Source organism: Myotis myotis, unplaced genomic scaffold (assembly GCF_014108235.1).
Source record: "Myotis myotis isolate mMyoMyo1 unplaced genomic scaffold, mMyoMyo1.p scaffold_m19_p_6, whole genome shotgun sequence".
Taxonomy (NCBI): domain Eukaryota; kingdom Metazoa; phylum Chordata; class Mammalia; order Chiroptera; family Vespertilionidae; genus Myotis; species Myotis myotis.
This window is the reverse complement of record NW_023416368.1, coordinates 79,973,136-80,213,998: the sequence shown is the minus strand read 5'-3', so window position 1 is coordinate 80,213,998 and position 240,863 is coordinate 79,973,136. Positions and strand designations below refer to the sequence as shown.

At 53.3% G+C, this 240,863-nt stretch overlaps 11 protein-coding genes, 1 long non-coding RNA gene, 1 other non-coding gene and 1 pseudogene across 33 annotated transcripts; 9 read left to right on the top strand and 5 right to left on the bottom strand.

The window, feature by feature from the left end:
- Positions 1-4,195: 4,195 nt before the first annotated feature.
- Positions 4,196-9,684, bottom strand: NMRK2 (nicotinamide riboside kinase 2). The gene is made up of 7 exons (XM_036313761.1): positions 9,339-9,684; positions 6,613-6,703; positions 5,984-6,032; positions 5,742-5,898; positions 5,267-5,338; positions 4,809-4,915; positions 4,196-4,526 (listed from the first exon to the last, which is right to left on the bottom strand). Exons 1-7 carry the CDS (start codon positions 9,458-9,460, stop codon positions 4,441-4,443), a joined length of 684 nt encoding a protein of 227 aa, XP_036169654.1. The 5' UTR covers positions 9,461-9,684; the 3' UTR covers positions 4,196-4,440.
- A 1,766-nt stretch (positions 9,685-11,450) lies between these two features.
- ATCAY (ATCAY kinesin light chain interacting caytaxin) lies at positions 11,451-46,131 on the bottom strand. 4 transcript variants are annotated; one of them, XM_036313759.1, is made up of 13 exons: positions 45,628-46,131; positions 43,115-43,224; positions 29,368-29,426; positions 28,780-29,001; positions 27,103-27,288; positions 26,715-26,817; positions 25,551-25,682; positions 24,864-24,950; positions 20,662-20,760; positions 19,477-19,512; positions 17,517-17,624; positions 15,818-15,850; positions 11,452-14,000 (listed from the first exon to the last, which is right to left on the bottom strand). In XM_036313759.1, the coding sequence occupies exons 2-13, from the start codon at positions 43,189-43,191 to the stop codon at positions 13,991-13,993; spliced, it is 1,152 nt and encodes a 383-aa protein (XP_036169652.1). In that variant the 5' UTR covers positions 43,192-43,224; positions 45,628-46,131; the 3' UTR covers positions 11,452-13,990. The 4 variants fall into 4 exon arrangements, with proteins under 4 accessions (XP_036169651.1, XP_036169650.1, XP_036169652.1 ...); XM_036313760.1 differs by having other exon boundaries at positions 11,453-14,000; positions 17,517-17,588; XM_036313758.1 differs by lacking the exons at positions 43,115-43,224; positions 45,628-46,131 and having other exon boundaries at positions 11,451-14,000; positions 17,517-17,588; positions 29,368-29,679.
- On the bottom strand, positions 30,952-31,062 carry LOC118659413. Its single transcript, XR_004968544.1, has one exon. It is a non-coding gene; the product is annotated as a U6 spliceosomal RNA (small nuclear RNA).
- Positions 46,132-60,189: 14,058 nt separating the features above from the next.
- On the top strand, positions 60,190-60,639 carry LOC118658527 (annotated as a pseudogene).
- Positions 60,640-63,462: 2,823 nt separating this feature from the next.
- Positions 63,463-84,125, top strand: ZFR2 (zinc finger RNA binding protein 2). Its single transcript, XM_036314045.1, is given in 23 exon segments — positions 63,463-63,510; positions 64,508-64,741; positions 66,265-66,400; positions 66,522-66,793; positions 67,619-67,632; positions 68,177-68,293; positions 68,295-68,352; positions 69,638-69,737; positions 69,740-69,813; positions 70,016-70,026; positions 73,606-73,730; positions 73,733-73,776; positions 75,003-75,018; positions 75,021-75,182; positions 79,869-79,921; positions 80,265-80,319; positions 80,322-80,359; positions 80,443-80,552; positions 81,586-81,773; positions 82,567-82,584; positions 82,587-82,663; positions 83,532-83,621; positions 83,624-84,125. Coding segments are annotated over 23 exon segments (2,163 nt in total). The 3' UTR covers positions 83,747-84,125.
- Positions 84,126-94,435: 10,310 nt separating this feature from the next.
- Positions 94,436-101,494, top strand: MATK (megakaryocyte-associated tyrosine kinase). Of its 2 annotated transcripts, none has more exons than XM_036315144.1 (13): positions 94,436-94,671; positions 95,980-96,017; positions 96,356-96,469; positions 96,565-96,680; positions 96,761-96,980; positions 97,392-97,485; positions 98,615-98,680; positions 99,704-99,803; positions 99,884-99,968; positions 100,071-100,144; positions 100,267-100,462; positions 100,865-100,951; positions 101,049-101,494. In XM_036315144.1, the coding sequence occupies exons 1-13, from the start codon at positions 94,620-94,622 to the stop codon at positions 101,286-101,288; spliced, it is 1,482 nt and encodes a 493-aa protein (XP_036171037.1). In that variant the 5' UTR covers positions 94,436-94,619; the 3' UTR covers positions 101,289-101,494. The 2 variants fall into 2 exon arrangements, with proteins under 2 accessions (XP_036171037.1, XP_036171038.1); XM_036315145.1 differs by having other exon boundaries at positions 94,651-94,743; positions 95,959-96,017; positions 101,049-101,288.
- Positions 101,495-104,794: 3,300 nt separating this feature from the next.
- Positions 104,795-106,396, top strand: RAX2 (retina and anterior neural fold homeobox 2). Its single transcript, XM_036314736.1, has 2 exons — positions 104,795-105,140; positions 105,690-106,396. Exons 1-2 carry the CDS (start codon positions 104,925-104,927, stop codon positions 106,026-106,028), a joined length of 555 nt encoding a protein of 184 aa, XP_036170629.1. The 5' UTR covers positions 104,795-104,924; the 3' UTR covers positions 106,029-106,396.
- Positions 106,397-108,651: 2,255 nt separating this feature from the next.
- On the bottom strand, positions 108,652-110,702 carry MRPL54 (mitochondrial ribosomal protein L54). Its single transcript, XM_036315171.1, has 3 exons — positions 110,544-110,702; positions 109,623-109,788; positions 108,652-109,004 (listed from the first exon to the last, which is right to left on the bottom strand). The coding sequence occupies exons 1-3, from the start codon at positions 110,659-110,661 to the stop codon at positions 108,872-108,874; spliced, it is 417 nt and encodes a 138-aa protein (XP_036171064.1). The 5' UTR covers positions 110,662-110,702; the 3' UTR covers positions 108,652-108,871.
- Positions 110,660-119,230, top strand: APBA3 (amyloid beta precursor protein binding family A member 3). Its single transcript, XM_036314043.1, is given in 13 exon segments — positions 110,660-110,664; positions 111,446-111,504; positions 111,507-111,542; positions 112,221-112,822; positions 112,909-112,948; positions 116,196-116,341; positions 116,471-116,557; positions 116,647-116,808; positions 117,146-117,325; positions 117,406-117,618; positions 118,561-118,680; positions 118,769-118,909; positions 118,995-119,230. Coding segments are annotated over 13 exon segments (1,863 nt in total). The 3' UTR covers positions 119,067-119,230.
- TJP3 (tight junction protein 3) lies at positions 119,220-149,943 on the bottom strand. 3 transcript variants are annotated; one of them, XM_036313691.1, is made up of 21 exons: positions 149,832-149,909; positions 136,572-136,628; positions 136,348-136,457; positions 135,066-135,168; positions 134,490-134,838; positions 133,803-133,906; positions 132,367-132,526; positions 131,999-132,107; positions 129,110-129,168; positions 128,799-128,865; positions 128,438-128,594; positions 127,876-127,984; positions 127,532-127,769; positions 126,204-126,415; positions 123,783-123,878; positions 122,403-122,473; positions 121,806-122,016; positions 121,629-121,729; positions 120,976-121,254; positions 119,917-119,963; positions 119,220-119,548 (listed from the first exon to the last, which is right to left on the bottom strand). In XM_036313691.1, the coding sequence occupies exons 2-21, from the start codon at positions 136,617-136,619 to the stop codon at positions 119,446-119,448; spliced, it is 2,733 nt and encodes a 910-aa protein (XP_036169584.1). In that variant the 5' UTR covers positions 136,620-136,628; positions 149,832-149,909; the 3' UTR covers positions 119,220-119,445. The 3 variants fall into 3 exon arrangements, with proteins under 3 accessions (XP_036169584.1, XP_036169582.1, XP_036169583.1); XM_036313689.1 differs by lacking the exon at positions 149,832-149,909 and adding an exon at positions 141,864-142,032; XM_036313690.1 differs by having other exon boundaries at positions 119,221-119,548; positions 149,721-149,943.
- On the top strand, positions 144,751-150,858 carry LOC118658313. Its single transcript, XR_004968283.1, has 4 exons — positions 144,751-144,970; positions 146,614-146,791; positions 149,176-149,290; positions 150,208-150,858. It is a non-coding gene; the product is annotated as an uncharacterized LOC118658313 (long non-coding RNA).
- Positions 150,859-154,819: 3,961 nt separating this feature from the next.
- PIP5K1C (phosphatidylinositol-4-phosphate 5-kinase type 1 gamma) lies at positions 154,820-207,755 on the top strand. 13 transcript variants are annotated; one of them, XM_036312941.1, is made up of 20 exons: positions 154,820-155,048; positions 181,662-181,693; positions 183,735-183,827; positions 186,073-186,203; positions 186,962-187,079; positions 187,450-187,602; positions 187,925-188,044; positions 188,953-189,252; positions 190,626-190,831; positions 193,154-193,237; positions 194,324-194,372; positions 195,758-195,842; positions 197,528-197,689; positions 198,388-198,520; positions 198,681-198,713; positions 200,292-200,396; positions 202,385-202,508; positions 203,808-203,885; positions 206,115-206,198; positions 206,480-206,622. In XM_036312941.1, exons 1-20 carry the CDS (start codon positions 154,955-154,957, stop codon positions 206,480-206,482), a joined length of 2,187 nt encoding a protein of 728 aa, XP_036168834.1. In that variant the 5' UTR covers positions 154,820-154,954; the 3' UTR covers positions 206,483-206,622. The 13 variants fall into 13 exon arrangements, 12 of the variants coding, with proteins under 12 accessions (XP_036168834.1, XP_036168837.1, XP_036168833.1 ...); XM_036312940.1 differs by having other exon boundaries at positions 154,821-155,048; positions 198,388-198,526; XM_036312944.1 differs by lacking the exon at positions 200,292-200,396.
- Positions 207,756-211,654: 3,899 nt separating this feature from the next.
- On the top strand, positions 211,655-227,165 carry CACTIN (cactin, spliceosome C complex subunit). 2 transcript variants are annotated; one of them, XM_036313216.1, is made up of 10 exons: positions 211,657-211,891; positions 214,904-215,375; positions 218,090-218,185; positions 218,554-218,699; positions 219,651-219,813; positions 219,895-220,009; positions 223,212-223,404; positions 224,142-224,264; positions 224,399-224,682; positions 225,567-227,165. In XM_036313216.1, exons 1-10 carry the CDS (start codon positions 211,716-211,718, stop codon positions 226,055-226,057), a joined length of 2,259 nt encoding a protein of 752 aa, XP_036169109.1. In that variant the 5' UTR covers positions 211,657-211,715; the 3' UTR covers positions 226,058-227,165. The 2 variants fall into 2 exon arrangements, with proteins under 2 accessions (XP_036169110.1, XP_036169109.1); XM_036313217.1 differs by lacking the exon at positions 218,090-218,185 and having other exon boundaries at positions 211,655-211,891.
- Positions 227,166-231,195: 4,030 nt separating this feature from the next.
- TBXA2R (thromboxane A2 receptor) lies at positions 231,196-239,402 on the top strand. 2 transcript variants are annotated; one of them, XM_036315483.1, is made up of 3 exons: positions 231,196-231,636; positions 236,157-237,025; positions 238,376-239,402. In XM_036315483.1, exons 2-3 carry the CDS (start codon positions 236,240-236,242, stop codon positions 238,619-238,621), a joined length of 1,032 nt encoding a protein of 343 aa, XP_036171376.1. In that variant the 5' UTR covers positions 231,196-231,636; positions 236,157-236,239; the 3' UTR covers positions 238,622-239,402. The 2 variants fall into 2 exon arrangements, with proteins under 2 accessions (XP_036171376.1, XP_036171377.1); XM_036315484.1 differs by lacking the exon at positions 231,196-231,636 and adding an exon at positions 232,722-233,162.
- The last annotated feature ends 1,461 nt before the right edge of the window (positions 239,403-240,863 follow it).

Below are 240,863 nucleotides of genomic sequence, written 5' to 3'. Positions count from 1 at the left end.
GGGTGTGGCTTTGTGCCAATAAAACCTTATTTATAGCCTAACCGGTTTGGCTCAGTGGATAGAGTGTCGACCTGGGGACTGAAAGGTCCCAGGTTTGATTCCAGTCAAGGGCATGTACTTTGGCTGTGGGCACATCCCCAGTGGGGAGTGTGCAGGAGGCAGCTGATCGATGTTTCTCTCTCATCGATGTTTCTAACTCTCTATCCCTCTCCCTTCCTCTCTGTAAAAAATCAATAAAAAAACTTTATTTATAGACACTGAAATTTGAATTTCATATTGTTTGCATGTGTCATCCTATATAATCAAGAGCTAATATGCTAATTAGGCCAAATAGCAGAACGATCGTCCAGATGACCTTCTGGACGAAGCCAGGGCTGCAAGGGGCTCAAGGGGCTTCGAGGGGCTTCGAGGGCCAAGCCCCTTGCACGAATTTCATGCATCAGGCCTCTAGTAAAATATACCCCCCCCCCGAATTATTTAAAAATGTAAAGTCATTCTTATTTCAAGGGCTGTACAAAAGAACATGCAGTAGGCTGGATTTGGCCCATGGGCCATAGTTTGTCAATCCATATACTACATATCCAATAAACATTTAAAAACATATATATTTTTATTGATTTCAGAGAGGAAGGAAGGATAGGCAGAAACATCAATGATGAGAGAGGATCATGGATCAGCTGCCTCCTGCATGCCCCCTACTGGGGACCGAGCCTGCAACCCAGGCATGTGCCCTGACCGCGAATCGAACAGTGATCTCCTGGTTCATAGGTTGACGCTCAACCACTGAGCCAGGCCAGCCGGCTCCAATAAACATTTGTTTGAATGAATTAACATTTAGTGTCCTATTAAAACATATACCCAATTGATTAGCATGATAATGATGTGCTGTTAATGAGCAAATGGGCATTGATGTATTTCTTATTAAAATCACACATATTGAAAATGCTGCTGAATTAAGTAAAAGTCACATTGGATTTTTAAAAGTAAGTTCTAAAGGATTTTTAGACAGCTTTTATTGAGATAGAGTTAACATACCATACAACTTACCTGTTTAATGTGTTGTGTACACTATATATATATATATATTTTTTACATCTTCACAGGGCTGTGCAACCATCCACTTTAGAATACAATAAATTTTTTTTTTTTTTTTTTTTTTTTTTTACAATAATTTAGAATACTTTATCCTCCCCCCAAAATAAGTCCCATCCTCATTACCAGTCAGCCCCCCTTCCCCACTCCTCCAGCCCCTGGCAACCGCGAATCCATGTTCTGTCTGTGGATTTGCCTGGCTGGTTCGTTCTTAGGCCTCCCTGCCTTGCAGATGGGCATCTTCTCTCTGTCCTCAGTGTGCACATGTGCCATGGTGTCCCTCTGTGTGTCCAAATTTCTTCTCCTTTTTAAAAATACATTTTTATTGATTTTATTTATTTATTTAATTTTATTTTTTTAAAATATATTTTATTGATTTTTTACAGAGAGGAAGGGAGAGAGATAGAGAGTTAGAAACATCGATGAGAGAGAAACATCGATCAGCCGCCTCCTGCACATCTCCTACTGGGGATGTGCCCGCAACCCAGGTACATGCCCTTGACCGGAATCGAACCTAGGACCTTTCAGTCCGCAGGCCGACGCTCTATCCACTGAGCCAAACCGGTTTCGGCTTGATTTTATTTATTTTTTAAATATATTTTTATTGATTTCAAAGAGGAAGGGAGAGGGAGAGAGAGATAGAAACATCAATGATGAGAGAGAATTACTGATTGGCTGCCTCCTGCATGTCCCCTACTGGGGACCAAGCCTGAAACCCGGGCATGTGCCCTTGACTGGAATAGAACCCGGGACCCATTGGTCCACAGGCTGACGCTCTATTCACTGAACATTACTGGCTAGGGCCATTTTTATTGATTTTAGAGAGGAAGGAAGGGAGAGGGATAGAGAGATAGAAACATTGATAAGAGAGAGATATCTATTGGCTACCTCCCACACACCCCTACTGGGAATCAAGCCCTCAACCTGGGCATGTGCCCTGACTAGGGATTGAACAGGGGGCCCCTTGGCTCATGGGTTGACACTCAACCTATTTATTTATTTTTATTGATTTCAGAGAGGAAGGAAGAGGGAGAGAGAGATAGAAACAACGATGAGAAAGAATCACTGACCGGCTGCCTCCTGCATGCCCCTCACTGGGGACTGAGCCTGAAACCTGGGCATGTGCCCTTGACCGGAATTGAACCCAGGGCCCTTCAGTCTGCAGGCCGATGCTCTATCCACTGAGCCAAACCAGCTGGGACTCAGGACCCCATTTTAACTTAATCATCATTTAATCACTTCCAGATACAGTCACATTTTTTAAAAAAATAATTCTTTATTGTTGAAAGTATTACATAGGTCCCCTTTTCCCTTCATTAACCCCCTTCAGCCCGCCCTGCTCCCTGCCCCAGGCCCTCACCGTCCCATTGTCTGTGGCCATGAGCCATGCATATATGCATACAAGGTAGTTGGTTGATTACTTCCCACCCACCCACCCTCCCCCGCCTTCCCTCTGAGATTCCGCACTCTGTTCCATGCTTCCGTGTCTCTGGATCCACTCCATTCATCGGTTTATTTTGTTACTTAGGTTTCACATCTGAGTGAGATCATGTGATGCTTGTCTTTCTCTGACTGGCTTATTTCACTTCGCACGATACCCTCCAGGTCCCTCCATGCTGTCTCAAGGGTAAGAGATTCTTTTTTACTGCTGCAGAGTATTCCATGGTGTAAATGTGCCACAGCTTTTTAAAAAATATATATGTTTTATTGATTTCAGAGAGAAAGGGAGAGGGAGAGAGAGAGAGAAGCATCAATGATGAGAGAGAATCATTGATCGGCTGCCTCCTGCACGGTCCCTCTCTGCCCATTTTCTAATTAGATGGTTTGTTTTCCTTTTGTTAGGTTGCATGAGTTCCTTGTATAGTTTGGACATTAACCCTCTACCAGATGTGTCATTGCCAGATATGTTCTCCCGCACAGCGGGCTCCCTTTTTGTTGGATGCGGTCCCATTTGTTTATTTTCTCCTTAGTTTCCTTTGCCCTAGGAGATGTGTCTGTAAACATATTACAACGAGAGAAGTCTGAGATTTTGCTGCCTATGGTTTCTTCTAGGATTTTTATGGTTTCACGACTTACATTTAAGTCCTTTAGCCATTTTGAGTTTGTTTTTGTGTTTGGTATAAGTTGGTGGTCTAGTTTCATTGTTTTGCATGTATCTGTCCAATTTTCCCAGCACCATTTATTGAAGAGACTGTCGTGACTCCATTGTAGGCTCTTGTCTCCTTTGTCAAATATGAATTGAGGATCATGGCTTGGGTCGATTTCTGGGTTCTCTGTTCTTGCCTGTTCTTGTGCCGCTACCAGGCTGTTTTGATTATGGTGGCTTTGTAGTGTAACTAGAAATCTGGTATTGTGATTCCTCCAACTTTGTTTTTCTTTCTCAAGATTGCTGCAGCTATTCGGGGTCTTTAAAAAAAAAGTATATTTTTTGCCGAAACCGGTTTGGCTCAGTGGATAAAGTGTCGGCCTGCGGACTGAAAGGTCCCAGATTCCATTCCGGTCAAGGGCATGTACCTGGGTTGCGGGCACATCCCCAGTAGGAGATGTGCACGAGGCAGTTGATCGATGTTTCTCTCTCATCGATGTTTCTAACTCTATCCCTCTCCCTTCCTCTCTGTAAAAAATCAATAAAATACAAAAAAATATTTTTAAAAAAGTATATTTTTATTGATTTCAGAGAGGAAAGGAGAGGGAGAGAGAGACAGAAACATCAATGATGAGAGAATCATTGATCGGCTGCTTCCTGAACACTCCCCACTGGGGATCGAGCCTGCAACCACCAGAATCAAACCTGGGACCCTTCAGTCAGCAGGCCGATACTCTATCCAATGAGCCAAACTGGCTAGGGCCCCCCCCCAAAAAAAATAAATAATTTTTTTAAAAAAGAAAGCTGGTAGGAAATTTCCCCTCTGGGGAAACTGAAGCCGCAAGTAACCCCAAGCAGCCCCTGGGGTCATGTTGGTATGGGTCCAACAGGTGGCGCTAACCATCCAGAGCTCTCAGTGCCCGCGCCCCCCACCCCCAGAGGCCACCAATGAAGCAAGGAGAAGGGACAGGAGGGTTCTCTTTGGCACCTCAAATACAACAGGCTGAACTCCGACAGTTACAAAAAATAGGATCAGGTTTAATACTTAAGCTGCTGTGAGGTTACAGAGGCATCTCAGGGCGGATCCCAGGGCCCTGAGATGCTGGGCTGTGAGTGGGGCCTCCACTCTCATATGTACAGACATCCACCAAGGAAAATGGTCGTGCGGTATCTTGCTGGGACGCCGCCAGCCTGGCCGTACTGTGGCCGGAATTGTATGTGTGTCTCTCCAGTCCGGGGTCGGGCCCCCCATCCCCCAGCCACTAGGAGTGGTTCAGGAGCGAGTTCTGGATGTCCTCCCGGACCTGGTGGAAGAGCTCCTCACGGGACTTCATGCCATCCAGGTACACTGAAATCAGAAAGGCCGCGGTCAGGGCCGCAACTGCTGGGACACCAGGTTGCTGCCAGGAGGAGGCGGCCGGCGCACAGGGAGCCGGGCAGACTGGGTCAGGAGGAAGCCGACCTGCAGTCAGGCTGCTGGACTAGAATAGCCTCCGGGGTCCAAAGCAAGAGGGATTGGCAATGAGACTTGAGGAGGAACTTCCAGGTTTCCCAACTGGTCCCCATGGGGAGGGGCTGGGCTCAGGGTCCCCCCAGGGCCAGGCCTCACTCATCCTACTCAGGGCCTTACCTACTTCCACGCCGTTGGCCTCCATCTCTTGCTTATACTTCTGGTACATGGGCCACACGTGGCCATCAAAGAGGCCGGGGGGATCGGGGACCTCGTAGCTTCGAGTACTGGGGAGAGAGATTGGCAAGAATGAGTGACGCCCATGTTGCCCAAGGCGGTACCATGGGCAGAGCCTGGGGGATGTGAACTTGTTCAGGGAGAGTACCACTGAGTCAGGGGCCATGGCTGGGGTCTGGGTGCTCCGGCTTCTGCCATTTTCCACCCCCTGAGCCTGGGAGATGCCTAGGGCAGTGCCGAGGTGGGCCATGCCTCCAGGTCCCTGGCTGGGGCTTTTGGAACACACCATGGGCAGCTAAGTGCCTGCTGGCCGCCAAAGTGGTTTCAGGGTGGCCTGTGTCCAGGAGGCATTGGTGGTTTCCTGGTCCCACCGGGGAATCCAGACGGGGCCCCCGGCTCACCTCCTCCTCCACTTGCATTCTTCGTAGGGGACGGTCAGGAAGTACCGTCGGCTGTATAAGTCCACCAGGGGCCTGGCAGGGGTGGAGGGCACGGTCAGCGCTATGGGCTTCCTTCATGGGGTCAGAGGCACACATCCCCCAGCCTCGGCCTCCGGGGACTTTTCTGGGTGATGAGGGCTGGGGCGCGGTGGGGTCTGGGCTGCTCGTGTAGGGGTCAGGGAGGGGACCAGCATCGGCCAGTCTCCTGCTAGGCCCAGGAACGCCCCACAGCAGCCCCCGATTTGGATGGGCCAACAGAGGTGCTATGTCTTGGCCGGGGTCCCACAGTGAGGCCAGGGGTCCAGCCCAACCCCCTGCTCGGCCAAGAGGGAGGACTCAGTTTCCCCCAGAAGTGGGGGTTTTGCCCCGGCCCTCTGAGCTGAGCCCCACCCCTGGGAGGACCCAGAGTGTCGGGCGGGAACCTGCCGCCACTCACTTGTAGCTGTACAGCAGGAAGCCCTCCAGGATGAGGATGTGGGTGTCCAAGGCGTCCGGCTGGACGCTGACCCCGTGGGCGCGGGCGAACTTCCGGGGGTTGCTCATCCAGGCCTGCACGGTGCTCAGCATGGCCTCCATGTCCAGGGACTCCAGAACTGGGGGCAGGGAGAGCGGCGTTGGCAGAGTCGGGGAAGGGGGGACAGGGCAGGCAAGGGGCGCGGGGCCGCTGGCCATCCTTACCATCCCACTGCTTGAAGCCGTCCTCCCCAACGGCGATTTGGTCTTGGGGCTGAAACAGAGGAGCCCGAACCCCGGGCTCAGTGCCCGCCTTCCCGCCTCACCACCACCCTGGGCTGACTGAATCTTGGTGGGCCCCTCGGCTCCTGGAGAGCCCACAGTGAGGGGCCCAGGGCCTGGCGGGGCTGCCTGCCCCGACCCTCTGCAGTTGATGCTTACAGGCTCTGAGGGGTTCAGGCTGGCACTGGGACACTCCCCTCCCCCACCTCATGACTCTTGGGACCAGGAGGGAGGAGACTTTATATCCATCACCTCATCACCCCTCACCCTCCAGAAAGCGTGGAGGTGGGCTCAGCCCATTTTGCAGATGGGAAAGTGGAGGTGCAGAGGGAGAAAGGGCCTGGAAGGCCACCGTGGCACTGGTCTGGTGGCACACCCCCTATGGGAACAGCAGCGTCTCCATCAGTCGAATGCCAGTCTAACGTGCCAGGTGCACAGTAGCTGCTCAGTAAGTGAGAACACCCATCCCTTGCTCTCCTGACTGGGGAGGGGTCTGTGCCCAGCCCACAGTGGGCAGCAGAGGACAGGGTAGCCTGGGCTGACTCCTCCTGATCCCAGGTGAGGGCGGCCACCTTGAAAAAGTCATCCTGGTGGATCACACAGCAGTTGGGCAGCACCTTGAGCAGGCTGTTGGTCAGTGTGGTCTTGCCGCCGTTGGTCATGCTGTGGAGACATCGTAAGGGTGAGGCTGCCTGGAGGGGTCTGAGCCCCACCCCCCAATCAAACTCCAATATAAACACAGAACTGTAAAACCATAGAGCCAAGAGGATATTATTATTTGCCTAGAACCCAGGAGGCCTTTTAAGCAGCGAAAAGGAGCGGAAAGTATGAAAAGAAATAGCTAACTCAGTCTTGGTGGGCGCAGGACCATCCTGAGCACAGAACTCACTTCAGCGTCTTTGCAAACCCAGGAGGTGGAGCCAGAGAGGAAACTGAGATCCAAGCATGACTGAGCCCTAGTAGGGCTTTTTTGGGGGGTGGGGCTCAGAATGTTAAAACAAGTGCAAACTGGTGGAGAAAAAAATATTTGCAATAGAAAAACCAGTAGTTCACTGCAAAACTAAGAGGCACTCAACTTTATGAACTGGCTGTAACCAAGAAAAGACAAAACAAGAAAAGCAAAGAAAAGCAAAGAAAAGAAAGCAATTGTAAAAGCAGGTGACCAACTTGCCCTGCTTTGCCAAGTGTTGCGGCCAAAGGTAAACTGAGGGGGGGGGGGGGGGTGAAAGGATTAAGGAAAAGACAGACAAGAGAATACTCCCTGATGAGGAGACAGCGCCAGCGCCCACAAGCCGTGTCTTTATTTTATAGCTGATGCCACGAGGCAAAGTAGGGGCGTGATCACGTTGTTTACAGCATTCTCGTGAGTTCCAACCTCACTCAACTACATGCACCTGAACTTTAGCGCAAGGCACGTGGGGCTACGTGTTTGGACCATAGGTTCAAGCTCACAGCCACAGCCGTTGGCTATGATTGTGCTGGGAGGGCCCTGCCTTCCAGCTGGGACTTGCACGTGGCAATGAGAGGACCCTGTCCTTCCATTAGTCCGAGGCTTGAACCTGGCCAAAACACTGTAGCCGCGCCCCACAGCCAAGGATGTCTCTGTTTTTAGCACTGAAAGTCCCGAATCCTGGGGACCCTTGGTGCCAGGAAGACCAGGACGGGGGAGGGGTCGCCCTGTGGCAGAGGGAGCGAGACTCTGGCCTCCTGGAGCTGACAAAGGACATAGAAGGGTCACTGCAAGGCCTTTCTGGAAATCAGTGTCCGTCCCTCTGACCTTATGGTCTTTTTTTATTTTTAAAAAAATATATTTTATTGATTTTTTACAGAGCGGAAGGGAGAGGGATAGAGAGTTAGAAACATCGATCAGCTGCCTCCTGCACACTCCCTACTGGGGATGTGCCCGCAACCAAGGTACATGCCCTTGACCGGAATCAAACCTGGGACCCTTGAGTCCACAGGCCGACGCTCTATCCACTGAGCCAAACCGGTCAGGGCTGACCTTACGGTCTTTACTTTAGGAATCAGAGGCAGAAAGCCAGGTGTGGGACAGGGGGGAGCTGCAGCCACTTGAAAGGGCTGACAGGAATGGGGACCCTCGGATACTAAGGGGGAGCAGCTTAGAACATCCCTGACATGCGTTTGGGTCCTTACTAAAAGACACGCCTTGCACTCACGGTGGCTACAGAATTTGCAGGGCTTGGAACAAAATGGAACGTAGGGGCCCTCCTTCAAACGTATTAGGAATGTCAACTGGGTGATAGCAGAGCAAGTGGGGGAGGGCCCTGGCCGGGTAGCTCACTGGTTAGAGCATAGTCTCCATACACCAAGGTTATGGGTTCAATCACCGCCGCCCTCCCTCCCCCACACACCCCATCAGGACACATACAACAACCAACCAATCAATGTATAAATAAGCGGAACAACAAATCTCTCTCTCTCTCTGCCCCCTTTCTCTCTCTAAAATTTAATTTAAAAAAGTCTAAACCAAGTGAGGGAAGGGGCCAGGGCAACTCCCTGGGTAGGACTTTCTGTCCCTAAGCCCCTGATTAGGTGAAATGCTTCCCTAGCATCATCTTAAAAGGCCAGATTATTGGTAATAAAATGGAGACTTTATTTTTTATTTTATTTTTTCATATATATTTTTATTGATTTCAGAGAGGAAGGGAGAGGGAGAGAAAGCTAGAAACATCAATGATGAGAGAGAATCATTGATCGGCTGCCTCCTGCATGTCCCCCACTGGGGATTGAGCCTGAAACCCGGGGTTGTGCCCTGACCTGGAATCGAACTCTGACCTCCTGGTTCACAGGTCGATGCTCAACCACTGAGCCCACACCAGCCCGGCAAAATGGAGACTTTAAATACCCGGGGAAGCGGGGCCCTGACTGCCAGGTGCTGACAGAAGTCACACCGGAATGCCATTCTGGGGGCTGCCCCACCTGCCCACTGTCTGCCTCCAGGTAGGGTGTCTCCCCCACCTTCCCGCCAAGATGGTCCCAGCCTTGTTAGAAGGGCCTGTCTGGGCTTCAGAAAGTCTTCTCTGAGTCCCACTGGTTTTTGGTTTTACACTGAGTATAGCGGGGAAAAGTAATTTCCGTTTGAAAATTTAAAATTGGGCTCGCGCCCAGGCAGATGGGCGCGCCCAGCCTCCAAGCGCGCAGACCCCTCCCCACACTCAGACCTTGGGCCGCAGGCCTGGGACCCCAGGCAGCCCTCCATTCATTCCGCGGCCTCCCCGCGCGCTCCTCTGCGCCTTTGCCCCCGCGAGGCCGCCCCTCGGGCGCCCAGGCCGCTCACCCTCCGATGCCCACGATGCACTTCATTTCCACGCGGAGGGGCGGCGGGGATCGCGCTCGGCCTGCTGAATCCCGGGCACTCCGCTGGGTCCAACGCTGCACTGCGCTGCGTCCCGGCTTCATTGAGAAAAACCTGGCACCTTTATAGGCCCGGGCAGCCCAGAGGCCGCCACGAGGGAGGCCACACGCGGCCAATTGGCAGCATGGCCCACGGGGTGGGAGCAAGCACCCCGCCCCCCTCTCCCCGCACCTGTTCCCTCTGCATGGAAATAGCTCCACGCTGCCTTTTGCCTAAATTAGTCATGGGCCAGCTGGGCGGGAGGGGGTGCGGGTGGATGTCACCCCGGCTGCCTCTTCCCTCCTCCTGCTCTCTTTACTCTCCTCTTCCCCCCTCCGAGCCAGACCGCCTGCCCCTTGTGGCAGATAAGGCGCCACACATCCTCCCTTCCTAAAAATATCCCGCCAGCCTGTCCTCTGGCCTGACCCTGACATTAGCACTGGTTCTGGTGGCCCTGAGGAAAGGGACCCCCGCCCCCGCCCCCCCTCACTCCATCACCAGCTGCAGCAGCAGTGCCAGCACCCCACCCAACCCCCCTGCCCTGGGAACTTCCCTGTGCAAGGAGGCTGTGCCAAGATGGGCTTAAGGTCCAGAATGGTGAGTGCCAAGGTAGCCGTGCTGGTGACCCAGGCTGGTCAGAAACGCACAGCGTGATCCCAGGGCTGCTCATCCAGGGATCATGTGAGGCCTGGAGGAGTCACTGGGCTTGGCCTCGGGGATGGGGTGGGTGGAGCATGACCTTGCCGCTCGCGCTCTGTACCCCTGGAAGCTGAGGGACCCCTCGCCCAAGTTCAAGCAGCTGCTTACGATGGCGCTGGGGTGTCCATCTGGACTGAAGGTTCTAGCCTCCCAACTGTCCTGTGTGACCTGGGTGGGCCATGCCATCTCTCTGTGCTCAGTGTCCCCCCAGTAACATGAGGACTATACTAGTGGGGCACAGGCTGTTATTATTATTTTATTATTATTATTATTGTGATTTATATTAAGTAGAGATTTGGCCTTAGTCCCTTCACACAGTTCCTGAGACCCTTGTAATTTGCTAAGTGAGAAGAGGGCGTATCTTTTGTTATACTATTTGGACTTTCCTCTTTGATTCCTGAAACAGCTCCAGAATGATACAGATGAAAGAGGTGCCTTTTGCTATTTGTAACAAGTCCTTGCAACCGCCCCTGAGTTTATGCTGAGGGTGTGGCCTGGGAAAGGCCCTGGAACCGCAGGAAGGGGGCTGGTGGCCAGGGGAGCCAGCATTCCGTAGAGGATGGAGTTTTCAGGGGAGAGGGGCTGGGGACCGAGTCAATCACCAAAGGCCAGCAATCTAATCAATCACACCTGTGTGACGAAGCTGCCACAAAAACCCTAAATGAAGGGGCTCGGAGCGCTTCCGGGCGGGGGAGCACATCCACCTGCCGGGAGGTAGTGCCAGGAGAGGCAGCCCCTTCCCCAAACCTTGCTCTATGCGTCTCTTCCATCCGGCTGTTCCCGAGCTCTAGTCCTTATAAAAGCTGCTAACCTAGCAAGTCAACGGGTTTCCTGAGTTCTGTGAACTGCTATAGCAACTTGTCCAACCTCAAGTGGGGGCATGTATGGGAACCCAGATTTGTAGCCAAGTGGGACAGAAGTGTGGGTAACCTGGGCACCCGCTACTTTGACCGGCTTCTGTGGGGTCTGCACTAACTCCGGGCAGTGTCAGAATTCAGTTAAATTACAGGACATTCAACTGGTGTCTGCCCAGAACTGGAGAATCGCTCGGCGTGGGAAAAAGCCCCCCCATCTGGTGTCAGGGTTGGTGTTGAGTGTAGAGAGGAAATAGTTTTCCCATTCAGTATAATAATAGTACATTTATAATAATGCTATAGTAATTAATAGAGTGTATAGTTATACATGCATATATAATAATTAATATAGTATTATTACTATGAACTGCTGACTGGGTTTGATTCCAGAAAGGATTAGGGGCAGGAAATGAACTTGAATCACAGAGAAGCAGAGTCAGAAGGGGCATTGGGACAAGTCAACAGGCCCCCGCTCTACAGATGACAGATGGAAGCCACACAGGACAGATGATGGCTCAAGGTCATGCAAGGTCACCCAAGGCACGGAGCTGTTGGCATTTTCTCCTCTGAAACTCACCTAAGACCGGCAAGGACCACAGCCCTTGGAAATAGGCAAAACTAGAAACTTCTGTTCTCAGTTTAGTTTATTTCACATAAAAATCCCCCCAAGTTTATGGAAATGATGTCCTCACATCACAACAGTAATCATAATGAATTGTTTTTTGTCTTTAAAAACCGCAAGACTCGCCATGGGAAGGATGGGCGTGTGAACTTTGACTTTGGGGCAGGACTTAGGGTGCCCCCACGTGTCACAAGAGGAAAGTCCATTCATTGTTCCTTTATGACAAGGGACCCAGGCCCTTTCTATTTGGGCCCAAACTGCCCCACAGATACAAATCTTCCCCAAAGCCAGTTTCAGAGGGTGGGGGTAGCAGCCTGGCTGGACACGGTGGCTGTTTGCACAGAACGTCTCACACCTGTGACAGGCGGCTGGCCTGGCGAGGGCCTTCTCAGGGGTCTCTCTTTGTTCTGGAAGGACTGCTGAGGCTGAGTTGGGGTCCTTGGTTCTGCTTGCCCAATGGTTGTCTGTGGTGCTGGCGGTCCGGAGGGGCGGTGGCAGACCACGGTGAACCTGTTGGAATTTTGCGTGTGGCCAGGATCTTTAGCCTGCAGGTCCTTGAGGGCTGAACGGGGTCAGCACCTTTGTCCGTCTGCAGGCATTTACTAATCCTGGGATTGGGTAGAATGAATTGCTTCCTATCCCTGGCTCCTTTTTTAATTTTTTTTCCTTGCAGGAAGGCACCGGCCTTCCAGGAGTTACTGCATTCACTGGGGTAGGAGTTTGGGCCTTTCAGGACCATGTCGGTCTCAGACGAGCAAGGCTGGGCCACCTGAACCTGGAGTTTAGGGCCTGGGATAGAGGGGCATTGCGGAGAGCAGTCTAGGGAGGCCCATCCACCAACCTCTGCTGCCTCAGGCTCCAGGTGAGGCACCTGGGCCCAGAACAAGGTCCCTGTTCTTTATTTGACATTTGGGAAAGAGCAGAACTACAAGTTACAAAATGCCACCGGGCGCCCAAATGTCCTGGCCTCTTGAGGGCAATGCTGGGTCCCAGAATATGCAGGCCCAAAGCAGCTCAGAAACCTGGCATTTTTCAAGGCAGGAGCGGCTGGCGTTGGGACAATTCCTTGATGTGGCAAAGCGCTGGGCATCCCTTTTCTTAGTGCTCAATGCCAATAGCTCCCTCTTGTTGGGAGAGCTCTAAAAGCAGCCCCTGCCATGCCAGGTCGAGAAGCATCAGACATTTCTACTGAGGCCAAGAACCTCGTACTCGGAAATTGGGGTGGCTCAACTGAACCTCGACGATTACCAGCTAAGGAGCCAGCTTCAGAGCCAGAAAGAGGGGCCCGGGGTGTGTGCCTGCTCAACGTTTGCTCAGATTCATAGAAATAGAGACTCTTAGGGCTGGAGGGGGCACCGAGGACCATTTTCTGCAAGCATAGTCCAGCCTTTTCTTAAATACCCCCCGAGACAGGGAACTCACTACCTCTAGAGGCCACCTGACTGGTGTTTGGACCATAATAGAAAAGTCTGTCTCCTTTGCATGCAGGTGGCTGTAGCATCCAGTCCACTGGAACTTATATCCCCAGGTGACCTTTGAAACAAACGAACACCCTACCCTGTTTCTTCCTTTTTCTTGGTCTGTGTTTCCAGGATGAGCCTATTTCAGAGTCGGCTTCTCAGCCTCTGCTCTTGGTGGAGATCCAAGGGGCACATCCCAAGTCTGTGTTGGGGGACTGGAGAAGTGGGGGCAGCTCATTCCCTTTGGAGGTATTGATCGATGGCCCTGTGGCATAGTATTTGTATTAAAGGGGCTTGAGAAAGTTCTAGATCGAGAGGGTGGAGGACAAGGATGACCAGTGGCAGCTCTCACTTGTGCTGTGGGCTCCAATGCTCCCACGTCGATGTCATCAGAGAAAAAGGGGGGCATTCAAATGAAAAGCCATGAGGTTGAAGGTGCCCAGGGCACAGCTCTGTTGGGGGGCTGAGCTTCCTGGCCAGACGCCCAGGATTGCGGGAGCCATTCTGGGAGGAAAGGCACAAGAACGAATTCCAGGTCTGGCCAGGGAGCCGGAGGTGGAGGGGGTGGGGCGGGCATCTATGGCTCCAACCTGGGCCAGTGTCCAGCAAGAGAAGGGTCTTGAAGCAGGACTTTGTGGAGTGGGCTGGGACTCAGAGGCCAGAGGACACATGGGCCATGCCCTGCGCTTCTCTCTCTTCTTGGCTGTGAGCTCATGAGTCTGGAGGGTGGAGGGCTGAGAACCGGATTCTTTTCCCGAATGCACGTCTACTGCATCATTACAAAAACGTGTTCAAGCAGCTAAAAAGGATGCCGGGTTTCAGAGGTGGGTGGAGGAGACAGGCACCCTCCAAAGACTGGGATTCAGGATGAGGTGGGATGAGATCCAGGGCCAGAGGACATCGGACAGAGGTTTCTTGGCATCTGGTATTTTCTTTCGTGTTCTCTGTTCTCTCATCACCTCAGGACATGCTGGAGAGGGAAACACACAGGCCACGCTATTATTTTTATTTTACTTGAATTTTTATAAGGATTTATTTGAGCCAAATTGATGACAGATGCTGGGAAGCACAATCTCAAATGCTCCCTATTATTATTTTTAAAGAAAGTGGAAAATACTGTCCCGTGCACTTGGAATCCAAAAGAATGGTCTAATCTGGCTTTGGTGCACCCTCAGCATCAAGAGTGGCACCTGCCCTTCAAGGTCTACCATCTGCTACCCACCTTTTAGATGTGGTTCTGAAGGGGACCGCTCTCTTGGTGCCCCGCAGAACAGACCTCAGAGCTGATGCCTCTAATCAGACTGGAGGGAAACTTCAACCCATCTACCCCACAAGCCTGTCCCCCAGTCCATCCATCCATCCACCAATCCATCCATTTATCCTCCATCCACCCATCCATCCATTTATCCTCCATCCATCCATCCATCCATCCATCCATCCATTTATCCATCCATCCATCCCTCCCTCCACCCACCTACCCCACAAGCCTGTCCCCCATCCATCTGTCCGTCCATCCATCCATCCATCCATCCATTTATCCATCCATCCATCCATCCATCCATCCATCCATCCATCCATCCATTTATCCTCCATCCATCCACCCATCCATCCATCCATCCATCCATCCATCCATCCCTCCCTCCAACCATCTACCCCACAAGCCTGTCCCCCATCCATCTGTCCATCCATCCATCCATCCATCCATCCATCCATCCATCCCTCCCTCCACCCACCTACCCCACCCACCCACCCATCCATTCTTCCATCTACCCACTCATCCGCCTGTCCACATACCCATCTATCCAACCACCCATCTGTCTGTCCATTCATCTATCTGTCACTCTGTATAATTCCTTCTTTGATGTCTTTAATCATTTCTACCTGAGGATACCCGGGAGGGGGTCTAATTCTGTTGATTATTTTATCTGCCGACTTATTCTCATGGTGGATGATTTCCTTGTGTATTTTATGTCTGTGGATGTGAACTCATCTCCAGAAGGCGTGGAATGAGATGGTCTTTTCAAAAATGCATTGAGAACGTGCATTCACTTAGCATCCCCACAGCAGTGCTGGTCTAAGATGGCTTTTGGTGTTTATTTCTTAGCTTGGGGCTTCTTGTGTCACTTGGGCAGTATTAGGGCAAGTGTCCAGGCCAAGTGACAGAAGTAGGAGAATGTGTGGTCAAGGATTAACCCCGCACATTCCAAGGAAAAGTGTGGCTCTTGCCTGGCTCCTGGGAGACTACCTCTGAGTCCTGGGACTGTCCTGCCCAGTAAGAGTGACTTTGTTTACCTGGGACCTTGGCTCATGTCAGAGAGTCTATGCTCACAATGGGATTTAGAGGGGAAGGGGTCAGCTTGACCTCTGGAGGGGCTGGAGAGGAAGGGCAGTCAGCCGTGTATACGTGACTGAGCCCAGTCATCACCCTGGACACCAAGGCTCAAGTGAGTGTCCCTGGTTGGTGACGCTGTGTGTGTCGCCCACATTTTTACTGGGAGAATTAAGGGCTGTCCTGGTGCTGATTTCCACCCTACTCCATCCTTCCACTGCAATAAGCTGTCCCATGAGCAGAGCAGCTTTGCTGAGTTCTGAGTCGTTCTCACAAACCACTGAACTCGAGGGGGGTCTTCAGGACCCCCAACACCCGAGAAGGCTTTTCCTGGCATCCAGAACCCAGCAGAGACACCGAGACAGGCTGTGGGCAGACGGTGCACCCTTTGGCTGGGGTGGGCTTCACTTAGAACATTTCAAAAAAAAGGCTCCAAGATCACCCTGCTTCCTACCCACCTTGTCTCCTGATCTTCTGTGACCGGAGCAGACCTACGGAAGAGGGAAGGAGTCTTAGCATGATCTGCCTTTGTTGGGGAGCCTGGGCATTTGTCTGTGAGCCCCATGAGGGCTGACCCAGCTTCAGCTTCATCTGGTATGAAGCAAGTGTCAGTGTGTGTCTGCTGCGTGACAAATGAGCCGGGACAGGCAGTCATGAGGAGACGGGCCGAGGCCTTCACTAATACAAAACAAAGCCACTGATGTTGCTCGGGACCCACCAGGTCTGGAGGGGCCAAACACAGCCACAGGGACTTGCACAAAGGTCACCTAACTGGGACCTTCCTCTGAGAGCAAAACTTGGGTCTCTCAGTGGCATCTGTTGCCCGTGGTCCCTATGCTTGGCTTGTGCTGAATACAGGGAAGAGGAGGGAATGGTCCCAAGGTAGACCCACTGCCCCTGGGGAGCTCAAGGGCAAGAGAAGGAGGGTTTCACAAGGGTCACAAGCAGGAGGCAGACCTGACAGAGACAGGAAACGTCGGAAGGACTTCCAGAGGCTAGGGAGGGGCCGGGGCCAGGACATTTGTCTACCCGTCCCAGGGCGAGAGGCTAAAGGACTCTCAATTGCTATTTGGTGGATTTTAAAACAAGAAGTGGGAGGGAGGGAATGGGAGTAGCTGCTAAAGGGTCTCCCCCTGGGCTAAGGGGAGGTTCTGGAACTAGGAGAGGCACTGAATGCACCAAATGGTGTACTTTATTTTATTAAAATATCTTTTCATTGATTTCAGAGAGGAAGAGAGAGAGGGAGAGATAGAAACATCTATAATGAGAGAGAACCACTTATCAGCTGCCTCCTGCACGCCCCCTACTGGGGACTGAGCCCACAACCCTGGGCATGTGCCCTGACTGGGAATCGAACCGTGACCTCCTGGTTCAGAGGTCGACGCTCAACCACTGAGCTACACCGGCCAGGCTCCATGGTGTACTTTATAAAATGGTTCATTGGATGTTATGTGAGTTCCACCTCCATTAAAAATAAACGAGTGAGAGCCGAGACCGGTTTGGCTCAGTGGATAGAGCGTCGGCCTGCGGACTGAAGGGTCCCGGGTTCGATTCCGGTCAGGGGCATGTGCCTGGGTTGCGGGCATATCCCCAGTGGGAGATGTGCAGGAGGCAGCTGATCGATGTTTCTCTCTCATCGATGTTTCTAACTCTCTGTCTCTCTCCCTTCCTCTCTGTAAAAAATCAATAAAATATATTAAATAAATAAATAAATAAATAAATAAATAAACGAGTGAGGAAAACCCAGGAGAAGGGAAGGGCCGGAGGCACCCTGTCCCTAGACCTTAAGCCGACAAGTAACATGTTCTGTTTCCATGTTGTCCAGCACAAGAGCCCTGGGCCCGGAAACGTGGCAAGCGAGACCGAGGAGCGAACTTCTAAATTTTATTTACTGTGAATTCGTTTCAGTTTCAATAGTGGCCTCTGCAAGTGGCCCCAGAAGGGACAGCTCAGGGTGGAGGGAAGAGTGACCCCAACATGGAGCATCTACGGGGCGGGGGGAGGGGGTAAGCATCACGCTGGCTGGTTCATTCCCGTGTTTGCGTTTCATCACCCTGGTCGCATCGGGATCATGAAGACACGGTAACGCCGTGACCACTTTTATCGGACGTTCTGCGGCCCGAGCCCGGTGGGTATCAGCTCTCCCCGCGTCCTTACCTGTGCTCCGCAGGCGCCGCCTCCGGCTTCTCTTCCGACCTGGGCAGGACCAGCTCCGGCTGCGGCCTTGCGCTGGGGACACAGAGAGGTGGCAGGGGTGACGAGGCGCTGTGGAGGAAGGGGGTCTCGGCTCCCACCGGCCTCTCTGACCCGGGCCCACTGTGGCTGAGAGCAGTTTGAACAGGGAGGTTTGTGCTGCCCCCAGGAAATGTGGGGCCCGGGGGGTGGTGAGAAGTGGTCGCCCAGGGGCTAATGAAGACAGGCAGCTGTGAGGAAGGGCGGACAGGGGCGGGGGAAAGGCCCTGAACCATTCCTTCTGAGCATTTATCTCAGCGTTTCCCCCAGAGGCACCTCTGCATGTGTCCCATGGATGCTGGCCCCGCTGTGCTACGGTGCCAGAAGGTGGGCATCCTGCTTGTGTTCGGTCTGTATTCCTGTTCGTGGCTAAAGCTTGGCAGGCAGGAGGAGCACAACGGAGAGAGAGAGAGAGGGAGAGGGAGAGAGAGAGAGAGAGAGGGAGAGAGAGAAAAGGAGGGAGAGAGGAAGGGAGGCCGGGAGGGCGGGAGGGAGGAGGGAGGAGGAAAGAAAAAGAAAAAGGAAAGAGATATTTCCACTTCATGCCCATTGAGATGCCTACTCTCAGAAAAACAAAGTAACAAGTAATGACAAGGATGTGAACTGGAACTCTGTGCCCTGCTGGTGGGAAGGTAAGTGGTGCAGCCACTGTGGGCAGCAGTACGACTCCCCTGTGTGAGGTCCCCAGAGGAGTCAGGTCCACGGAGACAAGGTAGCTGATGGGGCCAGGGGCTGGGGGAGAGGGCCGTGTTTAAAGGGACAGAGTTTCAGTGTGGGAAGATGAAGTTTGGGAGCTGGATGGTTATGTTTGCACAACAATGTGAATGTACTTAGTGCCACTGGGCGGCACTGGTTAAAAATGGTTAAAATGGTGAATTTTACATTATGTGAGTTTTACTACAAGTAAAAGTTTTTTAAAAAATGACAGGATGAATGAAGAAAGGGAGGGAGGAAGGAAGGAGGAAGGAAGGAAGGACAGAAGAGCTAGGAGAGGAGTGAGGAAAAATTCCCGAATGGCAAGGGATGGTGAGCCCCGCCCGCCCGCCTTCCGGCCTCGCCGCCTCCATGCTGCCCTCTGTCATTATCGAATGACGCTGAGTCTCATCTGCCCACAGCACCCTGCCCTGTCGCCAGGACCCGCTCTCCTCACTGGGCGAGGTGTCCCTCTCTTTTGCCATTTAAAGAAACTTCTGGACCAGGAATCTCTCTTAGTCGCCTCTGTGTCCCTGGATTCTAGCCCAGAGCCAGGCAATGATACACGCTTTCCACCTGTTGAAAGCCCCAACTCTTCCACAGACTTGCTGTGTGGCCATGAGCAGGTACCTTGCCCTCTCTGAGCCTCACATACCTGGGCTGTAAGAAGCCGTTCGTATCCTGGGCCTGCCTGGCTTTTGAGGGGCAAGGGATGTGAAAGTATCCAGGCGATGGGCTAAGGGCTCTAATTGGGCGGGACCAGAACCGTCTTGAAGGTCTGTGACATACTGGATCTTATTCATGAGAAATGAGCCAGTAAGGCATTAAGTGGGCACATCTGGGTCTGTTGCGGTGAGTGTGGGGCTCGTGTTTCCTCTGTAAAGGGAGACCTTGATATCTCTCATCATGATTACCATGAGCCCACTGCTTTGCAAGTGGCTACACTGCTCCTGACTTTCCACTGTAACCCCCAAGGCCACTGTGAACTTTATATTTGCCTAATGTCGTTCTGTGACTCAGTAGGGGAAATCAGGATTTGAACTCAGGTCTGACTCCAAGTTCTCGAGAGAAGTGCAGGGCCTCTAGTGTGACATTGGTCCCTGCAGAGCCAAGGCCATCGGCTGCTCCCCACAGGCAGGCCCAGCTCCGCGCCAGCCCCCACCCCGCCCGGACAGGGCCACTCTGCACAGACCTTTCTCTCCTGGCTTTGAGCCTTTCCTCTTCATACCTGGAAGAGAGGAGGAGCAGCATGTCAGACACAGCCCTCCTTCCCCGTGGGTACACTGCCCAGGGAGCTCTGGATGTAAACCAGGGTTCAGGGTAGGAAGTACAGCCGGAGCTGACAGCCTGCTGGCCTTTCCATGTTCCCTGCAGCTGCTCTGCAAGCCCCCCAGGGCAGGGAGTATCTGCATTGTTGATGTATTCCAGCATCTGGTGTAGATGCGACTCGGCAGACATCTGGCCTGACCCAGGGATGGAACAGTGCCGTGATAAAGCCACACACCCCTCCACTAGGGCAAAGGATTTCCGTAAAGGGCCGGAGAGTAACTATTTTCAGCTTTGCAGGCCAGTCTTGGTTGCACCAACTCAATTCAGTTGTAGCTTGAAAACAGCCCTAATCCAGTGGTCGGCAAACCGTGGCTCGTGAGCCACATGCGGCTCTTTGGCCCCTTGAGTGTGGCTCTTCCACAAAATACCACGTGCGGGCGCGCACGTACAGTGCAAAGTTGACTTAAGACTTTAAGTAAAGTTTATTAAGTTAATTTTAGGGAACGTTGTGGAGTGAAAGAAGATGTAGTGTCGAGGGTTGAGAAAGGTATGCTGAGATGGTTTGGACATATAGAGAGGATGAACGAAAGGAGATAGACGAAACAAGTATACAAGACGAGTGTGGATGGGAGAGTTGGAAGGGGTCGACCTCAGCGAACGTACCTCAATCAGATTGAGGACGTTTTTAGCAAAGGCCAGCTTAGGAGTACCCTAAGTTAATAACAAGGTACCTACCTATATAGTTTAAGTTTAAAAAATTTGGCTCTCAAAAGAAATTTCAATCCTTGTACTGTTGATATTTGTCTCTGTTGACTAATGAGTTTGCCGACCACTGCCCTAGACCATCTGTTAATAAGTGGGTGTGGCTGTGTGCTGATAAAACTTTATTTATAAAAACAAGCTGTGGGCTGTGGCTTGCTGACCCGGCCCCGCCCTAGGTCCCCAGGCCCACTGTACTTCCTAATTTCACACGTGTTTGTTTCACTGATGCCCCCGTCCTGCTGCTCTACCGCTCACGTCCGGTTCTGGGGCCGCTGAGTGGGAACCTGAGGAGCCTGGGGGCCTTGAGGGCGCAGGCGGGGCCCTCACAGGGCACGGGGCCACTCACTGTAGCACGCAGTCTGGGATCTGCACGTGCTCCATGGGGATGAGCTGCTCCAGCTCTTCCAAGCTGTGCACATACCGGATCTTGTTGATGAATTTGACGCTGCCAGGAGGAGACGACGTGGTTACCCGGAGCCAGAAGGGGGGACGGCAGACAGGGTGGCACGCATAACCCAGCTCGAGGGTGCCCTAAGCGCCACGCTCAAATCTCCCTCCCACCCAGTGCCAGGCCCCACCCTCTACCCTCGTGGGGTGGACAGAGCAAGGCCTGGGGGCTCCCGGCAAGAGGAGAGGGGTCCCGGCCCCGATCCCCACTAAGCGGAGGCCCTTGTGTAAAGGAAGCAAAGAGGCAAGAGGTTCTAACAGACTAAGTATCCTCTCCATCCACCTAAGAATTGCTCCTCTGCCTTCGTTCTCCCAGGGATGCTTTCCTGGCGCTCTCGCCCCTGCTGGGGACACCAGTCATCATTGGGGCACGGAAAGGCACACGTGGGGCTGCTGATCACCCTCCATTCTTTCGGGATGAATGGCTCCTTCCCGTCCAAGCCCGGACTCAGGCTGTCGGCACCAGGCCGTGCTTAGTCACCAGCACGCTGCTTTGAACTCACGGTTATTAAAAAATATTTTTTCAACTCAAATCTAGTCTTGGTGATATGGAAAATACACTATTTTCCAGGGAAAAGAAAAGTTTTTAACAATGAGAAATGTAAGGCCAAGAGAATGCAACAGCACAACAAAGAAGAAAACAGCCCCCAGCTGGTTTGGCTCAGTGGATAGAGCGTCGGCCTGTGGACTGAAGGGTCCCGGGTTGGATTCTGGTCAAGGGCACATGCCAGGGTTGTGGGCTCGATCCCTGGTGGGGGGTGTGCAGGAGGCAGCCATCAATGATTCTCTCTCATCATTGGTGGTTCTATCTCTTTCTCTCCCTTCCTCGCTGAAATCAATAAAAAAAATATTTTTAAAAAGTTTGCTAAATAAAAAAATAATAAATTTAAAAATTAAAAATAAACAGAAGAAAATAAGTAATAATAAAAAAGGAAAGATATGCCCTGGCTGGTTTGGCTCAGTGGATAGAGCGTCAGCCTGCGGACTGAAAGGTCCCAGGTTCGAATGTGATAAAGGGCACATGCCTGGGTTGCGGGCTCGATCTCCAGTAAGGGGCGTGCAGGAGGCAGCCAATCAATGATTCTCTCTCGTCATTGATGTTTCTATCACTCTTACCCTCTCTCTTCCTCTCTGAAATCAATAAAAACATGTGTTTTTTTTTTTTAAAAAAGGAAAGATACAGCGAAATGTCTACAAGAGTGTCAAGAAGATTTATATCTATTTTTAGAGATTAGACAAAAATTCAGCTCAAGCTTTCTGGCATTCAGCGATGAGTTCTGCAGCTCACAGTGCCTATAAGGGAAAAATAAAGCAGTTTCTTCGCAGAGGCCAATGGGAACTGATTGGGAAAGACAGAGTTTTCCCATGGGCAGTCACAAAGCAGCCTTGTGTACTGGAATCAACAATGCCTACTGCTTTCGTGCAGGTCAAATGCATTTTTTTTTTTAAATATATTTTATTGATTTTCCACAGAGAGGAAGGGAGAGAGACAGAGAGTCAGAAACATCGATGAGAGAGAAACATCGATCAGCTGCCTCCTGCACATCCCCCACTGGGGATGTGCCCGCAACCCAGGTACATGCCCTTGACCGGAATCGAACCCGGGACCCTTCAGTCCGCAGGCCGACGCTCTATCCACTGAGCCAAACCGGTTCCGGCGAAATGCATTTTTTTTATTAAAAAAATTATTCTCACAGCATGAGGCCTCCCTCCAGTGGGCGTGACAGAGGTTAAGGGTGAGTAGGTAGAGAGCGAGTCTCAGACCCGGGCAGGAATCGTGTCCCCACCTGTCTCACCGGGTTGTCTGTTCTGTGCCTGAATATGCCCGGGTTCCGCAGGCTCCGGGCGGACCGATTGGATTTGTTAGGAAGGATTTCTCTGTGGTGCCCAGAGCCAACACCTGCTGCTCTGAGTGCCGGTCTATAAATACAGGCAAACTGACGTCATGAGGGTGTGGTCACGCCCACCATGCCCATCACTGGAAACAGATACCCACATCTCTGCCGTGACTGTGCTTCTGCCTGTGAGCTGAGCTTTCTGACTCATGTTGGAGCGGGGGGAGGACGGGGGCGCTGTCACGAGGGAGAATTCCAGGTCAGTGGCAGCACATCCCCAACCGTCGGTTAGCATGGAACACTCGGGGGTTTTCTTGGAGATGCAATCACAGAACCTCGGGGTTGGACTGCAGGTCAGAACTGGCCTCCGTTTTCCTCAGCTTTTCTGTTACAGATTTTTAAAATTGACTTTTAGAGAGAGAGGAAGGAAGAGGGAGAGAGAAACACCGATGTGAGAGTACAGATTGGCTGCCTTTTGCACGCCCTTCTGGGGATCGAGCCCGTAGCCCAGGCCCTGACCGGGAATTGAACCTGCAACCTTGTAGTGCCCCAGATCATGTCCAACCAACGGGGCCACACTGGCCAGGGCCACTTTCCTCAGCTTTCAAAAGGAGAAGTGCATTTTCCTCCCCTCTCCCCTCTTCTCTCTTTGAAAGCTCAAAACAAGATCCTCACAATTTGCCATGGGAATAGCAACCAAGAGCGAGTGAATGGTCTGCCTTGGGCGATGGGATATTGAGGCCAGAACGCCGTTCTGTTAGGCCGATGTGCGTGTTCACCGTTTTGCCCAGTGGGTTCATCATGAGCACAAAGGATCCATAGCTAGTGTACTGTTCGCCTGCTTTCACTATTACGAGTCCTTGAGCACAGAGCGCTTGAAGTTGCCTCCTTGCAAATCCTTCAAGGCAAAGTATGGGCCCGACTCTCTCTCTCTCTCTTTTTTTTAATTTCAGAGAGGAAGGGAGAGAGAGAGAGAGAGAGAGAGAGAGAGAGAGAGAGAGAGAGAGAGAGAGAGAAACATCCACGATGAGAGGGAATCATGGATCGGCTGCCTCCTGCACGCCCCACACTGGGGATGGAGCCCACAACCTGGCCATGTGCCCTGACCAGGAATCGAACCGTGACCTCCCGGTTCCCAGGTCCACGCTCAACCACTGAGCCACGCTGGCCGGGCTGGGCCCGACTCTGAAACGCATCACAGATTCTTAGTTGGGAATGTGGAAATGAAGAAGGATCTTGACTCAGTTCAGTGTTTGGCATGATGCTAAGTTAAATGTACGTTCAGTTTGTATGTGATTGAGTAGAGCATGTGAATTTGGGTTTCCTTGCTCTGTTTTTCCAGGTGCTTCTATATTGTGCAGCAGAGGGCGAACCCAGCAGGCTTGGAGGACCCAAACCCTCACATCGCAAGGAAAGAGCTGGCTCTTGGTACGCGTGGGAGATCACCTATAAGCTGAGAATCGTCCTGCCTGGTAAGAGTGTCTTAGGTGACCTGGGCCTCAAAGCCTGCCGTGCCGTCCGTGCTAACGGTGTGGCTTAGGGTGGGGGCCTTGAGCCACGTAATGTCAATGTGATCTCTGGAGTCGCTGAAGACCGAGTAGGTTCGGGCACCTGGTGCTCCGTTCCCGTGTGGCTAAGCTTGCTGAGAGAATCAGGGCTTTTGGCACAACCGGGAGGGGCTCACTGGAAGCTCATTTCCGGTTTCTCCTAGACTCCCGTGTGCACCCGTTTCCTTTGCCAATTTTAATCTTCATCCGTTCGCAGTAATAAAGCGGAACCATGGGTATAGCAGCTTTTCTGAGTCCTGTGAGTCCTTTTGGTAAATCATCGATCCCAAGGGGGGGTTTCACGTGTTGGTTCATTGAATGATTGGCCAGGAGTAGGTCAGACCCTCTTGGCATCCTAATGGCTCCCCCACAAATTCTGGAGTGGACGGAGCTGGGTTCCCTCCTGGGGAGTGTGGTGGGCTAGTGACCTTGCTGTGTGAGTCTGGGTGAGTTCCTGGACCTTTCTGAGCCTCAGTTTACTCATCCCTGAAATGTACTCAATGACACCAGCGTCTCAGGGTTAAATGGTAAAAGATATCCACCGTTCAGTATGGTAGAGCTGATTATTATTTCTCTCACGTTTGTCGCTTAATAACAATACCTGTGATTGAAAAGTGTTTAAATTAATACTACCTATTTAGCATAGAGAAGTTGGGAAATGCTGATTAAAAATAAAAGACACAACCCACGGGGGATCTGGACACAGGTTGCAGCCTCACCTGATGAAGGGGCGGGAGATGGCCAGCACAGTGCGGATGAACCAGGACGGGTGGACGATGATTAAGGACTTCAGGTTCTTCCGTAACCTGCGTGGGAAGGCAGAGGCAGCAAGATGGGCTCCTGGGGCAGGCCCTGGGGAGGGAGGGGCTGCCTCCTCCGCCCTCCCTGGGGCACCACCACGTTACAGGGAGAAGGCAGAGGCTCTGGAAGCTAAGCCCCTTGGCGGAGTTTGCAAGTGGCAGAGCTGTCTCTCTCCTAAATTAGAGTCTGAGCAATTTTCCTTTGTCACGCTGAATTGCATTCCCCCGTCTCGCCCCAAATCCATAACTCCTGGGTCCCGAGAAGGGGACACTATTTGGAAAACAGGGTCTTTGCAGATGTATCGCTTTCAGGTGAGGTCAGACCAGGGCAGGGTGGGCCTCTAATACATGACGAGTGGCGTCCTTGTGAAAAGAGGAAATTGAAGACACAGACGCACACTCAGGGAGGTGCCATGTGGAGATGAAGGCAGAGACTGGGGTGATGCATCTACAAACCAGGGGGCACCAAGGCTTGCCGGCGACCACTAGAAGCTGGGGGAGCACAGAGCAGATGCTCCCTCAGGGCCCCAGGGTCTCCCTCTGGAACCAGCCCTGCTCGGGGTCCCCTTGCACCGGAGGCAGGCCCCGCCCCCCGCCCCCCCTCACCTTCTGTCGATCATCTGGTAGCACTTCTTCAGCCAGCTGATGCCGGGCATCCTCCGCCGGGGGGTGGCACCATTCAGGTACACAATCATGTAATCCTCTGCCACCAGGAGTTCCAAACTGCTGATGACGTACCTGGTCACAGGGCACGGAGGACAGGGGACCCAGTGAGAGCGATCCTGAGTTAGAAAGCCCCAGGTCCTGGGACTGGACACCTGTGGCACCTGCTCCCTTTGCCACCCCCGGCCCCAGCTGCGCCAGCCACACTCCGGGGGTGGTGGTGGTGGATGTGATTAACCCCAGCCCACCCCAAATTTGTGTCCGTGAGTATAATGATTATAGTAGTTACTATTTAATTGAGCACTTACTATGTGCCATGCTTTATATGCATGACTTCACTTACTATCTCCACTAATTCTGCGGATGGGTTTCAATAGCCCCAGATATAGCTGGGGAACAGGCACCCACCGTGGGTAACTCACGGCACCAAATGTTAGGGACCTGGGGTCCCTTCTGGCTCTATCTCTCTCTGTGGGATTTCAGAAAAATCCTTTCTGCTCTCGTAGCCTCTCCTTTCTGATTTGTAATTGGGTTCCCTGGTCTCTCAGGCCACTTCCCATTCTGACCTCCCACAGGTACCTCCTCATCCTCCGGCCCGCCTGGCACCCAAGCCCTGCTGTGTAAGAAGGGAATCTTCATAATAACGATAGTGAGTGATCATGACTTACAGAGCTCTTACTGCCATCTGCCCGGTGCTTCGTATGTATTATCTGGCTCCGTCACAACAGAACGCTACCTGTGTGTCCTTGGGCAAGTGACTTACTGTCTGTGCCTCGGACTCTGCCCCTGTCGAATGGGAGGCGCCCACCCCACACACAGGGTTATGGGGAGGATGGAATTGCGTCATCAGGGACGCAGCACGCAGCCTCGTGGCTGCCGCATAGCGAATACTCAATACATGACAGCGACGCCGACGATCATGATTGCACCGATGAGGCCCAGTGGGTGAGCAGGGAACTCAGATCTAGGTCTGCTGGTGGCCCAGCCCCTGCCTGGTGCCAGGCAGAGCCCCCTCCCAATGTGGTTCGCACAGCCTGGTCCAGCCCGCTGCCGGGCCCTCAGGAATGTCGGGGGGTGGGGGGGAGGGTGCAGCCGGCGGCCACTTACAGGAAGAGGTGCTCCATGAGGTAGTGGTAGTCGGGAGAGCTGCTGTCTGGGAGGAAGCAGGCGGCAAAGACGATGATGGCACTGAGGCCTTCACCATAGTACCCTGGGGAGAGACGGGCAGAGCCCTCGCTGAGCTCTAAGCTCTGAGCCGCCCCATGCCCCTGACCTGTCCTGCCTTTGGTAGGGAACGCCAGCCATCCTCCTAGGCACCCCCTATGGGGACCCGGCATCCATGGCTCATCCTCATGCAAGTTTCACCCCCACCCACCCAGAGACGAGAGCTTAGCATCCCCGTGGCCCCGAAGAGGCTGGGGTTCAGAGCGGGCCACTGAGGGGGCTCCCGTTGCCCAGCTGGAGTCAGGAGGGGGCCCCAGGGGTGTGGCCTCACCTCCGTGGGTCACCACCCTCATGTAGGGCCGGATCATGTGCAGGTCAATGCGATGCTCCTGTTCTCCGATGATCACTGTCCGCCACAGGCGCCCGTTGGCGGCACTGCCGTCGTCAGCCGCGCCGTCCCCGAACAGATCCGCGCTGGCCCCGGGCATGTTCTTGGCAGCGGCCACGGGGGTGTCATCTGGAAGGGAGGCCTGAGTTTGACGTCTCGTCCCAGCCTCTCCCAGCTCCCGCTGCTGCCCATGGCCGCAGAGCCCCCACCTCTCTCCCCAGGCCACAGGCAAAACACCTGTCCTCTACTTCGCTCACCAACAGCGTTAGCCTGAGGCGGCTGGGAAAACGAGGGACCTGGTCGTCAGAAAGTCACACCCAAGTAACTTTCTTTCAGGCCATGGCACACAGGACCGTGCCCAGGGTGGGTGTCAGGCCGCCAGCCCGGGGAGAGCTCATTTCTGTGAACGGCCTGCTGTGTGACCGGGCACGCCTGCTTTCCCTCTCTGGGCATCGTTCCTGCTCGGCCACTCTTAGAACATCCACCTCGTTCCCACCTCTCGCCCTGCGGGCCTCCTGCCTCAGGAAGTGACTCTCAGGCCCCCACCAACCCCAGGCATCACCACTGGCTCCTTCCTCCCTTTATATTCCACACCCACCCAGCAGGTTCTGCGGCTCTGATTCCATCCGCTCCGATTCTATTTCTGTGGGTGGCCACCGCCATCGCAGGCTTTCTGACCTAACCTGTGCTTTTGTCTTGAGATGTCAGATCAACTATCATCCCCCCAGCGAGACCTGCCCTGACCACCCTTCCAAAGGAGTCCCCCACACTCAGCTCCCCCAGCTCAAGGAGTCTCACCCTGAGCATTTAGGGTAGGCGTCCTCAAACTTTTTAAACAGGGGGCCAGTTCACTGTCCCTCAGACCGTCGGAGGGCCAGACTATAATTAAAAAAAAAACTATGAACAAATTCCTATGCACACAGCGGCAGCAAAAACACCCGGTGGGCCGGATAAATGTTTTCGGCGGGCCCCATGTGGCCCGCGGGCTGTAGTTTGAGGACCCCTGATTTAGGGTATTTGGGCCTGGGTGGGGGGGGCTGTCCTGGGCACTGTGGGGTGTTGAGCAGCACCCCTGGTCTCCACAGATGTCACCAAACATTGCCCAGTGTTCTTTGGGGGACTGAATCACCCCTCAGGTGAGACCCTGCCCCAGGCCTTCACCTCCCCTAAGGTGCTCACGGCACTGATGACCAGCTGCTACGACCTCACACTCCGTTCTCTCATTACCTAGCGTCTGTCTCTGACCAGTGTGCGTGCAGGCGGCACCCGCTCTTCCTGCCGTATTCCCTCCACACCCCACGTCGCAGTGGAGACCTGCTCCTGAGTAAATGCCCCACAAACACGCGTGGGGCCAGCTGGAGGCACTTTCTTTTGGTCTCTGTCAGCTTTGAGAACCATGTTCCCCCAGAAAAACCCAAGTTTACAAGAAAAACATGCATGGAGTTGCAGGGGCAGGAGGATCTGGGGATGTGCCGTGAGCCCTGAGTTGGGGTACCTGCCCTACCCGAGCCTGCAGGGATGGAGGAATTGCTCTACCAAGCTGGCCCCGGAAGCCAGTAGGGCTGCCGAGTGCGCCCTGGGGCCAGGCAGGTGCCATGAGCAAACCCCAAGTTCACTCACCTTCCCACTCCAGCTCATTGCCGTTCCCCAGGAACTCCAGCGAGTCCGTCTCATCGGGGGTCTCGATGTCATCCACGTTGATGTCCAGGTCATCGGGGGTGTCCAAGAAGTCGTCCGACAGCAGGGAGCCCTCGCTCTGGTCCAGGGAGATGTTGATCTCCGGGGCAACCAGCGTCTTTCGCTTGCGGTGGGCTCCGTTGAAGTTCAGCGTGTTGGGAGGGGCTGTGGGGAAGCAGGAAAACAGAAACAAAACAAAACAAAACAGGTGCTTTTTCTTTCTTTCTCCTCCTCTCCACTTCCTGACCCAGTGGGAGCCGCACCCCATTGTGGGTAGGCTCACTCCCTCTATTTAGTAAATGAGAAACTGGAAGCACAGAGAGGTTGAGTAACCAGCTCAAGGACACTCAGCAGCACCCCTGTGCCGACTTCATGACGGTGCCCACATGTCTCTCGCCCACCACAGCTGCTTTCCTTGCAGGCCTCGGAGCAGAGCTACCCCCTTTCCTGACGTGCCACTCAGCAGTCACAGCCTCTGGCATTTCTACAGTCTCTGGCGGAGCACCCCTTTCTGCACGTGTGGAAACTCACAGGACGTGTCTTCCGCTGGGCTGCCGAGCGCGTCCATCCCCGTCTCTTCCCGGAGTGGCCTGGGAACCCAGCCAGGAGGGGCATCGATCACCAGGCACCGAAAATCCAGCAACCGGAGCAGGGAGTGCAGACAACAACAACAACAACAGCACCCGTTTAGCTCTGGGAATCGTGGGCACAAAACATATCTGTGCATTAGCACAGAAAGTCAGAGCGCCCCGGTGCCGGAGGGCTCCCTGCAGAGAACATAATGGATATTGTCTTTCCATTAGGGAAAGCCAAAGCTGAGGGCGAGGGAGGGTCTCGTCCGGGGTCACCCGGTTTTACACGCTCTGGGATATAAGCCACACTCTTCATGGGGTGGCTGCAGAGATTAGATGCAGCAAGAAGTTTTCCAACGGACATGGCAGTCAATCGGAAGGGCTCTCCACGGCCAACGCTGGGCAGTTATTTGGATTGTAAGCCAAAGAGTAAAAGAAAATGTCCATGAGACCATATGGGTCTAAAGAAATGATTGAATAAATAACTACAGGGGAGAAGAGACAACTTATCTGCACAGAAAAATTCCAAATAATGTATGTAGATACTCTGCCCTCAGGCGATGGAGGATAGCTCCCTGCGCTTTCCTGTGGGCTGGACAGCACGTATGGTGCCAGGTGGGTGCTGGAAATAGCGGAAGAAACCTGACCCACACCCTCAGGCAGGGACTCAGGTCAACGTCAACAGTGGTGAGACTTGCTGACATGTGACCCTGGTTCTGAGGGGATGGAAGGGCCCTTCACTGTGGGGTCTTCCTCTCAGAGCCCATCACCCTGGTCTAGTCATGAGAAAAACACCAGACAAATCCCCAGTTTAGGGATATTCTACAAAATCCCTGACCCGTCCTCCTCAAAACTGTCAAAGTCACCCCAAACCAGGACAGTCTGAGAACATGTCACAGCCCAGAGGGGCCTATGGAGATGTGAGGACTGAATGTTACCTGGGATCCTGGGGGGGCTTCTGGGCAGAGAAAGGATATTAGGAGAAAAGGACTATGGATCTGAATAAACTGTGGACTTGAGTCATGAATCATGTGTCAACGCTGGTCCATTCATTGTAACAAAAGTACCAGCCTGATTTAAAATGTTAGTCAGAGGAGGAACTGGGTGTGGGGTATATGGAACCCTTCTGTACTATTGGTGCAACTTTTCTGGAAATAGAAAACTTCTAACAGGTATTTATGCCGTTTTATTGACTAGCCTTCCGATGCTATACTGTACATTCCTATGACTGTAAGTGCCAATATGTACTTCTCAATACCTTCCCCTTTTTCACGCAGCCCCCCACCCAATCCCCCTCTGGCACCCATCAGTCTGTTCTCTGTATCTATGAGTCTGTTTCTGTTTTATTTATTCATTTATATTGTTCATCAGATTCCACATACAAGTGAAATCGCATGGTATTTGTCTTTTTCTGACGGACTTCTTTCACTTGGCGTCATATCCTCTAGGTCCATCCATGCTGTCACAAATGATAAGATTTCATTCTTTCTTATGGCCAAGTAATATTCCATTATAGATATATGTACCACTACTTTTTTTTTTTTTAAATGTGGAACGCGTCACAGGATTTGCTGGACAGCCTTATGCAGGGGCCATGCAAATCTCTCTTCTCTGTATCGTTCCAATTTAGTATATGTGCTGCCGAAGCCAACACAACCACTACTTTTTTATCTACTTGTCTGTTAATGGCCCCTTAAGTTGCTTCCATACCTTGGCTACTGTAAATAATGCTGTAACGAGCATGGGAGTGCATATATTCTTTCCAATTCCTGTTTTGGGTTTCTTCAGATACATACCCAGAAGTGGAATCGCTGGGCCACAAGGCAGTTCTACTTTTAATTTATTGAGGGCCCTCCATTCTGTTTCCCATAGTGGCTGCACCAATATGCATTCCCACCAACAGTGCACAGGGGTTCCCTTTTCTCCCCGTCCTTGCCAAGACTTGTTGTTTGTTGTTTTATTGGTGATAGCCATTCTGACAGGTGTGAGGCGATATTTCATTGTGATTTTAATTTGCATTTCGCTGATTAGTGATGTTGAGCATCTTTTCGTTTGTCTATTGGCCATCTGTATGTCCTTTTTTGGAGACGTGTCAATTCAGGTCCCTTACCTATTTTTTAATGAGGTTGTTTGTTTTTTGGTGTTGAGTTGTATGAGGGTTTTTAAAAAAATAAATTTTGGGCATTAACTCCTTATCAGATGTATCCTTGGTGAGTAAGTTCTCCCATTCAGTGGGTTGTCCTTTTGTTTTGTTGATGGTTTCTTTTGCAAAGCTTTTCAGTTTGAAGTAGTCCCATTTGTTTATTTTTTCTTTTGTTTCCCTAGCTTGAGGAGGTAGATCAGAAAAAGTATTACTAAGAGAAATGCCTGAAAATAAAAATAAAATCTATTTTCTAAAAAGATAGAAATGTCAAAGATTTTACTGCCTATGTTTTCTTCTAGGGTTTTTATGGTTTCGAGTTTTACATATAGTCGTTAGTCCATTTTGAGCTTATTCTTGTACTAGTATATGGTATAAGAAAGTAGGCTGTTTCATTTCTTTGCCTGTATCTGTCCAAAGAACCAAACACCATTTTATTGAGTAGACTGCCTTAACTCATTGTATGTTCTTGCCTCCTTCGTCAAATAGGAGTGGTTTATTTCTGGGCTCTCTATTCATGTTCCTATACAGTGGGGCCTTGACTTACGAGTTTAATTCGTTCTGAGACCGAGCTCGTTAAGGAGCTCGTTAACTCAAATTACTCTATCAACTCAATGCAAAAAATCGGCTGAGAGACAGCTGGTATCTCAAAAAACTCGTTAGTTGGGGACACTCGTAAGTCAAGGCCCCACTGTATGTCTGTTTTCATGCCAGTACCATGCTGTTTTGATTACTATGCCTTGCAGAATAGTTTGGTATCAGGTAGCGTGATTCCTCAAATGTTGTTCTGTCTCAAGATTGCTATGGCTCTTCGGGGTCTTCTGTGATTCCATTCACATTTTTTGATTACTTGTTAGCGTTCTGTGAAATATATTATTGGCATTCTGATAGGATTTGAGGTGAATCTATAGATTGCTGTGGGTAGTACGGACATTTTAACAATGCCCCGAGCATGGCACGTGCTTCCATTTATTTGTATCTTCTTTAATTTCTTTGTTCAGCATCTTATAATTTTCCAAAAACAGGTCTTTTACCTCCTTGGTTAAGTTCATTCCTAGGTAATTTTGTACGCAATTGTAAATGTGATGGTTCTCTTAATTTGCCTTTCTGATGGTTCATTACTGGCATATAAAAATGCAACCGATTTCTGGATATTTATTTTGTATTCTGTTACTTTCCTGAATTTATCTATCAGTGCTAGTAGTTTTTTTGTGGGATCGTTAGGATTCATTATATACAGAAAAAGCAATTTTTAAAAACGCTGCCCTCTATGCATTTGTGCCCCGCTAATGCTTGGTGGAGCACAGATGTGCGGAATAAGACCTGTCTCTCTGGTCATGACCAGACTGTATTTTGGAGCAACAACTCTGACTGCCTGAGCGGCACCCACGAGCTCCAGGTCCTGTGCTCCCCGGGGACCTGGAATATCCCAGGCCGAAGGATCTGCAGCATGCACGGGCTGTCCAGACTCTAGCTGTGGGGCATGCTGACTCTGGGAAGCATACAGTCTTCATTCATTCCTGCCTCTTCAACCGAAAGGGGGGCTGTTTGGACTGGGAAGGACGGTAGAATGCGCTTTCCTTTCAAACACTCTTTCTTCCCTCGCCTCTGTTCCTTGCAGGGGATGACCTGTACCTTTTGCAGGGTGGAACCCACCCACGCTTCTTCCTTTTCCTCCCTCCCACCTTTCCCCATGCACCACGCATTGAATGTTCTTTGAGTAACCACTCCCTTCCAGGTGCTTTGATGGGTTTTGGAGGTACAGGGTGAATCAGATGTTGCCCTGCTCTCCTGGAGGTCAAAAATAGAGCTGAGGCCCTAAGAAAATGAAGACATCCGTCCACACGAACACCCATACTCGAATGTTCACAGAAGCACGACTCACAATGGCCCAAAAGTGGGAACAACCCAGATATCTATCCATCGATGAATGAATAAACGAAGTGTGACCCAGCCGCACGATGGAATATTATGCAGCCATGAAAAGGAAGGAAGCAGGGACTCATGCTGCAGCATGGGTGGACCTCGAAAACTTTATGCTAAGTTAGAGACGACAGGCACAAAAGGCCACCCAATATGTGATTCGTTTATGTGAAATGTCCAGAACAGGCACACCTAGAGACGGAAAGGGGGTTAGTGGTTGCCAGGGGCTGGGGGGAGGTGTGTGTGTGTGGGGGGCGACTGCTAAGGGGGACAGGGCTCCTTCTTGGGGTGATAGAAACGTTCTGGAACTACACAGAAGTGATGACTGCACAACATGGGAGTGCATCAAATGCCACTAATTCGTGCATTCAAAAGGGTTAATTTTATGTTACATGAATTTCACCTCAACTGTTTTTTTTATTAAATATTTTTAATTGATTTCCGAGAGGAAGGGAGATAGAAACATCAATGATGAGAGAGAATCATTGATCGGCTGCCTCCTGCAGGCCCCACACTGGGCCTGTGCCCTGACTGGGAATCGAATTGGAACCTTCTGGATCATAGGTCGATGCTCAACTGCCGAGCCCTGCTGACTGGGCTCAACTGTATTTTTTTTTTTTATATAAAGGCAAGTTTCTAATAAAGTCAGAAGAAGGTTTTAAAGAGGCATTTCATGCCCTAACCGGTTTGGCTCAGTGGATAGAGCGTCGGCCTGCGGACTGAAGGGTCCCGGGTTCGATTCCGGTCAAGGGCATGTACCTTGGTTGCGGGCACATCCCCAGTGGGGAGTGTGCAGGAGGCAGCTGATCGATGTTTCTCTCTCATCGATGTTTCTGACGCTCTATCCCTCTCCCTTCCTCTCTGTAAAAAACCAATAAAAACATATTAAAAAATAAATAAAGAGGCATTTCATGTACACACTGCTCTGCTCCTCTTTGTAGCTGCCGCCCTTGCTCTCAACATGGGGGAGGGGCGGGGCTGCTGACTCATGACTCGGTCCAGGGTCCTGGCGTACAGGAAGCACATTGCCCATGGGCAAGGTCGCCCCAAATTGCAGACTGATGGCAGATGCACCACCCCTGGTTCCATCCAGCCCACACAGCATTTAAACACTTTAAATCTGCGGTTAAAGCAGAGATCTGACACAAACGTTCTAGCTTCCTGTCTCTTCTTGAATCAGATCTGCCCTTACATGTGGTAAGCACCACCAGGAACTGACTGTCCGCCTCTCCTGTTCAGCCGGGTGTTGGAATTTTCTTCCAGCTCCTTCTCTCGTTGACGCTGCCTGCCCGGCACGCTTCAGCGTCTGAGGCTGCGATTCCTGTTCCGGAATCAGCTAGAATCATGTGTGACCCTCACGGACAGGGCATTCGCTGTGTGCCGGGTTGGAATGTGCAGGGCAAGATCTCATTTGCTCCTCACAGCAGCCACATGAGGAGGCGGAAGCCAGTGTCACAGGAGAGGAAACTGAGGCTGGACTGGAGGACCCCCTCCGGGTTGAAATGAAGTGGGCAGAGCTAAATCCGGCCGCTGCCCTGTACTGCCCCCTTGTGCCCAGCCAGCACACGTGCATCAACCCGAGGCGGACCATAGGGAAGTAGCCCTCTGGCCTGGGGAGCATCTCCCATGGGCTGAGCAGGGAGCCGTTCGGCCACCCACTCCTCCTGGCAGGGAACTGCCCTGTGGTGCAGCCAGCACCGTCTTCAGCTCTCATCAGGGTGTGATTCAGCCTCCCACCCTGGGCGGTCCATGAAGGTCCTACGTGGCCACCGATCTAGCCTAAATGTCAAGGTGGGGAAAGCATCCAACTGCTCAGCGACTCGGACGGGAACCAAGGACCCGAGTAAACAGTGGGAAGGTCTGAGAGGGCTGGGAGCAAACATCGCCCTGAGGCTCTCCAGCGCTCTGCGGCCAGGGGGTTCCCTTCCCTTCCCTCTCTGAGCCTTGCTTTTCCTCGTCAGTAAAATGAGAATAAGGCTAGCACCCACTTCTCACTAATTTCACCAATCCATTAGGGGAGCTCTGGGAAATGTACAGGGCTCAGACAGTAACACACAGTTTGCGGGGGGTTGGGGGGGTGGGGGGTGTTGTGAGGAGCTTTCTGCCAACTTGGCCAGGCTCTAGTACCCAGTTATCTGATCAAATGCTGGTCTAGGTGCTGCTGGGAAGGTATGAGGTAGATGTGGTTCAAATCTATAATCCATGGACATTAAGTCAGAGGCTATCCTCAACAATGTGGTGGGCCTCATGCAACGGAAAGGTCTGAGGTTTTCCCGAGGAAGAAGGAATTCTTGCTTGGCTCAGTGGTTGAACATCAACCTATGAACCCCGGGGGTCACACTTCGATTCCTGGTCAGGGCACGTGCCCGGGTTTCGGGCTTGATCCCCAGTAGGGGGCATGCAGGAGGCAGCGATCAATGATTCTCTCTCATCATTGATGTTTCTCTCTCTCTCTCTCTCTCTCTCTCTCTCTCTCTCCCCCCCCCCCCTCCCTTCCTTTCTGAAATCAATTTAAAAAATATGTTAAAAAAAGAAAGAACTGCAGCATTGAATCCAGCCCGAGTTTCCAGCCTGCCCTATGGATTTTAGACTTGACAGCCCTACAATTGAGCAAGACAATTCCTTGGAATAAATTATATATATAATATCCACAATCATATACACAAAATAATATGTTAAAACATATCTATATTATGAATACAATATACATACTTATATGTATAATTGTACATACATAATATAAACACAATAATAGTATATATTAATTAATAATAAGTACAACCATACAAATATATATTCTATATGTAATGAAAACCAACTGGTTCTGTGTTTTTTTCTTAAGAACCCTGATTGATACAAAAGGGAAGGAAGATGATAATCAAGTAAATAAACAGATGAACAGAGCAGATAGGTGCAACAAGGGAAATAAGCAAGATGAAGGAGGAGGGGGGCAGGGTGCAATCAGGGGTGGCCAGGGAAGGCTTCCTTGCGAAGGTGACTTTTTTTTGTTGCTGCTAATCCTTACCTAAGGATATTTTCCCATTGATTTTTAGAGGGAGTGGAAGAGAGAGGGAAAGACAGAGAGAAACATCGATGTGAGAGAAACACATCAATTGGTTGCCTCCTGCACAAGCCCCCATCAGGGCTGGGCCGGGGAGGAGCCTGCAACCGAGGCATGTGCCCTTGATCAGAATCGAACCCGGGACCATTCAGTCCGCAGGCTGGCGCTCTGTCCACTGAGCCAAACCGGGTAGGGCAAGCAGGTGACTTTTGAGTGGAGACTGAAGGCAAGAGGCTGGCATCATCATGGGAAGACTGCGGAAAGGACAATCTTGATAGAAGGCCCAGCAGGTGTGAGTACCCTGAGGCCAGATAAACTTGGCGAGTTGTAGGAACAGATCAGAAAGCGGACCAGGGTGTCAGGAGCAGAGAGAGCAGTGGGGAAGGGAGAGTGGAAGGAGGATGTGGGTGGGGAGAAAGGCAGGCCCCGGGGCAGGGGGTGCTGTCCTGGGGGTGGAAGGAGGTCATGAGGCTGAGGCGCCTGGCACAGCCCAGAGAATGCAATGGATACTCAATAAACGTTCCAGCTCATGCTGGAGAACTGGAGAAGCTGACTCAGCAGGACTCCGGACTCCTTGGAGGACAGGCCACGGCTTCTGACCAGGGCAGAGCAAATACCCATCCTGCCGGGCCACCGGGCTGCGGCTTTCCGGGCAGGCGAGACCTTGTTACTCCCCCAAGTCCCAGGAAAACCTCAAACTACGCGGAGCTAAAGCCTTGCCACGGACCCGAGGCGGACGCAGATGGCTCTCGGTAGAGCTTGCTCTCAGCGATGGGCGACCCAGGGAAAAGGTTGGGCTCCCCTGCATATGCAGGGCACACGGTGTGGCTTCCTCCTTCTGTGGGCGCTAATGGTGTCCTCCCAGGAGGGTAACTCAGTTACTAACCCCCAGGGCCTGGGACTGGGGCCTGTTTGCAAATAGCGTCTTTGCAGATGGAATGAAGTTGAGGTCATACTGGATTATGGGGCCCTGAATCCAATAAGTGGTGTACTTATAAGGAGAAGAAAACGTGGATACAGGCACTCAGAGGAGAAGGCCCTGTGAAGGTGGAGGCAGAGGTTAAAGTGACGTGTCCACGAGCCGAGGGATGCCAAGGAGTGCCAGCCGGCACCAGAAGCTGGAAGAGGTGGAAGGACCCTCCCTGGGAGCCCGAGGGCCTCAGAGGGAGCATGGTCTCGCCGGCACCTTGACTTCGGATGTCTAGCCTCCAGAAGCGGGAAAGAATCCATTTCTGTGTCGTAAGCCATCCGGTTGGCGGTACTTTGCTATGGCAGCTCCAGGAAACGCATGCACCCTTTCAGGGTGAAATAAAAACCCTTCGCCTGGAGGTCACGGTTTGATTCCCGGTCAGGGCACACGGCCGGGTTGCAGGATTGATCCCCACGGTGGAGGCAGGAGGCAGCCGATCACTGATTCTCTCTCATCATTGATGTTTCTCTCTCTCTTCCCCATCTCCTTCCTCTCTAAAATCAATAAAAATATATGTTTCAAAAACCCCTCACCGGTGCATCCCTCAGGAGGTGGCGTCTGTGAACCCTCCAACCTCGTACCAGTTGGGCTCTCACACTGCACTCCTTACCAGGCCGAGGTCTTCCTTGCCCCAGTGTCCAGGGCACATCCTGGTCCCTCTGCCTCGAGGGCTGCTTCCTGCTTCTAGATGTTCTGTTAACACATTAAGCACTGAGCCTGTTTTGTCTTCCTTTCCGTTTAGCCCGCGATATCCGATTTCACCGACATGCTGGCGGCACCAGTGACTGACCGGTCCGGACGGAAAGTATAGTGTCAGTCACCGGTGACTGACATGGCGCTTAACGTGTTAAGATGAGGACTATAGCAGAACAAACATTTATAAACAGAGCCCATGGCCACTGGGGTCAGACATCTGATCCTGCACCTGCCCCTCCTTGGCTATGAGACCCTGGTCCAGCCCTTCCCTCCCCTGGTTCTCAGTTTCTCCACTCAGCCTCCCTTCAGTCCCGGTCCTGCTCCTGCGGCCTCAAGGCCTTTACATGTGTCGCTCTCTCGGCTTGGAATGCTCAGCCGCTACCTGCTCAGACCCCACCCAGGCCCTCTCCCAGGGCCGAGAACCCACCTGCAATTTCTCAGTGGGTTGTAAGGTTAAAGGGGACAGCCTGTCTCTGCCCCAGACTGTGAGCACCCTTTGAGAGTGGCTGCCTTTTTTAAAAAATGTATTTTATTGATTTCAGAGAGGAAGGGAGAGAGAGAGAGAGACATCAATGATGAGAGAGAATCACTGATCGGTTGCCTTCTGCATGCCTCATACGGGGAATCGAGCCTGCAGCCCGGGCATGTGCCCTGATGGGGAATCAAACTGTGACCTCCTGGTTCGACACTCAACCATTGAGCCTCGCCGGCCGGGCTGAGGCAGCTGTCCTGTTCTCCACGTGTCCCCAGCGTTTCACCCAGGGCTGGGCGTACAGTCAGTGCAGATCATTAGACTGAGTTAGAGGAGAAAACTAGACAGTGAGATAGATAATCCCCAGGCTGCCCACACCTCAGACTCCATAAGAATCTGCAAAAGGGCAGGAAGTGAAGGAAAAGACAGCAAGGTAATGGCAGCAGGAGGGGGCTGTGGGCACGAGAAGCGTGAAGACGCCCCGGGGAAGGGCTCGCTGAGCTGGAAGGAATAGAATGGTGGGTTGTCTGGCACCAGACAGAGGTGCTTATGTTGAAATGCAGCTGGACGCAGCATCAAGGAGCTGCACTCATTTCTTCCAGAACGAGGAAGACAGACAGAGCCTTGGCAAGGCCCCCTCACCACGCAGGGCTGCACAGGGAGGCCACTCTCTCGCAAACACTGAACTGCTGAAAAGAGAGAGGGACCCTCTGCAGCTGCGGGAAACTTACTTGAAATTCACATTTGCAACCGCCATCAGCCCCATTTTTGTCTCCACAACACTTTCAAGAGGGGCTACCTTTTAAAATATTGGGAGGGCGGCAGAAAAGGTACTAGAGTGAACAAGACACAAAGAACTAGGAAAAGCCCGGCCGGCATGGCTCAGTGGCTGAGCACTGACCTATGAACAAGGAGGTCATGGTTCGATTTCTGGTCAGGGCACATGCCCAGGTTTCAGGCTTGATCCTCAGTGGGGGTGTGCAGGAGGCAGCCAATCATTGATTCTCTCTCATCATGGATGTTTCTATCTCTCTCTCCCTCTCCCTTCCTCTCTGAAATCAATCAAATATATATTTTTTAAAAACCTAAGAGGAACAATACTGAAGGTGACAATGACTCTGGGCAGTCTTCATCATTTAGACAGTCCATCTTAACCATCCGGCCCCACATACCTCATTGAGTTCTCACAACTTCCTGAGCCAGGGATGATTGCCCCTATTTTACAGATAGGAAAACTGAGGCACAAAGATGCTTGAAGAGTTGCCCAAGGTGGCTGAACAAGCCTGTTGGGGTTTGAATCAGAAGGTTCTCAAAGTCCAGGCCCAGGAGTGCTTTGGTCTCAGCAGAGGCCAGAGATGCTAAGACTGATCGAAGACCCATCGGAACCTGGACATTTGGTGCTGGAAGGAACCTACTGCAATCACCCCATCTGATCCTACTTTTTACGGGGGAGGAAACAGATCCTTCCCCTGAAACAGGAGCAAGTGACTGCTCTCAAAGCCACTTCCTGTCCATTTGGGAACCTTTCTATTTTATTTTTTTAAATATTTTTTTTTATTGAATTCAGACAGGAAAGGAGAGGGAGAGAGAGATAGAAACATCAATGATGAGAGAGAACCACCAATTGGCTGCCTTCTGCATGACCCCCACTGGGGATTGAGCCTGCAACCCAGGCATGTGCCCTGTACTGGAATCAAACCCAGGACCCTTCAGTTCGCAGGCCGACGCTCTATCCGCTGAGCCAAACCAGCTAAGGCTCTATTTTTATCTTTTTAAAATATATTTTTATTGATTTCAGAGAGGAAGGGAGAGGGAGAGAGAGATAGAAACATCAGTGATGAGAGAGCATCATTGATCCCTGCCTCCTGCATGCCCCCAACTGGGGGATCGAGCCTGCAACCTGGGCATGTGCCCTGACCGAGAATACAAACCCGTGACCTCCTGGTTCATAGGTTGACGCTCAACCACTGAGCAACACTGGCCGGACTAGAGTCTTTTTAGCTACATCAGGACTTCCTTGCTAGAAAACGATCCTGAATTTGCCCAAACTGCCAAGTCTGGGTGTCAGGAGACCCACCCCTTCCCCAGGCATTAGCACTCCCTACCTGATAGAGTTGAAGAGAAAGCCTTCTAGGAGGGAGTGTGGAGAGGAAAGAACATTCGAAAGGTGAAGGGGCAGGAGGTTGGCCCTAATGCAGTGGCCATCTCTTACCCAAAATACTTCTATTCCTGGAGACAAACTGCTACAGACGACGGTACTGAGCAGACAAGAGATCTCAGCCCTTCTGAGGATTGGCCCCTCTCGCTATAAAGAACCACACACCACACACACCTGTGCAAAATATAGACGGAAACTGACTAGCTTCGGGAGAGGCTAAATCCAAATTCAGCTGCGGCTCACGCCCTCCACACCGCAGCTTCCACTTGGACGCAGTTGAGAGGGAGCCCAGGACCGCTCCCACAGCCCGTCTAGCTTTTGAACGGGACCAGTTGTACAGAGCGAATCTCGGACCATTTGAGTCCACACGTTCTATATTGGACTCAAACCTGCGTCCCTTTCATGCCTGTGGTTCACCAGCCTAGTTTCTGCCCTCAGAGCCCTTGGCAACAGATTTCTGGAGCTGGAGAACCTCTTTAAAGCCTCTTCCAGGGTGAACAGGCTCAGTCTCTTTGTTCCCTCCCAGATGGTTATGTAACCAACTCTTGGTCATCATCTCCTGGGGTAAAGTCCTTGCATTAAAGGGGGAGGGAGATGAGTGGTTGTATCCAAATAATGAAATAGGGGAGCCTGTGCTGAAGATGGTTTGTGTTATGCAAGCAATGCCTCGCTGGAGGAGAAAGAGAGAGAGAGGGAGAGAGAGAGAGAGAGAGAGAGAGAGAGAGAGAGAGAGAGAGAGAGAGAGAAGGCCTGGTGGTTCTTGCATGTCAGCAGTGGATGCGGCTCAGGGCTTTCTTCCTACTTGTTTTAATTCCTTCCGGTGACTGTCATTCACTCATCCTATCTATTGAGCACCAACTGTATGCCAGGCTCTGTCCTCATGTTAGCATACATCAGTGGTCAAATCAAAGGCCCCTGCTCTCACAGAGTTCCCTTGGGGAGGGGGGGGGAATGGACTTAAAAAAAAGAGAAATATATAAAATAATTAGTGTAGTAGATAGTATGGGTCTCCTACAGCTGCTATAACAAATTACCACAAACTTTGTGGCTTAAACCAACACAAGTGTATTCTTTTATGATGCTAGAGGCCAGGAGTAAGTATGAAATCAGTGTCCCTGGGCTAAAGGCAAGGTGTGAGCAGGGCTAGTTTTTTCTGGAGGCTCCAGGGGAAAGTCTGTTTCCTGCTTTTTCCAGTTTCCAGAGGTGCTTGCATCCCTTGGTTCATGGCCCCTTCCTCCCATGACTCCCATCTGTTACTTCCGTCATCATAGCTCAGTGATGGCGAACCTTTTGAGCTCGGCGTGTCAGCATTTTGAAAAACCCTAACTTAACTCTGGTGCCGTGTCACATATAGAATTTTTTTTAATCTTTGCAACCATAGTAAAACAAAGACTTATATTTTTGATATTTATTTTATATATTTAAATGCCATTTAACAAAGAAAAATCAACCAAAAAAATGAGTTCATAGGTTCGCCATCACTGTCATAGCTCCTACTTCCATAGTCAAGTCTCCTTCTGCCTCCCTCTTATAAGGACCACCTGGATAACCCAGGATCATATCCTCATTTTAAGATCCTTAACTTAATCACACTTGCAAAGTGCCTTTTGCCATGAAGGGAATATTCTCAGGTTCCAGTGTTAGGATGTGGGTATCTTTGGGTGCCGTTCTTCAGAAACTTGGGAGAGGGTAATAAAGGGGCCAGGAGGTCCTCTCTGAGCAGGTGGCCTGTGGGCAGAGACCTGAAGGAGATGAGGGAGGCATGGGTGTTTGGGAAGGAGTGTTCCAGGCAGAAGGAACAGCCAGTGCTAAGTCTGAAAGTCAGAGGCAGCCAGATACGGGTAAGGAACTGGAAGGAAGCTACTGGGGCTGGAGGGGCATGAAGGGGACAGATAGCGATGGCAGTAAACTCAAAGAAGCAGGCGGAGGCCGAACCCCGGATTCTCTGTGGGATGGGCATTTGCCCCAGGGGTTTAAGCAAGGGTATGACACAGTCCCTCTGACTGCTGCAGGTAAAAATACACTATCACCCAATTCATGGGAACCCAGGTAAGACTATTATAATAGTCCATGAAATGGGTTTGCAAGAATGTTTAGAATTCTCAAAATAGTGTGGAAATGGGAGCTTTATAGAGTCGGGGGTGAGGTGGAAATAAATCTTAAATAATGTAGCAAATATTCATTGTGGGCCTGGCCTGGTCAACTGGCAGTTCTCCTGCATCCCACCGGGGAGAAGTACTGGGCCGACGCCCTCCACGGCTGACACAGAGACCTGGGGAGCTGTACCTGGGAAGACCTTCATCCTGCCATTCGTCCTTCACATCCACGTTTTCCATCCGGAGTGTGGCTTCTGTTGTCCCCATGGGATCAAGTGTGGCTTGAAGCAGGGATGAGTTCTGAAGGAGAGCCACGGATGGAGGTTTTACTGGACAATCATCATCATAACAACCCCTCACCCATGTTCAGCATTTCAGATCCATCTGTAAAGAGCTCTGGCACCCATCGTTTTACTGAATCATTGCCCAGCCTCATGAGGCTTCCCATTTCACAGGTGATAAAACAGAAGCAAAGAGATCTAAGAACACCCATGTGGGTCTGGGGTTTGAATCCAGGTGAGAGACTGGGGCTCTAGCTACAGGCTCCCCTCCATCTAACACTCTGAAATCCACCTTGCCCAGGGCTCATCACCCTTTAATTATCTTAGTCTTCAACTGGGAAGCCATAAAGCAATTAAACTCATTTATACTAAAGTGTTGATGACTGATATACTTAAGCTTCCTTGCTGGGATTGACAGTTTCAAACACGATCTGGTCAACCCCAACCCATCTCTCCAACTCATCTCTATCCGCTCCAGGCCACCTACACTGCCCCTTCATCTCCCCCGCTCCCCCACCCACCCAAAGAAGAAAATCTTGACAACTTGCTGACCTGAGGGCTAACGAAGGCAGTGTGGAAAGTGACTGGGGCTGGGAGTCAGGATCATAACTATTACCAACCACAAAATGCCAGTTTTGTTTTTCTTGTTCTAGGAGCTGGCTGAGGGCAGGGGCGGGGGAGACACAGCACTCCAGATGATGGCCTAAGTGCTGGGCTGTCTGGGAGCAGAGCCAGCTGCTGAGTGAGATTGAATTTGGATATAACCTGGGGTATGGCAGACTCTCAGGCCATTCACCTCTCCCAGCCTCAGTTTCCCTGTTTGTAAATGAAAGAGTTGTGTTAGAAATAATCTCTATGATACCTTCTGGGCATAACAATCCAGGATCGTAGAACTCAAATGACACCATAAGTTCTGTGCTTTTAAATCTGCGGTTCTCTACTGGGGGCAATTCTGACCACCCCCCTCCCTCCAGCAGCAGCAGGGAACACGTGGCGATGTTTGGTTGTCACAACTGGAGGGGGGTTGCTCCTGGGACTGAAAGGGTGGAGGCCAGGGATGATTCTCAACACCCTGCAGCGCCCAGGATATTATCATCTGGCTCCCAGTGCCTATAGATTTGAGATTGAGAAACCCTGTTTTCATCCGCAGATTTGTGAAAGGATCTCAGGCATGGCTTTGGCTGTCATTATAGAGGACCTGCTGTGTCCTTCATCCCATTCTCCCACCCTCCAAACAGCCCCAGTGTTGTTATCTTCACCTGTGAGTGTCTCAGGTCCCTCACCTCCAGCCAGCCCCTCACCTTCCCTGTTGCCCAGCCGCCCCTCTGTGGAGCTGGTGCATGGCCAACAGCTCAGGTGTGACATCCCAGGCCCTGCCCGCACTGGACCACGGTCCCCGGAAAGGGTGAGGGTCTGCATTTGGGATCCTGGCTCAGAGCGGGAGGACCCAGGTGGAGCCTGAGACCGGTGAGGGCCAGGCAGGGAGGGAGAGGATGGCTGCAGTTCAAACCCTTTCCCCACTTCCGTGAATGTCGTCATTCATTCATGGACAAGGGACAGTGAGATGCAGTTCGCTAAAAAAAAAAAAATAAATAAAAATCTTCCGGACCGAATGGGCAACCACGACCACCCAGAACCCTACTGTAAGTGAGAGGTCGGTGCAATGGGACTTCATTTCCTGCCGGAAGGGAGTGGTCTTTTGCGTCAGTTTTCCTTATCCTGAGTTGGGTGTGACCTCAGCCCCCAGGAAGGACCCCCTCCCCCCCCCCCCGCCCCCAATCACACATACCTACAGCCCAGACCTGGGAGCTACACATGTTGCCCCGAGGTCCTCTACATGTGGGTGTGGGTAGGCCCCCGTAGGCCCTGTCCACTCCCACTCTCCCATCCTGACTTCACATTGAAGAATGGCAATGAGGCAAAGGCTGGGAGGGCTGGGAAGTGTTCCTTTGCGCGGTTGTGCTGAATTATTAGCGCATCACAGTCAAGACCAGAGAGAGGGGGAATCTGCCTTCAGCCACCTTCCTGCCTCCCACCCCATAGGCAAGCCTTGATGTACACACTCTCCAAGCCTTCTACCGGATCGCTCCCAGGCCTATAAATAGGAAAGGCACAGAGGGGGGACGTGGGCATTCTGGTCTGGTAGGAAGCGGTCCGGAGAGGGGCTGCGGGTTTTAGCCGCCTAATCTCCAAACGCGTCCTGAAAATTGTGCGGTTCTCTGCCCCCAGGTGAGCGATAGGCATGGAAGGGGAACGGTAGGCGTGAGCGCCGGCTGACGGAGAAGCGGATGGGTTCCCATCCAAAGAGTCAGGACCGTGGCTCTCGCTCCCCACCAGCTCCATCGGCCAGAAGGGGGGCTGCAGCAGCGGATGCGTGGGGCACCCCGCCCAGCAGGGTGGGGGGAAAGCAAGGTGGACTCACCTCCGCGGTGAGTGCTGGTTCCCTCCGAGGCCTCTCCCGGTTACGCGCAGACAAAGGCGAGCCCTGCGCGGCTGCAGCCCGGCATCCCCGGTCTTCCCAGCCCGTCCGCGGGCTCTCAGAGCATCCGAGGAAGATGCGCGCAGGGGCGGACTCTGCATCCAAGCAAGGTCACCCCGAGCGACGTGGCGGGCGCGGAGGGCGCTTTTGTCCCGGGGCGCGAGCGGTGTGCAGCTAGCTGTCGGCTCCCCCGCGCTCGGAGGCAGCGGCGTGCCGGGTCATCGTCGCAGCCTGCGACTCCCAGGTATATTCGGCGTTCCAGCTCGCAGCCGTCAGAGGCTCGGCTTCCGTAAGATGGTTAATTACGCTGCTTTTGTGTGCGGGGTGGGTCGGTGGGGGCAGGGCTGCCCGAACAGCACAGCCCCCTGCCGGATCCGCGGCTCTCCATTGGCTGGGAGGGGACCTGTCCAAGAGCCTCACCCGCCGCAGAAGCGGAAATGATTGTCCTGATGGCGCATCACAGATTTAAAAACAAAACAAGGAGCAAACAAACAAATAACCCGATGGCGGCGAAGGCCTCATTCCTTCGATTAAGAGGGGAGGAGGGAGGAAACGATGTCCTCAGGACCCGGGTTGGCGGTGCCTCAGCCGGCCACGCCCTATCGCTTGTGCCGTGAGCCTAGGACCGGGCGGGGCGTGTGCTGGAGAGACGAGACCTCACCGGGCTCGCTCGCTCCGGCCGCCGAGGGAAAGGCGCTCCTCGCAGTGGTGCACTGCGGTGACCTTGACCGGCAGGACTTCGGGAGGCTGCAGAATGGTGTAGAGCTCACAGTGCATCCTCCGAAATCAGACCAGATGCGGGGTTGAGCCCTGGATCGGCTTCAGTTTCCTCACCTGTGAAATGGAAAAACGGTCCTGGCATTTCAGCATTTGAAGATAATGCACGGGGAGTGGTTAACGCGGTGCAGGAGCACGAGAAAGGCTGTATACACGTTTCTTGCTTACTGTTTTTTAAAAATAATTTTTAAAAATTCATTTGAGAGAGAGGGGAGGAGGAGGGGAACGAGTAGAGGGAGGGAGGAAGGGAGAGAGAAACATCGACCTGCTGCCTCCTGCAGGTACCCTGACTGGGGATGGAAGCTGAAACCTGGGCATATGCCTTGACTGGGAATCCAACCGGTGACGTTTGGTGCACAGGGCCACGCTCAACCAACTGGGCCACACAGGCCAGGCTCTTGCTTACTTTTTAGACCTGTAGCAGGTTGAATAGAGCCTCTTTCCCCAAAAAAGATATGGCCATGCCCTAAAACCCTGCAAGTGACCTTATTTGAAAAAAAATAGTCTTTGCAGCTGGAAATAAGTTAAGGATCATCCTGGATTTAGGATGAGCCTTAAATCCGATGACAAGTGTCTATGAGAGAGGAGAAGGGAAGGGGACATGTGAGAGGGGAACACCATGTGACAAGGGAGGCGGAGGTCAGGTAATGCATCTATAAGCCAAGGAGCACCAACAATTGCAGAGGCTGGGAGAGAGGCCTGGAATAGATTCGCCCTCACAGCCTCCAGCAGGAGCCAGCCCTGCCAGCACCTGGACTTTGGACTTCAGTTCTCCAAAACTGTGAGAAAAGAAACGTCTATAGCTTTGAGCCATCTGGTTTGTAGTCCTTTGTTATGGCAGCTAATATATGACCCCAAGTAGGACCTGGTAGGAACTTACGCTTATTCTTCTCTCCAGCCCCTTAATCACCACAATGGTATTTGCCTGCTCTGTGAACACATCAAGTTTATTCCCACCCCAGGGCCCTTGCACATGCTGTTCCCTCTGCCAGGAACGCTCTTCCCCCGAAAGTTCACATTATTCAGGTGTCACCTCAGAAGTATTCTCCTCAGAGAGGCCTTACCTTATCACCCCCTACCTTGCCTCCTACTCCATCCCCCTACATCCCATTGTCCAGTCTGATTTTTTAAAGTATATATACTTAGATTGTGGTACAATGTGGTACATAACATAAGATTTGTCACTTTAACCATTTGCAAGTAAGTACACAGTTCAGCGGCATTAAATACATTCACATTGTTGTGCAACTATCCCCACTATCTAGTTCCAGAACTTTTCCATCACCCTAAAGGGAAATCCCATCCCCATTAAGCCCTCCCTCAGTCCCCCCGCCCAGCCCCTGACACTCATGAATCCACTTCCTGTCGTTGTGGCTTTGCCTGTTCTGAACATTTCCTACAAATGGAACCACACACTATGTGGCCTTTTGTGTCTGGCTTCTCCCACTGAGCATCATGTTTTCAAGTTGCATCCACGTGTACCGAGAGTCAGAGCTTCACTCCTGTTCATGGCTGAGTAATATTCCAGTGTGTGGATGGACCATATTGTATTTATCCATTCGCCAGTGGTTGGACACTTGGGTTGTTTCCACTTTTCTTGGTTATTGTGACTAGTACTGCTGTCAACATGGGTGTCTATGGACTCATTGAGAAACCTGATGATTTTTTCCCCCACAGCACTTCCCACTGCTTGAAATGATTTACTTGTTTCTTTGTTTATTGTCTGACCTCCCTAATTAGACTATACATTTCAAGGCAAATTAGACGTAGTGGGTCTTGTTCACTGCAATATTCTCCGTAGAGGGCAGCTGCACCTGACATAAAGGAGATGTTTGGGAAACGAAGGTAGGACACATGAATGCTCATTTCCGTCATGGGTACCACACAACATGATTGCGTGGCTGCCTCCCTCATAGCATCAGGGTATGAACCCCTCCAAGCCAAAGGCATAAAGCAACTGCCCCACAGCAGAGGGGGATTGGAGCCCAGAGCCTGCAGCACAAGATCTGGACTTTGCACCTCCTGGCTGGAGGAAGTGGAGCTCTGGGAAGATTCCTGTGTTACCTGAGTGGGAAATTCAGACCAGTCCTGTGCTGGGCACTGGGGTCCGAAACACAAATAAGACTTTCCTTTCCTAGGACTCCCGCTATGAGAAACAGATGGGCAAAGGGATCTGGGCTAGTTTAGAGACATCTTGGAAGCAGAGTGGCTTGGGGGGAGGGTGTGCATGGGAAGATATCCCAGGACAGTGAAGATGTGAGTTAGACCCTGAGGACTGAGGAGGAGTTGTATGGAAAGGGAGAGAAAGGCATTCTGGACAGAGAGCTATTTGAGAAGCCCAGCCTCTCCCCCGAGAGGGCGCTGGGAGCTGTCCGTGGTGCTGCAGCAGCAGCCACTCGGGAGCCCAACTTGAGACCTAAGCTTGGTGTTTGTATTTTAAATTGCGTTAAAATATGTATAACAGAAAATCTACCATTCTGATTATTTTAAGTGTAAGGTTAAGTGGCATTAATTACATTTCACAGTGTGTAACTATCACCACCATCCATCTCCCGAACTTTTTCATCTTCTCAAATGGACACTCTTTCCCCGTAAACACTAAACCCTCATCTCATTCCCCAGTTCCCCATAATGTAAGCTTCTTGAGATCATAGATGTTGGAGTTTGTTATTACTGAATCTCTAATTCCTAGACCAGTGTTTATAACTGGGAAGCGATTCTGCTCTCCCTCACACCCAGGGCATTTGATGATGTCTGATGACATTTTTGGTTATCACGACTTGAGGGATGCCAGTGATCCTGGCGTGGAGTGGGTAGAGACCAGAGATGCTGCTCTACACCCTACAATAGACAATCCTCCACAATAGGGAATTATCTGGACACAAGTATCAACAGCGCTGGGGCTGAGACCTAGAAGAATTCCTGAAACATAGTTGGTTCTCAGTAAAGTTGTTAAAGCATTGAAACTGTTAAACCTCCTCAAGTCTCATTTTCCTGGCTTGCAAAGGGGATTAATACAAGTACATTTGATCCTCATTACTTGTTGTTTTCTTGTTTGTGAGTTTGCCTACTGGCTGAAATCTATTTGTGACATTTGTAACCCCCAAATCAATACTCATGGCGCTTTCCGGGTCATTTGCAGGCAACCCAAAGCGGTAAAAAATTTGAGTGCAGGTTCCCTCCTGCTCTGTCCAGACTGTAAATGACTTCCCTTTTTGGGGTTTATTTAATGCTGTGCTTTTGCATTTTTTGTGATTATTGTTGGTGATTTCACTGTTTATAATGGCCCCCACTCATGTCGCTGAAGAGCTGTCTAGTGTTTCTAAGCACAAGTTGGCTGGGATGTGCCATAAGGAGAAGATATGAGTATTTTTTTTAAAATATATTTTATTGATTTTTTTTTTACAGAGAGGAAGGGAAACGGATAGTTAGAAACATCGATGAGAGAGAAACATCGATCTGCTGCCTCCTGCACATCTCCTACTGGGGATGTGCCTGCAACCAAGGTACATGCCCTTGACTGGAATAGAAACCTAAAACTCTTCAGTCCGCAGGCCGACCCCTACCCACTGAGCCAAACCAGTTAGGGCAAGATATGAGTATTATATAAGCTTCATTCTGGCATGAGTTATAGTGCTATGGGCTGTGAGTTCAATGTTAAGGAATCACAATGTATATCAAGATCTCCTTAAACAAAACATACACATAAAACAAAGTGATGTACTGATCAGTTGATAAAAATGTTGCGACCAGAGGCTCACAGGAACCCAACTCTGTATTTCCCTTACAAGCAGTGGTTCAGTGTTTGTACTGACTTTATAGAATGGAACTACTGCCGATAATGAGAACTGACTGTATCTACTTCCGAGGACTAGTGTGAGGACTAGTTATGATGGTGCAGGTAAAGCATTTAGCACAATGCTTGTACTTAATATCAGGAAAAGAGGTGTTATGTAATCCAGGGAAAACAATTAAAACAGCTCTGCTATAAAGCATGCAGCCTTCATCAAGTTAGAGCTGCAGGGAATTGGAGGGCGGCCATGTATAATTACCACGCTGGGCTTTAGCCAGCACATGGGGGGAGAACTGTGCTTGGCAGATTGTTCCTCGAGGCCACACATGGTCATAAAGACACAAATGGAAGAATGCCATCCACTAAATCACCCAAAGGGCTTTCCTTGGCACCCTGGGCTTGCCATGGTTTCTGTCCAAGAATTAACTGGCCCCCTGCTCGCTTAAATTAAGGGGCAAAAGAACACTACCCCACCACAGTCAGTAAATGTACTTTTTTGGCCTTTTATAAAATTAATTTTTTTTATATAAAATTAATTTTAAAAAATTCGAAATAATTTTAGAATCCCATGTGGTTGTAAGAAATAACACAGAGAGATCCCGTGTACCCTTTCCCCTCCAAGTTACCCAATGGTAACATCTTACAAAAGTACATTACTATTTCACTATTGCTTTTGATAGTCAAGATTCAAAATTTTTCTATCACCCCAGAATCTCTCATGTTGCCATTTTATAGCCACTTCCACTCCCCATCTCCTGTCCCCATGTCCTTAACCCCTGGAAATCACAAATATGTTCTCCATTTTTTATAATTTTGACCTTTCAAGAATGTTATGTAAATAAAACCATAAGAGTATGTATGTAGCCTTTTGGCACTGGCTTTTCCCACTCAGCATAATTATCTAGAACTGCATCTAAGTGGTTGTATGTATTAAGAGTTTATTCCTTGCCTGGGCCGGGTAGATCAGTTGGTTATCATCGCTCCCAATATGCTAATGTTGCAGGTTCAATCCCTGGTCAGGGTACATACAAGAATCAACCAATGAATGCATAAATGGAACAGCAAATCAGTGTGGGTCCCCCCTCTCTTTCCCTCTGTCTCTCTCAAATCAATCAATCAATCAATCAATCAATAATAGTTTATTCTTTTTTGTTGCCAACTATTCCATTGATATGAAATGTCCAGAACAGGAAAATCCATAGAGACAGAAAGCACACTGGTGATTGCCAGGAGCTGGGGGAGTGACTGCTAATGGGTACAGGGTTTCTTCTTGGGGTAATAAAAATGTTCTGGAGTTAGTGGTGATGGTGAACAACTCTGTGAAGGTACTGAAAATGATTGACTTGCACACCTTAAATGGGTGAATTGTACAGTGTGTGAATTATATCTCAATAAAGTTGTTATTAACCAAGAAAATACCATACTTGTAATTAATAATTTGGTTATGATCTGCTCCCCTGGTTCGAAGTTCTTGAGGACTGGTACCATGTCAGTCTCGCTCACTGCTGCATTCCCCAAGATGACCTGGCCTGTGTCAACTGGTAATCACTGGCGTCAATTCAATAGCAATAGGAATCCCAAATTGGGGTGCATTATAGAAGAAAACTTTATTCAGTGCAAAACAGCTCAATTGTGATACAGCACAGCTGTGAAAGCAGCATAATTGTGAGATAGCCCTGGGTCCAGGCCCCTCTCTGGCTAGACAGCTCTGCTCTGCTCCTTGCTAGCCTGCCTGGAAAAATCGGTGTTTCAGCTCAGTGAGGGAACCATCTCTGATGGAAAGGAAAAGTTAGCTCTCTCAGCCAATGGGAAGTGGTTTATATGGACAGAGGTCCCCACTCCTGGTCCCTGATGCAAAGGAAGACTCCAACTCCTACCAGTTTGATTGGTCCAAAAGGCACTATCCTGATTGGTCAGAATAGAGCCTGTGGTTGATCAGAGCGGCACAGCTCCGATTGGATGGGCAAAGAAAGACTCAATTCCTGTTGGTTGAAATAGGATTCTAGGAAGTCCTTTATAAGGCCTCGTTCAGATGGCAGAAACACAGTGCAGACAGGTGGTTCAGTGCAGGCCTCTCCCTGAAGCACAGTTTGCATGAGAGGCCTTGTGTAAAAATGGCTGCTAGGCTTGCTTTATCTATCATCTATCTATCCATCTATCATCTATCTATCTATCTATCTATCTATCTATCTATCTATCTATCTATCTATCTATTTTTGGTAATTTGAGCCCTATAAGCCACCAAGAGCCCTTCTTGATATCTTCTATCTCAGGGTCCACACCTGTAATAGGTGGGTCAAGAAATATCTCTCAAAATTTATTTCACTTAGAGTAGGTTTCTCCACATCAGCACTAGTGACATTTGGTCAATAACAGGAAAAAGGATGTTATGTAATCTCCCTCTTGGGGGGCCACTCTGGACACTGTGGGGTGTTAAACAGTACCTCACCCCTCCATTCCTCAGTCATGAAAACCACAAATGTCCCCAGATACCACCTAACGTCCTCTGGGGCATATCACTTCGGTAGAAAATTACTAATTTAGAGCCACTAAATTTTAAGTGTTGAGTGGGGCAGTGCTTGGGATGAGAGGCCAAGAAGGAGGCCCACGAGGCAGAGAACCCCCAACGCTGAGTGGTTAAAGGGAAGGCGGGGCTCCGAGATGGGGTGGGGCTTGAGCCCAGACTCCCCACATTTGGGTGGTCAAATGGAAGGCGGGGCTCTAAGGACCCGGGTCCGGGACATAGAGCTGGACTCAAGCAAAGACTTAGGATGTGGAGCAAGATGCGGGGTCTCTCAGTATGGGGCGGGGCCTGGGAGTGGGCTGGGGTCCGAGCCAGAGTCCTCCGAGGCGGAGCCGTCGGAGGGAAGGCGGGGCTCCGAGTGAGAGGCGGGGCTTGCGCGGGGGGGGCCAGAGGCGGAGTCAATCCCCCAGACCAGGAGTAGGAAGGGAGCAGGCGCGCGGGGGGCGGGGCCTGGGGCTCTTCGCCGGCACGAGTGACAGGCGGCCGGGGTACGTCGCGCCGGGAGGCCCCGCCCTCGTTGCCTCGGGCCTGGAGACGCCGGGAGGGCGGAGAGGAGCTTCCACGCTCAGCGCAGGGCGCCAAGCCGCACTTCAGGTAACGGCCTCCCCGCAGCCCGGCCCCGCGGAAACCGCGCCGCGAGTACCCGCGGGCCGGTGTCTCGGTGGGAGTCGGGCGGGACGCGGGTGGGGGGCCTGCTCCGCTGAGAAGGCCGCGGCCCCGAGTTGTGTCTGTCAAGGGGAGAGCGGAGGGGCTCCCGGCGTGGGAGGGGGCCTGGGCCTGCCCAGGGGATGGACGCCGAACTGTGCCGGGAGGTCCGAGGCCGGGCAGGGGTGGAGCAGGCACCTCGGTGCGGGGTGAGAGGGGAGTGGAGGCGGGGACCTGACCCCTGGCTGGGAAGAAAGTCCTACTTGGGCGGGTACCTGGCCCGGCAGGGCTGTGTGGGATGCGGACCCTGAAGGTCGGGGTGGAGGGCTTGAGGGAAGACGGGGACCTGGGGGGCTACCAGAGGGAGAGGCAGCGGCGTGGGGAGGGGTAGCCACTGGGCACAGGGGAGGACCTGAGGTCCAATGGGAGAGTGGCGCCTGCGGCTTCGGGAGGGGAGCAGCTTGGAGGGGAGCAGCGAGGACAGGGAGGGACCTTGGAGCGAATGGAGCAGGTGGAGGATGTTGAAGATGGAGTAAAGGGGAGGCGAGGGAGAGAGAGGAGCCCAGAGGAGAGCGGGGCGGCCTGGGAGGCAGCCAGGGGAGGGAGGGTTCTGTGGGCACACAGGTGGGTCTCGCATGTCACAAATTACAAACACCCCCTCCCCCACACGCCCGCCTTGTTCTTGGAGCATCGCTCCTTGTTCTTGGCTCCTTTGGCAATCAAGACCCCGGTCCCAGGCGGGGGGGGGGGGGGGGGGGGGCAGGGCTGCACCCCCAGGAGGCAGCGCCTCCTCCATCCTTTCCATGTATCAGCCTTTGTCAGTGTCCAGCTGGTAGCCTGGCAGGGCCTCCTGGGCCAGTTTCTCACAGACCCCAGGAGCCAACCACGGGGCCCAGTCACCCCTTAGGCGGATGAGTGCCCCTTCACCAGGGCCTCTGCTGCAGGCGTTGTTCCCGCTCTATTTCAGCTCACTGCACACATGAGGTCAGTGGAGATTTGTGTCAGTCTTCGGACTGAAGGGTCTTGGGCTCGATTCTGGTCCAGGGCACATGCCCGGGTGGCGGGCTTGATTCCCCAGTGCGGGGCGTGCAGGAGGCAGCCCATCAATGCTTCTCTCTCATCATTGATGTTTCTATCTTCTCTCCTCTTCCTTCTGCTCTGAAATCAATCAATGTGTGTGTGTGTGTGTGTGTGTGTGTGTGTGTGTATTTAAAAATTTAATCATGAAAGGATACTGCAGAAGATATAGATAAATTTGATAATTAAAAGGTATACTACATATCCCAGCTAGTTGGAGGAGCTCTCCATTTTGACTGGTTTTAGTCGATTAAGATGATTCTGGGTTTTTTTTTATTGTGTTAGTATCAGTTTTTGTTTTCATCACTGAGACAGCTTAATCATCAAAGCTGAGTAATGCCGCATAATTCAGAACAAAATTAGGAAACTGACAAATCAGAGAGGGTTTTTTGGGTGTTTTATTTTTTTGCATTTCTTTTTCTATGTTTATAACGCCTTAAATTTGAAGTGTGGTGTTTATTCATAGAGTATTTAGAATCTTGGTAGGAAAAGGTTTTGTTTTCTTGTTCTGTTTCATACCAGGGTATCTGCCAGAAATTCTCTGCTTATTCTTTTTATACTTATGTTCTATGTTAATTTTATTTATTTAAAAAAGTATTTTTATTGATTTCAGAGAGGAAGGGAGAGGGAGAGAGAGAGAGAAACATCAATGATGAGAGAGAATAATTGACTGGCTGCCTTCCGAATGCTCCCTACTGGGATTGAGCCTGCAACCCGGGCAGTGCCCTTGACTGGAATTGAATCTGGGACCCTTCAGTCCGCAGGCTGACACTCTATCCTATCCACTGAGCCAAACCGGCTAGGGCTTTTATGGTTAATTTTAAAGTTGCCATGTTTCTTTCAGCTGGAAACTTTCTTTGTAAATATTTTGGGGAACTGGACTTCTTTTTGTGGGAAGATATTTTGCTTTGGCAAGTTTTTCCCCTCTAAAGGTAAGTTGCACTTGTGCTATATCACTGTCCATTTGCCTTTTTAAATTAATGTATTCCCCCCAAATTAATTAATGTATCCCAAGTGCCTCATTTGACACTTGACTAAAAATTGAGAATTGCTTCGATTTGATTCTGTAGGTTTTGTATTTCAGAAAGTCAGTTCCATTCACTGAGGTTTACTCTTTGATGAGGTTTGCTCTCCAGGAGCAGAATGAGCTATTACATCTAAGACCCTTGGAATGATTGTTTTAAAAAAGCCAGTGGCTCCCTAACCGGTTTGGCCCAGTGGATAGAGCGTCAGCCTGTGGACTGAAGGGTCCCAGGTTCGATTCCAGTCAAGGGCATGTACCTTGGTTGTGGGCACATCCCCAGTAGGGAGTGTGCAAGAGGCAGCTGATCAATGTTTCTAACTCTCTATCCCTCTCCCTTCCTCTCCGTAAAAAATCAATTAAAAAAAAGCCAGTGGCTTCTTTTTACCTTTGAATGTCATTGGTTGAATCCATGGTTGGTGGTTCCATGTCTGTTATACTTGCCCATGAGAATCTCAGTTTGGCTGTCTAGTCCTCCTCTGTTGACACCAGAGAGGCACATGTTAGACCAGTGTAGACATGTCTGTGGAAGTGTTTTGGATTTTTTGTTGTTGTTGTTTTTGCCCCTTAAAGCAGCAGGGGAGGGCTGGAACCACAGGTGACCCCTTGCCATTCCCGAAACGTTGGCCATTCATCACTTGACAGGTTCACAGCAGCAAGAAGGCATGGCCATATTGTTGCTGGTTGGAAATTCTTTCACTGCTTCTAGGAGGGTGTGTTCATAATGCGTTCTCTTTAGTTTAACCCGTATAATATCATCAGGACAGAGTTATTAAGCACGTGATGAGCAGGGCTCACCACGTAGCCACCCTCTGTGTGGGGACCATATTTCTGTTCAGAAAGATGGACGAGAATTGCAGAAGTTTCCCTGCCAAACAGAATCTGGCTCACCCTCAGGCTCAGGAAGGTCACCAGTCTCTGGAACCCCTGCCTTGGGAACACCAAGCAGCCCAGTGGCTCTGTCTTGAGGAGCCAGGTGGTTCTGATTTGGAGCCGGAGACTCCTGACTACATTGTAAAGAAGGTTGCATATGGGCCTGGAGGAGAATAAAATCCTGTCACCCTCCCAGGAGCCCAAGGATTTAGTTCACCGAACCCCTTTCCAGTGTGTTAGAGTGTTTTCTGGGCTCTCTGGATCTGAAATGGGCATTTCACCTGGAGAATACACATGGGCTTTCATGGTTAAAAAGACGATTCTGCTGTTAAAAAAATCAGAATTGTTATGGGTATGAATGTACAATATATGTGTTTTGAATATAAAACCCCTGTGAACCAGCATGTAAAATGAAATGATTGCTGGGTGAGTAGGTGTGTGCATACACATAAGTAATTACATGTGATCTGACTGCCAATAAAATAGATTTGAAAACATCCTCCCTGATGAATGTCTTTAGTGACCATAGTTAGCAGTGGGTGTCATACTTCACAATGCACCATCCTAGCTATGAATGTTACTTCCCCCTGTGAAGTAGTCACAGATGCTCCAGGAAAACCAAGCTAAGGTCAGGATGCTGGAGCAGAGCTTTTCTCTCAGCACTGCAGCATAGCTGATATTCGGTGTGGAGATTTTTAACTACTTGACCTCAGTCTGACTTAGTTTACACATCACCTGGGGGAGTGTTAGGAGAAGTGACAAGTAGGTGAAGAGGTCATTGCTTAAGGGGAGGCTTGAGCAAGAGTAAATCTCTGACTTGATTTCCCCTCCTTTGACTACCACTCACAAGTGCTCAGCCTTGGTCACAGGTTGAAATGGGCAGCCTGCAGACCACATTTGCTTCTCACACCAGCTTTCTTTGGCCTGTGGTGTGGTTTTTTCTGTCTTCTTTACCGTTATTTGAATTAGTTGCATTTAAAAATTGGGAGACTTTTAAAAAATACACGGTTTGGCTCAGTGGTTGGAGCGTTGGCCTGTGGACTGAAGGATCCTGCATTCGATTCTGGTCAAGGGCACATGCCTGGGTTGCAGGCTTGATCCCAAGTAGGGGGCATGCAGGAGGCAGCTGATCAATGATTCTCTCGCATCATTGATGTTTCTATCTCTCCCTCTCCTTTCCTCTCTGAAATTAAAAAATATATATATTTAAAAAAACAGTTAAAATCCTAATTAAAAAAAAAATATATATATATGGATTGATTGAATTTATAGAAAGAGGAAGGGAGAGAAACATCAATTTGTTGTTCCAGTTATTTATGCATTCATTGGTTGATTTTTGTTGACCAGGGATCAAGCCCACAACCTTGGTGTACTGGGTTAATGCTCTAACCCAGGGGTCACCAACCGGTGGTCCACGGACCACTGGGTTGTGTGAGGCCCAAAAGGTTGGCGACTGCTGGTTTAAGGAAACCTTTGGATCAGCAGTTGCCAACTGGTAGTCCGTGGACCGCTGGTGGTCCGTGAGGTCCGAAAAGTTGGCAACCACTGCCTTAGAGGGAAGAAGGGGGAAGGGAATGGTGTAGGTGTGCTCCCCTGGGGGAGAGCACTGGCTGGGTCCTTTATCCTGAGCTTATTTATCTCTTTTTACAGGTGGAAGTCCTAGGGCAGTGGTCGGCAAACTCATTAGTCAACAGAGCCAAATATCAATAGTACAACAATTGAAATTTCTTTTGAGAGCCACATTTTTTAAACTTAAACTATATAGGTAGGTACATTGTTATTAACTTAATTGGGGTACTCCTAAGGCTTAGAAAGAGCCACACTCAAGGGGCCAAAGAGCCGCATGTGGCTCTCGAGCCGAAGTTTGCCGACCACGGTCCTAGGGGAGTTCTCTGGGGAGGGTCTGAAGAGAATACTCATCAGCTTTCCAGGTATGCTCTTTCAGGCCATTAGTTAATGCAGCGGGTCCGGAGGCAGCCTTGGTGTCACTTGTCTGGTTTTGCTGCTTTTCTGGGTCAGGAGCTGAAATACAACTGAGGCCTAGATGTTATCTTTAGGGAGGAAAAGGTCAGGGAGTCCAAACCGCATGACCAGCAATATGTTAGGGGGGGAACGGTTATCATGGGGGTGAGGTTCTTGTTTTCCCAGTTTTGCCCCTTGCTAGGCATCTGGGGCTTTCCCCCCGATGAGTTTTTGTACCTGGCCCATCCTCCATGCTCTGTTCCTGTCTGTCTGGTAACTGCCTACAACACTAAGAGGTGGAATCTTGAGAGATGATTAGGCCATATGAGGGTGGGGCCCCTATGAATGTGATTAGTGCCTTTATAAAAGAGACCCTAGAGAATTCCCTTGCCCCTTCAGCCATGCTAGGACACAGAGAAGACGAAGTGTGTAGCTGTATTTTCCCAAACTGTGTTTTAAAACCATTTCTCTCTTTATCCCTTTCATCTGGGCTTCTTCATGCCAAGCTCTCTCCTGACAATGGGTGTGAGACCCTCGGTACATGCACTCCCCCAATTCAAGAAACAGTCCATGCTCCACTTCCTGGGAGAGCTTGCTTAGCTAAATAAAAGGGAAGTGACACTACCCTCCCAGGCCACAAACAGCTGTGTGTTGGTGGCGCCGTGGGGTCATGAGCAATTAGGATAAGGTTGTGACCTTTTTAGGTCACAACCACCATTTTGATCATTGTCATCAAACATTTACTACACTTGACTGCTATGCAAAGCCCCAGATTGCTGGGAGTCAGCTTTAGCTTTAAACTTCTCAGGTGATATGATGCCTCCTGCATTCTCTTCCCATTTCCACCACTCTGATTGAGGCCCATGCATGTCTCATGTCTTCTAGCAGTCCTTGCCCTCAGCTTCTCCCCTCAATAGCCATCACAGCCTGTATTAATCAGCATGGTCTCCATAACAAACTATCACAGACTGGGTGGCTTAAACAATAAATTTCTCCCAGTTCTGGAGGTTGGAAGTTCAAGATCAAGGTTCTGGCAGGATTGGTTTCTCTTGAACCTTCTCTCCTCAGCTTGCAAATGGGTGCCTTCTCACTGTGTCCTCATGTGGCCTTCCCACTGTGTGCACAACCTTGGTGTGTACAATCCTAAAAGACACCCGTCCTATAGGATTAGGGCCCCACACTTATGACTTCATTTTATTTTACCTCTTTGAAGGTCCCATCTCCAAATACATTGGGAATTAGGGCTTCAGTGAATTTAGGGGGAGGGGAGGTGGTGCACACAATTTAGTTTACAGAACCACCTTAGCATCCTAAAACAGGTCAGATCTTGGCAAGGGTTCCCTTGGTGACTCCCCGTTGCTTACTGGATAAAACCTGGATTCTGTCTGGCAGTTGAGAGCCCACCCTCCAGCCTTTTTGTTACCCCACACATCCTCTGTCCCTCAGCACACAGGACAGTTTCCCTGTCAGCCTCGTGCCTGTCTCCCATTCCAGTGTCTGTGCCACGCCCTTCTCTTGGCCCAGTTTGAGCCCCCTCCCCCCAATCACCCTCCCTGCCTCAGGGACTGAGGTACTCCTGTTACCTGCTGGGCTGTCGGCAAGTCCATCCTCCTTCCTCACACCATCTCAACTGTTTGCACTGGAGAGGTGCTCCACTACCACAGATGGTGAGTTCAAGGGCATTCCCTGTCCCACATTGAATTGAAAGCTGATGTTGACCTTGACCCTGTACTCTTCACAGCTGACCAGTCTTCCCACAGCTGAAACATTTCATGATACCGCCAATGGGGGCCATTACTACAGGAAAAGTTTTGGCAGAGCTGAGCAGTCAAGATGTTTGACTTGACTGAGGACAAGACCGTGGAGTTCAAGGAAGCCTTCCAGCTGTTTGAGTAAACAGGAGAGGGCAAGATCCTGCACAGCCAGTGTGGGGCCGTGGTGAGAGCTGGGTTAGGACCCCACCAACACCGAGGTACTCAAAGTCCTGGGGAACCCCAAGAGTGATGAGATGAATGCGAAGGTGTTGGACTTCGAGCACTTCCTGCCGGTGCTGCAGACTGGCCAAGAACAAGGACCAGGGCATCTATGGGGAGTATGTTGAAGGCCTTAGGGTGTTTGACAAGGAAGGGAATGCCACTGTCATGGATGCTGAGATCTGACATGCTCTTGTCACTCTGGGTGAGAACAATAGAGGAAGAAGTAGAGATGCTGGTGGCTGGGCACAAGGACAGCAACCGTTGTGTCAGCTACGAAGAGCTCGTCCGCATGGTGCTGAACAGCTGAAGACATTCCCCTGTGCCTTCCCTGTGTGAGACTGAGTGTGCAGCCCCGGAGGCTTCCTAGGCTCTCTTGTCACAGCACTTTCCCCAGCTTGTATCTCTTGGATGATGTTTGCCATCAGCATTCACCAAATAAACTTGCTGTCTGTGCCTTAAAACAAAACAAAAGAAAATACCAGTGGGTATCATCCTGTAGGCATGCAGAACACCTGAGATCTCCCACCACAGCCTCTGAATTACATCAAGGCATAATGGCTTGGACGCCCAGCCATCTGCGCGTGCACTCCCATCTCTCCCTTTAATCTAGCACAATGGTCTTCAAACTTGAGTTTGCGTAGCACCACCATTCAGGTCAAATACAACAAAAGCATATCCTTTTATAGTCACACTCACAGGCATGCTGCCGGAGACAGCTCACAGTGTCCTTGTGATCCTCTGGACTAGAAGCTGGACCAGGCATAACCAGCCTGTGATGCTGCCCAGCTGGTGCCCCGGCACTGAGCTTGTCCCAGAGCAGCAGTTCTCAGCTGGACAGTGGGGGTGTCTGTGGTTGTCATGACTCGGGGTGCTTCTGGCATCAAGTAGGTAGAGGCCACTGATGCTGCTCAACACCCCACAGTGTCCAGGATGACCCCACCTCAGAGATCCGGTCCAATGTCAGCAGCGCCTAGATCAAGAAACCCTGCCCTATGCGAGTTCTGGTGCGGAACAAGGTCAACAACCATGCACCCTCACTGGTTTCCTTAGGTCGGACCCTCCTCCAGGTGAAGACAATGCGTGTGACCTGAGCTGGGTCACTATGGGAACAAGGTGGGTAAGGCTCCACAGGTTGTCTCTCCTTCCTTTGAGTCTTCATTGGCTGAAGGATGAGATACCCTTCCACCCCAAGAGATGCCCTCAGTTGGCACCCTTTATGGGCCAAGGCTTCAGAACAGAAGGGGATCCCCTGCTGGAGGGGAAGCCATCAGCATGCATGGAAGCCGGGAGCCTCCACAGAGCTGGCTGCTCAGCGTCACTGTGCAGTTCTGGTGGCTTATGCAGCAGCGGCAGCAGGCCTCAGTCCAGGGAGCTCCATGTACTCATGCTTGGACTGGGTGTCCCTGCCCTTGCAGCCTGGGCAAATCAGACCCCCTCGTTGAGCCTTCCGGTGGCTGCAATGGCATGGCCTTTCATGTCCTCCCAATGTCCATCCCTTCCCTTGACAGTCACACGCCTCTCCCGTGTGACTCAGGAGAGGGTCAATCCAGCCAGCTCGACCCCATTCCTCTCGACTGTGCCCATTTGGAGTGGGTGGTGTGGGACCCAGGCTGGACAAGAAGCCATGAGGGAAGCTGGCACAAGAAGGCACACATAGAACTTGCATAGAACATAACTTGCAGGATTGCTTCAACAGCAGAAAAATGGCAAATAATGTGTAGTGGTTTAAAAATCAGTCCACACAAAGAAAAAAAAAAATCAGTCCACAGATTCTTTGATACTCCTCCCTTCAAAAGGTGGGGCCGAATCCTCTCCCCTTGAGAGTGGGTTAGATTTAGTGATTCACGTCTAACTAACAGAAAGTGGCAGAAGTTATGCCGTGTGATGTCTGAGGCTGGTCATAACAAGGACACCTTCTACCTGGTGCGCTCTGGCTGGAGGAAGAATGTCTTGGAAGCACATCCCACCACCCCGTCAAGACTTCAGATAATAGAGCCCAGCCGACGGCTTGATTGCAGTCTCATAAGGACCCTGAGCCAGAGCCTTGCCACTCTGAACCCTGACTTATAGAAACTGTGAAGATGATAAATGGTTATTATTATTTTTAATATATTTTTATTGATTTCAGAGAGGAAGGGAGAGGGAGAGAGAGATAGAAACATCAATGATGAGAGAGGATCATTGATTGGTGCCTCCTGCACACCTACACTGGGGATGGAGCCCACAACCTGGGCATGTGCCCTGACCGGGAATTGAACGTGACCTCCTGGTTCATAGGTTGACGCTCAACCACTGAGCCACACCAGCTGAGGCAGATGGTAAGTTATTGTTTGAAGTCACATTACTGGTGATAATTTTTAACTCAGCAATAGATAACTAATATATACTAGTAAATGTCTACCATTAGGACACTAGGCAAATGAATTGTGATACATTCAAACGAATTATCAGCCTTTTAGTTTGGGAGGCTTAGGGCAAAAGTACAAATGGAAGTCTATCCTATATAATAAAACTCTAATATGCAAATCGACCAAACAGTGGAATGACCAGCTGAACAATAGGTCGCTATGATGCACACTGATCACCAGGGGGCAGATGCTCAATGCAGGAGCTGCCCCCTGGTGGTCAGTGCACTCCTACAGGGGGAGTGCTGCTCAGCCAGAAGCCTGGCTCATGGCTGGTGAGCACAGCGGCAGTGGCGGGAGCCTCTCCTGCCTCCACAGCAGCACTAAGGAGCAGTGACCAGGCAGGCAGTAAGGAGTGAGGGGTCCCAGAGTGCGAGAGGGTGCAGGCCGGGCTGAGGGACACCCCCTTCAGTGAATGAAATTTGTGCACTGGGCCTCTAGTATACTATATGCCTAAATATTTTAACATTATAAATCAAGCTGGCATAAAATTAAATACAGTACAGTTGAACCCCCCCACCCCCTTATCCAAGGGGTATATGTTTCAGAATTTTCTTACATGATCCTTATTGGTATTGGGCTACAGTCTTTGATAATACCCTCTCTGACAAATGGGCTTTTAAAATTGAGTACTATCTACCAGTGGCTGATATTTAACAGAGCATGGGTGGCTGGGGTCAGAAAGATCTGGGCCTGAATCCTCAGAGAGTTTCCTCAGCTCGACAATGAGGACAGATGGACGATGGATGGTGCCGGCACCTTCTCTACAGGTGGTAAGGCATGAATGAGGTGATGTAGATAAAGCCTCAGAGCTGGGCTTCCCACCGAGCAAGCCACCAATAAAAGCTGATTCTCCTTAGTAAAGTTTTTAGTTTAGTGGTAACCAGTCTTCCATATTTAAAAAATATATATATTTTTTATTGATTTCAGAGAGGAAGGGAGAAGGAGAGAGAGATAAAAACATCTATGATGAGAGATAATCATTGACTGATTGCCTCCTTCACACCCCCTCCTGGGGTCAAACCTGAACCTGGGCATGTGCCCTGACCTGGAATCAAACCTTGACCTCCTGGTTCATGGGTTGACGCTCAGCCATTGAGCCACACCGGCCAGGCCAGTCTTCTGTATTTTAATAATCAGGTCATCCACTTGTTTTTTGGCTTAAAAATACTGTTAAAGTTCAACTTTCTTTGAGGAATCTTGATGTTGAAAAAAAAAAAGAATACCACCCATGTGGTTGAGCCACATACCGTGCCTCAGGTTCCTCTTCCGTGAAATGGGGGCAGCAATGGTCTCTGCCTCACAGGGTTGTCATGAGATTGTGTTTGTTAATGAAGAGAACTTATCACTGTGCCTGTGCTCATTGAAAGGTCTCTACAGGTGTTAGTAGCTGCAGAAGGTACTGTATGGCCCTGGACGGTGGCTCAGTGGTTAGAGCATCGGCCCTTGCACTGAAGGGTCTGGAGTTCTATTCCCTGTCAAAGGCACGTACCTGGGTTGCGATTCACTCCCACTCCCAGTTGGGGTGCGTGCGGGAGGCAACCAGTTGATATGTCTCTCTCACATTGATGTTCCTCTCTCTCTGTCTCTCTCCTCTACCCTCCTCCCTTCCACTCTCTCTGAAAAGCAATGGGAGGAAAAATCCTCAATGAGGATTAACAAAACAACAAAAAGAAGGTACTGTATGAATGTAGGCATCTGAAGCAGCTGACGGTAGTGTCTCCTGTGGTTTATGTGCTCAAGTTCTACATAGAGCCCCATCTACCGCAGCTGGGCTTTCGTGTTGGTTGTGGTTCTAGCACTCAGCCTCCCAGGGCTTTCCACCTCCCTGCTGCTGGAGCCAGCTTCACTGCCCAGCTCACGCCTGGAATGAGCCCTGCCGTGACCCTGCCATTTTCCTCCATGGCCACCCAGCCACCCAGGTCCGGTGGCCCAGCAGGGTATGACGGGCGCCAGCCCCATTCCAACCAGGACTTCGATTATGACAGCAGATCCCTGGAGTCTGCCCCACACCCACCACTGCTCCCTCCTACCAGGTGTCAGCCTGCCTTTCTCCGACCAGCAACAGTCCTTCCTTGAAAGCATGGATGGTATTGAGGGGAAGAGGCATGTGGGCAGCCGGTGCTAGCAGACAGTCCAGGACACGCCTTTACCCTCATGCTCCTGTCCCGTCCATAGAGGTGACTGGGGATGGGCTTGTCCTGGTTGGGCCCTTCCCGTGTGGATAATGCCACTTTCCCCACCTTGGAGTTCTGGGCCACAGATCTGTCCGCTGCATTTCTACTGGGAATTGCCAAGCACCCAGGCTGCACGTGGTCCACCCCGCACCCCTCCAGCCTTTGCCACCCACAGGCTGTCCCTGGCTGGTCAGTACATGGCACCACAGGCCACCTGATTAGCCAAGCTTCACAATTTGGCTCTGTTCCCTCTCACCCTCCCTCTCTTGTCATTGCTTCTCCAAGGCCTTCGACTTCTCCCTCCAGACCCACCCTCCCACAGTTCTGTCCCCTCTCAAGGCCTCCTGGCCTCTGTGCTTTTGTCATTGCCTCCATGGAGTCCCTGATCCACCCACAGCCTGAATCCCCCTCTAAACCAAAATCCAGCCATGCTCCCTGGTGCCCTGGAACCCAGACCCTTGGGAGACCCCTGCCCCTGTGTGGGCAAGTGAGGACACACCTCACCCTTTCTCCCTGCTCTTAGGGTCTCTCCCGTGGAAACCCTCTTGCAGGACAGTTATGGCTATTGACCATTGACAGCATCAGTAGCTGTGGGCCAGCTTTAGCTCCCTGCCATGGCCACACTCTGCCAGCCAGTGGGTCTCTGCAGGGTCAGAGGGTGGGAGTGAGGGCCTGGAGTCACCACATTAAAGTCACATTTAAACATTCCAGATTCATAGGAAAGTCAGGAGTAAATAATGTGAGTGTCAGGGCTATCTTTTCAAATAGGGGTGTGTGTGTGTGTGTGTGTGTGTGTGTGTGTGTGTGTGTATCAGAGAGAGAGACAGACAGAGAGAGACAGAGACAGAGAAAGAAAGACAGAGAGAACGAAAAATGGAGCTGAACGTGTTTTCCAAGGAAGCTTTTCCAGAGTGGAAGGGGTAAGTTCTGTGAGGACTTGGATCTGAGAAGTGGAAGAGATACACATGCTTCCCCTTCATACCCATGACACGGAGGAGGAAGAAGAGTCTGGAAAGGAGTGGTGGGCACAGGTCACACATGAGTCCCAGCCGGGATCAGAGCTCGGGACCGCAGGCCCAGGGCTCCAGGCTTCAGCTGAGACTTAGACATCCAGCGGGCCTTGGCCAGTTGTGCCTGTGGCTCATCCTCAGCGGGCGGCTGTGTTTGCTCTGGTAGCTGGGGAGGCTGGTTGAGGTGGTCATAGGGAATGTGGCTCTCGCTCTCGATCCCTGGGGTAAAGTGTGGTTCTTTAGAGGGTCTCTGCTTGCTCTCCAGGGGCCAAAGGAGCTAATTGTCAGCCCAGCGATGGGTACAGCCAAGTGCAGCCCCCACAGTGGCACCCACTACTAGGAGGCACAGCCAGCCAGCGGCCCATCCTCCAGTTACACCTAACCCTCAGCATCCAGCATCCAGGCCTCCATCTTTGTGTCCACCCTGCCTTCCTCATCCTCAACCTCCTATAGCTTTGCCTCCACCCTGTTCTCAGGTGAGATGGTGGTTTCCTTGAGCATGAAAGTGGGTGAAGCCTGTTACTCAATTTGCAGCAGAAATGAACATAGTCCTGGAAACCAACTCATTTTCCTCTCTTTCTTTTCTCTGCTTCTTAGGACTAAGCTACCCAAGCTGTGACATGTCAGCAGCCCGTCCTTACGATGCTCCACTGCTCCCCCCACAGTTGCAACCTCCACCACCTCCACTCCCAAAGCCTGAGGACTTGTCCCTGTGGGGTGGCTCAGGGAACAGCTCCAGTGTCACTTCTTCCAGCAGCTTCCTGAAGAAGCCACCGGTTCCCACCAGGCTGCTGAAACCCAAGGGTTGGCCCAGGCACCCCCCGCTTCACTACTGTGACATCTGCAAGATCAGCTGTGCTGGTGCCCAGGTCAGCCACCCATGCCTAATGCCTCCCCTCCCTTGTTCCCTGTGGCCAGCCAGAGGTCCGGGTTGGAGCCTGCCCAAGAGAGGCCTGTTATTAAACTTACAACGTCATGTGTGCATCAGAAGTGCCTTAAGATTGCCCTACTGGTGTTTGAGTGGAAGAAATGAGAGCAGCACAGCACTGACTGTTGGCCTTAGAAACCTCGTCTTAAACCCCAAGGTGAGGGGGCTTCTCTTAACTCTGGGTAGGGAAGGCAGTCAGCGGCCCCTCCCGGAGCAGTGAGGGCCCAGGCAGACACGGCTAGTTGAGGTGCGCCTCTGCTGCATGGCTGTTTAGGCAGGGCCACGGGTGGATTACATGGGGCACGAGGGCACATGTATGTGTGTTGTCTCTCCCTGAAACCTTGATAGAACCAATGGGATGGCAGCACCATTTCTTCCCATGGAGCCTGGGATAAACCCAGGTGCTGGAGGTTCTCTGAAGCCCCACCCTAGACCTGGAGAATTCCCTGGGCTGCCACCTCCCACATGCTGGGAGTAGCCCCATGCACACCCCAGTGCTCACAGTGAACACACTGGGCTCTCACACTTATGTGGGTGCTAGGAGATTAAGGTGGGCTCCTCGAAGCCCCACCTCTGGTCCTGCTTCCCTCGGGGGTGGGACACACCAACAGATACTTGAGGGAAGTGACGGCTGCCACGGGATGCAGACTGAGTGGTTCATAACCAGGATTGTACGTCAGGCACTGCATAACCGCTCCACGTGCATTGCCTGATGTATCCATTATGACTGTTTAACCTAGACTTTGTCATTGGTCCCAATTTGCAGATGGAAAAACTGAGGTGAGGCGAGGGGAAGTACCTGGCTCAGGCCTCCCAAAAGTAGTGGAGGCAGAACTCGAACCCAGGTCTCCGACCATCGCTGCTCTTTGCTCCCATGGGATGGGAAGGGGGCTTATTTTATTTTTAGCATCTGTAGCACTGTGTTTCGAATAATCACATGATACTGAAGATAAGAGCATAAAGCAGTTTTGACAACAAACTCCAGAGACTCGCTGGATTTGTCTAATGGGGCCAGGTTACCTATGCCCCTTGGGCCACCTGATGTCTCATTGTTGATTACCTAACGGCTGTTGTGGGGGTTTCCTCAGCCGGGGGCCTGTAGCCAGGGCCCCTCCATAGTTGCATTCAGGTTGGCACCAAGCACTGTGGTCCTTGTTCTCTCAGCTATGACCCAAGCCGACAGGAAATGGCCTCGCAGGGCCCTGTATCCAACTGGCCAGTGTCACACGGGGGTGGAGGGGCTGCGGGAGCCTGGGTTTGCATTGCATTCTCTCCTTCACACTGGCCACCGGAAGCAGGTCCACCTGGTTTCTGGCCGGAGCAGGTTGTATGACACAGCTCTTTCAGGGCCTCGCGAGCCACGGCAGTGGCTGCAGACCCTTGAGGGGAAACTGGCACACAAGTCAGAGAGGCCAGGACAGCTGCCCACCCAAGGAGGCTCTGGAGGCCTCTGGAAGGGGCTGTGACTCACAGCCAGTGGGCCCAGGCTACATGCCCGGGGTAACCTCGGCCATCGTTGTGCGCCCTGCTCCATCTCTGGGTTCAGGTGGGCCTTTCAGGGCCAGGTTTCATGACCTCAGCCAGTTCTCCATCTCACATTTGCACACACATCCTTGGCAGACCTCAGTGAGTCATCCGGAGCTTGCTGGAAGGTGCACACACTGGGTTTCAGGTCTTGGAAGGAAGGCCAAGGGAGGCAGCGGCATTTCTTGCTGAGCAGCCCCTTTTGCTGTGGGAAGGAGGGTGGGAAAAGGAATTGGTGCCCTAGAAAGCCAGGTCACCCCAAGGCATGTGATTCCGGGGCATTAGGAGCTAGCGTGCGCTCTCCTTGGCCGTCGCCCAGAGCCTGAGCAGTGGCCCCACAGGCCTGTCTTGAACAGCTTTCTAGAACTCAAATTCTGACGCTTCTTCCAGCCACTTCCACAGTTCCCAGCCTCCCTGACTTCATCCAAAGACTGCATGTGGCTAAAAGGAAGTGCACCAGCAGCATTTCTTTTCATTTTTGTGTTTTTGTTCAGCCAGTTCAGCATCTTGTTTTGTCCCATGCAAAATGACCACATCAGATAGGACTTCTGCACTTCAGACCTGGTCATTTAACAGTTAAGGAGATGAGGCCCATAAAAGCCGCAACAAAAAGATAAGGGCGCATGATGGGCAGAAATCGAGACAGGGCAAAGGCGGGAGCGCCACAGGGCAGGGCATGTGCCAGAGGTGGCTGAGCTGTAGGAGGAGAAAGGGCACCAGATGGTGGTAGAGGTGAGCTCAGCATGGGAGGGCATGTTGGCTCCTCTGAAAGCCGCCCTTTCGAATAGCTCAGCAGACAGGAAGCCAGCACGCTGGCCTTGAAGGCTGTGCTGTCACTCCTCTGGGCCACCCAGGAAGGCTCAGTGATCCCTTTAGTTTCCCGAGGCCCTGGTTATCATATCTCTTGGGGGTCCTCAGGTGTCTGTCTGTCTGCGCTGGCTGTGGTTGGATGGGAACCTTTGATTTGCACCTTGCTTCGGGAATAGGCCCACTGAATTGGCAGAAAAGCCTCTTGCTTGGAGTGTCGCTATAGGGGAGCCCTCTACCTCCCCCTCAGCCCTGAGCTCCCTGTAGCCAGCAGGGGAGAGGCCCTGGTGTCCTCACTGGGTCACCACCTGTGGGGTCCCCGTCATTCCTCAGCTCCACTCCCCCATGTCCTGCTGCTGCGAGTGCTGCACCTCTGCAGAGCTGACATGCCTCCTGTCGCTGCCCACGGGGCCTGGGGCCTCTCAGCCAACGTGACGTGCACCTTTCCTCACAGCCCACACGCCGGCCGGAATCCAGTGATGACCGCCGCGTCTGGTGCAAGCACGCCCCCATCTAGCCCACAGAGGAGGCGCTCCGGGCTGCCCAGAAGGCTGTGCTCACTCGGAGTGTGCCCTCAAGCTGGTGTTCGACACAGGGGCGGAGAAGGGCAGGGGCAGAGAGCAGGAGGGGGTGATCGCAGGTAATGGAGGTCACCTCATTTTCCCAGGCCCAGGGGTGACTTGGAGGAGGTGAGAGTTCTCACAGGAAGTGGCTGCCAGGAGGGGCAGAGGTGGCTCTTCCTCTGAATGGCTTTGAGCCTCTGCGTAGCAGGGGCTTTCCAGGCCGTGGCAGTAAGTTCACTGAGTCTCTGGTCTCAGGGCTGGAGCCCAAGGCTCAGAGGGAGTTACAGTCGCAGTTGGAGAGCTGTTGTTCGAGGCCAGAATTTACTTTTCCCATTAAAGGTGCATCTAGAAACAGTTCACAAAACATGAACCACCTCTGTTTGCTCATCTATGAAACGAGGATAAGTGTGGTTCTGCCCTGACCCCTCCGCCTCCTGGAGCAGAGGCTGCCCCTTGGTGCCCAGCTGAGTCACTGTTCAAGGCCCCGGGGTGAGGGGGAGGCAGAATGGCCCTGTGCCCTGTGTGGAGTCGTTATACAATTAAAATAATCCGAGAGGGAGTTAGCTTTCCAGGTCCTTTCTCTCTAGGTGGCTTTTTCATTTTCATTTTTTTAATTGTGGTAAAATACTCAGAACATGAAGTTTACCATGTTAACCATTTTTATGTGTACAATACAATGGTGCTAAGTACATTCACAAGGTTGTGCAACCATCACCCACCACTTATCTATTTTAGAATTTTTTCATCATCTAAAACAGAAATCTGTTCCCATTAAATTCCCTGCCCCCCTGCCCCAACCCCTGGCACCCTCTTCGCACTTCCTCTTTCTGGACATTCATGTAGGTGGAATTATGCAGTACGTGTCCTTCTGTGTCTCGCTGATTCCACTTTAGTTTCTCTTCACTACAGTGTTTGCTCCCACTGTGAGTTACAGTGTCACCATAAAAAGACCTCACCCCTCAGCTTAAGCATGCGAACCCCCCAATACATTGCCTCTACTTGGGAAAGTCAGCCTTCTTCACCCTCCTGGTAGGGAAGACAGGAGTGCAAAGAAGACATTTTTTTCATCTTTCCCTTGGCACCCTCATGAAGCCAAAACACAAGACCGCAGAATCTGAGGGGGCGGGTGTGTCTTTGAAGGGTAGAGCCAGTCTAACGCTGAGGCTTGCCTGGGGCTTTGTGCTTGTGCGCAAACCCGGAAAAGAGTACCCGCAGCCCCACTCCCAAGGCCAGGTCTGCCCTCTGGGCCTGTGTGGATGGGCTGGTGCCTGGAAGGTGCCCAGGGGCGTCTGTATTGCAGACAGAAAGGGTGCCAGCCTCTTAAATCTCCACTCATTTTCTGGACAAAATCCCCCCTCACTTAATGATTTGAAGTTTAAAAATCAACAGTAATTCTTTTTTTGTAATCCTCACCTGAGGATATTTTTTCCATTGCTTCTTAAAGAGAGTGAAAAGGGAGGGGGAAGTGGGAGAGAGAGAAAGAGAGACATCATTGTGAGAGAGACACATTGATTGGTTGCCTCCTACCAGGTACTAGGGCAGCCGTGGGCAAACTACGGCCCGCTGGCCGGACTGTTTGAAATGAATAAAACTAAAAAAAAAAAAAGACCGTACCCTTTTATGTAATGATGTTTACTTTGAATTTATATTAGTTCACACAAACACTCCTTCCATGCTTTTGTTCCGGCCCTCTGGTCCAGTTTAAGAACCCATTGAGGCCCTCGAATCAAAAAGTTTGCCCACCCCTGCACTAGGGGCTGTGGATTGAACCCATAACCCAGGTACATGCCCTTGACCGGGGATCAAACCTGAGACCCCTTGGAGCACAGGCCGACACTCTAACCATTGAACACACCTGCCAGGGCAAAAATTAACAGTAATTCTTTAACATCATCAGATATCCAGTCAATGTTGAAATTTCCACTCGTCCCATAGATATCATAACATGTGTTTTTTGTTTGTTTTCTGGGGTTTGTTTCTTTGTTCTCTAGCTTGTGTGAATTGGGATTCAAATTTGTTGACAAACCTCTAAGTCACATATCTGTAGCACATCCCCCCAACCCACACACACACACATACATATCCCCGCCCCGTGTTCTGCTTTCTCTGCTTTCTGAGTCTCAGTTGCAGAGTCTGGTCCTGTTCCCTAATCCAGACGTCCCTGGTCTAGATTTTGCCAGAGGGCTCTGTAGTCCCCAAATGGATAAGACTATATTAACACATTTTTTAATGAAAAGGTTGTCTCCTATCCCTAGAAATGTCACAAAGAAAACCAAGTGGTGCTTAGTGGCAGCTTCTGGAGCAGAGATGGGACATTTGTCTAGAGATCCATCACGAGAGAGCGCCCCAGGCACCAGGCCTGGGAACTGGAGCAGAGGAAGAACCTAGTGGGCTGCGGAGAAACAGGAAGGGGCTGGGGCTAGAGCAGCAGTTTCAGCCAGTGCGCCACACTACCTGACTGTTTAGTCAGGGCACTGGCCTCTTTTCCCTTAGGTTGTCAAACAAAAAAATGACAACAGCCAACACAACAATAGCCCATCGGGTGTAAATGCCCTGTCTTTAACCTTAACTCTAGATCATATAATAGAGTTGTATCTTATTGATCACGTGAATAATAAGGCTGTATCTGATTGGTTAACTTTGTTTTGTTTATAATTAAGGATATGTTGTGTTTTTTTAATCGATTTTTTTTTTTAATCGATTTTAAAGAGAGAGAAAGAAGGGGGGAAAGAAAGAGAGAAACATTGATTCCCGTACCTGCCCCAACCCAGGAATGCGCCCTGACCGGGAATTGAACCTACAACTTTTTGGTGTAAGGGACGATGCTTCAACCAACTGAACCACCTGGCCAGGGCGATTGGTTAATTTTTGGAAATTAACCAGAAATCCTTATATTACAAGTATAGGCACTTGGTTTTTTAAAAAGTCATCTGGAACAAAAAGGGTAGGTAATTACTACTATTTATTTTTTTGTAAATCAAAATTATACCTTTTTTGGTCAGATCAGCAAAAAAATATATATTTTTTAGAGTGCCACAGAATTTTAGTATTAGTTTATGTGTGCCATGAGATGAAAAAGGTTGAAAATCGCTGGGCTAGAAAATCTCATAAGGCCTGAGAGGAAGTGGTGGGAGAGGATGGTGGCATGGAGCCCAGCGGGTCAGGCCGGGGGCTTCAGGCCAGGGCATAAGCACGGGTGTCCTGTCCTGCAGAGGGCCAGTGCCGGGAGGTTAGATGTAGGGCAGACGTGCCAGTCACGTTCACACTGCAGGAAGCCGGCCTGATCTGCAGAGAGCGAGGCTGGGCAGGCATCTCCCTCAGGGCGCTGTGGCCTGCGCACCTGGATGGGCCTGCTCGCCAAGGGTTGAGATGGGAGTGAAGTGACACTAGAGATGGCTTAGAAGGTGCCCAAACCCAAGGGCTGACCAAGGTGGCACCAACTGGCTGAGGACCAGGGGTCACTGGGGTTGCCATCATTGGCCTTTTTCAGAATGCAGTTTATCAGAAAATAGTAACCACCACCAGCCCTTACTGAGCACATACAGGGTGTCCCCAAAATATATATACACACACTTTAACAGCTGAGAGCTCAATTTTGAAAATGAAATGTATTTTAATAAACACTGCCTTTATTCAAAGAGAGTAAACATTTTGGTTCCCAGTGCTGTTCCCAGGTACAGCTTCTCATGTCTCCTTTCGTCAAGTGCACTCTGAGAAACGGGACTCAGAAAGGCCTATTTCACAGATGAGGAAGCTGAGGCACAAAGGGCCCAGCAAGCTGTTGACCCAGGGCAGGGCCACATGCTCCCTTTCTCCCCAACCCTTCTTCTTACACGTGCATTTTTATTTGTCTTCACAGCGGTATCGGCCCCTCTGCTCGGATCCTGAAAGGCGTGATGCAGGTCGGCCTCCTGGCCAAAGGCCTCCTCCTTCAGGGAGACAGGACAGTGCAGCTAATCCTGCTCTGCTCCCAGAAGCCCACCCATGCCTGCTGCAGAGGGTCACGGAGCAGCTGCCCCGGCAGCTCCTGGTAAGGGCAGGTCACCTCTGGGGGTGTGTGGGGTGTGTGGGGGTGGGGGGTGCTGCCAGCCCCTCAGGCTCCCTGGCAGCCATGACTTTGTTTCCACAGGATTTTAAGAAACAAGAGTGGTCATTATTAGATACAATCAGTTTGTTTGTATAAACAGTTGCAAGGAGAAAGAGGTAGAAACTTGAGGGTTCCGTGTAAAGCGAGTTCAGGGAAAATGTAAATGTCCCGCCACGGGAGCGGTGACCGGCCACGGGGAGGGCACATGGTGACGCACGGGCACGTTTGCTGCCTCGCTGACTGAGATTCCGGGGAGAGCAAAGGAAGGAGCCGAGCCGGGAGGCCTGTGGGAGATGGACCGGGTTCTCCGCTCGAGCAGCTCCTGCCCTAGTCGGAGTCCATTTCTCAGGACCACTGGGGAGAGCAAGATCAGGTCATGATTGGCATCGATCATCTTAGGTAAAACCGTCAGTCCCAGGCGGGCTCTTCCTGCTGTGTCGGGCACTGTTCCTGCGAAAATGCTGCCTCGCGCCTCCTGCTGGCTTAGCGAGCACGCTGGCCAGGACCAGATAGACACCTAGCACCTAACTGTAGTTTATCGGCTGTGAGGAAATGAAAGCCTGATGCCAGGTGGAGGGAGGGAGCCATGGCCAACAGGCAGGGGGAGGCACGTGTCCTGACCGAGGACATTTAGGCTGTTCCCAGGGTCCTGCATTACCATTGAGGCTGCACAAAGTCAATGGCCTTGTACACGCCGCTCCACACACGTGAGAGCTCAGCCGACGGCAGGGTCAGTGGGTCAGAGGCACAAGCCTGGAGCTCCTGGTAAGTGTTGCCAGGTCAGCGCCCCTCAGACTTCTCACAGGTGATGATGGTGCCTCATTATAGTTTTAATGGGCTTCTCTCTTACGTGGGGGTCATCTGTGTCATGGTGTAAAAAGGGACACTCCTGTTTCCTTTCCTTCCAACTATCTGTGATATCAGTGGCCAGCTGTTGCTTTTTAAAAGTTTATTGGATTGCTGTCATTATTAAGGGCATTTTTTACATGTGAAGGCACCTTATTTGCAGGGTTCGTCTGTGTGTGTACTGCTGGAGGGCGGGCTATGTCTCAGCCCCATGGAGGCTCCAGGCGCCCAGCACAGGGCCTGCCACCTGACCATGTCCTTGCTGCTTGCAGCCGTCTCTCGGCTGGAGTGACTCAGCCTAGTGTTGTGTTTGCACCTCACAGATGGTAACGGAGGACAAGTAGAGGTCTCCTCTGGTCCTGAAGCCAACATCATCATCTCATCCTGTGAGGAGCCCAGAATACGGGTCACTGTCTCTGTCACCTTGCCCCTAATGCCGGAGGATCCATCTATGGACAGAGGTGCAGCCAGGCCCTTCTGTCCAGCCCCCTCCCACACACCAGGTGGCTTAGGGAAGTGTCTGACTCTGCTCTGGGCAGAGGAAGAGGGTTGGGGTGCAGCCTTCTGGCGCTTCTGTCAGCCCCGGATGCCACTGCTCAGATAAGAGCTGGGCCTCAGGGCAGCGGAGGAAATGAGCTAGTGACAGTGTCAGGCGGGCTCAGAACCAGGCTGTGGTGTGCTCCTGGGCCTTGCTCGTGCAGCACCATGCTCCTCCCTTGCCTCCAATCCAGTGCGGACACCTGCCCAGTGGAAACCAGTTGTGCCAGGTCCCAGGAGCTCAGATTGTCCATCTGCCCGCAGCAGAGGCCACAGCAGAGGTCACAGCAGAACCTGCTGCCCCAGCACTGCTCGTGCGGGACATGAGCGTCGGAGCTTGAGTCACATTGGCATTGCTCAAGAGAGTGGGAGGGGTGTTGCGCCAGGCCAGAGGGCAGCCAGGGCCTTGAGTCACGGCCACCGGTGAAGGCCGTGACAGGGAAGCACCCTGAGGCTCATCGAGCCTGGAACCTCCTGGAACAGCCCCCAGGACCATTTTCCAAATTCCATCCATTCTTGAACCCTCTTCATGATTGTTGTTTACTACCAACATTTTTCTTTAAATCAATTCACTTTTAACACAATTTTTTTTTAAAATATATTTTTAATGATTTCAGAGAGGAAGGGAGAGGGAGAGAGAGAGACAAACATCAATGATGAGAGAGCTGCCTCCTGCATGCCTCCTACTGGGGATCAAGTCCGAAATCCAGGCATGTGCCCTTGACTGAAATCAAACCTGGGACCCTTCAATCCGCAGGCGGATGCTCTCCACTGAGCCAAACTGGCCAGGGCAACACATTTTTAAAGAGGAGAACCTATGACTGTAAGTGGGAAGCCATTATTTATTGTCATAAATGGAGAGTTGTCTAAAAATCAATCCAGGGGGTGATGAACAACATTAAATTCTAGCTGAAGGCCCTGCTGGGCTGTGCTCAAACACACAAACAAGGTGGAGATTGGGAATGTTAGAAAGTGTTAACCATCTGTGGTCACAAGATGGAGGCTGACCGGAAAGATTAAGATGCGGAAACCCCTCTGTAACGAACATACTTTCCATGACCCCCAGGAGCCTGTCAGCCTCACTTAGGCGTCTCCTCACTCCACGCCCGGCTGGCTGTTGCGGGGAGGGTAGCTTCTAACCCAATGATGGCGAACCTTTTGAACTCAGCGTGTCAGCATTATGAAAAACCCTAACTTAACTCTGGTGCCGTGTCACATATAGAAAGTTTTTGATCTTTGCAACCATAGTAAAACAAAGATTTATATTTTTGATATTTATTTTATATATTTAAATGCCATTTAACAAAGAAAAATCAACCAAAAAATGAGTTCGCGTGTCACCTCTGACACGTGTGTCATAGGTTCACCATCACTGTTCTAACCCCTCCTCAAAGACACACCCCTGCCACTTCCACCCCAACCTGTGACAGGGAGGCAACACACACAGGACCCGTGGTGATATTTATGGGTGAAAGTGAAACCTGTGCTCCGTCATGTGACCTAAATAAACCAGGGTGTCCTAGAAGGAGAAGAGAATATTCTTGAAGTAACCATAGTAGGAAAAAAAAAATGGATCTGAATTTCTCTCAAACATGGAGGCCTTTGTTATCAATGATGGGATGTGTTCTAATCAGATCCACTTTCTCCACTTAATTAATTAATTAATTTTTTTATTGGCTAAAATTTTACGTCTCCTTTTTCCCCAATTGACATTTCCGCTCCCCCCGCCCCCCCGCAGCCATTCCCACCCCAGGCAAGCCCCCACCACCCCAGTGTCTGTGTCCATTGGTTATGCTAATATGCATGCATACAAGTCCTTCCCCCTCCCCTGCCATTTGTCTCTGGATCTATTCTTGTTCATCAAATTATATTGATCATTATATCCCACATATGAGTGAGATCATGTGATATTTATCTTTCTCCAACTGGCTTATTTCGCTTAGCATAATGCTCTCCAGTTCCATCCACGCTGTTGCAAATGGTTCAAGTTCCTGCTTTTTTATAGCGGCATAGTATTCCATTGTGTAGATGCACCGTAGTCTTTTAATCCACTCATCTGCTGATGGGCACTTAGGTTGTTTCCAAATCTTAGCTATTCTAAATTGTGCTGCTATGAACATAGGGGTGTATATATCCTTTCTGGTTGGTGTTTCTGGTTTCTTGGGGATATAGTCCTAGAAGTGGGATTACTTGGTCAAATAGGAGTTCCATTTTTAACTTTTTGAGGAAACTCCACACTGTTCTCCACAGTGGCTGCACCAGTCTGCATTCCCACCAGCAGTACATGAGGGTTCCTTTTTCTCCACATCCTCGCCAGCACTTGTCATTTGTTGATTTGTTGATGATAGCCATTCTGACAGGTGTGAGATGGTACCTCATTGTTGTTTTGATTTGCATCTCTCAGATGATTAGTGACTTTGAGCATGTTTTCATATGTCTCTGGGTCTTCTGTATGTCCTCTTTCGAAAGTGTCTATTTAGATCCTTTGCTCATTTTTTGATTGGATCGTTTATCTTCCTTTTGTTAAGTTGTATGAGTTCTCTGTAACTTTTAAAGATTAAACCCTTATCAGAAATATCAGGCGAATATGTTCTCTCATGCAGTGGGCTTTCTTATTTTGTTGATGGTTTCTTTTGCTGTGCAGAAGCTTTTTTAAAAATATTTTTTTATTATTGATTTTAGAGAGGAAGGGAAAGGGAGAGAGAGATAGAAACATCAATGATGAGAGAGAATCATTGATCGGCTACCTCCTGCACGCCCCACACAGGGGATTGAGCCCACAACCTGGGCATGTGCCCTGGCTGGGAATCGAACCTTGACCTCCTGGTTCATAGGTCAACACTCAACCATTGAGCCATGCCAGCCTGGCCAGAAGCTTTTTATTTTGATGTAGTCCCATTTGTTTATTTTCTCCTTAGTCTCCATTGCCCTAGGAGCTGTGTCTGTAAAGATATTGCTATGACATATGTCTGCTATTTTGCTGCCTATGGAGTCTTGTAGGGTTTTTATGGTTTCCTGTCTTACATTTAAGTCCTTTAGCCATTTTGAGTTTGTTTTTGTGTATGGTGTAAGTTGGTGATCTAGTTTCATTTTTTTGCATGTATCTGACCAAATTTCCCAGCACCATTTATTGAAGAGACTGTCTTGACTCCATTGTATACTCTTGCCTCCTTTGTCAAATATTAATTGAGCATAATGGCTTGGGTAGATTTCTGGGTTCTCTGTTCTGTTCCATTGGTCTATATGTCTGTTCTTGTGCCAGTACCAGGCAGTTTTGAGAACTGTGGCTTGGTAATATAGCTTAATATCAGGTATTGTGATTCCTCCAACTTTGTTCTTCTTTCTCAGGATTGCTGTGGCTATTCGGGGTCTTTTTTTTATTCCAGATGAACTTTTAGAGAGTTTGTTCTAGATCTTTGAAATATGCCGTTGGTATTTTAATGGGGATTGCATTGAATCTGTAGATTGCTTTGGGTAGTATAGACATTTCAATGATATTGATTCTACCAATTCATGAACATGGTATGTTCTTCCATTTGTTTATGTCTTCCTCTATTTCTTTTTTCAATGTCCTGTAGTTTTCCAAGTACAGGTCTTTTATGTCCTTAGTTAAGTTTATTCCTAGGTATCTTAGTTTTTTTGGTGCAATGATAAATGGTATTTTTTTTTTTTTCGTTTCTCTTTCTGTGAGTTCATTATTGGTGTAGAAAAAGGCCATAGATTTCTGGGTGTTAATTTTGTATCCTGCTACATTGCCAAATTCATTTATTAGGTCTAGTAGTTTTTTGATGGAGTCTTTGGGGTTTTCTGTGTATAATATTATGTCATCTGCAAATAAGGACAGTTTTACTTATTCTTTTCCAATTTGGTTGCCTCTTATTTCTTTTTCTTCTCTGATTGCTATGGCTAGCACTTCCAGTACTATGTCAAACAGGAGTGGTGAAAGTGGGCATCCCTGTCTTGTTCCTGTTCTTAGGGGAAATGAGTTTAGTTTTTGCCCATTGAGTATGATGTTGGCTGTAGGTTTGTCATATAAGGTTTTTATTATGTTGAGGTATGATCCCTCTATTCCCACTTTGCTGAGAGTTTTTATCAAGAAAGTGTGTTGGATCTCCCCTTTTTAAAAAAATCCTCACCCAAGGATATGTTTAGAGAGAAAGAGAGAGAAACATCAATGTGAGAGAAAAACATCTATTGGTTGCCTCCCGTATGTGCCCTGACCAGGGATTGAACCCACAACCTTTTGGTATACGGGACAATGCTCCTACAACTGAGCCACCTGGCCAGGGCCCACTTTCTCCCTTTTAATTATGCAGCTGGAAGTTTCTGGAAATCTGGCTTAGTTTATAGTTTCCCGTTGGCACCGTAGTTTGCTAACAGAGGAGTCAGCCCTGAGGCGCTCATCATAAGCATTAAAGGCCTTCCTGGTGGGCACTGGCTTCAGAGGAGAGAGGATTTCACAGAAATGATTTCTCTGTCCCTGCAGGGCCCAGAGGAAAGGAGATCTGGGAGGAAGCGCGTGTCTTCTGGGGAAATAAAACGAGGCCCATGTGGCCCAGGGAAGGAGCAAAGCGGGAAAGGGCACCTCGCTCGCATGCCCATTTCTTCTAGAAGGAATGGAAGTGCCTTGCCTGACCAGGGGACATCTTGAGCCAGGAAGTGTCTCCAGTCGCTGGCCGCCCTCCACCATGCGAAGTGGTTCCAGGTTAGGAGGAGGGCTGGGGGGCTCACACATGCCTGTCCTGTCGCTGCCTCCTTAGCCGACTCCTGGGCTAGCTGTTTGGCTCACGTCTCCTGCCACTGTGGCAGATGGGTTGGAATCAGAGCAGGGCCAGTTCTGTTGGCCTGTGCCCATTTGGGAGTGGAGTCCACTCCCAGCCACCACCCTCCAGGCCGACTGTGCCCCCCGGAGACCCTCCCTAACCTCCACTGCCAAGACAGGAGTCTGGCCGGCTCACCGCCCCAGGGTCCACCCTCGTTCCCTTGGCCTCACACCCACCCATGTGCATGTGGTTTCCAGAGCTAACTGTGTGCTTCTTCTCCCAAAGGCACGAGCTGGCGGCCCACAGCCCTGTGTAATCGTCATCAGGGTTTTTGGGGACCTCTCCAGCGTGTGCCAACCTGTGGGGCCCTGCCAGACTGGGTAAGGCAGCGCCAGGCAGCCAGCCTGCTCTGGGAAGCCCACGAGGGCCTTATCTCCTCCTGGACAGCAGATTCCCCTCCCAGCGCTTGGCTTTCCCCCGAGCGGCTGGCATCAGCCTGCGTGCCCAGGAGAGGCAGGTCACGGCAGGGGTATCCCAGGGGCCCCTGGGCACCAGGAAGAGGCCTGCTCTGGAGTGCAGCCTCCCTTGACTGTATTTTCTTTTTTAATTATTTTTAAAAAATATATTTTATTGATTTTTCACAGAGAGGAAGGGAGAGGGATAGAGAGTTAGAAATATCTATGAGAGAGAAGCATCGATCAGCTGCCTCCTGCACCGCCCCCCCGCCCCCCACTGGGGATGTGCCTGCAACCAAGGTACATGCCCTTGACCGGAATCGAATCTGGGACCCTTCAGTCCGCAGGCTGATGCTCTATCCGCTGAGCCAAACCAGTTAGGGCTCTTTTTATTTTTTATACTGCTTTTTCTTTTTTTTAAATATATTTTTATTGATTTTAGAGAGGAAAGGAGAGGGAGAGAGAGATAGAAACATGGATGATGAGAGAGAATCATCAATTGCTGCCTCCTGCACACCCCGCACTGGGGATCAACTCCACAACTGGGCGTGTGCCCTGACTAGGAACCATGACACTCAACCACTGAGCCATGCTGGCCAGGCTAACTGTATTTTCTTACTCCCTTGACCTCGCTGTCTTGAACTGGCATGCTACTGGCTAAATGTACCACAGGTCACAGAGATCAAGTTTTGGGTTTTTTTTTAATAATTCTTTATTGTTGAAAATATTACATATGTCCCCCTTTTCCCCCCATTGACCCTCTCCAGCCTGCCCCAGGCCTTCAGCACCCTATTGTCTGTGTCCAGGGGTTATGCATATATGCATACAAGGTCTTTGGTTGATTACCCCCGACACACACACACACACACACACACACACCCTCTACCCCTCTTCCCTCTGAGATTCCTCATCGAACAAGTTTCTTTTAACCCTTGACCCCCTAGTTTGCAATGTTACAATTGATGGGATTTTGCCAATGGGGCAACTGAGGGTTAGAGAGTGAAGAAAATTGCCCTTGGCCACACCAGGAGGTGTGGAGGCCTCTGTGACACCTCCCTACTCTGAGGAGGTCAAGAGTGGGTGGGATTTAGAGAAAGAGCTGGGAGGGGCTGCCTGTCCTGAGGTCCCTGAAACCCCAGCTGAGCCCACAGAGCCCTCCAGTGGGAGGGGAACTGGCCACGCGCTCTCCTCAAAGGCAGCGTCTCCTTCTCCATCCTGCCTGGCCCAGGCCATGAGCTGCTGGTGGAGAAGGCTCTGAGCAGTGCCCTGGGGCCCCTGAGCCCCGGGGACCCCGTGTGAGGGGTCCTGGAGTGTGTGGCCTCAGGGACACTCATGACAGGTCAGTCCCCGTCAGCTGGGGAGCCCAGAATCCTGGGCACATGGCAGAGACAGGGTCATAGTGAGGTACAGGACCCTCTCGCCAACACTCAAGAACAGCGTCCAACCCAAATGGGAGGAGGGACTCAGACACGCCACCCTCTACCCCCAGGGGAAAGGAACAGCCCAGTAGCAGGTGGAACTCTCTCACCACAAAGGAGGGCAAGGTCCAGGGCAGATGGGGCAGCAAGGGTCCTGCCCTCATCTGTCGTCTGTCGGCTGAGCACCCACTCTCTGGTGGCAGCCCACCCTTTCGGGAGGCCGGGTGTCGCAGGTGATGGCCTTGGCGGGAGTATTTCTGAAGGAAAGCAGCAGACACGGATAACCGGCTCGAGCGGAGATGTTCCCCACAGTGTGGCTTGCCGAAGCAGAACGGGAGAGAAGCATCTGTGCTCTCATGAGATGTCAGAGACAGAGGTGCTGTTTTCCAGCCCTTTTAGTGACATGGATGATATCATATGAAGTGAAAGGAGAGAAAACACTGGCCTGAGGTGTGAGCCTGTTGTATGACTATATGCTCGTGCACGCGCGCTCGCACACACACACACACACACACACACACCTGCAGGAAGGCGTTCTGCTGGCTGTACTTCCGGGGTCAGAGGGAGGTGTGGCCCAGGTGAGATGCCTCCAGGGGAGATCCGTGGGTGCAGAGGGTACAGTCACACACCCCGTGCTGGGACCCTCAGGCCCGGGCGGTGGCAGTCTCTCACGAGGGTGCTCTATCTTCTTTCCACCCCCACCCCCTCGCAAAGATGGGCCTGGGCTCGGGGATCCTGTGAGAGAGACCAGACGGACGCGCTCGAGTCCATGACCCTCCAGCAGCGGGAAGACATCACAGCCAGCGCCCAGGTAGGATGGCCAGCCCCTGGGGCTCCCCAGCTCCGGGCCAGCTCAGCCAGGCTGTGGGCGGCATCCCCCCCCCCCCCCCCCCCCCGACCCAGTTGCAGCTATGCAACTTCCCAAGAAATGGTCTGGGGTTCCACTTCCCTCCCCTGCAGAGGCGGGGGGCCTGTGGGAGAGTGGCCCCTGGGTGACAAGACTGCCTCTGAGGGCTGGGCGGCTTGGCTCAGAGCTGAAGCCACCACAGTGACGAGGCGCAGACCTGGGGCCTCACTGGCAGGGACTGACCTGGCTGTTCCCACCGCGCGCGCGCGCGCGCGCGCGCGCGCACACACACACACACACACACACGCACGCGTGCGCACACACATACACACACATGCACACACACATGCACACGGACAACACATATACACACATACACACACACACACACACACACACACACACACACACACACACACACACACACACGTGCTCTGTAAACACCCCGCTGCGGCTGGCCAGCCTCAAGCACGAAAGCCAAGTCCCCACCTGTGCTTCCCCTTTGGTTTGTAAGAAAGTCCCCCAGCGACATAAATCCCATCGGGCCTGACATTTAGGAATTGTCTTCATGGAAAAACTCAAATTGCTTCTGATCAGAGCCAGACGGGGAGATGCAGGATTTGGGGTCCCCGCAGTGTTCCCAGGGCCTTCCTGGCAAGTCCTGCCCTGAGCAGCCTGAGCGTCCAGTGCAGTTCCTCGTGCCTGATGGTAACTGAGCTCAGCAGTTGCTAGAAGGGTGATGGCAAGGGCAGGATGCCTGGCGAGCCGCGGGGCCAGGGGCTGGGTGAGTCGGTCGCAGGCAGGAGGGTGCCGCCAGGCTGTCTGCCCCCAGCACGCCCTGGGCATGTTGGCATTTCAGCAGATCCACAAGATCCTGGGCATGGGCCCCCTGCCACCACCCAGAAGCAGGCTGGGTTGCGCTTCCACTTCCGGAAGAGGCCTCCTGAGGCCTGTGAGGCTGAGGAAGGCCCGAGGAAGCAGGCCAGCTCAGCGGAGAGGGGCTGTGTGATGGCCCCGCCTCCCCAGCAGGACCTGACCTGCCTCTGAGTGGCTGCTCCATCCCCCACATGGGACAGATATGTTCTCCTTTCCAGTTATGTTCCATGGGTTCCATTTAAAACACTTGTGCTTTGATCCTCTGAAATCGCATCACCCAGGGATGAGAACTCTGGGAGGGGCACCACCCCAAGGTGTCCCCAATGCTGCACAGAAGATTTAGAAGGTGTAGTGCAGCCCAAGCTGGTTTGGCTCAGTGGATAGAGCATCGGCCTGTGGACCGAAGGGTCCCGGGTTCAATTCCCGTAGAGGGCACGTACCTCATTTACAGGCTCCTCTCGGGCCTGGGACCTGGTCAGGGCGTGTTCAAGAGGCAACCAATCGATGTGTTTCTCACACTGATGTTTCTCTCTGTCTTTCCCTCTCTCTTCCACTCTAAAAATCAATGGGAAAGTACCCTCGGGTGAGGATTTAAAAAAAAATAAAAATAAGAAGACATAGCACAGTGACTTTGAACCCTGGCACCTTTGCTAGCTGGTTGTAGCAGGCGCATTATCCACTGAAATAGGAAGTGGCCGGGGCCTGACTGCTCCTACTTCCCTTGGAGGGCAGGCTGCTTGCTTTTGCCTCTTCCGCCTCCATCCCCTTCCTGAGGGAGCGCCCCTCCCTGCCTCTTACAGGCACCCGGACAACACCCCTTTGCTGGTCCTGGCCGCAGCCACAGACATCCTTTACCTCACATGGGGAGCTTCACCTTACACACCTCTCTCCCTTTAATCCTGGTTCAGCGACTCTGCATTCACCCCACGGCCCAGGCTCACTGCCACCACCACTGCAGGGAGTCCTGGGTTCCTTTGTGCTGGGACAAACCATCAGAAAGTCCCGCTTCTACTCTTCATCCACATTGTCACTCTGCTGCTTCAACCCTCCATCAGCAGGAGCTCTGGCTAAAAGTCAGAATTGCACTCAGGATAGAACCCCGAATCCCAGGGAAGCCCCCACAAGAACCCATCTGCCACTCTCCCTCAATAACTCCACTTCAGACCCACCAGCCTCTGCTTGTCATCAGACCAGCCAATCTTATTCCTGCCCCCAGGGCCTTTGCACATGCTGTTCCCACTGCATAGCAAGCTCTTCCCCTGACCTTCCTTCCTTCAGATCTCAGCTCAGATGTCGCCTCCTCAGAGAGGCCTCCTTGACCTCCTCAGCCTGCTACATAACTGATTAAAATCACTTGGTACCTGCCTTCCTCCCAGGATGTGAATTCTCTGGGGGCAGGAAATAGATCTACTTTACTCACCACAGGACCCACAGGTCTAGAGCAGACCAAGTACATAGTAGTAGCTCAATAAATATGTTAAAGGCTTGAAGTCATGCTCTGATGCCCAAGCACAGGTCTCTTCATAAGAGGAATTTGCCTCCGGGCAGTTAGGAAGACACCATTTGTTTCTGTCTTTTCCCAGGAATGACTGTAACAGCTGGGCCCAGAGACATCAGTGAGGGCAGTGGCAGTATGATGAAGGGAAGGGAGAGTGGGTCCGTCTTTGGGACCAGGATGTGGCTGTAGGAGCCACAGCCTCACCTGGTGGAAAGCCCTGTGTTCTGCTGCTGTGGCCAACTGCCAAGGGCAGCTCTTGGAAACGACATCGCCCACTGTTCTCCAGTCCCATCCCTGGCTCCCGGGGAAGATGGATATATATTTGCCACCAGGTGGTTTAAGGCCAATTCTGTTGACAGAAAATGAAATCTTCCACCATCACCCCTCCCCCCGACCAGTAACTCCAAAAAAACAACCCACATGCAAATTTAGGCAACATGACAGCAAAATCAAGCAGCCGGTTAGCAATGTATTCAGTCCAGATGGATGAAACGTCTGGGTGATAGAGCTCCCGCAAGACCTAAAGAGGGGTCATCCCTGATCTTCCCTCTCCAGCCCTCTTCCCGCTGGCCAGAGGACTCCAGAACAGGCCGGCGGGAAGATACTGGCCCAGGCGCCCGAGAGGCCAGACTGCTGCGAGGGGGAGAAGCCTCCTGAGACAGTGACGCAGGACCTCAGCTGCAGGATGCTGGCGGGAGAGCCAGTTGCTAGGAGACAGCAGCGAGTGTGGGAGAGATGCCTTGAGGAGTGTGGGCAGGGCTGGAGCTGAACCTGGCAGTCCAGGGAAGAAAAAAAAAAGAAGGGCAGATCCCTTGGCTTCATCTGCCAAGTCACTAACACGAATGGACAGCCGGGAAACGCAGTGTCCCCTGGTCCAGAATAGGTCCCATTCAATGGGCCACGGGAGCATCTCCAAGACTCGGCTGGGTCCAGGGGCTTGTGTGGGATAACGTTGGCTCCACCTTCTCCTTGATTTCCTGTTAGTTTGGCTTCCGGGGCTGAGAAGATGTATCCGGTGAGTAAATTAAGGCTCTGCTGAGTGGACAAGCTAGAGACCCGTGTTTCTCCTAAAGGTGGAAAAGGCTGTGGGGGTGGGGGGAGTGATAGTTGAGGGCGGGTAGCACCCTGTTTATGTCTGCCCAAGTTTTGAAAAAGAAAATGTTTTGGGAAACGGGTATTTGTTCTCCCATGTTCACAGCAGCATTACTCACAATAGCTTAGAGGTGGAAACACCCCATGCGTCTACGGACAGATGAACAGATGAACAAAATGTGGTCCATCCAGACAATGGAATATTCTTCAGCCTTCCAACAGAAGGAAATTCTGACCCATGCTACAATGTGGATGAACCTAGAGGACATTATGATCTGTGAAATAAGCCAGACTTATTTTGGCTATTATGAAGAGAGGTAATTTTTTTTTCTTTTATTGATTTCAGAGAAGAAGGAAGAGAGAGAGAGAGATAGAAACGTCAATGATGAGAGAGAATCATTGATCGCCTGCCTCCAGTGCACCCCATCCTGGGGATCGAGCCTGCAACCCGGGCACGTACCCTGACTGGGAATCGAACCGTGATCTCCTGGTTCAGAGGTCGACGCTCAACCACTGAGCCACGCTGGCCGGGCGAGAGGTAATTTTTAATAACTGCATCATATTCCACAAAATGAACATCTCCTGATGTGCTTAAGCATCCCCCTCCTGCCAGACATTTAGATTATTTTCAAACATTACAAATCATAATGCGGCAAAATGTTCCTGACCGGTTGGGATTTTTTCTCGGTCGAAGGGCATGGCCAGCAGAACGCGAAGGCACTTAAAACGTCGATGTGGAAGGTACTGTTCCATGAGCGCTTTGCCAGTTCCCTCTCATTGTAAACGGAGCCCCACTCCACACCCCCAGGTCAGGACTGCGCCTTCTCACTTTAACAAGTACTTGCCTGCACATGGATATAAGTTTAACAGGTTTCCTTCTGTGGTGTCTATTTCCTCCACTGCTGTTCTTTCATTTTCTCATTCAACCCGCGTTTGTTGATCACCTGTTATGTGCCATGGGCACGCATGTGTCTCCCTATGTCTCTCACTGGGAAAGCTGAGCTGTCCACTACTCAGTCAGCAAACACCACCTTCCTTGGAAGAAACCAAAGATGAACCAAAAGTTGTCACTCCATGCACTGAGGGTGCCTCCGGGCCCTGGTCCCAGGTTGGCCCTTTAATGTCTTAGCTAAGGGGTGCCAGGACGGCTCACTCCACCTCCTTGAGACTATGAAACTGGGTTAGAGCTAGCAGCACCAACCGCAGAGCTGTGGGGAGAACTCAGTCATAAAATGCATGCTTAACTCTTGCTGCATAGACAGGCTCAGCCTCAGAACACCGGCGTGGTAGAGGGCGGGTATGCGGGTGAAAACCAGCGATTAAAGGGAGAAGTCACACATGGAACAGCGACCCCAAAGGCCTTCCCTGTCTCAGCCTCTAGAACGATGGCTGTCAGGCCATGAGAAAACTCTGCAGATGCGACCGACATTTGGGGGGTCCCCTACAGGGGCCAGTCCTCCCATCTCCCATCATCACCCAGAGGGAAGCCACCCCCATGGTAAGGAGCTTCCTGTCGGCTCTGTGGCACACCCCTCATAAATGCCAGCCAACGAAGAAGAGACTAGAACCCGGGGGGGGAGGGGGGGGGACTTGGAGGAAAGAGATAAAGAACAAAAAAGCAGTTCCAGAAAAGCCCTGTGTGTGTGATCCTCGGAGAGCTTAGGGAAGACACAGAAGCCAGGAAACAAGTTTCCGTTTGCCTTTTGAAAAGAAACTCAAAGAAGCAGAAGGAGCCCTTGGAAATTAGAAACCTGCGAATCAAAATTAAAATGTCAACAAAGGGGTTGGATGAAAGAGTAGAATGAGAAGACAAAAAGGGGGAAAATGTCGACAAGAAAATTAGCCCAGCCGGTGTGGCTCAGTAGAGCATCAACCTATGAACCAGGAGGTCACGGTTTGGCACGTGCTGGGTGGGGGCTCGATCCCCAGCAGGGGGCATGCAAGAGGCAGCCTATCAGTGATTCTCTCTCATCATTGATGTTTCTATCTCCCTCTCCTTTCCTCTTTGAAATAAAAAATACTTTTAAAAAAACAAAAGAAAATAGATCAATCCAGGAAGTCCCATATGTGACAAAGGAGACTTCCACAAAGAGAAAACAGAGAAAACGAAGTGGAAGGAACCACCAGTGATGCCCTTTAAGAAAGTTACTAGGGGCCCAGCCAGCGAGGCTCAGCAGTTGAGCCTCAACCAGGAACCAAAAGGTGGCCAGTTCGATTCCCGGTCAGGGTACACGCCTGGGTTGCGGGCTGGATCCCTGGTGGAGGTGCGTGCAGGAGGCAGCCAATTGAAGACGTTCCTCTCTCCCTGACTTTTCTATATCTCTATCCCTCTCCCTTCCTCTCTCTCTAAAAATCAATAAAAACATATTTTTTTAAAAAAAAGAAAGTTACGAGGAGTGGGAGACACAACAGAGTCCACTGAAAGTCCAGCACAACAAGTGAAATAGACCCCAACCAAACCACACTGTAGACGTGCAGGATGTGGAGAATAAGAGGATCCCACACGCTTTCAGAGAGAGAGAGAAAATACACCCACCAACGTGTGAAGCACAGGATGAGGAAGCAGGCAGCTAACGGCCCAAGACTGGAAGCGGGAAGCCACGGGGCAAGAGGAATTCACCGCCCAGAACACTGTCCTCAGCCAAACCACCGATCTCCCAGGAAAGTGGAAGGAAACGCTGTCTGGAAATGCCCAGGTGCGGTGGGTGCACGTTCTCAAGACAAGGGCACGAACCAAGAAACGGGGACCTGGACTCAAGAAATCGGTGCTACGTCCCGGGAATCTCTAAATCCTGCAGAAGAGAGAGGCCAGGACCACACTGGGCATAGCCAGCCCTGAGCAGAGAAGTTAGTTCCATTGGGGAGGCTGGGGGAGAGAGAGTCACAGGCACACAAAACAAAGGCGATCGCTAGCTCCAGAAAACCCCCCCGACACACACACCAAATCCTAGAAAATAAAAGTGTTCTTGGTGTTCATTGCTCCATGTGAACAATACTTACATTTACCAACACAGCACTAAATGTCCAGTTATCCAAGAACTGTGGTAAAATGATTGTGAAAGCAATAAGCATAAGAGCGCTAAGTCTCTATCTCCAGGAGTAGGAAGTTAAAGGACAATGTCCAACTGATAAATCAAGAGATACGGCCCAGCTGGCATGGGTCAGTGGTTGGGCGTCAACCTATGATGAACCAGGAGGTCACGGTTCAATTCCTGGTCAGGGCAGATGCCTGGGTTACAGACTCGATCCACAGCGGGGGGCTTGCGGGAGGCTGCCCATCAATGATTCTTTCTCATTCATTGATGTTTCTGCCTGTCTCTCCCCCTCCCTTCCTTACTGAAATAAATAAAAATATTTAAGAAAAAGATATGTAAAACATTATTTTGAAATATGGAAGCAAAGACCAGAGAAGCAGCCAATAGAAGCGCTAATGGCAGCCCTCCGGGAGTGGGACATACATGCTTTGTTTAAAACAGTTTTATAAGCTTAGCACAGTCGTAAGTATACAGCAGAACACTACAGATATTGCTGCTATTAATTCTGATGAGAAGAAAACATACGTACCCTTGAGGGGCTCATCGCCGAGTCAGCTAGCTTTATATAGTTAGGAGAGCACTTGAGAGCTTACCACATGCCATGAGTATTCACACATTTAGATTAAGAAGTACACCTACAAGGTCAAATAAATTCTAAAATGTGCCTATTTATAAGAAAATAAAGACAGAGACTGGAGGGGAGCAACTCCAGCCACTGTCTGTTTCTATGCATCCATAAGCTAAAAATGCGTCTTCACATTTTTCAGTGGCTGAAAAAAAATCGCCATAATATTGCATGGCATGTGAAAAGTATATGAAGTTCAAATTTCAGCATTCCATAAATAAAGTTTTATTGGAACAGTCATGCCTGTTCACATACATGTTATTAATGGAGGCTTTTGCACTACAAAAGCAGAGTTGAGTAGTCCAGCAAGAGATCACGAGGCCCTTTACAGAGACACTTAGCCAACTCTTCAGTTAGAGCAGCGGTTCTCAACCTGTGGGTCACGACCCCTTTGGGGGTCGAACGACCCTTTCACAGGGGTCGCCTAAGACCATCAGAAAACACATATATAATTACATATTGTTTTTGTGATTACTCACTATGCTTTAATTATGTTCAATTTGTAACAATGAAATTGGGGGTCACCACAACATGAGGAACCATATTAAAGGGTCGCGGCATTGGGAAGATTGAGAACCACTGAGTTAGAGGATGAAGGTTGGGGGACAGAGGATGAAGAGGATCAAGGAGGAATCCTGAAGCAGGGACATAGGGAAAAGTCCTCCAACAGACGTGTCTTGCCTTGTGGTACTGTATGGATCCCCTGCTCTTCTTCCTGGGTCTTTATTCTTTCATTCGATTCTATTCATTTGTTCTGTGAGGGCCTACTGTGTGCCAGGCTCCAGAGATAAATGATTGCCCAGGCCAGATCTGTCTCTGCCCTCGCTCACGGAGCATATGTTCTGTCAAGGGGAGTGAGGCGAGGCAGGAGGGCTATGGACAAGACAAAGTGAGACAGTGGTTTAGTCTTGAATGATGGGTGGTCACTGTGAGTGCCTTGGGAAGTGATCTGGACCCAGTTCACACAGCGCAAACCTGCAAGCGCGGCAGGGAAATGACGTGCCTGGCTCCACCTGCAGCATAGGGAGACTGGGTGAGGGATGTGGGGGCTGCGCAGACCGCCTCCCCCATCAGAGGTGGATCGCCTCTGGCACCCCACAGCAGGTTTCCTGGAGGGGCTCTTCGTTCCGCCAGTCAAGAATGATCCAGCCGACCACGGTCTGGGTGCAAAGCAAGCGATACAGCATTTTTCCTCGAAAGAGCAGATTCCTCCGCTGAATCCCTGAGTCCCCCGCAGGGAGGGGAAAGCTAAATTTAAAGATGAGCTAATTGGGACGGTCTGATCTGGCTTCATGCTCCAGCTGAGGATCTGCAGGGGCCACAACACCAGCTCAGCCGTCCCCACATCTGGCTGCAGCTGCCCTACCGCGCCTGCCCTCCAAATCCAGAAAGCATAAACACGGACACATTCTCCTCGGGGTCTATCATGTGCCCCACACTGCGGTACACCAGCGGGTGAGCCCGGGAGCCGGACAGGCCGAGTCCAAAGCCCCGTCTACCATTTCCTGTGACCTAAGGTCAAGCTCAGCACTCTCTAAGCGTCAGCTTTCCCATCGTACGGGAGTGCTCGCCTCACAGGTGACAGGCACTGCTCATCCTCTCCCCTCCCCAATATTCATTGGCTTAAAAAATATGTTCTGACCACCTACTATGTGCCAGGTACTGAAGTCACAGCAGTGAACCGTCCAAAGGCCCTGCACGGGGACTTTGCCCTGGGGAGCTGATGTTCTAGAAAGGATGCAGTCAGTAAACAAGATGAACAAGTAAGATACATGGTCTATCAGACCACGGCAGCCCTACGGAGCCACCGGAGAGATGGGAAGGGTCGGCGGGGTGAGGTGCTCTGTAGAGCTGCTGGCCCCGTTTCCAGTATTAGCCATTCATTTGGTTGCAAGTGGAAGGAATGCCCCCCTGAGCAACCAAAAAGCAAACGCTTGCTTCCTACCCGAGGCACAGAATGCACTCCAGGTGTGGCCGAGTCCAGGGACTTGAATTCTCCCTGTGAGATGCCGTCTCGCTCTGCCTCTAGGATCTGCTTCCTCCAGGCTGGCTCCTCCTCAGGCAGGCTGATGGGCTCAGTCACCAGGCCAGGCCCATGCCCATCACACAGCGAGAGGAGGCAGCTAGGACCTCCAGGGAGGGGTCCTTTCAGGCACAGAAGTGAGGTCTTACTCTGAGAAAGGCGTGGGTGTGGGGAGGGCAGTGAGTTTGAAAAGGCTTCATCAAAATGGTGCCAGTTGAGATGAGCATGGAAGGATGAGATGGAGATGCCAGCTGGGTGGGGGAAGTGCATTCCAGGCAGAGGACAGCAGTGCAAAAGTGTGCAAATTCCTGTAGTTTTCAGACTGTTGGGCGTTTGGTGGGAGCAGAAACAGATAAGTCCAGAGAGGTAGCCGGAGGCCAAACATGAAGAGCCCTGAATGCCAGACTGTTTTAGGCTCAGTCCCGCGGGCAGCAGAAGCTACAGAAGAATTTAAAGCAGGGAAGGGCCACAGTCCCATTTTCCTCCCTTGGTGATAGAATGGAAGGTGAGTGGTGGCAAGGAGGAAAACTAGAGGCAGCCGAAAACCAGGGAGGAGCTGCTGTATCACCAGCCAGCACCAGACGGGTGGCCTGGGGAATCGAATTGACAGGACTAAAATATGGAGGGTGAAGAGCCTGGGACTGGGAGATTCCGGTGTCGGAGCCGAGGATGCGGCTACCAGCGGGCTTCAGGCAGGTATAAGGGAGGGGAGTCCCCCAGCTCTCGGCAACAGGCAGGAGACACTGGCGTTGCCATGTCCAGGGATTGGAAGACCCATCGTCTTTGGAATTCAACGTGGCCAATTCTTGGGTGCCTCCAGGGATGGGGAGCTCACCCCTTCAATAGTTCTGACCTAAATAAACTATGGACTCAAATTTATACCCTTAGAGTTAGGCACAGCTCAGTGCCCCTGTCCACACCTTGGGGGGCTCCCTGTACCCCGGGCCAGCCCTAGGAGATTTGGCACCTGCCACTGTCTCCTTAAGTCTATCCTTCCCCTGTCTCAACACTTTTGCTTCCTCTGACCATGGGACAAGGACCCCTGAGGGTCCTGGGGAGGATGTAGGTATTACTCAGACACTAAGTATCCACTCACAGAGGGAGAAAGGCAGCCGGTCAGATACTCTTCCTGTCTCTCGGACTGTGCCAAGGAGAAAGTCTCCAGGGGTGCCAGGGCACCTTAACATCCTGGATGCTGTCCTTGCCGAGCAAAGGGAAGGCAGGCCTCCCCCGTGGGGCCTGGGGCCGCAGCAGCAGTCTCTGGTGAGAATCTAATGATGCTGTCGGTTTCTGCTTTGGCTATTTCGATGTTGCATTTCTATTTCTGGCAAGTGATGATGGTTTGCCTTATATGGTGGGTCTTCATCACCTGACAGGATGCCAGGTGCAGGATCCCAGCCCTGTGCTGGTGGCTGGGAGGCAGGGGGTGGGGGTGGGGCAGACCCTGGGACTCTCCCATCGCCGGATCTGTGGAGCCGGGAGCCCTGCTTAGCAGGACTGTTCTCAGAGGCTCCTCTGTGCAAACACTACCACCGCGAATAAATTACACCACCAGGCAGGAGCGGCCCTCCCCCACCCTCTCCTCCTGCCCACTTCCCTCGCTGAGGATAACGGTGTTGCCAGTGGAGGGTTCCTTCTAGAACTTTCCTCTCTGTATGACATAAACAGGATCGTGCTGTTTGCACTGTCACATCCTGGTCCTAGTGGTTTTCAACAATGGTAGATTTTAGCACCTTAATAGTTTCCTAGTTTTTGTGCATAATATTCCATAACATGGATGTTCTGTGACTCTCAGCGGCGGTCCACTATTCCCAGAAACCCCATGATGCCGTGGAGGCATAGCCACTAAGCCGGTGGTTCGCCACCTCGGCTGCACATTAGAATCACCTGGGAATGGAGTTTAAAAAGATGCCCAGGTGATTCTAACGTGCAGCCAAGGTGAGAACCGCCGCACTAAGCCTTTGGGAGTAACGAGGTTAAATAGGGGACCAGGTTATCTGGGAGTCTTGGTTCATCGCTCTCCCAAGATTAGCTTCTTCCAAGTGGACCCCTGCAGTAGAAGGAGCGGTAAGGGGGGCCAGGCGCGGTGCAGGGTCATCCAGGGCTCGCCCAGCTGGCCTGTGAGAGGGCGGTCAGCGCTGCCGGGCCCCACAGAGGAAGAAGTGGAGGCCGGGATAGGGGCAGTCCTGCCTCCGGCACAGCGGGTTGGCCCCTCAGGCCCCACCGTGATTCTCCAAAGCGGGGCTGCTCCACCTGCGGCCTCTGAGCCGCAGGACATCTTTCCCTCTGGCTCCAATGTTCCCGTAATGATGATGACGACCATCGCGGTACAGCGGTGGACATATTTGGAGCGCTGTCTCTGCGCCAGGCACCAGCAGCCCTTGACAGCGACAGGTAATTCATTCAAGGGGCCTCCGCAGGCGGAAGAGGTGACGGAGGGCGTTGGAGTCGCGGAGTTGCTTACCTCCCGGACACGCAGCTCACTCACGCACCCCCTTCCCCGCGCGCTGCGGCACCTGCTCCAAGCTCCAAGGCCTGTGCCTTCCGGGATGGGGGCGGGGTGGGAGGGGAGGTGCGCGCCCCGCGGCTTCAGGCCAGGAAGCGGTGTGGAGCGGGCGGCCGCCTCCAGTCCCCGCCCGGGCCAGCGGGAGGGGCCGCCGGCGGCGCGCGGAGCCGAGCGTAGGACGAGCGGCCGGCGCTAGGACCCGCGGGGGCCGCCCAGGCCGCAGTCTCCGGCTCCCCCCACCCCAGCCCACCTCACCCCGCCCAAAATGAGGAAACGGAGGAACTTGTTCCAAGTTGTGCTGCCAGGGCCGCCTGGGGGTGCGCAGCCAGGGCGCCGGGGCCTTCGTGGGGGCGGGGGCGGGGCGCGGCCCGGAGACTCCCTCTGAGCAGGTGAGCGGGCGGCGGGGATGTGGGGTGAGACCGCGGGGTATGGAGGGCTCCCGGGAGGCCTGGGCGTGCACCCCAGGGACCGGTGCGGTGTGCGCGTCCGGGGCGCGTGGCGGGTCGGGGCTGGGGCGGCGGTGGTCAGAGGCGATCCGGGGCGGGAGCAGGGTATTTTCCTGGGTGTAGGGGGTGCGCGTCGGGGAGCCCCTGGTGTGTGTATCCGCGCGTCCACGTGGAGGGATGTGCGCGTGTGACAGATGCGTGTGCACGGCCTTGCGTGTAGCTCTGTCCGGGTGGCCCAACGTGCGGCGCCCAGGTGTTCAAGTGTGTGTGTTTGGGGGTGGGGAGGGGCGGGAGGGAGACACAGATACGTTTCCAGATGTCTGAGCACCTGTGTGTGTGTGTACACCTGTCTCTAGGGGGGACGTGCCCTTGCTTGCGTACCTGCGGGTCTGTGGGTACCTGTGTCCACCTGTGTCCAAGCCTGGTGTGTTTCTCTGTGTGCTTGTGTGTACATGGACCAGTATGTGTGTGAGTACATGTAGGGCTGGGTATTTACGGGGTTGCACACTGGAGGAGCAGAGACTTACCCTGGAACCCGCCCCCACGGGCCCAGCCACCTGTGGTGGGGTCGATGGGGGAGGTAGGGGTGGGAAAATCCTCACCCAAGCAGCAATGAGGGACTGGCGGTGGGGTAGAGGGATTAGAGAGGTCCAGCTGGCCAGCCCCGCGAGCTCAGCAGGGCTGCACTGTCCCACTGTAGGGTCAGAGTTTCTTGGCAATGACCTTGAATCATTCCGTATTTCCCTGCCCTGCTCTTCCAGAAAAGAGGAAGAACCAGGCGTGATGAGGTGGCACTGAGCTCCCCAGGCGCCTGTGGGCTGTGGGGGCCTGAACCAGGCGTGTCCCTCTGCCCCGGCCTGTGGCCACTTGCTCTGTGCCCATGTTGGTCCTCAGTTTCCTTTGGGAACAATGGTAGGGCTAGGCTCCCCGATTTCGTCACTGATGTTTAATGGCTTTGACTCAGCTAAGGAACGACCCTCCGACCCTCCGTAAAGACCACCTTCCCAGAGGGGCCTGGAGAACCAGTATTTATAACCCCCCCACCCCCATGCCTCTGGCTGTTGCCTCCACCCGGCCTGGCTGGCAGTGGTAGTGATGGCCCCCGAGCCCCAGCCTGGCTTGCATCTGCCCTCCAGCTGGTCTCTGCCCCCTCTCCAGGTGAACCCTGGCTTTCTCCAGGCCTGGCACTCCGGCCCATCTCAGTCAGGATGCCCACAGTGAGTACTCCCAACCTGGATGCCTGTATCCCTGGCCCTTGCTCAGCTCAGTCCAAGTCCACAGGCCCTCAACTCCATGGGGAGGGAGGATGTACTCTGACCCACGCCCCCTTGAGCTGATGTCTTCCGGCTTTGCTGTCATTTGGTGTTGCATTTCCTTCACCTTTTCTTTCTGACCTGTCCTGGGTGCCCTCTGTTTGTGACTAATATATCTCTGCTGGCTGCTCCCCTGTCTTATCTCCTCTTCTCCCTCTCTCTCCGCTCTCAATCCAATCTTCCTCTCCCTGGGGCATCTCCTTCATGTCACCTTGGCCCTCTTCCCTGTGCCTCCCACCCAGAGGCGCTGGGCCCCAGGCACCCAATGCATCACCAAGTGTGAGCACACGCGCCCGAAGCCTGGAGAGCTGGCCTTCCACAAGGGCGACATGGTCACCATCCTGGAGGCTTGTGAGGTGAGCCGTGGCCAGAGGGCCTGGAGATAGGTCTCAGTCAGGAACGCCCCCATACTCCTCCCCCTGATACCGACCCCTGTCTCCCTCCCTGGCAGAGCAAGAGCTGGTACCGAGCCAAGCACCACGCCAGCGGGCAGGAGGGGCTGCTGGCGGCGGGTGCGCTGCGGGAGCGGGAGGCCCTCTCAGCGGATCCCAAGCTCAGCCTCATGCCGTGAGTGGTGGGGTTGGCCCAGGGATGAGGGATCCAGAGGGCCCGGCCGCCCGGCCCAACCCGCCCTCCTGCCACTGCAGGTGGTTCCACGGAAAGATCTCGGGCCAGGAGGCGGTGCAGCTGCTGCAGCCGCCCGAGGATGGGCTGTTCTTGGTGCGGGAGTCGGTGCGGCATCCCGGGGACTACGTGCTGTGCGTGAGCTTCCACCGCGACGTCATCCACTACCGTGTTCTGCACCGAGATGGCCACCTGACCATCGACGAGACCATCTGCTTTTGCAACCTCATGGATATGGTAGAGGTGCAGCTCGGACAGGAGTCGCGTGTTCCCCAGGCCCTGCCCCATCCCAGCAGCTGGATGGACAGGGGGACCCCCAGAGCCACATGCTCCCCAATGCAAGAAGAAGCTGGTCCTCATGGACCACCAGCCATATAGGTGGTCTGAGCTCTCTGGGTTCCAATTCCAGGGACTGGATGGCTCCTCCAGAGACACCGCTGCCATCCTCCCCTCCGCGCTAGCTTGCATCTTTCCTATCCCCATGGAAACCAGCCCAACACATCATGTGGGAACCAAACCCCTCTCCTCATCGGCTCAGGCCCACCCTACCCAGAGCCCACCCCCAGGAAGGGAACAGGATGAGGGATGCCCCTTGGCACATGCTGGTCCCTGGGGTTGGACTCACAGCCACCTCTGCCCCACCCCACCCTGCAGCATTACAGCAAGGACAAGGGGGCCATCTGCACGAAACTCGTGAAACCCAAGAGGAAGCAGGGGGCTAAGTCGGCGGAGGAAGAGCTGGCCAAGGGTAGGGGCCTGCGCCCGCTCTGCCCATGTGGAGTGGGTTTCCACATCTGCTGCTTCTCCCACGTCCCCATCATCTGCCCTGTCACTTGAGCCAGAAACCTGGCCCAAACCTCAACCCGCCTGCCCTCCCACATTCCCCTCATGCCCCCTCCTGGCCTCTCAGAGCCTCCCATCAGGCCACCTCCTTCCAGGGGGGCAGTCCCCGCTTCCTCCTGCCCCCTGCCCCTCTGGTCCCAAAGGCAACTTTCTACCTGCAAGCCCACCCACATCGCTCCCCTGCTTAAAGGCCGGAGGCCCCGCAGCCCCACCGCCTTCCAGAACCTCCCCTTGTGGCTGAGCCTTCTTTCCTACTTCATCTACAGGGCTCCTCCTCCATTCACAAGCCCTCTTGGTTGTGACTCATTTCCTCTCATGCCTCCGTGCTGTTGTGCATTCTGTTCCCTTCAGCTGAAATGCTTTTCCAGCTTCTGTGTAGTGAAATCATCCATACCCAAGTCCCAAAGCAAAGGCCCCCAGCTACAGCCACCCCTAGTCTTTTGAACCTCATGATCATGGCTGTCTCCTTGGAAGCATGTATTTCTCCTGGGGACATCTTGGGGACGGCACGCGGGTGGAGGGTGGTGTCGCCACGCCCGATCGTGCCTAAGGGCTCCTGATTTGGGTGGGGAGGAGGCCTGCATTAGAGAAGGAGAACACTGGCCTGAGACAAGAGGTCAGGGAGGCCAGAGCACAGATTATGACTTAGAGCACAGGAATCTTTCTAAGATTCCAGAAGCTTTACTGTTCTCCGTGTCTATTGCATTTTTGCTCTGTGTGTGTGTCCCTGGGAGGCCAGAGGTTAAGAACCGTAAAGGGACCAGCCCTTGTGGTATTTAAAGGGACACAGTCTCCAGGTAGGAGAGACGGGCAGCCCTGAAGGGTAGGCTCTGTTGCCTTTGACCACAGAACTGGTATCAGGAATGGGGTGTGTCAGCCATGCCCTTTGGACCATTACTGGGAATAGCAGCCACCCAAATGTGTGCCCACAGCTGGGTGCTGTGGGGGACACCATCTGGTCTCCCCAGGTGGCGCCCCCGAGGGGAGGGGCTGGGGAAGCCTGTTGCCTCTCTGACCGGGTCTTGGCCCCACAGCTGGCTGGTTACTGGACCTGCAGTATTTGACCTTGGGAGCGCAAATCGGAGAGGGGGAGTTTGGAGGTGAGTAGGGCGTGGCCTGGCGAGCTGAAGGAAGGTGGGGGTTCACGTTTTGGAGTCACAGACATGAATTCACATCCAGATTTACTACCTACTTGCTGGGCAGCTGAAGACAAACCACTCCTCTCAGAGTCTCTTTCCTCCTCTGTGAAGGGGGGCTGACAACAGCTGTTGTGAAGTAAATACTCAGGCAGACACCCAGCGAGTGCGAGTCCCTCACACCTCCACCTCGTGCACATGCTGGTCCTGTGCTTGGAATGCCATTCCCTGAAGTGATTATTCTGGAAGGTTCTAGGGCAGTGGTGGCAAACCTATGACATGCATGTCAGAGGTGACACGCGAACTCATTTTTTTGGTTGATTTTTCTTTGTTAAATGGCATTTAAATATATAAAATAAATATCAAAAATATAAGTCTTTGTTTTACTCTGGTTGCAAATATCAAAAAATTTCTGTATGTGACATGGCCCCAGAGTTAAGTTATGGTTTTTCAAAATGCTGACACGCCGAGCTCAAAAGGTTCGCCATCACTGTTCTAGGGCTTAGGTCAGGGACCTATGGGCTTTCTCTGTAAAGGGCCGAAGTGCAAATATTTTTGGCTTTACAGGCCAGTCTGTCACATCTGCTCAGCTCTGCATTTGTAGCAGGAAAGCCGCCCCAGATGATAGGTAAACCAACAGGAGTGCCTGTGTGCCAATAAAACTTTATTTGTAGACACTGAATTTCCCCCCCGATAATTTTCATGTGTCATGGAATAACATTGTTTTGAACTATTTGAGAATATAAAAACAAACAAGAATATAAAAAGCATTCTGAGCTCATGGTCCTTGCAAAAACACACGATGGGACTGGATTTGGCCCTCGGGACAGAGTTTGCAGACCCCTAGATTCTCTTTGCTCAGGGTTTAGGGGTTCGGAGCTGGTACTGCCGAGTGGGTTTCCAGGCCTGGGGCCTGAGCTGTGTTGGTGCACATGGGGGTCAATGTGAGAGGGTGTGTCCCTTTGTCTGTCTCCGTCCCACCCCCAGCCGTCCTGCAGGGCGAGTACCTGGGCCAGAAGGTGGCTGTGAAGAACATCAAGTGTGATGTGACAGCCCAGGCCTTCCTGGATGAGACAGCAGTCATGACGTGAGTCCCTGGTGGGGGTTAGGCACCCTGGGGGTGGGGGTTCCAGCCGCGCCTTCACCCCCTCTTCTGTCTCCCCACAGGAAGATGCAGCATAAGAACCTGGTGCGTCTGCTGGGCGTGATCCTGCACCAGGGACTCTACATCGTCATGGAGCACGTGAGCAAGGTACGGTGGGGCCGAGTGCAGGTGGGGGTGCAGGTGGGACTTGGAGAGGCAGCCAAGAAGCCTCGAACCCGAGCCCCGTGTCTCCCTCCCCTCCCCACCCAGGGCAACCTGGTGAACTTTCTACGAACTCGGGGCCGGGCCCTTGTGAACACCCCCCAGCTCCTGCAGTTTTCCCTGTGAGTGGGGCCCCGGTGGGTGGGAAAGGGGCTTTCCAAGGCCAAGGAGAAACGCAGGAAGGAGCCTGGCCTTGGGGGTGTTTGACCTGCTCACTGGAGCCCCTGTGCCCCCCCGCCCCCAGGCACGTGGCCGAGGGCATGGAGTACCTGGAGAGCAAGAAGCTGGTGCATCGAGACCTTGCTGCCCGCAACATCCTCATCTCTGAGGACCTCGTGGCCAAGGTCAGCGACTTTGGCCTGGTCAAGGCTGAGAGGAAGGGGCTGGACTCCAGCCGACTGCCCGTCAAGTGGACAGCGCCTGAGGCACTCAAACATGGGGTGAGCGCCCCTCTGTCCCCAGGGACCTGGGAGCCCCAGCTCCACAGTGTGACCCTGGGCACGTGTCTTGGCCTCTGAACCTCCAAGGCAAATGACTCTGCCTCCCCAGTGAGTACGTGGTCCATCGTTGTTCTTTTTAGTTTCCATCTGGTCTCTCCTGTGTGTGACCCTGTCTGGGCCTGTTTCTCCATTTCTGGGCTCAGTGCTGAGGGCAAAGAACCAGCCCCCTCCCTGCACCACATCTGAGCTGCACTTGGTCAAAGGGGCAAGGACTCAGGGAATGGAGTCTGTTAGGAAGAGACCAGAGAGTGCAGGCCAACCCAGGGGGACTTCCTGGAAGAATCGGGGACTGGAGCGGAAACCTTGAAGGGTCCCTCCTCACCCTGGTCTTGGACCCCACAGAAATTCTCCAGCAAGTCCGATGTCTGGAGTTTCGGGGTGCTGCTATGGGAGGTCTTCTCATATGGCCGGGCTCCATACCCCAAGATGGTGAGCATGGCCTGGGTGGGGGAGGCACTGGGTTCCATGTGGGTCTGGGGCCACAGCCCTGAACCCCAGCCCACACTGCTGTGCCCTCTGCCCACAGTCGCTGAAGGAGGTGACAGAGGCTGTGGAGAAGGGGTACCGCATGGAGCCCCCTGAGGGCTGCCCAGGCCCTGTCCACACCCTCATGAACAGCTGCTGGGAGGCGGAGCCTACCCGCCGGCCAACCTTCCGAAAACTGGCCGAGAAGCTGGCCCGGGAGCTGCGCAGCGCGGGCGCCACTGGCCATGTTGAAGGACAGGACGCTGATGGCTCCACCTTGCCCCGCAGCCAAGAGCCTTGACCCTGCCTGGTGGGGCCATGGCCCCAGAGGACAGAGTGGGGGGCTCAGGGTGGGGACACCGGCCGGGCCTCAGTAGGCTTGGGCCAGCAAGCCGCCCACCTGGCTTACAGCACAGAAGCAGGCCCTTGTGGGGGGCTTGGGGCAGTCCCTGGATACCACAGACCCAGGAGAAGGATTGGTGCCTCGATAAAGACTGGTTCCAAGAACTGTGGGCCTCTGAGTCTCTCTCTGCGACCCGCAACGTCTTCTCGGCCCAGGGGGTCCACACTGCCCCCCATCACTCAGCTCAGGACAGTCCACCTGCCAGTCGTCTGCCCACTGAGGGGTCTGCCCAGCTATGACCCACTGGCAGCCACTGTGGGGACACAGACCCCTGGGACGGAGCCAGGAGACTCTCCAGGCCAGAGGTCACAGCCTCCCCGTGGACTCACTTGCCATCACCCACAGGTCCCCACTATGGTCCATCTGTGGGTGCCGTATTCAGCCCTCAGGGTCTCGGGCTCCAAGGATCATGGGAGACTTTCCCCCAGAGCAGGTGTATAGGAGCCACGGCAGCTGTGTCCCCCGGGGATGCTCCGGTGTGACCACCCACTTCCTCCAGCTGTCGCAGCCCAACAGTCTGACCCAGTGACCTGGAGACTCAAGAAAACCCAGCTGAGCAGCCTGTCCAGAGGCCCTCCCCATCCTGTCCTCTCTGGTGACGGGGGCTGGGCCCTGGGCTTGCGCCCCAGGTTCATATCTTGATGTGCCCCTTAGCTGTGTGGCCCCGGCAGGCCAACTGGGGGGGGGGGGGTTGGGCCCCACCTATGATCAGGCATCTTGGGGGGGCAGGTGTTGTAAGGACCCAGAGTGGGGAGAAAGTGAGGGCTGAGTGCACACAGCTGGTGCTCAGTTATTGCTGTGACTGTCCCCTACCCCATCTCAGCTGACATTCCCATCCAGACAGCCTCTAGGGCTGGCAGGGTCTGGGGACAGGCTGGATGCTATCCCACCCCAGGACCCCCCAAGCTGGAGAGGGAACACTAGGCCCAGTATGCCCTCTCACCTAAGCTGACCACCCCACCTGAGCCAGGAAAGTGCCCAAAGTTACACTGATCCCCTGAGGTGCCCCCTGAAGCCCAGCCCACCTTCTGGCCTCAGTTTCCCCACCAGCACCTGAAAGGGTTCAGCGATTCTTCCTGAGGGAGAAATAAAGGGTGGGAGGCTGAAGAGGCAGAGAGTGGCCTGCGGGTGACACACACACACACACACACACCCTAATCCAGCTGGAGGAGCTGCTAGTCCCTGGCCCTGCCCCACCCCACCCTAATCCCGCCCTCACGCTGACACGGCATCTGCACCTTCAGCCACATCCTGCTCAGTCAAGGAAGCACCTGCACCTGACCGGGATCCCCTCTGCAGCCTCTTAACCAACGGGGCCAAGTAGCTAACTGGGGCCTGAGAACCGAGCAGCTTGTTAACGTTTTAAAGTGATGAAGCCATTAGACCAGTGGTTCTCAGCCTTGGCTGCACATGAGAATCGCCTGGGAATCTTTTTAAAATCCTGATTTCCAGGCCTCGTCCTCCAGAAATTCTGTTTCTTTGTTATGGGGTGGGGCCACAGCATTAGTAACAAAGAAACAGAATTTCCAGAGGATGAGGCCTGGAAATCAGGATTTTAAAAAGATTCCCAGGTGATTCTAATGTGCAGCCAAGGTTGAGAACCACTGCATAAGGGGATTACCTGCCGGCCCCGCAGGCCGGCTCCCCGGCCATCGAGCCCAGAGCCTGACTCCTAGTTGGCCGGCTGAGTCCTGGGAGGGCCGGGAACAGTAGCTCCCCCTCTCGCCCCCCGCCCCCGGCAGCCTGGGCTCACGACCTCTGGGGCCTCTTCGGCCTCCTGATCTCGGCCCTCGCATGAGACACGGAGCCCCAGCCGGCTCCTTCTCTAAGGCCACTGGTCCCTGCAGTGGGACCTGATTCCTCCGGGGACGTCACCCCTTTTCTGGGGCGGGGGGGGGGGGTGCCTGACACTGTCTCTGTCTCCATGTGTGTCTCTCCCTACAAAGCCAATGTTCCAGAAAGATCTCTGCTTTCTCTTGTATTCGCTCCTCAGGCCATCTGAGGGCCTGGGCCTCCACTAAATCCAGCAACCGATTTTCAGGCCTCACCTTGGCCCCCCATTCCCAGACCCCTCCTCCTCGGGGTTTCCAGGGCACCCTTGCCTGAGCCCCCAGGCTTCTTGGATTGGGAGGGCTGGCAACCAGTCTCAGGGTCGTCCCCTGGACCCTGCTCCAGCTCTCAGGCCACCAGTTCTGTGACATCCCCATCCTCCTCCCATCTCCAAAGCAGGGACTCGTCCAAAATACCGTCTGCCTGTGTCCCTTCCCTGCTCCACAACCTCCCATGGCTCCCTGGCACCCTCCCCTTCACACCCATCTTGTCCAGAATTGCAGCCTTGCCCTCATCCCCATTCTGATCACTTTCCTTAAAGAGCAACCCCGTGTAGCCCCCTCCCTGTCCTGCTGGAGTTTTCTCTCTAGACCTCTAGCCACCTGACACTATATTTTACGTTATAGCCGCTGGTCATCTCCCAACTAGGATGTCAGCTCCAAGATCTGTGTCTGTCTTGTTCACTGGTATACAATTAAGTGCTCAATAAATGTTTATTCAAACCTCAAACCCAGCTAAAGGGCCCTTAGGCCAAGCCCTGCTCAGGGTCCAAGGAGCCCCCTAAAGTTGCCTTCACCTTTTGGGACCTCTGCTTCCCCAGCTCCGTTGACATGTGAGTCTAAGGGCCCTCTTCTGCCCCCTCTGGTAAAACCAGGAACAGCAGACACTGCGCACTCACTGCGCGCCCACCACTGTGCGGCGCCCTATCCTTTAATCTCCTCACTGAGTCCCAGTGAGAGCCCAGGGGTAGGCAGGTCCTGGTGTCCATGTTTTACAGCCAGGAAAACAGACCCAGAGGTTGGGAGGCCCTTGCTGCTGTCCTATTGCAAGGGGAGGAGGACCCAGGTCCACAGTGTCCCCTCAACACCTCAACACCAGCCCCTCCCCAGTCCTCCGCCTGCCTGGCCCTCCTCCCTCAGCGGCTCAGCGCAGCCAGATGGAAGGGGCCACCTCAATTAATCACCTTGTACTAATCCTCCCCCCACCCCCAGCGCTGGCTGGGCCCGGCCACTGGGCCTGTGGATACCTGGGCTGAAGAGGGGCTGCTAGGGGTGGTGCGTGCTGAGCAGGTGAGCAAGGCAGGCGTGGGGGGAGCTGGGGGTGCAGGGAGCCCACCAGGCAGAGGACTTGGGGGTGAGGAAGCAGTAGGAGCAGTGTCCCAGCCAGCTTTCCTGGGGGTCTAGACACAGAGGGAGACACACAGAAAGATGAAGACAGAGCGAGAGGAAGTCAGGGAGAGCTCCAAGGGAAAGAGGAAACGAGGTGGGGGACAGAAAAGTCAGAGGAAGTGCAGACAGAGGGAGAAAATGAGATCATCTGAAACCGATAGAACGGATTTAGGACATTGTGAGGGAAGAGCCCCTTCACATCATACTCCACACCCAGCAGGTCCTGGGGGTCCCCTGCCCTCCCAGCTGGCAGTCCCTCCTGCGGCCTCACCACCCTCTGTCCTGCTGTACCACCAGGAGGCGGCGAGGAGGAGCCATGTTCCTGAGCCCTGGTGAGGGGCCTGCGGCTGAGGGTGGGGGGCCGGCCCCCTGTGAGGAGGCCCCCAAGAAGCAGCACCGGAGGAACCGCACCACCTTCACCACGTACCAGCTGCACCAGCTGGAGCGGGCGTTCGAGGCCTCCCACTACCCGGACATTTACAGCCGCGAGGAGCTGGCGGCCAAGGTGCACCTACCGGAGGTGCGGGTGCAGGTGAGGGCAGCCCTCAATGACCCAGGGGGGGAGCCAGAGCCGATAGGGGCCCTCCCAGTGCATGGGATGCCGCCCGGAGGAGGGGATTTGGGCCTGGGGCTATGACATCTGAGTAGGAGTTTGCCTGCTAGAAAGGAGAAGGGGCATCTCTCTAGGCATCCAAACAGCATGCGCAAGGATGTGCAGGGTTAAGTTAGAAGTTTTCCCGTTGAGCGGGGGAGGGGGGTGGAAGGCGAGCCGGAAAACGAAGCTGAGGAAGAGCTTGTGAGCCAAGCTGGCACTTCCTGATCGAAGGCCAGGGAAGACCGGAGGGGCCTGATTAAAGAGAACGGGGAGGAGGAATGAGGTTCAGAACAGACTTAGGTGATGTGATGGGGCCGTGAGGCAGGGCCTCTTCTCTCCGGACAGCCCTGAAGCAGAATAAAAAACATGGCCCTGCAGCAGGGAGGGAGTCAGGTCCCACAGCAGGCAGAACCTGCGAGGCTCGGAGGCCCGGGAGGGACGCCTCCCCACTGCTCTGGGCTGGAAGCACCCTCTTGCTGCTTCCAGGTGTGGTTCCAGAACCGTCGGGCCAAGTGGCGGCGCCAGGAGCGTCTGGAGTCCGGCTCTGGGGCTGTGGCAGCCTCGAGGCTCCCCGGGGCCCCAGCACTGCCCTTTGCCCGCCCTCCAACCATTCCACTGCCTCTGGAGCCCTGGCTGGGCCCCGGGCCCCCTACCAGGCCAGGCCTCACTCACCTCCTGGGCCCAGCCCCAGGGCTGCAGGCATCCTTCGGGCCTCACGCCTTTGGTCCGGCCTTCATGGAAGGCTTCACTCTGGAGGAGGCATCCATTCGGTTTCTGGCCAAGGAGCACGCACAGGCTCTGGACAGGGCCTGGCCATCGGCTTGAGCCTGGTGCCGACCAGTCTCCCTCTTCGGCCAGTCCCGAGGGCCTGGGGTGACAGATCTCGGCCAAGGTCACGGAGCAGCCCACCAGCAGGCCGGTCTATCAATGAGGAAGGAGGCTGCCCATCCCCACCCTCCGTCTGTGGCCACCATGCCAGGTCCGCACCCCGCCGCACCCTGCCTTTCCGGGAGACTGGATAGGAGGCGGCCATAGGACTTTCAGGCCAGGGAGGCGAGGCGGGTTCTGGGTGGCCTCGAGGGCATCTCTGCCCCTCCTTGGGCCTCAGCGGCCCGTCTAAGGGAGGTGTGTGGGTGGGTGGATTCGGAGACTCTGAGACTGTAAGGCTGGAATCGGGAGCCACCAGGACCTGAATTCTTCGTCACTGAATCTAAAACCCTGCTAATCTTTCACCAGCAGAGCCACCCAGCTCTCAGGGCCTCCCTCTCCGAGAAATAACTAACAGCAGAGCAGCTCATGCCCAGCTGCTTCCTTTCACGGTGTGCTCCTGGCCCGAGCCCCTCAGGTGAGGGTCAGCCCCATTTTACAGGGGGGTAACTGAGATGGGAAGCCAGTTCCCTGAGGCCACAAAGCCGAGAGGGACTCACGCATTGCCTGACTCCACTGCCCCAGGCATCACTGGGTCCCTGCTGGCTTTGGAAGCAGTTGGACCCAGGCCGGGCCTAAGAGAGAACTAGGCTGAGGCTAGGCAAATACTGTCCATCCTTATCCTTGTTCCCTCCATGATTCAGAGTGTGGCTTATGTCCCCATTGACCAGAGACCCTGTTACATCTCCCAGCCCAGCGAGGGTGGGATGGGGCACTGGTGGGCCAGCATTTGTTCTGTCAACTCACTTCACTAATTCATCCATCCGTTCATCCAGTAAGCAATAGGGCCCTCGGTTTGGCTCAGTGGATAGAGCATTGGCCCGAGGACTAAAGGGTCCCGGGTTTGATTCTGGTCAAGGGCATGTACCTTGGTTGTAGGCTTGATCCCTGGCCCCGGTCAGGGCCTGTTTGGGAGGCAACCAAGCGATGTGTCTCTCTGTCTTTCCCCCATCCTTCCACTCTCTCTAAAAATCAATGGAAAAATATCTTCAAAAAATATTCTAGGGTGAGGATTAATGACAACAGCAACAACAACAACAAAAATCCAGTAAGCGATAGGGACACAACACTAAACAAAACAGATAAAAATTCCTGTCCTAATGAGCCACTCCAGTGGGAGAGACAAGATGCACAATTAAAAAATAAATAAAACATGAAACGCCAGCTGGTGGTAAATGCTAGGGAGGACAACACTGGGAAGGGCAAACGGAGTGGCAGGTGCTGCAGTTTAATATGGTGGTGAAGGAGGGCTCATGGAGGTGAACTCAGAGCACACACTGGAGGAGGTGAAGGAGGGAGCCATGGGGACACCTGGGGGAGAGCGACCCAGGCAACAGGCATAGCAAGTGCAAAGGCACTGGGGCAGAACCCAGAGGGGTATTGGAAGAGCATCGAGGAGCCTCTGTGCCACATGGAGCAGAGTGAGAGTGAGAGGGAGGTGAGGGCAGGGAGGCGATGGGGGCAGGGCAGGCAGGGCCTATGGAAGTTACAGCTTTGATTTTACCCTAAGGGTGAGTCATGGGAGTGTTGGGATAAGCCGCATGCCCAGGGCGGGCCACCTGGGAGGGTAGGTTTTCAATAATCCCCTTGGCAAAGTCCTCCCAAGCTGATAAAGGCTCCTTTTCCTGGGACCAGGCAGAATTAGCTGTGGGGACCCCACCCTCCCCAGCCAGCATGTGGACCCAGAGGCTGAGGGTGGTGCCAACCCTCCAACCCCATCTCTGAAGGAGAGGTTGAGGCCACAGCAGGGAGGGTGGGACCTCACAGGTACTGCTTAGTGGATTCCCGCCCCCACCTCCTCCAATCTGGTGGGCACGGGCCTCATCCCCTGGACCCTGTCTTGGAGATCCAGCCCTCACAGCCAGGCAGGGCAGGAGTTAGGGCCACCCAGAGCTGAGGTTCTCACTGGGGCTGTGGATCATGTTCACGTACCCCATGTACACTCCAGGATGGTTGGTAGGCCTGTGTCCCTGGGCTCACGTGAGTGGCCAATGAAGATGACCCCTGTGACCTTGGCAGGAAGGAAAGGGAAAGCCCTTCCATCTGGCAAGGCTCGCTGAACTGGGTAGGAGGGTGTCAGTCAGGAGCCCTGGAGCCACCCCTGCCCTAGAGACCTACCTACTGGGGGTCAAATGGACACAGAGGGAGAAGAGAGCCACACAGCTGAGTATGGAAGCATCTGGATCCAACCATGCCTGAAGCGAACCCTACCCCTGGGCAGTTCAGTTCCCGAAGCTGAAAATTCTGTTCTGCTGCACACCGCTTGAGTCAGGTTTGAATCCCTTGCAACCAAGAGAAGTCTTGGTAAAAAAACCTCCCACTTGAGGGATTGAGGCTTCCTGGGCAGTGCTAGAATTCCAGGAATCAGGCTAAGAAGCCCAGTGAAGCCTGGAGGCGAAGATGGACCTACACAAGCCCAGCCAATGACTAGGAACCACTGTGTCTGAGGAGGTGCCCACCTCCCTGCCACACGCTCCACTTCCCAATGGCCCAACATCACACAGCACTGAGTAGCATCCAGGACCTGCCAATGACAACCCCCCAAGAGGTCTTTATTGGTCCCCATGGCCATGACCCAGCTTCACTGTGGAGGCCACAAAGAACACAGGTAAGCAAAAGTCTGTTTTCTCCAGGAAAAGTCTTTCATGGGGCAGGATGGGGAGGTGTTGTGCCCCTCTGGGGTCCTCCTCGGGGGCCTGGCGAGGTCCTTGGTGAGTCAGGGTGCTTCAGTCCCTCCTCCACTAAAACTTTCGGTTCTTGCTCAGCCGGTTGTGGCGCCAGATATTGTGTTTCCGCAGCAGCCGCCAGTACTCCCAGGACTCAGGGTCCAGCTCCTCCAGCTTCTTGGGGGGGCCCACATTCATCTGGAACAGCCTGATGGGGTACGGGCAGGAATCAGGGCTGCCCAACAGCCATCCACAACTCCTGGGCCCCAGATACCTTGGGCAGAGGCAATGCCGAGGCACTGGCAGATCTGGGTCCCTGGGCTGTGATCTCAGGGTGCTCCCTCACCTTCCCTGAGCCAGGTTTCTGGCTGTGGAACAAGGGGGCACCTCCATCCCAATAGTGCTGATGTCTGAGGTGGGCACATGCCAAGTCTTCTCCTGCCTCCTGGCCACTGTCCATGCTGTGCACCTGTAATGCCTCCCCTCCCACTCAACCTTTCTGCACCTTCCCCAGCTTTAAGGATCAGCAACTGTCAGTGGTTTCCATGCTCTGCTAATGATCTCAAGGCTAAGTGCAAAACTGAAATCCCTGCAGCCCCCAGGCCCTGGCAGGACTGGGTTCCATGACCTCCCTGCCCTATCTACCCCTGCTCTCCACCTTGTCCCTAAAAACCAGGTACAATACTGCCCCAGGGCCTTTGCACTGGCTGTTCCCTTGCACCCACTCAGGTCTTCACTCATGCATTGCCTCCCGAGGGAAGTCCTCCCCAAAACCTCAGATCTGATCAGGCAGGCTCCTCCTCACTTTCCAGCCTGGCCCACTCACCACTCGGGGTACTCGGCATCCGGCTTCAAGACCACGTCCTGGCCCTCCTTGTAGATGTTAACACCCATGGCATGCGTGGTGAGCCGGACAGGGTCTGTGCACACCTCTGGGTCCTTCAGGACATCACTGACCACACCGCTTTTGCCGCCTTTGCCCCCCTTAAGGACTGGAGTGGGGAGGAGGTAAGAGTTCAGCCCGGTTCAGCCCAGCGCCACCCTTTGGAGGCCAGCCTTCCTTCCCTGTCCCTAGTCTCTCAGGGTGGCCCCAGGCCCTGGCTGGCCCCTGTCTACAGCACTCAAATGATTTTTAAGTTGGACATGGATACTGCAGTAAATAACAATGATGCTCCGAGTGACCAAGTCACTCCTTTTCAATTCTGTTTTGATTCTTTCTGTTTATCTCACAAAGAAAGTGCTGCTACGTCTCTTTAAGACCTAACATATATTTGGCAATTCCTTCTTTCAACAAAGATCAGGCATGGTGGTATCCAGCTAAAATTCAAATAACTTTGTTTTGGTTTTGCTTAAGTGGTCAATACTTGGACTCCTCGAATTTCTGGTGATGACATGCAAAGGGTCACACAGTCATTTAGGGGAAGAAACAGGATTGGGAAGCAAGTTCCTGACCTTACCCCACCTCCCCCGCTCCCCAAGAAAACAAACCCACGCCTGCGCAGTGAAGCGCGTCTGCTCCACGTAAGTCACACGGCCGTCCCTGGCTGCTCAGCTTCAGGCTGGTGCCTGCTCAGAGTCCAACTGAGCCCTACGTCCCTCAAACTGCGCCTGCGCGTAAAACCTAGCGGCAGGCCACTTCCCGCGGGTGCCTTGATTCTAAGAACCACCTCCCCAACCAGCGCCTGCGCAATGCAAATTACCCAATGTCCTCACTGTTCCCATTTTGGTCTCTCTTAACCCAGCTCACCTGGTTTCTTGGCATAATCCCGGACGAGGAGTCTTCCAGGAGCGGCGGGGTCCGGGAGCTCCCGAGGCCGCCAGCCAGCCCAGGTCCGCGTAGCCCCGAATAAGCGTCTGGCCGCCATGACGTACGCCGGCTGCCTGCACGTACACGTTTTTTGAGACGTCAGCAGCCACAGGGTGCTTGAGCGATAGAGGCTCCTAGAGATTCCTGGGAAATGTAGTATTTCAGCCTAAGACTTAAGTTCTTTGATATATTACTGTATGAGGCGATTTTAAAGGGGTGTTTCATTGACTTCTTGCCCTTCTTCGGTTATTTACTTTAAAGATCACACCTTATACATTCCTGATTCTATTCAATGCGCAAATACCCAAAGCCTAAAGGTCTATTAGATAGTAACAGGTTCATATTCCAGCCCAATTGTTAAATCCTTAACCGGCTTGATTTTGTTTAATCCTCACAATTACGAGATATTACCTCTCCTATTATTATTACCAATTTAGAACTGAGGAAACTAAAAATTAAAAAAAAAGATAAATATAATTGGGAAAACCAAGGTTCAGGGAGGAAACGTTAAGCCAAGGTGCGTCATTCAGCCTCCCTACTGTGAGCCAAATGGGAAGTCTGTATACAATTGGGTCCCCATGCTACTTCCGCTGTCTCTCGGATCTAGAGTCTAAAGAGACCATCTCTCATTCTCTGTTAGTATTTTCCAGTCTCATATCTTCCCATAGGTCATCCCTTGGAATAACGACCACAGTCGTAGGAAACCGATAGCGATTATTAACCCCATTTTGCAGTTAAGGAAACAGGCCCAGAGGCCAGCCCCGATTCCCACGCTACGTAAACGGAGGCTTGGGATTCGAACTTGCAGTTCTGATACCTGGCGCCCCCGCGCGGCGAGGTAGGCTGGAAGAACTACATTTCCCAGCAGGCTCCGCAAGGGAGCGCATGCCCAGTAGGCCGGGAAAGCGGGGCGATCTGCCGGCGCCCTGACCAGGAAAGGTGAGCGTCGGGCCGCTGGGAAGACCCTGGCGGCCTGGGATGTGGGGCCGCTGCGGGTGAGGCCGCCTCGGTTTGCGAAGTGAGTGTCTTGGAGGGGCAGAGCGGGGCCTGGGGCCGACGCCTGCGGCTACGGGTCTGAAGCCATGAATCTTGGGTCTGCATAAGGATTGGGTTCTTAGTTTTAGACTCAGACCGGATCTGAGGTCCGGGTCTTAGTCTGCGGGTCCATCTTGAGCGCGGCATTGGAGGTTTTGAGATTAGGGTCGGCTTTCTGGTGTCTTGGGTCTCCAGTTTTCAGTCTGAGGTCCTGGGCCTAAGTCTTGGGTTGGGTTTTTGAGTCCAGGATCCCTGGGACCTGCACCTGTTGGGTCTGTATAGCCAGGGGGTGTATCTCCAGCCTGGGTACCACGTCCCGGGGGAGAAAGACTTAGAAGAGTAAGGGCTGCGGTGAACAGGTTCCACGATGGGGATAAGTCAGGGTTGACACCCGGGATGTCACACTGCCTTACAACTGCTCATTCTGTGCCTCAGTTTCCTCATCTGGAAAATGGGAATCATAACAGACCCTACATTGCAGGATATGGTGGGATTAAATTATGTGTTATATATAAACAGCCCCCAGCTAACACCTAGCACCAAGTTGGTACCCAGGAAATCTCATCTTTGAATCTCTTTCAGATGCTGGCCTGAGCCTGGATCCAGGCCTTGAATTCCTGACAACTCCCCCACTCCCTTCAGGGCCTCTGGCCATGGACTTGGAGGAGCCCAGGGACACACATGCGCCCTCTCAGGACCACAGTCCTGACTGCCAGTGGGACCCAGTGCCAGGAGGCCCGTGCAGCCTGAGTCAGATGGAACTTGACGGGCCAAACGTTCAGGATCTGGCGCAGCAGTTGGAGGCTCTGCCGGGTGATCTGGTGGGCCTGTCCCCAGATGGACTCCCCTGCCCCCTGCACATTGCCACCGGTCATGGCCTGGCCTCCCAGGACGTGGCTGATGCCCATGGGCTCTTGTCTGCTGAGGCTGGCAGGGACGACCTGCTGAGCCTTTTGCACCTCGAGGAGTGCCCTCCTTCCCAGCCTTGTCCCAAGGAGCCTCCAGACCCTGCTCCTCACCTATTACAGCCCCCTGAGGACCCAGATGGGGATACTGGTTCCCCAGAATGGGCAGAGGGAGCCTGTGCTGAGCAGCATGGCCGCAAGAGCTCAAGCAGCTCCCCGGAACCCTGGCTGGAGACGGTCCCTCTGATTGCTCCTGAAGAGCGGCCTGCCAGAGCCCAGGTAGTGCTTGCCCCAACCCCCAGACCTTCTCTGCTGCCAGGAGCCAAGCCAGGGGGACTCAGTCCTGCTCCTCTTTTATCTTCTAGAGCCCCAAGACCGCGGCTTCATACCCTGCCTTCCAGGAGGGTGAGTGTCCCACCCACCCTGCCCCCAGGAACCTAGGGGTTTCCGAACAGCCTGAATCAGGCTCCTGAAGTCTGACTCAGAGTTTGCCAGTAAGGAGTTGCTTCTAGAGAGGCTCTGAGAATGGTTTTAGGTTGATTCCTGAAGGCCTGAGAGAAGAGAGACAGCTTTGGGAATATTCTAGAATGAGTAGAAGACAGCACGACAGGCTGGGGTATTTGTGGCACTCTGTTCTAGAGCCGGGGTTGGCAAATTACTGTCTGTGGACCAACTCTGGCCCACAACCTGTTCTGGTATGTCTTGTGTGCTACAATGGCTTTTGTATTTGTAAGTGCTTGGAAAACCCAAAAGAAGCGCAGCATTTCTTGACACGTGAAAATAATAATGCAATTCAAGTTTCTGTGTCCACAAATAAAGTTTTATTGGGGCACCATCATATCTATTCGTTTATATATTGTCTGTGGTGGCTTTTGTGTTGCAACAGAGACCACCTGTTCCACAAAATAAAAATAATTTACTGTTTGGCCCTTTGCAGGAAAGTTCGCTAATCCCTGCTCCAAAGGCATGGGAAAGACCAGTTTTGACCATCTGGAATATTCTAGAATTTTCCCCAAAACTATCTGAGGCTCTATGTCAAAAGCAAAGTCTGGTTGTAAAAAGAGGAGATTGTTTAGACCTATAGTTCCAAGAAGGTTCTAGAGTTGGTGGTGGAGTTATAACTCACCTAGGGAGTTCCAGAACTGGGCATTGTGCCTGTGGTTCTAGGTGAGGGGAACCTGGGCTCCTGTGTGTTCTGGAATGATGAACAGAGCTGTATGGTTCTGGTCAGACTGGAAGTTCTAGAACCATAGAGCGAATAGAAAGTCTCTGTGGCTCTAGACCAGTAGGAGATATTCTAGAACTAAGCAGAGCTGCCCAATTCTAGAGGAGTCATCAGAAAGTTCTAGAGGGGTGCCATACAAAATAGTGTGAGCTATATATGACTTGAGGTTTTCTAGTTATGGCTCTGGCTGGGTAGCTCAGTTGGTTAGAGCAGTGGTTCTCAACCTGTGGGTCATGACCCCTTTGTCGGTCGAACGACCCTTTCACAGGGGTCGCCTAAGACCATCCTGCATATCAGATATTTACATTACGATTCATAACAGTAGCAACATGACAGTTATGAAGTAGCAACGAAAATAATTTTATGGTTGGGTCACAACATGAGGAACTGTATTTAAAGGGCCAGAAGGTTGAGAACCACTGGGTTAGAGCATCATCCTGATACTTTGCCAAGATTGTGGATTCAATCCCCAGTTGGCACACGTAAGAATCAACCAATGAATGCATAAATAAGTGGAACAGCAAAATCGTTGTTTCTCTTTTTCTCTCTCAAATCTATAAATTAAAAAAATATATATTTTCAGCCCTAAGCGGTTTGGCTCAGTGGATAGAGCGTCAGCCTGCAGACTGAAAGGTCCCAGGTTCGATTCTGGTCAAGGGCATGTACCTTGGTTGTGGGCACATCCCCAGTAGGGGGTGTGCAGGAGGTAGCTGATCGATGTTTCTCTCTCATCGATGTTTCTAACTCTCTATTCCTCTCCCTTCCTCTCTGTAAAAAAATCAATAAAAAGTATATTTAAAAAATATATATATATATATATATTTTCAAATTAAAAAAATAAACAGGTAAGGTTAATAACTCATTTTAATTAACCCAATGTATTTAAAATAACATTTTAACATAAAATAATTTTTTAAAATTATTTTACTTTTTGTTCATATTAGAGCTAAAATTCAGTGTGCATTTTGTATTTAACAACACATCTCAATCCAGACCCGCCACATTTCAAGTGCATCATGCCCACGTGTGCCCGGTGGCTGTGATATTGGATGATTCAGTTCTGGAACCCAGAGCAGAGTTGTGTGTTGTTCCAGAATGCTTAGATCATGAAGGACAACAGGCAGAGATATCTGTAGTTTAACCTCACACACAGAAGTAGGGTTTGCTTCACTGGGACCTATACCTGTGGTTCTAAAACAAAAAAAAGCAATAGCTATTGGTTAGAACATTCTAGAACTGCAGGCAGAGTGGTTGTCTGGTTTTATGTTGCTCAGGGGATTCTAGAGCCATGGGGGCAAAGCTTTGTGTGCTTCTGGGCTGGTTTGAACCATGCCCAGAGTTGTTTGTTTCTGGATGTTCAAGTAATTCTCAGAATCCGTGAGTGCGTCTGTGGTCATGAATCATTGGGGGGATTCTAGAACCGTAGGAAGAGCTGCCTGTGCTGTGATGATTAAGACATTCTGGAATCATGGAGTGGAAAAGTCTGATTCTGGAGTGATGTAGGTTTCTAGAACCCCTGACAATCCTGCGGTTTGAAACCTCTCGGAGTTCTAGAGACATAACTCAGAGCCATCTGGGCTTGTGGACAGCGTGAGTTTTAGATTTCTGAAGAGTTGCCTCTCCCCGAGTGGGCTGTTCCATGACTGCGGAGTAGAGTTTTCCACCGTTCAGTACGGATAGGGGAGAATTCTAGACTAATGGGTAGAGCTAATTGCCGGCAGATTGATTCAGGGGGAATTCCAGAACCATTGAGTGGAATTGACCACAGTTCTATAGTGTTGCCGGTTTTAGAAATGGGAGTGGGACCATCTGGTTCTAGTCTAATCATGGAATTCTAGAAACATAGTGTGGAGGTTTCTGTTAGCACTAGTGCTGGGGTTTTTGTTGTTTTTATTGATTTGAGAAAGAGGAAGGGAGAGGGAGAGAGAGATAAGACACATCAATGATGAGAGAGAATCATCGATCAGCTGCCTCCTGCACGCCCCCTACCGGGTATCAAGCCCACAACCCGGGTATATGCCCGAACCGGAAATGGAACCTTGACCTCCTGGTTCATAGGTTGACGCTAACCACTGAGCCACGACGGCCAGGCGACCAGTGCTGGTTTTGGATCTAGCTGTGCTGCTGGACTCACAAAAGCCCCTTCCTCTGCCTGGGAATCTTAGACGTGGACAGAGCTGGCTCTAGGGTGCCGGACCACACGGTTCTAGATTTCCGAAGACCAAGCTGCTGGGTGTGTCTCCCGCTGGTGGGATAGTTCTGGGAAAGTGGGCAGACCTGTGTGAGTCAGCAGTACCAAGTCATGAGAGCGTAGATCTCTCTGTGCTTCCAGACTATTCAGACAGCCAGAACCCTGGACCAAACCCATGAGGGTGGACAAGCCTGGCCGGGGCTCTCGGGCTGACCTGCCTCTGCTGTTGCCCTCAGTATCAGGTCCCTGTGACCATGAAGACCTCTGTGATGGTGTCATATTTGGGGCCAAATACCTGGGCTCCACCCAGCTGGTGTCCGAGAGGAACCCGCCCCCCAGCACTCGAATGGCGCAGGCCCAGGAGGCCATGGACCGCGTCAAGGTGAAGCCAGGGGCGGGCAGGAGGGTGGGTGGGCAGGCAGGCTACAGACTAGGTCCTCCAAGGCCCGGGAGCCTGATGGGGCAGAGGCTGGGTCTCTGGGTTCCTCTACCTCCCTCCCCACCCCCACAGGCCCCTGATGGGGAGACCCAGCCCATGACGGAGGTGGACCTCTTCATCTCCACCAAGCGGATCAAGGTTCTGATGGCCGACTCCCAGGTACAGGGCTCAGGCCCCGTCTCTGGTACCTGGGGGGGCTCCACGGAGACCTCCGCAGCCTGCCCAGGCCTGATCTCCCCCACTTCCAGGAGGCCATGATGGACCACGCCCTGCAGACCATCTCCTACATCGCAGACATCGGCAGTGTGCTGGTGATCATGGCCCGCCGGCGACTGGCCCGGCGCCCGGCATCCCAGGCCCATGGCCACCGGCTCTACAAGATGATCTGCCACGTTTTCCACTCGGATGATGTGAGCAGCTGGGCTCCAGTGTCCACCCTCCTGTAAAGCCCACTGCCCTCTCTTGGTCCTCCGTGCTGGCAGGTCCCTCCATCCCTCCAATAGGTCCCACATATTCCCGTTTTTCCCCTAAGATTGGAGGCTGGTGCCGAATCCCGAAACCTTCCCTGCCCCGGGCCTGTCTCCTGATTTCCTAAGACAGTGGCTATTTTCCCAAAATCCTTGTAGGCTGTTTCCTGGGAATCTTGTCCTAGGTGGGTGGGTGGGTTGGACTCTGAAGATGTCAGGGGATTTGGGGGACCAGAAGGAGGGTGGGACACCCCCTGGGAGCTGCTGCCCCTCTCCACAGGCCCAGCTCATTGCTCAGGCCATCGGCCAGGCCTTCGCAGTGGCCTACAGCCAGTTTCTGCGGGAAAGCGGCATTGACCCCAGCCAGGTGGGCACCCAGGCAAGCCAGGGGGCCACGGGCTCCGGCTACCTCCACAATGGGGACCTCGACCACTTCTCCAACAGCGAGAACTGCAAGGAGGTGAGCGAGCGGGTGGGCCACCCCCTTCCTGGCCCCCACCGAGCGGCCCTCATCTCCGTCCCACCCATGTCCTCTCCTAGGTGGTCATCGAGAAGCGCCAGGGTGAGGGCTTGGGCGTGGCCCTGGTGGAGTCAGGCTGGGGATCCTTGCTGCCCACGGCCGTCATTGCCAACCTGCTGCATGGGGGTCCCGCTGAGCGCTCGGGGTCCCTCAGCATCGGGGACCGCCTGACTGCCATCAACGGGACCAGTCTAGTGGGGCTGCCACTGGCCAGTGTCCAAGCTGCCATACGCGTGAGTCCTGGGGGGCAGGGGCCAGAAGGGCTGGCTTAAGGGCCCCAGGCGGCAGGCCTGCCTCTCCATGGATCTGGGAAGGGTACAGAGGTACCTACTCTGGACACGTCCCTGGGACCCAGCCCAGAAGGGACATGGTAGAATCCGACCAGCTCCTATGAGCTTAGGGAAACAGGCTGGGAGAGGGGAAGTCACCCTCCAGGGCGACCTCCCTGGTGCAGGAGCAGGGCCGGAGTACAGGCAGCTAGTGGCAATGCCAGCAGCGTTTCCCGTCGGCCATGAGGCAGCAAGTGTGTTCTTGAGTCTGGAACCTTGTTGCCCAAGGAGGGAAAGCGAGGCTCAGGAATGAGGAGGGACCCGGCCAGGTCAGAAGAGGAGGTCTGACAGTCCACGCAGCATGACACTACGTGCTTGTAACCCTGCCTGGTAGACACTTTAGAACTTGCTTTTGACCATGAGGACACTGAGGCCCAGGAAGTCAGAGAGGTGAGAGGTCACACAGCTCCGACCCCGAGGCCATCCGACTCCTATCTGTGTTCTTAACTGCTTCTTGAGGGGTCTTCTAGAATCTAGAGCAGTGATAGCGAACCCTTTGAGCTCGGCGTGTCAGCATTTTGAAAAACCCTAACTTAACTCTGGTGCCGTGTCACATAGAGAAATTTTTTGATATTTGCAACCATAGTAAAACAAAGACTGATATTTTTGATATTTATTTTATATATTTAAATGCCATTTAACAAAGAAAAATCAACCAAAAAAATGAGTTCGTGTGTCACCTCTGACACGCATGTCATAGGTTCGCCATCACTGATCTAGAGCCTTGACTCCAAATCTCCATTTTCCGGGTGGATAAACTGAGGCCCAGAGGAGGCTGCAACTTGCCAAGAGGTCCAGCAGCCCCCCCGGAAGCCCAGCTAGGCCAACAGCCCCTGTCCTGCACAGGAGGTCAAGTCGCAGACGTTGGTGACCCTCAGCATCGTCCACTGTCCGCCAGTCACCACGGCCATCATTCACCGGCCCCACGCCCGCGAGCAGCTGGGGTTCTGCGTGGAGGACGGCATTGTGAGGCCCCAGCCCCGAGCACTGTGTTGGGGGTGGGCAGCCCCAAGCACGGCCCCCTGAGCATCGTGGCCCCTTCCTGTCCCGTCAGATCTGCAGTCTCCTCCGGGGCGGCATCGCTGAGCGTGGGGGCGTTCGCGTGGGACACCGAATCATCGAGATCAACGGACACAGTGTGGTGGCCACACCGCATGCCCGTGTCATTGAACTGCTCACCGAGGCCCACACGGAGGTGCGTGGGCAGTGGGTGGGACTGGGGGTGCCCTCCCACCAGCCCAGGCCCACCCCAACCCCCCGCCTCCTCTCCCATCCCCCAGGTCCACATCAAGACCATGCCGGCCACCACCTATCGCCTGCTCACAGGCCAGGAGCAGCCTGTATACTTGTGACCAGCCACCCCCCCCCCCCCACCACCACCACTGTGCCTTAGCCCCGCTGGCCCTGGGACTCCAGTCAGCGGCGCCTCCTTGGCTAGCGGGGGCCGCAGAGGATTCTTGGCTCTATATTATTTTCTGATGTAAAAAAAAAAAAAATTAAAAGCTTATGAAATGGATCAGGTCTCGGATCAGGGTGTGTGGGGTTAAGAGCGGAAAGACAGGACTTAACTCTGGCTCCCATGTCCTTCCTGGAAGCCACTAGAAGCCAGTGCTGTGAAAATATTTATTAAAGACCAGGTGGAAAGAGCAGGGTTGGAGGTTCTGTATGGGAAACTGAGTCCGAGCTCCTGGGAGGAAAAGGGAGGGTGACCAGCTGCCACTTGGGAGGGGCTCATACGTCAGTGGCTGGGCCCCAGTCATAGCCATCTTCATCAGAGGACTCCACATGTCGGGCTTGTGTAAACTTTTTCCTCACAGCTTCACGCGCATATGTCCTGGGGGTCAAGAAATAGAATAGAGGCTGCGAATGAGAAGGGAGTGGACTTACCTACCATTAACTGAGGCTGACTGTACTAGGCACACTGGGTGTGGACAGAGATGAGCGAGGCTGGGCATTTGGGGTTGGGTTACTAATGAGCTCCTTCACAGCCGTCACAGCCCCAGCTCCACTGTCCCTCCTTCAGGAAGCCTTCCCGGTCTTCCCAGAGAGAGGATTCCGACTCCCATGGCTCTGACTGTCTTGCTACCAGGACAGGAGCGCCACCAAGGCATAGCCTGGTTCTTGGTCTCCTTCACCACCATCCAAACCCTGAGTCCCAGAGGAAGGGTTGAGGGCCCCAGTCAGGAGTACAGAGGCTCTTACCGAATGCTTTCCTGTCGCCGCTGACCCTGTGGGTGGCAGCTGTCCACCTTGGAAAGGGAGAAAACAGGTTAACCCCCCAAAAGTAGGATACATTGGGATAACCGTCCCCATCCCACTTCCCCACCTTCGCCCAGGCAATGCTACCCACAAGCTTTCTTCTTGCCCCCACCACAAGTCTGCAACTCATCCCCAATTTTATTATTTGTTATTTTTTATATTTTCTTTATTGATTTCAGAAAGGAAGGGAGAGGGCGATTGATAGAGACATCAATGATGAGAGAGAATCATCAATCGGCTGCCTCCTGTATGCTCCCTAATGGGTATCAAGCCGGCAACCCAGGCATGTGCCCTGACCAGGAATCGAACCGTGACCTGGTTCATAGGTTGATGCTCAACCACCAAGCCACACTGGCCAGGCTCATCCCCAGTTTTAAATGAAAAAATAGGCTGGGACAGGGGAAGGCCTTGGCTATCACTAGCCTGTTAGCAAAGGGGGAATTGGGTTTCCCATCTGTAAATGCTTCGGAGGACTACTGTCAGTTTCTAAATGAGTTCGCACATGTGAAGTGCTTAGGATGGTGCCTGCCCCTAAGTAGGCTGCATGGTCGGTTGAGCAGGTTGGGCACTGCACAGCCCCATAGATTTGTACATCTTTCCATTTCCCTAGAGAGGGTCTGGAGGAAGGGGGATCTATGTCAAATTCACAGGCACTACAGGTGCTGAGGCAGCCCCACTAGAATAAGAACTAAATAAATACATGTTATTGTTCAATATCCAGCTGTGAGCAGGGCTTGGGCTAAGTGTGCTGAGTTTAAACAACCACCCTGTGATGTCCAGACTTTTAGCATCTACCCTGTATCCCAGATAAGGACACTTCATGCCCAGAGATTAAAATATTTGCTCTAAGTGATCCAGCGGTTCATAAGCATAGGTCTGGGTCCCAGCTATTGATCTGATCAGAGACGTTTCTGTTTGTTTACATCATGGCAGAAAATAGGGTTCCCGTGTGTCTGCACCATCCCCAGACCCTTGCCAGGGCCACCTCCACATCCTGCTCACCTGGGCCCCTCGGTCTGAGGATCTCCCATGATCCTGCGGGCTCTCGGGTTTTTCCACGAGCACAGGCTCCGAGGACCGGCCCAGGGCTGGTGCTGGGGGCCCCTCGTCCACGTCCGTGTGGGGCCCGCCCTCACCGTCCGTGTAGCCCTCGCCATCCGTGTAGCCCTCGCCATCTGTCTCGTAGTCACTGTTGACCCGGCTGTCACAGCTCAGATCCGCGGAGCTGTCATTCAGGCCACGGTGAGGGAGGTCCAGGTTGTCCTCCAGGGAGCCGTCTAGCTGTGGGTGGGTGTGGTCTGGCTGAGCCAAAACCCCCAGCCAGGCCCTCCTGGATCTCAGACCAACCCAGACCCCGGACACCATCTTCAAACTCCAGTCTCAAACCAGGTGAGGCCCTTGCCCCGCAAGTTGAGGCTTAACCGTTGACCCCTGGGTGAGTTCTGACCATTGACCCTTTGCCTGAGCCCCCAAATTTAAGTTGAGGCCCAGCCCCTGAATCCACCCCCAGTCCCCACATTGGGTCTCCCAACCCCATCTCACCTCAGGGACCAGATGCAGACCCTGATCTCAGGTCAAATCTTGGCCTTGGCTAAGCCCCTGAGCCCTCACCGACCCCTACACCCAAACAGAGGCTCCACACCCTGGCCGGGTACCTGGTCCTCGGCTGTCCAGATGGGCCGCATCTGCTGCTCCCGGATAATGGCCTTGAGCTCCTGGTACCAGCCGTCGCTTGTGCCTTGCAGGGGGATGGTGGCTGCGGGGAGGGGGCGTCAGTGCGGCGAGACTCAGGCCAGACCCCCGGCCTCCCCGGGCTCGCGCTCCCTTCCTACCAGTAAAGAGGTGGTCGCTGTGCTTCCACAGCTTCTGGGCTTGAGCGTAGAGGCGGCGGGTGCTGCGGCGGGAGGCCGGCGCCAACCACTGGCGCAGAGCCTTGAGGGCCGAGCGGCTCTCGGGGGCGCAGAAGACCACGATGGGGTAGTACTGCACGTAGTTGAGGCGCTCCACGGCCGAGGGTGTCACGTCTAGGAGCGCGTGCTTGTCCTGCGCAGGGCCCATGGTGGGGGCAGTGGGAGCGGAGGAGAGCGGAGAGAAACACACCCAGAAACAGGCCAAAGAGACAGGTGAGGAATCCCAGGGAGGTTAAGGGCCAGGTCAGAGTGGACCCCACCTCGCACATCCACAGGCCAGCATGTCGGAGGTGGGGCTGGTGGTAACCCAGGCCACAGCGTCTCAGGCCCAGAGCCCCAGTTGGAGCCTACCTTCCCAGGGCTGTGTGTGACTCTGGGCAGGCTCTGTCCCCCTCAAGCCCTCACATCACAAAACCTCTGGAGGCGCTCCATGGGAGACCACACTTGCAGGGATTGGGGAGAGAACAGATTGGATCCTGGGCCTCCGGTTCCCCATCCATGAAATGGGACCCTGCTTACCTTCTCCGCGATCACCCGCACGGTGTCCAGCTTGATGATCTTAGACGGCCTGTCCGTCCTCAACACGCTCTCTGTGGAGTGGAGAGGCAACGGCAGCTTCAATAGGGTAGTTCCCTAGCCCCGCAAATTCATGTCTATCTGTCCCTTCCCTGCTCAAGAATACACCGTGGCTCCCATTGCCCTCGAGAAGAATCCTAACAGCAGCAGCAGCAGCATCTCGTGCCCGACACTGCCGATCTGTGTCCCCTCCTGACCTCGGCCCTCTCCTCCTCCTGAGGAGGTGGCTGTTACTGGCCCAGCTAGCAGGTGGGGAGACGGTCTCGGGAGATAAGGTCACCAGCTCAGAGTCACGGAGCCAGTGGTTGCCAGGGACGGGAGCCTGATGCAGAGTCTGTGCTCCAGACAATTGCTCTCCCAGGCTTGGTCCCGACTCTAGGCCTTTGTTTGGGCTGCGGCGACTCAAAAGAAGCTCCTTTTAAGTGTACGGCTCGGTGGCATTAAGCACTACTGTGCAGCCATCGCCTCCATCCGTCTTCAGAACTTTCTCATCTTCCCAAACTGAAACTCTGTCCCCATAAACGCTGATTCCCCCAGCCCGTGGCTCCCACCATCCACTTCCTGTCTCTATGGAGCTGACTCCTCCAGGGCCCTGCGAGTGGAATCACACAGTATCTGTCCTGTGTCTGGCTTATGTCACTGAACGTAATGTCCTCGAGGTTCATCTGCGTTGTAGTGTGGGCCAGAATTTCCTTCCCTCTAAGGCCGAATAATATCCCATTGTCTGGATGGGCCGCATTGTCTTTATCCATTCACCCGTCCACGGACGCTTGGGTGTTCCCGCCTCTTGGCCATCGCGAGTAACGCTGCTGTGAGCCTTCATGTTCAAATCTCAGCTTTCAGTTCTTTCCATGTGTCACAGAAAAGTTAGCTTCTTTTCAGCCATGTGAAATATGTAAATACCATTCTTAGCAGGCTGTATAAAAATAGCTAGTGGGCCAGATTTGGCCTGGAAGATGTAATTTGTTGACCCCAATTCTAGCTTATTTCTGTAAGTTGTTAATTTTTGGTCTCCTTGTTCGATGCTGTGCCCATAGCTCAGTGAATAAATCTCCGGAACAAAGGAAAGAACAGCGGGCACATTGGCTCCATTGGCATTGGCTGTCTGGTGAAAGAAGAACTCTGTCTGTGTTAAGAACTCTGAAGCTCTGTCCAGCCACAGTGCCAGGATTGATTGAGGATGTCTGATGGGGGCTCCTGTTTTACTCGTAGCATCCAAACAGCATCAGTAGCAGCCCCTCTCAAGCTGCCTCAACCCCAGGGGCTGGGGAAAGGTTATGAAATGGTTCACCAACAGGGTTGCCAAGGAACCTGGTTTCTCACCTGCAATTTCAAACTGGTCAGGCATCTCAGCAGTCAACTTCTGCATCGCAATATCTGCCACGGGTCCCAGGATCACCACTGGGCGCTTGAAATTGGCTGAGGGGCCAAGAAACAATGACAAGAGTCAGGATCCCTTTTGTGGCAAAGACTGCTAGGTTCTTGCACGACCACTTTCTACCTCCCCTATCGTATCATATCTAGCTAGGCCTACGGTTGGTCAGCTAAGACTACATCTACCAGCCTCCCTTGCAGCTAGAAATGGCCATGTGACTAAGTTCTGGCCAATGGGGTGCAAGAGTAACTAATGTGTGCAATTTTGGGTTGTATCCTTCAAGGAAAGGGGTGAGCCCTCCCCATCCTCTTTCCCCTTCCTGCTGGCTAGAATGTGGGTATGGGTGTACCATCTTCGACCACACAGGCAAAAAACAAACAAACAAACAAACAACAACAAAAACAAGACAAAGGAGCCTGGATCCCTGAGACTGAAGCAGCCCGACCACACTCAACAGCTTACACTGGGACTGTCACTGGAAATAGAAGCTGTCTTTAATGCACCTGTCACTTGGGGTCTCTGCTATAGCAGTGGAATCTAGCTAACTCAGTGGTCAGCAAAAGGACAACCTGAGGGCCACATTCAGCCCACTGCGTGTTTTTGAAGTTTTACTGGCACAGTCATGTCGATTTATTTACGTACTGTCTCTGGCTGCCTTCCCGAAAAGCAGAGTAGTTTTGAAAGGAACTCTCTGGCCCACAAACTCTAAAATAGTTACTGTCTGGCCCTTTGCAGGGAGAATGTTGCTGAACCCCGGACTGACTGACAGGCATTTTCACCAAAGGAAACAGGTGCAGGAGAAATCTTGGCGGGAGGAACGTGAGTGGCCAGCCCTCTCCTTGCGCCTTCTCTTTTTCTCCTCTCCTTCCAGGCCCATCTCACTCTCTTAAAAGCTCAGTACATTCAGATTTCTAACCTTTCATTGGCTGGGGGTAGAAATGAAGTACATGGCCTTTGATTTTTAAGTCTTTTTGTCTGGATGTTGGTGCAGCTGCAGGAGAGCAGCTGAGTCCTTTCTCCTCCTGGGTGAAGAGCGAGCTCTTCCCAGCCTCCCGCAGTATTTTTTTCTAAAGTCTCTGCACCTGGTTCTAATCCCTTCCTCCCTGAGACTGGGCCAGAGCGTAATCTCTCCCCTTCCTGGGTCTGGACAAGGCTGTTCCCCTCCCCTTTCTCGGGTAGGGAAAGGCTCTTTTTTTGTGCTGTTTGTGCGCTGGTGTATTTTTTTTAAATTGTGGTAAAATATACATAACATGAAATTTACTGTATTAACCTATACATTGTATTAGTCCGTTCACAATGTCGGGGTACCTCCTATGAGTGGAATCACATAGTATTTGTCCTGGGCCTGGCTTCTTTCACTGACCATAATGTCCTCAAGGTTCATCTCTGTTGTAGCAGCTGTCAGAATGTCCTTCGTATGTGTGTGTGTGTGCGTGTGTGTGTGTGTGTGTGTGTGTGTACACGCGTGCGCGCCCAAACCCAGGAGGATTTTCTTCCATTTTTAAGGCTGAATAATATTCCATTGTGCAGGTGAACCACGCTGTGTTTATCCACTCATCTGTCCATGGACACTTGGGTGTTTTCACCTCTTGGCTATTGAGAATAACGTTGCTATGAGCCTTTATGTTCCAGTTAGTTGCAGCTTTTAGTTCTTTTCATGCATCACAAAAAAATTTTAATGTCTTTTCAACCGTTTAAAATTGTAACTGCCATTCTTAGCAGGCTGTGTAACATTTGAAAGGGGGCTCATCTAAACCAAGATGTGCTGTAAAAACACACACCAGGTCTCAAAGATTCAGTAACAGAAAAAATGTTGTGAAATAGCTCATTGATGATTTTGTATGGATTATCTCTTGAAATATATTTTGGCTAGAGCATGTTTAAAAACATTATTGCCCTGGCTGGTGTTGCTCCGTGTTTAGGGGGTCGGCCTGAGCACAAAAGGGTCACGGGTTCCCAGTCAAGGGCATGCACCTGGGTTGCAGGTTTGATCCCTGGCCCCAGTCAGGGTGCATTTGGGAGGCAACCAATCGATGTATCTCTCTCACATCCATGTTTCTCTCTCTCTCGCCTTCCCTCCCTCCCTTCCATTCTCTCTAAAAGAATCAATGGAAAAAATATCCTCGGGTGAAGATTAACAAAAAATGATATAGTGTATGAAAATTATTTTCAGCCATTTCTTTTTATATGTGGCTGGCATATTTCTATTGGATATAGGAATTAATTTTTAAGGAAGGAAGCCCTTTCCGGTCCCCTCTGTGCCCTAAAATCACCTAAAGTGGCTGTTTTTGGTGGAAGGAGAGAGGTAAGCATTGTGGCCTCTGACGGCTACACTAGAATGTCTGCAGGCCCCTCAGCCTGGGTCCCACCTTCTCGAAGCACCACACGTTCATATGGTGGGTAGTGACCCTGCCTGGTCAGATCCGACAGGTCCTCGCGGCTCCGATGGCTGGTCTTCTTGGCTCCCCGACGAAAACCCCGTAGTCGCCAGAACTCAGCCCGTCCGCCAGAGCCCGCCGAGGCCCCAGGCCCAGGCGCCACGGCCCGCTGGGCGGCCTCCAAACTGGCCAGCTGCTCTGCCCTGGGGAGAAGGGAGAGGAAGGAGCACTGGGATCAGCGCCGTCACAGCCCCAGAGACGACCCCGTCCCAGTGCAGGGCCTGCACATGCCACCTCACATGGTAAAGGGACTCTGCAGAGGGGATGAAGTGAAGGCCCCTGAGATGGGGGTGACCCTGGATTCCCCGGGGGCCCAACGTCATCACAGGGTCCTCATAAGAAGAGGCAGGAGAATTATGCTCTAGCTGGCTGTGCTCGGTGGTTAGAGCGTTGGCCACAGACTGAAGAGTCGTGGGTTCGATTCCAGGCAAGGGCGAGTACCTCGGTTGCAGGCTCAATCCCTGGTCCCAGCCGGGGCACATGCAGGAGGCAACCGCTCAATGTGTCTCTCTCACATCGATGTTTCTCTCTCTCTGTCTATCCCCCTCCTTTCCACTCTCTTTAAAAAAAATATCCTCAGGTGAAGATTAACAAAAAAAGTAAAGAAGAGGCAGCAGGGTGAGAGTCAGAGATGGAAGAGGCTGTGCTGCTGGCTGTGACGCTGGAGGAAGAGCCGAGAGCCTGGGGTGTGGCGCCTCTAGGAGCTGGAAGAGGCCGGAAACGATGTTCCTCCGCAGCCTCCAGGACCAGCCCGCACCTGGACTGCAGCCCTAAAGCGTTCATTTTGGGGGTTTTTGTGTGTGTTTTGTTAATCCTCACCCGAGGATATTTTTCCACTTCCATTGATTTTTAGGGAGAGTGGAAAAGAGAGGGAAAGACATCAATGTGAGGGGAACACATCGATTGGTTGCCTTGACCAGGGCCTGGGCAGGGGAGGAACCTGCAAACGAGGTACATGCCCTTGACCGGAATCGAACCCGGGACCCTTTGGTCTGCAGGCCGACTCTCTATCCACTGAGCCAAACCGGCCAGGGCTAAAGCGTTCGTTTTGCATTTCCGACCTCCAGCATCTGTGTGGATTGAAGCCACTGCATTTGCACTGATGCTTTGCAGCAGCCCTCGGGGACCTGTCCAAGCGCGACTGCACGCCCTGAGCCGTCTGCGCATCGCCTCAGGTTGGACCACCAACATCGCTAAGAAGTGAGAGTGGGGAGATGGAGGCTGGGGGCGGCCTGGCGGAGGGCGGCAGTGGTCCCCACCTCTTCTGGTTGGGAATGATGCCGCGCTCCTGCTCCCGGAGGTCACGACCCATGCGCACCGCGAGCCACTGGCCCCCGCGCGTGTGGCCCTGCCCCGGGCCCGGATACAGCGTGTCCAGCACGTGGAAGACGTCGCCGCGGGTAAAGCCCAGGCCGTAGGGTGGGCTGGGCTCCAGCTCGAAGTGTGTGCGGATGTAGAAGGAGTCGCCCACGCGGGACTGCACCATCTTCCGGAAGACTGCGGACAGGGAGAGGCTCTGAGCCGGCGGGCTTGCTGCCCGGACCTTTCCCTTCCCGGGGACTGGGCCTCCCGCTGGGCCACGCGCGGCTCCGGCCCCACTCACTGTCCTGCTTCCGCTGCGTCACCAGCTCCACCTCCTCGCCCAGTGGCAGCCCCAGCAGGACCTGCACAGCCTCCTCCCGAGTCAGGTTCCGGAAGGGCACGTCATTCACCTGCCCGGGGAGGGGGGAGGGGGAGGGGGTGAAGCTCTGGGCACAGCTCACCCCCAACTCCAAGGGCCCAGTGATGGGGGACAGCTGACGGGGGCAGGGAGGCATCGCCGGGGGCAGCACGGGCATCAGACACACGGAAGACTTGACTGGAACCCAGGGCACGGGAATGGTAAGCGGCACACACATAACCGAGGCGTGCTGGGTCATCACGGCGATGGTGACAGCGGTGGAAATGCTGTGACACTCCAAAGAGCCACAGTCACAGGCTCGTGACCGGGACAAAGATGTATAGACACAGACAGTGCCCAGGTCACAGACACCAGGGTTATGGCAAGGACAACAATATGCGGACCCAGACGGTGGGCCACACCTGCTCTCAGACCCGGGGGAGGACACAGGCTGTAACAGACTCAGAGCATCGCCCAATATGCCAACATGCCCACCACCAGCCACCTGCAGAATCTGATCTCCTTCCTGGATGCCCTGCTCCTCAGCCGGGCTGCCCTCCTGCACCCCCGACACGAAGATGCCCACGTCGTTGCCTCCAGCCAGCTTCATCCCGATGCTGGTGCCCTTGTAGAAGCGGACCACCCGGGAGTCGGGGCTGTACCTGCAGGGGTGGCAGAGGCAGGTCCGTCCAGAGTGGGCAGAGAGGCGATCCCCTGGGCATCCCTGGGAGATCCCCGCTCCCTCTGGGCCTCAGTCTCCCAAGTAGCTGCGCAGGGACCCGTGATGGCCCCACCAACACACTGAGCCTGGGACGGGACCCGGATGTGGGAGTTTCCCATTGGTGGGCTTTTCCTCGTGCACGTACCCGCGGTCCTCCATGCTCTGGCGGCTGGGCACCCTGTAGATGTCATAGCTGCTTTGCCTGGGCGTGTCTGAAAGGGAGCAGCTGGCCTGTTTCCCAAGCACACTGGCCGGTCCAGCCACCAGACCTCTGCCACAGGGGCCCCTACCCCGTGGTGGGCCGTCACCCAGCCCTCCGTCCTTCCCAGGGAACTGTCTCTGACTTTGCAGGCCCATGCCAGCTCTCCCACTCCACCTGGCTCAGCATCACCACTTGGGATTAACACAGTCAGAGGAGGGGTGCTCAGCGTCACCACCCACCCACCCTCCGTGTACCTGGTTCCAAGGTGGTTCTGGAATCCACAGAGCTGTTCCGCCGAAGCTGGGGGCTCTCCCTGGTGGGGAACAGGTTGGCGTGAATGTCAGAGGGTGACTTTTAGAACTGTCGTTTATCCGAACTCAGATTCAAATCTTGGTTCTGCCCTTCTGTGGCCGTGTGATAGCAAACCGACGGCTCGCCCTCTCTGAGCCTCGGTTTCCTTCCCTGAGCCCTGGGGATGGCTGAGTGGCCTGAAGCCTCCAGGGAGGGCTGGTCAAGGTGAAGGGAGCCTGGGACAACTAGTCATGTTATTGCTTTAATATTAGCGGGAAGTTCCAGAGGTTGCTGTGGACTAAATGTGTGTGTCCCCTGCAAATTCACATGCAGAAGCCCTAACCTCTACTGGGATTGTGTGAGGGGGCAGGACATTGGGAGTGACGACGTTTAGCTGAGGTGATGAGGGTGGGGCCCCAGATGGCATTAGTGTCCTTATAAGAGACACCAGGGAGCACCCTCTCCCCCAGGTGAGGACACAGCAAAAAGGCAGCCGTCTGCAAGCCAGGAAGAGGCCCACCTAGAATCTGACCCTGCTGCACCTGACCACGGACTCCCAGGCTCCAGAACTGTGAGAAGTAATTGTCTGAGTGTCAGTCTCCAGTCTCTGGTCTCCTGTTAAACCACAGGAGGAAAAGGAAGTCCCCTGCAAAACCAGCCGCTGTCAGCAGGGACAAGCCACTGCCACACCTCTCAGATGCTTTCAGGGAAGCATGTGTGGGGAAGGATATACCTTTGAAAGAACATCGAGATCAGGCCATGTACTAGTATTTACGGCATCCATCCTGCGAAAACCCAGTGCTGCCCTTGGAAAATACCAGACTCCCCACCCCACACGTCCTGGACAGATTCGTAGAGTAAGGCGTCTGCATCAGAGAAACCTGCCAAGCTCCTCGGACCCATGTGTCTGTGTGCAGGCGGAATGCCCAGTCAGAGCACACAAAAGTCGCCCCAAACCCTGAGTCATGCTACCATGTCGTTCATTCACCACACACGACGCCAAGTGTATTTTGCTGGGCCTTTTAAATATAATCTCCCAGACATCCTTTTTCATGGCTGTCTAGTACTCCCAAGCAAGGATGTATTATGATCATAGTAAAGAGTGGAAAAGACACACAGTGAGCCCTAGCCGATGTGGCTCAGTGGATAGAGTGTTGGCCTGTGAACTGAAGAGTCCCAGGTTCGATTCTGGTCAAGGGCACATGCCTGGGTTGCGGGCTCGATCCCTAGTAGCGGGTGTGCAGGAGGCAGCCGATCAATGATTCTCTTTCATCATTGATGTTTCTCTCTCTCTCTCTCTCTCTCTCTCTCTCTCTCTCTCTCTCTCTCCCTTCCTCTCTGAAATCAATAAAACAATTTATTTTTTGAAAAGATACACCATGAGCATTTGCTATGGGCTAAGTACACACAGGCATCGTCTCCTTTTGTTGTTGTTAATTAGCACCCTAAGGAGGCAACAATGGAGTAAGCGTTGGGGGCTTGGGGGGTCTCCTCTGGCCTCTGAGATGGTCCCAGAGACCCTCACCTCCTGGTAGTTGCGGCCTGCTGTTGTCTCCCTTCTGCATTGAACCACGGTTGGCCTGTGTGACCAGCAGAATACAGCGGGAGTGAAGGTGTGACACATCTGACATTAGGTTCGCCTACGCTCTCTTAGGTCATTCGCTTTGGGGGGCCATAAGGACAGGCCCGCCTGGTGAGGCTCTGAGTCCTCCTGCCAACAGCCCTGGGAGTGAGCCTGGAAGTGGACCATCCACCCAGAAAGCCTGGAGCCCTAGACACATCTCGACTGTGACCTCATGAGATTACAAAGTAGAAACACTCAGCTCAGCCGCCCCCAATTCCTGACTCTCGGAAATGATGGGAGATAATAAATACTTACTACTGTTTCAAGCGGCTAGATTTGGGGTTAATTTATACAGCCATAGATAACAGATACAACCCCCCACTTCTCAGGGTGCTGAAAGCGTCAGTGAGGTGTCTAATATCTAAATAAACGCCAAGTATTGAGCATGTATGTATTTTAGCCATGGAATTGTGTCCCCTCAAAATCCATGTGTTGAAGTCCTAACCCTCAACATCCCAGAACATGATGGTATTTGGAAATGAGATTGTCGTAGACATCATCAGGAAAGAAGGGGTCATAGTGGAGCAGGGTGGGCCCCTAGCCCTGTATGACTGGTGTCCTTATGAAACAGGAAAATGTGGACACAGATCCAGACACACATGGAGGAAAGACAACATGAAGACACTCAGGGAGGAGATGGCTGCGTGGGAGCCAAGGGAAGCCAGAGGCCATCAGGAGCTGGAGAGAGGCCTGGAACAGCGTCTCCCCTGGAACCTTAGAGGGAGCACAGCCTGCTCACATCCTGATCTGGGACTCTCAGCCTCCAAAACTGAGACAATGAATTTCTATTGTCCTAAGCTACCCTTTTCGGGGCACTTTGTACAGCAGCCACAGGAGACTAATACAAATTAATTCCAATTGTTCCTTTTATAAACATCATCATAATAAACCAGCATCCTCCAGTCCCAGAATACTAGTATATCCATGGCTATTTTGCCCCCAAGAGAAATCCCTAAAAGGGCCTTGTTGGGTCAAAGGGCTTATGCCTTTTGAAGTCTTCTAGGATGCATTATGAAATCTGGTTACTTCTGCATAAGTCGATCCATATCTGGTTCTCCTAGTACCCAAGAACCAAAAGCCATTACTGTGGGCAAGAAAGGCTATACGTGGACAGGGAGGCCTCCTCCAGGCAGGCTATAGGACTACACCCTCAAGGCTACCCCCAGTTGGAAAAGATATGCCCACGTTCCCCTCCTGTTCAACCATTCTGGCCAATGGGGGTACGTACATGGGGGAGTTGGTCCGGTCGGTGTCAGGACTCCGCTGCCTGTGCTGGGGGGGTGGTGGGACATGGGATGGTGGCGCCTGAGACAGTTCTGAGCAGAGGTCTGAGATGTCTGTGGGAGAGAGGGCATCCCATCAGCCACAGTCACGCCTTCCAGAGTGGACCCATTTCATAGAGGGGAACATCAAGGCCCCTCTAAGCAAAGGGACCTAGACCAGAGTCAGGCTCAGCCAGGTAACTCCAGTCCTGACTTGCTGTGTGTTCTTCAGCAAGTTCTTGTCCCTCTCTAAGGTCTCGGGGCAGGGTCCTTGACTCTTTGGCTCTGCCCTTCATTCAGTCCCTCTCCCAGGGCCTGCCTCCTGGCCCCTCACCCTCCAGGAGGGAGCTGTCACTGTCACTGACAGCTGGCGGGATGTTCACCAAAAACTGCTCTCGGTCCCTGAGCACCAGCAGAGTCAGCTTCCCTTCCGATTTCTCGATCAGTTGCCGTGTGTCACTCAGCGACAGATTCTCGCTGGACACCCCGTTGATCTAAAAGGGACCGGGAAGGAAGAGAGAATGTGAGTTAATGAGAGATAGGGGAATACTGGAAACAGACATCTTGGTGGGAAGATTAGAGATGCGCTGTCAGCGGGGTTACTGAAAACAGACATCTCAAGAGAAAATGATACAACTGGATTCCTGCTGCGAGGGGCGTCTATACCAAGAACTAACTTCCACAAGAACTCTAGAAACAGACAACTGTCTAGTGAGCTAGAGGAAGTTAGAAACAGGTGGGCTCTCTCCTCTCCCTAGAAGGGGGACTTTCTTATGAGACACTATGAACACGTATTAGAAATGAGTCTAATTAGAAGAGAGGGCGAAGGTACCAAAAGATGCTGTAAGGTATTCGAGGAGGTGCTGGAAACAAACATCTAGGGGCAGGTTAGAAACTCAGTGTCCAGTGAGGACTGACATCGTTTCCACTCACACCGAGAGTCCTTTTCTAACTTTCCCCCTCGGGAGTGTCTGCTTCCCGTGACCCTGGGGATTGTGAGTTCTAGTCCCCCAGAGAGCTGTTTCTAGTGTTGGCCCCAAACCACTAGAAACAGACAATGCCTCAGGGTCGTCGCTAGAAGGAGATTACTCTGAGGAGATTCTAGAAGCAATCAACTGGAATTGGCTTGGAAGTCAAACACTAGGCATCAAATAGATGTTCAGAGCAGCGTCTTAAGGCAGAGCTGCTCCTCGAAGCCTGGGCTCCCATTAGCACCAACCACCTAAGGCAGGTCTGGAAATTAGAGCTGCAGCCAGCTGACCAGTGATTCTGATACTAGAAACAGCCAACCCAAAGGGGGTACTAGAAACTAACATTTGTCAGTGGATTAGTAGCAGATAGGGTGGAGGGGAGAAGAGGGGAAAGCCATCTCCAACTTTTGGGAAACTGGCAACAATACAGAAGTCAAATGGTTCCGGGTCAGCTCTGCTGAACTTGACCTGTGACTCATTGCCACTGATGACCTCTGGCCTTGGTCTCCCTATCCCAAGCCTCCAGCAAGAAGCCTGGGCTCAGCCCCAGCTGGTTGGGCTCAGTGGATAGAGCATCAGCCTGCAGACTGAAGGGTCCTGGGTTCAATCCCGGTCAAGGGCACATGACCGGGTTGCGGGCTCGATCCCCAGTGTGGGGCGTGCAGGAGGCAGCTGATCAATGATTCTCTCTCATCACTGATGTTTCTCTCTCTCTCCCTCTCCCTTCCTCTATGAAATCAATAAAAATATATTTTTTAAAAGAAGAAGAAGAAGAAGAAGCTGCCGCCGCCTGGCTCACCTGTAGGACAAGGTCTCCTTCCTGCAGCCCCCGGTTCTGGGCAGCCAGGCCCGAATCCGTGATGTGCTTGATGAAGATCTGACTTCCCAGTTTGACCCCAAACTCTGTGGGGAGAGGAGGGAACCTGAGGCAGGGCTTGGGGTCAGGGCTGCCGGGTCCGCTCAGAGCTCAGCCTTCTTGCCTGCCCTTGCCCTTCCCGCTCTCAGGGCTGCTGTCCCACAGGAAGGGTCAGGCTTGGCTCCTCCCAGTCATTCTGGGGCGGTTCTGATACTGACGACCTAACAGGACACACGGTGTCACTGCAGGGACTCTGATGTCACTGCACGAAGCTCCAGAGAGTCGTCTCCAGCCTTTTCCAGCTCCTAGAGGCACCGCATTTCTGCCCCCGTGGCCCTTCCTCCGTCTTCACAGCCAGCAGCGCCGCCTCTTCCACCTCTGACGCTCACCCCCTGCCTCCCTCTTACGAGGACCTTTGTGATGACCCCAGGCTCCCTGGAGAATCCAGGGCCATCCCCGTCTCAGAGGCCTGAGCTTAACCATCTGCCAAGTCCCTTTACCACGCGAGCTGACATGTCCACAGGCCCTGGGACCAGGAAGGAGATGTCTTTGGGGCCGTTACCTTGCTGACCACACACAGTAAGGGGACCCCAAGCCCCACTGCCATGAGCACTCCCGCTGCCGGCTCACCTTCACTCTCCCTCCTCCGCACCAGCACCGACTTCAGTGGCCTCATCTGCACGTCCTGCCGCGGCAGCCTCTTGAAGCCGGACATCAGGGCCAGCCCTCTGACCTCGGAGCCCCCACCCGGGCTCCTGCTCCCATGGTTGCCGGCCCGGCTCCGGCGGCCTGCCCTGGGCCGGTGGGAGCGCTCTCCCAAGGAGCGGCCAGAGCCACTGGACGTGTCACCGTCGTAGCCCCGGCCATGGTTAGCGTCCTCCAGCCGCCAGGGCCCGTCTTCGTCTGAGTCCTGGTGTCCTGGGCCACAGGGGCTGGCCTTGGTGCCGGGCAGCTGGATCTTCCGGGGACGCTTCACGGTCTGTCAGAGGAGGTGGAGGGGCAGCCAGCTCATGATCTGTCCCACCCACCAGCTGGCCCTGGGGGACCCCAGCCACTCTGGGCCTCAACATCCAAGCTGTGAAATGGGAACAAGACCCTATTTGCTCACACGCATACCGCCCCTGTGTCCCAGAACCAGTGGGGCTCAGCGGGGGGCAGAGGTGCCCCTGAGCCAGGGGCTACTGCTCCCACCCAGCCCCCACTCACAATGTTGGCCAGCTTGGTGCAGGTCTTGAGTATGTGAATGGCAAAGGTGGAGTTGACATTCTCCATGGACACCCCGTTCACCATGACGATCTGGTCCCCCGTCCTGAGGGAACAGTCGGGTCTCAGGGAGGAGGCCTCCCCTAGGAGCCCCTCCCCACAGGCCTGTCCCGAGGGCCCCTGGGGCCTCCCCAGTGCCCACCTTCGGGGAAGGCACCCCCTGCTCTCATTCACTGTGTCCCCAGGCTCACAGAGACATTTATCCTTCTGGGCCTCAGTTTCCTCATCTGTACAATAGGGGCTCATAGAACTCCTACAAGCATACAATACCATCATAGAAGGGAAGCTGGGATTGCAACTGGCACCTCCATCACCTCCTTACTGTTTTTCCCAGCTCCCTCTTCCTGCCTTTCTCACTCCCAGCCTGTGTTTCATATTCTTTCTTTCTGTGAAGTGGGTCGCAGATTCTGGGCTGAGCCATTTCACCCATCAGCCACTCGGACCCCAGAACCATTTTCCCAATTCCTCCCAGGAGCCTCCTGCCCCTCAGGGCTCCGCACACCGGTTCCCCTTCCCTCGGCCAAAGAGAGGTCTCCAGGTCACGAGGAGGTAAAGCACAGCACAGGGCTTACAGCCAATAATATTGTGATAACTGTGGCCCAGACCGCTGTGGCCAGTTGGTTGGGTGTTGTCCGGTGCCGAAAGGTTGCCAGCCGTTCTGGGCATAGGCCTGGGTTGCCGGCTTCATCCCAGTAGGGGGCGCGCAGGAGGCAGCTGATCAACGTTTCTCACACATGGATGTTTTTCTCTCTCTCTCCCTCTACCTTCCTCTCTCTCTAAAAATCAATAAAAATATTTTAAAAAAACAACAACTTACATTTAGAAAAATATTGTAATAACTATGCATGGTGTCTGGTGTGTACTAGAATTACTGGGGGGGGGGGTTCCCTTTGTAAGTTATATAAGTGTATAACCATCATGCTGTAAACCTGAAACTAGTAAAATATTGAATGTCAACTGTAATTGAAAAATTAAAAGAGGTTTCCAAGGGACCGTTTGGTCCTGGAGCAGCCTGGGGCCACCCTGACCCAGGAACAGCATGGGAGGCCCAGGAAGTGCCTCGGGGAGAGCGAGGGCCACTCACCGGCTGTCTGCTGCCAGCCCCACAGCTCACACCCTGTGTCGGCAGAGCGGGCAGGCACCAGGCACTGTCCAGCCTCCTCGCTCTGGCCCACACAGGCCCCTCCTCTCCATGTGCCCACACCCGGGCAGCCCTGGTACTCACTGCAGCCTGCCCTCAGCTGGCCCTCCGGGCACCACGTCGGACACAAACACGGATCCACCAGGCCGGTCATGGCCGCCAGAGATTGCAATGCCAAAGCCCCGGCGGGGGTCCTGAGGGGGAGGCAGAGGCAGAATGAGCTTTTGCTTCCCTCCAGGACAAAGGTTCTCCCACGGAGACCACACTGCCATGCCCACAGCACCCCCTCAGGGAGAGGGAGGCCTCACCTTGCAGATGGTAGCCGTGTGCTGTTCCCAGATGGTCAGCTCCTCCATGTCCAACACCTGGCATAAAGGGAACAGGGATGGTGGGCATGAGGTCACAGCACACCCGTTGGAGTATTTGGAGGTCCCCCAGCCCTCAGTGGGGAGCCCCGATCTGACATTCCCATGGTTTCAGCCTGTGAACAAGTAGCTACCTCTCTTGAAACCTCAGTTTTTCAATCTGCAAAATGGATTTAGGTCCATGGTTCTCAACTAGAAAGTATTCAGCGATGTCTGGAGATATTAGTGGTTGTCAAAACTGGGGATGCTCCTGGCATTGAGTATATGAAGGCCAAGGATGCTGTTCAACACCCTCATAATCCTTAACCTCACCGTAGAGAATGGTCCAGACCAGGGGTGGGCAAACTTTTTGACTCGAGGGCCACAATGGGTTCTTAAACTGGACCGGAGGGCCGGAACAAAAGCATGGATGGAGTGTTTGTGTGAACTAATATAAATTCAAAGTAAACATCATTACATAAAAGGGTACGGTCTTTTTTTTTTTTTTTTTTAGTTTTATTCATTTCAAACGGGCCGTAATTTGCCCACGGCTGGTCCAGACACTAACGCGGGTAGTGCCAAAAATGAGAAACTTCGTGTTAAGTGAACCAAATTGTATTGGGAGCAAAGAAAAAGGTGAGTTTTTGGTACCATTCCCTCTGGAAGGTCTTGCTCCATCCCTGGGGGAACCGAATAAAGCCTGCCAGGCAGGGAAAGCGCACTCTGCTCCAGCTACGCAGGCCTCGCTGTTCCTCCAACACGCCAGGCAGGTTCCTGCCCCCAGGACCTTTGCACATGCTACTCCCTCCACCTGGAACTCTCTCCTACAGCTCTCCACCTGACTCCCTCACCTCCTTCAGGTCTCAGCTCAAATGTCACCTCCTTGGTGTGGCCTCCCAACCATCCTGTTTAGAACTATAACCCCCTCCTGCCCCACAGCAGACCGTCTGTGCCTTTCCCCGATACATTGTTCTGTTTCATAGAACTTGTGACCCCTTGACCAGCCCTAGGTTTTTATCTGCTCACTGTCTGTCTCCTCCTCTAGAATACTGGCTCCGGAGGGCAGAGATTTTTATCTTGTTCACAGTGGAGTCCTGAGTGCCTGGCTCACAGCAGAGATTCCATAACTATTTACTGAATGAAGGACGTGCTTCCTTCGTGCCAGGTACTTTATGTATTTATTTACTTTAATATGTTTTTATTGATTTCAGAGAGGAAGGGAGAGGGAGAGAGAGATAGAAACATCAATGATGAGAGAGAACCATTGATTGGCTGCCACCTGCACGCTCCCCAGTGGGGATGGAGCCTGCAACCCCGGCATGTGCCCTTGACCGGAATTGAACCGTGACCTCCTGGTTCATAAGTCAACACTCAAGCGCTGAGCCACGCCAGTCAGGCTGTGCCAGGCACTTTACATGTACTTTCCTGTTTAATCCATTTATGGAAGAGGAAATTCTATCATCTATATCACCGATGGGGAAACGGAGTCACAGAGAGGCAAAGTCACTTGCCAAGACAACGGAGCTGATGGAGGTGGGGCTGGGGGATGCGGTTTCTGTGACTTTCATGATGCAGCTGAGAACACAGCTCTAGAGTGCAAGTTCCCAGGCCAGGAGACCCTGGGAGAATGGGAGGACATGGAGCCCAGGCAGAAGCCAGCCCCCACCCATCCCCTACCTTCTGCCAGGCTGCCCTTCTCCCTGGGGATCTTGAAAAATGACTCCCCCTCCCCAGTTTGGCACAGTGCAAGCCTAAGACCCCTCCCCAGCTGCACTCCAGCGACTTTCCTTCTAGGTTCCCAGGAAAGCAGCCTTCCTGGCTCTCAAGAGTGGGAAAGAGGAGGCAGGACGGGAGAGAGCAGCAAAGAGGAGGACGGGGCCTCACGCTTGGCCCTGCAGTTACCAGGAGCAGGTCAGTGCTCACAACCAAGGCTCAAACCCCTTGCCTGCCTTTTCCGAGCTGTGGTGCTGCCTCTCCCAGCCTCAGCTTCCTTATCTTCAAAACGGGCACCCCCACTCCTGCCACCATCACTCAGGGCTGAGGTGTGGGCACAGAGCGTGGAGACAGAGGGAGCCTAGAGCCTGGGGAGATGGCAGTTATTGTGAGAAGTCATAATCATGGCCTTTCTTTGCATCATTTTAATAAGCAACACTATTCATTGCTGGCTGCCGGCGAGCGCTGTCCGTGTACCCATTCATTCATCCTGAATGACGTAGGAAGAGGTACTGCTGCTCTGCCTCTTACGGGGAGGAGAGGGAGGTGCAGAGGTGTTCAGTGACTTTCCATCCGTGAACCTTGGTAGCCTGCCCCGTGTGCTATCTTTTTTTAAAAATTGATTTTAGAGAAACATCGATTTGTTGTTCCACTTATTTATGCATTCATTGGTAATTCTTTTTTAAATATATTTTTATTAATTTCAGAGAGGAAGGGAGAGGAAGAGAGATATAGAAACATCAATGATGAGAGAGAATCATTGATTGGCTGCCTCCTGCACACCCCAGACTAGGGATCGAGCCTGCAACCTGGGCATGTGCCCTAACCAGGAAGCAAACCAATAACCTCTTGGTTCCTGGGTCAACTGAGCCATCCGGCCCAGGCCATTGGTTGACTCTTGTAGGTGCCTTGACCAGGGATCAAACTGCGACCTTGGCATGTCAGGACGATGCTCTCCCAACTGAGCTACCCCACCAGGGCCACACCCTTGCTCTTACCCACCTGGTTAATATTTTTCTTCTGAACTTATTTTTCAAAACAGAATCTTTTTACTTGCTATGATTTTATACTTTGTGTCATTAAATGCCCCCCATAATTTTGATTTCTTAGCTTTATTTGAACAAAACAGCCCCCAGGGCCCAGCCAGCGGGCTCAGTGATTGAGCATGGACCTATGAACCAGGAGGTCATGGTTCGATTCCCTGTCAGGGCACATGCCCGGGGTTTCCGGCTCGATCCCCAGTGTGGGGCATGCAGGAGGCGGCCGATCAATGATTCTCTCTCATCATTGATGTTTCTATCTCTCTCTTCCTCTCTGAAATCAATAAAAAATATGCTTTAAAAAAAAACAAAAAACAGCCCGTAGGGAACCAGAGTCCCTGGGGCAGGGGCAGGTGCAGGTGCAGGTGCAGGTGGCCCAGGTTTGTCTCTGCCTGTGTAGGTTCACCTGCATGGATACTGGAGGCCTCCAGGGGGTCATGCCTCAGCTGGTTCACCTCCAAACCTTTGCCCTGGCGGGGGAGCTCACTTGGTTAGAATCCCATCTCACCCCAAGGTTGAAAGGGCAGCTCTGGGTGCGGACACCCCCTCTAGCCTCATCCAGGCAGGTCTATGCCTGGGACACCCTCTCAGGATTGGCACAAGGCTGGCTCCTGCCACTTGGGTCTCAGATCCAATGCCACCTCCTCAGGGAGCCCCCCTTGGTTAGCCCGTCTTTCCTGGCACCCTATCACTCCTCTCTGTTTTATTTGTTACGTTTTATTCACAGCATCCAAAACCATCTTAAACTACCCTGTTTGGTCATCAGTTTGGGAATGCCTGCTCTTTCCTCTTGGGCTGTCTCTCTGGGTACTCGGTGACTCAGCACCTCCTGGGCCCTCCTTCCCATGCTGCACTCCTAGCAAACTCCCATTTTTTAAAAAAAAATAATATATTTTTATTGATTTCAGAGAGGAAGGAAGAGGGAGAGAGAGATAGAAACATCAATGATGAGAGAGAATCATGGATTGGCTGCCTCCTGCACAACCCCACACTGGAGATCAAGCCACAACCCGGGCATGTGCCCTTGACTGGAATCGAACCTGGGACCCTTCAGTCTGCAGGCTGATGCTCTATCCACTGAGCCAAACTTGCTATGGTGCAAACTCCTATTTATCCCGGTGCTACCGTCACTTCCTCCAGGAAATGAGTCCTCAATGCCCCAACACCCCCCCCCCCAACACACACACACACACACACACACACACACACACACACACATCCCTGATGATTGAAACTTGGGACGTCCCAGTCCACCTGTCTGTCTGAGGGCTCCTGGTGGGCAGGACTGGGCGCCCTGGGATCCCCGCATTGTCCCCACTGGATAGGCACCGTGGAGTTTGAGGAATGGGTGAAAGGTGGAAAAATGGCCAGATTCAGCCAGAAACCCAACCAGATAGGTCCAGTGTACCTAGGCCCCTCAGGCCCCTGCTCCCCCACTCCCACCCCCACACCAAGGGGAGTGGGCCTGGACCGGTTTCCCATCCCCTCCCCCACCCCACCCCCTCAGCCCAAATGCAGCACTGGACACAAACACTGCAAACACCAGAGAGGAGAGACAACCAGAGAGACAGGTCCTACCGCGGCGAACAGCCCCAGGCAAGTGGCTCCCAGGATGCAGGTGTCTCTCTCCGTCTCAGCCCCCACCTCCAGGAACAATGGGGGGTGGGGGTGCCAAATACTCAGTTGGTGAGGGGATTCTGGGAGCCTTTCCTGCCGCCTGGAAGGTGTAGGGGACCAGAACTGTCGCGCCCTAAAGCCCAGAGCAGTGTGTGGCCTCCGTGAGCCACGTGCCTCCTGAGGCCTCAGTTTACCCCTCCAAGCTCAGTTTACCCCTCCTGGCCTGTGTACTAAAACCCAGTACTGTGCACCTGAGTCCATTCAAGCTCCATCCTGGAAGGTGAAGTCCCCCCACATAGAGACACAGGGACCCCCTGCCTCCAGTCCAGTCAAGTGACTTGAGTGTAAAGGGGGCTCTCGAGCCCTGACCCTTATCTCTGTGGGTTCACGCAAGTTAAGGGCTCTGTATACAGTAGGAACACAATATGTGGTGGTTCCCTTCCCCGCAGCCTCCCCGCATCCACCAAGCCACCCAGCCCACATGAGGTCACTGCCCACAGTCCCACCATTCACTTCCTCCAACACCCTGGGAGCCGCGGTAAACGCTTGCTGGGCACCTAGTACAGTCCAGGAGCTAAGACACACTTCCCTCTTGGAATCCGCCCTCCATCCTTCTTTAAAGGATGAGGTACGGAGAGGCGCTGGCTCAGGGCCCCCGTTTCACAGAAAGGCTGGGATTTGAACCCAGGTCTGCCGGGTCACGGAGGCAGCTTTTAGGGTCCAGGGGCGCCCCGCGTCTCGCTGTGCAGCCTCGGGCTGGCCACTGCCGGCCTCTGGGCCTCCGTTTCCCCACCTGTTCCACAGGCAGAGGGTGGCCAGGGGTCCTGGTGATCAGCCCCACCTCGGCTCCATGCCCTCCCCGTCCCGCCCTCGGCGGGCTACTCGCCTGGAATCTCACCGCCATGGTCCACTCGGGGCTCTCCAGCGCCCCTGCCCCGGCGAGCCTGGGAGCCGTCAATCGGTCCCCACCCTGGGGTGAGGGAGGGGGAGGGGGTTCGCGGCGGAGTGGGTGCCCAGCGATCGCCCTTCTCCCGCCGCCCGGCCGCTCGGGCGGCACCTGCCGGCCTTCCTCCTCGGCCTCCCCGGGGCCCCGCCCCCGCCGCGGCACGCCCTCGGGATGCCCAGGCGACCGCCTTCACCCCCCCCCCCACACACACACACACACCCCGCCGCACACCGCACACCGCCGGTCCAGGCCCTGGGCGGCGCTCCGGAGCGGGTTTTCCATCCCGCTAAGCGCCAGCTGCCGGCCGAGGCCGGAGGCCAGCCGGGCACGGCCGCCAGGAAGACCCGGCAGGGATCCCTGGCCGCGTTCGGAACAGAGCTGCTGCTTGATGGGGCTTTTCTACCCGTGAAACAAGCACATGTTGAGGTTCAGTCGTTAGTCGGCCTATAGATCCGAAGCTAGAGACCTCCGGAGCACAGGGCGCGGGTCTTCCTCGAGTCGCCCCATCTCCAGGAGGTTTACCCCGGGTCACAGGTGGAAACGGAGGCCCAGGGAGGCATCAGCACAGACCCGGCCTGGCTCTGTTTTCACACCCAGCACTGGGCCGGGCCCCCAGGAGGAGAGGGCGGTGGGAGGAAATTCCTCAGACTCCTGAGAGTAAAGGTCGGGCTTCCTCCTCTTCACCTGGGCTGGCCTCACCCTCAGGGACCCAGTTTCCTTACACCCGGGGTGAGGGAGGGAGGAGGTCACCTGCATGGGAGGAGCCGGTGGTGGCTCCACCCACATTCCTTTCTGCTTAAAAAAACTGCACAAAAACCCTCCCTAAGGCTCAGCTCATTCAGAACCCCACCTCACCCCAAGGTTGAAAGGGCAGATCTGGGTGTAGACACCTCTTCCCAGCCTCATCTAGCCAAGACTGTGCAGAGGGAAGCCCTAGGCTTAGGGAAAGGGGTGAAGCAGAAAGGAAATTGGGAGATCAGGGAAGGCTTCCTGGAAGAGGGGGCTTTGCAGCTGGGTTTGTTTTTGTTTTAATATATTTTTATTTATTTCAAAGAGGAAGGGAGAGGGGAAGAGAGCTGGAAATATCAATGATGAGAGAGAATCATTGATCGACTGCCTCCCGCACGCTCCCTACTGGGGATCAAGCCCCCAACCTGGGCATGTGCCCTGACCGGGAGTCGAACCGTGACCCTCTTGTTCATAGGTCAAGGCTCAACCACCGAACCACACCGGCTGGGCAATGGGGTTTTGAATGTTGAATAAGAGTTTGTCAAGTGAAAAAGACAGACAGTATAATCAAAGCCTTTGAGGCCCCCAAAGCTGACTTCTCACTCCTCCCAACTGCAGTTTCCTCCAAAATACTAGTCTGGATACCCCAGTCAGCCATGATCGGCTTCTCAAGGGTCCCCAAATGTTACCAAAGGAATAAACTTCTGCTGAAGACCCACTTGGTACTTCAGACAGCCTTTCTCTATGTAACGTTCAGCTGCCAGCACAGAAGTTGATTTTAGGTAGAACAAGGTCAAACATTTTTTGAATAGCTGTGTATTAGTTTTAATGGGTCATAGGAAAAAACATAAATAAGTTCCCTACTGGCGTGCACAAACACAGACACACACACACACACACACACACACACACACACACACACACACACGGGTTTGTGGCCGCAGTTACTCAGGAGGACTTGCTGATTGGGGCACACGTTTGGCAATCAGACAAGTGGCCTGGAGGTGACATCCTGGAGCTGGGGGGCATGCTGAGTCCCACACTCCCTGCCACCTGATCGCAGTGCCATTATCTATAGAATGAATGGACTGAATCCATGGGAATGAGGCTGCTGGGTCACTTTTACTGAGTGCTTGCTTCACGCCAATATCGTCTTACATATGACATTCACGTGTGCATTTTACAGCTGAGAAAACTGAGGCGAGGCGGGCCAAGTGACAGCCCGACCGACAAGAGGGGGACCTGGCTGTCCGGCCTCAGATCCTCGCTATCAGTACTTCGCCCTGTGGGGCCATTCTGCCTCCAGGGGACACTGGATAATGTCTCAGATTCTGTGGCTGTCATGACTGGAAGTGTTCCTGGCATCGAGTGGATGGAGGCCAGGGATACTGCTCCACACCCCCCAGATACAAGGATGGCCCCCACAGAGAATGAACTGACCCCAAATGTCAATAGCGCTGGGACAGAGACACCCCACTCTAAACCCCTCATGGAAAGAGGACGCTCACCCCAGGACAGATGGTCTTCCTCCAGCCCCCCATTATTCTGATCGCACGTTGTTATGCCCTTTTCAAGAGCACTCAGAGGCTGCTTGGTATACCCATGAGATGACCCTGTGCTCACGTCCCATGTTTTGGAGAAGAGCTCTGGCCTCGAGCCCCCATTCCCTTGACCCCTGACCTCCAGATCACTTTATGGAGTTAAAAATCTGCTTTCCATCCACCCACTTTATTCATGTTTTTATCTTTTCATTCATTCAGTCATTCACTCAACAAAAATGTCTCAAGCCCCTGCTATGCACTAAGTGCATGAAGAAGTAATGGGGACCAACTTCCCCCCTGAAATTGCAGCGCCAACTTCAACCAGGAAAGGGCAGAGCAGGTGTGGCATGAGGGGTTAGGGAGGGATGCAGGGGAAGGTGAGGTCCCGGAAGTACTTGCAAGATGGATTTGCTTGGCCCCTTCTGAGCATCTATGGGGAAACTGAGGCCCAGAGAGGGCAGAGGCTGGGCTGGGGTCCCCCAGGGTGTCAGCTGCCAGGAGGAGTAGGAGCCTGGGGGCTTTGTTCCTGGGCTTTGAAACTTCCTGGTGGAGGCTGCTTTGCTGGTGTGCTACAAGAAGCTGAGGTCATCTGTGGCCTAACAGGTCAGACCGGAACCCAGCAATGTCCTGAAGCAGCTCTGAGATATGGCTCAGTCATCAGCATTTATTGGGTGCCCACTGTGTACACACAGGACTGACAACACCGGCCCAGTCCCTGCTCTAAAGGAAGCCCAGGATCCCCGGGGGAAGTAGACCATAATGAAATCATAAAAAAAAGTAAGTAAAAAGTACAACCTAGACTTCTGAGAGCATTGGCAGGGAGACACGACCTGGACTGGGGGCTCAGGGCGAGCTTCTCTGAGGAGGTAGCACTCGAGATGAGATGAGAACTGAGTTTAGTAAGTGTGACCTAGGTGAGAGGCACCTGGGCAGAGAAACAGTTAGGCCCGAAGGAGGTGAGGGGGGAGCCCTGGGGAGATCTGGGGGAAGGTGTTCTAGGTGGCGTGAACAGCGTGTGCAAAGGCCCTGGGGTAGGACCATGCCTGGCATATTGGAAGAACAGAGAAGAGGCCTGCATGGCTGAAGCAGAGTGAGGGGGGCGGTTAGTGAGGAGGTCAGGGCAGGGAGGGAACAGGGACAGGTCACCCAGGGCCTTCTGAGATTTGGGCTTGTTTTGTTGTGGGGGCGGGGGGGGGGGGGGGGGGGGAGATGGAAGCCCTGGAGATCCATGAACACTGGAAAGACCTGCCTCAGGCGCTCACTGGCACCGTCTTGTGGCTGCTGCGGGGAAGACAGATTGTGGGGGCCAGGGTGGGACTTCCTTAGGTGCTCAGAGGCGCCCTTTGGTGGCTGCTTGGAGGGAGGGCTGACTGTGGTGGGGAGAGGGGGACTAGGGAGGCCAAACCTGGAGGCCCTGTTAGATGTTGCTCCCCCACCCCCTTTTTTATGAACATTTTATTTTGGAACTATTTTAAATTTACAGAAAAGTTGTAGATATAATTCGGAGAGTCCCCATATGCTCCTCACCCGGTTTCCCCCAACATTAACATTGTACATGACATTGGTATATTTGTGAAAATTAAGAAAGCAACACGGCCAAGTCACCATTAAGTAAACTCCACGTTGTAACAGGTCCTACTAAGATCCCTTTTCTGTGCCGGGACCCACCCCGGATCCCCAGTGCATTCAGCCAGCTTGGGCTCCACTCCCCTCGCCCCACAACCTTTCCCGCCTGGAACAGACTGGCCCGCGACTCGGTAGAATGCCTCTCACTTGGGCTGGTCTGATGCTTTCCTCATGACTGGACTGTGTGGGAGAGAAGCGGGTAGGTGGTGGTTCTGGGGTTTGTGGAAGGGCAGATTCTGGGTGTGGCGGACTCCCGGAGAGCGTGTGAGGACTGAGCAATGATGTCCCGGGGCTGGCAGTGTGGGGTCCTTTTGCCCCTTAGTGACAGCGCTTTGATGTAGGAGGAAAGGGAACGTGAGGATGGCTTGTAGACCTTCCTAGGAGCTTGAAGTGGGGAATGCAGCTGGAGGGGGCTCAGATGTCAAAGCTCTAAAAGGAAGCTCTGTGGAAAGGGGGTCGCTGAGCTTGGCATGAGTCCCAACCCCTCTGACTCTTGCCTTAGTTTCCCCATCTGTGCCATGGGGACCTGGGTCTGCCTTTGAGTCCTGTCCTTAGGAAGGTTCAAATATTCAGGCATCCAGCATGTGGCAGGCTCACGGAAGGTTCGTCTGTGTGCTCCTTGTGCTCCCCTCTCCACTCCAGACCAGGAGGAGGGACACAAGCCCCAGTGGGAAAAGACAAAGGTGGATTATGGTGTCCCCAGGACTGGAGGGGGCCCCCAAAACTGTCTGTATCAAGGGTCTGTCCTGTGCAGCAGCCGGGTAGAACCCTGACCCTTGACACCTTTCTTATAGCCCCTGTCTTCAGTCTGGCCTCGCAACAGGACCCCAGGCCAACTCCCCTCTGACCATCCCCATTAAAGGTCCCTCCTCCCCTACGTTGACAGTCCTTATCTGCTTTGTGGCTGAACCTGCCCAACCTGAAATCTGTCCTCTCACAGCACTGGCCTTTCTACTCTGTTCAGAATAGTAGGTGAGTGTTTGTTTGTTTGTTTAGTGCCTACTGCATACCAGGCACTGTTCTAGGCACTGGGGATACTACAATGGTAGAACTCACAGACCAGCGGGGAGAGCAGTTATTCAACAAATAGTCCCTCCAATGAATGTGCAGTGAATAAGCTGTGGCTTTAGCTCAAGAACATTCAATAGTTCCCTAGCATCCCTTGAAAGCATACTTATTGAGCATCTGATTAATGCCAGATTCTGGCAATACCCTCCCTCCCAAGTCATCTATGCCTCTCGTCACCTATGAACTATTTTACAGCCGTGTAAATTGCAGGAAACTGTTGCTATTGCAAAGGAGTCTTGTCCAGAGGAGTGCAGATGGATTTTGTCCCGTGGGCCACAGATTATTGCCCTGTGACTATTGACCCGTTTTGAATTGATTTGTAAATTCATTTCAGCATTCTTGATGCCCTGTGTGTGTTCTTCCTTTACACTCATTCTTGAACAGGCTGTAAACTCTTCCTGGTTCCCACATTAATTAATGCGTTAAACAAACTCATAACGCACCTGTTTGTTTTCATATTAGTAGGAGAGTCATGTTTTTACCTTTTGGGGGGAAAACCATCCTTTAACACCATAATACCGAAAGGCCTCACACCAGCATCCAAGTCTCCCCCCTCATATTTCTAACTACCTCCCAGTTACTTGTCCCACTCACCATTAAAATCTTCAAACCCCAGAACACTCACCTTTCTTCCAAATCACCCTGGACCCCAATCTATTTCTCATACATCAGCATATGCTGTGCTGTAGTTCTACCAAGTCTTTCCAGAATCTGCCCACTTCTCCCCTCTCCTCTGCCTCCACCTGGTCTAGTCCCGTCATTGCCCACCTGGACCAACCCGGGCAACTCAGCCCTGGCCCCCTCGCTCCTGCCCTTTCCCGTCACAGTCTGTTCTCCCTGCAGCCACCAGAGGGCACCTGTGAGCACCTGAATCAGGCCTGGTCCACCCTCTGCCCACAGCCCTCCGGGACCCCTCCCTCCCTCCCTCCAGGAAAAGCCCCAGTCCTCCCCAAGGCCCCACACGACCTGCCCCATCCCCTTCCTGCCCTCACCTCCTCCCACTCTCCCCCTCGCTCACTCTGTTCCAGCCACGCAGGCCTCCGTGCTGTTCCTCCAACCACCTGCCCTGGGGCCTTTACACCTGACGTCACCTCTGCTCCAAATGCCCCAAGTACTTCCTTTAAGTCTTATCAAGTGGGCCCTCCCTAATCCTTAGCTAAGATTATAAAATGCCTTCCTGTCTATTTCATTCCTATTTCTCGAACTTCTGTTACTTCTTTTTCCCTGTGAAACTGACCACTCCCTGACTCAGGATACAATTTAGGATAGTTAACTTCCTTATTATGTCTCTTCTCTGTCTTTCTCCACCAAAATACAAGCCCACAAGATCAGGGACCTTTTCTGAATCCCCACAGCCCAGAACAGCGCCCGGCACGCGGTCGGTGCTCCATACATTCAGGTCCAGTCCCCGGGCACGTCCTCCGCCCATTCACATCTCCCACGAATGAACCTCAGTCCATTCCAAAGAGTGTCAGACTCCACCCTGGGCAAACACTGCTCCTCTGGCATCGGACCAGGACGAGGAGGAAGAACAGAAACCCAACTAGAAAGTGAACTTTCCCCAGAACTCAGGGCCTCATGGAAGCACTGAGCCAGGGAGGCGGAAATTCATAAGATGCTGAGCCTGGGACGTCGGTCAGGGGGCATGGGCAGCCCCCAGACCTTCCTGCTCTCTACCTTTTGACTCCTACCTGCCTGACAGCCAAACTTTGCTGTGCAGCCCTGGACATGTGGCTGCCCCTCTCTGAGCCAGGGCTAAGTATAAAAAACACACCAGATTTGGAAGTGCGGTACCCCCAAAAGAATAAAACAGGAAAGTGGCTGGCCTGAGGTCTGATTTTGAGTGAGACACCTTTTCCCGCAATCCCCACACGACTAGCATGGATTGCTGACCCTGTGATGTGTGTTCTCAGCAGCCCTGCTATCTGGTGGCTCTTATACCCACTTTACAGAATGGAAAACTGAGATCCAGTTAGGAGAAATGGCTGGAGGCTGTCTCAGTCGCAACATATTCCTCACAATCCCACAACCACCCAAATCTCAAGCCTCCCTGCTCCCTGGGGCTCCATGAGCATGCTGCCCTGGGGTGGTCCCAAATGCCAGGCCCACTCTGTGCCCCGAGTCTCAGATGCCTATGCCTTCCCAGCCCCAAGGGACCCACTTGGTCCCGGACAGAGAGATTTGAGGTGCGATCAGACACTGGCTCTCAGGAAGCTCCTTTTGTCCTGCACGTCCGGGAGCAAATGACCCAGAAAAATGTCTTGCCACCCATCCCCTCTCCTCTCCAGCTTCTACGCCCAAAGACCATCCCGGCTCCTTGCCCACAGCCTGCTCTGGGGACTGTTGTGACAACCATTTGCTTGCCCCCACCCCCTCCTGCATTTCACCTTCAGGAGAAGCAAGGTAAGGCGACCCCAGGACCTGTCTCCCCAGCTCCTGCAGGTGCCAGCGGTAGTGGGAGGCCCGTGCAATTCTCAGAAGAGGCCCCCACATTGACCAGGTGCCAGGCTGCCCCGCCTGCCACCTCCCTGCCCGACTTCCCGTCCTTCGATTGGAGGATCAGAGAGACCAACCCGTGCCCCCTCGGCCCCCTGGCACCACCTGGGCCAACAATGACCCTTTTAGGTCTCTGGCTCTGGCGTCCTGGGCTGACTGCCAGGGGCAGTAGCTGCCAGCCAGATAATCCTTTAGAAACTATGTCAGTGCCCACGCAGGAGTGTTAGCTTCCTGCTTTCGGGGGAGCTGCGGGAAGGGGAGCGGGGGTCCCAGGTCCCCGTGGTGGGGAGTCCGGCCCCAGCAATGGCTCCGGGATGACGGGCAGATCGGGACTTACCTGTCTAGGAGGCTGAGAGGCCTCTGGGCAGGCAGCAGGAGCCTGGGCTTGGGTGCCCGCCTGGCATGGGGGTGGGGAGGGAACCTGAGGTTTGAGCTCTGTCCTCCCCACCTGTTTGCTCAACTTTTCCTCGCTTGTGGCAGCTGTAGGCTGGCGGGTCCTGTGCCAGGTGGAACCAGCAGGGCAACATGCGACATGCACAGGCGAACTGGCAGTATGAGCGAGACAGGGAGGCTGGCTGGGTGTGTGGCTCTGTCGTAAGGTGCTCTCACGTGGGAGCAGCTGGCCTTAACCCCTGCTCGCCCAGAGGCCAGGGACACCGGGTCGTGCCCTGCTTGGGCCATTCACCCCTGGGCCGCTTGCTGATAGCAGCACTGGGGCCAGCACATATAGGCTGGTCCTGGGGAAAGGTTTAATGAATCAACTAAGAAATAAAAGAATGAAACTCCTCCTGGCCCCCTCCCTCTCCCCTCTGCTCTCTTGGCAGCGGGAACTGCCAAGCCTTTGCATTTGCCGTGGTGCCTTCCACCACGTGTGCCATCTCAGAAACTGTGGCAGGGCTGGCTCCTTCCTGCCCTGCGGATCTGAGAGCAAATTCTGCTTCTGTGCTACAAACTGACCAGCCAGGTTCCTGTGCCAAGAAGCTTCCGTCACTTCCCAGCTGGGTAGCTGTGGGTCTCCTCAGGTACCTCACCTTAAAAATAGGGGAAAACTCTAGCATCTACTTTCTAGGGGAGTTTCGAAGGATGAGTAAATGAATAAATGTCCATAAAGTGCTTAAAACAGGACAGGGCACACAGTAGGTCCACATCTTCTAGATACTACGCACAGGTGACTGATCCCAATGCATGAGATGTGGTTAAGTATGAAAAACACACCAGATGTGGGAGACGCGGTACTCCCAAAAGAATGTGAAATAGCCTGTTATTTTTTTTAAAAAAAAATATGGTTTTATTGATTTTAGAGAGGAAGGGAGACGGTTAGAGAGAGAGAAACATTGTTGAGCTGCCTCTGCACGCCTCCGACTGGCAATGGAGCCCGCAACTTGGCCATGTGCCCTGAACGGGAATCGAACCTGTGATTTCTTGACTCATGGGTCGACACTCAACCACTGAGCCACACTGGATGGGCTCGTTATATTTTTACATGGAACTTTAAAAAAATCTTTATTGTTGAAAGTATGACCTATGTCCCCCTTTTCTCATTGACCCCCTTCTAGCTGGCCCCCACCCTCTGCCCCAGGCCTTCACCACACAATTGTCTGTGTCCATGGGGCATGCTTATATGCATACAAGTTCTTTGGTTGATTTTTTTCCCCCCGCGCACACCCCCACCCCCACCTTCCCTCTGAGATTCAACAATCGGTTCTATGATTCTATGTCTCTGGATCTATTTTGCTTGTCAATTTATTTTATTCATTAGATTCCACATGTGAATGATGTCATGTGATACTCGTCTTTCTCTGACTGGTTTATTTCACTTAGCATAATAGTAGTCTTCAGGTCCCTCCCTCCATGCTGTCTCAAAGGGTAAGAGAGCCTTCTTTTTTACTGCTGCATAGTATTCCACAGTGTAAATGTACCACAGAGCTTGTTATTTTTAATATCCACGCTATGTTGCAATGATATTTTGCATATGTTGGGTTAAATGAGACATGTGGTTAAACTAATCTTACCACTTTCTATTTTGCTTTTTATATTGTGGTTAGTGGAAAATTTTAAATGACATCTAAGATTTCATTTTTTTGTTAATCCTCACCCAAGGATATATATTTTTTCAATATATCTTTATTGATTTCAGAGAGGAAGAGAGAGGGAGAGAGACAGATAGAAGCATGATGAGAGAGAGAATCATTGATCAGCCGCCCCCTACTGGGGATTGAGCCTGCAATCCCGGCATGTGCCCTTGGCCAGAATCGAACCTGGGACCCTTCAGTCCTCAGGCTGATGCTCTATCCACTGAGCTAAACTGTCTAGGGCAAGGATATTTTTTTCCCCATTGATTTTCAGAGAGAGTGGAAGGGAGGGGGCGAGACACAGAGAGAGAAACATCACTGTGAGAGAAACACATTGATTAGTTGCCTCCTGCACGCACCCCAACTGGGCCGGGCATCGAGCCTGCAACCAAGGTAGGTGCCCTTGACCTGAATCGAACCCATGATCCTTAAGTCCGAGGGCCAGCTCTCCAACCACTGAGCCAAACCAGCTAGGGCTAACGGTTAAGATATTACATTTACATTGGCTTGTATTGCCTTGGCTCTGTTGGTTAGAGCGTCCGCCCAATATACCAAGGTTGGAGGTTCAATCCCTGATCGGGGCACGTACAAGAATCAACCAATGACTGCATAAGCAGATGGAACAACAAATCGCTATCTCTCTCCCTCTAAAATCAATCAATCAATAAAATCTAAAAACTTGGCCATTACATTGGCTTGCGTTGTGGTTCTTGGGCTGCGCTGGAATAGGAGCTTAACGCATAATAGATATTGAGCCCGTCCTTTTCGATCACATTCTATTGCCACTGTGTCACATCTGTGCTATTTTCAAAGGGTTTATTAGCAGCTGAAACTATCTTCTGTCTTGTGCTTGTTTATCTCTCTCTTCTAGAATGTCACCTTATTGAGGTCAGGGATTTTGTCTTGCTCATTCCTGTATCCCCGTGGCCTAGAACAGTGCCTGGTACACAGGCGGTGCTCAATAAGTGTTTGTGGCATGAATGAATGCATGCATGCCTGAACGAACGAATGAATGAATGGAATATGGGGAGGGGGAGGGGAGACACAAGGTGTCCCTCCTAGCTGGTACCTAGCGTTGATGCTAATAGCATATATGACCACGAGGGGGCGGCAGAAACCAGGCAATTGGCCCCAGCCGGCAGCCTCCGTTTTCCATCTCGTAAAACCAGAAAAGCGGCTGGGTAGTTCAGTTGCTTGGAGCGTCCTCCCCTTTCGCCAAAGTCGGGGGTTTGATCTCTGGTGAGGGCATATGCAAGAAGCAACCAGTTAAAGCATAAATAGGTGGAGCCACAAGTCAACGCCTCTCTCTTCCTCTCTCTAAAAATCAATAAATAATAAAAAATAATGAGGGTATAATAAGGGAGCAGGGACGTGGGGGGAGGATGAATCAGGAGGATCAGAAGCCGCTGCCCCAGCCAGACCCCGGCCCCTCCCTCCTCTCCATTCCCTGCCTCCGCTGCTGTCCCCTCCCACCCCCACCCCCACCCCCACCCCCGACTCCTGCACCAGCTTGGTTTTTTTCTCTTTACATATTCATTTTTTAAAAACTAAAGTTTATACACACGTGTACTTTAAAGAGTCGAATTCTATTTCAGGTTTGTTAAAATTAGCAGTGGCATTGTCACCCCACAATTTCTCCCTTCCCAGAGGGGCTGTCCTCTTAGTTTAAGTTAAATTATGCTGACATTCATTTCTGCATCTCTAAATAATGCCTGTTTTGCCACTTCTTGATTTTTCAGTTTTAGTATTGACTTCCCACCAGGAGAGGTTCAGAATCAAACCTGAAAAAATAATTTTAATTTCATTTTCATGATCCTTATCACTAATCCAACCCCCAGCCCTTCCCCAGTTGTGTGAACCAGTGCTTCTCAAACTCAGGCATGCACATTGCCTTAGGGGGCTCATTGAAACCCCAGGAGTTTCTGATGCAGGAGGTCTGAGGTGGGTGGGGTACAAGATTCTGCATCTCCACCAAACTCCAGGGTGACGTCTCCCCAGCACCCCAGGCAGTGATGAGGGACCATGTCTCTGGAGTCAGGCAGGCCCGAGGGAAAACATCCCAGCTCCCGTCCTTCACTAGCAGGACGTCTGGGTCCCCCACCTACACCCCAGCCACTCCCCACAGCAGAAATCATTAGTTATGAAGAGAACTACTGACAGCAGCATTTATCACTCCTCAAATCATGACCTCACAATTAACAACCGTCTAGTCATATCACAAATAAATTCACCATTAGACTTTAATAACAACAGGGATACTCTTCAGACATAAATACACTGATTGACAGCATGGTTCTTTGTGTAATTCTCATGTGCAAAATGGGAATAACAATAGATTTTATTGGCTTGATCAGTATTATACAATAATTATTGTTTTCTAGGTAGAAGGCTCTGTGTTAGATATTGGGAACATACTAATAGTGAAAAACAGGTCCCTAACTTATGGAGATTTGGCATGTCAAGGGCTTTGGCACTGAGACTAGCATTTAGTAATATTATTATGTATATTTATCATTATATTATAAATAATGCTATATGTAACATTGTTATGGGTTCACTCAGCGAGATAGACCACCGACTCAGAATTTAAATTTAGGAGCCTTTATTAAGCTGGCCAGCAGACCACAGTTACAGCACCCTGCGGGAGCAGAGGCCGAACTGCAGCGATGACACAGGAGTTACATTTTATTATTAAATTTTGTGGAGGCCCAGAGAAAAATGTGTCTTTCAAATTCTGGGCCCCCCAATATGGAGGAAACTCTCTTTATTTATACTTTTCCCAGTCCTTTGTCTCCCAAATTTGGAATGAGACTTCCGGGCCTTCTGAGAAAGAAGGCCTGCGTGCTGGGAAGGGGCCATGAGACCGTATCTCAAGGCCTGGCCTGATGTCAGTGCCTTCCTATCTGTGTGTTTTAGGAGCAGACAGCACAGCATGACCCGTCTGGCCAAAGCGCCAGGTATGCAGCCCAGCACAACATTTCTACATTATACATTAATACTACTTATATAATAATACGTTAATTTTATTTAGTAATATCATAATCCATATAATTTTACATCGTGCATAATGAAAATTAAACATTATCATATTATAATTACTATTTAGATTAAAATATTTAACACAATATTGTGTTATTTATAGTGTGGTAATAAATAATTTATTAGTTGTAAGTATTCTTTATTCCATATATATTACTACCATTACAATGTGAAGTGACTGGAATGCGCTGCCCTTCCACACCCTGGGCGCGTGGGGGCGCTCGAGGCGCTCCGAGGTTCGGGACGCACTCAGGCCCCGCCCCCGAGTTCCGATTGGCGGTGCGCGCCGTGCGTGGTGGCGTAGCGCCTGGCCGCGTCCCCGGCCCTCCTCCTGCTCCCAGGGCTCGGCTCCCTCCCTCGATCCCCCGGTCGGCGGCGGTTGTTGTTCCGCGGCGGCGGCCGCACCTCGAGTCCTAACCTCCGGCCGCCCGCTCGCTAGCGGGTCCGCGCGCGCGCGGCCATGGAGCTGGAAGTGCCGGAGGAGGCGGAGAGTGCCGAGGGGGGGACCGTGACCTCGGAGGCGACCTGGTCCGCGGAGAGCGGCGCGGTGGCAGGTAACGGTTCCGGACCTCGCGTCCCGATATGCACCCGAGTGGACCCGCCTGCCGCCCCCACCGGGGCCCAGTGGACCCGTCCGAGTGCCGGAGGGGCGCCGAGACCCGCGGCAGGGAGACCGGAACGTTCCACTCCGGGGTGCGGGGGGGCATGGAACGCCCCCCGACTGGGCCGGGGGACTTGCCCTGGGCCCGAGGGAGGTGGGACCCCCGCCTGGGGGCTCGGAGTGGCGTCGCCTATTCCCGGGATCCCTGGGGGGGGACGCGGACTGGGGGCGGCATTGGGTGCGGGGCCCCATTCTGAGAGGCCATGGGTGGAGCATCCTGCTTGGAAGCGTGCGGGAGACCGGTCCTCGCACCACCACCCCCCCCCCCCCCCCCCCCGCCTTAGGGCGCGCGGCGGGTGAGTGCTCCGCCTCCTGCCGAGGGCGCTCGGGGACGGCCGCCTTCCTGTCTTGTTAGGAGGGGGCTGCTCTGCGTGTGTGGAGTGATGAAGCACCCCCCTTTCCGGGGAGGGGGCCCTGTCTCCAAGGTGGGGCAGGACATGGGGTGACACTGTGCCAGATGTGCCCTCCTGCCTGGACCCACCTTCGCCGGTGCCAGCTTCCTGACCTCGCCCCTTCCCCTCGCAGGCCGTCAGCCGATGGGCAGATCTTACTGGTCGGAAAGGCCTGGGGCAGCTGGGGTGGAGGAGGGAGGTCTCTGTGGCCTTCTGGGTCTGCCTCCCCACCATCTCTTCTCTTTTTGTGAAAGTGGTCATTTCTTCCCTTGCTGGGCCTCAGTTTACCTCCCTCTCACAGGAGGGGGCTCAGGGCATGACATCTCGAGGCATTTTCAGAGCTGGGGCTCTTGAAGTAGACGCGGAAGGGTAGGCCCCCCTAAGCCTTTTCCCTGGACACTGGGGTCTGCTGTCGCCATTGGAGGACCACTGCCTCCTGGTTGCCCCTCTCCTTGGCCTGCCTTTCTTACCCTCCCCCAGAGCAGGTGTAGGGAGCCAGGTCGCCCCACCAGCTACAGGCCCCCTTTACCTGGGGCGGAGTACAGAGCCGAGCCACTGCGGTTCCTTCTCAGTTGAGGTCATAAGCTCCCAAATAGGAAGTTTCCTGATCCAAAGAACGCTTTGCTCCTCCCTTGTAGCCTTTATGGGTGGAGCCCTCTAGACACCCCCATGGGCATCCATCCTCCTCCTCCCCTGGGCCTCCAAAAGCTTTCTTGGCAGGCAGGGAGATGCTGTGCTGCCTGGGAGCTGGGAGAAGTGTCTGAAGAGAGAGCCAGAGTGAGCATCCTGGGCTCTGGAAGACTCCCACTGCTTCCTTTGCCACTGCCATCTGGAACTGCCTGGTGGATGACCTGTTTCCTTCCGACCATCCGGTTGCCCCGCCTTCGTTCAGCCAGTGTCCTTGCCTGGCTAGCACCACACGTGGTGGAGGGCCCCAGCGAGGTCCTTTCTCAGCACCCTGACCTCTGCTGTCAGCCCCCTGGCCTGGCTGGTCAGAGACAAAATAGCCCCAGACAACTGGAAAGCTACGGAGCAGACATTTGTCTTATCAGGGGTTAGGTCAGCTGATTAGGGACAGATCAAATCCCAGCTATGGGCTGTGACTGGGTCTGAGCATGGGGCCAGAAAGATATGGGCTGGCCCTCCCTGCCTGTCACTGAAATCCACAGATATCTGCCTCTCCCAGCTAATTTTGATTTTACTCTCTTTAAAGGGCTGCCTCTCCCCTCCAAACCCACTTTTCCTGACCTAAGTTCTGTGAAGTTTGGGTAAGAGCTGTCCTTCCTTTTCCTATTGCTGTACAATTATATAAACACATAGACAGGTCTGCATATTCTTCACCAGGATGGTTCATGCTACACCGGGGTCTCTTTCCTTGGCACTATTGGCTTTTGGGCCAGAAAATTTATTGTTTTGGGGCGGCTGTCCTGGGCACTGGAGGGTGTTGAGCAGCATCCCTGGTCCCCACACACCTGATGCCAGAAGCTCATCCCCCCAGTTGTGACAATTACAGATGTCCCAGACATGGCCCAGTGTCCCCTGGAGATAGTCACCCTGGTGAGAGCCGCTGTACTATACCTATTACTCTGTAAGTTGCTTGCTTTTTGTCTGTAATAGTTTGGATTTTTCCCCCCATGTTGATATCAATTATTTTTTTCAGAGAGGAAGGATAATGTGCCGTGGTTAAGAGGGTGGGAATCCCTGAGTTAGCTGCCTGGGTTCCACTGAAGAGCAAGTGCTTTGATCTCTCTGAGCCCTCAGTGTCCCCCTCTATAAAATGGGATGAGGGTGCTTGATGAATGTTAGCAACAGCTGCTGTAGGCACCAGCCACTGCTGATTCACCAGCCTCCTGCTGAGGGACATTCAGATTATTTCTGGAGTTGCCTTTTGCTGTTACAAGCAGTAAATGTCTTGCCTTTGAACGCGGGCGCTTCACTTCCTAGAAGGTGGAGTCCCACCTTGGAATGGCTGGGCAGGGGCTAGCAATTGAAAAATGACTATCAGATACGTGATGGCTTTCCAGGAAGGTGTGGCAGGGGCCAAGAGAGACTGTCTCCCCACAGTGTTGCCAGCTTCGGATGTTATCAGCCTCTGTCATTTTGGCCAATCTGATGGGAGGTGAAACGTATCTTGGTATTTAGAATCTGGTTACTTTAAACGCCTGGGCTCCCAAGTCCTGGTCCAGAGAAGGCCTGATGGGGCTGTCCACTGGCTTTTAGGAGTTGTGTGGGGCACCTGGTTCCTGGGGCTTGGACGCATTCAGAGCCCACTGTGGGGCCTATGAGCAGCCTGTGGACTTTGGGGCTGAGCTGTGGTCTGCTGTTTCGGAGCCATTTCCCGCCTGTCCTTCCCGTTCCCATGATATCTCAGAACAGTCGACTTCTTCCCAGACCTCCCAACTCCTCCCACATCTAATCTGTTAGCAAATTATGTCAGCTCAGCCTTCAAAATGGACCCAGCATCTACCCACTTCCCCTCCTCTGCCTCCACCTGGTCCAGCCCCCATCCATCGCTGGCCTAGTCCTCTGTCCCTTCGTATGCTCCCTACAGCCCACTCCAGAAGGCTCCCATTAAAAACTGAGTCAGGCCCCATTCCTTGTCTGCCCACAACCCTCCAGGACTGTAAGCTTCCTCCAGGTAAAAGTCCTGCCCATGGTTCACAGGGTTCTGTACAGCGTGCCCCTGGCCTATCCCCTCCCCGGCCTCATCCCTCTTTCACCTTTGCTCGCTCTGCTGCAGCCACATAGGGCTCGCTGTTTCTCTACGGCACCAGGCATAGTCCTGCCCCAGGGCCTTTTCAAAGGCTATGCCCTTTGCCTAGAAAACTCATCCTCCTTATCTGTCATTTGCTTCCTTAGCTCTTTCAAGTTTTTGCTGAAATACCTCCTCCTCAATGAGGCTTCCCTTGATATTTGAGGGCGGCCTGAGAGAGGGTAGGAAGTTCAAGCAAAGGCCTGGTGTGCTCCAAGAACAGTGGTGGGTCAGTGTGCCTGGGGTGGGGCGGGTGTCATCTTTGGAGGCCTCCTCTGAAGTTGTGACCTTATGGTAACCAGGGATTGCAACATCCCTCGTTGAGTGAGCTGTGTTCTTAGGAGACAGAAAGCTCTCAGTGTGAATTCCGCCCTGGCCACTTTCTAGGAATGCAACAGAAGTGACTTGGACTGGCAGCCTCGATCTGCTCCATGGAGAGGCCTTGGGAGTTGGACCACCTTTACCAGTTGGGGACACTCCGCCTCAGTGTCTCTGTCTGTGAAGTGGGCGTGATGACTACCTTTCTCATAGGTCTCGGCCAAGTGAATTGGCGTACAAAGATCTTAGAAGGGTGCCTGGCATGTAGTCGGCTCCATGTGAGCACTGCGATTTTCCCTCCTGGGGACACCACGTGAGTCAAAGGGAACTAACTGCACGTCATAAACCGCTTCCTGCAGAGCCTGGCACAAGCTGGAGTTGGCGGTGGGACTCAGAGCATGTGAGGACGTGCAGTTGCCTCTCGGTCCTTGAACAATGCTTATTGAATATCAAGCACCTATTGTGGGCCATGTGGGGTTCTAGGTGCCTCGGTCAGTCATATCAGTGACCAGGGGGATTCCTTCGTTGCCCTCTGGCCTCTCAGATAAGACCAGGGACCACACTTGGTGGCCCCTGGACAAGTCCGCAGCTGGTTTTATTGGAACACAGACACACCCATTCGCTCACATGTTGTCTATGCAGTTTTCACGCTACAATAGCAAAACTGAGTTTCAAGACAGAGACCGTATAGCCTGCAGTGTGGAAAATACTCACTGTCTGGTCCTTTACGGAAAATGTTTGCTGACTCCTGAGTAAACCATGCTGGAGAGTGGTGAGTGTGCAGAGGGAAGTGAAACGTGTTGTGGCAGTATGAGTGACAAGAGCCTGCTGTAGGAGTCAGGAGAGGAGGTGACTTGAGTGAGAAACAGCAGCTGAGGGTGGAGCTTTCAGGCAGAGGGAACATGCAAAGGGGCCTTGTGGCCAAAATGAGTGTGATTCCTTTGAGCAAGGATGCTAAGTCAGTGTGTGGGGCAGGAACTGGGATAGGCAGGGTCGCCACTTGGGGCCGGAGACCGTGGCTCTGCCTCTGTGCCTCGGTTTTGTTCTGAATTCAGTTGGTGGTTCTGGGAGGTTGAAGCAGGGAAGTGTGCACTGAGTCAGTTTTGCAGAGCACGCTCTGGCTACTTGGTGGGGACGGTGCTGAGGGGTTGTGGGGCGCCTGGATGGGGGTAGAGGGAGGTGAGGGAGATGAGGAACCCAGGAGGGTTTTGTGTGCCCTGGAGTTGGTGGTGGGGTGGGGAGGGCCCAGGAAGGAGCAGGTCTTAGAAGGGCTGAGCTTGCACTGATGTGGGAGGAGTAGGGAAGAGGGGGTGCTGTTCAGGGGCCCCCAAGGCTTGTGGAGCCTTACTGACCTGGCAGGGTGGCCTGGGCCTTGACCTGGGTAGACCCTGCCTTGACCTTGGACAGCATGCCTCTGACCAAGTGAGGTCCCTGCTTTTCACCTTGGTTTTTCCTCTAAAGATGAGGGCAGTGGGGCCCCAAGGATTCTGGGGGACAGAAATAGGTGAGGCCTGCAGCCCCCGGCAGCGTTCTTTAACTGACATCTGCTTGACCTGGCTGTTTACAGATGGGAAGGCCCAGGTTCTAAGGGGCGTCTTGGGCTGCCAGGCTTTCTGTCCCCAAATCCTGCCACCTTGACCAAGTCGCATGTCACCACATGTGAGAACAGGCCGAGACCCCACTGGGGATTTTCCTGCTGCTGCCAGCTGGACTCACAGCCTGAGCCACGGGAATGCTTCTGTAGAAGATTACTGACTAAGGGGATTAGCCATGGGGCCCTGCCCAGCCCTCCCCCTCCTGCCCCATCAGGCTGCACAGGAGGGAGTGGGGTCCACCCAAGAGGCCCCAAATGCCTGAACCAGTAGAAAGGAAAAGTTTTGGGGACCTGGCCTCTGTCTTTGATTGAAGAAATGAACCCTAACTGCCTGGCTGATATGGCTCAGTGATTGAGCATCAACCTATGAACCAGGTTATGGTTCAGTTCCTGGTCAGGGCGCTGATTGGGTTGTGGGCTTGATCCCCAGTAGGGGGTGTGCAGGAGGCAGCCAATGGATTATTCTCTCTCATCATTGATGCGTTTATTTCTCCTTCTACATCTCTGAAATCAATAAAAATATATTAATAAAAAAAGAAAGGAACCTCAACATTTTGCCACAATTGTCTCCTTTCTATCACCCACGCATCATACATATGTGTTGTGGCCTTTATCCTGGATGGAGGCATGGGGTTGCTGTTGAAGGTTTTAGGGAAGTTTGGGTTTGCTCATGCTCTGTGGTTTGTGTTTCTCTTGCACATGTCTCCTTATGTGTCTTAGCTGAAGGTGCATCAGGCGCTATTGGCAGGAGAATGGTACATTGTGTGGGGGCCAAGGGAGCAGCAAGGATGGAGAAAAGAGACATGGAAGGAGAGCCAAGACGTGGGGTCCCAGCAGTCACGGAGGAAGTGATTCAGCTGTTCTATGCCTCAGTTTCCTTATTTGCAAAGCGGGATCACAGACATGCTTTTCTCTGTGGTTCACAGGAAGATTAGATGCATCAGTGCTCAGGAAATGCTCAGAACAGGGCTCAGCGTGTGGCAGATGCTCAGTAAGTGGGAGCAGAGGCACACACCTTGGGCTAGGTGGCCTGGGCCAGCACTCTGTGCCCCCTTCCAGCAGGGCAGCTGGGAGGCCATGCAGGGCCGCTCAGTCAGCATAGGGTCTGGGCGGGCTACCTCTAGGGCCCCTTGGCCTCCCAGCTTCGTGCAAGCCCATTCAGCCCTGGTCCTGACTGTGTGACCTGGCCTCTGTCAGTCAGAATGGCTTAGGACCCACTGTGTGACAAACAGCCCTGCAACTCAGTGACCTGTCCCAGAGGCTCATTTCTTGCTTATGCCAAGTGTCCCTGGTGGGTCATCAGGGAAGTGAGCTCATTGTGATCACTCAGAGACCTTAGTGATGGGGCTGCTGTCACCCTGAATGTGCCCATTCACTTGGCAGAGGTGCACGTGGAAATCCTAGTCCACAGCCGTGGTGTCAGTATCATTAGCAGGGCCTCCTGTCACCCTTAGAAGGCCCACAGCTTGGGTGATACATTCTGATGGTACCTGACAGATGATGACATTTGGTGGTGATCAGTCTCATGCTCTAATAATACTGCAAAGCATCACCTGCAGGGTCATCTCTGTCGGCTGAATTCCTGAAGGCAGAATTGATAGGATAAAGGCTCCCTCCGTGCTAGTGTAATTTTGAAAGGTGCTACCTATATTGAAATGTACCTAGGATATGTGTGTGGGTATTTTTTTTAATTTAATTTTTAAAATTGATTTTTAGAGAGAGGAAGGGAGAGGAAGAGAGAGAGAGAAACAGAAAATTTGATGTAAGAGCAAAACATTGATCAGCTGCCTCCTGCACACCTCCTACCGGGGATCTAGCCCACCACTTGGGCATGTGCCCTGACTGGGAATAGGACTGGCAACCTTCTGGTGCACAGGATGATGCCCAATCATCTGAGCCATACCGGCCAGGGCCTGGGATTTGTGTGTTTTTTTTTAAATATATTTTTATTGATTTCAGAGAGGAAGAGAGAGGGAGAGATAGAAGCATCTATGATGAGAGAGAATCATCAATCGGCTGCCCCCTGCACACCCCACACTGGGAATCGAGTCCACAACCCAGGCATGTGCCCTGACCAGGAATTGAACTATGACCTCCTGGTTCAGAGGTTGACGCTCAACCACTGAGCCATGCCGGTCGGGCTGGGATGTGTTTTTATCAGGTGTGGTGAGGTCCACAGATCAGAAGATGGCTGCCATTGAGGAAGAATTTGTCACTCATGGTTCCCAAGATGAGAGGGGCACTCAGGGCACATGGGGAAGCACCAGCAGGCAGAGTGATAAGAGGAAACCATCGGCCTTTATTGGGGTTTTGTTAGGATGCATTGGACAAGGCAGAGTAGGTACACTGAATGCTTATGATTGGCTAGTTTGAATAATTTCCGTGGACTCTGCATGATAGGGCCACCTGGCACTTGGCCCTACGGTGATTGGGGCAGGGGCATGTGGGCTGTGAGAGAGTTAGATGAGGTTGGGGGTGTGTGGATTGCTTGGTTTATACATCCAAGGTGCATTCACAGGGAGTTGTTTGTGATATCTGAGTTGGCCAATGCCAGGAGAGGCAGTCCCCCAGGTTTGCGAGCCCCTGAGATGTCAGAACATCATAAAATACAGACAGTAAAAAAAAAAAGTGGTCAACCCAGAACCAGATGGACTGTTCTGAGTTCCCTTTGTCAGTGGGTGAGAGCGCCTGTGTCTGGTCCATTTCTCTGATCTTTGCCAATCTTATGGGTGCAAAGTGACATCTCAGCATAGTTGCGATTTGGATTTATCTTGTGAATAGGAGTGAAAGCTCTTCATATTGTTTTTTCTCTTACTGTGTCATCTTTGTTTTATTAAAAATATATTCCAGCCCTAGCCGGGTTTGCTCAGTGGATAGAGCGTCAGCAGGTTCAATTCCAGTCAGGGACTCGTACCTCAGTTGCAGGCTCCATCCCAGAACCCAGTCAGGGAATGTGCAGGAGGAAACCAATCTGTGTGTCTCTCTCACATCAATGTTTTTCTCTCTCTGTCTCTCCCCCTCCCTTCCACTCTCTCTCTCTCTAAAAAAAAAAAAAAAAATCCTTGGTGAAGATTAATAAATATATACACACACACACACACACACACACACACACACACACGAGGCCTGTTGCACGAATCTGTGCACAGGTGGGGTCCCTCGGCCTGGCTGTCTTGCCCAACACACACACACACACACACACACACACACACACACACGAGGCCCAGTGCACGAATCTGTGCACAGGTGGGGTCCCTTGGCCTGGCTGTCTTGCCCAGCTCAGCTGGGCTGGGAGAAGGGACTGCTGGAGGTTGGCCAGCCACAGGAGGTTGGCTGTGAGAGCACACTGACCACCAGGGGCAGCTCCTGTGTTAAGCGTCTGTTCCCTGGTGGTCAGTGCGCATCATAACTACTGGTCCACCGGTTGTTCGTTCAACTGGTCAGAAAGGTCGCTTAGGCTTTTATATATAGATTTTTTTTTCCAGCCAAGAGAGCAAAGACAAGCCTGCAATATAGTGCCTTGTCCACCCAGGTCACATGGACGGCGACAGGACTGGTGGGAGGATCTGCCCTCTCATCCCTATAGCATTCTGTATTTTTGTTAGAGTTGGAAAATGGAATGTCACCCACTAGGGAGTCAGGGCCATCGCAGAGGCTGTACCTTTGTTGCCTTTGCTTAAGTGAGCTCTGTGGGTTCAGTTCCCATCTGTCTTGGTTCCACATTTACTGACCCCTCTTTATCGCTCAGCCCTGTTCCTACATTTAATCACACACATTTGAGAACATATTCATTTTCTGGGATCTGTATAATTGTGTCTTTCTCATATTCAATTGAGTTACCAGTCTTTTATTGATTTGTAGGCACTCCTGATGTACTATGAAAGTTTTTTCTTTTAATTTGTGATACAAGTGCGAGTAGCTTTTCTCCGTCTTCTCTTATGCTGCTTATTAATGCCAGGCAGGTAGTGTTGTTTTTCTGTGGTCAAATTGACCAGTTTCTCCTTTTATGGTTTCCCAGTTCAGTTTCATAGATGGAAAAGTCTTCCCTGTTCAGCGGTTATAATTAAATTCTTCTAGTACTTCTGTAATTGCACTTTTTAAACATTTAAATTCTGAATATATTTAGAATTTATCCTGACATAAGACATAATAAGGGTTTAGTTGATTCAGGCTTTTCCAGGTGTCTCAGAGTTACCTGATCCCCACTTTCTGGATAATCTTCTCTCACCAATTTGAGATGCCACCTTGATTATATACCAAACTCCTGTATGTGGCTGGTCTATTTCTGGATTTCCTATTCTGTCCCGTATTGTCTGCCTGTGTCTCCTGCAGCAGGCGTGTCTTAAATGACAAGTAATAACATGCTTACTGTGAAAAAGCAACAGCCAAACCTGTACGCAGTAGAATGTGAATGTTTCTGTCTCTCCCTCTCCTTTCTACAAAAGCAGTGACCGTCATTCTAGTATTTTATTTCTGTGCCTGTACCTACCTGTCTTTACATATATTATTCTTTTTTAGTATTTTATTTTGAAAACTTTCAACCCTGAAGAAAAAGTTGCAAGAATACGGAGGTGAACACCTGTCATACCTTCACTGAGGTTCCCCAGCTGTTAATGTCTTGCCTCATTGCATTATCTGTGTGTATGTATCTGCCGGGCCATTGGGAAGTCAGACGTGATGCCCTATGATTGCAGACATGATGCCCCTATGTCCCTAAATACATCAGTACGGTTGACTCTCGTTCCCAGTAATTCTGTTCTGTAGCGTTGCCATGAGTCCTAAGTTCTGAACACTGGACCACTGCTCCTGGGGAAGGAAATGTGGGTTTCAGGTTCCTGCAAGCCTCTGGTTACATTTCTCAGCTAATCAATAAGTAACCTTGTGTTGTCTGTGTCTCTGTTTAAAGACACTTATTTAATATACGTTGTTGCTTCATTAACACGGTGCTCCCAGCTCTATAGCTGCACCTGAACCAAGTTCTAACACATGCATCTTCTCCTAAGGCACAGCTCAGCTTCTTGTGCTTAGGAACCCTAGACAGTACTTCAGCTCTGCACTTGGGAGACATTTTAAACAGCAAATCACCAACAAAAAGCACAAACATGTCAAAGAAGTGGCACTTGCTAGACCATGAAAAGGACGCTATAGTGTAAGAGCTGAGGCGAAAAGGCAGAGAGCGTCGCCTGGTTTGACCCCTGCTGGGTACATGTGGGGGTGACTCAAATTTTTCACTGCCCTGCATGTGTCGGGGAATGACTGTGAAAGCCACATGAGGGTTGATGTGGGATTACAAACAAATTTTAGCCAGAAGGTGAGTTTGCAGCTATGGAATTCGTGAGTAATGAGCATCAACTATATATCTTATAAGCAAAGATATTTTCTTGGCTCAGTGCAGGGGTCGAGTGTAGGAAATTTAATATGGATGCAGTGTTCACACTTTCATCAGTTAATCCAGAATCGTCCTGAGCTGGAACTGTTTGTTCCCTCTCTAGAATTCAGTCCAGCACTCAGAGACCTGGGCACAGCAGGGTCACCAGAGGACCTGTGATTGGACAAGCTTCCTTCCAGGGCTGACAGGTCCTCCGTGGACCTTGATCCGCTGCCCGAATCCTTCCACCTGTGGACCCGTTGAGAATGAGCCTCCCACCCCGCGTCATCCCTCCTCCACCCTGCACATTCCGGTCCTCTGCCTGCTGCTCCAGGAAGCCGGTCCAGTTCCCCCAACCAAGATTGCCCCACATAGCCCTTCCCACAGCTTCATGGGACCATGCATAGTGGTGGTTGTCCACCGTCCTGTGGGCTGGCATTGCCCAGAGTCTGGGCCCTGGACTTTGGTGGCAGGGCGTGTGCTGGGCACACACAGGTGTTTGGGCATGTTTGTGGCCTGAGTAGTGAAGGTCCTGTTTTCCTTGAACACTGGAACTGTGGAAAACTGTCCAGTGAGTGGCTTGGGGCCTGCAGAGTTCTGGATTAATCTTCCCCCCACCCCCATGTCCTCTGCAAGGCTTCCTGTTTACCACTCTGGAAATGCATTCATTCTGTGGAGGGAGATCAAGGGAGGGTGAGGAACAGGGGGGGCAGAAAGAGTCGGGGCAGATCTCGGTGTGGGGGAGGAAGGCCAGGGTAGGTTGCTGTCAGGGATCTGCCCCTGGGACTACCCCCTACTCCATTCTCAGCCCTCAGCTGCACCCGACCCACCAGCTATACCAAGCCCTTCGCTCTCCCCAAAAGCTCCTGTCCTGTCACCACAGGTGTGAGGCAGTGTCTCCCTGTGTGTTGGGGGGAGGACTGTCCCCACTTAGAATTCAGCACTTTCTTGTGATTTTTCTTTTCCTTCCTTTGGAAAGACGTCACATGTTAATGACAAAATGTAAGCGTGGCTCCGCCCCCAGGCATCTCTGTTGCCAGCTTCTCTGTCCCCTTGGGGGGCACTTGGCCATGCACAGCTGCCCTGGTCACACACCTCCTCCCATTGTGTTTATAATGTACACTTTATTCTGCACTTTGACTTTTTATCTAAAGACTTTTTTGGGGTAATAGCTTTATTGAGATATAACTCACATTTTACCTAAAGTGTACAATTCATTGGTTTTTACTATATTCACAGCATTGCTCATCCATTGCCACAGTCAATTTTATTTTCCTTATTTTTATTTTTTTTTAAAAAACATACCTAATGAACTGATTAATTTGTCTAAAAAGATTTCCAGGTAGAATAGTTGTGTTTGAGGATGTACAAAAAGAAATGAATTTTTAAAAGCAAGCGCAAAACTGTTCTGCTTTCAAGCAGGATACGACGGTAATTGTAAAGCATTCTTAACCACCCAAAAGGAAGTCCGCTCCCAGTAGCATCACTTCCCAACTCCCTCCCCCAGCCCCTGGCTCCCACTGTTCTACATTCTGTCTCTATGAATCTGACTCCTCTAGGGACTTCATCCGAGTGGAATCACACAGTATTTGTCCTTTTATGACTGGCTTTTAAGCACCCCCAAAAGAAGCCCCGCTCTCATCAGCAGTCATAATAGTCACTTGCCACCCTACCACCTCAGCCCCTGACAACCACTAAACTCACTTTGTCTCTGTGGATTTGCATGTTCTGGATGTTCCACATAAATGGAATCACACACTGTGTGGCCTTTTGTGCCTGGCTTCTCTCACTCAGGATCATGTTTTTAAAATTCATCCACGTTGTAGCAAGTTTTAGTTTGTCATTCCTCTTCATGGCTGCATAATATTCCAGCATGTGGATGGACCACACCATGTTTATCTACTCACTGGTTGATGGACGTTTGGGTTGTTTCCACCTTTTGGCTACTGTGAATGTGTTGCTGTGAACATGCATGTACAGCTTTCTGTGTGGACAGATGTTTTCATTTCTCTTGGGCGGGTGCCTAGAGAGCAGAACTGCTGGTCACATGGAAACTCTGTATTTAACCTTTCAGGGAACCACCAGACTGTTTTCCACAGTGGCCCACACTGTTGCACATTCCCACCAACTGTGCACGAGGGCTTTGATTTCTCCACATCCTCATTATACTTGTTATTGTCCATCTTTTTCATTCTAGCGATCCTGGCAGGTGTGAGGTAGTATCTCCCTGTGTTGTTGTGTGTGTGTTTTCCAGAAAGGGAGAGAACAATAGAAACATCACTGATGAGAGAGAATCATTGATCAGCTGCCTCCTGCATGCCCCTGCTGGGAATTGAGCCCGCAACCTCCCGGTCCATAGGTCAACTCTCAACCGCTGAGCCTCTCCGGCTGGGCTCCCTGTTGTTTTAATTTGCATTTCCCTGATGACTAATGATGTTGAGCAACTTTTCATGGGCTTATTGGCCATTTGTGTATCCTCTGAAGAAACATTTCTTCAAAACCTTTGCTTGTATTCTTCCTTTCTTTCTTTCTTTCCTTCCTCCCTCCCTCCCTCCCTCCCTCCCTCCCTCCCTCCCTCCCTCCCTCCCTCCCTTCCTTCTTTCCTTCCTTCCTTCCTTCTTTCTTTCCTGTTGTTAATCTTCACCTGAGGATATTTTCCCCTTGATTTTTAGAGAGAGACAGAGAAACGTTGATGTGAGAGAGACACATCGATTAGTTGCCTCCCGCACATGACTGGGACCTGATCAAACCTGCAGCCGAGGTATGTGCCCTTGACTGGAATCGAACCCAGGACCCTTTAGTCTGCAGGCCGATGCTCTATGCACTGAGCCAGACCAACCAGGGCCGCACAAGTATTTTTAATTTTGATGACGTCCACTTTATCTTATTTTTTGTCTGGTTGCTGTACTTTAGTTGTCATATCTAAGAAAATACTGCTGAACCTGAGGTCATAGGGATGTACCCCTGTTTTCTTCTGAGAGTTGTATAGTTTCAGCTCTTAAATTCATTTGGATTTATGATGTATTTTTTTTAAATGGAGATAACGTTGGTTAATAATATATGTTTCATGAATACAACGTTATTATTATTCAATAGTGGTATACACTGCAGCATGCTCACCACCAGAAGTCTAGTTTCCATACAATATGCTTTGAGTTAATGCTGTGTATGGTGTGCAGTAGGGCCCAGCTTCATTCCCCGAGTGTGGAGATCCAGCTGTCCCTGCATCACTTATTGATATGATTTTGTTCCTCTCTGAGTTGTCTTGGCACCCTTGTGGAAATCAGTTGATTGTAAATGTACAGGTTTAGTTCTGGATTGTAAGTTGGTTTCTTCTGGACTGTTTTGCTGCTCTTTGTGCCTGTTTTTATGTGAAAGAGACACATTGATTGGTTGCCCCCCTCACATGCCTCGACCAGGATTCAAACCTGTGACCCTTTGGTGCATGGGCTGATGCGCTAACCACTGAGAAACACCAGCCACGGCTGCATTTTGCTGTTTGTTTGTTTTGTTTTTTTCTGCATTTTGCTTTTTAATATATTAAGTCTGACTTGGTTCTTGGTCTCTATAAATGCAGCTTGGAGATGCCACATCCTTTTAAACACCTGTGTAATATTTTATTGTATGCATTCAAGCCATTCATTCAGTTTGCTCATCAGCTCTTTATGGAACACCTAGTGTATGCCAGGCCTGGAGGGAAGAGTGTAGGTAATGGAGCCTGGAAAGCACACAGCAGAGGCTGGGGTGGGTGTCAGTTGGTACCACATGGTCCAGGCTTTAACCCTGTGGGCACCAATGAGGAGAGCAGGTGGAGAGATGTCTAGATGGATGATGCCATGTTGAAACCCCAAGTGTATTATTTAATACTAGAGGCCTGGGGCATGACATTCTTGACCTGAGGGCGGGGGAGGAGGGGGCCTTCAGCCCGGCCCGCGCCCTCTCGCAGTCCAGGACCCTTTGGGGGATGTTCGCCTGCCGGCTTAGGCCTGATCCCCCAGTCACCCATCCCTCTCGCAGTCTGGAACCCCTCGCTCCTTACTGCCCGCCAGTAGTGGAGGCGGGAGAGCCTCCTGCCACTGCTGCTGTGCTTGTCAGCCCTGAGCCTGGCTTTTGGCTGAGCAGCACTCCCCCTGTGGGAATGCACTGACAATCAGGGGGCAGCTCCTGCATTGAGCATCTGCCCCCTGGTGGTCAGTGTGTGTCATAGCTACCGGTTGTTCCACCGTTCAGTCAATTTGCATATTAGGGTTTTATTATATAGATTATTGCTGTGAAAATAAATTACCTCAAACACAGTGGCTTTAAATAATAATAAACACTTATTATCTCACAGTTTCTACGGTTCAGAAACCCAAGGGTGGTTGAGCTAGGTGGTTCTGAGTTGGGGTCTCTGATGAGGTTGCAGTCAAGCTGATACCTGAGTCTGCTTCATCCAAAGGCTGCTCCCGAGCCAGTTCCTGCATGTGGCTGTTGGTGGTGGCCTCAGTTCCACAGTCATTGAGTGTCCTCCCATAATGGTGGCCAGTTCCCCCAGTGAGCCATCCAAGAGCAAGGTGAAATACAATCAAATGTTAAGCCCTGGCCAATGTTGCTCAGTTGTTAGATTTGTGCAAGAGGCATCCAATCAATGTGTGTGTGTCTCTCTCTCTCCTTCCCTCCTTCCCCATACCTTTCTTCCTTACACTCTCTCTGGAAAGCAATGGAAAAAATACCCTCAGGTGAGATTTAACAGCAACAACAAAATGTTAAAAAATATATATATAAATATCCAATTAAATATTTATTTTATACTAGAGGCCTGGTGCACGAATTTGTGCATGGGTGGGGTCTGGCTGGCCCGCTCCCGATTGGGGTCGATTGGGGTGGGCTGGCCAGGGGGAGGGTCCATGAGCGGTTGGCCAGCCAGCCCTGCCCCCTGGTCGAACTCTCAGTCAAACTCCTGGTTGAGGGGACAATTTGCATGTTAGCCTTTTATTATATAGGATTTTATCATACATGCAAGAATAAAGAATGAGGCAGATATTATCACACATCTTTCTTATAGAAAATTAAATTTGACAAATTCCCACTAGGGCTAAAAATTACATACAAAACCTCTTCTTCCTTAAACTTGAGGGCTTGGTAGGAATATGTAAATGCAAGGAAGTTTCTGGATGTTCACCAATATCATTTCAAATAAGTGTCTATAGTAGCACTCTGTAGTAAAACTTTTTTAAAAATTTAAATTATTTTTAGCCGAAACCGGTTTGGCTCAGTGGATAGAGCGTCGGCCTGCGGACTGAAAGGTCCCAGGTTCGATTCCGGTCAAGGGCATGTACCTGGGTTGCAGGCACATCTCCAGTGGGAGATGTGCAGGAGGCAGCTGATCGATGTTTCTCTCTCATCGATGTTTCTAACTTTCTATCTCTCTCCCTTCCTCTCTGTGAAAAATCAATAAAATATATTTTTTAAAAAATTTAAATTATTTTTAAAAAGTATTACATGTTTCCTTTTCCCGCCATTGACCTCTCCCCACCCGCTCCTGCCCCCCCAGCACATGCCCTTGTCCCCCTACTGTCTGTGTCCATTGGTTATGCTTATATGCATGCATACAAGTCTTCTGGTTGATCTCTTACCCCCACCCTCCCCTGCCTTCCCTCTGAGGTTTGTCGGTCTGTTCCATGTTTCTGTGTCTCTGTATCTATTTTTGTTCATCAGTAGTTGTTCTTTGTAGTAAGACTTCTGACATCGATGGAAGTTTCTGTGTCTGTGCTCCAGTGTGTAGCCACTGGCCTCATGGAGCTACCCTGCATGTGAAATACACCCTGTACAATCGATAGACAACATTTTTATTTAATTCCATTTTAATCCTGATTTACATTTAAACACCCACATGTGCCCAGCCTGCATGGCTCAGTAGTTGAGCATTGATCTATGAACCAGGAGGGCAGAGTTCGATTCCCAGTTAGGACAAATGCCTGGGTTGCAGGCTCGTTCCCCAGTAGGGGGCGTGCAGGAGGTAGCCGATCAGTGCTTCTCTCTCATCATTGATGTTTCTATCTCTCTCACCCTCTCTCTTCCTCTCTGAAATCAATAAAAATGTATTTAAAAATAAATAAATACCCACATGTGCAGGTATATAGAAACCAATTTTTTAGTCTGTCAGGTTATGCTAATTCTAAGCTCAAACTTTCTGTTATGGAATCTCTAGTGAAGTAAGGACAGACTTCAAAGAAAAGAGCAAGGTAAACGTGTTGGTGTCTTTTATGACCCTGTGCCAGAAGTCACATGCTGCACTTTAGCCATATCTGTTAGTCATACCCACCGGCTATCGTAGGAGGACGTGGATACCAGGGGTCATCATGGAGCCTGGCCACAACATCAGGCAGCTTGTCTGGCTCCAGAATCTCCTCTTCTCATCTGTAAAATAGGGAAGTTGTACCCTCGCCTCATGGGGCAGATTGAGGCATGAGTTGAGCAGTTACTGCATGCCTAGCACAGAGGGACCCCTGACATACAGGTTCCTATAATAATCCCAGAGCCCAGGCCTGGTTCCAGCCTGGCTCAGCTGCCAAGATCCTTTGTGTGTGTGTGTGTGTGTGTGTGTGTGTGTGTGTGTGTGTGTGTGTGTGTGTGTGTTTATTGACTTTTAGAGGGAGAAGGAGAGCGAGAAACATCAATCGGTTGCCTCCTGCACACCCCCCACTGAGGATTGAGCCCGCAACCCGGGCAGTTGCCCTGACCGGGAATCAAACCAGCGACCTCTTGGTGCATGGGGCAACGCCCAACCGATTGAGCCCCACCAGCCGGGCAGCAGCTAACTTTCTGTGGGACTTTGGGCAAGCCCTGCCACCTTTGCCTTGGTGTAAAACAAAGCCAGCTCGGTGCCTAGGATTCTGAAACCCTAGACCCAGCCTCACTGGGAAATTGGGCCTGGGATGGAAAGTGAGCATCCACCCTGTGAACGGCAAGAGCCAGACCGAGGGGGGCCCCTGTAGCTCTCAGCATTCTGGAATTCAGGTGCAGTGTCTTTGGCCCAGCCTGGCTGCTGGAGAGTAAAAATATATCTGAGAGGAAAACTGGGCCAAGAAACTTCTCACGTGGGTCCTGAGACAGCGCATGATCCTCGCCATGCGTCGGTGGGGGTGCCCGCTCCTGAGGAGCCCTCTCTTGGATGTGCTCTGTCCAGCCATCCTGGGATCTGGCTGTTGGCCCTTCCTCAATGGAGGTCTGCAGTTGCATATTCTCTATTGGAACCTAGTGTCCCCTTGGGGAAACCCCTGTCCCCCACAGCCAGGCAGAGTGCTGTTGGCTCCTGGAATGGGGGGACCCAGGCCTAGCAGCCAGAGCTGTATATGCCCTACACATGACCCGTGGGCCCAGCCCTGGACTTTGTGAGGGGCAGTCAGGCACCTGCCTAAGGGGGAGTGGGGGTCAGCAGGGAGGACAGCAGCACTGAGACAGAGTCCTCAGGTGCCAAGTCCAACCAGACTTATAGCCGATCAGCTCTGACCTCTCTGGTTATGTTGGGGTCAGGCGAGCTTTTCTGTGAAAGGCCAGCTGATCTCTGTCACACCTGTTCAATTCTGAAGTTGTAGAGATTTGTACATGAGTGGGTGTGTTCCAATAAAACTTTATTTATAAAAATAGACAGTGGGTGGGTTTAGTCCACAGGGTAGTTTGCTGGCCCGAGTTAAGTTAACAAATATCCTCCCCATACACCTTTTTCTTCAGGCAGTATGAGTCCCAACTTTTATTCAACACAAAACATCCTGATACTGCTTCTGTGAGCTTCAGTTTCTCCCTCTGAAGAGAGGAGACAGACATTGTTTGGGTCAGGGCAGGTCAGAGGCACCTCAGGCTGTGGCTTTGCTGGGCATTCAGCCCTCAGTCAGCTGTCCAGCTCCAGGGAATGACTACAAGATGAGTGAGTGAGCTCTCTTCCCACAAGTCTTCTCCTGAGGCTCATCCACAGCCTCCTCCATGCAGCCCTCCAGGTTCCTTGCTCATTGGATACTCAGTGAGGTCTTATCGGTGCCCAGCACTGGGCTGGTGCAGGGTCACGAAGTGGGTGAGGGAGAGGAGGCCTTCCCTGTGGCGCTCTCAGGGGAGCCAGAGACCACTAAAGGCAGGATGCCAGGGGGAGCACAGGGAAGCATTCACTAAGCCGAGGGGAGGTGGGAAGGAAGAGGTGCAGGGAGCAGCAGGGCCCAGGGCCTGGGGGTGCAAGGGAACCTAAACAGTGGGACCTGAGGGAAGGATAGAGGTGGATAGGGGCCAGGCTGGGTTGGGAACAGGAGGGAGGGAGGCAGATGGAAGTACCTGGGGCAGTCAGAGGTAGGCGGGTCACTGCTGGGAGTGTCCAGGCTGGGGCTGGTACAGTGAGCCCGGGGGCCCTGTGTGAATGGATACAGGTTTCCTTGCCCCAGTGTCCAAATCTGTAAGAATACCAGTCCCCCTGGCTTTGACAGTGTGGGTGACACTGGCTCAGAAATAGCGCACAACCTGGCATGTCTGTATCCAAGACAGCAAATTCAGTCAACAGTCCTTGCCAGTTTAGCTCAGTGGATAGAGTGTTGGCCCTCGGAATCCGGGTTGGATTTAAGTCAAGGGCATGTACCTCGGTTGCAGGCTCAATCCCTAGCCCTGGTCAGGGACGCAACCAGTCCATGTCTCTCTCTCTCTCTCTGTCTCTCCCCCTCCCTTCCACTCTCTCTAAAAATCAATGGAAAAATATCCTCAGGTGAGGATTAGCAAAAAAAAAAAAAAAAAGTTGGTCAGCAAACTGGCGAGCCAGCAGCGCTCCGTGCCAGGCCAATGCTGAACCCGCCAGGAACTCTGTCCTTGAGCCCACTTGAGACCAGGACAGGTGACCAGGTGGCTTCAGGATGCTGGCCCAGGTGCCTGGGAGCACATTGGGAAGCAGCAGCGCCACCTGGAGCGTCCGGGCAAGCCTCCGAAGTACTTCTGGAGGGAGTGGCTGGTTGCTGCAGGGACCCAGGGTGTGTGTGGGATAGGGAGCACCCCAACTCCTGCAGCTCCTTGGCCTTGAACTTGCCCAGACCTCTAAGCCCTAGTCTCCCAGCCATAAAGTGCGTCCAAGGACATTTACCTCCTGCTGGTTTCAGGAGGGTTGGAGACATGGCTGGTAAGGCAACCGCCTGTATGGGGAATGTGTATGTGTTGTAGCTTTTTATTACAGGGAAGTTAAAGCAAAAGACAAAACTGGATAGGACAGTACAACTAAATATTTTATCATGAAATGTTGTAAATATCCAGAGAATAGTATAATGAACACCCAGATGCTTCCTGTCCTCTACATTTTTATATTGCTGCATTTGCCTCAGGGTCCCCCTTGGCGCTGCTGACGGCATGCTGGCTCACTCTCCGGCTGGGGCGGGAGCGTCCTGGGCACGGCACTGCGGGATGCTGAGCAGCATCCTTAGCCCCCAATCAGTGCTAAGGACACTTCTAGTCATGACAACCCAGATGCCCCAGACATCGCCGAGTATCCCCTGGGGGCAGAATCGCTCCATTTGAGAACCACCTACAGATCACTTCCCTTCACCTTGGATGCCTGTTCTGGCCTCCGCCGGGTCTCCTCTGGCCCCTCACAAAGTGTTTGCCGACCCACAACTTAAAGGATAAACAAAACATGATATGGCTAACCTACACAGTGATATATTGGTGTCTTTTATGTTATGCTGTGTTTTCCTGGGTGTTTAAATATTTTCTTATTAGACATTATATTTAAACAATGATATATTTTGTCCCCCAAAGAGGGCCCAGCATCCAGGAAACACTGAGTTTGGAATGAATGAATGTGTGGTCAGGAAAGACCTCTCCAGGAGGTGACACAAATGTCTGAGACCTGAGTGACAGAGGACAGAAGCTAGCTGTGTAGAGATGTGGGGATAGATTGTTCCAGGCAGAGGGCACAGCAAGTGCAAAGGCCCTGTGGTGGAAATGTGATGAGCCAATGTGTGTGAAACCTATTTCACAGAGCCTGGCACAGGTGCTCCAGTAGTGCCCACTGCTACCCATGTGACCACTCACATTCCTTAGGCAGAATCTGCTTTAAAAATGTGTTTCTCCAATGCTTGAAAACTCCTGGCATCAAAGATCACAATTTACCTTTAACCTGGAGGAACATTGTATGAAGTAAATTTTCAACCGTGCCTGGCCAGTGTGTGCTCCGTGGTTAGGCATCAACCTATGAACCAGGAGGTCACATTTTGATTCCCAGTCAGGGCATATGCAGTTGCCAGCTTGATCCCCAGAGTACAGGCAATCAATGATTCTCTCTCATCGATGTTTCTATTCCTCTCTCCCTCTCCCTTCTCTTTGAAGTAAAAAGAATATATATATGAAAAATTTCAACTGCACTGAAAAGTTGAAAGAATTGAAAAATGGAAACACTACTTACCACTTGGAACCTAAAATTAACATTTTGCTGTGCTTACTTTATCTATCCCTTCCCCTCCTCCTCCCCTTCCTCCTCTATCCCTCCCTCTTTCCAGCTAATATTTTAGATGTACTTCAGAATTGCAGGCATCAGCACACTCCATCTGTAAGCACTTCCGTGTGTGTATCATTAACTAGAGTTTGATATATTTCCACATGTTTTTGCAGTGTTCTACTCTGATCAGCTATTAACTCTAGAATTCTTAGCCTTTCCCGACCTAATAGTGGTGGTAAAAGTCTGAGATACTGTAAAATCTGAAAGTTCTTTATTTTTTAAACATATTTATTTATTTTATTTTATTTTTAGAGTACATTTTTAAATATGTTTTTATTGATTTCAGATAAAAATAAACCCTAGCATGAAACCAGGGAGAGGCTGCCTATAAAGGGCAGGGGTGGGTGCAGAGGCAGGAATCCCACATCCCACCTCTTCTCACACACTGGCACTGTGCTCTCGGGTGATGGGCTGTCACCGTGCTCCACTCCATTTCATTCTAATGGTTGGGCAGTTGGTTCTCTTGGATTTTCTAAAATTTTGTTTTTCCAATCTTCATTCCCCCCCTTTTTTTAAAATGTATTTTTATTGATTTCACAGAGGAAGGGAGAGGGGGAGCGAGAAAGAGAAACATCAATGATGAGAGAGAATCGTTGATCGGCTGCCTCCTGCACATCCCCCACTGGGGATCGAGCCTGCAACTGGGGTATGCTCCCTTGGCCAGAATCGAACCTGGGACCCTTCAGTCCTCAGGCTGACGCTCTATCCATTGAGCCATACCAGCTAGGCCCCCCCCCCTTTTTTTTTCTTGCCTTATTGCATTGGTGAGTGCTATTGCTCCCCCCCCACCCCCAGTGGAAGATCTTGGCCACTCCCCTTGTCCTGTGGGTGATACTTATTTGTTTGCCATGAGTTTTTGCTTTGAATTATTTTTAAGTAAAGGCAGTTCTTCCTGAAACCCTCACTTTTTTTTCCCTCCAGTTTCTTAATAGTTTTTTTGAACATCAAGTTCATGTTAAATTTTGTTGATTGCTTTTCTGGATTCTGAGATACAATGTCTGGTTTTTCACCTTTGAGTAACTTCCTAAATTTCTCCAAACCCATTTTCCCACCTGTAAAATGTGATAGTGAAATGAGATCATTAAGTTAGATGGTGTCTGACTCAGGCCGGTGAGTGCTCAGCTCCCTTCCCTGCTGTGCCCTCACAGTGCTGCCTCAGTGCCACCTCCTGTATAGTCTCCAGGGACTCTGCTCCTGTGCCCACAGGCTGGCCAGACCATTCCAGCTCATCAGGGAGAGGGCCTGTGGCTGGCCCCCCGCGCCACTTCCTGCTTGGCAGGGTTGCAGGCTCCAGTTGCTTTGTAGGCCAGGGGAGGACTTGGGCTTTCACCCCAGGGAGCTCTCTCTCCCAGGCTGTGGGCAGAGCAGAGAGGACCTGACTCTGTTGCTCACCGGCGGCCTCTGGTGGCCGCTGTGAGGAGGACAGACCGGAGCGGGGTCTAGATCTGTGGAGACTGCTGGTCCGGGTGAGCGGTGATGGAGTGGAGAGGAGTGGGAGCAGTGGCACATCTGGACAGAATGAAGGTAGCGCCGAGTGCTGAAGGACATACGCTAAAGCCCCTTCCTTGGTTCTAGGGGCCCGCCGTTTTTTGGGAGCTTCCCTTTCTTGGTTTCCACATTAGTCATGTGAAGAAGTAGCTCCAGCCTGGCCAGCATGGCTCAGTGGTTGAGCGTTGACCTATGAACCAGGAGGTCACAGTTCAATTCCCGGTCAGGACTCATGTCCAGATTGCGGGCTCAGTCCCTAGTGGGGGGTGTGCAGGAGGCAGCCAATCAGTGATTCTCTCTCATCATTGACGTTTCTATCTCTCTCTCCCTCTGCCTTTCTCTCTGAAATCAAATGTGTACACACACACACACACACACACACACACACAGTAGTCGCTGCTGCTTTCCTCAGCGGGCCGCCCCACCCACCGCCACTGGTAGCTCTCTGCTGTGCATAGCTTGCTGCCCCGCCCTCCTGCTGATTGGTCATTAAGCTTCACCGCATAACGACCATTTGCATATTACCTCTTTATTATAGAGGACGTGTAAAAGAAGCAGTTCCTGCCGAGGCTTGTGTGTGCAGAGGGGGAGAACTCTCTCTGTCCCTCCCTCTGTCTGTCGCTTGTCCATCAGAAGTCAACAAGCATTCATAGGCGTCTGCTGGTGGCTGGACCAGACCCACAGGCAGCACAATTGTGCCTTGGGCAGGTCTTGGCCTGAGATAGGGGCTGCATAGGGCCTGTCCTCCCAGCTGTACGTGTCAGGCTCTTTCCCTCCAGGTTAGTTTTAAAAATTAATTTCTTAAAAATAAATAGGGTGGCTCATTCAGAAGATAATTGGTCCCATCTTGGTCTGGGAGGAGCTCCACATCTGGGTGTGGTCTCTGCCATCCCCAGCCTGACCCAACCAGTGGGAGTGACCACCCTCCCCTGCAGCTGCATGACCTCTTGCAACAGACTCAACCCTGAGCCATTGTCCCTCTTTCTGAAGATGTGTGGAGGCCGAGAGTTACAGGGTCACTGCCCTCACAGGCATCACGCTGTGGAGGGGCAGATGATGAGGGTAAGAAAAGGAATGTCAGAGAGCAGGTGGGGACATGCAGATGGCAAAACTGGGGAATGTGGCCTGAGTAACAGGACAGGGAGGTGACTGGGTGGCCACTCTGAGGGGAGGCTGGGTTGAGACCTGAAGGCCAAAGGGCTGGCCTTGGGGAGACCTGGCGAAGACTTGTTTGGGGCAGAAAGAATGGCGTGGTGCCGGTGCCCTGAGGTGTGTGTGTGTCCATTCCTTGCACCGCCCCCCACAGAGTTCAAACACCTTGGGTGGGGAAGCAGGAGGACATAGGAGGTATGGTTTGTGGAGGAGGCCAGGACTGCGGTGTTGGACTTACTTTGGCAGCCCTGGGATGAAGGACCTGGAGCTACAGAAGACTCAGGTGGTCACCGCTGGGTGGGCTCTGGGTTAAGGGGCCCCCACACGAGGTCTAGAATGTTCTACCCTGGTCCACCACTGGCTTCCTACCTTCTCTTCCTTCTCCACATCCCAAACTCAAACCATTAATTGTCCTGCTGTTGGGCATCCAATAAAAATATTATGTCAGCTTTCCAGCATCTTCCGGCCCCCACTTGCCACCGGCAGAGCCCCGGGATATGCCAGAGCCCAGGTTCGTCCCTGTGGCCAGGATGCCCGGGTGGAGAGCCTCAGACATCTGCGAGTAGGCACCAAGGGTCTGGCCTGACTCCCATCTAGTTGGCGTATCTTAGTCCAGCTGCCCTGTCTGGGGCCCTGGGGAGTGACTCAGTCTGTTGGCTTTGTCCCCCGGCCCAGGGTCCCGTTTGGTGGACCCTGTGGCCATGAACTTAGTCTCAGCCAGTTGCCCCCTCAGCCTCAGTTTCCCCATCTGGACCATGCCCTAGGGGGTCTCAGCACCCCACATACACAGGTGGGCACTCAGGGTGCGGCTGGGGTGGTGGTCATGGCTAAAAGAGGACACGAGTCCACACCCCTGCTGCCCTGGTTGCACCTATGGCTGTGTCAGCTTGGGTTGTTTTATATGTTTTTTATTGAGAGATCATTCATATACGATAAAATTCACACTTTTAAGCATACAGTTCAGCATTTTTTGTACCTTTACAATGTGCAACTGTCACTGATTGGAACAGAGCAGGTTCCTCCTCTGCTGGGTAAGATTGACCCCTGACCCCTCACCTGGGCCTGCCTCTCTCTTCCTTCCTGACCCTCACCCTTCCAGGCTGCCAGTCCACTCTCAGAGTTCCAGCTCTGACTGCACCCTGATGACTCCCTCAGTCCTGTCTCCAGCCAGGGCTCCCCTGAGCTACAGACTCAGGGTCCATCTGCCCCTAGATGTCTCCACGTGGACGGCTCACAGGGGTCTCACACCCAACACAGCCACAATGCGCCTGTCCATCCCCCCAAACCTTCTGCCCATCCCCGTCAGCTGGCAGCTCCTTCATTCTGTTCATTGCTTCAGTCAAAATCCTTAGTCATTTCTGACTCCTTGCCTCTTCACTCCACCTCCAGTAAGTACAGCTTGTCTGTCCTAACTTTAGATCTCTCCAGAATCCGCCCATTTCTCCCCCCTCCTGGCCTCCACCTTGGTCCACCCCATCAGCTCCCACCTAGACCAGGCAGTCCTCTTGCCCTGCTTGGTCCCTGGCTCCTGTCCTAGCCCCCACATCCACCCACAGTCTGTCATCCCCAGCAGCCACCAGAAGGCGCCTGTGAGCACCTATGTCATGGCCAAGCCACAGCCTTCCAGGGCATCCAACCTCCCTCAGGGTCAAAGCCCAAGATCTTCTTTGCTAATCTGCGCCCGAGGGCAGGGGCCAGGCCTGTCCTGGTCATCACCTGCTTCCCCCCAGTGACACCTAGTGAATGAGTTTCCTGTTGCAGCTGAAACAAATCACTGCAATTTTGCCTTAAAACCACACACATTTATTCTCCGACCGTTCTGGGGTCGGGAGTCTGACATGGATCTCACTGGGCTAAATCCAGGTCTGGGTAGGGCTGGTTCCCTCCTGAGGCTCCAGGAAGAACCATTTCTGGCCTTTTCTAGCTTCTAGAGGGGTCACATCCTTGCTTGTGGCCCCTTCCTTTATCTTCACAGCCAGCAATGCAGCCTCTCCCATCATTCACTCTGACCCTCCTGCCTGCCTTTTATAAGGACCCTGTGATGACACTGGTCCCCTGGGGACCTAGGGTCATCCCCATCCCAGGGGCCTTAACTCAGTTCTGCCTGCAAAGCCCATTCTGGGATCAGGATGCGGACACCTTTTGCGGGGAGGGGGCATATCTGCTGACCACCCTCATTGGGCAGATCATCTTCAGCAGAATCCACTTTCCTGGTGAGGACACCAGGGCTCAGAGGTCAGTGGCAGGCCTGAGGCCTCCCTGCTGGGAACCGGAGATGAAGGAATGGTCTGACAGAGGAAAATTGCCTGCCTTCCTTAGGCCAGCGAAGCGCTCCTGGAAGCTGTGGTAAAACCAGTCCTTGGCTGGCTTTCCATAGCTGGCTCCCTAGACAGGGCCAATAGAGCTGGCACCATTGCTCCAGCCTGGGGCCCCAGCCACTGCCTACTGACCATAGCTCCCCAGAGCCCCGGGCCCTCCCCACAGCACCATCCCGACCTTGACCCTCCAGGTCCCCTGATTTCTTTGTGACCCAGGTGTCTCCTGGTTAAGCCCTGCTCCTACCAGCAGAGGAAGGGTGGCACTTTGTAAATGCAGGTCCTTAGTTCTTTCCACTAAGGACCTGATGTCTTTGGGGTAAATGGTGGATCAGAGTTGGGGGGTGGTCTCTCCTGCTGTTCCTGCCTGGGGGGTACCCAGCATCCAGTCATCCCGCCACCTCAGTGTGTCCTGTGTCTATGCTCCCCTTTCCCACAAGGGGTTCTTATGGTCCTCCCTAGGGACACAATGCCCAGTGAGGTTGTAGGCGCCTGTGTGTCAGGGAGGGAGCATGGTGACAGTGGCCCGAACCCCCTGGGAGCCCCTGCAGGGGCAGGTGCAGGTTGGTGGTAGGCCCTGTGGGTTGGACTCCCCGCTGCCAGTCTCACATCTCCCTTCTCTTCCTCAGGTTTGGCCCAGAAAAAGACGGCCCTGACGGAGGTGAGTGTCCGTGGGTCCTATCCTGACTTGCCTCCTCCAGAAGACAGCACCAGCCCTGCTCGAGTTCTGCTCTGTGGCCTTGGGCACCTCACTGTACCTCTCGGGGGGCCCAAATGATGGCAGATGTGAGGGGGGGGAAATCCCATCCCCCGGCCCGCGTGGGGAGTTTCCCACAGGGGTTCTGGTGCGGGAGGGATGACGCCCAAGAACTCGGCCCTGGGCCAGTGAGGGAAAGGGAGGGGAGACCAGAAAGGGGAGGCCAGAGAGGTGAGAAGGAAGTTGGGCAAGTGCCAGTCCCGGAGGATCTGGCCAGGAGGGTGGTGCCTGACCAGTGCCTGACTAGCAGCACCTTTAGTGTAGTGTCCCTAGGCAGCCCACATAGCAGCACAGGGTCCTTTTCGTTCTCCACGCCTGTGAGCCCATCGTCTTCACCATCTTCCAGCCATGTTCCTAGAGAGCTTTCCCTGGTGACGGCCACTCTCGTGCACATATGCTGCCATGCTGTCCCGTGGGCCCTGCTCCTGTCCTCAGCGAAGGCAGTACAGAGGGGTCCCCACTGTGGTTAGTTTCCTGTCACTCCAGAAGGTGGCCCGGGAAGGGTGTGTCTGAGCCCCATTTTACAAGAGGAGCAGCCCAGGTGTGGCTTGCCTGCACCTGTAGCAGCAGGAGTCCTGCCTACGCATGCTTTGTCCCTATCCCTTGATGCCAGTCACCATATGAGTCCTTCTATGGAGGGCATTGTCCACTTGCTGGGGCCCTGCAGTGGGCTCAGTGCAGGACAGTGGGAGGGAGATGGGTGGGCCTAGGGGCTCCAAGGGCAATAGGGAGACAGTGAGAGGTGTGAGGCAGGGGCAGCAACAGAAGGTTCCTGAGGGAACCTTGCCCCCTAGTGGCCAGTGTGCAGAACACACAGGAGCCAAGCTGAGGAGTGTTGGCCGGTGGGGGGCATTTGAGGGCTGCCTAGAACTGATGTGGGGCAGTGCAGGTTGGGCTGGTGGCCTGAAGGACTGTGTGAGATTTTTGAATGGTGGTAGGTACATAGTAGGTACTTCTTTTTTTTTTTTTAATAATATATTTTATTGATTTTTTTTACAGAGAGGAAGGGAGAGGGATAGAGTTAGAAACATCGATGAGAGAGAAACATCGATCAGCTGCCTCCTGCACACCTCCTACTGGGGATGTGCCCACAACCAAGGTACATGCCCTTGACCGGAATCAAACCTGGGACCTTTCAGTCTGCAGGCCGACGCTCTATCCACTGAGCCAAACTGGCCAGGGCAGTAGGTACTTCTTAAATGTCAGTGACAGGTGGAGCCACCAAAGAGGCACTCAGTTCCTGTCTGCTGGCTGGCCTTGGCCCCTGATTCTAAACTGGCTTCTGTGTCCCTCCAGGCTCCCATTGCCCCTTCCACTGTCCTCCTCTTGTGACGGCACACATGAGGGCCAGTGGCTTCCACACAAGTTTGTTGGGATGGCCGATGTCACACCTGCCACAGCTGACCCCTAGAGCTTGCAGGAGCTGGGCCTGCTCCCAGGAGGGGATGCTGTTTGTAATCATTTCAGCCCAGAGGGCTGTTCGGCCCCCAGGGGACACGGAATGATGTCTGGGCACATCTGTGCTTGTCACACTGGGGTTGTTCCTGGCATTGAGTGGGTTGGGACCAGGGATACTGGTTACTCGCCCAAAGTACCCAGGAAGTCCCCCCACAGAGAATGACCTGGCTCCAATGTCAGCAGAACTGAGGGAAAGGCCCTAAAATTAGGCCTGGGTGGTCGGGGCTGCCGGCCTCCAGCTTTTTCAAGGAGCTGGTGGTCTGGTCTGCATGTGGGCCCTTCTGGATGTGAGGTATTGCCCACTGGGTGTACAGCCTGCCCACACAGCTTTCTGTCCCCGCTTCCCCCCGCATGGCCCACATGGCCCAGCCCTGGCTCCAGCTGGGCGCGGTGACTAAGCTCCTCTCTTGCCAGAGTTTCTGGAGCGCTATGGCTTCGGTGGCTCCTCCTTGCTGACTTCTAATGCTTCCTGTTTTCTTTTCTCCAGGCCCCGTCAGTGACTGGACAGCCGGGCCCTGGTCACGGGAGGAAGCTGGGCCATCGGGGCGTGGACGCATCTGGTGAAACCACTTACAAAAAGGTTCTTCCTCTGCCCTTAGCCAGCTGAGGCGGAGTGAAGGGGGGCTCTCAGCAGTTCAGGGGACCCATCTGCCCCACACGCACATGCACAGTGTTCACTGAAGGTCATGGGCCCCTCAGTGCTGGCGAGGTCCCTGCTGCATGTCATCATCTCAGGCAGCCTAGGGATGTGCTCTGAGGCTACACAGGCTGCACGGCCTTCCTGATTCCAGGAGTCACCTTGGTGAGCCCTCATCTCCCAGCCCTGCTGGCTCATCTAGCGATAGAGGAAATTATCCCTTTTCTCCTCAAGAAAGCAGGGCTGAGATGCGGTGGTAATGGGGAGCTCTGAGCCAGGCCCGGCCACAAGAGTCTGCAGGGAGCCTGGACCCCGCTGCCATTAGCCCTCCATTTCTCAGTTATACTTCCTGATACATCTTTGCTGAGAGAGTGTACACACACCATGTGATTTCCCCCCTTGAAGTGTACAATTCAATGGTCTCTAGAGAATTCACAGAGTTGTGCAGTTATCACCACAGTTAATTTTAGAATATTCCCGTTTCCCCTAAAAGATACCCCATCCCGATCTAGCTGGTGTGGCTCAGTGGTTGAGCATTGACCTATGAACCAGGAGGTCACAGTTCTATTCCCAGTCGAGGCACATGCCCAGGATGCAGGTTCGAGCCCCAGTAGAGGGGGCATGCAGGAGGCAGGCGATCAGTGATTCTCTCTCATCATTGATTGATGTTTCTATCTCTCCCTCTCCCTTCCTCTCTGAAATATTTATTTATTTATTTATAAATAAATATTTATTTATAAATAAATATTTATTTATTTATTTTTAAAGATACCTTATCCCTATTAGTAGTCACTCCCCATCCCCCTACCCACTTCCCATCTCTAGATGTGCCTGTTCTGGACATTTCACATAAATGGACTCACACACTGTGTAGCCTTTTGGATCTAGCTTCTCTCACTGAGCACCATGTGTTCAAGGACCATCCACATTGTAGTGAGTGTCAGTGCTTCGTTCCTTTTCATGGATGAGTAATATTCCCCCATGTGGGTGAACACATTGTGTTTATCCATTCACCCATCGATGGACATTTGGCTTGTTTCCACTTTGGGGCTGTTACGAATAATGCTGCTATGAAAATTTGTATGCAAGTTTTTACAGACATGCTTTTATCTTTTTGGAGCATATACCTAGCCGTGGAATTGCTGGTCACACAGAAACTCTGCATACATTTGAGGAACTATTAGACTGTTTAACACAGTGGCTGCCCCATTATCCATTCCCACCAACTGTGCAAGGGGATTCCAGTGTGTCCTGGTCCTCACCAGCACTTGTCTGTCATTCTGATTACACCCATTCTAGTGCATGTGAAGTAGTATCTCACTCTGGTTTTGATTTGCTTTTCCTGAAGGCTAATGGTGTTGCTTATCTTCTCCTCTGCTGTTGGCCATTTGTGGATCTCCTCTGGAGAAACATGTGTTCTGTTGATAGCATCTTGAGGGAGTTGAGTGTGGAGGGTAGAGCAGGCCCTCTCAGTGAGGGGGTTCAGGAGAAGAGGCAGCTGGAGGCTGCAAGACCCCCGCACAGGATGGACTTGCTCAGGGGCAGAAGCTAACTCCTGCCTGCCCTCCTGCTATTGCACCTGTGACATCTGGGGCCCAGAATCAGAGACTGAAGGTTGAGATAGCTTTCCTCAGTGATGCACATGCTGCTTAGAGCCACAGTGACACCGTAAACCACAGTGATGAGAAAAGTGCAAACAGCGAATGCTTCTTAGGCATAGGCAGCTTTTGGTCCGGACCACTCACATGAACTAACACACTGTCATCTCCATTCCTGGCTACAGATGGAGAAACAGGCACAGAGAGCCAATATCATTCTCTGGTCATGATATGAATCACCTAGAAAGTGGGTAGAAGAAACCCAGGTTTACAGAAATGAAGTTGGGTGTGTCTCCATATGTTATGTCCCCTTCTTCCAAAAAACCCTGATGGTGGATAGACAGCTGCTGCATCAGGGCAGTTTTGGGATGTTGGAATGTTCTAGAATCTTGATTGAAAATGGGCCTTGGGGTCATAAGAGGCAGTATTGGAGTCTTAGCCAACCCACTTCTTTGCTGTGTAGCTGTGCAGGCCAAGCGACTAGCCTGAGGCCCGCAAATCTGTAATAAATGCTAGTAGGACCCTGGGGCCCAGGGCTGGGGTAGGGGCTGGCCAGGGGTAGTTCTCGATGTGGCTGCGTTTCCCCACAGACCACGTCTTCCACCCTGAAGGGGGCCATCCAGCTGGGCATTGGCTACACCGTGGGCAACCTGAGCTCCAAGCCAGAGCGAGACGTGCTTATGCAGGACTTCTACGTCGTGGAGAGCATCTTCTTCCCCAGGTAGGCCTGGCTCCCACGCCTCCCAACAGCCCCCCTGACAGACACAGTGTTGTCATACGAAACAGCCTCGTGTTCTCTGAGCTCCCTTCTCTGCGGCAAATAGCCTTTACTGGTGTCTGTTTGACTTTGAGGTCTGACTCGGTATTCATTAGGATATTAGTTTGCTGCTGAGTCAGAGAGAGTCAGTGTAATGCTGGTGTTTTTTTAATAGGGGAAAAGAAGTTTGTTTTTCTCTTTCTCACACAAACAGAAAAGTCTATAGGCAATCCAGGGCTGGTCAGGTGGGTCCTGGGTTCCTTCTTGTTGCTCCCCCATCCTCAATATGCAGCTTTTCTAATCAGCAGCCCAGGTGGCTGCCTAGGCTTCTGCCATCACATCTGCATTCTAACAGCAGGAAGGAGAAGGGGAAGGGCAGCACATTCCCCTTTCCTTTAGGGCACAACCCGGAAATGACACACATCATTTCTGCCCCACTCACAGCTCATTGGCCAGGTTCAGTCACCTGACCACACCTGGCTGCAAGAGAGGCTGGGAAGTGGTCTCGTTACAGGTGGTCATGTGCTCATCCACATGGTCATGTGGACTCTTGCCAAGGAAGGAGCGGGGACAGGATACTGGGTCTCCTGAGACTGGCCACAGCCCTGGGTCCCATTGGAAGCCTCAAGTTGCCTTTCAGTTTGGCCACTGAGGGAAGGCCGTGGAGCACAGCACCCAGAGGCACCATCCCTCACAGGCTTTCCTCCCTCCTTCCTCCACAGTGAAGGCAGCAACCTGACTCCCGCTCACCACTTCCAGGACTTCAGGTTCAAGACCTATGCACCTGTCGCCTTCCGCTACTTCCGGGAGCTCTTCGGCATCCGGCCAGATGATTACTTGGTAGGTGTGTTAGTCAGTTGTTGCTCTGTAACAAGTTAGCACAGACTCAGTGGCTCAAAACACCACCTGGCTGTAACCTCACAGTTTGTGGATCAAGAATTGGGTGCAGCTTAGCAGGGCTCTTTGCTCAGGGTTGTAATCAAGAGGTGGGCAGTAGTTGGGGTCCCATGTGACACTAGACTGGGGAAGGGTCCAAGGCCAAGCTCATGTTGTCATTGGCGGGACTCGGTTCCTTGCTGGCTGTAGGTTGGGGCCCCTTTTCCTTCAACACAGGAGGGAGAAAGAGAGCCTGCCAGCAAAGCAGACGTTACTGTCTCCTATGAGCTCATCATAGATGGGACCCCCCACCCACTCACCACTCTCCTTCCAGTACTCACTGTGCAATGAGCCTCTGATCGAGCTGTCCAACCCTGGCGCCAGCGGCTCCCTCTTCTACGTCACCAGCGACGATGAGTTCATCATTAAGACGGTGATGCACAAAGAGGCAGAGTTCCTGCAGAAACTGCTGCCCGGCTACTACATGGTAGGGGTCATGGGTTCCCGCAAGGTTCCAGGGGGTGGGGGCAGTGTCCTGGGCTTCCTTCCAGCCCCTGTCTGCCTCCCCCAACCTTATACCCCTCTTCCTCTCGGCACATGCAGCAATTCCGCTCTGCCCCCAGCTCCTTTTCACAGGAGCAAAGGCTCTAAGGCCCTGGCAGAGGGGTCCCCAAGGCTCTTCCTGGGTCTCATGGCCTCACCCTCAGAGACCCCCTCAGGCAGTCCCCCCACACATGTGAGCAGGAATTGCTGTTTAGGTCCTGGCTCCCCATTCTCTACCCCACTGATGTCCCTGAGCCCTGGTCCAGAAATTGTGGCTCATGGACAGAGTGCTTCGGCATTTGGTGACTCAGAGGCACGGGGGAAGAGGAGCTGGGCCACCAGCTGGCACCTCGCAAAGGACCAGCTGCTTGGGCATCCCCATTCTGGTATGACTCAGGACTCAAAAGGGCATATCAGGCCCCTGGGCAGGGTTGGGAGCGGGGGTCCTTACACTCAGGTGGGCTCCACCTGAGTGTCGACTGCCCTGCTGTGCTGACCTGGTGGGCATGGGGACAGACCCCTTTGGGTGCTCTGCCCAGGTTGTGACCATCTCCCTTAGGGCATCCCTCATCTGCTATGTGTGATCTTGGTGGGACCCCTGCGTCCCCTAGATCAGGGACCAGCAAATTTTCTGTAAAGAGCCAGACAGCTGTGTGAGCCAACAGCCTGTCTCCTCAGCTCAGCTCTGCCATTGCAGCAGGAACACCACTATAGACAGTGCCTGAGCAGACAGGCAGGCAGAGTGCCAATAAAACTTTATTTATGGACACTGAAATGTGAATTTTATGAAGTTTTTATGTCACAAAATGCTATTTTTCTTGTATGTTTTTTCAACTCTTCACTAACATAAAACCATTAGTATGAGAACAAGCAGCTGGATGGAGTTGGCGCTCGGGCTGGAGTTTGCCAACCCCTGCTCTGGGGTTGGGGAACCCTAGGGTGGACTGGGGAAGAGGGACACCTAGTCTGACCTGGTGGGAAGCTGGGCCCAGACACCTCATGGTGTCCCATGGGGTTCTTTATCGAAAAGCCATGTCTCTGGACCTGGCTTGATAGAAACAGGCCCTCCTGGAGCTTCCATTTGGATGGGGGGATAGAGAATTAAACTGGCTGATGTGACCCGTGTAAAGTTGGGGTGCTGGGGAAGGAGGTGGTCGGTCAGGGAGGAGGTGACCTCTGGCCTGAGATCTGAGCGGCTGTGTGTGAGGCCAGGGAGTGTGGGAGTGGCTACGAGGCAGAGCGTCGCCTCCTGGCTGCTGTCTACCGACACATTCCCCTCTCCCACACCCCCCAGAACCTCAACCAGAATCCGCGGACGCTCCTGCCCAAGTTCTACGGGTTGTACTGCGTGCAGTCCGGGGGCAAGAACATCCGTGTGGTGGTCATGAACAACATCCTGCCGCGCATGGTCAAGATGCACCTCAAGTTTGATCTCAAGGGCTCCACATACAAGCGGCGGGCCAGCAAGAAGGAACGGGAGAAGAGCATCCCCACCTACAAGGACCTGGACTTCATCCAGGACATGCCCGAGGGTCTCCTGCTGGATGCCGACACCTTCTCTGCGCTCGTCAAGACGCTGCAGCGGGACTGCCTGGTGAGCCTTGGCCCCCGCCCCGCTGCCCCAGTCCCACTGCAGAGGAGGAACTTAGGGCCACAGAGGCTCCCTTGCCCTGGCGAGTGCAGGTGGGTAAGGGCGGGGACCTTGGGACACACGCCCCTGTGTGGTCCTAAGCCTCTCTCAGCCTCAGTTTTCCCATCTGTGAACCGGCGATGCTGGTGAACGCTAGTGCAGTGTGAGCCCGAGATACATAGCCCAGCACCAGGCTCCCTTCTGCTCCCCTCGTCCCTATGTCCTAATCAGACTGTTCCTACCACACAACCGAAACCCACAGAAGCAGCTCGACATTCTCATGGCCCCTAAGGGGCACCTCAGGTCCAGACCTGCTCCCACCACCCAGCACTCCTGGCTCCGTGCCGCCCTCTTCCACAGCCGGTGCTTTTTAGGGATAAGGAATGCTCTGCCAGGGTCTTCACAGGCTCTTAGTCTCAGCCAGACTGTGCCCACCCCCACCCGTCCCACAGCCTGGAAGGTCAGGCCACTCCCCCTTTAGCAATGAAGAAACAGACCTGGCAAAGGGCATCCCTGCCGAGATCCTCAGCTGTCAGGGGCTGGGCTGGGTCCTCTCGTGTCCTCTGCTCTGTGTCCCTGTCCCCTCAGCTCACAGACACTGTGGAAAACTTCACACAGTGTCACCAGAAAACCACTTTTTTTAAAAAAATATATTTTATTGATTTTTTACAGAGAGGAAGGGAGAGAGATAGAGAGTTAGAAACATCGATGAGAGAGAAACATCGATCAGCTGCCTCCTGCACATCTCCCACTGGGGATATGCCCGCAACCCAGGTACATGCCCTTGACCGGAATTGAACCTGGGACCCTTCAGTCCGCAGGCCGACGCTCTATCCACTGAGCCAAACCGGTTTCGGCAGAAAACCACTTTGATGTCTCAGGGCCTTTCGGCGTCTGGGGGATTCATCCCCCGAGCCTGATGGTCATGTGCCTGGACTCCACTGTGGGGCTGGAGTGGGTGTTGCATCCACAGCACCCAGGCTCCCCAACTGGCGCCAGGGAAGTGGGATCGCAGAGTCAGCTGCTCTGTCTCAGGAGAGGAAGCTTTCTGTCCAGTCTCAGAGAGGCAGCCTGGCTTAGGGTTACACCCACCCCCTAGGCCACCCTAGGAGCCAATCTCAGCTCTGTCACCATCTGCCTGCTGCACAGCCTGGCCTTCCACCCTTGGTCTCCTTGTCTGTGAAATGGGGATAGCAAAGGGTCTCCCTGCGTGGCTGTGGAGACTGAATGGACAGAGATGCAGGGTGCGCAGCTTGAGATCACCACCAGGTTTGGGGGCAGGGGGAGGGGGACAGGGCGTGTGTCCTGACACTCTCCCCCCCACACACACTCGGTAGGTGCTGGAGAGCTTCAAGATCATGGACTACAGCCTGCTCCTGGGTGTGCACAACATCGACCAGCAGGAGCGGGAGTGGCAGGCTGAGGGTGCCCAGAGCACGGCCGATGAGAAGCGGCCACTCGGTCAGAAGGCGCTCTACTCCACAGCCATGGAGTCCATCCAGGGCGGGGCCGCGTGTGGGGAGGCCATCGAGACGGATGACACGTAGGTAGTGGGGCTGGCGGGGCTTCCAGCTCTTGTCTCTACCCACCCCTCTGACCAGGTGTGAACATGGGCAGGGGGAGCTGGCACAGAAGGCAAGCAATGACAAAGCAAACCAGGCAGAAGCCTGTCTGTGGCCAGTTTCTGGTCTGTACACAGGCACAGCGGTGTCTGCCCACCAGGCCTGGTGAAGGTCAGACAGATGACACACAGCTATGGCCAGGGTGTCTTGACCTCAGCAGACACTGATCAGTGGATTCAGGCCATTGTCCATCCACATGGGAAACATAGAGGTCCCCTTCCTCCTGTTGGACCCCACTGCGTGAAGCACAACTAGACAGATATTGAAAGGTGGCACAGGATATGGAGATGACTGGGGTTGGGAGAGCCCCTTTATAGCAAGATACCTAACCCAGAACCCACCAATGGGAGGACTGAGCGCGTTGCTTCCCCAAAGATAAAAGGTGACCGTGCCAAATGGCAAGGTCATAGAGAGGAGCATGTCCCGACTGCACCCCCTCAGCCTCAACCTCCCAACCTGATCCTGCCCTGGGGGCTTAGTCAGGGAGACAGACTCATGGCATGTCCCCCTTCCTCAGCACTGGGGACACTGAGGCCTGATCATTCTCAGTGGGGCACTCTCCTGGACACTGGGGTACTGAGCAGCATCCCTGGTCCCTACCCACTTGATGCTACCAGTACCCCCGGGCGTGATAACCACAGATATCCCCAGGCATGTCCCAGTGTCCCCTAAGGCAGAGTCATCCCGGACGAGAACTGCTATAGATGGGTCAAGATTGTTGATGAGCCATGCACTGACCATGCTGGGAACCAGCTGGACTCTCTACCTACATTACCCTGTTCTGTCCTTACGGGGGGCCCTGGAGGAGGAGGGGCCACCTCCCCATCTGTAGCTGGGGAAAGAGGTTCAGAGATGGGATGGAGATAGCTATCCTGTGTGCACAGCCAGCTGGTGGGGGGGCCAAGGCTTGACCCCAGCCCGGCCACTGCACTAGGCCACCAGCTGTGGAAGGCAGAGGGAACCTGGCACAGGGCTACGACTGGGCAAGGTGGGAGGGAGTGGCATGTGCAAAGGCCCTGCACAGCTGGCCCTGACCTCAGACCATCCTGGCATGTTTGTAGGATCTGCACAGGGCCCGGCAGGGGATGGCAGGGCATGCAGGTGAGCTCAGCAGTGCATGGAGTGCAGTGAGCAGAGCCTGATGCTGGTGGGTTTGGGTTATGATGGCTTCAGGATAGCTGCTACATCGTGGAACCGCATTAACCATCTGGGCTGGGCATGTTCAGGATTGAGGCTACGTGAGGCAATTAACTCCCAGACTACACCCAAGAGCCCTTGCAGTCCTGCCTGGGAGTGTGCGTGTGCATATATGTGCGTATTATGCAAGTGTGTGTGTGTGTGCGCGCGTGCGCTTGTGCACTACGAGTGTAACTGAGCAACTGTGCGTATGCATATACATGATATGTGTGCAAGTTGCATGAGTGCATGCAAGTGCACCATGTGTATGTGTGTGTGCACCGGGGCCTCTTAGCTGTGACCCTTCAGCAGCCTCAGGCCTCCAGCTTTGAATTTGAGCTGGCTGGTAGAGTTGCTCCATCCCATGCCAAGATGGGGGTCCCCTGTGCTGGGACCCCCGCTGAAGGTCCAGCCAAGCTACGACCTATAGGGGTCATGCGGATTTTTTAAAATATTTTTAAATTGATTTCTGAGAGGAAGGGAGAGATAGAAACATCAATGATGAGAGAAGCATTGATCGGCTACCTCCTGCATGCTTTCTACTGGGGATTGCACCTGCAGCCTGAGCATGTGCCCTGACCAGGAATCACACCGTGACCTCCTGGTTCATAGGTCTGCATTCAACCACTGAGCCACACCACCCGGGCTCATGTGGATTCTTTTTTTTTTTTTTTTTTTTTTAATATTTTACTGATTTTTTACAGAGAGGAAGAGAGAGGGATAGAGAGTTAGAAACATCGATGAGAGAGAAACATCGATCAGCTGCCTCTTGCACACCTCCTACTGGGGGTGTGCCCGCAAGCAAGGTACACGCTCTTGGCCAGAATCGAACCTGGGACCTTTCAGTCTGCAGGCTGATGCTCTATCCACTGCCCCAAAATGGTCAGGGCTCATGTAGATTCTTGAACCCCAGGCTCCTTTCTCCTTTCCCCCTTGTCTCTCCCCAAGTCCCAGACCAGGATTGGGGCCCCAGCCCCCTCCCACCTAGACCTGAGCAGGCGGGGCCAGTCCCTGGTCCTCTGGCCTGGATGTGTGGGTGATGGCGCTCTGGGCTCCTCTCTCTCCAGGATGGGGGGGATCCCCGCCGTGAATGGCCGAGGGGAACGTCTGCTGCTGCACATCGGGATCATCGACATCCTGCAGTCCTACAGGTGGGTGCCTAGCCCCCCAGGGGCACCTGCTCAGGGAGGCCGGTGCTGTCTGCTTGCAGGGCTCTTAGCCTTCAGGAAGGCTCCTGTTGGCCGCCCTCCTCCCCAGCCCTCCCATAACGGGAGCATTTGGTCCCCAACCTAGAGATTCCACCCCCGGAATCTAGATTTGTCCTAGGGACTCAGTAATGTCGAAGACAGGTCAAGGCCGATTTCTTCTTTGCGTGCTTCCCTTTTAAATATAGCAGGTCCTTGAACAACATCATTTCGTTCAACATGGTTGCATTATAACATTGCTGAGATGCCTAGGAACATAACTCATGTTTATCTCAGCTAGCCTGTGGTAACGTTGTTTTTGTTAGACATTGTTTCCGTTAGTCTCAGAACCTGTAAGTGAGGACTGACTTTGTAAAAATCAGCTCCTGCTCTTCAACTGTCACAGCCTGTTTTTTCTTTTGTTTTGATTTGTTTTGTTTCATATGGGAGGGCTGACCTTGTCTCCTGTAGGCATCTTTCTGCAAGATCTCCCTCGGGTTGGAGCAGGGTTAGGTAGCTTTTGAAGTAGCCAGCCAGGATTTCTGCCCAGGCCCCGGGGGGCGGGGGATGGAAGGAGTGGGTAGCACATGGCAGCAAACAAGTGGGGGTAGTGGTGTCATAAGGCAGGATTCTTCCCCCACAGACGAGGGGCGTCCAGGAAGGCTGCAGGGGGAGATGGCATTGTACCCAGCCCAGATGTGTGATAGGGTCCTGGCTGGGGGCCATGGTTCAAGGCACTGACTCTAGTAGAGAGGAGCCTGGAGGAAAGAGGAAAGGCAGGCTGGGGAGGCACTAGCAGTCTGTCCGCCACAGAGGGCCAGGCACCCTGGCCTTTTCACGTCCTCCTCCAGATCAGCGGTAGTGGGAGCGGACAGCTTTAGTTTCTTTAAACCAGGGCTGCTTCGCCTGCTTGAAGCCAGGAGCACCTGCAGTTGTGATGACCACAGATGTCCCCAAACATTGCCCAGTGTCCTCTGGGGACAGGATTGCCCTGGTAGAGAACTCCTGGACCCAATGATTTGGCTGATGTTCTGGGTGCTTTTTCTCTGCCAGGTTCATCAAGAAACTGGAACACACCTGGAAGGCACTTGTCCACGATGGGGTGAGCATCATTCATTCATTCACTCACTCATTCGTTCCATCTGTCAGTGCACAAGTGCAGTGACCATCTCCCTGCCAGGCACAGGTGCTAAAGAACTGAGAGACATGTCCCCCCTTCCTGGAGCAGCTGTACAGCAGAGGTGGCCCTGTGACCAGACAGCCACAGGGCAAGGGGTCAGCGGGTCTGAGCCATCTATGAGGGATACAGGAAGACTTCCTGGAGGAGGGGACCCCCAAGCTGATTGGAAGGCTTCCCAAGGACAGCCTGACTGGGAAAGTCAGGGGCCAGCCAAAGAAGAATCTGGAACTGTGCAATGTGAGGGGGTCTTGGCCCAGGGGCAGCACCACACAGCTCTGACTCCTGTTGCCAGGTGGGCATGTGGCCCACTTCAGCAGAACATCTCCGTTGCTTGAGAAAAGCTTGCAATGCAATTTTTCCTGAGCACTGCCAACATGGAAACCCCGGCAGTGGATTAATTCTAAATATAAAAAACTGTGAGAACCAACCACTGGGAGCCAAACAGCCCACTTGTGGGACCCTGGCAGCCCTCACACTCCTGGTCCAACTCTGGCAACAGCCAGCCCTGGTAGATAACTTTCCTTCTATGGCACCCCCCTTTTCAGACCAATTCTTACTAAAGTGTTAAGGGCTGTCCGTTTGCCTACAGTCTGTAAAATGCTAAGATCCCAATCTACAATCCTCCACACCCCTCAGAGAGTGTTTGGAGGATCAAGCGGGAGCTTTCAGAATGTGCATTGAGAAGATCCAGGTGGCCAACCAGCAGGAGGCTCTTTTTTTAAAAAAAGAGAAAAAGTGCGTGTGTTTTCATAATTGATTTCAGAGAGAAGAAGGGAGAGGGAGAGAGGGATAGAAACATCAATGATGAGAGAGAATCCCCAGTGTGGGGCATACAGGAGGCAGCCAATCAATGATTCTCTCGCATCATTGATGTTTCTCTATCTCCCTCTCTGAAATCAATAAAAGTACATTTTAAAAACAACAAAAACACTTTACTTACAAAACAGGTGTTAGGCCGTGCTCTGACAACCCCTGCTGTGGAAAACCCCTCTGGTTCCTTAATTTTGATATTTATCCGTTTACTTTGAATAGCTATTTGTTCTTTGAATAATTATTCACATGGCTCAAAAAATTACAAATACAGATAGGTTTACAATGTAAAAACCTTCCACGCCCCTTCCTGCCACTCTTACCTGATTCCCTGGGTCCCCGCCAGAAAGCTCCGTGCTGTGACCCTCCTACCCCTCCACAGAGGAGGCGCGCCCCAGCCCCCTCCCCCGCACTGGTCTGTTCTGGGCTGTCCTGTGGGACACGGAGCCATAGTGCTCACACCCCTGCTTGCCCTCGGGCCCCACATCTCTTCCCAGGACACTGTCTCCGTCCACCGGCCCAGCTTCTACGCCGAGCGCTTCTTCAAGTTCATGAGCAACACAGTCTTTCGGAAGAACTCCTGTGAGTTTACCTGCCTTTTGAGCAGGAGGGACCTGGGGTGTGGAGAGAGGCGAGCAGGCAGCCAAGAGTGTGGTAAACCAGGTGCCTCGTTCTGCTGCTTGGTCAGCCTCAGGGCTCAGTCGGACTTGGTCCCCAGAACAGGGTAGTCAGGCAGCTGCGCCACACAGGTCAGCACAGGGCCTGGTGCCCATGTCCACGTTTTAGTTCTGGCTTCGCCTCATTCTGTCGGTGTGGACCTCCAGCCAGTAGAGATCACGGTCCTCAGTTTCCCCACCTGTACAGAGCTGTGAGGGCAACATGTTTCATACAAGTCCAGTGCCAGCATTCAGCAGGGCTGCCCATAGCCTCGCTCTATCACTAAGGACATGTGAGTTTGGTGGCACTGAGATGGTCATTGGCCTAACTAGACATTGTCAGGGAACGTTACAGGGTGAGCGGTAATGGCTCTTGCTCTGTGGGTGGTCTCCGGAGGCCCCACATGTGTACTGGGCCTGGAGGGTCCCTGACCCTGGTGCACACCCCAGGCTGAGATCCCACGTGCCATCCCAAAGAGTCTTGCTCCCAACGTGTCTGTGTGTCTTCTACCCCTCAGCCCCCTCCAAAAACTGCAGGGTGCTTGCTGGCCTTGGTCACTGGTCCCCAGTGTCCAGCGTGGGGCCCGGTACATAGTAGGAACTCAGTGTGTGTGCCTGTGTGTGCCTCCTCCCCAGGTCTCAAACCCTGTGGTGTGCTCCACACGTGGGACCACTCGCCCAGCCCAGCCCAGCCCAGGCCTAGGGGGGCTGCAAGCCAGCCCATCTCCTGCAGTTGGCTCATAAAGCTGAGGCAGCTCCATGTTCTGTGACATTTAGTCAGTAGCTTGCAACTGCCTGGGGGGAACATTTATACCATGAAAATAGGCAAACACCACAAATCCAGCCTTGTCTCCAAAGAGCTGCGTGTTAACTGGACCAGCACACCACTTCCTGGGACCTTCTTGGGATGTTATTCCCACTGTAGTCCCGAGGAGAGTGCTGGCTTCGGGGGGCTGAATGGTTGTCCACAGGAAAAAGTGAGCACCTAGTGTGTGCTGGGAGCTGCGCTAGCCACCAGGGAGCAAGGAGAGGACGGTGACGGGTGATGACAGGCCGGGCCTGGTGCAGAGTGTTGCGGGGCTCCCTGCCTCACTTGACCTTGTTGCAGACGAGGATTCTGGGGTCAAGAGAGGCTGAGCTATGTTCCCCAGGCCACACAGCCTGGCTGGGGACCAGGTCCTTGGCGCTGAGCCTCGCACTCCCCAAGGCTTTCCATTTTCTTGTTTGAATGTTGGGCACAGCGATGGTGGGCTGGGAAAAGGGGATGAGGCCCCAAAGTGCTCAAATAAACATTGGCGCTGCTGATGCAGCTGCTGTTCCTGGAGGGCCAAGAGCGGAGGTGCTAGGTCCCATCTCGGTTGGTGGGCAGAGCCAGGTGGAAAGCAGGGCAGGGCTTTCTCCAGGAAGAGCGTTGCTTCCTGAGCAGTCGTCCCACTGCCTCCAGGCCCCGGCTTGAGGGGCAGGCTGGAGCTGGAACCGGAGCAGTGAGGGCCGTGTGTGCAAGCGGCGGGCCCCTCGGTGCCCACCACACTTTCACGCAAAGGAGAGACGGAGCTCTGTGGGGCCCTGCCTTGTCGCTGCCCCAAGCACATCAACCCTCTCCCTCCCCAGCCCTGAAGTCATCCCCATCCAAGAAGGGCCGCGGTGCCTTGTTGGCCGTCAAACCCCTGGGGCCCACAGCTGCCTTCTCAGCCAGCCAGATCCCCAGTGAGCGGGAGGACACGCAGTACGACCTGCGGGGCGCCCGCAGCTACCCCACGTTGGAGGACGAAGGTGACTGGGCAGTGGGAGTGGGCAGGTTTGTGACAGGAGAAATGAGGCAGCTGCTGGGGAAAGACACCATCCCTAGGGGGGAGGGGGAGGGGTGCAGGGAGCAACAAGAGCAACGCGTGTGAGGAAAGGGACCCCGCAGCTGGGCTAGGCCCGAGTGGGAGGGGTCCCCTTCCAGTTCAACATCTGCGGCACCTGGGGAGTAGGGAACAGCTGGGACGAGGCCCAGGAAGACCTGCAGGGAGAACTAAGCATAGAAAGCGCCGCCCTGGGAGGTGACACAGACCTAGAAGGAGGAAGTGTCCGTGGGTTGGGCCTGATGTTCTGGAGGTCCCTCCAAGCAACCAGGGTCGAAGATTCCAGTCAGGGAGGGGCTGGGGAATAGCATCAAGGGAGAAACTGCACGCGCAAAGGTCCTGGGGCCGGACGGTGCCTGGTGTGTTGGAGGAACAGTAAGGAGGCCCGTGTGGCTGCAGCAGTGAGTGTGAGGGAGGAGGTGAAGGCAGGGAGGTGATGAGGGCAGGTAGGGCAGGAGGAAGGGAGGCAGTTTGGATTTTAGTGTGAGAGCAGCAGGAAGGTACTGGAATCCCTTGTGCTGGGGAAAACTGTGAGTGCCAGTGGGAGCCACATTAGAGCCCAGAGTCCCTGCAGCAGGCCCTGGAGCCTGGCTCCCATAGGTACCCACTGCCTCCTCCCCACAGGCCGGCCTGACCTCCTGCCCTGCACACCACCTTCTTTTGAGGAGGCCACCACTGCATCCATCGCCACGACCCTGTCCTCCACATCCCTGTCCATCCCAGAGCGGTCCCCCTCAGAGACCTCAGAGCAGCCAAGGTACAGGTGAGCAGAAGGGGGCCCCGGAGGTGGGGGCGGCTCAGAGGTAGGGCTGCATTCCTAAGAGGAGGGGCCAGCACAGGGCCTGGGAGGGGTGGGGCAGGTGGGGAGGCCTCCCTACTCGTTCCATCTATTCCCCCTGTTTGTGTTCTCTCGGAAGGCGGCGCACACAGTCCTCTGGACAGGAGAGCCGGTAAGATGAGCCCCCAGCCCCCTCCCTGCCAGTCTCTACTCTAGTCCCCACAGTCTCCCCAGCTTCTCCTGCAGAGCCCCTTTGCCCCTCTTTCCGCCCTCCCCTTCCCTCTGCACAGCTCACCCCTCCACATCTCCACCCAGAGCCCCTCTTTCCTGGGGACAGATTTATTTTAACGATCAATCTTCAGGCTCTAGATCAGGGGTGGGCAAACTTTTTGACTCGAGGGCCACAATGGTTCTTAAACTGGACCGGAGGGCCGGAACAAAAGCATGGATGGAGTGTTTGTGTGAACTAATATAAATTCAAAGTAAACATCATTACATAAAAGGGTACGGCCTTTTTTTTTTTAGTTTTATTCATTTCAAACCAGCCGGATCTGGCCCGCGGGCCGTAGTTTGCCCACGGCTGCTCTAGAGCCACACAGAAGCTCGAGTCACTTTGTGTTTCACTCCTACCTGGGTGCCCCCTCCCCTGCATCTGTTAAACCTTTCTTTTTCTTTTTTATTCTAAGAGATAGAAAAGTGCACACAGTGAGATGCCTGCCTCTGCTCCATGCCCAGTCCCTTCCCTGGGCGCACCCCTAGATGTTTTTTCCCTCTGGAGGTATTTTATGAATATACAAGCAAACATACACTCAGGCCTGTTTCTCCCTTTTGCTTTGACAAAAGCTGTGGCTCTGTGCCCCTGTTCCTTGCTTTGTCACTTCCAGATGAAGGTTGTTGGTATGAGCATTTGCTGATTCTCTTCCTTCTCTTTTTTTAAAAATATGTTCTTACTGATTTTTAGAGCGAGAGATTGGGAAAGGAAGAGGGATAGAAGGAAACATTGACGAGAGAGAAACATTATCAGTCAGCTGCCCCCTGCACACCCCCTACTGGGGATCAAGCCCACAACCCGGGCATGTCCTCACTGGGAATCTAACTGTGACCTCTTGGTTCCTAGGTCTATGCTCAACCACTGAGCCACACCGGCCAGGCAGTTCCCTTCCTTCTAACAGATTGTTCCTGCTCTCGGGGACACTTGGGTTGTTCCCAGTTGGTTGACCTTGTCACACAGCTGTAGTGAATAGGGGTTGCTCTCCACAATTAGCTTTTGGGAGGATAATTCTTTCCAGTTGAAAAAAAGTCATAGTACAAAGCACATTTAGCAAAAAGTACATCTCCCTCTGTCCAGCTGCCTGCTGGCTGCCCAAAGCCTCCCACCAGGGGCCTCAGCTTCTGGGCCCCCAAACCACCCCACCCTAGTTCAGGTCCTAGGCAGGTTCCAAGCCACCCCAGGAATAGGGGCAGGATTCATGTCGCCAGTCATTCATTGTGCCCCTGCTGGTGCCAGAGTCCCAGGACAACCCCAAGTGAACGGTCATTTACTGTCCCCTCAAAGCCCCTAGCTGGGCATGGCAGCCAAAAGGACTAGGCCTGAGCTGGACCAGCTGAGGGCCCTGGTTGGTTGGCACCTAGAGATAGCACCTCAGACCCCATGGGACTGAAATCAGCACCTGCCCAGAGCTCAGCTGGAGTTCCTGGGAAGTGAGGTGGGAGAGGAGGGAAATTGAGCCTGTCATCCCACTGCCTCCAGGCCCCAGGAGGAGGCACGCGTAGAGGAGGACCTGCAGCAGATCACAGTGCAGGTGGAGCCCGCGTGCAGTGTGGAGATAGTGGTCCCCAAGGAGGAGGAAGAGGGGTGAGTGACCATCCAGTCCATGTGGTCCATGCTCTCCTGTTGCCTGGTTTCTGTACTCAACTTCTGCCCCAATCTCATTGGCTGAGCATGGTCACATGGCCAGCTGGCAGCAAGGCAGGCTGGGGAATTTATTCTGGGGAGCAGAGGCATGGGAATGGGGCTTCAGGAACTGAGGTGCTGGGGAGCATGGTTGCACTCACAGGGCTGCGTGTAATGTGTCAGTCCAGGGATGTACCTCGGTCGTGGTCTGCGATTCTCTCTCCTCCCTTCCCTCACTCTTAGCCTTGCCTGCACTTGCGAGAGGGTGACAGGCCAGTTTCTTCAGAGGACTTTTGGTCTCAGTCACCCTTTCTCCTCTCATATTTTGTTCTTGTTTCATCACTTTAACTCATCAGTAATTTTTTTCTTCTAACTTCTGATTTGTTTTCTCATTTGTTTCTTTTACTTCGGCATAGGTTGAGTGCTTAAGTTCCTTTTTTCTTTCTGTGATGAGAGGCACTTAAGGCTATGCCTTTTCCTCTGAGTGCTGCTTTTACTGTCCCAAGAGTTTTGACATGAAGCAGTTCCTTTTTATGCTGGCTCTTTATGGATAGTTAGTGATTTTCCCTTTAAGGTCCTCTTTGATCTAAGGCAGTGAGGCTTTCAACTACCTGGAGGCGGTCCTGCCCCCTGATGACAATGGGCAATGTCTGGGGACATCTGTGGTTGTCACAACTGGGGGTGCTCCTGGCATTGAGTGGGTGGGGGCCAGAGATGCTACCCAATACCCCACAGTGCCCATGACAGCCCCCCCCCCCCCCAGAGAGTGACCCAGCCCTGATATCAGCAGTGCTCAGGGAGAGAGACCATGGACTGAGGTTTACTAGTATTTAGGAGTGTCTCTGCACTTCTGGGTCCCTAAGGATTTTTTTTACCCTTTTAGTACTTAACTCTAATTCTACTTTTGAGTTGAAAAGTGGCCTAAAACAGCCTATGCTATGTTTTAAAACAGATTAAAGTCTATGGTCACGTACATACAACATTAGTTTTTTGGTTTTATGGTTTTTAGTATCCATGGACATATGGGAGAAATGTGTATTTTTTGCCAGGGAATGGAAAGTTCTCTGTCCTGTCAATGTATTGATTGTTGTCAATCAGTTTCTTTGTCTTAACTTATTTCTCATCTGTTTGGTCTATTGAATTTTATAATTTAGAATTTCTGTTCTATTTTTATTTTATTGTATTTTTTTTTGCTGTTCAATTTTAAGAGACCTTAGCATTTACACCACATTCCCAGGCTTCACTTTGCCATTAAGAGTTTATTTTACACGCACACATGCACACTCCAGTCTCTGCCACTGTGCTTTTTGCCATTAACTGAAGCCTCGCAGTGTAACATATCGCTCAGTCTTTGCCCAGAAAAACAACCTGACCTGAAACATGACTGAAGAACAACTTCGCCACAGTTAGGAACGCTCTGTCACCTTAGAGCTTGTCATTTATTCATGAAATGAAAATTACGTAGCAATCACATAGCCTTCAGCACGATTCTCAGCATCTCTCTCAGTCTCCGCCTCCTCACCTGTGATATGGAACAGCAGCAAACCCTTCCCAGGGAGGTCAGTGGGTTCATTCATACAAGGCTCTTGAGCAGGCTCGGCATATCCTAAGTGCTCAGACCTGCATGTCCCCACTTTACAGATGAGGAACTGAGGCTCAGAGAAGGAAAGGGAGGCTTTACGTTCACCCAGCGCTATAGAGGGTGCAGTGGGAGTAAGTGGCTAGGCCAGGACAGTTTGTGTGCCTGTGTTGAGGGGAGAGGTCCAGGTAGGCCAGTTATTACCTGGGCCACGACAAAACGGGGGGTGTTCAGTTTTATTTGGCTTCCTAAGACTTGTCTCCGCGGTGACACACTGTGAAGGGGGGCAGGAGGGTGAGAGGGAGTGGGCGAGGAAAGGATGGACTGCTGAGGGCCTGGCCCAGGACTCCCATTCCTGCCCTGTCCCCAGGGTGGAGGCTTCCCCGGCCAGTACCTCTGCCATTGTTGTTGAAGCTGAAACCGCCAGCCAGGCTTCAGAGCCCGCCAGCCAGGCCTCGGATGAGGAGGACACGCCCGCCACCGACATCTACTTTGTAAGTCCTCCTGGGCTCTCTCGTCACAGGGCCCTCGACCCACGTGTGCTCATGTATGCACATGCGCTGACATGCCCACACATGGGCACACATTGCACACACTATCATACCCCTATACCCATGTCTGTACACATGCTCTTACATGCTGACGGCACTCACGTGGTCTAGAACACATGCACACTCACGTGGCATGTGAGCTCCCCGCCTCAGACCCAGGCCAGGCCCAAGGCCAGGAAACGTCCCTGGGCCTTGCTCCCCAGACCTTGTGACCACTGCCTGGCAAGAGCCAAGGCCCCAGCTTTGCCACCCGGTCCCCCTGGGAATCACCCGAGTCCTCACACTCTCAGCCCCAGTGGCCCCTGGGTCCTGGGTCTGTGCTGGAAACGCTGTGGATCTTCTCCTCCTGGGTGATGGGCTGGCTGGGTGGGCTCTGTCCTTAAGGGGGCAAGGGAAATGTAGCAAGGGGCAGGTGGGCCTCATGCCTTCGTCTTCCCTGGCCGAGGACAGGCGGCTGTTCCTGAACAAGGCGGGGTTCATCACAGCAGGAAGGGGCCTGTCCCGGAGACCGGGGCCTCCCTCCCAAATCTGGGGTCACCTCCCCCCTTTACATCTCCTGTAGGCACAGATTAGATGAGCCGGGAGCCTGGGTGAGGTAGGTACTGGGTGGCCAGGAGCCTGCAAAGTCTAGTCCACTGGCCCTCGATGGTGGGTCAGGGGTCAGATGGCCCCAGTTGCAACAGAGAATGACCGATGCTGCAGCCCAACTGCCTGCCCTCTTCCCAGACCTCCATTTTCATCTCTGCCTCCCAAGGGAAGGTGAGCTGCGGGCTGCCCACTGCCCTGGTCCTGGCGCCTAGCCTCAAACCTCCAGGCCTGGGTGGGCCTGGCCCTCTGCTGCTATCGCTGCTTCTTAACTACCACCACCTGCTGTCCTGAGCCAGTGCTGCTGGGTCACAGGGCCCCTGCCAGGAACTGTAGGGCACACACTGTATGCTGTCCTCCCTACCAGCCATCATTTTCCCATCCCTGGGGCTTGACTTTTGTCCTGTTCTCTCGAAGTGTGTGTGAGGTGGTTGGGCTATGTCCTGTGAGTGGGTGGCTGGACCACAAGGGGTAGCAGAGAAGGTAGAGGCCACAGTGTGACCCTGACACCCCCAAACTCTCCTACTGCTTTGCCATTGGCTACCTGCCCCGCCTAGCACCCTCTCCACCTGACCTTCCTGACCTCAGCTGGATTCTGCATTCCTATCCCCTCATCCTGTCCTCTCTTTGCCTCCTCCGCCCTCCCGGCCCACCCAGTTCACGGATGGGAGGTACTGGATTTACTCTCCCCGGCATCGCCGACTGCGGGCCGTGACGCTGAGCTCCTCGGGGACTGTAAGTGACACAGCAGGCCTCCAGGAAGCCCAGCCCCTGCCCTTCTGAGAAGGGACGTGGGGACAATAATCATGATAACTGTGCAGGTGCCCTGATGTGTGTCCTGCAGGGATGTCACTTAATCTCCTGTGAAGTTAGCATCAGTGGCCAGCAGGTGCACGGCTAGTGCTCAGCGGGCCTGGCCATGGTGGAATCTACATTTGAACCCCAGCCCCAGGCCACCTCTTCCCAGCCCTTCCAAGCGAGGGACAAGTCAGGCGGACACCTATCATTCATTAAGACTTTCCTGCTGATGGCTCCTCAAGGGGCATCTGCCTTTCTGATGGGGATGGTCACGTGGGTCAATAAGGGACTGCAAAGCTGACTCTTAGCTACAGGAGAGAGGAGCTACTATCTTCATACCCATTTCACAGATGGAATAACTGAGGCCTCTGCTCCTCAGGGAGCCCACAAGAGCACACAGATTAAACAAATTCTGAGTCCAGCCTTTGTGTGTAGTCGACACTCATCCACCCAGTGGGATGCTATATAGATGTCATGCAGCAGTGGCCTTATCAGTCCTGTTATTGTCGTTATGAGCGATAAGTGAAGGGCCCAGAGAGGCCAAGTAACCTGCCCAGAGCCGCACAGTGTGAATGGGTGGAACAGGGTAAAGAACTGGAGAGAGTTTCTGTTCTTAAGAGGAGGCTCACACCACAGCCCCAACAGCAACCCCCCTGCTTGCCACTGGGTGTCAAGACTGCTTCACCACTCCCTCCTGCCACACTGTCATCCCAGGATGGGGATGCCATCCCCCAGAGGTGACTTCATGACCCATCAGCTGGGGACACACAGCAGCCCCCAAGGGATCCCTGGGGGGAGCAGTTTGCAGAGGTGCCTCGAGGGGGTTGACCTGGACTTTAAAAGACACGTGGGGTGTGGAAATGAAGAGGAAAGAGTGTCTCGGCAGGGGGCGCAGTGGAAACGGAAGTGTGGAGGCTGGATGGGAGGACAGGAAGGCTGGATGAGTGGCGAGAAGGACCCTCAGGCCTGCAGGAAAGATGTGCCCTTGACCTAACTCTAATGGGGTCATCCCTAGTTTCTGGGTCCCTCCCTCCCCCAGACCCAGCTCTCTACAGAGGGTCCAGTGGGACCCTCTTTTCTCACGTTTTGAGTCCCAACAGGGCAGCTAGGTCAGTGTCAATCCCTCCTGCAGCTTCCCGGTGCTGGGCACTGGGTACAAGCAGCCCCCAGACAGCCTGACCCTGGCCTCCAGGCTCCCAGGTGGGCAGGGGAGGCGGAGCAAGCTGCTGCACATGAGCAGGGTTTTGTATTGTGCCGTAACCGTGTGAAGGAATGAGGGGCCTGCAGTAGTGTCTTGCCCTGCTGCCCCGTGTGCCTTTGTGCTAGTCCACAGATGGGCACAGGGGTCTGGCCTGTGAGAGCTGCAGGGAAGGTGGTATTGAGCAGACACAGAGGTTGGGGAATCAGCAAGTGGGCTCTGAGGGGCAGTGAGTGCTTGAGAGGTGGGTCTGGGGGCTTGTTGGTTGTGGCTGTAGGTTTAGGGCCTGGGGACAGCCAGGTGGACATGGCCAGGGCAGGTGTGTGCTCAGGCCTAGTGCTCACAACAGGCTTGAGCCGGGGTAGAGGTCCTCAGGCCTCGGGGCTTTGAAGGCCAGGAGTGGGGGCTCCTGGGCGAGAGGAGGAAGAAAGAAGACAGCTGAGATGGGAACAGACCTGGCAGGAAGCACGCCTGCCCCCAATCTGATGACAGAATGGGCAACCCCTTCCCCAGACACAGCTGGAAGAGCACTAGGCCACCCGCCACCTCTCACCTTCAAGCGCCCCCAGAGCTTGCATGGCAGGCAGGATCTGGGTTTGGGTGCTGCTGGGCTAGGTGTCACGGGTGGGCAGAGGAGGAGGAGGAGGAGGAGGAGAGAGGACAGCACAGTACACCAAGCTCCTGCCACCTTTGCTCCCCACCCCGACTGCACTCACTGCTTCTGCTGCCCACCCTGCCTGCTCAGGCCACTCAACCCCGGTCCTGCCCATCTCAAGGCCCGTCCAGGTTGGGGGCAGGTCCCCATCAGGGAGAGGGCAGCCGGGGGCCGAGCTGCCCACTTGTCCTGCATTGGGGGTCCGCCTCTTTTATTTCTGTTTCTTCCTTCCTCCCTCTCACCTCTCTGGTGCCTCCTCACACCCTGCTCTTCTCTGCGCCCTTCCTGCACGTGCCGCCTGCCCGCCCTCCAGCCCACCGATGAGAGGAGCTGGGTGTACTCCCCACTCCACTATAGTGCACAGGCCCACTCAGCCTCCGACGGCGAGAGCGACACAGTAAGTGTGCCCATGGCCTGCCAGCCTGGCCTGCTTGGGGCTGAGAGCACCCCAAGGACAGAGGGGGAAACAGGTCTGGGGCGGGAGGGGTAGGCCTGGGCTCTTCCTGTGTGGTGGCCCGTGGGTAAGTATTTTGGGGTCTGTGTCCCGCCCTCATGGCATGTGGAGTCCCTGGCCTGAGGCATCAATGGTGGGGCCAGGCCCCATCATGGGAGGCCCAGTGGGTTGGGGGTCCAGCCACGGCTCATCTTGCCCTCACCTGCCTCTCTTGCCTTCTGCAGTAATTTCTACAAATCACCAACCATAGGAGTGGAGCATACACTGGCCAGCCCAGCTCGGCCCAGAGCACAGGAGCTGCCACCTGGCTGCCACTGGACCTCACTCGCCCACACCCTCCCCTTGGCGATGGCCACTGATGCTCCGGGCTGCAAAGCAATGACCCCGGTTCCGTCAGCTACCTGCGCCTGTGATACTGTGAACCTTCCTGAGTTTCCAATCATGTATTTATTTTGGGTCCTTACTCTTTGCACAGAGACAGCAGCACACAGCTGCTTTTTTTTACAAAAACAAAAAACAAAACAAAAAAAACACAATGGGAAAAGAAGACACTTCATTCTATGCACTTTTTGGTTCTTTGCTATGCTTGCATGTGTCTTGCTGAGAGAACAAGGCTCATTGGCTTTGGGGACCTGTGACCCAGTGGTCCAGCCATTCCAGGTGAAAATCCTGCTGAGTGTCCGCAGTCACCGCCCTGCTCCGCCTCTGTCTATCTTGGATGGGCACCTAGAAGGAAGGGCCACCAGGTCCCCACTAGTTCCCAGGGCACCTCTGGAAGCCACACACCTGTGCCCAGCAGCTGCCCTCAGCTCAGGTTTGTGGGCGGGGTGCCAGGCATCTGCCCTTGGGGAAGGCCGCCTGATGGCCTGGGGTGGCTCACCACCCTGCTGACTCCTCCATCTCTCAGCGTATGTTTCACACCACCCCCGCCTCCCAGGTGACTTGGAGCAGAAATAGCCTGGCAGTGACTAGAATATGGACATACGGCCACCCCCTCTCTCGATGGAGCTCAGGACTGTGGACGTCTCTCATCCATGTGGACCGCCTAGTGTCTGGAAGATAGGGCCCAAGTGATGGGAGACACCTTTTCAAAGAAGGATTTCTGAAACGTCTGACTCAGAGGAGGCAGCTGGGCCCTCAGCCACAGGACTTCCGGAGAGCATATGTCCTGGAGCAGGGCCCTCCCCAGGGGCAGGCACAAGGCCTAGAGGGACAGACTCTGCAGCAAGAGGCCCCCATGACGGGTGGGCAGCCTCTCTCTCATTTTTAAATGATGAAGACACCTGTGCAGATTAAAGGAAAAAATTCTTTAATGAAAAACAGTATTTTTATTTTTATTTTTGTCATCTTCAACAGGGGCAGCCATTCCAGGGCCCCCCTGGGCGACCGCCAGGATACGCTGCTGTGTCCGGAGGGGTTGCTGTAGCCGACAGCTTTGCAGAGTCACTCCTCCCCCTAGACACACTTCCACCTCCTGAGATGAAACGTCAGTGATGGCTGCCCCCTACCCACTCTGTGGACCCCCGCCAGCTCGGGCCCACATGGGAACAGCTGGGAACCGGCCCGGAATAGAAGCCACATCTTTCGGAAGAATTTCTCCCCAGCCCCAGCCTCCCTGGTGGAGCCTGAGACAGCTAGGTAACTCGCTGACCTAGGAATCTGACTTTTTGAGTCCTTTGCAAGCTGCACATACTGTTGCTGGTTCTTGCTATGCAGGTCCCTCCTCATCCCACCTCGGACAGCCTGCCGGAGGGGACCTGTTGGTCTGGCTGCTGTCTACTCTTCCCGGAGAACCAGGCCGTGCCCCGAAGGCTCTCCTGCTGTCTGCACAGGGGCAGCACCTCAGCTCTGAGCAGGGCCATGGGAGACTCTGTGCAGCCTGGGGAAGGGGCCCTCAGAGAATCCGCCAGAATAACCTGCAGGTAGCCCGAACAAGAAGCAAGACAGCATTCTTCCCTACTGCCCAAGGAGCATTTGTCCAGACCCTGGGGAGCACCCTCACCTGGATTTCAGACCAGCGCTGTCTGCAGACACCCTGGCCACAAGTCACCAGTCTGTTCTGACCAGTCCCACCAAGAAGGCAGGCAGGCCGAGCAGGCAGACTTCTGGAGGACTAACAGGGACAGCTGCGTCACCCAAACACCAACGTGGGAGTCACCACCCAGGCGCCCAGAGGCTGGGCCCCAGAGACATCCTGAGCCCCTGTGCCAATGACCAGTGGAGCAGCACAGTCCTGGGGCAGTGGGCCCTGCGTCCAGGGCATCCTTGGTCAGTATAGAAACGAGCAAGGGAGTTGCCTGCTGGGCCCCTTGGGCTCTCCTGAGTGAATCACAGAACAAATGCAGTGGTTGGATGCTGACTTGTAGGAGAAATTTGCAAACCTCCTGGATATGACATTTCTGTTTTCGTGTTAAGTCAGGAAGACCCCTTTGGAGACCCATTTTGTGTTGTATTCTTTGTCCCAGGACTGTGCTGATGGGAGGCATTTGTCCATTCTTTTCTGGGCAGGGGGGCAGGAAGGCAAGACCTTATTTATAACTGTAGTAGACCCATGGCCTTTCTCAGACCCCTGACCAGGAAGGCCTGGGCCAACCCACCCGGCCCCCCAAAGATGGAAATCTGTAAATTGTCCCCGTTTCTCTCCTGACTCATCTCTGATGGCCGCTGTCGCTGAGAACATGGGCAGCGTCTGACGTGCTGTACTGTAAAAACAAAAGGCATTCCCTGAGGCCGACAAGGTAGAACCTTCTGTGTGTCCCCTGCCAGCCACCTCTCAAACCCCCAACCCCCTCCACCACCTGGCTTAGTGCAATACTCCCATCCCTGATGGGGTCTCTTGCCATGGTACTGTCACCACAGCCCACAGTCCCCATCCCAACCTTGTTTTTATGGCTGAACTGATTTCAAAACACAACGAAACTGCAAACCTTGTGTGTCTTAATTCTCACCGGGGCTTCCGCGTGCTCAGCCCCTGGTCTGGTATGTGACAATCCAGAGCGCAGCCTCCTGGCCGCCTCTGTAACCTTACAGCCGCTGCTGGCCCTGATAACACTCATATGCAGCCCCGGGCCCCATCCCTTCCACCCCTTCCTCTTTTTATGTTGAAGAGATCTCTAATAAATCGGGTAATACTCATCTACCGCCTCTGCCTCTCTGTGCGTTCCTATGGTCTGGTTGGGAGTCTGAGGACCCGCTTTGAACAAAACATAAACCCTCGGGAGATTTAAAATAACAACAGTACCCAAATGTCTTATTTTACTGACTGCTTTGAGAGAAACATTAATTTGTTGTTCCATTTATTTATGCAATCATTGGCTGATTCTGTGCCCTGACCGGGGATCAAACCCACAACCTTGGCATGTCAGAATGACTCTCAAACCAACTGAACTATCCGGTCAGGGCCAGAACCCAAATGTCTTAATTGCCTTAATAGCTGTGGCGGCCTGGATTTCAGTTCACCTCGAAAAACTTTTAAAAGCTTCTGACGTCATCCTAGCCAGTAGGGCATGTACCTTGGTTGCAGGCTCCATCCTGGCCCCATACGGGAGGCAACCAATCTCTCTCACATTGATATTTCTCCCTGTGTCTCTCCTCCTCCCTTCCACTGTCTAAAAATAAATGGGAAAAATATCCTTGGGTGAAGATTAACAAAAAATAAGAGCTTCTGATATCATTGCAGCCCAGCTCAAAAGAACAAACACTCCCCAAAATGGCTCATATTGAGTAATGCATGGACCCCATTTAAAGGAAAAATATTTCTACCAGACTCCCAGTTTAAGAAGCACTGCGTTGAAAATCAGACCTGTCTGTGAGCAAGCCCTTGGAAACCCAGTTATAATCATAGATGCAGATGCAGAATGGCTCAGCTCTCGTATAAACCAGACACGCAGATAATCTAGAAGGTGCTTTCCTTACATTCAAATATTAAAATTCAAATACTCTCACAGATGCATCTGCATTTTGAAGATCTCGGGGCCAGGCCTCACTGGTTCAACCCATATCCCATGACAAGCAGGGTTGTCATCAGGGTGGCAAGAGATGGTCTGTTATTTCTTTTGGAAGACTTATTTTTTTTTGTATATATTTACAATATAAGTACTAATTTGTTTTCATAGTATATATTCTTTAACAATTTGCATAAAGTTATCTAACATGGGACAGCAATTTCATGTAAAGCCTCTATAGCAGTGATTCTCAACCTTCTGGCCCTTTAAATACAGTTCCTCATGCTGTGACCCAACCATAAAATTATTTTCATTGCTACTTCATAACTGTAATGTTGCTACTGTTATGAATCATAATGTAATCTGATATGCAGGATGGTCTTAGGCGACCCCTGGACCGCCAAAGGGGTCACGACCCACAGGTTGAGAACCACTGCTCTCTAGTACTGATCAAGGAAAAAATAGAACTATTTTGAGGATAAGGGATTCTAGAAGGAATTCTTTGGAAGACCACCCCACCTGGCACCTTGGTACCAAGCACAAGTAGAGCACACAATGCCAGCATTTGGGGTGGTGTTATGAAGCTATATTTTAAGATAAAGATTTGAAGAATTAGTTTAAAATACTAAGTACTATCCTCTGATGGGCTGGGAGAGCTTGGAGCAGCTCTTTGGGGTTCTCTAGATCTCCAAGCCTCCTGTCCTCCCTGACTCATCCTACCCAACTACCCTTAACAGCCAGTCCCACACTGATCCCTCCCATGGATCCCCAGCACCCACAGAACAAAGCTGGACCACCCAGTTCAAATTGCAGCTACCTCTTTGGGATCGAGGGAAGGGTGTTAAAGTGACTTTCCCCTCTCCGGGCCTCAGTTTCCCCATCTATAAAATGGGTTGAATGGAAACTAAAAGAGTCATCCAAGATTTTTTTAAAGCTTAATCCCTAAAGTACATAACTATTCATTGGCGGATGGTGCAGCATGATGGTGACTCTCATAGAAGGTCAGCCCAACATCTGAGGCTTTTTAGTCTCCATCCAGCTCCTGCTCTTTGTCATCTTGAGAGGTCGGGACTCGAACCTACGGTCTTGCGGCTTCCCCGCCTACACACGCCGGGAGTCCTCGCTCCCTGTATAGGCCTCCTCTTGGCCCCGCCCACAAGGCTCCACCTCCTCCCTGGACCCGCCCCTTCTTGGTCTCCTCTCTCCAAACCCCGCCCCACTAACAGTTCCTGGTGCCTCTTGACCTGAGGCACGAGGACCCACGCGGGACTGCTCCTGGCACTGCCTGACGGGCGAGTCCCCGACAGTCCGGCTGGGGTCCGTCAGCGGACCACGTTTGCAGGAGCTGGGAGGTTGGTGACAAGGCGTCCGAGTCCCCGCGGGTAGGGTGGCGGGATGGGTTCTCACCTCCCGGCTCAGGCTCGGACCGGGCAGCCCGGCGCGCGCCGCGGCGGAGGAAAGCCCCCGGCGCAGGCCCCGGATATTTGTGTCTGCGCCGCCGCCATCGTCCCAGCTGATGGGTCGGGATACCCGCTCGCGCTCGCGGTCGACGGGTCGTAGGGGTCGCAGGGGCCGCAGGCGGCGGAGCCGGAGCGGGAGTCGAAGCCGACATCGGAGCGGGAGCCATGGGCGGCGAAACCGGCGGCGCCGGGACGACGAAGGGCGACGAAGGCGGCGAAGCCGGGAGCGCAGGTGGGGTCGCTGCGTGAGCCGCTCGGGATTCAGCTCCTGCCCTGGGGAGGGGTGACCCCCGAGTCCGGCAGGGAGGGCTTCCTGGGGAAATGGACGTCGGGCAGCGGATGGGAAGCGAGGGGTGTTTTAGGAAGGGCACGGGTGCAGGGAGGGACCGCCAGGAGCCCGGTTAGCGAGGCCGCTGACGCAAAGGTAACGGAGATGAGGCCGTGCAGGTTCCTGTCGTGGTAAAGGGCTTGGCCGTCATTCGTAGGGGAGTGCGGGGCCACGGGAGGATGGTGAACACGGGCGTGACGTGGGTCGGCTTCCTTGGCAGAACTCTCTCTGGCTTTCACGTGCAGAAGGGACTGGCCGGGGAGGAGGAGGAGGAGATGCAGTTGTCCAGGCAGCAGATGATGGCGGCCTGCAGGGAGGGAGGCTGCGGGAGGCACCATGAGAAAGTGGGTTGAGTTTCGTGGATTTGGGAAGTGGAGGAGGGCGTGAGAGAGCCGTTGATGGCAGGTGCAGAGCTCAGGGGCTCCGAGGCCCCGGTCTCAGTGTCCCCATGGACCACTGTCCTTTCCTGCTGGCGATGGAACACCTTGCCAGGATTGACCTGGGCTTGTTCCGGCGCAGAGGAGCCCGCACAGTGATGGGGACTGACTCCAGGACCTGGGTCCCCGAGCTGGCTCAGTCCCTAGCAGGCTGTGACACGCAGGCCATTCTCTTACCCACTGTGACCCCAAGTTTACTCACCTGTGTCCTCAGTATTTCCATGGGGACCCCAGGTTTTCTCTCCAGACACTCATTGTCTCCCATTCCTTCAGCTCAGCAGTTTTCAGCCTCTTTCATCTCATGACGCACATCAAGTAATTACTAAAATTCTGGGGCACAACCAGGTTCGCCCAGTGTGGGTTGTGTGCACTGTCCGGTTGGAGTTGAGTCTTGATTGCTGTTGGTGTCAGTGGAAGGGATTGACCCCCAGGCCAATCAGCTCCCAGGACCGGCTCCAGCGACAGCAAAGGAGCTGCTGGCAGAAGTCAGCCTTATGGAACAGGACTTGCTTCCGTGGGGCTTTGGTGCTCACCGAGCCCACCCCTTTGGTGTGTCGTTCGTGGAGGTGGTAGGGTTGTAATCCAGCATGAACTGAAGCTGTCCATCGGGTGCACTGGCTCTGGGACCTCCCAGGAAGTGCAGAGTCAGCCACCATCTGTGCCCTGCCTGGGGCCACCAGGCACGAGTTACAGAGTGATCGGCAGATGGCTGCTACTTGTATTGGGCTTGGAGGTGCTCGGGAGAGGCCAGCTGCTGCTGCTTTTAGAAGTTGTAGGAACATCCAAAACTAAGTCAGGGGAGGCCAGCTGTATGGAAAAGCCACTGGGAATGCTTGGGTGGGCCAGCAAGTTGAGTGGGGCTGGGTCTCAGCGAATCACCAGGGTGGGGCAAACAGTGCAAGCCAGGTTGATGGAGACTCAGCTATGGCTCCTGCCTGTAGACTCTGGGGAACAGTGGCCTCTGCCAGCACTTTTGTCTGGTAGAAAACCGCACCCCCAACTCTTTCCCCGATGCCAGACAATTCAGTTCCTCTCCGCATGCCCCTGCTTCCTTTCAAGCTGCTGCCCCAGTGCTGGAGCTCAGAGGGAGTGAGTCTGAGTAAGTCCAGGCATGTGCCCTTTAAGAGGAACTGCCTGGGACTCCAGCATCCCCAGTCTCACTCAGCCACAATCCCCACTGGTTTTTACAGCCAGAATTATGGGGACTTGTTTCCTAGCTTTGGAACCCTGGGCAGGGGGGTGGCGGGGAGCTGGTGTGGGGCTGGGCTATGGAGGGGGACCTCCATAGTCAAGACTTACCTCCAGGTATTTCATTGTATTATTTTTTAAAGATTTTTTTTTTTTTTTTTTTTAGAGAGAGAGAAGAAGAGATTTCCATTCAACTAGATTTCAGGAGTTTCTGAATGATGATTGTTCTATAGATTAGCTGGTTTGGGGGGTTTTTTTTAATGTGGTTGGAGGATTCGAGTACGATGTTTACCTATGCCTCCATCTTGACTGGAAATCTCCAGATTTTTTGATGTGAGCTTAATAGGTGGAACATTTAACATACTAAAGACAGATTTAGTTTTTCCTCTCTCTGTTCAGAGGCCTCCAAACACTAAAGAATCCATCCCTAGGGGCTTGCCCATTCTGTTCCCTATTCCCAGTGCCCTTCCCTGGCCCTTTATTGCTGCCAGTTTTACTCCAGTTTTCTCCTACCCATCTGTTTGACTAGATTAAGCACCACCTTCTCCGTAAGCCCTCTCTTGTCACCTTGGAGAGATCAGATCTTCTGGTTCAAACTGGTTTGTGTGTGTGTGTGTGTGTTTTTAAGTATATTTTTATTGACGTCAGAGAGGAAGGGAGAGGGAGAGAGAATCATTGATTGGCTGCCTCCTGCACACTCCCTGTGGGGGATCGAGCCTGCAACCCAGGCATGTGCCCTGACTGGGAATCAAACTGTGACCTCCTGGTTCAAAGGTCAACCACTGAGCCAAACAGGCCAGATTGGTTCAAACTCATTGCTCTTGCACCATCCAGCCCCAGCCCATTTCCCTGCCCTCATCCCCTCACTCTTGCCCTCACTTACTCTGCTCCAGCCATACAGGCCTCCTTGCTGTTCCTTGAACATGCCAAGTAAATTGTTGCCCAGGCCTTTGCTCATGCTATGCCCTCTGCCTGGATCATCTTCCACCCAGATCTCCCCATAGCTCCCTCACCCACTTCTTCCAGGTACCTCCTCAAGGAGACCCTCTCTGCCCTTTTGTCCCCTAATTTATATCATTTCTTTGTGGCTCAAAGCACTATCCCATAACACACTGTGTGTTTCCTTGTTGATGTGAGCCCCACGAAGGAAGGGACCATCAATGTTTTTGTCACTGCTATGTTCCCAGAACCTAGAACAGTGCCTGGCATATAGCAGGCGCTCACTAAACGTATGTTGAACAAATGGCTGACCAGCAAGCAGTGAGCAAACCCTTTCGGATTTCCTTCCCAGGTCGGATTCAGAGGAAGACCAGTGGCAGCGGCGAGGAAGACAGAGCCGGAGCCCACAGCCACCTCAGCAGCGCTCACAGGACCAGTCCTCTCAGTCTGACTCAGGCAATGAGCAGCAGTGGCAGCACCAGGGCCGCTGGGCCCGCCGCCGGAGGACCCGCTCTTGCTCCTCCTCATCCAGCTCTGCATCCCCAGACCAGTCGCAGAGCTCGAGGGAGGTGGCTGCGGCCCTGAGCCAGCAACAGAACTTGCAGGAGCGGCTGCGGCTACGTGAGGAGCGGAAGCAGCAGGAGGAGCTGATGAAGGCCTTCGAGACGCCTGAGGAGAAGCGGGCCCGGCGCCTGGCCAAGAAGGAGGCCAAGGAGAGGAAAAAGCGGGAGAAGATGGGCTGGGGCGAGGAGTACATGGGCTATACCAACACCGACAACCCCTTCGGCGACAACAACCTCCTGGGCACCTTCATATGGAACAAGGTGAGCCGTCGTAGCCACGAAGTGCTTGCTGATTAGCTCTGTGTTGGTGCCATTCACACATTTTTCCTGCCTTAGTGTTTTTACTTTGTATACTTTTTACAACTTCAATTTCAAGAGATGTTATTTAGCACTCACAGCACACATTCCCAGACTGCATTTTGCCATGCAGAATTTTTTTCAAATATATTTTATTGACTTTTTACAGAGAGGAAGGGAGAGGGAGAGAGAGTTAAAAACATCGATGAAAGAGAAACATGGGCCAGCTGCCTCCTGCATACCCCCTACTGGGGATGGGCCCTCAACCAAGGTACATGCCCTTGACCAGAATCGGGACCCCTCAGTCTGCAGGCCGACGCTCTATCCACTGAGCCAAACCAGTTAGGGCCAGAATCTATTTTATACACATACATACAATGGTTTTGTCAGGTTTTACTCTGTTAATTGTCTCTTGCAGTATAACAGTTCAGGCATGCTTTGACCCCCCAAACCAGCCTAACCTCCATGTGACTGGAGAATAGGTTCTTAGTGTCCCACACTCAGGATGGGATTCCACAGTTACCCTCTGTCAGCTCAGAGCTGTCGTTTCATTCTTGAGATGAAAATTACGCACTGGTCGTTTACCTGCAGCCATGGCCTTGGGCGCATAGCTGAAAACAGAATTTGTCTTTCACGTCTGGAGGCCAAAAGTCTGAAATCAAGGTGTCAGCAGGGCCATCCTCCCTTTGGAAGATCTGGGGAAAGATCTTTCCTATCTCTTCCAGCTTCTGGTGGTTGCTAGGAGCAACCCAAGGCTTGTGGCTCTATCACGCCAGTCTCTGCCTTTGTTGTCAGTAGCTGTCTTCCTTCTGTGTCGGTATCTTCATATGGCGTCATCCTCTCTCTGTGTCTAAATTTCCCTCTCTCTGTAAGGACACCAGACATTGGATTAGGGCCCAGTCTAATCCAGTATGGCCTCATCTTAACTAATTATATCTGCAGAGACTCTATTTCCAAATAAGGGCACATTCACAGCTTCCAGGTGTTGAGACGTGAACATACAGTTCAACCCCACACAGCACCCATCACTGATGGGGAGGGAGAGGGCAGGGGCCACAGTTGGAGGCTGGGGCAGCTCCACTCATCGCCCATGCTCAGGCGTGGATTCTTACCAGTATCTTGAACACAGAGCCCTTTTCACCTGAGCCTTTGTACTCACCATTCCTCTGCCTTAGAACACTCCCTGCCTCTTCCATGGCTGGTTCTCCAGATCTCAACTGACATTGTCCCTCTTTGGAGAGGCCCTCCTGGCCCCCTTGGTCCCCAGGTTCCCTTGGTATTCTTTTCTTTTTTTTTTAATTTTAGTGATTTGAGAGGGAGAAAAACATCGATGATAAGAATCATTGATCAGCTGCCTTCTGCATGCCCTCCACTGGGGATCAAGCCTGCAACCTGGGCATGTGCCCTGACCGGGAATCGAACCATGACCTCTAGTTCATCAGTTCCCATGCTCAACCACTGACACCAGCCCGGCTCCCCTGGTAGTCTATCAGGGCACTGCCTCTGCGTTTCTAGCACTTTACTAACAAACTAGTACTGTACTCCTGCCAGGTGCTGGATCCTTTGTGACCCTGGGCACATATCCACAAGCGAAGGAGACAAAAATCACTATCCCTGTGGGGCCAGCAGCCTCGAGGGGGAGACAAACTGTAATAAGTAAGTTAGCAAAGTACAAGAGGAGAGAACGAAGGCAGGCGCTATGGTGCAGCAGTGACCACAATAAGCAGGCCCAGCCCTATCCGGTTGCTCAGTAGTTAGAACATCAACCTGCGCACCAAAGGGTCTCAGGTTCCATTCCTCGTCAAGGGCACGTACCTGGGTTGCAGGTTCAATCCCTGGCCCCGTCGGGGTGCATGCGGGAGGCAGGTAATCAGTGTGTCTCTTTCACATCAATGTTTCTCTCTCTCCCTCTCCCTCTCCCTCTTCCTGTCCCTCTTTCTCTCTCTCCCTCCCTCTCCCTCCTTCCCTGCCACCCACCCTACCTTCCACTCTCTCTAAAAACCAATGGAAAGAATATCCTCGGGTGAGGATTAAAAAATTATAAATAAGCAGGCCCAGAAAGGTCTCATTGCAGAGGTGATTTCTAAATACACAGCCTAATTTATGATGTGTAGTTCCTGCCAAACTGAGCTCCACAGGGCGAGCTCTGTCCTAGGGCCTGGCACCCAGTAGGCACTCAATAAATTCGAATGAGCAAGCTTGCTGTAGTCTGGGGTGTGCACATACGTGTTCAGGCATTTCTCCAGTGAGTCTTTCTCAGCCCAGCCTGGCCTTGGGGAGTTTGCCCCAGGGGAGGGCTTTGCCATACACAGTGGGTGCAGCTAGGTTTCTGTGTGAAACAAGAATCAGCAGGTCCCAAGAGACTCCCATGACCCTGCAGGAGGGCCCAGCTGTCTCTCCTCGGTGCCTCAGCACATTTCACTGACAGGAGGGGGGTCTTTGTAGGTTGGATTGTAATAAAATTGATTGATTTGTGGGTGGGGATGGAGGGTGTCTTCTAGTGGAAGGCAGTGAGGGGTGCCCAGGACAGGTCCTTCTTCTGAGCTTCACTCTCCTCAGCTGCAAAGCAGATGCCGTGGTCCATTCATTTCGGTCTTTGTACATGAGTGTGCCGCAGCTTCCTCATGGGAAGTGCCAGGGAGGCCCCTCACCCAGCGGGCCTGTGCTGACCCTTGCAGGCCCTGGAGAAGAAGGGGATCAGCCACCTGGAGGAGAAAGAGCTGAAGGAGCGGAACAAGAGGATCCAGGAGGACAATCGGCTGGAGCTGCAGAAGGTGGGGACGCCTTTCCTCATAGGGGCTCCGAGACTGGTTTGCCCTTGTTTAAGTCAGACAGAACCTGCTTGGCTTTCATGGAAAGGCTTGCCTTTAGGCACAGCTGCATCCAGGGCCCAGGCAGTGTCTCCAGCGAGCTGCTCCTCTCCACATTGGCTCTGCTGGCCTCTGGGCTTGACTCTCAGATGCTCCTCTCAGGGTGGCCTCTCCTGCCCAGCGTCTGTCGGGCTGGGGCCAGGCCTGGGGTATAGTCCCCATCCCAACCCTAGGGATCCCATGGCCTGAGAGGGCACAGGGCAGGCCCCACGAGGCCCCCGCCCCCGCCATCATCCAGCTGTCCTGCCCTCATCCTCCCTGTGCATCCCCAGGTGAAGCAGCTCCGGCTGGAGCGGGAACGGGAAAAGGCCATGCGTGAGCAGGAGCTGGAGATGCTGCAGCGGGAGAAGGAAGCGGAGCACTTCAAGACGTGGGAGGAACAGGAGGACAACTTCCACCTCCAGCAGGCCAAGCTTCGGTGCGGGCTGGGGGGGGTGGCGCTGCCCACCACCCTTTGTTCAGCAATACCCTCTGTCGCCTCCCTTCACCCACCAGCCTGCTTCTGGACTCAAACACATGGAGCTGGTTTCTGCCCCAGGGCCTTCGCACTTGCTATTCACGCTTCCTAGAACCCGCTGTTCCACGGCTCCCCCTCACCCTTGGGGTTTTTGCCTATTGTGTTCTTGGGGGGCGCTCCCCAAGCCTCTTTCTGGCACTAGCCCCAGTTTTGCGTGTACACTTGTTGCTGGTGGGCTCCCCCATTGGGCTGGGTGCAGAGGAGACCCCTGAATACACCGGCTCCATCTGCGGAACTGCGCAAGCTGACTGGGAGTGTTCTGGACCCTGGGCCTCACTGTGCTAGTCCCTTCACCTGCAGCCCACAGGCGTTTGCTCATCAGCTGTGTTTATAGAGAAGGAAGATGAAGCTCCTGGGGGTTGAGTTATCTGAGGCCACATGGGTATCTGAACCTGCGGCCCAGTGTATGTGCACCCGGAGCCCACCCTCGCGCTTCTGTCTGCCAGCTACACCAATCCTGGCCAAGGGCTTGGACCTTCCTGATTGTGGGGCCCCTTATGTTAGACTAGGGTCAGCCTCTGCCGTGTGTCCCCTGGGGCACAGCACTGAGGCTCTGTCTTTCAGCCTGGGCAGCCCGTCCATTGAGAAGTGGTCCTCTCTGTCCCTCTGGCTCCACTCTCACCTGCTGCTCTTCAGACCCCATGTTCACGCCTATCCCTCTCTGAGCCTGTTTCTCCTCATTAATCTGCCTTACCTCTCCACCTGACGCCTCCTCTTTCAGGAAGCCTTCCCTGACCACCACCCCCTGCTGGCAAGGCTCCTACCCTAGCTCCCACACTGGTCACCCCCTTGGCAGGATAATGGGAGGGAGGTCACGTCCTGGACTCTAACACCGCCCCCTTCTCCCTGCAGCTCCAAGATTCGAATCCGGGATGGACGGGCCAAGCCCATCGACCTGCTGGCCAAGTACATCAGCGCCGAGGACGATGACCTGGCTGTGGAGATGCACGAGCCTTACACCTTCCTCAATGGCCTCACGGTGGCTGACATGGAGGACCTGCTGGAGGATATCCAGGTACCACCCAGCCCCACCACCCACACCCTGGCCTCCCCAAGACTGTGCTTTCTCCTCACCCCTGTGTGCCTTCGCCTCCAGGTGTACATGGAACTGGAGCAGGGCAAGAATGTGGACTTCTGGAGGGACATGACCATCATCACGGAGGATGAGATCTCTAAGCTCCGCAAGCTGGAGGCCTCTGGCAAGGGCCCAGGTAACCCAGGGCCAGAGCTGACCCCAAGCTGGCTGACCAGAAAGACACCAGGGTGTGCTTTGGGGGACATTTCTGCATTGGTGGGAGTTGTCATGGGGACACATCTGCATTGGTGGGGGTTGCCATGGGGACACATCTGCATTGGTGGGGGTTGTCATGGGGACACATCTGCATTGGTGGGGGTTGCCATGGGGACACATCTGCATTGGTGGGGGTTGCCATGGGGACACATCTGCATTGGTGGGGGTTGTCATGGGGACACATCTGCATTGGTGGGGGTTGCCATGGGGACACATCTGCATTGGTGGGGGTTGCCATGGGGACACATCTGCATTGGTGGGGGTTGCCATGGGGACACATCTGCATTGGTGGGGGTTGTCATGGGGACACATCTGCATTGGTGGGGGTTGCCATTGGGGGTGGTTCCGCTGGAAGCTAACCTTAGCTGTGCAGACATCAGTTTCTTTGGACTCTGCACGGCCCTCTGGAGGCCTCTGTGGGAGCCACCAGGGGGCAGCACTGAGCAGCGGGAGCCCCAGGTCCTGGGCTAAGGGCTCTCCCGAGATGAAGCGGCAGATGAAGGGGGCTCCTTTAAATGATCCCTGGGCAGCGCAGGCTTCCCTGGGAGCAGGACCAGAGGGTTTTTGTTGGGGTTTCAGGTTTTCTCCCAAGACTCAGTGTAAGAGCAGGACCCAGCTCTGCTTGCTGGGAAACGCCATGCAACCCCAATCTGTTCAGTCTGGTGTTCTTTCTAACTCAGTTTTCTTTTCATCTAATTGACTCCATGTGTACGTTCAAAGGGGAAATGAACTCCCCAGACATGGCCCATTGTCCCCTGGGGGCAGAATGCCCTGGTTGAGAGCCTCTGCTCTAAAAGCTCATGACCAGCCGCAGCAGGCCCGCCCTCCAGCCCCTCCGGCCACCGGCTTCAACTGTCCAGCTTCTGTGGCCCTCACGTCCCTTTGCCACCTCATCCTTCATCACCCACTTGGTGGCTGAGGACGTGATCCCTCCCCTCCCCCCCCCGGCCTGTGTAAATGTCATATGAAGCTCAGATGTGGCTCGGGACAATTTCCTTCCTCTTAGGAAAGGATAAATATCCTTTATTTTTGTAAATGGAGTTTTGTTTCTCACGTCCTCTTAGCAGTTACATCCTGCAGTAACTTCCGGAGAAAGGAAGAGAAACCCTTGTCAGAAGCCGTGTCAGGAAACCTCCTTGGGTGGCAGTGGGACTGGGTGTGGAACTGGTTGGAAGGTGCTGGGAGGCCCTTGGACAGAATACCAGTTAGGATCGGGACTCTGGGTGCAAACCCAAGCCAGCGAGCAGCTCCGTGACCTCGGCTGGTCAGCTCCCTCCTGGGTGCTCAGTTGTCCCTTTCGTTGCATGGGGATGATAAGACCCCTCCAGGAGGGTTGCCTGGAGAGAAGGGAGTTAGTGTCAGGCGCCGGAATAGCCCCTGCCTGTGTGGCGCTGACTCCACCCCGCCCCCCGCCTTCCAGCTGCACCTGGGCAGTGCTCGGACACATCGAGAAGCCTATTGGGCCTCCTCCTCCTTGTTCCTGGGCCCTTTCTCCCAACACAGTGGCCCCTACACCCGCCTCCCCAGGCTCCCTTCATTTTCTTCAGGGAAGGAGCCCCTCTTCCTCCCTTTTTTTTAATGACAGGGAGGCAGAGGAAGAGAGAAATAGAAACATCAATGATGAGAGAGAATCGTTGATTGGCTGCCTCCTACACAACCCCCACTGAGGATCAAGCCCACAATGCAGGCATGTGCTCTGATGGGGAATTGAACCATGATTTCCTGGTTCATAGGTTAACGCCCAACCACTGAGCCACGTCAGCCAGGTACACATCTCCCTTTTTTGTGGTTTGTGCCCTCATCTTGGTGGGGCACAAGCTGCTGTAACTTCTGGAGGAAGGGAGGTGCAGTTCTTTGATGTCCTGTGTGTCAGGAAATGTTCTCTCCCTCCGGCTGGTGGCAGCGGGGCTGGTATAGACTTCTTGAGCAGGTATTTCTTCAGAGGCTGAAGACAGACCCCGCCACACTGGTCTGCCCATTTCCAAAGCTCTACCAGTGGCTGTTCAGGTGGCATCCAAGCCTAAGACATGGCTTCCTTTAAACATGACTTAGAGCTCTTAGCTTCTGTGGGAACAGCACCAGCAGGGCTGTTTGTTCGGGTTGTAAGTTTTCACTGGTTGCTCCATCTATTTGAGTGAGTGCAGAACTTGGCTCTGCTTGGCCTGGTAAGGGGGTTGTTGCCAAATTTGGTTTTGGACCTATGTTATTTCTGGGCCTGCCGTAGACCAAGGGCAGGCTATCGGCCCGTAGGTTGACCATTGAGGCCAGCGCTGCTAAGGGTGACACAGGTACACAACGAAATGAAGGGGCTGAATCTTTAGGTGCTGATTCCGGGGTCCAAGGTTGGTTGGCTACAGGGACTTGGGTCCCTCTCAACCTTATCAGATCAACTGTGACCATGTGTCCACGACAGTGGCTCTTAAATCCTGCTTTCGAGCAGGGAGCATGAGCTTGTCACCTAGTTCCTTATTCACAGCAATGGGAAGCCCAGGGAGGTCCCTGCCCTCAGGAAGCCACATACTGGGTGTGCAGGCCAAGGGAGCAATCTGGTAGAAGGTACATTCCTGCTGAGTGCTGAGGATGGGTGTTACTGATGGAAAGTACCCCATATGCAAAGGCCCTGGGGCAGGGGCAGGCCTTGGCATCTTCGTAAACAACAAGGAGCCTGGTGTGCCACAGCACGTAGGCTCAGGCAGTATCTGGCCCTGTCCTTGGCCCTTCAGTGTAGGAAAGGGACATGTCCTTGGGCCTGCAGCCCATGGTAGATACTGGAACAGATTTCCCTGCAGGACAGAGGGGCCTGTTTGTCTCGGGGCAGCGCCTGAGAAACGAGCAGTTTTTCCTGCTGTGGTGGAGTGTCCTCTGTGCCAGGCACAGCACAGTGCTCACATGCATGGTCTCACCAGGCTTCATAGAAGGGAAAACAGAGGCCCAGAGAGGGTGAGCCACTTGCCCAAGATCACACAGCTGGGACTGGCATAGCATAATCTGAATTCCAAACAGCTACCAGGCAAACACTCTTGGCTCTCCTATGTGGTTTTGGGAAGGGAGTGGTGGGCAGGGTTGGTAGACTGGGTACCTGGGTCCAAGCCTGGTGTTGAGTGGCCCCTGCCTCACCGTAGGCGAGCGACGAGAGGGCGTTAACACCTCGGTCAGCTCCGATGTGCAGTTGGTCTTCAAAGGGAAGACGTACAGCCAGCTGCAGGTCATCTTCCAGGGGATTGAGGGCAAGATCCGGGCCGGGGGTCCCAACCTGGACATGGGATACTGGGAGAGCCTCCTGCAACAGCTGCGTGCCCACATGGCGCGTGCCAGGTGAGTGGGCAACAGGCCTCAGCCAGGCACTGTACGGGGTGGGTCTTGTCCCTCTTGGGATCTCGCCTGGGGGACAGGAGCCCCTCCGTCAGGCCTGCTGGGTAACCCTGGGGCCGCAGGTCAGGGCCCTGGCCCCCGGCCCCGCTGTGCTCAGGAGGGGCTGCTCGTTCCCCCGCCTGGATTCAGGGCCCTGGGAGTCGGGCAGGGCCTCCCACAGTGGCCTTCCCTACAGCCTTCCCAGGAGCGTGGTCTTGGCTTCCCTTAGGGTTAACAGGCATCGCGAGAAGCCCCCAGGCTGCCTGCCCCCCCTTCTGCTGGCCCCACACTCCCTGTGTACAAATTCTCAGCGTGCTTGGCACTGCTGTGTAAACACAGCGCCTGCCTGCCACTGACTGTGTACTCGCCTCTAAATTTATCTTCTCTGCCTGCTCCGCCTCCTCCCTGCCCAGCCTTGTGTTATGTGAATACCCTGCTATAGGGCGCCCCCCCCCCCCCCCCCCCCCGCCCGGGCATGGGGTAGTTCTCCAGGGTTCCTGACCTCAAGTCCCATTTTTATGGCCAAAGCCTTGACCCTGGAATGGCCGTGCTGGGCTGGAGCCCCAGCTTGTGTGTACCCACTTACTGCCCTCTCAACCTCATGTGTCCTGGCAGCAAAAGGAGGGGTCATGAGAAAGCCTGAGGGAGGCTGGGGTCCCCTCCCCCACCCAGTGAGGGTGACCCCCTGGCCCGTGTTTCAGGCTTCGCGAGCGGCACCAGGACGTGCTTCGGCAGAAGCTCTACAAGCTGAAACAGGAGCAGGGCGTGGAGAGCGAGCCGCTGTTCCCCATCCTCAAGCAGGAGCCCCCGTCTCCTGGCCACAGGTAGGCCCAGCCCGGAAGTTCCCCTTCCTCGCCTGGGGCCCAGGAAGAACCCCACACACACTTCTGGGGGGGTCAGGGCAGCCGCCCACCCAGCCCAGCCCAGCCCAGCCCAGCCCTGCCTTCTTTCCTTGAAGCCTGGAGCCTGAGGACCAGGCCCTGACCCCCCCAGGGCCCTCCTTGGAGGGCGGCCCCGTGGAGCCTGAGGCAGAGGAGGCCACACCGGCAGAGGGTGAAGCCGAGGGGGAGGCCGTGCTAATGGAGGAGGACCTGATCCAGCAGAGCCTGGACGACTATGACGCCGGCAAGTACAGCCCCCGGCTGCTCACGGCCCACGAGCTGCCGCTGGACGCCCACGTGCTGGAGCCCGACGAGGACCTGCAGCGCTTGCAGCTGTCGCGGCAGCAGCTCCAGGTCACAGGTACTCACCAAATGAGGCAGCTGGGTGTGCTGTGGGGCTGCTGGGCCGGGGACAACCAGGGGACTTGACGGCGATCTTGTTTCTGTCCCCCTCCCTCCCTGTCTGTGAGCATCCATCCATTGGTCTGCTCACTCACTCATTCATTTGGGCTGGGTGACCGGCTGGCCCCAAGGATAGAGGGATGGTGGTTTTTGTGAGGGTAGGGTTCGGGGGTTGTTTTGTTTTTTTTGTTGTTGGTCTTCACCTGAGGATATTTTTTCCTTTTTTTTTTTTTTTCTAAAGAGAGTAAAAGGGAGGGCGAGGGGAGAAATAGAGAGAAACATTGTTGTGAGAGACAACATCTATTGGTTGCCTCCCACACGCTCCCTGCCCAGAGCTAGGGATTGATTGAACCTACAACCACAAAGGTATGTGCCCTTGCCTGGAAATTGCACCCACAACCCCTCGGTGCGCAGGCTGATGCTCTAACCACTGAGCACAACAGGCCAGGGCAGTGGTTGGTTTTACATTCTGTGCCCAGCCCTGCTGTGAGCTGCTTATGCTACTCACCGAGGTGGCCCCTCGCCTCCCTGAGCTACTGTTGTCCTGGGTACAGGAAGGGCCTGCCCCGGGTCCCCTGGCCGGTCTCTAACCGCAGGCTCTCCGGCCACTCGGCGGGATGCATGTGCTCGGTGCCACACTGGGAGGACAGTGAGCATAGATGGCGGAGGATGGGGCACTGGGCAGGCAGGGCAATTGGGAGCCAGAGCCTGCCACTCCCTGTGCCTGACCCTGAGCCCCAGTTCTTCTGTGAGAGGCCGGGTAGGGGGGAGGCTCAGGCTGCCCTTCCCACCACCTGGGGGGGCCGGAAACTGGAGCTCAGTGGCGCCTCCCTCCTCCCACAGGCGATGCAAGTGAGAGTGCGGAGGACATCTTCTTCCGGCGCGCCAAAGAGGGCATGGGCCAGGACGAAGCACAGTTCAGCGTGGAGATGCCCCTGACGGGCAAAGCCTACCTGTGGGCTGACAAGTACCGGCCTCGCAAGCCACGCTTCTTCAACCGCGTGCACACGGGCTTCGAGTGGAACAAGTACAACCAGACACATTACGACTTCGACAACCCACCGCCCAAGATCGTGCAGGGCTACAAGTTCAACATCTTCTACCCCGACCTCATCGACAAGCGCTCCACCCCCGAGTACTTCCTGGAGGCCTGCCCCGACAACAAGGACTTCGCCACCCTGCGCTTCCACGCGGGGCCGCCCTACGAGGACATCGCCTTCAAGATCGTCAACCGCGAGTGGGAGTACTCACATCGCCACGGCTTTCGCTGCCAGTTCGCCAATGGCATCTTCCAGCTCTGGTTCCACTTCAAGCGCTACCGTTACCGGCGGTGATGGCCCTGCGTTTCCCCGACCACCTGACAGGAGTGTTAGGCTGGCAGCCTTCCCTGGCTGGTTCACGGCCCACCTCCAGCTGGGCCTTCCCCTCGCAGCCTCCCTTTCCCTGTGTGAACAGCAAGTCGCCGTGGAACTGCCTCAGAGGCTTGAGGGGAGGACGGGATGGCTGGCCCAGGATTCTGACATGCAGGAGGGGCTGCTGGGGGGACTCTTTGAGCCCAGGGAACCCAGCAAGTGTCAACCAACCTCCCTGTCCACATGGGCAGAGTGAAGCCCGAGTCCCATCTTAGACAAGCCCTGCAGTGCAGGCCTTGCCGGGGAGGGGGGGGGGGGGGTAGGAAGAGGGGGAGGACAGCGTGGGGCCCAGACATGGGGTACCGAGCTTTTGAGGAAATCCAAGTTCAGAGCGTTGATGGGCCCTTGGACATAGCCGGCTGTTGCAGGGCCCACACTCCTGGCCCTTTTCCAGCGGCCTCCCTCAGTGCCCACACCAGTGGGACCCGGACCCTTGTGGTGCATGTTCCAAAAGAGACCATTTGAGGGACATGCTACCCACCTCACCCCTGGTGCTGGCTGAGGGTCAGTCTCTCCCCAAGTGGGCATGAAGGACACACCCACCATCAGATCTAGGAGCCAGGGGCCACTGAGAAGACCTTCCACAGCCACTGAGCACCCAGGAGGCAGCCTCCATGTGCAGCTGCGATGCCCGATCTGGCCTGGGTGTTCCCCTCACCTCAGAACAGCTGTGTTCTTCAGGGCCACCTCCCAGCCACCACAGAGCTGCCCTCCGTGTTCCTGTTTCAGACGAGGACAGTCACTCACCCATAGATTGTCAATGGTACAGCGGGCCAACCACCCAGAAACATTGCTGTTAGCACTCTGTTATGAAGACATTCCCAGCCTAAAGGGGAAGAACCGGCACCAATCCCTGAAGTGCCACCTCCCGGCTCCTCAGGCAGCCCCACCAGTACCCCGTTTCATCTGGAAATATTTAGGTTGTTTATCTAAAAAGACTTTTTTTTAGGTGGGGAGGGGAAATCTTGTTTATTTTCATTTATTTGGTCTACTCGGTACATTTTTAAAAAATAAATGCTCTATTTTAGAATACTTGTAGATTTTCAGAAATTCTGAAAAGATAGTTCCTACACCCACATCCAGTTGTCCCCGTTGTTAACGCCTCTGTAACCACGGCACATTTGTCACAAAGACATGAAACCCAACCAAGAAGACCTTTTAAAAACAACCACACCTAAAAATAGTTCCTTAGGAAGCTTCTTGTAGTCGGTTTCCTCCATCCCTGCCTTCGGCCCTTCAGCCTCTCCTCCCGTTAGAAGGTTGTCATCGGACTTGACCGTGGATGCTGGGAGGTGAGTAGCTGCTCACCTAAGCCAGGGGGTGACTTGGGGAAATGCATCCTGTTAAGTGGCACCCTCCACACTGCAGACCCTGGCCCACCCACCCAACCTGGTCCAGGATGGAGAAGGGCCATGTGGCAGCATAAGGACCATTTCTGTCCCTTCAGAATCACCAGTTGATTGACAGAGCAACCTTAGGATCCCTGGCAGCCACTGCCGAGTGGCCCGTGGCCTGCTTGCCTGTCACTGAGTGCAGGGCAGACCCTGGAGGCTCTTTGGTCAGGATACGGTAAGGCTCTCTGCTGTCAGCCTGGGCTGTGTGCCTCTGCAGCCCTGACCTCACCCAGCTCTGTACAACGGCACTTACGTCCACTTGGCAGAACAGGCTCATGGAGGCCCACATTTGCAACCCTAGGAAGTGGCAGTCAGGGTTCAAACCTGGATTTCTCTAATTTGGAGAACCCTACCTCCCTGGCCACCACCCATGTCCCAGTCCCAGTTTCTCCACCTGCCCCCAGAGGAATCCTCCCAACCCCAGCGTCCCAATTCCTCTCCTCACGTCACGCCTGTAGTTCAGACAGTGTGTCCACCCTAAGGGAGAAGGTGGCATCTGCCCGACTTGCTAGGTGTGTTTAGCCAGGAGCCCCTAGTCTGGAGAGAGGAGAGGGGCTCAGACAATAGCAGCCCAAGGAGTCCGGCTGGGGCCGGGGGAAGGCACCGGGTCTGAGGGACCTCAGCAGGGACACACGGCTTCCTGGAGGGACCGCTGGGCAGAGGAGAGTTGAGCCTGTCTTGCAGGGGGGAAGGCTGCAGGTCCCGCGCAGGGCAGGGCTGAATGCACGCCCAGGAGCTGGACTGCCCAGGGCGCTGGGGAACCACACAGGTGAGGGAGCTGAGCAGGGACCCGAGCTGGGTGTCAAGGGGACCCCTTGGACAGGCTGGAGGTACACCCATCCAGCTGCCCCATCACCCCACCCTGGCCCAAGGACCACCAGTGTTTCTTAAGCTAACCCCAACCACCACTCCAGTTTCTTCCTGCCTTCAGCTGTCCAAATCTAAGAATAGATGCTCCCTGCCTGGCCCCCACCGGAAACCACAGCCACGGGGGGCACATCCTAAGCCTAGCTTCTGCTCCCAACATTTGCCCCCACCCTCCCCCGGCCATCTCTGTCTCCCAGGCCTCCCGTGTGCCCATTGAGCTAGGAGGGGGTAAATAGACCTGAAGATCTCCCGCCACCAGCCCAGGAGGTGGAGGAAGCCCAGAGCTCACATTCAAATCCCACCTACCTGTGCCCTTGGCCATGTCATTTCCTCCCTCTGGCCTCAGTTTCCCCATTTATAAAATGAGCGTCTTCACCTCCTGCATTGCAGTGAGATCCAGACCAGACTAAATTCCCAGTCAAGCATGCATCTCTGACCCCTGCCCTGGCCCTTCCCAGAAGCAGCCTTATCCTTCTTATCTCCAGGCACAGGAAATGGGAATAGAACAGTCTCCCTCCACCTCATACCCTCCCCCCCGCCCGCCACCTCCCTCCCCACCATCTGGAGCCCCAGCCCCACATCCTCTTTCCATCACATCTGCCCTCACTGCAGGTCCCCAAAGCTTCATGCTCTCCCTTGCCCCAGAGTCTTGCATATGTGATTTCTGCCATGTCTCTTGCACCAGAAACCCCTACTCATCCCACAAAGTCCCAGTTCTCATGCCTTCTCCAAGCACCAGGATGCCTACCAGGCGCACTATGCCCGATCGCTTTCTCTGGTCCAGCATGACTGCAATAGGTTAGGGCTGTGTCCAGCTCTTTCTCTAGCCTGGAGGGTCTTTGAGAGCAGGTCTTGTTTCCAGTCCTACCGGGGGCTCATAATTGTCCCACCACATGGGCCAGACACACAGTTGCCCTTGAGGAGGGATTAAAGCAGAGCAAGAGTCCTGGCCAGTTTGGCTCAGTGGCTAGAGCGCCGGCCTGAGGACTGAAGGGTCCTGGGTTCGATTTTGATCAAAGGCACATGCCCAGGTGGCGGGCTCGGTCCCCAGTGGGGGGTGTGCAGGAGGCAGCCAAAAATGATTCTCTCTTATCATTGATGTTTCTCTCTCTCTCTCCCTCTCCCTTCCTCTCTGAAACCAATAAAAATATTTTTTTAAAAAATAAAGTGGAGCCGAAACCGGTTTGGCTCAGTGGATTGAGCGTCGGCCTGCGGACTGAAAGATCCCAGGTTCGATTCCGGTCAAGGGCATGTACCTGGGTTGCGGGCACATCCCCAGTGGGGGGTGTGCAGGAGGCAGCTGATCGATGTTTCTAACTCTCTATCCCTCTCCCTTCCTCTCTGTAAAAAATCAGTAAAATATATTTTAAAAAATAAAATAAAAAATAAAGTGGAGCAAGAAAAGGAAAAGGGGAGGAGCAGGACGGCTGGAGGCCAAGGCTTTACAGAGGAGGGGCCTGGGAGCCAGGGCTCTGCCAGATGCATAGGAGTTGGGAGACTCCTTGCCAATCAGAAGAAATGAGGGGTAGCCCTGGCCAGTGTGGCTCAGTTGGTTGAACACTGAAAGGTCCCAGTTCAACTCCTAGGCAGGGCACATACCCAGGTTGCAGGTTTGACCCCCAGTCAGGGTGTATGCAGGTGGCAACAGATCAATGTTTTTCTCTCCCTCTCCCTCTCGCTCTAAAATCAATAAAAAAAAATTTCTTCCTAGAGAGAGAGAGAGAGAGAGAAAAGTCAGGGTTAAATGGCGCAGGGACTCAGACAATGGGATGGAATGGGAGGGGCCATCTGGAGGGATGGGGGGTGTGAGCCAAGGCCTGGAGACCGGAAAGATGGTGGGCGGGGAAGCCAGAGAAGGGGTTTCCAGCCAGAGCCTAGGGGAGTCCAAGGCTGGAGTCCATCTTCTCTCAGAGCCTGCACTTGTGTGCCCCTCCCAGGCCCCAGGACTGGGCAGGGTGAGCTCAAGGCCCAGCCATCTAGTCATGACCCACTAGGTCCGAACTTCCTGAAGGCCCAAGCTTACCCCTCCATGGCTGCCCTGGATCCTCTCCACCCACCGGAGGCCCCAGGACTGTGGGCAGGAAGGGCCTTCAAGAAGCTTCTATCACCCTCCTGCAGCTGGTCCAGCCACCAGCCTTGGCTCCAGTTGTGCCCAGCCTGGTCGCGTTGGGCTGTGGGACCCTGGCCCAGAGCCCCAAGTGTGTGTGGGCTTTCAAGGAAGTCAGCCCCGCCTGGGAAGCCCATTCCAGAGCCCTGTTCCCGCTCCCAGGCCTCAGCCTCTGAATCATTCCTGCAGGCACCGACTCCAGGCTTCCCCTCGCCCCGCCCCGGGCCCCAGTGCCTCTCGCAGCCTCTGACAGGCTCACTGGCCCCTTCCCGGAAATGCCTCACCCTCAGGCACCCACCGCCCTCTCAGCTCACCTGCTCCAGGAAGGCCCGTCTCAGAAGGCTGCCCCCCAAGTTTCTGGCGTGAGAGTTTAGAGGTCACCCCTCCCCTCTAAGCACCCTGCACCCTCAGCCCCCAGCCCTGGAAGGGGCCTCAGACCTACCTACTGGGTGCCAGACCTGACCCCAGCGGTTCACCAGCTCACAGCCCTGGAGCCCTGGGTGGGGGTGCAGGCACCCCGTGGAGCAGACCCTGCCTTGCCCCAAACCTGCCCGCCCGCCCCCTCCCGGCCTCGGGTGCTGCCCAGACGCTGACTGATGCCAAAGGAGCTCTTGGGGGGGCCCGGCTTGGGCTGGCGGGGGGTGCTGGCCGCGCTGGCTACTACACCCCTGCCCTGCGGCCTGTGTGCCTCGGTGTCCCTCCCCCAGGAGGCTGCTAGGGGGCACCCGCTGGCCCCCATCAGCCAGCCCCGGGCTTGAGGGGTGTGGCCACTGCAGAGGGGAGGGGCCGATGAGAGACAAACGGACCGAAAGACAGAGAGACCGCGAGAGGCGAGGGTAGAGACCGACAGGGTGCTGTCTGCAGAGCGGAGCCCCCAGCCCGCTCTTTTCAGTCCCCGAGGACCCCCCTCCCGCCCCGGGGGGACCTGCCCCTCCTGCCTCCCGGGACCACGTGCAGCGGGGCGTCCTGTGCCGCCGCCGGCGTGGCAGCCCCCAAGTCCCCTGTGGCCCGCCTCCACCGTGCCTCGGTTTCCCCGGGAGCCCGGGCCGGACTAGCGCCCGCACGTCCGCGGGCTCTGGCCCCCGACCCACCGCGCAGTGACCCGCGCTGTCCCATCCATTCACCGTCGCCAGGTGAGGACGCAGCGGAGGCTGGGGTCGGCCTGAGGGTGGCAGAAGCGGCGGGGTGTTTCCTGCAGGGGCCTGCCCTGCTGGGGGTGACAGCCGCCCGGCGCCGGGTGTCCGGGGGCGGTGATGAGACCGGGTCTGTGCCGGCAGCGGCTGCGCTTCTGCTGCCGGTCCCGTCGGTGCGCGGCCACGTGCAGGGGCGGATGCGCTGGTGGGTGGTTTCCAGTCTGTGTGGGGCCTCGGGACCCTGAGGTGCCCTGGGAGGGTGTGGCTGGGAGCCGGTGTTTGTATGGGGGCACGCCATGATGGGTTCAGAGGATCACGGTAACTCCTTTTTTAAATACATATTTTTATTGACTCAGAGAAGAATGGAGAGGGATAGAGAGAAATAAACATCAGTGATGAGAGAGATTCATTGACCCGCTGCCTCCTGCAAGCCCCACGCTGCAGATAGAACCTGAAACCCAGGCATGTGCCCCGACAGGGAATCACACCGTGACCTCCTGGTTCATAGGTCCATGCTCAACCACGGAGCCACACCCGCTGGGCCACGGGAACTCTTGTGTCCATCATTAGCCACTGGCCAGATGGCCTGGCTCCCCTCCCCTCATCTCACACCGCCCTCTCTTTGGCCCTCCTGGCAGCCCTGATGGTGAGCACGTTGAGGACACCTGGTCATCAGATAAGAAAATGAGGCTGGCCCTGACCGGTTTGGCTCAGTGGATAGAGCGTCAGCCTGCGGACTGAAGGGTCCCAGGTTCGATTCCGGTCAAGGGCATGTACCTGGGTTGCGGGCATATCCCCAGCAGGAGGTGTGCAGGAGGCAGCTGATTGATGTTTCTAACTCTCTATCCTTCTCCCTTCCTCTCTGTAAAAAATCAATAAAATATATTTTTAAAAAAGAAAGAAAGAAAATGAGGCTGTTTGGCTCTCACCTAGTCAAGTTGACTGTGGGGTGGGGGCCTGGTTAATGTCACAAACAGGAAAAGTTCCCGGAAACTGAGCCTGTGGTGAGGGGAGGTGGGGGTGGGCCTGGGGACTGATGGTGGCACTGCTTTTCTGTGGGTGTGTCCGTATGGGTGTCTGTGGCTGAGCAGGGTGTGGGAGGGGGTTCCCTGTGCACAATGGGTGCACAGGCTGGGCTGGACCCTGCACTTCCATGCCAAAGGGCGTCCTCCCTGATCTGTCCTCAGCAGCTAGAGGACAGGAAGCGTGGGAAACAGCGGAGGAGCAGAGCCAGCCGAGGTCACACACAGTATCAGGGCTCCTGCCTGGCTGCCCGTGTGCACCTGGCCAGGAGACAGGCTCTGACACACACAGCGTATCTCCTGAGCAGGTGCAGAAGGGCACACAGGCGGGGGACACCGCTGGAGCAAAGCCTTTTCACCGCTGTGAAAAGCAGTCACCATGCCAGCAGGCAAGCGGATGCCCTTGTTATTCCCATTTCACAGAGGGGAAAACCGACGCTCACCAACATTGAGCCCGCAGCTTGGCAGTGGCCGATCAGGGACTTCAATCTGAGCTTGTCTGAGGTCAGCATCATCCCTGGGGGAGGCTGGGTGGGCCCAGGCTGCGGGGACAGGCAGGCCGGACAGGCCTGGGCTTGGAGTGTTGAGCGGAAGAGGGGTTTTTTGAGAGATGGACGGCTCGATGGAGGAGGGAGAAGGAGAGTGGGGTGAGCAATGACCAGGCCTGGACTTGGGAACCAAAATACCACATTCCACTGGCAGAGGGGGAGCCCTGCCCGTAGTCCAGCCTCCAGTAAGGCGCCAGTTGTGGAGACACAGATTTCTGGAACCCAGGACCCAGCCAGACTCCTGTCAGAATTCTGGAACCTCAGCCCTTGGAATTCTAGACTCTGGAGGCCTTCCAGGTTCCAGAACTGGGAGCTCATTCAAATTCCAGAACCCTGGCCTTTCACAGCCTAAACCTGCCCGCCGTTGGGCCATGGAATCCTGGGTTTGTCCAGCAAATCTGGGATGGGAATCTGAAGTCCATGCCTCCCATGAGACACAGAGAGGGAGATGGGTTCCCCCAAGGACCACACAGTGCTGCTCTGGGCCTGGGGCTGGGATGGGAATGGTCCCCTATAGGTTAGGGGCCCTGCCAGCTCTCCTGGCCAATGTGGGAGGGAAGGGAGGCCTAGCCAGGTGCCTCTACTGGCCTGCTTGCCTGGGAAACTTGAGACTGGTAGCTATCACCTGAACCCATGTGAGGGGGGACTGGAAACCACAGGCTGTGGCCAAAGGGAGTCATGCCAGTTTCCAGTCTCCCCTAGGCCGTGGGCTCTGGGTCACAGGTTTGTTCCCAGACGTGGGAGATAGGAGGATGTCTCAGGGTGTGCATCCGGGTGAGTGAGTGGTGCAGGAACGCCCACAGGAAAGTGGGGACAAGGGACCATGAGACCCAAGAGGGGCTGACAGTCATTCCAGGCAGAGGCCAGGGCAGTGGCCGCAGGCGCAGCCCAAGTCCCCAGGAATGTTCAGAAATGGCACATACCAGCTCTCGAGGGAGGAGGGAGAGCTTTGTCCCAGGAGGAATTCAAGTTCCAGTGAAATCTGTGATGGCAAAGTGCACACCCCTGGCCCGGGCTGGAAGACTAAGGCCCCCGGTCACCATGGGAGGCACGCCCTCCACCCACCCTCCCCCCCCCAGGCCTTAGTTTCCCCACTTGAGACCCCGCCAGCACCAAAGTGGTGGTGGCCTTGGCGCTCAGCCTGGGAGGGAAGCTCAGGGCAGCTGTCGGGAGCTGGATAATTTATGAGAGGAGATAAGGAGCCGTTCAGTCCGAGGGGCTGGGCCAAGGCCCCACTATGGGGAGGGGAAGTGAGGCTGGTGGCCACCTGCTGGGCACACTCACAGGGATTGAGCACCCACAATGTGCTAAGCCCTGTACCCAGATGAACTCATTGCCACCAAGAGCCCCATTTTACAGGAAGGGAAACTGAGGCTCAGAGTGGGGACACAGGGAGCCCAAGGTCAGCGAGAGGGTATGTAGCAAAGGCAGGGTTTGAATCCGGTCTGACCAACTTTTTAGAAAATTTTATTCTTCCTTAGAGAAAATTATAATAATTGTGAACCCCCACACCCACCTGGCACCAGCTCCCGTCGAATGGGCAGAATTTTGAATCACGAACACACATAGGTAATGAGGCCGGAGTTTACATTCCAGCTCAGCTCGGGCTGGGCCGTGTGACCTTGAACAAGTTCATTACCCGCTCCATGCCTGCTGCCCCTTCTGCAAAGAACAAAGGACTTTTATGAGCTTTAACTGCCTGGATCCTCCTTCCCTGTTCCTCCCACGGTCCCGCCGCCCCACCTTGGCCCCCCTGCTCTCTCCACCAGGTGCCCCCTCACTGCCAACACGAGGATGACTTGTGGTATGAACCTGGGGCAGAAGCTGGGGGCCTGGATGTGGCTTTATATCTTCCCTGATGCGTCCTTTTTGGGAACTGGGAGCTGTTTTCTGAATGTTCTCTCTCTCTCTCTCTCTCTCTCTCTCTCTCTCTCTCTCTCTCTCTCTCTCTCGTATAGCAAAGGTGGAGATTTATTGAAGAGCAAATACAGACTCCCACGTGGGGAGGGGGACAGAGTTCCCTGAATGCTCTCGTTTTATTGCTACTTGCCGTCCCCTCATCGGCTGGCTTATTCACACTGGGCGTCAGCCAGCCCAGATGTTCCTCTGGCTTCTCCCCCAGCCCCACGCCTGTCAGCAGGTCCCTCCTGCTGCCTTTTATGGCCCATCCCTGGGGACCTGTGGCCCCAGATGTTCTGTTTTTTTGTTCCCAGAATGAAACTGGATTTTTGGGTGTATAACTTATTATAAAAGCGATGCCAAGAAATGGGGTGAGGGGGTGGGGGATGGGGGGAGAGAATCCACATGATTTCAAAAAATTAAGTAATGAAAAATAATAATCCACACACTTTCAACCTGTGAGAGGAAGGATCTCCCGAAAATACCAGTGGGTGGGGCCTCACCCTCGTGCATTCGTGAGAGATTATGACCCACGAGGCTGACCTCAGGGCTGGTACGAAAGCCGGTGAGCTCTGGCTGACCACTAGCCTCCCTCTCCACGCTGGATGCGTCCTGTCTTACTGTGGCTGAGATCTGTCCTGGAAGCTGCAGTCCACCAAGGGCTTGGATGGGAGACCAGCAGGGAAACAAGCTCGGGGAGAAGAAAGCCCCTGCTTGGGGTCATGCAACAGGTGCCAGGGCTGGTTCCCAGGAGCCCGCGGGCGCCGGCAAACCTGGGGCTTCTTGGCCCTTCTCTTCAACCCAACAGATACTAACTGGTGTCCCCCAGAGGAGACAGCCCAGGTCCTCACCTCGCAGGTCACTGATTCTAGGGCAGGACAGAGCTAGTAATAGTAAAGCCTGTGAGTGCAGAGTGAGGTAAGTCAGGAAAGACATCCTTAAGGAGGGGTTATTTGAGTTGGGGCATTGAAGGTTGTATAGGAGTTCACCAGGGCCACTCTGATTAAATGCAGAATGAATCACCAGCAAATCATCTCTCTGCCCCCACCAGGTGTGCCAGGGCCAGTGCCAGCCGCACCCACAGCCTCAGCCTCAGCCCAATGGGGCGGTGACGCTCCCGACTGCCCCTCCGCCATGTGGTCCAATGACAGTTCTCTGGGCCCCTGTTTCCGGCCAATGAACATCACGCTAGAGGAGCGGCGCCTGATCGCCTCCCCCTGGTTTGCTGCCTCCTTCTGCCTCGTGGGCCTGGCCTCCAACCTGCTGGCCCTGAGGGTGCTGGCAGGGGCCCGGCAGGGCAGCTCACAGGGGAGGTCCTCCTTCCTCACCTTCCTCTGTGGCCTGGTCCTCACCGACTTCATGGGGCTGCTGATCACCGGCGCCATCGTGGTGTCCCAGCACGCCATCCTCTTCGACTGGCACGCCGTGGACCCCAGCTGTCGCCTCTGCCGCTTTATGGGCGTCGTCATGGTCTTCTTCGGCCTGTGCCCGCTGCTGCTGGGGGCCGCCATGGCCTCAGAGCGCTACCTGGGCATCACGCGGCCCTTCTCGCGCCCCGCGGCCGCCTCCCAGCGCCGCGCCTGGACCATCGTGGGGCTGGTGTGGGCCACGGCGCTGGCGCTGGGCCTGCTGCCCTTGCTGGGCCTGGGCCGCTACACCGTGCAGTACCCGGGCTCCTGGTGCTTCCTCACGCTGGGCCCCGCGCCCGGCGACGTGGCCTTCGGGCTGCTGTTCGTGCTCCTGGGCAGCTTCTCCGTGGGGCTGTCCTTCCTGCTCAACACCATCAGCGTGGCCACCCTGTGCCACGTCTACCACGGGCAGGAGGCCGCCCAGCAGCGCCCGCGGGACTGCGAGGTGGAGATGATGGCCCAGCTCCTGGGCATCATGGTGGTGGCCAGCGTCTGCTGGATGCCGCTGCTGGTGAGTGCCGGCGCAGGGTCTGCCCTGGGTGCCCGCATCCGTGGTGACTGGGCCCCCGTTCATCCAGATGCATTTCAGGCTCTCATCCCGGAGAAGATGTGGGCACCGTCCCAGTGTGAGGGGCCCTTCCTGGAGAAGCCGTGAGCAGGACACGGACACCCCCCGGGTCGGGGCGGGGCTGGCTGTCGCGTCCCCGGCCGTGTCCCCAGCCTTGCCCAGCACACCGTAGTGCTCAGGGAACCATTTTAATAGAATATTCATGTAATAGAATTTTAATACAATGCATGTATTACCATATGAATTATAATTCTATTTAACAATATATAATTTTAATTATAAAATATATACGTTATAATTAATTATATTGTATTATAATGAATACTTCATCATATCAATTATATAATATATGATTACATATTGTATGTTATATAATTGTTAAGTACTATACAATATATAATAATATATTAATATATATTAATACTTAATAGTTATATCAATTATATATTACATAATATATCATTACATAATTATAATTATGTCTAAATTTTTAACTAATATATAACTATAATTATAATCAACAATATATTAATTATTAGATAATTATTGTATTATAATTGTAAATAACATGATATATTATATAATATTACATGTAAAATTCAATATTTGATAAAATATATTAAAATAATTTAATATAATATTTTGATATAAAATTTTAATATAAAACTATTTGTCATAACATTTTATAAAACATAAATTATATTAAATCCTTTAAAATAAAATATGAAATAGGTTATTTTATGTACAATTTTTCTTTCCAGAGAGGAAGAGAGAGGGAGAGCGATAGAAACACCAATGAGGAGAGAGAATCATTGGTTGGCTGCCTCCTGCATGCCCCTTTTGGGGATCGAGCCTGCAACCTGAGCATGTGCCCTTGACTGGAATTGACCCTGGGACCCTTCAGTCTACAGACCGACACTCTATCCACTGAGCCAAACCGGCTAAGGCTATATACAGTTTTACACTATGGTTTTATAATATATTATGAAATGTTTATAAAATATAAACTATTTAATAGAATAACGATGCTGGTTGTAACAGTAATTCCAACTGTTTACACCTGCAAATCTTGTTTTGCACCACATTTCATCGTGCCCAGGAGAGCAGCAGGAGAAGAGAGCTTATTCTGTGGCCACACCAGCTGAGGCCCAGAGAAGTCAGGCAGCTCTCTCGAGGTCACACAGCACAGCAGTAACAGAATCAGTGCTGGATCTTAGGGGACCAGAGGTGCTGGTGGAGGGGCAGGGTTGGAGGCCCGCCTGACTGCTGGGTAACTGCTCTGGCCTTTGACAGGTCTTCATCGCCCAGACGGTGCTGCGGAGCCCACCAGCCATGAGCCCCACCGGGCAGCTGTCCCGAGCCACGGAGAAGCAGCTGCTCATTTACCTGCGTGTGGCCACCTGGAACCAGATCCTGGACCCCTGGGTGTACATCCTGTTCCGCCGGGCCGTGATCCGCCGCCTCCACCCTGGCCTCAGCACCCGGTCCCGGTCGCTCTCCCTGCAGCCCCAGCTCGCCCGGAGGCCCACCATGGCGTAGGGCCGGGGAGACATCAGCGGCCATTCAGCCTCGGGCCTCCCTGACAGTCCCAGCTGCCCACCCTGAAGTCCAGGATGAGCAGAGTTTGAGTGGCAGGATTGTGAGCTGTCTTCCGTCAGCCCTGGGGGCGCCCCAATCTTCCCTGACCCCCCTTTCCAAGCCCGTTTTCTTCTCTCAGGCCCCTCCCAACTTCAGGCTGGGTGAGTGGGAGTGTCGGGAGGGCATCTGGAGACAATTAAACTTGTAAGCCTCCCCTTCCAGAAGTCCCCAGGAAATTGGGGGTCTGACCACTGAATATGACCTATTCTGTGGGGTACAGTTGATCCCCTTTGACACCCCAACCTGAGAAGGCTCTGCCTAGAAAAGATTCAATATAAATGGGCAGGGCGCCCCCTCTCTTGCCAAAATGTATCTCAGCGGCTTTATTTCCCTTTGGGTCTGGAGGCCAGTGGCCACTTGTTGAAGTTTGGTGCATCAGATTGTTATCCGGCCCTGTGGCAACCGAGCAGAAGGCGGGGGCGGGCAGAGGGCGTGAGACTGGGTTTTGGCTCCTTGCCCACCTCCCCACTGAGTCCAATCTTCTGGAATCCTTCCTGTCGCCCCTCGAGAGGGTTCTGGTATTAGACCCGTGGGAGACACGCAAGGCCACGGAGTGACACACGCTTCCTCCGTCCCAGATGGAGCCGTTCCCTTATAAGCTTATCGTTTAGCCGGTCATTCACTTCACACTCCGACTCCCAGTGTCTTGAACAAGCAGCGCTTGGCCCACAATAAGTGCTCAAAAAAGATGGATCGAATGGACGAATGACGGGGTTTTGAGGAGCGTCATGTATGTGTGAAGACAAGAACCCATGCACAGTGAGCGCTCGTAAAGCACCTGGCACATAGTAGGTGCTTAAGAAGCAGCCAGTGTTGTGACCGCCCCCCCGGGCCCTCATGCCTGCCCCTGCCTCTGCTCTCCCCAAACCGCCCTCACATACAACACACCTGGCTGCAGGGGTGGGATGTGCCTTTATTCCCATGAGCCCTCAAGGTACATGAAGAGCCAACCACCCCCTGCCCCTCCCTTTCCCCCTTTCCCTTCCACAGACCTGGGATCTGCTTACACCTCCCAGAGCCAGGCCCAATGAAACTGAAGCCCGTTTCCATCCTCCCGCCCCTGACCTGTGGGGGAATGAGGTCACCTGCCACTTCGCTGGGAGGGGAAGGAGAGGGGATGGAGCCCACCAAGGGCCAAAACTATGTCACCCCTAAGCTACAGCTCCTTGTGGTGGGGGAGGGGCTCTGACCCTCGCAGAGCAGTTCCTGGCCCCCTGTGCATGGGGGTGTGGGCAGGCTCCTGAGCTGGGGATTCAGGGAGCTGGGACCGAATGAGGGCCACCCCGGAGGCAGAACTAGGGGTGACAGATGTGGTAGGTGGAGTGGACTTACGGGGTCCCACCTGGGGCTTAGGTAAAAGGGCTGGTTTCTGGTGAGTCAAGGGGGCCTGTGGCTTTGGGGCCAGGTGGGGTGTCGGCAGGCTTCTGCCAGTATTGGCCTGGGTTCCACGCACCAGATCATGGGGCTGGGGGTGAGGCTGAGAGGCTTTGCTGGGGCCCGGAGTTGGGGCTCTTGGTGGTGGGTCTGGGGGCTGAGGTCGGGCTGGAGGAGTGGGATCAGACTGGGTTCTAGGGTCAAGGCCGGGGGTCTGGGGGCGAAGCCCATTCCTAGAACTGCGCTGGATTCTTAAGCTGGTCTGGGTTCTGGAGCCGGATTGGGTTTCAGAAACAGGCTGGGTTCTAGAACTATGGTGGATTCCAGAGTGGGGCTCAGTTCTTAAACTGGTCTGGATTTCAGAGCTGGGCTGGGTCTCAGAGCTGAACTGAATCCTGGAGCTGGGCTGGGTTCTGGAACTGAGCTGGGCTCCAGCACTGGGCTGAAGTCTTGCACTGGTCTGGGTTCCAGAGCTGGGCTGGGTGTCTGAGCTGGGCTGAGTCTCAGATCTGAGCTGGGTTCCCAAACTGGTCTGGGTGCTGGAACTGGTTTGGGTTCCAGAAACAGGCTGGGTTCTGGAACTGAGTTGGGTTCCAGAGCTCGGCTGTATTCTTGAACTGGCCTGAGTTTCAGAGCTGGGCTGAGTCTCAGAGCTGAACTGAATCCTGGAGCTGGGCTGGGTTCTGGAACTGAGCTGGGCTCCAGCGCTGGGCTGAAGTCTTGCACTGGTCAGGGTTTTAGAGCTTGGCTGGGTGTCTGAGCTGGGCTG

Coding starts and splice junctions, on each gene's coding strand:
- NMRK2 (XM_036313761.1), bottom strand. CDS start 9,460: ATGAAGCCGGGACGCAGCGCAGTGCAGCGTTGGACCCAGCGGAGTGCC. Junction 6,704..9,338: donor TGCATCGTGGGCATCGGAGG/GTGAGCGGCCTG, acceptor ATGTCTCCACAG/CATGACCAACGGCGGCAAGA. Junction 5,339..5,741: donor TTCCTGCTGTACAGCTACAA/GTGAGTGGCGGC, acceptor CACCCCTGCCAG/GCCCCTGGTGGACTTATACA.
- ATCAY (XM_036313757.1), bottom strand. CDS start 29,563: ATGCACAGATATGTTTTGTGCCCACGATTCCCAGAGCTAAACGGGTGC. Junction 26,818..27,102: donor GAGGGTGGTGACCCACGGAG/GTGAGGCCACAC, acceptor GTCTCTCCCCAG/GGTACTATGGTGAAGGCCTC. Junction 17,625..19,476: donor CTCAAAGCCAGGAGAGAAAG/GTCTGTGCAGAG, acceptor CTTCCTCCACAG/CGCCTCGTCACCCCTGCCAC.
- MATK (XM_036315144.1), top strand. CDS start 94,620: ATGAGGAAACGGAGGAACTTGTTCCAAGTTGTGCTGCCAGGGCCGCCT. Junction 96,681..96,760: donor CCCAAGCTCAGCCTCATGCC/GTGAGTGGTGGG, acceptor CTGCCACTGCAG/GTGGTTCCACGGAAAGATCT. Junction 97,486..98,614: donor GGAGGAAGAGCTGGCCAAGG/GTAGGGGCCTGC, acceptor TTGGCCCCACAG/CTGGCTGGTTACTGGACCTG.
- RAX2 (XM_036314736.1), top strand. CDS start 104,925: ATGTTCCTGAGCCCTGGTGAGGGGCCTGCGGCTGAGGGTGGGGGGCCG. Junction 105,141..105,689: donor TACCGGAGGTGCGGGTGCAG/GTGAGGGCAGCC, acceptor TGCTGCTTCCAG/GTGTGGTTCCAGAACCGTCG.
- MRPL54 (XM_036315171.1), bottom strand. CDS start 110,661: ATGGCGGCCAGACGCTTATTCGGGGCTACGCGGACCTGGGCTGGCTGG. Junction 109,789..110,543: donor GGATTATGCCAAGAAACCAG/GTGAGCTGGGTT, acceptor TCCCCACTCCAG/TCCTTAAGGGGGGCAAAGGC. Junction 109,005..109,622: donor GATGCCGAGTACCCCGAGTG/GTGAGTGGGCCA, acceptor GTACCCCATCAG/GCTGTTCCAGATGAATGTGG.
- TJP3 (XM_036313689.1), bottom strand. Junction 129,169..131,998: donor GACCGGACCAACTCCCCCAT/GTACGTACCCCC, acceptor GTTCCCCACCAG/GGAGAGCCCCCAGCTTCGGC. Junction 121,730..121,805: donor CAGCGACCACCTCTTTACTG/GTAGGAAGGGAG, acceptor CCCTCCCCGCAG/CCACCATCCCCCTGCAAGGC.
- PIP5K1C (XM_036312936.1), top strand. CDS start 154,955: ATGGAGCTGGAAGTGCCGGAGGAGGCGGAGAGTGCCGAGGGGGGGACC. Junction 188,045..188,952: donor GCTTGGGCATCCCCATTCTG/GTATGACTCAGG, acceptor CACACCCCCCAG/AACCTCAACCAGAATCCGCG. Junction 189,253..190,625: donor CGCTGCAGCGGGACTGCCTG/GTGAGCCTTGGC, acceptor CACACTCGGTAG/GTGCTGGAGAGCTTCAAGAT.
- CACTIN (XM_036313216.1), top strand. CDS start 211,716: ATGGGTCGGGATACCCGCTCGCGCTCGCGGTCGACGGGTCGTAGGGGT. Junction 211,892..214,903: donor CGGCGAAGCCGGGAGCGCAG/GTGGGGTCGCTG, acceptor TTTCCTTCCCAG/GTCGGATTCAGAGGAAGACC. Junction 224,265..224,398: donor CCCCCGTCTCCTGGCCACAG/GTAGGCCCAGCC, acceptor CTTTCCTTGAAG/CCTGGAGCCTGAGGACCAGG.
- TBXA2R (XM_036315483.1), top strand. CDS start 236,240: ATGTGGTCCAATGACAGTTCTCTGGGCCCCTGTTTCCGGCCAATGAAC. Junction 237,026..238,375: donor TCTGCTGGATGCCGCTGCTG/GTGAGTGCCGGC, acceptor GGCCTTTGACAG/GTCTTCATCGCCCAGACGGT.